Below are 288,358 nucleotides of genomic sequence, written 5' to 3' on the forward strand. Positions count from 1 at the left end.
GGGGTGACCTCCTGCGTGACCTCGTGCCCTGGGTTTCTTTGCAACAACCTAGCCACAGCCACTGACAGCGGAAGCAGGGGCACTGCTGTAGTCTCCTGCTGAGGGGCCAGAGGCTCTCTCTGGAATTCTGTTCAATGAAGTTCAAGCTCTAGTGCATACTCCCAACCCCAGAAACAACATCCCAGCCCCTTTCTCAACAATCTCCATTTCTAAAACGGCAAAGAAAAGCCTGTGTGCAGAGAATTATGTTTATGGAGTTATAATCTCTCTACGGTAAAATCCATTCTTTTTAGTGTAGAGTCCTAGAGTTTTAACTAATGCTTACAGTTGTGTAACCACTACCATCATCAAGATATAATCAAGGTGTAAAACATTTCCATGACCCTAAAAGTTCCCCTCCTGTCCTCCTTCTACCTTCAGCCTCTGGCAATCACTGATATGTTTTCCGTCCCTGTAGTTTTGCCTTTCCCCCCATGTCTTGTAAATAGAATATACAAGGCCTTCTTTCACATCCTTATTTAAACCTACATATGCCCTGCCCGACTCTCTTTTCGCACATCATTTGTTTTGGAACTCTTAACATTATCTGAAAATAAGCTATTGTCATTATCTGACTCCTGTCTGTCACTGGAATATACACTCCCGCTAGCCTGTGAATGCAGGAACTTTACTTCCTTTGCTACTTCATCTCTGGGGTTCAGAACGCTGCCTGTCATTGTGCAGGTATGCCGCAAATATTTGTTGAACAAGCCACAAAATGAAATGAGGACATTGGAACTTTCCAAACCCTCTCCATACTCAGGCAGACCTCATTAATACGAGATTATCCCCCCCCCAAATGTGTTAATCCAAGCATCTCTGTGTTGCCAAAGCAGACAGTTTATCAGCAAGCAACACAATTAAAAGTAATTAGGCTGATTCCGGTTATGAATTGTCTTTTAAAGTCACTTTCTGGATGATTAGATTACTTAGAATAGAACCGGTGTAAAATGGAAACAATGATAGTAACTATTTCCTAGGGTTGTAAGGATAAAATGACTTAATGTAAATGAGGCATTTAGTGCAGTGATTCTCAACTGGGAGCTATTTTGCCCCCACAGGGATATCTGGGAATCTCCAGAGACATTTTGTCGTTGTTGTCAAAAGTGGGGGAGGGTTGCTACTGGCATCTGCTGCTAAACATACTACAATCATTGGCTAGCCTCCGACAAGCAAAGAATTATCTAGAGCAAAATGTCAGTAGAACCACCTATGAGATACCCTGAGTTAGAGCAGTGTCTGGCATACGGTAAGGGCTATATTTGTGTTTGCTATTATTATTTTATAAGTGACTCTTCTTGACAGATGTTATCACATAGTTTGAGGATGGAGTCTCAGTCAGATTCTTTGAAGCCTAGCTTTACCCTTTATTAACTGTGTGATTTTGAGCACATTACATACTTGACTTCTTTATGCCTCACATTCTTTGCCTCTAAAATTGGAATAACAATAGTAACTCCATCAGAGAGTCAATGGGAGATTGAAAAAAATAATCCATATATGACAGTCCATATTGTGCAATAGCACACAGTAAATACTCAATAAATGTCATCCACCACTGCTTTGTTGACCCCTAAAAAATCTTTATACAGAATATAGTGAGGGATTGGCGATAGTTTCAACCAGGAAAAAAGAAGGAAATACATTGCTCATATAAAGTACATACCAGTATATATTTCATATAATAAGAGATAACTTCATAAAAATTAGATGCAACCATCATTTTAAGGCTGTTATTTTATATATATTATATAACTATATTAAATATATACATTTAATATAATTTTATATTTAATATATATTTAACATAAATTTATATTTAAATTTAATATAAATTTATATTATATATAAAAATATATATATTTTATATATATATTAAAGTATATTGCTCTTGCTTTCCTGGTAGAGCAGCTCTTTGAAATAAAGGATTCTCTAATTTTAAGAATTTGTATCTAGCACACAATATAGAATTATTTAAACAAGACTTACAGTCTTCATTAGAAGTACAGATACATTAAAATATTTTGAGAACCTGAGTCTCTAATATGAAATACATGACTTAGGCAAGTTAAACACTAATGCAGTAGCAACAATCACTTGTGTTTTAGAATTAGTAATCTCTTATTCCTTTATTGAGGGAAGAAGGAGAAGCCCATCGTGGGTGAGTAATTGTAGATTTGGAGGCATTCTCCTTTTATAACCTAATATTTGTGAAGGTGCTATGCAAGTTGTAGAACAGAACTATGCATATGTGGGCCATTACCATTATTATCAACTCTCTCTAACAAGTTATTTGAGGGTCAGATGTTTCCATTGTTAGGGAAATGGCCAGGCTTTCTAGTTTGTTATTATGCATTCCAGATAGACAAAATCAGGCTGCAAGTAAATTTTGCATTAAAGAATAAACTACTTGGTAAATTATGAATTATTTGGCATATTGTTATAAATACAATGAGGAAGAACTGTGTCTCTCGGCATAAACTTTTAAGTACATAATCTACTTAAAGTACATATTTTATATTCTGTCATAAAATAGTTGGAGAGGAAAAAACCCTCCATATACAAAACAAAAAGGAATATGACAACCTGGGAATAATATTTGCAACATACATAGAAAAGGACGTATATTCCCTATCGAGAAAAAGGTCTATAAAGCAACAGTAAGGATATGAATGCTCCAATAAAAGACAGACAATTCATAAGAGAAGAACTTCAAATGACAGACAATTCATAAGAGAAGAACTTCAAATTGCCAGCAGATATGAAAAATGTTCAGACTTACAAGCAGTAAAATAAACGCAAATTTAAAAAAACGTTACTTTATTTTCCCTTTCAAATTGAGAAAGCTTAAAAGAATAAAATGACCAGTGTTTACGTTTGGTGATCTACGGGTACTCTCATACACTGTAGGTAGAGTGTACATTGACACAACTTTTCTGGGAGACAGTTATCTATATGGATTAATGACTTCAAAAATATTTATACTGTTTGTCTCAGTAATTCTACTAAATAATCAGACTTAACACAAAGGTTTATGTACGTGAATATTCACATTGTGTTACTATATAAAAAATTGTTAAATGCCATAATTGGAGTATGGTTAAATGAATTACGATGTATGTAGGGACTATTTAAAATCAAATGAAATCTTTTGAAAGAACTTATTCTGTAGAGTTTCCATGTTTCATTGATGGAGAGATGATGGTACAGGAGTATGAAAGACAGGAGAGCCCAGATGCAAGGAGGGACCTCAAAGCAAGAGCAGCAGGCAGCAAGGAGCACCCTCACCCACTTCTCAAGCTTTGGGAGTTGCCTTGGCTTCTTTAGTTCCTCAGGGGAAATATTCACCTTAAGTTCTAACAGAGTCACATACTTATCGGTTTAGAGCTTCCTACATCTCCATGCTTCTTAATATATAAATCAAAGCCACAAGTAACATTGTTAAAGAAAATTTCTTACATACCACTAGATGCTTGTCTACTCCAGGTTTGTTTCCAATTGTTCAGTTGCTTCGGTTCTATCTTCGAAATAAAGCTAGAAGTTAAATAAAATCAAGAGTTAGCACAACCTACGTTTATTTGCTTCTAAGGCACTATCATTTTAAGTTGACTTACCTATAGAAACAGCAGCTTAATTCTTAAATCTTAGTGATTGCCAGTGGTTAAAAGGCAAATATTTAATGATGTTCCTTCTGTGGCAATTTCAGTTAAAAAACATTTTAGTGGATGCATTAGAACAGTCAGAAAAAGTGAGATATTTTGACCCTTTAATTTTAATCCTCACCATTGAATTTTAGAGGATTTGACCCGGGGATGTTTGGAACTTGTCATTAGCTAGTTCTGCTAACACTTTAAGCAGTTGGTAACTGTAGTCAGAACGATCAAAAGTATTTATAAAGATTAGATTTAAATATAATAGGTATATCATAATTTTCTCATGATTTGCTAAATCAAAGATGACACAATTGTGTCCAGCAAGTGGATTTCAGGCCAGCTGTGAGACACTGGTCCCCAAAATCCTCTGGGCAGGCAGGCAGTAGCTTGGGACTTAGGGACCCTGACTGGTCTCTTGACACCCATCATCTATCTGTACAGCACCAGCAAAGCCAGGAACAGAGTGCTTGGGTCAGCATATGACTGACAAAGGACCCATGGAGCTGCTGGGAAAGTTTGTCTTCCAGGTGTTCCAGAATACAACAAGCAGCCTGAGGTCATATTGGGTAGTAGGGGATGGGAAGCAGAGAAGGCCTGCAAGAAATACTATCACAAAAAAATTCACAAATCAATAAAACTTGGTATGGACAAAATAATTAGTAAATGAACCAAAGCATTGATGTTCATAGAAAAGAAAAGATACTAACAAATTTCATGTCAATAAAATCAAAATTATAGTGGAAAAAAGTAGAAGTGGTTTAACTGCTTTTTAAAGAGTTGATCGAGGAATTAAACTGACTTAAAAGTGTTAGATGAAGTAAAAACTTCCTTGATCAATTTCATCTTTATTGATAAAATTATGGTTAGAATGTTTGCATTCATAAATAAGAGTTAGACTGTTCAAGGGAATCAAAATCAGGTCAAAATGGGGAGTAGAGGATCCACTGATCACTCAGTGACACCTGTAAGATGGGCAAGAGTTAAGGGACAAGGTCCCCCACCCTTCCCCCCCAGCATCTCTACTGAAGACGCATCTGGACCTTATTCTAATATCTCAGTCCAGTAAGCAGTGCAAGCAATGAATCTCATCAATTCTTCTCTTCCTTTGAATGATTCTTGATGTTGTTCATAAAATAAGTCTAATGTTTGAATCCCTACTCCCATTTTAACTGTTCTTAGCCTCAGGTCCTAGAGCCTCTTAACCCATGATTCCCATCTGTCTGTCAAATCACCACACCCAAGCAGAAGAAAAGACAATTAATTTATACTCACAATACATGCACACAATATATTCAATATATCCCTGTCTCCTACTCTCCATTCACCCATTGTTCCATAAAGCCCAGGGTGGGGTGGGTAAGAACAAGACATAAGATAAATGAAAGGGAATATAAGAGAGAATGAGCGTGAGAATACCCAGTACCATTATTTTTTTAAAACCCAATAACAGGAACAAAGGAATAAAAATATTTGCACATATTTTTTATTCACCATGACTTTTCCCTACTCTTCATTTATATTCTAAAACAAAGTACTTTATTTCACTGGGATTTTCATAATGAAGGATCTTTTTTTGAAATGGGAACTGAAAATGTGTATTCTATAACAATAACCACAATGTTTATAGACATAATGATAATGAGTCCCATCCTACTACTTTTATACAGGGTAATAAAGTAGAACTAAAATTTTGTATGTGTCTTTATCCTTACATTTTGTACTGTTTACTGTCTTTTAGACATATTGTTTTATGAACATTGGACTCTAGTACAGTGCCTGCTTGGCACTTAGAAGTGGTCAACAATCATTTAATAAGTATATGAATGAATGCTGTCCATACAACCTGGACACTACTGACATCCATCATTTTATTTTTGGTGAGTATATTGTGGGTTTATATTTACTCACACAGATTGGTAAATGGGAAAATAGCTTCAAATTTAGATGAAGACCCCTTTGCTTCTTGATATCATTTCTTTATCTTGTTTAGAAGATAGTTTGAAAGTGCTTATTCGCAGTTTTTTTTAATGTCAAGTGACTCAAAATGAAGAAGTCTCAGTTCAAGGCTTCTTTTTTTTTTTTTTTTTTTTTTTTTTTTTAAGTATTACCCAAAAGGAAGTATGAGGTAAATTGCGTAAACTTACAGTACCACAGAAATGAAACTTAAAGCAGGAAGAAATATGCCATCGATGTACTGGATGGGAACACATGTGTCATGTGAATAGACATGACAAAAACAGCTCTCCTTAAATTACTTTTAGCAATAGTGATCGCATTCATTTTAGTATTGCCAGAATATTTCAAGACACCAAAAGGTGAGTATGTAATTATAATTTATCTTTTCTTTTTCTAATTTTTAAAAATTATGACAGCTAATCGTTACAGGAAATGTCTTCATTTGGATACATGCTGCATGGGCTGAAGCTCTCTGTCTGAAAAACTAATAAAATGAGTTTGCTATTTCAGTTGACTGTTACATAGCATAACCTTATTCACAGCACTTAATTATTGTGGTCTACAATAATGAACTGAAAAAAATATTTAAAATCTGTAGTCTAAATTTCACACAAGTTTACAATAATCTCATCACATGATTTTGCTCTTTGAAACAGTTCCCTTCAAAAACAGTTTTAAGTATGCTTTTATATTCTGGAATTGTTTTATTAAGAAAATAACACTTCTTATGTTAAAAATGCTTGAATTCCCTCCATCACAACTATTTCACATAATAACTTACGATTGCTTTTTGCAAAACAAGAATATTTAGATATTTTCAAACTATAATTAGAGTAAGATGGATCCAAATTTAAGCAGGTGTATGTGTGTGAATATTTGTAACTAGAGAAAAATGGAACAAAATGAACTCTGGATATTTCAGAGTGTTGTGATATGATTGCTGGAACCTAGAGTAGGAAAATAAATAGATGTAAATTTAAACTATTTTTATATTTCAGTAAAAGATTTGAAAATATATTAATGTGATTGTTTGGATTACAGTTGTGCTCCCTGGCATTTATAAGAAGAAAAAATAAAAAGAAAATGCTGTATTCTATCATGAAAAAGTTATAGGAACTTGATTAAAATCAGAGAAAACCTTATATTTGACGACTTGCTGAAATAATCATTGTTGCATATACATAATGCTAAGTGGCTAGGTAACACTGTCTTTGCTAATTACATTTGATGCCATATTGCAATGAATATTTAATGTTGCATATACATAATGCTAAGTAGCCAGAGAAAAATATTTTTGGTAAATAAACACCATGATTGCACAATTTCATATACGATTGAGTTTTTCAAATTTCTCTTGGTTTTTCTGGCATTATGTCACTTAGATTAAACAATTATTGCACATGTTTTCAATTCTTTATTTCACTGAGTGAAAATATAAAGTGAACAATTAGAATTGGACTAGAGATAACCTACTTCAATTTTTAAACTATTGTGGGCTGAGAGTAAGCTCATTTAATAGTTAATTAGGCAGGTCATACAGATATACCTAGCACCTCGAAAAATCAGATTGGAGCTACTGAAAATCAGGTAATCAAACTAAAAAAGATTTAAGAAGCTATTTGCTAACTACTGTTTAGTGTTTATGAAAACTGGTGACTACCACGATTGGTAATAATTTTTGTTTTCTTAGTATCATAACTGATTACCTCAGCTCTCCGTACTACCTTTTCTGCCTTAAAATAGCCATTTCTCAGATGTAAAATAGCCATTTCTCTTTTCCTGTTTCAAAAACGGTATACATGTCCTTGGACTCTTTGGGGTGATAAACTTATTTGGGAATTTCGTTTCAAAGGAAACCTCCTTCGGGCCTACAAACAAAAATGTTTGAAAACCACCATCTTATCTTGATGTCACTTTATGGTAGAAGGAATTTTGCACAGAGCCACCATAAACAAAAAGTTGATTATTAGGCAAAATGTTTTACACATGTAATAACAATGCTTTTATTTATTTATTCTTATAATGATTTACCTCATTTTATTCAGTTCTGTGTCGATTAAACTAAGAGCACATCATTGTTTTGCTTTTTTTAAAGTATTTTTAAATCACAATAATAGTTGCCTTATGACATGAGTTGATTTGTTAACCAGTATATTTTATAAAATAAAGTATTTGGTAAAATTACTTAGATGGTAAGCTTAGAGTATTCTAGAAGTTTTAAAATTAACCTTGAGATTCTCCTGTATAGTCTCACCCTCCCTATCACTTACTCGTGTATTTTTCCTTTTTTTTTAAGTTCTAGTCACTTTAATTTCTAAGATAAATATTATACATGATTTTTACATATAAATTATTCACTGATACCCTGTCTTTGACACGTCAAATGAATTCAAAAGGAATCTTAATGAGGAATAATGTATTCAAGAAGTCTAATAGATTTGATTTCAAAATAATAAACCCTCTGAAGGCCCGTGTTAAAAATAGAGCACCGTATTTGATCATTTTTCATCAAGCATGTATCCGAGTCTCTGAATAATCATTACTTGGAATATTCAATTATCATAATTACACAGTAGTAGCTATTTAGTCTAAATTTACTAAAGAAGAGAAACGTCTTCAATGGTGGTTGAAAGTTTTAATGAGTTTGCATTGGGTGCGCACTGGCAAGAGAGATTATTCTAATACTTCCAGTTTATTTGAAAGGTAGTCCATCATCCTAAGATACAGTAGTTTGTATCTTAGGATAGTAATGTAGTAATGATTTGATATACTTATACTGCATGCAGATAATGGCGATATAAAAGGGAATGGATATATTTTGATTCAATTAAGGGATCTGACTTGCACCGAACAAGAGATTTGTCAACCTGCTTTTGTTGGACTTACAATGTTTAAGAGAGGAGACCTCGTTAACTCATATAAATCTCAGTGATCTTTTACTTATTTATTTTTTTCACTTGAAAGTGTCTGCCTGTCCTAGGCACCCGGGCAATTCTACCTTCCTGAAGTTTTCAGTCAGGGGAAACACTGACTGGTAAATAATTAAATATGATACTGTAATGACTAAAACAGCAATGTAAAAAGGTGCGGTGGACTGTTCCTAGGCCTGACTGGGGAAGATAGTCCTTCCGTTTTTATTGCAAAGAGAAATAACTGTCAGAGTTCTACTGATCACCTAATATTTCTTCTTACCTGCTTGCAGAAGCACTTTCTAAGAAAAGCAATTACTATTGATTTTCAAATAAAATGTACTCATATAAATATCTCAGAAATTCTTGAAAGCAGGAACTATAGTGAGTTATGCAAGTGTATTCCTGATGATTTGTGGCAACGTGGGACAGGAGTAGTACAGGTGAAAACACCACCAACCTAATTTTATCAAGCTGTTTTGACTTCCTTGCTTACTTTGAAGAGTCTAACTGACATAAACTATGTGTACCAGCTTTCATTTCCCCGTCCATTTTACAATTTCTGATGGAAACAGTAGTATAATGAGCAGTGAAATTGAAGAACACAAAGGATAAAGGAACTTTAATTACTTATGAATTAAATCCTAAAGTATATGAGCATTTGTACACATTACTTATGTCTATAGTATGAAAAACAGTGTTATTAAGGGTGACTACAATTAATTTGCCTGAAAGTGATATCCTAGTTCTCAAAACTGGGTACTTTATTTTCCTCATGTTGACTGGCTCATTAAAAATTTACTGAGTAATAAGGTTTAAGACGTAGTTTTATGACTATTTTAATTTTTTTAATTTGACAAATACTTATACATGTACTAGGCACTATAACAAGTACTTTTACGTATAATTCATTGAAACTCATTAAATATTTCAACTTATTCTTGGTTAGGCATCATTCTCAACAGACTATTCTGAAAATGTTCAGAAAGAAGGAATGTAACTAGATGTATTGTCTGAAATAATCCATGTTTCTACCCAAGTTCCCTGACAACTTTGTTTTAGGATTTTCTTTCTTACTGAATATTCTGAATCTTTAGTTTTAGAATGGCTACAAATGGACACAATATTTTTACATACATATTTTAGACAATGTGTTGGCAAAATATATATATATTATATATATATATATATTTAAAATATATATATATATATATCTAAGATAGCATAATGTTTATCACTGCTTTGGCAGAACTGGCCCTTTCTCCCATCTTTTAGGTTCCGATACCAGCAAGCCTTGCTTAAGCTGCTTTCTATTTGTCTCATTGCAGTGGCAGATAAATGCTCTCTCTCCATATCTTCTTTATTTTTACAGAAAAAATGACTTTCTCTAAAACATTAATGTGTAAGCTATCTCCCCTTTACACTGCTTTGTTTCTTTTCCACATAGCACTTATCACCTATAGAATTTACTTATTGTGTATAGTTTTTTGTTGCCTGATTTCTCCAAATAGAATGTAAGCTCGATAAAAGTGAGGTTTTGTCTGCTTTGCTCATATTTCACGCACTTAGAACAGTACCTGTCACATTAGGCAGCACTCAATGAGTATTTGTTGAGTGAATTTTCTGAGTCATATTGCAAAGTAAAACATTCTTGAAGGAAGCATTTCTCATCTGATCCTTGCAAGCATCTTTTGATTTCGGCAGGCCAGGCATTATTATCCTCCTCTGACATTTTTGAAATGCAAAATGTCATCACAAACCTACAACTTTTAGGTTGTGCAGCCTGTGAAATCTATTTCGCAGAATCTTTTACTTAAAAGATCTGTGTCTCTTTACCTTGAGTCATTTTCCTACCACTTTTCTTTTTCCCCGTGGAGAATTTCATAGTGTGCAGTGTCTTCCCTTGCTTGGCAAGTAAAACCAGCAGTCTCTTTCTTCTGTTCCAAACCTGCCATTTGTGTACTGCTACTAAGTAATCCAAAACTTTGCCCCTTGCCCCCAGAAAATATTTTAAATTGTCTTCCCCAAATGTTCTATGAGCAAATCCATATCCTTTGTAGACTCTCCTGTTCCCAATGTGGTTAACATCATGGATGTATCATTCAGATGCAATGCATTTGTTTACCCTGTCCCACTCAGTATCACTAGAGAAGCATCAACTATTGGACCCAAAATAGAAATATAATTGTTTGAGGTTTTGCTACTGAAATTGATACTCTTTTGAGTCTATGCCAGTTGTCAACAGAGGTGGACCTGTGACTAAATGAAAACAACATCTGTTAACCAATGTCTCTGCAAATCAGACAGCGAAACCATAAACTCTTTCCTATTCTAGTAGCTAATATTTTTAAATTTCTGAATTATGCTACAGAATATCCAAGAATGGTGAAAGAAGATCTTTGGAAACAATGGCAATGTTTTATTTTTTGGCTATTTTTTTAAAGGAATAATTTGCAATAAAATGGAAAGATCTTAAATGTTCAGTTTCATGAATTTTGACAATTGTATGCACCGCTGTAACTACCACCCCATACAAGATACAGATTTTCATCACTCCCAGGAAGATTCCTCCTGCCCTTTCCTGTCAAATCTCCTCCCACCCCCAAGGCAGCTTTCTGACCAGTGCCACCATAGTTAAGTTTTGTGCCTTCTTATGTTTCATATCAGTGGAATCATCACACGGTATCTATTTTTGTCTGGCTTGTTTAACTTAGCGTAATGTTTTTGAGATTCATCCATTGAGTGCATCAATAGTTCCTTTATTTTTATTGCTAAGTAGGCCACTGTAGCAATACACCACATTTGTCCATTTAGCCACTGGGCTGTTTCTAGTTCTTGGCTATTATACATATGCTGCTATGAATATTCTTGTACAAGTCTTTGTATGAACATAGGTTTCCATTTCTATCAGGTAACTACCTAGGAGTGAAATACCTGAGTATATTTACTTTTGTAAGACACTACCAAATACTTCTCCAAAATGACTGCACTAGCTGTATTTCTAGTGGCAAAAATTTCTTATATTCCCTAGTTTACATTTAATATCCTGAAGCAACAATTTTGAAAGTGTATTGTCTGAAATAACACATGCTTTTTCCAAAGTTCCCTGACAACTACTTAACAAAGGAATACCTAGGTATTGGGGAAATATGACTTGACATATAGTAGTTTCTGGAGCTTTTCTTGTCTGTCACATATTGAAGGTTTATTATAAATTCTCTTATTTTTGGAGGTCAACAAAAGGTTGAGACTTCTGTTCTTGTAGTCATACCTTGAAAAACACTGGTAGCACAAAAATATAAAATGTGAGATAAAATATTAAAAACTTAAAAAAACATAAAATTGAACTGATCAGAAAACTTCTCAAAGGGGGAAAATGACTAGAAATTACAAATCCAGATGGATAAGCAACAGTGAACAAATTGGTCACTTCAGGAACATCGGCCTGTTCCTGGTAACCTTGACTCTCAGTATCTTTGGGCTGTATGAGAGAGACAGAAGCCAAAGCATAAGATGTGGACACAAAAAGGTGACTAAACATGGCTATGAAACCTGCCATGAAAATTCATGGACAGGTATTTGTGTGAACATGTTTTAATTTCTCTTGTGTAAATTCCTAGGAGTAGAATTGTCAGGTCATGTGGCAAGTATTATATATGTTTAATTTTTTTTTAAAAATTTGTGTTCCAAAGTGGTTGTACTATTTTACATTCGCACAAGCAATGTATTAGAATTATAGTTCATAGCAGCATTATTCAAAACAGCAAAAAATAAAAACAACCCAAATGCTTTCTGTCAGAAGAATAAACAAATTGTGGTATATTTTTTCAAATGAATACCACAAATAATTAGCTACAGCTATACACAGCAATATGACTAAAACATATTAAGCAAAAAAAGCAAGGCATAGATGAATACAGTATATTCTGTACATTTGTATATATTTCTGAAATATGCTAGATGAAACAATGCTATTTAGGAATACATACATTTTGGAAACACTCTAAGATAAAGCAAAGGGGTGATAAACACAAAATTCATGATAGTGGTTAACCTCAGGAAAAGAAGGAGTATGTAGGAATGGGAAGGAATCAAGTGTTTCAAAGACGTTGCTAATATCCTGTTTCTTAATCTGTGTGCTAGATACATGGTGTTTATTTTGATTATTCTTTAACCAGCACAATACATTTTATATATGCTTATATATGATATATGTTTATAATAAAAGTTAAAAAGAAAATAAAGATAGTTCATGTTTCTTTAGTCTTACTCATTGCTTTTCTTAAAAACAAAAATAATTGACTCGGACATTTGTCCTACACTGTGATGTATTTTCTTAATTCCATTTAGTATTCCATATATATAGAATACTGTATCCTGAGAGATTGCCACCTTAGTGCTGGAGTAATTCTGAAATGTGTTTCCGTCTCTGGGAGCGAGACTTTAGATATCTGACTCTCAGCAATATTAATAGCAGTAATTAAATTCATAAATACTTGTTTATAGAGATAAGAATATAGCCAACCTGATACCAAAAATGATTGAGTAAAATTCAATTATTTCTTGAAATTATACCAGGAAAGGATATGGCCTCTATTTCTTTTCCAATTGAATTGTTTAAAACTAAGGTTTAAAAACCATCATAAAATGACCGTATAGCTAAATATAAAGGATACATTATCAATTCTAGGGAGCCCAGTTGGTTACTTATAGGATAAGACTGCAATATTGACAGTAAAAATGTCTCTATCTCCCTTCTAGGTCATATCATAGGAACATAAATTCAAAAAGTTGAAAATTTCATAAGATGAAAAATTCCAGTGAGGAAAATGGAAAGATGGCAAGAAAAAAGTTTTTCATGTGCTTTAATAATATGAAAAAGCTCATAGAGTTCAATCAGATGGTGCATTTCTGTCTCCCTCTTGGGACATCATTATTGAAGACAATTTTTTTTAGTTATTATTTTATTACAACTGTGTTTATAGATGTAGTAATACATTATAAAACTGTGTATTTGAGAAAAATACCATCTCCACACCAAAAACCTTTATAGTAACTCAAGTATGAAATGTGTTTTATAGCTGGAAATCACATATGAATTATTATAGAAGCAATTTCAAATATAGAGGGTAGTGAACCTTTAATTTATTAACTAAAAATAAAATCAGTAATTAAACATGTATGGAATTACTATTAAGTAGAAATTCCACAAGTAAAAAAAATGCTTTAATATAATTTAATAGCTTGATTTTCTTTGAAGTTTGAACCAAGATGTACGACTAGAAGTGGTCATTCTGAAAAATGGAGTAATTCTATTATTGTGCTTCACATTATTTAGAAAATTTATGTTTGCCCTATATGATTAAATGAGAAATGGCACAGAAAGACACATAAAGGTGGATTCGAGCATGTTGGTTATTTTCTTATACTAGCAAATAACTGTCCTACTGGAAATATCTGAAAGAGAGGTTACCTATTCCTTAATTGATTATTACTGCTAAATAGAGATTCCCGATTTTTATATCGTGAGCTTTAATTACTTGTGTAAATTAAATCACAGATAATTCTAACCTAAATGAAGGATAAATTTTTAATTTTTACTTTGGAATATGGGTTTGCATTTTAAATAATACACATTTGTACAAATTTCAAAAGTGTTTTCATGTGCACAATACCACCTGACGCTACTATAGACCCATGAAGTTAGTAGGATCTAGAGTTATTGTCTCTATTTTGCTGATGAGAAGATGAGAGTCACGGAGATTAAGTAAATTGTCCATGTTTCTTGGCAGATATAGTACTTGTCTTTGTCTTTTGAACTCCTGTATTCTTTCTATTATACCGTCATTTCCATATTTGATGTTTGTCTTCGGACAAAAATAAAAATTATGTTACCCTATTAAATTTCATCTTTGGAGGTTCAAGTAGGTTGAATGATGTCCACTCTAGGATATTAAGTGCTACTCCCTAGATTCTATAAATATGACCTTGTAAGGAAAAAGGGTCTCTACAGATGTGATTAAGTTAAGGATCTTCAGACGAGGAGACTATCTTGCATTATTTAGTGGGCCCTACATCCAATCACAGGTGTCCTTATAAAAGGGAGGCAGAGGGCGATTTGACAGAGACAGCAGAGTACAAGACAGAGGCACAGAGGAGAAGGCAATGTGACCCCAGAAGCTGAGTTGGGAGTGATATAGCCACAAGCTAAGGAATGCCAGCAGACACAGAAAATTGAAAGAGGAGAAAGGAATGGATTCTGCCTTAGGGCCTTCAGAGGGAGCTTGGTCCTGCGGACGCCTCCATTTCAGACCAGTAAAACTGGTATTGCATTTCTGGCCTCCAGAACTTAAAAAAAATGAATTTCTTGTTTTAAGCCACCAAGGTTGTAGTAACTTGTTACAGCAGCCTTTAGAAACTCATACAGATACCGTTCAAGTTTTCCATTCCTTATTCATCTCCGGGAAATTGACTTGAATCTCTATTTTAGAACAGATGAATTCAGAGCAACCTAAGGTTTGTCCATTAAAACTTTCCCAGAAGAGAGAATGGTTAAAATGCTAGAGTTTGCAAGCACTTCTCTATAAGGACTTCTGTTCCCTGAAAATTAAGAGAGAATATTGTCAAATTTTTAAAAGAAATATTTAAATGGAGTAGATAGTGTTAATTCATGGAAAACAAAGTCTTGTCACTGATAAGCTGGAATGACAAAGAATCTGCCTAAGAAAAACTGGAAGCTTATTGTATATTTATTTGAGTGCCCAAACCTCAAAATTTCATAGTAATGAGAGTTTTGTTTTGTTTTGTTGTTTTTCCTTCATAGGAAACATGTTGGAGCTATCATGTCTGGAAGTGTGTTTACAACCTAATCTCACCTATTCACTCTCCTCAAATTTTTCTTTCATGACGTTTCTGCAACCAGTAAGGGAAACTCAGACTATGATGGGAATCTTTTTAAATCACTCCAACTTTCAAAACTTCACCAGGATTTGCCAAGACTTCATAAGTGAATTTAAAATGTGTTCCTTATGTTTGGTTTGTGAGTCCAAAGGAAATGTGGATTTGAATTCTCAGGAACAAACCTCGAAAGGTAAATACAAAGGGAAAGTGAGAATAAAATGTATTAAGGATAAATGACCTTATTCTGTTAAGTTATTAAAAATATATTCCAAAGTTCAGTTTAGTGGCGTTGGAGCACTCAGTGGGGTAGCTGTTGATGAGTGACTTGCAAGGCTTTGGGATATTACTCTTCACTTGTTTACTTTGAGTTATCAAAAGCAAAATATCTATTCTTAAAATCCATCAAAATGGCACTGTAATTCACATACATGTGAGTTAAAGGATTATTTAACACACAAAAGTAAAAGCAGCGCATTGACAAGTTATCCCAGTTGTTATGGCTGTGTAACAAATCACTCCAAAACTCAGTGGCTTAAAAAAAACAGCAATCATTTTATTAATTCTGGTTTTTTTGTTTGTTTGTTTGTTTTTTTGGTGGGTCAGGGATTTAGAATGGGCCTAACTGGGCATTTTTAGCTTGGAGTGTTCCAGATTGTTGGAATTAGACAGTGACTGGGGCTCAGGCAGAGGGGGGCCGGAACAGCTAAAGGCAGGTGGGCATTTCTCTCTCTTCAGGTTTTCTCAGAACTTTTCTATGTGGTCTTTCCACTGGGGCTGGTTTGGGCTTCCACAGCACAATGGCCTTAAGTTGTTGAACTCTTGCATAATGGAGCAAGGCTCCAATATTATATTCCAAAGAACAAGGTGGAAATTGCTTCACCTTTTCTGGCCTCACCATGCAATGTCACTTCCTCTGCATTTATTGGTTACAAGCAAGTCACAAACACTCCCACCCAGATTTAAAGGGAAAGGCATTAGACTCCACCTATTTATGGTGTAGTGGCAACATTTTAGGTTAATGTGTGTGTTATGGGTTAAATTATATTGAAGTCCTAACATCCAGTATCTCAGATGTGACATTATTTGGAAATAGGGTTATTGCAGATGTAATTAGTTAAGATGAGGTCATTAGGGTGGGCTGTATTCCCATATGACTGGTGTCCTCATGAAAAGGGGAAACTTGAACACAGACATGCACACTGGGAGAACACATGTGAAGATGGAGGCAGAGGTCAGAGTAATGTTTCTACAAACCAAGGAAGGTCAGAGATTGCCAGCAAACCTCCAAACCCCAGGGGAGAGGTCTGGAACAGAGCTTACCCTCAGAAAGAAGCAATCACGCCAATACCTTAATCTCAAAAGTCTAGCCTCTTGAACTATAAGACAATACATTTCTATTGCTTAATTCACCCAGTTTATGGTACTTTGTGATGGCAGCCTTAGCAAACTAGTGTAATGTGGGATGAGAAATATTATTGTGACAATTTTGGAAAATAAAATCTGTTCCACAAGTCATCAGGGAAATGTCTATATTTTCTTTGAGATGCTCTGAGTCTATTACGATCCTGCTGTCACCTGGTTTTCACAATCTTACAAATGTAAGCCCTTCAATCATTATTTTTAGTGCAGGTAACTTCTTGTTTCTACTTTTTTGTATAGGAAGGAGGTAATTTGGTTTTGAATTGTACATGTTTACTTACTATGTACTACTCTTTTGCAAATAACATCTTCATAATCTCTTTCTAGTTCTTATCATGAGCGGATCAATGGAAGCCAAGGCAAATGATTTTCATTCTCCTTGTCAACATTTTAACTTCACTGTAGTTCCTACAGTTGACCACTTGGAAGAATATAATGTGACCTGCCATCTAAAAACCCACACTAGAAGGTCAGCAAACGTGGAGGAAGATCCAATCAAAGAAAAGTCTATAAACCATACTTGTAGAATTATGAACCACACGGATAATTGCATACACATTTCTTTGCACCTAGAAATGGATGTAAAAAGTAAGTTTTTAAGGAAACTAGAGAAAAAAGAGAAATTAAATAAGGGCGACCACATTAACTTCACTGAAAGTCAAAGAGCTGAAGAATTTTACTGATGGAATAATATGGCTGCAAATGTTAGCCCTTTTATGTTAATTTTTCTTTCAAAATGTGCATTTCCTGGGGCCCAGCTGTACCTAGAGGCAGAAGAGGCATCTATGGGTTGTGGTTTGAGGGGCACTAGAAGACCTTCTACCCCAGAATAACTTTTGGACATGTCTATTAGCTGTGCTTGAAGTAATACTCTTACACTTAGGTATGAAAGGATGAGATTTATTTTAACATGGTAAATATTCATGCACAGAGTGGTGTGTTATTAAAATCTTACTTTGAATCTTAGAGATGAGAACCAGGCCTGGATTAAATGCGATTTTTGTTGTAAAGCCACGAAGATAGACAAGGTATAGATTAGGTACTTTGGGTCATTGGATGATTCTGGGGAAACGTAGGAGCCAGAAAGACAAAACTTACATATATCTTACTTCTGTTTAAGGCCGATTAACTTCCCAGTCACCCTCTTCTGAATTACCACAGTTGATCCTTTCTACTAAGCAATGTACCTTCACTTTACCCATAAAACCTACTCTTGAAGACCACTGTATGAGATAACCATTTAATGAGTGCCTGCTGTATGCCTAGCAGTGTGCCAGGCATTGGGGACACAGAGATAGACAAATGTAAAACAATCAAGTAAGCGCTTTCAGTGAGACAGGTGCTATAGTAATTTGCTGTGCTCTTTGATATTCCAGACATATGGGAGCCTTTCAGATGGCTTTTGAATGTTTTTCTAAAACTTTAATTATTTTTGAGGGAACTATTTAAAAATATTATGTTTATTTTAAAGCAAACACAAATACATAATATGTATGTATTTTAAAGTTATATGACTTCAAAGAAATTTCTTCTGTGAGTTAGTTTGCCCAGGGCCCTATAGCCTCTGCAATGAGGGGGTGTTTCAAGTTGTGTGTATGTATATGGGTCATGGGAGAGGATATGAGAAAGTCTGAATAGAGGGATCAAGTCCCTCTGGTTCAGGAGTGAGGTTGGAAGGTAGGTTTTGGAAAGGCTGCATAGGGAAGGCAACTATGATGAAATCTGAAAGATAGAAAGGTGTGGATTATAAATACTAAAACATATTTATTTCAATGTATATTTATGTACCCATTTAATTACTTTTTACATTTTCTAACACATAAAGGAAAAATAAGCATTTCCATTATTATGATTATAAAAGGATTAATTTTTGTGTTAATGGAAAAATAAATTCCAGTGAGAGTGAAATGACAGTTAATTTTTGGGGGTCCATAATTCAGAAAGATGACGGTGGTCCATCAATATGTAGCCTTGTATTCTGGAAAAACTATATCCATTTTGCCATGCATAAATTAAAAAATTAATCATATGTTAGTCTGCTGTGCAAAGACTAATTTGATCTCCTTTGATAGCCCTACCTGCCAGGGGGTGAAACTAAATATAGTCCAATCTGGTAAATTTACTCTGAAACAATAAACTGTCTCTTTTTTCAGATTCGTGTCTGTTTCCTCTTGTCCCTCTCCAAGATGGCTGCAGGGATGTAGGTGGGCAGCATGGGATGTGAGGAAACACACTTCTGTATTTGCCCTGGTGCTTTGGTGGTTGTACTGGCTGGCCTGGCCCCAGCTGTGCACATTCGGATATTACAATATAAATTTGCTGAATGCATGGTTCTTGTTTTATAGCTTGATCAATCAGTGCCCAGTGACACTTTGGTCATTGGGCTTGCCTTGGCTCTCGCGGGCTCTGCAAATATTTTATTCCAGTTAACTACATGCTTTTATTTTGCTGAGGGAGAAATGCAAATCTGGCAGTTGTATAGCATGGAATGATATTGGGGAGGCTGAATGCTTACATCCCAGTCAACTTTTACCTTTTCTCCACTTAGCCTCTTCTCTAAATAAATGTTGACTGCCTATTTAATGTACAACTGCCCGTGGCGGAGAGTCCTGTGAAAGAAATACCCAGATCATGAGTCCACAGGGGCAGTCATCCAGGGGTATAAACAAGTTATGTGTCTTGCTAAGTTACATAAGTCCTAGCTGTGGTTTTTGTGCAAGGAAAGGGTATAGAAGGTGGCTTAAAAAGTCAGTAGACAGTTGTGTCTTGGACATGATGAGGTAGCCCTTATTTAAGTCATTGATTCGTGGGTCAGCTGTCCAGTGTGTCTTTATGGGACCAAAGGAGACCATGCTAAGTTCTTGCTGGATGGTGACAACCTTTCCCATGTTGACTCACTATTGCTTGAATGAACAAGTTTTTACCCATATCCTTATAAATTTAGGCTAGGGTGACTCTGTGTTTAATTAATGTACACACTTGATCTGATCATTGCCATGAGAGCTCCTGAGGAAAGGGGGTGTGGTTGTTCCTCTGGACTCTTATGTGCCTCAGTCCAGCCCTTTCTCTTTGTCTTTCCCTTTCTTTCCCAGCCTCCTCATACTCACTGCGTCATCGTGGATTTGAGGTTTTCATTTTGGCTGCTTGGTCCAGGGCCAAAATTATTCATTACAAATGATTCTGGCTCTGATTCTGGTACTCTGCTATTGTGTGGTTTTAACCTAGTGATAGGAATGATCGTGAAACTAATATCAACATAACCTAAGTGAAATTAACCTTAGAATTTGGGAACTAAATGGATCTCTGGAAACCACTTGGTCAAGGTTCCTTCTTTAATACCCTCATTTAATACATCAGGAGAGCAAGTGACCCTGTAACAGTGATGTTAAAATATATTTAGCTTCTGTTACTTCAGTACCCCACAGGAAATGCCTTGTGCCATTCCTTTCCCCTAGATTATGGACATTCCTCTCTCTACCAAGATTTTGGAGGCTTACACTCCCATTTGTCACCATTCTCTCTGGAATCACCCCCCACCTTTCTGCCCCCTCTGCTGGCTGAGGTGCTCTTCCTGCTGAGTTTTGTTCTGCAATTGGCCCTGCCCTGCTTTCTTCAACTTTCCCCAAGTGCCGACAAAACAAAGCTACCAAATGGAATTACAGCAAAGCACAAGAGAGCAAACAACTTAAAATTAAAATGAGACATTTCCTGAAATTAGATTGCTTAGTTTCTTGGATAACCACAGCATACGGAAGTTGTTATGACCCCATCTTCCTCGGAGTTCTGTGTGCCCCTCCCAGTCTACCGAACCCTTTTCTTCCATCTTGCTATTTTTCCTTCAACCCATTCCCCACCACAACTTTAATTTTCCTTAATGTAGGGCATTTTTCCTTGGTTTTGTAGAAACTTCTCTCATGTAGGTTGTGTGGTAGTGGGGCCTGGAGAGGAGTCTCAACTTCTCCCACCAAGGAGGTTTCGGACCCTTTTATGTGTTCTTTCCTAGAGGGTGTCATCCTCCTCAGCTCAAATTGTTCCTAGCCATTTAAAATAACATTTTTTCAATGTTACATTAGAGTTCAGTAAAAAGATTAAGTTAAAAAAATCTAATAAAATATGTAAGAAATTATTTTTCCTTTGAAATGTTGTTGAATTTGCATATATATATATATATATTCAGCTTTTCAGTTAAGGGCAGGATATGTACTAGAATCCAGCTACACCACCACATAGCCTCTTATCTATTGAATCGTTTTATTGTATTTTTATTCTTTGCAGATTTCTCTTGTTCCATGAGGATCACTTGGTATATTTTAGTAATGCTAGTTTTCATATTTTTGCTCATCCTTATTATCCACAAAATATTTGAAGACCATAGGCGAGTGCAGAGGTGGCAGAGTAAGTATTGAGAAATAAATACATCATTTGGGATAATCCATTTAGTTTCAAGGGACTCTTAATCTTATCTACAGATTCAATTTTTTTTCAGTTCAATTTACCATTTACTAAGCACCTACTGTATGCAACTGGCAATTCTAGGAGTATAAGCATAAGTAAGGCACAGTGCCAGTGTTCTAGGACTTTCACATGTTTTTCTCCCATCCAGAGAAGTAAATAGGAGGGAAAGAAAGGGTGGGTGAATCAAAAGGAGTTGATGGACTGGAGGCTGAGCAGAGACTTTCGTGGAAGTGAGGGCAGAAGAGAGGAGAAGAATAGGGAGCAGTGATAGGAAATTTCAGAGTTGGAGATTTGGAGCAGACTGGCTCTAGGTAATGAGTGGGAGTGGGAGCCAATCTTGAATAAGTGTGAGTGTGTCAGTAGATTTTTGGCTAGGCTGAGCTAAAATGCATCATTGGAAATCAGGACAATAGGGATGATATTAAAAATATTTAATAACTAAGACAAAACCCACTTGTCAGGATGGTCACTGACTGCCAATTATTGGTGTGGCCCTACTGGTGTGTTACCATGCACATACTAGCTGAATATCAGGCCTGATAGAAAGCACCTGGTCTCTTAAAGACAAGAGAATGTATCATGAGAATCGGCTTTGGAGACAGGTGGAAGGAATTATGTTAGAATCCCAGTACTACCACTTACTAGTTATATGATTTTTGAAAATGCTGCTTACTGTACCTGAGTGCCTCTTTTTTCCCTCTGATAAAACAAGGCTAATCACCATTACTACAGAAGGTTGAGGAAGGATTGAACTAGAGAGATTACATAAGAAATTTAACACAGTGTCTAGTGCATAGTAATTCTCAATAGAGGAGAGTAGTGTTGTGCTGTTTGCATTATTTCCCAAGGCTCTTATGTTCTTTACCAGGCAAGGCCTATTAGTCATTTCAGTAGGCAAAACAAACGGTTGCCTCTAGGTTTGAGTGAAAGTGCCATTAATTTTTTTGACCAAGTATTTGTTACAGATACTTCTGAGAGCAGTTTCATATCAAGTATTGTTATTGATACCTTAGTTTATAAGACCCTAATTCACTGGTTAATAATCATAATATTGTATATTTTTAGAATAACCATTTTCACAAGATTTTTACTAGATTCTCAAAGTATACAAACAGGGTATGTGCTATTTACTTTATAGATGAAAAAAACTCCTGAGATTCAGAGAGCTTAAGTATTTTGTCCAAACTTATACAGCTAATAAAACATCAGCATTAAGACCCAGGTTCTTTCTAGTTTTGAAAATCATATTATTTTAAATAAATTAGTGTTAGTTGCAAACAGTGCATAGTTCTGAGTTTCTTGATCAATTTTCCCATGTAATTACATATTAGGAAAGAGAGATAGAAACCAGATAGAAAAATAGTCTAGAAAGAGATGAATAGTGGGAAGTGATATTAAGTTCTTATGAACATCTACCCAAACGAGAGGCCTAGAGGCTGTCAAAGACTTGCCTCACACATCCAAGCATATGATGAAAAGTGTAACATCATTTAGGACATTAAATAATATTAAATATTAAATATACATTAAATATTCTGTATATCATATCTATGTATATAACATAATATGAATAATATAATATTCTGTACATAAGAGCTGGGCTTTTCATTAGAGGAGATGGCATAAAGGCATTTATAGCAGTGGAGAAGCCACTGGTTTTAGAAAGAATCTGCATTTATTAATGGATAATATGGAAAAACTAATGTCCGGCCCTGTTCTGAATGACCTATTTTCCTTGGTAATCCTTTAAACCAAAATGGGGAATACATATTAAGAACATGCTTGTTTATCATCTAAATATTTAATTTCTTTTTTTGGAATAGGTTATAAATATAAATCTTCATCTGTTCTCTTAAGAGGAAGTGATTCTGAAAAACTTCAAACATTGAATACGCGAATTATTTCAGGTGAGCTCTGCGACATGCCAACAGAACACAGCTTAGGAAATTCCAAAGTTTCACCATTTCAATATAAACTCAAGATTGCAATCTCTGTGCTCATTTACATTAGGCTTGTATCTGGAAGACAGGAGCTATGAGCAAATGATGTCTAGTTTAATGTCTTATTATCTGAGGGCAGGAACGATCAAAACTACCTCCTTAAATAATGGAAAGATTGCTTAATTGGCCAGAAGAAATTCATGTGAGTAGGCAGAGAGAAAAAAAGCAATAAGGAATAAGCCTCAGATTTATTTTTAAATGAGACAAGATACCATTCTTCTCAGAATTGCAAGAAGTAATTGTAGAGTGGGTATGGCTTTTGCTGGAAACTTCACTTAGCAAAGGGTGTCATTGTGTAAAGAGAACTTCTAATAGCCCCAATTAAAAAGTCCCCTGTCCTCTCCCAAGAAATAGAAATGGAATAAGGGAATTCTAATTAGAGCAGCAAGGGGGCTGTTAGCACAGATGCTATGGTTCTATCTCCTTCTTCTAATTGTGAAGACGCCTTCTGAATTCAAGCTGCCAAATCATATGAAAAAGAAACAGAGGGAGACTATGACATGGGCAGAGGCCTCTTCTTCATCAGGGAGAAAAAATATCTTTGAGTCTTTGAAAAGCACAAAATTATGAGTGATATTATTACGGTTCCTCATGCATAGCCAGTGAGCAGGCTCCTTTGTCCTTTGTGAGAAGTCAGATAAGGAAGCTTCATGTCTGGTGTGTAAACCATTTTCAAAAATGAAAGGAAACCAAACAAAACCTGAGCCCCCCACTGCAGCTGCATGTGTACCTACGTGGGGATTTGCACGGAATTTCACTGGGGACTGTGCTCCCCAGGCTTTCCTTAGCTATTTAAATTAGCAGGTACTCAACTCTGTAGCTGGAGGAAAAATTGGATTGGGTGCACCTAAAGAGCTCACTTTTTTTTTTTTAAAGAGAAAGAGTTTCTATTCTCAGCATTAGCAGTAACATTATTAACCCACGCTAATAATAAGCATTAGCTAAATAGTCATTGGACACCAGCAAAATGTGGGGAAAGTTGATGGAAATTTTAGGCAGTAAATGGAAATTTTGTTTAATGACATAAAATTCACAGGGTTGTTTCAAATGGGAAAATTAATTTTTAAAGAGAGAGAATGGCGTTTCCACTGGCCTCCTCTCTTACCCAGTACACATGCCTGACATTCACACATACACCAGGAGGAAGTTTTAACCTGGTTCTGCTGGGCTTTTTGGTTGCCTTGGGAATCCCAGTGCTTTGTCTTTCCAAGTCATAATTTTGAGCACTGCAGCCTTGTCTGAGAAAATCTCAATAGTTCCCTATTAACCCATATAATTGTTGGAATCACAAATTTAAAGTTCTAGCTAACCGCAAGACTAACCTCACACGTTGTATTTATGAGCCTGTGATTTTCATTCACCAGAGAAACCTGCCATAGTCATCCTTTCCCTTTAACAGCACTCACTAAAAACCCCTTGGCTTTGTTACCAGGAATATAATATTGTTTAAAGCAGGCCAAGGGGTGGTGGCTTTTTTTAAAAAAACCAAGAGTCCTTTTGAGGCTTAGCATCTTAAATGAGGAAAGAAGCAGATTCTTTCTTGTTATTTATATTCCTTTAACCTAAATTCAATTGTCCCCCCTCCCATTGTAAGTTGCTATTTCTAAGAGAGAAATGGAAAGGAAATAATGCCTCCCTCAAGTGCCATTTTTAAGGCCTCTCTTTGTGATGATGGATTATAGGCAGCAGTGAGATTGTAAGGAAAAAATGTGCCAGCACAGGTCTCTGGAGAAGGAGTAACACAAGTCAGGAAAAAAAATGTAGTTCAAAGAGAGCAGTGACTCTAGTCACATTCAGCAGAGCAGCTTGCTGTCGACTTTGACTGTACATTCTAGAGTGTCTCTCCAGTTGTTCATGTATTACAAAGTGTTGTTACACATGTACACACAGAGATATAGATAAGCTCACCCTCTCAGAAAGACAAGAGAGAAGTCAGGAGAGATTGCTATGACCCTGGCACTCCACAGTGCCTGACACATTCTGGAGGCGCAGCAAAGACTGATGGAATCAATGATTCTCATTGCTGTAGAAAAAGATGCCAGACAGCATCAAATCTCAAGCTTTTACATGTCTCTAATTTTTTTCTTTTTCTTTTTTTTTTTTGCTTTGAGAAGTGTAGTGCCTTAGGTTGCCTGTCTTGGCATTAATCTACTTTATATTTTATTCATTCAGCTATTATCTTCACAAGGTGATGATTCTGTCTTATTCACCTGTGCCTGGATGCTTGTCCCTGGCATAATATCTGAGAGGTTGTTCATGTACAGTGAAAGCTGATTAAATCACACAAAACCTAAGGAGAAATGAGTATAGAGTAAAAAGAAAAGATGAGCAAGAAATGAATCTCGGAGGTTGGGAACGGGGAAACAAACGAAGAGACAAAGAGTATTCAGAAGGAACGTAATTCCACTTCATCAAAGAACGTATAGCACACTTTATAGAATTGCTAAGGATATAAAGAATAATGAAATACACGGACCATCTCGAAGAAGAGATTTTGAGAATTCTGCAAAAGTAACTTTGAAACGCGTCCCTAGAAACAGAACTTAATAAGTTGACCAGATCAGGAGACCAAGACCAGGGTCAGAAGCAATGGACTAGGATGAGAATCATTGAATGCAAACAATAGAAACCAATGTGGCTGACTTGGCAGAAGGGAAAATTATTGGAAAACAAATAGGGAACCCATAAAAGCAGCAGGAAGGTTAGGAAACTTGAACTTGGAAAATAAAGAGGAGTTAATGGAGGCCAGGCAGCCAAAAATACAGCCAAAATCCCACCATAGGATTGGTTTGGTGAGAACGCCTTTGCTGGTGTGACCACCACTGGAAGCTCCCTCTGAGCTGCCAAAGCTCCCCTTAGACCACCTTGCAGTTTGGCATCACTGCCCAAGATTGTAAATCCTAAGGAGTAGTGTCTGACTAAGTGTAGGCCACAGATTACTACTCCAGGTGCCGGGAAGCAGGGAGCAGGAATATCTGCCCTTCTGTCTTCCTGAGTACTTGAGAGTTCCCCTGCGATGTCTACATGCTGACCAGCCAACAAATAAACATCGACAACACCAGGTTCCTGGGAATAGAGCTTCCACTTATTTCCGCTGCATGGATCAATTAAAGAGGTCATTTTTATCTCTCCCCTCTCTGTTCAGCAAAAATGCTTACATTTTTAAAACTCGAAATTCTTCACCTTCAAATATTCAGCCAAAAATCTACTGAACACCGACTAGGCACAGGCATTTGTGTTAAGTGTTGCTGGTCCAGTGGCACACACTTGAGCATAGGCCCTGCCTTCACAGAGCTGACATCACAATTAAGGAGATTCCACCCCAGGTTGCCTTCGGAGGGGGAAAACTAATTAAACTATAAAAACTCATCAAGTACCTTCCATATGCACAGTACTTTCACATATCTCATTTGATTTCATTTCATAAGAACCTCATTTTTTTCCTGATGAGAAAACTGAAGATATGCGAGTTTAAGTAACTGACCCCCAGCCAGGTCCTAGCAGAGTCAGGACTGAAACTTAGTTCTGTCCAACGAATGCACTTTCTAATAATACATCAAGGGCAATGGTGAATTGGGGAGCTTACCTCTGCTGGTTCAAGCTACAGGTCTAAACTCTTCGTGCTCTTTAACATTTAACACTAGAAACTGAGATGAGACATTTCCTTTATAAGGTTGTAGAAGCTGGTGTGAGACAATGTGAGTCATCCACAAACATTGGCTGAAATGATTTTTGCAGTTAATGTGGGTGAGTTCGTAGGGATCATGAAACAAAGAAAACGGAATTTGATTGTGAAAGGAAATTACTACATGCCAAAAGTGGATGACCCAAATTTGTATTACCCCAAAATAAAACTTATGGCAATATACAATTGTAATTTGCAACATGTTTATGGCCAGTATAATAAAGACTAAGCAGGTTTCAATTTCCTGCAGAAGATAAATTACTAGTGCCAGATGTCTAGCAACCAAGTAAGATAACATGAAAATTTAATTTTTACTCGCTTAACTATAATGTATATGACACTTAAAATACGGATTTGGTTCATGAAACAGTAAAGGTTGTAGCCATCTGCTTGGTTACCAAACAGATCAAAAGGCAGAGGGTGACTCTATATGCAGGAAGAAATCGTTAAGTATGAAGATTCTGTAGACAGAACAGGGTGATTTATTCCCTTCGTTCATTGAATGCCTTTACGTGACAGCTATTTATGCCAGGTCTGGAAGAACTGATGATAAAACAGATGCAGATAAGTATTTTTTCCATCTTTGCACAGACTCTTCCTGCCTGAACCACCTTGCCTCCCATGCCACCTCCTCCTGCAAACCTCCTGTCCTCCCACCGTGCCTTGTCTAGTACACCCCAACCCTAGCAACAGCCTGCCTTCTGATCTTGGCTTAACTAACACCTCCTCGGGGAAGTCATATTAGACCTCCCAGATTAGGTCAATTCCCCTTATTACATGCCATCGTAACACCACAAATCTCCTGTGACAATGATTACTGTTGCTATTTGATTTTTTTGTGTGGGTTATTTGATTGGTGTCTCTCCAATGAGCTAGGTAGTTCATTGAGATCAGGGACACTATCTGATAATACTCATCATTACATTTTGAGCTCATAGCGTAGTGCATATATGGGCATTTAATGGGTGCTCAATAAATATTTATCAACTAAATACAACTCTGCATTGACTAGGCTGAACGAATGGATGCTGCACTTTACAAAGACCTTTTACATACCTTTTCCCCTAAATCATAACTCTTGATAATGCCTATCCAAAATAATGAAAAGAAAATGGTTAAACCCTGCATCAGTTTCATTCCTAGGAATAGTAAAGATATCTGCAGTGTGAATGAACTGGAAACTGAGTCAATAGCTCAAAATATTGGCAACTGTCTGTTGAAGGAGCTTTTTTTCTCTTTAACTGTTAATTCTAGATAATTTTGCAGTAATTTATTTTCCTGTTCTCATTTGATTTTCACATTGGTCAGATTTGGAGCCGAAGAATAGTTTTAGAATCACTGTTAATAATAACAGATGGAGCTTTGATCATAGTAGGAAGTTGGCACCTTGAATAATGGAAATCTATTTTAAGTTGCCATAATCGGCTCTATTAGTTTTAAAAGCTACCATAGCTAATTGGTTACTTAGCTATCTTGGGGTTCTACAAAAGTGCCAGTGTTTTTTTTTGTTAGAATGATGGATAGCAATATTGAAGTTCTGCACTGCTATGGCAATAAGAAGAAATTGTTAAGACTGGAAGTATTTTTGAAACCAGATTAGAGAACTGAATAAGAATCACCAAACCATCTGAAAATTTCCACATCTGTTTTGACCACAGTAATCTGTGAAGATTAACTTGAATTTCTTCATTTTTGGAGAAGCTCTTATGAGGAAACCAAGTACTTTGCGGATAACAGTTTAGACATTTATTGCCACTGTCTCCACAAAGAGTCATGGCTCAATCTCCCAAAGTATGAAGGAGAGGAAGGATGCACTGAGAAAACAAAGTTAGCTATCCATAGCCCTTTCCCACAGAGCACATATGCGGGTCCTACTAAATTCTTAGCAGACTGCTGGAGTGGGCTTAAAGATATGCTGGTAAAAATATTCTGGTTTGCACTTGGTAGTGCAATCTTCAAAGTACATGAAAACACACCTTTATTACCTCATTTTACCCTTACCTTTATTTTCCTCCTCTTAGCCTGAAGGCAGCAACTAGCTTGGCAGAAGTCACAAGGAAATAATCTCGGTAGTTCAGGTGTTGTTGCCCACTGCCGAACTTTTATACAGAACGTGTGGGGATAGACCAGGACCCTGCCAGCACAGGCTGCCTGGCTGCTGCCACTCACCAAGCCACACAGGTGCCTCACGTAAGTGAATTTAGCCACTCAGTGGCTTCCTTCAGGCTTGTGGGCTCCGCTTCCGACAGTGGCAGCATACAAACAATGATCCATTGTTTAATCCAACTCACACCAACAGGTTTATAAAACTAGAAGGCCAATCTATTGATTCACAAAGAGTAATAAAATGGAGAGAAATACAGACCAAAACACTTCTAACAGCAAACACATGTGTTCTCTCTCCTTGGAGAGGACCACGTAGGAAGGCAAAACACAGTTAAGGCTTGTTTGGTAGGTCTTAAAGTGGATTTCGTTGACAACACAGCTTGAAAGGCTTTCTTTCAGCGTTGGCCTGATAGGCTCATTGAACACAGCACTTTTAACATTTAACAAGCTTTGGCGGGGGGATCTTTTCTGAAGATGACTTTGCATGTTTCTGCTCTGATTATGGGTTTTTACAAATTAACTCTCAGAGGTCAATCTTATTTTTCTTAGCCACAAATTCCAAGGCAAGTCCCCAGTTGACTTCGTGTAGTGCTTCTATCCATACCCTTTTATTAAGAAAAATGAGACACAAAGAAATTAAATGACGTTCTTTCAGTCACTCAACACGTATTTACTGAGTACCTATTATGTGTTATACTCCAGGGTGAGTTTTGCGGAATATAACTGTGCCTAAATGGCAATCTTTGCACACTAGGAGGCAGATAAGCAGATACAACAAAATTGGAGACATTCACTATTGGGGAAGTAGAGGTCACAGAGGGTGTGGGGACAGAGCCAGGAGTACAGTTTCCAGCTTCTCGGCCTCATGTGGAAAGATGCTCACTCGGGTAGTAAATGGCCATCAACTGTGATTGGATGGCCATCAGCTATGGCTAGTTGGCCGTCAGCTGTAACCAGTGAGCCATTGGCCACTAATATAACCGCCGTGGCTACACTAGCAGTAAATGGGGGCTAGCAAGAGCGGATTGCAGTTAGGATGGTGGGTTGCAGACAGTGTGGCTCCTGCTTCCTGTGTCTCCAACCCAGCCGCCAGCAAGAATGTAGTGATATTACTCCCCTATCTATGGCTCCGTGGGTGTTCCTTTTTGGCCTCACCGTGTCCTGTGTTCTTATGTGGGGAGCGGGACCAGACACCCCGCGGAAGCCTTGCATGACAGAGGGTCATATATTCGTAGTATGGACACCTAACCCTGTTTACTACTCTGTTTTGTTTGTAGCTGTTTTGGCTTTCCAATGTAATAACAAAGTAAAATTTAGCTGAACAAGTAGTTTTGGAGATGAGAATATAAAAAATTGATGGTGCAAATTCCCTGAGCAGCCAAGAGAGCCTGGAAGGATGAGGAAGTTTTAGATGTACCTTCACTGTGGGAGATGTGCCTTGTCTTTGACATGAAAACCATCAGTAACAAAACTGCAGACAACACCTTGTGAGTTTCTGTTACTTGTGGGAATCAAAACTTGCAGTGGAAGGATGAATTGAGGTTAGATACCACATGTCATAGATATAAAGCACTTTGGAAAAGTGATAGAAATCTTAAGTAAAAGAAAGAAAGAAATTATCAGAGGACAACCTGGACATTGTCATGGGCAGTGTGACAGAGGCTTTATTTGAGAACACATGGCATGGAGTTTTATTTTTAATCAAAGTTTCTACTGCTGGAAATCCATTTTGTTCATGAGATTCAGCCAGGTCAAATCTCCAACTGGGGTTCTTTTTAATTTTTCAGTCTCTTTTGAGGTTCCTGAAAAATGTCAAAGACATGTTGAGTTCAGAGATTTGACAAATTCATGAAAAGAGTTCTGTGAAGTTTTAAACTATTTCTGACTACTTCTGCTACCTTAACTAGTGCTGGTGAATTAATATAATTTGAAAGAAACTCTATTTCCTGGTGTAGTACAACAACAAAATTCCACTTGTTTTAACTTTTCTGAAGAAGGTGTTAAAATGACACCTTGTTAAAATGACATCTGATTGCCTTTTTATCAATTTTGCAAAAGTTTTGCTATTAGCATATGAGTTACATAACTTTTGATACTAAGAGAAGCAGAAAATAATGTCTCACTAGAGAGTTACTTTGGAATTGCCATCATTTTCACAGATAATAGCTTTCTACAATAAATTATGGTGAATTTATCTATCCTTCCATCATCTATCAATATATAAAAAAGTAATAACGTTGGTTGCCAGAGGAAGGGGAAAAGGAAGGAAGTATGTGATGAGGTGGGAAGTGATTGAGATATGGGGTAAGAGGGAGATATTTCACTGAATATATATATATATATATATATATATATATATATATATATATAAACTTCATAGTTTAAAAACTTTGCAGCCTATGAATGTATTCTTTATTCAGAACATTAAATCCAAAAACTAAGCTTTTACTAAAAAATGTTTTCTAATTAAAGAATAAAATTCCGAGAGAAGGTTTGACAGTATTTCTAGTTTAGTAACCTATACCAGTGTTTAATCATCTTCATGGACAAGAAACGTTATATTCTTGATTACATTTAAATCCTCCTTTGGATTTCTCTTCTTAAGAAGCAACTGCCCAAACTCTTTAAATTATAAGTCACCTCATTCCCATCCATGTTCAGGGCTTTGTATAAAAAGTAGAGACATCTGTGAAGCAAAACCGACAAGTTTCAATATAAAAATTAGAAAAGCAAGACCCCAGTGGAATAAAAGAGATACCATTATGCCATCGACATGAAGTTTCATCTCCTACCTTGAAGTCAGCTGAAGATAATATTAAAAGAATTTGATAAAGTTGCATAGTCTTAGTAAAGAAAGACACATTAGACAGAATGCATCTAATCTGTAACTTTGCTTTTTGGTAAAATTGTCTCTTAAATTAAGGATGTCATTAATATTCTTTTTAGGGACATATTTCAACAATATGCAATAGAAAGAAATATTTGCAGTTAGTTTCCAAACGAAAATTATTTTCTTGCTACTTCACATTGTACTTAAACATTTTTTTCTCTACTTTGCTCCTTCTTGACTATGCTTCAGCTCATGTGCCCAGGAAGTAGGGGGAGAGGAGGAATGAAATGAAAGGAATAGACTTGAGAGAAATGGCTTAAACGTATCAGAGTTCTAGGCAGGAAATTTAGTGAGTGGTGGAAATGCCAAAATCCTTTCTAGATGCAGAGCATCTCTCACTGCATTACAAAATATCGTGCCTGGTTTTGCACTGCTGTTCACTAAATATAAACTAAAACAGCTCTCCTTCTTAAATACTAGAGACCACGCACAGGCTGCCGTTGACTCAGACCAAGGAGGTGCTTTCTCCAATACCGGAACTAGAAGTTCCTTCCACGGTGCATCAGTACGAGCAGTACACGTGGTAAGTGATGATTTGGCTTTATTGATGATTTGACTTTATTCATTATAGGAAGAGAGCCGAGGAGGTAAAGTGTACCTCAAATTGCATTTCTATCTGTGTGTCGGTGATAGAAAGCGATGAACTTGCAAAATCAGCTCCTATGAATTAGAGGACAGGAAATAAATTGACTTTTTCCTCCAAGGTGTAGGAAGGACCGGTAAACTATTCATTTAGTCTGTTAAACAACATGTGCCCCTGTGATGTCAGCTCATCCCTGGGCACCGTTTCCTGGGGCTGTCATAATTCCAGCCGGCCAACCATTGTTTCAGTAGGCCCATGAGAAAAAAGAGAATGTAAATTTATAAAGTAGAACTACGCACTGATCCTCAATAACTGAAATTTAAAATTTCTCTAAATTTGACATCTGATAACCTAGATTAATTAACGCACACTGATTTCCATGTATTTGAATCCAAAACTGTGGTCAGAAGTGTCTGAGAAAATTTTTTCACACATTCAACAAATATGTATTAAACAGCTATTATGTTTAAGGCTCTATTGACAACCATTGTAGGGAGTATAAAACCTGTAACAGGGAAAAGGAAGAACACTAGCATTTATTAGTGTCCTTTTGTGCTTGGTGATAATAGGCTAATTTACTCGTCATAATACTTGGGTAATTATCAGTCAATGTCCTAGTAGGAAACTGATAGTATACTCAAATTGAATTTAATAAAAGGTCTATTATGCCAGGTGTGGGAAAACCAAAAAAGGGAGTGTAGCACCCCGGGACTAGTAACAGTGGGGCACTGCTACTGTTCCTAAGACTAAAGGGGCAGGGAACCCAGAGAGACAGACTCAGACACTTGCATACACAACACACACAGACAGAATATGCATGGAGGGCTGCCTGACAGGAGCTGTGTCCTTTGGTCAAGGGACAGACCAGCCAGTGGTTGTCCTGAAGAGAGAATGAACATCCCAGCTTGGCTGTTCTCCCTTTACCCAATGTGCAAGTACTTCCCATTGGCCAAACACAACCAGAGCAGGAGGACACTGAAACTGGATGGAGGCAGTTCACATAGATTGGTTTCCCAGGGCACCAAGCAGGGTGGAAAAAAGCGGAGAGCAGATCTAGAGGGGCAAGAGCATAGGGGGCTCAATATGTCAAACTGAAAACTAAGTGCCAATGATATGTTTGTGTTTATGACTAGAGAGAGGCTCGTTTCAGTATTTGGCTCTTAGTGCAATCAGAGTCCGCTGTTGGCTCAAATTCCTAAGTAGACTATAATGTAATCATGAAATTGTTTTAATGAGATATTACTGGATACTTGCTTGATACTTCTCATTCTGGTCCTCATTCTGGGATGCTCAGCCTTGCATATGAAGAGCTCCCTTTGTTCATTCACCAAATGCTTTTTGAGTACCTTCTGTTTGCCAAGAATTATACTACACATTGGCAAAAATAACATGCAGTCAGTGGAGGAATCAGATTAGGGAACCTCTAATTCCAATACAGTATCAAGTAACATGCTAGAAATATTCACAGGGAACTTGGGGAGCATAATGGAAAGACCCCTCATATAGAGGATATGTTGCCTAGTACTTAATAGGTAGATGTTCAGTAAGTATTTTTCAAGTAAAGGATTAAGTCCCAACTCCTATGTCTCTCTACTAGAATCACAGAATGTTATACCGTAAAGAAACTTAGCGGAATACTTACTTTCATTTTAGAGAAGTGGAGGGTAACCCAGACATACTGCAGGAGACCCTAGGCTTCCTGAGTCCAAGGCCGAGCAGTTTATTGTCACTAACCACACTGCCTTCTCGGATATAATGGAGGCTCCATCACATAACGTAGGACTGGAAAAAGCCATTATTCAGTGACTTTAGGAAGTTTTTTGGTGTTTTTATAAGACCCAGTTTTGATAAATGGTTTTGAAATTGTTTTCCACTAACTCTTTTCAGGTAATACTTAACAAAACTTGTGTGATTGATATTTGCCTTTTTTTTTTTTTAAATCTTTAGAATATCCTTCTGAATTCTTTGGACAATTTGGACCGAACCCTGTTTGAGAATATTCATCATATTATTTGGGGAATGGCTTAACTGGTAAATATATGAGTCCAGTTGAGAATGCACAAAAGGAAATAGCAGGAATGCTGACTGATGAAAACTAGCTTGAGATCAAAGAACTGAGAATTTTTTCAGGAAGCTATTATGAGTCATGGAAATAAGCTGATGAAACCCATGGAAATAACAAGAGAATGTTTACTCTCCTTGTTTATCCATCATTATAAAGCTTGCAATAGTTCCAAGATCTTGAAGAATCAAAAACAGGATCAAGTATGAACATTTTTTCTCATTGGCCCACGTTGCAGATTTTGATTTGGTAGATTTTCCTGTACCGATGGATTGTTTCTTTTTGGCAAGTTACTTCAGAGGACCTGGGTTGTTTGTTTATACATTTGTTTGGATTTATAAATTTTGCCTCATTTTGGTACTGAGGACATTTTTAAAAATTCAAAGATACTAAAATGAAATGAATTTAAGTGAAATAGTAAATGAAATTTGAATACTTAAATCTAATAGCAAAATGTTTCCTCTGATTCTTGTAGCTTTCATATTTTTGTAGCTATGTTGATGTCAATAATAACTATAGTTATTAATTACAATAAAAGCACATATAGACAAGAGGGCAGCTCTTAACGTTGAAAAATATAAAAATACTTTCCCAGAGTTAAGGTGGAATCTAATCTCCTGGTATCATTATTTGTATAAAATTGCTTATCTGAGCAGACTTCCAGAGTTTAACTGTAGGGTCCGATTTAATTTAAGCAATTTAATAGAAATGAATGTTTCAGCACACAGAAGTTTTTCTGTTACTTGTTTTTGTTTTTTTGTTTTTTTGGCTAGATTACAAACTGAGATTCTAATTGTAAAATTTAGGTTTGACAAGTGGAATTCTACTAGTCTCATTTTTTCTTATCCCTGCCCCTGATGAATGGGAGAGCCTTATCCCAGGCTCGGGTCTGGAATATTCAGGAGTTTAAGGGTATCACACCCCATGAGGTATGGTTATTGTACAATTTCTGAGAAGCCAAATTATTGTTTCCTTGCTCATCCCTATTGTGTTCAGACAAATGACATGGAAATCAATGGGAACTTGGCTTACAAGACGCATAAATTAAACTTCAAGTTCTGTTAAATTGTGTCAGATTTCTGGAAGCTAACTTATTTGTTAAAATAAAAGAGTTTAACAGATACTGCAAAGCATTCAAAGATGTAAATGGCCTGCTGTCTGCCCACAAAGGTTTACAATCTGGTAGAAGAGACAAGCCATGCATATCACTGGTTGTAATACTAGACACAATAGGGTAAGATGAGTGTGTCATTTGCAGACTCCGTGCTTCCTACTGAGAATTCACAGGCCAATAGAGTCATTTCCAGTTGGGGGGAATCAAGGGAGGCTTCTCAAGAAAGTGGCTTTTGAGCAGCATCGAAGCTGGCTTTTCCTGATTTCTCAGAATAGGTCAAATCTCCCAAGTATATACTTTGTGAGGTCTCCTAGCCCTTTTCATGTCTGTGATTTACAATTATTTTTGTGGTTATTCATTAATTTCTGTCTCCCTCTCTAGACTGGTTCTGCTCACCACAGTATCTCTGGCAACTGGCATGATGCTTGGCTCACAGTAAGTTCTTAATAAGTATCAGTTGGATAAGAACTATTTACTGAGCCCCTTATACATCAGGCACATGCCATGTATACTTTCATTTCTTCCTCACAACGACTCCTTGAAACGTGTCATTATCCCTGGGGAAGCTGAAGCCAGAGAAGCTCACCAATTTGCTTTTGGTCTCAGGGCTAACATGTGAATTCAGTAGTACGTCTATTGGGCTGCAAACCTGTGCTATTACTCCCTGTATAAGCACGCCCTGGGGGATAGAGCCTGGCAAAGGGAATAGGACATTTGGAGGGGGTGCCTGAGAAAAGGGGCTCCAGCTGAGAGCACCGGCAATGCACTCTTCTGGGAGTGCAAGGAGGCTGGGTTAACCATGCCCTTGAAAACGTCTGACTGCAACTGCTGCTTGGTTGCTGGCCCTGCGTGTCTCCATTAGCCTGGCAGTTCTGCTCTCCTCCCCACCCAACTGGATCCGATAAAAAGGAACCTGTGGTCCTTGGTGCCCTGTGTGATTCATGGCTTCCAATCTATACCACTGACTTTGGCTTTTAGCATATCCTGCTTTTTAACTGGTTCCAAATCTGACTTCGAAGGACCCTGTGCCCCCTCCCTTATGACTTGTAGCCTAGTCATGCATTCGTGGCTTTCCCTGCAGACTTCCCTCCCCAGCTATAACCTATGTTCACCTCCTTGACCTCTGTCCTGCTGGGTAGCAGGATCCTAGCTCTCTATGCAAATGAATTCAGGTGTAGATTGGAGAGGCCAGAGAAGAAACATGGCACGAAGCCAGAAGGCTGCCAGAATTGTTCAGTCAAGTGGACACAGTGGAATTAGTGCGACAGATACAGGAGAGGATCTAAGGGAGAACTGGTGGCACACGGCAAAAGATTTGATGCAAGGGTAGGAGTGAGGATGGAACAGGAATAAGGGAAGGGAAGAGACACAGATGACAACCTTCTGGACTTCTGTGTGGGGGAAACAATATTGCCCAAACTTGTACCTGCTAGTTTGGGTTTCTAGAAGAATTTCCATTTTCCACAAGATTCCCTTCAAACTCGACTTTCACCCAAGTTTTAAGTTCTACTCTCTCCCTTCTAATACGTAGTCATCCTCGGTGGAGCAGTCGTTCTTCAGACCGTCTCGCTCCTCTCTGCCTCTTCTCTGACTGTTACACTTGCCCCTTCCTTCCATCTGTAGAAATCCTCTCCACCCTGCAAAGACAGAGTGGCTACCTTGTCCATGGAAACTCCCCTGCTCACCATAGTCAGAATAATGTCTCTTTTCTGTGTTTCTCTAAGATGCAGACCTCTTACCACAGTACTTTTCACATCCGGCCTCATACAACAATTTGTATTCATGTCTGTTTCCCCACCAGTCTGTGAGTGAGCCTGGGAACCACATCTTCTCTAGCTTCTGAGTCCCCAGTGACCAGTACTTACTTCACCCTACCTGGCCCTCCCTTGCAATACTCATCCTGGTTAATACTCATCACAGATGTTGGTTGTAAATTCAGCATAGTGGTTACCTCTCAGGGGATGGGATTAAGTATCTACATAGCAGTGACTTCTAACACAATGGGAATGTTCTTTTATAAACATGGTGGTGGGTATATGACAGTTTGTTTTCTTATGATTGCATGTAGCTTACATATATTTTAACTTTTGTACCTACTTGATATCTAATAAAATCAAGTTTTACAAAAGACAAATATTGTTTAAATTGCATCAGCCTTTTTCTCTTTGTCAGTAGATAATTTCTGTCTGTCTGTCTCCCCTCCTTCCGCCCCCCCACCCAACTGTATTTCTTTCCTTTCATGTAAAACATGGTAGAATAAAGACTTGGACTCATTTTCTGACAGCTTCTTCTCATAATTTGACTTTGTTTACTTCCCTCTTTCTTCTTTTAATCTTACTTCTCTTTTCTGCCTACATCTTTCTTAACCATCTCCAACTATTGGTGCTATTCTGCTGGGTGGTGATCGTAGGATGAGGAGAAGAAAGTTCTTACATTTTAAAATTCTAAACAAGGTATGTTAGCAGATTACCCTAGAGGTATGACAACCAAAAATACACTTAAAAAACATTTCTGTTAACTGGGACAGTAAAGACAAAGTGGTGTAGAAGCTTCTGTGATGATAACATGATGAACTGTGTACTCACAGGCAGGGAGAAAACAGAATATTTTAGCAAAACATAATACTTCATAAAATCTTCTGGAAGTTATTTTTTCTTTCTTTTTTCCCCCTGAGAGTTTAAGGCTGTTACCAGAAGAAAATATGGAGATACTATTGGTGCTTAGTAGCAGTATATCGCTTTATGGGTTATTAGTGAAGACACTTTCATCTGGAAATAACAGCAGGCCCCAGTCAAAATACCCTAAATGATAAGAAGGTTTTATTATTTTACCTCACAGAAATTCTGAGCGGTGCTTCCAGGGTTGGTTAATTCAAGAACTCACATCATCAATCATCCAGCTTCTTGCCTGTCTTTCTTCTCTGCCATCTTCAGCTTATTGCCTTGTGTCTTCTGGCTTCCCCTGTCATGGTTTCAAGACACAACTGTATGAAATGATGGTGCCACAGCACCAACAGTCGTCACGTCTTTATACCACAATGTCCTTTTTAAGAGTAAAGAAACCTTTACAAGAAGTCCCCCCCTTACCCTTCACCCAGCAGATCTCTCCTCTCGGGTGCAGTGACATGAGGGAGGAAAATATTACAGAGGCTTATTCATTGCAGCAGCTGAATTGAGTGATTCCTGCATTTAGACGCCCTAAATACACCCCCATCCCCACCCCCACCAATCTGCCTTGGTTCTAAACCTGGTTCTCCAGCCCTCCCTTTGATTCTGTGAGCTACCAGTAATATTTTTGCAAAAAAGATCCTTTTCCTGCTTAAGTTTCCAGAGTTGGTTTCCGTTGCCTGCTGGATACATCTAACATCTAATTTATTTCATAATGTCATAGGATGTCTGAGCTGTAAGAAACCTTATAAATCATCCGGTTCAGCTCTTTCGTTATATAGCAGAGGAAACTGAGGCCCCAGAGGTTGAGGGTTTTACCTGAGGTTGCATCACAGAGCTTGTCAGTGATAGAACTTGGAATAATACGAGGTCTGGTCTTCTTTGCCCACGGTGGTGCAGTCTGCTTTTAATTTTAATCTCTTTTAAGTATAAACCACAGCCTCTGAATCCCCCACCCCACAACTCTCTCTCTCTCTCTCTCTCTCTCTCTCTCTCTCTCTCTCTCTCTCTCGCTTAATAGAGAATAATGACTTTAAAATCTTCATTTTTATTCCAAACTGACAATTTGCTTTGTGTAGTTTAAAATCAATATTTGTCTCAGAGATAGTCCTTTCAGAGATTCGGCATTCAGTAAAGACAGGTATCTGTTTGTATCCTCATGTGGAGCTCTGATTCTTTCCGGCTATCTTGAAGTGTTTACATTCTCCTTACATGAAATTCACGTTTGCAAAGGAAGTGGTATGCGCTAGGGAAACATACAGGTTAGGGTTCTGACAGGGATTATTTACTATTCCTAAGTCTGGCTTCTAGCTGTGTGCATTTGGGGAGACCCTTCCTGGATTCACACTGAAAGATACATATCTGCTCTATTTTTTCAGTAGCTTTAGGGTAGTCATAGCTCATACAACCACTGCCCAAATAGCCTAGTGTGGGAGGAGAGAGGATTAACAATAACATTAATTATGTGCCAGACACTATGTTAATCACTTACCATGTTAACTACTTGATTAATTTTATCTTACAACACTGATAGGTAAGTACTATTATCAGCACCGCAGTTTATAGGAGGAAAAATTAAGGCAGAGAGACATTAAGTAACTTGCTAAAAGTCCCACAGCTTTTAAGTGCTAGAGTTGAAATTTGAACCCAGGTGGTCTGGTTTCAAAACCCACACTCTTAACGCTCTGCTCTGTTGCATCTTAATCACAGACTCTGCCTCTATGGAAATAAAAGTAGATTTTAATTTTTTTTTTTAAGGAAGAAAAAGGATTGTCCAATGCCAACAAATAGCTTCTCATAAACACTTCTAACGGGGTTCTGCATCGTGAACCTTGTGTCCAAACAATGCTTGGAGGGTGTACTTACAAGTTATGCTCTACCACAGGTATTCTTACACAACAAACGCTTCTCCTGTTTCTACCCATGTATCAAAGTACCTTTAAAGAACTCACTTATTTGAGATTTGTAAGAATTGCACAGAATGAAGCTTTTTGCCCTGGAAGCTCATAAAACAGGATCAATAAGTCATTATTCCATTGATTATTTAAAAGAGTTAAATTCTTTATACTCATCTCAAGATCCTAATGCTAAAACACCCAGATGTTGATGAGGAAAGGCTGTGAACCACGTACCTGAACAGTCCCTTTGCCCTTACTGGGTTCAGAACACATTTTCTACTTGAAATTTGCTAGAGAGAGACAAGAAATCATCTCTATTCCCTTTCTATTTGGGCAAAAGAACAACATAGGTTCTATTTTTAAGCAATTTATCATAACAAAGTTCCATTATGTTTAAACAAACTAACCATACTTAATGATTATACGATCGTGAAATTTTTTCTTATAATATTCTTTATTCAGAGTGAAATTTAGCAGGAAAATAAGGTATCTAAAAAATTGTCTACTTTAGTCCAGCTATCCAAATAACCAACTAATAACTAGAAGAAAAATTCTTCATTATTCAGTAATCATTGTTTTTCTTGCAGACTAATTAGATCAATGTGAGCAAAAAGGATCTCTTTCAATGGAGTGTTTTAGTGCCAGAAATGTATTAAGAGACAGAAATCCCACAGACTGTATTCTAAATAACCTGCTGGTTTGGATGGGATGGACAGTGCTGCAGGAACAGAGAGAGGTAAGAGAAGGAGGACAAAAGAGGTTATTCTGTCTCTCTTGGGAACCAGTTGTATGGGCCCACCTGTGCCCCAAACAAGCCAGTGTCTGAGACTCCATTTTTCCTTCCTGTTTAATTAATACCACCACAATAGTTGAGCATCAACTACACAGAACCTCCCCCACCAGCACCTACACTTAATTTATTAGCAGGTTTTTTTCTGTGAAATTTAATTGGAGTTTATTACATAGTAAAGCCTTGAATGGGCTTCCTTTTGATTAACATAGTGCCGAAGTGGAGGTCTTTTATTTATTCATCCATTTGTTAATGTAACACCTACCTTACGCCAGGTATGGTCCTATAGCTGGGACAGGTTACCCAAAGAATTATAATGTAGTCTGGAAAGGATTGGCTTGGGTCTTAACTCCTGAGAAAGTGGTTTCATCCATCTTTGAATTCCTAGTATCAAGCCAGGTACTTTATATAGAAATTACCCAAAAAGTGTTTGTGGACTTAATGAATGTAGTGCTCTGGGAGCATAGACAAGGGGCACCTGAATGAGGGAGGAAGACAGAAGTGAAGGAAGACTTCCTGGCGGAGGGGACACAGCCTTAATCTTAAAGGATAAATAGTCCAGCATGGAAGGAACACATATACAGAAAAGGGGGCCCTAATTCAAGATCTATGTGTCCTCCAACACACACACACACACACACACACACACACACACACACACACACACACACACACGGGTGAGCTCCTGACATGCAGGAGACAAAAGTATGGTCTCTTTGCCAATAGGAATAACTCTGCTATTCTCTATTTTAAGGACATTGCAGTAATTAATGTGTGAGAGATGAGCTTTGTTAAGCTTGAGAATGTCAGAGTTCTACAGGGGAAAGGTGACAATACTGTGATCTATTGTGATATTTTTCACAGTATATAATTTGAGCTTGTAACCAATTAGCCAATTAAAGATTAAGCAGGCAGGCCTCAAAGGGTACTGCACAACTGAAAGAATGATTTATTACACAAAAGGTTATTGGAATAGAGGAAAGCCAGATTGCTTTCAGAGGAATACCACTTATAAGTAACTGTTAATTGGTGCTCCAGAACCAGGCTTCCTGGTTCAATGTGGAGAAAAGCAACACCTTAAATCCCCCTTTTAGAGAGTTCCAATGCACAGATACAAACTAAAAGGTTTGGGAAGTTCCTTCAGTTAAAACACACACACACACACACACACACACACACACAACAAAAAAAACAACTTTATTAATGGTTTAAAAGCCTTGCCAGGAAAATCCTTTCCCCCTCTTCACAGTTATCCTCTAAATACCAGTCTTTAAATCAGAAAATTGAGACACTGGAGGATTTATGGAATGTTATCCCTCTTTTGGAATTACACTAGAGCCATATTTTTTAAAAGATTTTATTGGGGAGGGGGAACAGGATTTTATTGGGGGAACAGTGTCTATACTTCCAGGATTTTTTCCAAGTCAAGTTGTCCTTTCAATCTTGGTTGTGGAGAGTGCTGTTCAGCTTCAAGTTGTTGTCCTTTCAGTCTTAGTTGTGGAGGGTGCAGCTCAGCTCCAGGTCCAGTTGCTGTTGCTAATTGCAGGGGGTGCAGCCCACCATCCCTTGCGGGAGTCGAACCAGCAACCTTGTGGTTCCAACCAACTGAGCCATCTGGGAGCTCAGCAGCAGCTCAGCTCAAGGTGCCATGTTCAATCCTAGTTGCAGGGGGCGGAGCCCACCATCCCTTGCGGGACTTGAGGAATTGAACTGGCAACCTTGTGGTTGAGAGCCCACTGGCCCATGTGGGAATCGAACAGGCAGCCTTTGGAGTTAGGAGCACAGAGCTCCAACCGCCTGAGCCACCAGGCCGGCCCACTAGAGCCATATTTTTAAAACAAAAACAGTCAAAGATAAATTCCATTAAAGCATAATTTCATTTGTGCTAATGATGCTATACAGTAGGTCCTCACTTAACATGGTCGATAGGTTCTGTGACTTTAAACAAAAATGAGGTATAATGAAACCAATTTTACCATAAGTTAATTGATACTAACAAGAGTTAAACTTTATAGCATCTCAGCAATGTTATAATGAAATGACATTGAACGAAACGACGTATTTCAAGGACCTGCTCTACTAGTTTAGGAATGCATTGGTCTATGACATCATCAGTACTCTTGTATCCTTCGATTCATGCTGGTCCTGCATGGGCTCCAATCAATGCATGGTGGAGCTACATAAGTTAAATTGCCACTCTATAGAGGTGAGAGGGAGCACAGTGCAAGGGGCAACCCACAAGGATTTCTGTGGGTTTTACCCTTGAGTTGATGAGGAATTGATGAAGGTGCCTGAATTGATGGGAGAAATGGAGGAAAGTGCCTGAAAAGGTCGGCTGGGATCAGACTATAAAAGACCTGGTTGGAGTATTTTCCTGAGTGCTGGGACCAGCCAATAAAGGTTTTAATCAGAGAAATAACTAGGTAGATTTGAACTCTTAAAGAGTTTATGCTAACTACCATCATGGGTCATTAGAAGGGGCCTAAGAGCTGTGCTGATACCAGATTGGTATTGTAGGGGAGGAAAATCATTAATAATGTTCCTTTCTGAGGTCTTAGCTAAGACTCCTGCAATAAAAGATTAACAAGAGAAAAAAAATAGAAGTTTATTAACATGTAACCTCACGGAGACACCCAGGGGAAAACAAGTAACTCAAAGAGGTGGCTTAGAATTCAGGTTTAAATACCATCTTAATAAGGAAGGCGAGTGGGGATGTAGGCCTTTTAGGGAAGAGTAAATGATTGTAGGAGAGATAAATGGGCCCTTAGGAGACCAGATGGAAGGTATGGCAGTTTGTGACAAAGTCTGTCTGGGTGTGGTGTCAACCAGGGGAGAGTCAGTCTCCCCTGGTTGATGAAACTCCTGGGGAGGGGACTTAGAACAATTGAGTTCCTATTAGGGGATCTGTCTTTAGGCAGATAAGGGGAGTTCAGAGAAAGCCTCTCTCTGTATTTGCTGTTTTTCAAGTGTCTGCAGCTCAAAATAATCAACATACCAAAGCAGCATATTTTGGGGTGGCACGTCCTGAACTCCTACAGTCATATAGTATTGGGGTAGTGTGGGGACAAAGCCCCAAAAAGCAATTTCCAGGCTCTCGGCCTCACATAGAAAGGTGCTGGCTCGGGTAGTAAATGGCCATCAACTGTAATCAGATGGCCATCCGCTGTGGCTAGTTGGCCGTCAGCTGTAACCTGTAAGCCATTGGCCACTAATATAACTGCTGTGGCTGTGCTAGCAGATGAAATGGGGGCTAGCAAGAGCGGATTGCAGAGAGGCAGATGCCGCCAGTGAGAATATAGTGATAAGACTCCCCTACTTATGGCTCCGTGGGTGTTCCTTTTTGGCCTCACCATGTCCTGCATTCTTATGTGGGGAGCGGGACCAGAGACCCCGCCGGGTCCCCCGCGTGACAGGTAGCATATTCTGCTACCCTTCAGTATCTATTGCACTAGTTCTTAGGAAGGAGGAGATGAAACAAGAATGAGGCAATGGGATGGAGGAAGATATAGAAAGAAGAAGTAATTGATAGCACTTGGAAACTGATTGGGTGTTGAGGGTAAAGAAAAGCAACAGCCTCGGATTACAGCAAGGCTTTTGGCAGATGTAACACTGTGTAACCCTCTAAGACAGAGAATGTAGGAGAAGAGGGAAAGATGAATTTGAGTATTTCAGATTAAGTTTAGGGGGGTTCCCAAATACTGATGTATAGGTGTCTGGTAGTAAGTTGATTCTATGACTGGAATTCAGGAGTGATGCAGGACTCCAGGTAGAAATTTGGGTGTCATCACCATATAGGTGGGTGGTTGAGAAATCATGGATACATCTAGTGTATTTCTTTGCTCTAACTGGCTTATACAGTTTTGAATGAGAGACATGCAAAGTGAAGTTCAAATTGAACCCTATTTTCTTTGGTAGAGTGCGTAAGAGTTGCAAAAAAAGTTTGTGGACCTACTTGATGGATATATGGATGAATGGATGATTGAATGAATGAAGAGTATAGGTTTGAGAAAGTCAATAGATGTTCTCTTTACTTTATCTCATGAGTTGTTTCAGTTTTAGCTCTGGAAAGAAAAAATATAGGACAACATTTGGAGGCAATACATGGAGGACTTTATCCCTGGCTTTAAAAATCAATGAGCCTTTCATTTTTTAAGCCAACTAATTTCAGACCATTTGATGTATATTATTCTCATTGGCTAATGATGCCCTAGCAGTGACTGAACAACTTCCGCCTTTGTAGCAAATCCAGATGGAGATGACCAGCCAAGTGACAGACTGGGTACTGTTCAGCAAGCAAACGTTATTTTGCACATGATTTTTCTTGAGTAAGTGTGACTCTTTACTCTACATTCCATGGTTTTAAAAGAAAGAGAGGTGTGGGATACTTATCAGGCATTGGATTGTAAAATCCCTATCTTATATAGATGGTAATACTATGGTCCCAGGGGCTGCAGAATATACCAAACCTCTTTAATAATCAATCACACCACCATCAAAGCAATATACAAGGCAGATTGGAAACACGTTTTCCATTACCATTGATGGATGATATTTACCTTTCCAGGGAAAATAGTTCTGACCCTTCACGAATCATTGAGGAAATGCTTAAAATGCACAGTTGTGGCCCGAGATAGCCAAAATGTTTTTCACACTTCACTACAAGCACCAAATGATTTAGACAATGCCAAGTAAATTACAAATCCATTTTGTAGTTCAGGAAGGTCATTAGGACTCAGATTCATTATTTGCCGAGACTTTTATTTTTTCTACTTTCCATTTATTACTCGACTTTGAGTGAAATGGAGCTGTAGGAGCAGAGTAGAGACCTCAGTTCATTCAACTGACACTTATTCGTGTCTACAATTTCACCATAAATTTGGAGAGGGAGAGACAGAAATTGGAAATGCCGGGATTAAAATCCCCTTGTGCTACATTTGTCAACATGAGCAGATTGTAAACTGCCTCTTGCAAATATGATATGCATCAAGCTAATAACTCTGAACCACAGACTTAGTCATTTGCATGATGTTTCCCTCCAGAAGTTTCTGAAATTGCTTCTGTAGTCATTATGTACCCCAGAGCTGTTCAGGTTTAGTAGAAAGCTTAGAGACTATCTGGCTAAGGAAGTTGGAGTCCTCCTCCAATGAGAAGGAAATGACAAATTTTACTGTGTATATCATTGTATCGGTCTTCACAAACTATGCATTTGAAATACTTGTTTTGGGCCTTTCTGAGGAGAACAAGGAGAGATTTGTAGTCATCAAAATTGTCTGAGAACCTTATAGGAACATTGATGACAAGGAACTCCAAATCATTTAAATGTTCTCCTTCAAACTCTGGCTCTTTTATTGAAAAATAATCTGTGTATTTTACACTTGAAGTATTTGGCAGTACCCTATTCTCTTATCTCCCTGGTTAGAAGCATTTTTCTTTTGCTTCTTGTTTTGATTTTTGAAAATGTCATCACATAAATCATCCATTAATACATTTTCATTATAAAAACATCTAGATGTTACAAATTACACTGGATCTCCTTAGATTACTCTGACAACTCCTCATGTTCTCCGCTACCCTATCACAACCCTTTCTACCCATTCACAAGCATTGTTAATAGTTTTGTATGTATTTTTCCAGATCTTCTTCAATGGGGGCGTGTGTCTGTGTGTGTGTACTTGTGTGTGTGCATGTGTTATTTTAGATAAATATATTAATACTACCTGTACCATCCTGTAGCTTTTTATTTACAATCAGTGATACACTTTGGGCTCTGATAGTACAAAGATCTATTCCATCTTGCTATGGACTGAAAGTTTGTGTCCCCCACAAATTCAAACGTTGAAGCCTAACCTGCAATGTGATGGTATTTGGAGGCAGTGCCTTTGGGTGGTGCTTAGGTCATGAGGGTGGAGCCCTCACAAATAGGATTAGTGCCCTTATAAGAAGAGAGCTTGCTCCCTCCCTCTCTGATCACTGCCATGTGAGGATGCAGTGAGAAGACAGCCATCTGCAAACCAGGAAATGAGCTCTCACCTGACAGTGGATCTGCTGGCACCTTGATCTTGGATTTCCCTGCTTTCGGAACTGACGAAATAAATGTTTCCTGTTTAAACCACCTAGTTTATGGTATATTTGTTACAGTAACCCAAACTGATCAGACATATTCTTTTTATTCTTTTTTAACTGTTGCGTACTATTCCATAGTATTAGCATACCACAATTACTTACTGAGGTGGTTCTAATTTTTCACCATAGTCTACCCCAGCCGGATGAAAAGTCTTGAAAAATCCCTCATAGATTGAATTTTTCTCAATAAAAAAATGTAAATTCCACTTACTTTAATGGAAAAAAGTTTATGCATTTCGAAGCTCCCAAATCATACCTATTTATATGAAAACACCAAAAACTATTAAAAAGGATGCAATTATTTCTATAGTTACGGTTTCATAATATAATTCAACTGGATAGTTTCCACAATTAATTACCCTATAAAACAGTTATTTCCATTCTCTCATTCAGTATTTACAGATTGTTCAGTGGCATTTGTTAATTCAACGAATAATTACGGAGCACCTACTATGCGCCAAGCACTGTTGTGAGTGCTGGGAATATGGTAACAGACAAAAACAAATTCCCTGTCTTATGTCCTATCCCTGCACTTACAAGTCAGATAATAAACAAATTATTAAGATACAAAGGATATTGGATAGCAATACATCCTAGGGAGAAAAAAAACAAAGCAGGCAAAAGGAATTTTAAATATTGGGAGGATTGCAATTTGAGACCTCATTGAAAAAGTGGCTTTTGAATAAGATGTAAAAGAAATGGGGGGTGAGGGGGCTGTGAGTCTGTCTGGAAGAAAAGTATCCCGCATATCCCTGACTAAGATGCCCTCTAGGACCAAATAACTCTTTCTGACAAATGGCCACAGTCTTTCTGCCCTGAAGTTCATCATTTGGTTTCTTATCCTTTATCACATTTCCTAGCCGTGGAATTTTTTCCAAAGATAGAGCTTTGTTGCAGAAGTGTCAAAAGGCAATCATAGTTTTTACTGAGAAATGGATTGCTCGACAGGAGGTTTATAACGTAAGGGAGAATGGGACATACAGACTATCCACTTTCTCTTGGGAGCAGGAAAAATGTGGTTAATGCTCTGACAGGGAGTTTTGTGGAGCAATTTGTCTCTGCCTGACACCACAGGATAGAGAGAGAAGAGCCCATGTATTTCTCTGGCAGAGAACTCCACCCAAGGGAAAATGAGCAACTTTTCCTTTTTATGATCAGGTAGCCGCTTGTTGGTGGGCTCTGTCTAGCATTTTTCATACTCCCTGGTTGTAAATCCTACCTCTTCCAATTATTACTTAGATAACCTTAGGCAGATTATTTAATCTCTCTGAGCTTCATTTTTCATCTGTAAAATGGGTATGATAACAGTAGTTCTCTCATAAGGTTGACACTGGGGATTAAATGAGATCATGGAGGTTAAGTATCTGGAACATAATAATGACAAGGAGAAAATTCTGAGATGTCCTAAATTAAATTACAGCAGACCAGAGGGTCAGAGGAAGTGCCAAGAAAAGGTTAATCAGTTAACTGCAAGGCAGTCTGACAAAAGACTGCTCATATTCCTAAGTGTATGTTCGAACTTTGAATTAACTTCCAGGTAGCCATTTCTGTGATTTTCTAAGAGAATAGCGAGGCACCACCATACCCCAGGAGCCTCTGCTTCTTGGTTAGGTATGAACTCTGCAGACTTGCCCACAGCCAATCCAAAGGAGCAACCACTTCTTCCTTACAGACTCTGCACTTATCCCAGAACTGCTCTTGCTTTATCCTTTATCCTGCCACCCTTTATCTATAGTCAATGTAAATTCTGTCAAAACAACTTATGTTCTTGCTTCCCCCTACTTGACGTATAAAAAAGCCTGTCAACTCCAGGGCAGTGGACATGTTGCCTTTCCCATGCCCCAGGACCTGGTCCTTTATGGCTCAATTAAACCTTCCTTTTCAAAAGGCTTTCAGCCAAGGAAGTTGAGTTTTTCGTTTGATAGTAAGTACCCAATTAAGTGAGTACACCACCACCACCAATCACCATTAACGCCACCATCACCACCATCACCACCATCATCACCATCACCACCCCTATCACCACCACCACCACCACCACTGCCGTCATTTCTTGGGCTTAATAATGAACAGAGCCAAGTTCAGGGACAAGAAGGCATTGTTTAATACATCTTTAAAACATTTATCACTAACTCACAGCATCTAGTACTGAAGATCCTGCTGAAAGGCTGCCTAGACAAGCCGATAATCTTCAAGGCAAGGAAAGTATAAAAAGCTTCCTGTTCCAGGCAGGTAGTAGAAGGTTAAGGATTTTTAGGGAGGGTAGTAATTTACAAAGGGTCTTCCCTGGTACCAGTGGGAGTGGGAGGAAGAAATGAAGCCATTTTAGGAATAGCAAAGGCACCTGTGAGACAGGATGCTGTGTTGATGAGGACTAGAAAGCTGCTTAATGTAAACGTCTACGAAACAGTGAAAACGCCTGCAGTGAGAACAACACAGGGGCCCAATAACCTAGTATGGCTCCATTCTGGATCTCTTTAGTCCCAGCTTGTTCTCAGTTGCATGGAAACAACAAGAGCTGATAACCAAGTCTTTCAACTATAAACCTACCTCACAGCATAAAGAGAGCTAAACATATAAGTGTTCAGATGCCTCTAAAAAGAACATGTTACATTTCTCTTTAGTTAGGAGGCTCTATGTAATAGTTTAAAATGCTAGCTAGTCAAGTCACATGACCTGTGTTTGAATCCTGGCTCTATTTTACTAGTTGTATAACATTAGGTGAGTTATATAATTTCTCTGGGTCTCAATGTTCTCATTTGTGCAGTGGCAATTATAATAATATCTACCCAATTGGGTAATTATGGAAATTAAATGGGATAATGCATATAAAACACTCAGTACAATTCCCAGCACATAGTAACTACATATCAATTATTATTATTGAAGTCTTTTAGATGGATTGTTTTCTGGTGAGATAAATGGAGAAAGGATAATATAAATGTAGAGAAAGAGAAAGGGAAGAAAAGATATGGAAACGAGAGGCAGGACTTGAAAAGCTGATCCTGGAACAGAGGCACTTAATGACTGTCAAAAAAAAAAAATCATGAGAGAGAAAAAGGATAAAGATGGCAAAGACTCAAAGGCAGAGGCTTAGCTTTGTTTCCTGCCAAGATTTCATCCATCTGGCCTTGGCTTCTACGCTGGTTTTTTTCTTCCAAATGGCAGCTCTAGAAGCCTAGTGGTGAAACTCAGGGCAGGGAGACAGAGCACCTCTCAGTCACCATAAACTTCTGTACTCAGTGAATGCATATAAGAAATGCACATATTATTCTTTTGCAATATAGAATCCCTTTGAGTCTAATAGAAGAAGCAGGCCTGTCAAGTGAGTCAGCAGTGACCACAGGCAGATATAATCCTATTACTTTTTGGCTGGCAGCTGATGCAGAGAAAAATACTCTTTGATCCAGACAAAGGTAAAGGTAGCTTCAATCCTAACACAAAATGCTGACACTCCAAATCAGCCTCTATTCCTAGTCTACAATGACTCTACACACCAGAGAGATCAGAAACATCATCAATACCTTTCTTATTGTTGGGTTGTAATAATTTAATCATCGCTAAAGGTAAAATGCTCAAAGGAAAAAAAAGAGAGCAGCATGGTTTCTTTGTTTAATAGCAGATATTGAATTGCTATTTCTATTATAGATGAACATACAGAAAATGAACATAAACGTGAATAAATTACAAGATATCTTGAAAAACGACAGAATGGTTAACCACAGGATTTTTTTTCTTTAGTAAAAGGCAGAAAGAGATATGCGATCTGAAGAGAAACCAGGGTGGATTTTTTTTCTTTTATGTGATGAACGGCTGGTCTGAATCTACTCCTATGGCTTTTTGAATTCTAATTGACTATAAAACCAGGGCAAAACTGCACTTCTAAGATGGATTTTCAGTATATCTCTTGTGATGTGTGCCTTTACAAACACAAGAATTTAAGAAATCAACTTAAACCTCGGATCTGAATATAAAAATGTAGGACATGTTTAAGAGGAAGATCAAAGGGCAAATTTTACATTATAAAAATTAGCTTGAGCCTGAAGAATAAATGCTTTTATAAAATTAAACAGATTCAAGTTATGTATCACGACGCACCCCTCTGTTCAGCACATGCGTGCACACACACGCGTGCACACACACACACATACACATTTAGGAAAGAAGAGAAACATGTTTATTTTATATTTTTGCTAAATTGCTTCCCTAAGATGTTGTCTTGGATCTCTGGGGTGGCTGTGATTGGAATCTCCCTGCTTTTCCAATCTTAGCTTAAGCCGAGCATGGCTGGGCTGTGCAGAAGGTGACTTCCCAGATATGGGAGTACCTGGGCTGTCTGACTTCTACAAAGCACAGAAACGCTCTCATTTCTGGATTCAGACATCTACCCTATACTTAGCACTTTCCTTTAGCCTGCTGAAGGCTGATGCTTCTTTCATGGTTCCTTAGTTGGTGTAAGGGACTCAGTAGCTCAGTCCTGCCACTGCCTCAGCTAGTCACACACCCTTATTTAACCATGAACTTGACGTGCGGCCTAGTGTGAAACACAGGGAAAAGAGAGACTTCTGTTCTCAGTGGGAGAGAATATTTAAGCTTAGGCCTCTGTTTTAAGATTTGGGACTCAATCTTGCCCTCTAATGGTATGTGTATCAACACCCCAAAGGAATTTCTCTTAGACACATTTTGCTTTGAATTTGAAATGCTTTTGATGCTTTTTATTTAATAAGGCACAGGCACAGGACTTCGTTCATTATTTAGACTAGAACTTATTTTGCACTTGATGTAAGAAAAATCTGGCATGCTTGTTCAGGGTAATTGCACAGAGTGAAATGAACCCAATTTATGTAGAGGATTATTGAAGGAATAAAAACCTTCCAAAGTAAGCCTACTAAATCATTCATTGACATTTTGCCTAAATCTGGATCCTGTGCTTTGCCAGCTTTTAAAGCAAAGCAAAGGAACAATTATTTAAAAGTGATGGTGAAAAACAGTATTGAAAGAGAGCAATCCTGGAGGGCAGATATATTTTAAGTGAGTATTCTCTCTTAAACAATGTAATTCACAGACCATGGAGCTAGGCCCCGGGAATCATCTCAGTTTATGTTGTCACCTGGCAATCTTCAATATTCTATTGTAAAAAGGCCTGAAAATGCAATGTAAATAATGTCCCCCATTTTAAAAGAATAATTATGTCTCTTATTCTTTTACAGATTGCTATTCTATTTTATGGTTTAAATTTTGCTATGCACTAAATGCATTCAATTAAGCTTCAAGTCTAATTCTGGGTATCCAGCTTCTTTGAAACTATTGGTTTCTTTTATATTTGCAGTTAAGGTCTATAAATTTATCTGATGTGCAAAAATCTGATGTGAAGAAATTATAAATCTAAGTCCTTTCCTCTGCTCTATACATAAAAAGTCCAAAATTTCTAAAGAGGTAGATGTAACATTTTCATTAGTTAATAGTTCTCTAGACTTAATAACAGAAACATTTCAGGTAATCAAAAAGCAAGTAGAAAAAAAAAAAGCCTCTTTAACTGATTCCTCAGATAATTTTTTCCCCAGATTGTAAATAAATTGTTTGTATGTTTTCCATGTGGCCGTTTCAGGATACACACAAATGAAATACAGGACACAGACAAATGAAATGCTACAAGATATTAAAATATCCCTACTTTTAGGTGCCTCGTTAGCGCAGTAGGTAGCGCGTCAGTCTCATAAAATATCCCTACTTTGCCTGTATGGAACAAAGACAGTCTACTCTATTAGAGGAATAAAAGCAAATACGAAGGAGTAATTTTTCACACTTGCAAAAGTATAGGCTGCATTTGTCCTGGAGAGAGCCACTGGGCAAGGCGTCTTGTGACAGTGCTTATAGGGGTGTCGATGGGCTCTGAAATAGCAGTATTACATATTATCCCCACCCAGAATGAGCATCTGGAGCTCAGGAGACGAAGTGCCCGTTGAAAATGCCTCTCCTTGCTACAGGGTTTCCTGTGCATGAATCCGCTCAAGGATCAATAGGCCCGTTAGCCAACCTACACATCAGTATTTTCTGCCCTTTAGAAGCAATGATGACACTTACTCCGAATGAGTATGATCTGCATAATTCATAAAATAGTGTGACTCAACTGTACTAGATTTTAAAATGCAGTCCTGGGGGTCTACTGTGTTGAAATCCCTTTTTCTATATAAATACTTCCAAGCTTTGTAATTAGGCTATCATGTATTTATGGTCATAAGAAGTCAATTTTAAACTAAATACTCTTTAGTACCCATTTCCATATATATTTTCAGCCCATATATTAAAATTAAGTTTAAGAGCTTTCCATTGTGTAAGCGCACAGTGGAAAGTTTGCCAACTTAATTGTCTGACCTCGTATAAAGTTTGGAATAAAACAGTTTAAGGAGTGTGGAAAAATATAATAAATTGAAGGGTAGAACATATTAAACACGACTAATTCACCTTGTTCTGCAAATTTTTAAGGTATAGAAAATTTATTAGTATTTTAAAGCAGTTTAAGAATTATTATAAACCCTCTATCAGAATATCTATCTTGATTGGGGTGAGGTCATGCTACTCTATTGTGAGCATCGAGTAGGAGCTCAATAAATGCTTTTCAAGAATGAATGGCTATAAATAGATCATTATGTTCCTCTTTAACCATAACAAGTAAATCTATAAGTAGTATTATCTTTGCCCATGGCATTTATGCAACAAAACTAAGTTCAGTATGAGAATTGATTTAAAGTAATACTGTAAGAATGGAAATTTTAAAGGTAGAAATTCAGAGTTAAAAAAAAAAGTCTAGGTAGGGTCTTCCCATGAATTTCTAAATATAGCATGCTTGTACCAGGAAAATGGCAGTGAGCATTTGTGAATGAATTTCAGATTAAAGGAAATTATCAATACAAAGCTGGGTAAATTTAAATTAACACAAAGAAAATACAACTATTGTAAACCAACCATATACATTAAGAGAAATGATATTCTCTTTGAACTTGCATTCTCAATACTGTCTGTGCAAAATTGCTTGTAGTGTTGTCAAAGGGGTGTTTGCAGCCAGACGCGTAGAAAACATCACCTTCAGTGAAAAATATATCAAAGCAATGTAGCCGGTTGTTTCCTTTAATGAGATGGAGTCTGGCCAGCTCATGGCTGTGCTTCTGAACAACTGGCCTGGATATGTGAAACCTGCAGAACTGGCAACAGCAGCTGGAAGGCGTCCTGTATGTATGTCGTGCTATTGCAGCCCTAAGAGAGGAGAACAATGTGGTTGAAGGGTTATTTCCATAGTTCAGTCTTGACAGTTCTTCCAATTTGATAACGTTCCCTCTCATCAAGCCCCAAAATACATAATGTAATTTTTACATTATTAATGTAAATAATGTAATGTAATATATAATAATGTAAATTTCTTGTAATATTGGTGCTTAGAGAAGATGTAAACACATTCCTTTGGATGGAGTGTGTCCAGCTCTTAATTTTCTACGGTAACAGAGAGAAGAATTCACTCAGAATGAGGCAAGCCATTTCTATAGGTTTTCAGGGCACATCAGTGTGTGTGTACTCATGACCCAGTAGGTCCGGTCTGAACTATCCTCTTCCTAGATCAACCCCACTGCCCCGAAATAACACAAAAGCATAGTATGCAGCAGGCTCTAGTTTGTCCTCACCTATAGCTGAATAAACAAGAACGGTCTACATAAAGCTAAGTGGAGGTATTATTATTGTGGCGTTATTCATGGCAAACCTTGAACAACCTTGAATCCTGCCATGTGCGTTAGTACCTTCTCCTTGGTTTGTATATATCACGTTGCCGCTCATATTCTATGGTGCTCTAACATACAGTATTAGAGGGAGGGGTCATTTAAAATTTCAGGTAACCACAGCATGAGAAAACTTCCAGTGGGAGAATGGATAAACATCTGACCTCATATTCTTCATGACTGAGGTGATAAATTAATCTGCTAATGCCTTCTGGGTGGCCAGGGGAGAGAGTCTTTTGTTCTTCTGTCTCTGGGTTTCCTCTTAACTGTGTCTGTCCCTCCAGAACCTGCGACTACATGCCTGGTCGACTCCATCCCACGGTGTGACTGTGACCTGTACAATAACACTTGGTGCCACCACTTTGTTACTTTTATACCTTGGTAGTCTTCCTTAACAGTAAGGCATGACTCTTAAACACACTGCTATAAATATACAGGTAGCCCTCCAAGAAGTTCGGTAATTTTCAAATTTTGCAAATGACAGCTACTTCAGACTGTAAAAAGCTGGTGTATATTCAGTGGCCATGTGCAAACTTAGCTTGTTAGCATCTTGTGGCTTTAGCTGGGTGCCCTGTGGCTATAGATATGCCAGTTTCTTACAGTGTGGCCCCTAATGGAAGGTCTTCCTCCACCAACCACAGGTAGAATACAGTGCCTGATGACTCAAGAATGTTTGTGGGACTCTTTTCTTCTCTCATGTCATGCTCCGGTAAAGACACAGTAGTGTCAGGGCAGCTTCCATTCTATGCTATAAAGTCCTGCTGAGTGGACAGGCCATAGAGCAAGTGGTTGCAGAGTATGGCGCCTCTGGTCACTGAACAGGCAGAGGCTCAACAGTCTACTTGTTATTTTGCCAGATGGAGCTCAGACCCAGCTAAACCAAAGGGTATTGTAAATGGAGGGAAGTGCCCATTTTTAAGAAAAATCACCATTGAGCAAGAATCCCTTATGGCAGCCAATAATCACAATGCTAAATCTGGTGTCAAACTTGGCAGCAAAAATCTGCTTCTGCCAGAGAAAACAGCGACGGAAATTAATGTGCAAGCTTAGCATTTCTCTTTATAATCAGGAATTCTTGAAAATGAGGTATTGTTGCTTCACGAGAGGGTTTACAGCTGGTTGTGCTCCACAAATGTACTCAAAAAAAGACTGTTGATGATAAGATGTAGAATTGCACTAACATTAACTGCCTGAGAGAAAAACCAAAAAAAAGAAAAAAAAATTAAATAAAAAATCGTAGCCCTAACATTTGCTTTGATTGAGAAGCATTTTCTCTCCAGGGCCACTTACCTCTAACAGTACACTACTGATCATGGGGTTAAGGACTTCGGCCTTCTTGTTGCTCTGTGGAATGGAAGGATGAAAGTGACAGATTAGGTTCTTATTCTACAAGGCTTGCTACATAAAATGTCATACACTGGCTTTGTTGAGGGATTACTGAGCGAGGAAGGGGAGGAGAAGTGGAATGCTTACTCTAGACCAAGCTTCATATATGCTGCTTCCCCTATAGTAGCTCATTTAATTTTGACAGAAATCCTAGGAGGGAGGGAGGTACCACGAAAGGCCTAATTTAAAGATGAGAAAATAGGAATCAGGAAGGTTGAGTAACTTGTTCAAGGTCACATAGCTAGAAATTTAAACTCAAACCTGTCTAACTATTTAAAGCTTGTAGCAGGTCTGGGATTAGAGTGAGGTGAGTGAGGCTGAGTTGTACACATGCAGAGTCAGATCCTATTTTTACATAAAATTTTGATATTTTGTTCATCATCATGATACTTTTGCATTCATCTTGATTTTTAGAAATATTGCATTAAAATTACTATCTAGATGATTGAAGTTGTTTCTTTGTCTTTCTTGGTAGGGATGCTTAAATTTTACAGGTGAGTTAGGTACCTTACTCCCTACCCCCGTCCCAGCTGTTTGTTAGTCTTTTTTTTTTTTCCCCCTTCTCATTCTAAATGCAAACTTGGGTACTTGGGTATATGGTGTGCCTTCCAGATTGGTAGCAAAATTACAACATTCTTAAATATAACTTGCAAAAAAAAAAAAAGGTCTGCAGATCCCAGTTTGCAAAACATGAGTATATATAAAGCACAGATTACAAAGCCTGATATAAAGTAGGTATGAAAAAAACGAGAGCTAGTGTTAGTATCATCGTTATTATTCCCACTAGGGGTCTATCCATCAGAAGTCTTCTCTATCTAAAATGTTCAATCTATTCTTAGACAATAAATAATTAAAGGGCCTGGAAAGAGAGAGGGCAATCTTAATCAGCTGGTTTCCCTCATGTACCCAGAAGACTTTATGGTAAACAAAAGTACATAAATGAAATACATCTTTCCCAAGCAGCCCCTTTTCATTGACATTACACTACTGAGGGTGAAGTATTGTCTTACCAGGGAAACCATAATGGAGTCTTGGGGAAAACAAAATCTTTAAAAACCCAGTCATTTCAGTACGTAACCAGAAAATCCATTATGGTATTTGCGCTCATGTTTATTTGATTATCAATAAACCTCTAAAATATAATCGAAATGAGGTTTTCAGACTCAATGAGATGTGCAAGCAATTTTAATAGAGCCTGGAGAGCGATACACACTCATTAACTTCCAGTTATGAAAAATGGCTATTTTAGAGAACAGAAACAATGACTTGATGTAAATGATTCATCACAGTACAAAATGAGGAGGATTGTTGGGGCAAGATGGCATTTCAATAAACGCGACTTAGATTTAGCATTTTCTTTCTTCAGAATAAGAACTGTGTCTTCCTGATTTGGTGCACACAAACATTTCTACACATGTGAATATACAATTAATTCTTGAACTACGTGGGGGTTAGGGGCACTGACCCCTCCTCCCCTGTAGTCAAAAATCTGCATAACACTTTTGACTTCCCAAAAACTTAACTCCTAATAGCCTCCTGTTGGCCAGAAGCCTTGCCAATAACATAGACCCTTGATTAACACATATTTTATATGTTATATGTAGTATATACTGTGCTCTTACAATACAATAAGCTAGAGAAAAGAAAATGTTATTAAGAAAATCATAAGGAAAACACACAGTATTTATTAAAAAAAAATTTGCGTGTAATTGGACTTGCGCAGTTCAATCCCAGGTTGTTCAAGGGTCAACTGTATACATGCACGAATTCAAGTACAATACCCGTCTACTAAAGCTTTGCTACTCAAAATGCAGCCTGTGGGTTAGGAACATTGTTATCACCCTGGGAGCTTGTTAGAAATGTGGAAGGTCAGTCCTCATCGCAGACCTACTGAATCAGAATCTGCATTTTTACAAGATGTGCAGGTGATTTCCTTGTACATTAAGCTTTGAGAAGCCCTGTGCTGGAATACAACATGTTGAAAGGAAAGGAGAGCAGTACCACGAATATTGCCCACTAGTGTAAATAAATTAATGCTTAATATGAATCACATAAAATATACAACACACATACATGCACACATATACACCCTTGTCACTAGATAACCACAGAGAACCGAACATTTGGCTGCCTGCTGTGTCTGAAGGGCAGCTCGCTGGGAGTTGAGCGATCAATTGCAAGTCCTGGGTGAATCAGTTCTCACCTCTGGGGCTCGGTTTCTCACCTAGTGAACTTTGGAAAGAGTGAGAAGAGGGTCCAGTAGAGGCATGGGAAGCTGAGTCACCGAGGCCTGATTAGACCTCACACCTCTCTGTATGGCTAGCACTTACACCAAAGTCCATGGGTGTCAGCTAACTTAGACAACACTGAGCACATAAATTAATTTTATTGAGCCTGTCCTATCAATGAGCTTCCACCTCCCCCTTACGTACACTGAAGCTCTATTGCTGAAGGCCTCAAATTAGGCAAATATAAAAGCTGATGTTTTACCAAATAAGAGAAGTAAACCAGATTCCTTGGCAGCTGGACGAATAGATAGTATGTAGCTCACCCCTTATTAACTGAATCACAGAAGTATGGGAGACACATATTTCCTGACAGGCCCACAATCATTTTCAATGTTTTTCAGAACAGCCCTTTGCTGGGGTTTGGGGGTCGGGGAGGTGCACCCTAGCAGCCAGGTAGGTCTATATAATATGATTCTGTCTCTAGTCTCTACTGGTGATACCAGGATGGCTATATGATACCCCCCCCACACACACACACACACACTGCCTTTCAAACCTTCTCACCCAAGAACCCAAAACCTGAATGGAAAGAATTGAGAATTGCGTTAGTTGAGTCCCATTAATGGCAACACAGGAGCTCTGGTGCTGGGGCGCTACAGCGGTTCACATTCCTCCACTGCATTTAAATAAAGTCCTTTTTCTGTCTAAATTATTTAGAGCTTGTTTCTGTGACTTCCTGTTATGAGTTGAATTGTGTCCCTCAGACAGATATGTTGAAGTCCCTAACCTCTGGGACATCAGAGGTGACCTTTTTTGGAGACAGGGTCATTGCAGATGTCACTCCTTAAGATGAGGTCATACTGGTCATACCCGAAACCAATGTGACTGTCCTTATAAGAAGAGGGAAATCCAGACATAGATATGCACAGAGATAGGATAATGTAAAGAGGGAGAAAAAGGTTACAGTTATGCTGCCAAAAGCCAAAGAATGCCTGAGGCTACCAGAAGCTGGAAGAGGCCTGGAAGGATCCTCTCCTAAAGGCTTCAGAGCAAGCATGGCTCTGCCAACACCTGGCTCTCAGACACCTAGCCTCTACAACTATGAGACAATAGATTTCTGTGTTTAAGTCACCAGTTTGTGGTACTCGTTACAGCAGCACTAGGAAACTAATACATGTTTACCCTAAAACACTAAATAAAATAGGAAGAAAAATCTGCTGTTTCTCATGAAAAGAATCATCCACCCTTGCATCTTGAGCTTCAAAAGAAAAATCGGAAAGGTTAAAAATGAGTATTTTCTACTTGCCTTCTCCGATACCACTAAGGTAGGGTTATATAATATGACAAATTTTTAAAGAAAAGAAGCAGAAGCCACACCTCCAAATGAATGATGAGCCTTTCCAAGTCATTACCTTGACAACAGAAACACTGATGACAATCGGTGAAATTTTTTCTTTTGGTTAAAGTTGAAGTGTAACAATAAAGCAAAGAAACTTTTCATCTTGGGTGGCTTATCAAATAGGTTCCCAGGGCAACAGTGAATGTGAATATTCAAAATTCATTGTTTTAAGAGAGACTCTTGGATTACATATCCCAGATATTAAGTAATGGAAGGGACCTTCATTTGATACTTAAAAAGCAAATACAGAAAACAAGGCCCAGAGCAGTGTGAAAACCCATCCAACATCTCAGGTAACTGAGATGGCAGCACCAGGGCTGGAACGCAGTTAGCTGCGAGCTCTACGCTGCCTGTCAGAGAACGTGCTCTTGGGCTGGTTTTAGTAAATGTCACAGCGGAGCTTCTATTTTGTGGAGCTACCAAAAAAGGCACTGCATCCTCCACTTTTCCTCAGAGCCCCTCATAGAACCCTCTCCCTTAGAAAGGTGAAAAAAGGATAGTATTATAATCTTACCCCAACAGTGGTTAAGGAATTCGTAAACTTCTTTGATAAGGAGGCCACTTCATTGCACATTGCAGTAGTTAATCTGAAATTAAAAAAAAAAAAAAGTGGTTTGGGATTTTCAATGAAGTAAAATAATTTAACCATCAAGACAATTATTGATATAAATACAGTTCTCCACTTAAAAGAATGGCACACAGCTTGAAGATGCTCTGTAGAAATGTTTTTCTCAATAATCTCCCATGATTCACAAACAGTTTAAGTTCTTCATTAAAGAACAATCGTCTGACTCAGCCTACCACCCTTTGGAGTCAAAACCACACGCAGGAACTGTGGTACATTTATACAACGGAGTATTACGCAGACATAAAGAAGAATGAAATCTTACCAATTGCAACAATATGGATCGACCTAGAGAACATTATGCTAAGTGAAATAAGTCAGACAGAAAAAGACAAATACCATATGATCTCACTTATATGTGGAACCTAAAGAAAAGAATAAATGAATGAACTAATCAGAAACAGTCTCAGAGACATAGAGGAAAAACTGAGGGTTGCTAGATGGGAGTGAGGGTGGGGATAAGGGGGAAGGTGAGGGGATTAGAAAGCACAATCAGTAACCACAAGATTGCCATGGGGATACGAAGTCAATTTGGGGAATGTAATCAATAATGTTGTAAAGATTTTGTAGGGTACCGATGGACACTTGTTGCATTAGGGAGACCACCTCAGGGAAGAGGTAGATGCTTGATCACTGCCCTGTACACCTGAAGCTGAAGCTGAACAATAATGAATGTCAACTACAAGTTTATATATATATAAATAGTTACAAGAAGTGGAGTACATCATTAGGAATTGAGACAGTGGACATGTAATGGCTGAATGTGATATCAGAGGGGTAGTAGATGGGGGTGGGGGGTTATCACTGTGTGAGGGATATAAATGATAAATGTTTAAATATTACATTGTTTTGTACACCTGAAACTAATTTAAAAAAACAAACAAAAAACAAACAAACAAACAAACAAAAAAATCACATGCAGGAAAATATCAGTCTTGAGCTCCACATGTGAAGGGGTGTAAGACTCTTGCCAAGTGGATTTTCTCCAGCTTTTTGGTCATTTTTAAATAATAATGAACATCCATCGAGGTGATATGTGAAACACTTACGGGTGCATAATTGCATTTAATCCTCATAGTGACCTTATGGGTTACGTTATTATTCCCGTTTTATAGATGAAGAAACTGACATTTAAGAAGATTAAGTAACTTGGTTAGGACATGCAGTAGTGACAGAGCTGGGATTCAAATTCAAGTGTCTCAATATCTTGACTATGTTTTTATTGGATGCCTCAAAATAAAGATCCTGTAGAATATATGTTTTTAAGACTTATATCAAAACTCCAAGTTTATTCCAGCCATTCCACTTTTAGGACTTTACCCTAAGAAAATGATTCAAGACAAACACAAATATTTCGCCAAAGTGATGTTTGTCATAACATTACAGATGATGACAAAAACAAAACAATCTAATTAACTAACAGCGTGGATATTGTCCAATTTTTTAAAAATAATTCACATATATGACTTTTATGAATAGTGATTAAAATGTCATTGGAAAAACACAAATTCTAAGTTAAGAATCTAACATGTTAAAAGATCTAGTGAAGTCACTATGGGTAACTGTTGTTTTGAGAAATAGGGGACCTTATTTAAGCTATACATCCATCCATCCATCCATCCATCCATCCATCCACCCATCCATCCATCCATCCATCCCTCCACCCAAAACTTATCAGCAGAAAGGCTCAGGAGTAAGGCTAGGAAATAGCACAGAGCCATTCTATGTTCTTGGGCCGGTGGTTGGAGAGGCACTAATTATAGAGACAAATGTGAGGCCTTATTACAAAGCTTGGTAAGGGTAGGACAATCAGGGCTGGGAATCAGAAAGGAGCTAAGAGTAAGGTCCTGCTATCTATGCTCAAGGACTTCTGAACTTCAGCCCTCTTCTTTCACATCAGTAAGCAAATACAAAATAGTACTTAGATGTTTTCCTTAATATTTTAAACTTTTCTATTTTGCCTTTTCCTTTTCCTTCTATACTTTGAGGTAAGTACCTATTTATTTATTTATTTATTTATTTATTTATTTATTTATTATTTCTAAAGGCATATTATGGGCAGGATTGTACAGTTCTTATAGTATCTTTGATTTTCACATTTAGATATGAAAATCTAAACTAGATGACAAATCCTTACAAGTGAGGAAAAATGCCACCAGCAGCACAAAGACACTAATATTTGACCTTTTGGAAGGTCTTTCCTCTAAAAATGTCCACCCCAACCTGCAATGCCAAATTCAGTAATAAGCAAAGACGAGATAAGCGAGGTGAATGAGTGTGTTGAGGTGTGTGTGCGTGTGTGTGTATGTACACCCATCTATTTCTAGGAGGCTCTTATTTTGGCCCCTGTGTATGTACAATAATAAGATGATATTTGGACCTGTGCTAATTTTCTACACCACAACATAACAGTCATGTGTATAAAAGTTAATGGTGTATTTTTCAGCTCCATACCAACTATTTTGCTCTATTCTACACCAACTATTTCCATGTATATAAAGTTACATATACATGCATTTTTATTTCTAGATAAACAATAGCTTCTATTTATTGAAGAACATAACGTATGACAGCACATATGCGCATGCATGCAGCCCACAGTGAACTGACTTACACTAGCGACCATCGCTGCCAGAATTCAGAATATTTAGAGCTGGTGTAAGTCCCTAGGAACATTGTGGGGTGTGTTTGCATATTTTTGTGAAGCTCGCTAAGAAGTCACATTAAGGTATCCTTTCTCTATTCGTGTGATATGTTGAAAATGTCATTACCCTCAAAGGTCTGTACTTCCAAGACTTTGATCGATTATAAAAACACTTACCTCTGAATGATTTAGGGTGTCTTCCCTTAAATCTCTTCATAAGTAATTTCCGTAGTGTATAATTTATTATTATTATTATTATTATTATTATTATTATTGCTAACATGGCTCATTTCTTAAAAGAGTCCTTGTTCCTTAAGATGACTACAGAACACTGGAATCAGTTGACTTGAAATCTGAATCTTTAGTAGCCGACAGTGTGTGTATGTGTGCATGGATTTGAATGGCAAATGTTTATAAAATTGGAAAAGTAAGAATTAAAAATAACATTTACTTTATCAGAACTTTTGCTTGGTCCCGAGCTGGTTTTTCCTCTTCTTGTCCATGAAGAATTAATTCTGCAACTTTATGAAGCTGTTCAATACAGCGTGCTGTTACTTCCGCCAGACTTGTGATGGACAGCATGTACACTTCCTGAAATAAGTGAATACAAATAAGAAAATTATTCACTAAGGAGATGCTTTTTTTAAAGCCCTGTGATATTATATGTATACATACATATATAATTCTTGGAAAGAAAACTCAAATATGACCTGAAAAAGTTTACCCAAAGATTAATGGGTGTGTCTAAGACTTTTCTAAGTAGAAATGCTGCCAGAAAGTAGAACTGCTGCCAGATTCCCAAGGACAAGGCAAGCCTTATTCATTTATGTCCCCAGTTCTCAGAGCAATGCTGGGCACACAACAGGCCGGTGCTCAAGAATGAGTTTAGAAGAGCGGCTGAATGAATAGGCCTCAATGGACATTCTTCTTCGAGTGACCTAATTTTAAAAATTACTTTCTCTACAATTAAAATCCAATGTAAGATGAAGTTATTGCAAACTCATTTTGAACATACGGAGGGTATATGTTATGCACATATATATTTATTAAACTGCAGAATAAAAACTATGGCAATGCTTTTTTGGAAAAAGTTTCAATTACCTCATTAGTTATGGGACATAAAGGCATTTCAGGGTTACAAATTTGCATACAAGATGGAATTTTACCCTCAAGGTAAATCAGCTATGCTCTTGTAGACCTTCTTTCCTCTAAATTATCATTGTAGAGCTATGGAGAAAAGCTACAGCACATATCTATGCTAAGTCATGGATTGTCTTGGCATAGAGAAATTTTAGTGTGTATTATATGAGTACTCACATTTCTATAGTGTGGAAAGGGTGCATATGAAAATTAAATGGTTTCTCCACCCTTAAAATTAGGCTGCTAACAAAATTAATACAATATGACTGCTTCTTAGGTGGACAACCTAACACAAATTTACCTCAACTGTTTTAGTTGTCTTTTCTTCCTTTTCATCTTCTTCAGGGTTTTCAGGTTTGTCTTCCCTTTCTTCCTTTTCAGTTTTCTCCTCTGACTCTTCTGTCACACTTACTGGCAGCATAGTTTGATCTTCTTCTACCCAGTCATGAGCTTTTTTCATGGCCTGCAAAGGCCCCCAACCAAAGAAATAAATTTATGATGCAAAAATGGAGAGTAAGAAATTCTAATCTTAAGACTAGGACCAAGTTGCCCTAAACCTTCAAGAGTGGTCCATTTAAAGAGTGATGGGGCAATTTCTTAACCTCCTTCAAAATACCTTGTTATTGCTTTCGGGTGAATATAAAGTAAGAAAAGGGGACAGAACAGAAAGTGTGGAGAGAACATTACAGGGCTGGAGGACTTTTTAAAAAGCACTCTGAAATGATACTCAGACAAGAATAAAAATGGCAGTCACCTTGAAAGAGCGATAGTATATTTGTCACTTTTCATGACCAACTATAAAAGAATAACAGTACTTTTTAAAAATATATATAGGTTAGAGATTTAGACAGGGTCATTGCTAAAGCAAATTTCCTCATGCGATAAGTCTCATGAAGCACTTAATGTTTCATGAACCTAATAATATATCACGCTGGGAAGATGAAAGATGGTTCAGCTCTTCTCTAGCCATGCCAGGTCTTCTGACTTCCAGGGGAGAGGAGACAAGAGCTGTTGGAAAGATGAGCGTCGCTCTGTGACAAGTTTAATTTCTCAGGAGTGCAGATTGAGCAACCTGTGGCCTCAAAACTGATGGCTAAATAAGCAGAATAAGCAGAAACCACCTTCCCTATCTGCAATTCCATTTAGAAAAGGAGACTCACCCAGCTTTTATCAATATGGTTTAAGCTGTTTACTTAAGTGAAAGTTGTGTCTGAGCTTATACTAAACTTATTTCTTTCTCATCTTAAAACTTACAAGGCAAAATTTATTACATCAGTGTTGAATGACAAGTTAAAGCCAAGAAGATTTGGGGAGACAGAACCCAACAACACCATCCTTGGTATCCTTTGTCCTCGTTTAAGGACAAAGGTTTACCTGACTATGTAAATAAACCAGTGAGGCCTTGGAGACCCCACACACACTCTCCGAGCTGTGGCAGGTGCTGCACGGAGATGAATGAGGCAATTTCCCACTGTGTTCAAGTCACTGACCTGCCAGAATCAGTGACCTCTATCAGAGATAAAGAAATTACTCATCTCTCCTCCTCACTGTCTCATTCTGCCCTTTCCTCACCCATCTTGATAAATGAGGGCCTGTGTCAGCTATTGCTCGCTAGAGAGAAGAAAGGGAAAAACCAAGGGAGAATAGGAAAAATGACACAGTCTTAAGTAATTAATGATCAATGTCCTCATTAAGAAACTCCACAGCAAGACCTTGTACTAACTTGCAAAACATCCTGTGGTACTGGTAGAGGAACCCAAACCGTGAAAGCTGGAACATTCTTAGACATGATGTACCATCAGCCTCCCAGGTAGGAGAGGACGTGGGCTGACCCGGCTGATGTGCTTCTCGCTGCCTAATTGTAGCATGTCACTTTAGTAGGGGAGGCGGGGTGGGGGGAGATGGAATTTTAAAAAGCCTCTTGGTGATTCTGTACCCCTCCTCTCTCCCTATGCTGAAGATAACTATTGCTCTGATACAGTATTCTATTTTGGGATGAAATGACTTGTTCAAGGTCACAAGGTAATTATTAGTGCAGTTGCAACTAAAAATACAGGTCTCGTGACACAGTCTAGCATGTTCTCTGCCATCGCATTTCATTATGTTGCCTCCTCTGATCTTAATTACTGACCTCTGACTTCCCTCCACTCATGTGCCCTTTAAGGTTTGGGGTGTTTTCCATTTCAGGTGCATTTCTGGAATTTTATAACTGAGACCTTTCTTTTAAAAAACAAAAACTCAGACTCAGACGGTGCTGACCTTATTGAGTTTGTCAGGTGTGGCCGCAACATGTAATTCAAAGAGAAGCTCTGTAAGCATGCTAGCAAATTCTTCTCCCTTTTCTTCTGAGCCTAGAAATAGAAAACGACAGAAGTAAGAGGCACGATTTAGTTTTCATCTTTCAGAATGTGGCAGTTCCTCCAACCTTACAGCCTGCCCTCCAGCTGCAGGGCAAAGATGAGTTTCCCCCTCTTATGAGCACAGCAGTGAGGCAGCAGGCGGCTGCTGGGTGGGGGCTGCTGGAGCCTTACTGCTCCCAGTGCCACCTGGGGCGCCCCCAGGCTGGCCTGAAGGCAACGGGAGGCCGGGAGGGATGGGGGGGAACACTGGTCCATCTTGTTCACGGATAGAGGTGATCAGTAACTATTTGTTGAAGGAATGACTGAATGAACAAAGGAGGGACTTTTCTAAGGGCTGAGCGGCCTGGGACAATACTGTATTTATAACTTAGAGTATTATGCTTAGCACTGTAACCCTAATGATGCCCAGGGTACCCTTCTATGTCCACAGAGCCACACTGCTCAACAAGCAGAAGTAGTCTTGATGGATGGTCTACTATCTGATATAACAACACTGTATCTCTGGAGAAAATTCCCAAGGTTTCCTAGGACACCTGTCCGGTCCTACAAGATATGTCTTCCCTCCAGATTGGAAGCTACCTAAGGACAGAGAAGGTATTTGTTTTGCTCATTCCTGAATCCAGAGCATCTAACACAGTGCCTGGAACATAACAGGTGCTAAAATGAACATTCAATGAATAAGTAATTTGTTAATAAATTATATCATATATAACATGATTATATGTAATATGTAACATGTTACATATAATATGTATTAAAAATAAATTAACATCATTGGTGGGCAATAAACAGGAGAGCCCTTTAAAAAGTTACAATCTTACTTCTCTCCTTTATATCTATGAGTTGAGGCCATTTTGGGGGAGTCCATTTTTAAAGTGTCTGATAGGTGCTAAAAAATTGATTCCACAATGGATTTACCACCCGTTTTGGGGGGAATAAAAGCATCATTAATCTGGCCTGATTACATGATCTCAAAACCCTCTGAGAAGAAATACTCTGGCTTCTGTCAGTGGGTGAAGGCAGTAGCTTCAGGGAGAACTACTACGCCATGTGAGAAATGCCGTATCTAACACTTGCCTGCACATATTTGTTTCTGTTTTATAGACAAAATGGTTAGTTAGCGACTCGTGAAGATAGCTAGGGTAACTTGTAGATCTTTGTTCAACACATTTAGCTTAATCAGTTTATCGTCACCTATAATTCATATATTCTCATGGGGGAGACACACTACTAAAATAGGTAAGTAAAAATCTATGTCAGGTGCTAAGCTTTATGGAGAAGTATATACCAAGGAAAAGGAACAGGGGCAGCTGGGGGTTAGGAATTTTAAATGGGAGGGCAGCTGAGAAGATGCATTTAAATGATGACCTAGGGGAGAACCGGTATGAGCCACACCAGATGAGGGGAAGCCTTCCAGGCAGAGGTACCCCAGGGCAAAGTCCAGGAGGAAGTGTGCCCAGCTTCTTGGGGACAGCAAGGAGGCCAAGATGGCCGAACGAGGGGCGGGGGTGTGCCTTGGGAGTAGAGAGAGAGATGGCTGTCTTTGTTCACGATGAAGCTGACATAGCATCATTATAAGCCAAAGAGGGAAGTGCTCTGACTGAGGAGGTTTTTGGAGCACCTAATCCTGTCCTCAGAGAGGTGTTCAGAAGGCTTCCAGGAGGAGGTGATGTTTGAACCAAGTCTTCAAGAATGAGAAGTCACATGCAGAAAGGGAGGGCTTGGGGAGTGAGAGGTGGGTGGGAGGGAAAGGGAGGAGTGATTTGATTTCCTCAAAAGCTGAGATTCTCTCTCTGCTGGGTGACGGTCTTAGTGTCATCCTCTCTCGGTAGGCAAAGTAAGAGGGGCAGGGGCACATCTGGGCAGCATCCACAAGGTCTCATTCCCAAACAGCCTGGTTCTTCTCATTCTGTAGGAGGCCTTGGAAGACATTGGTTCTATCCCAGATCCTGCATTTAGTGACTCTGTGACTTGGGGCCAGTCACAGGGCTTCTTAGCTTCCAAACCCTCCTCTGTCAATTGACCCACCCATTTCCTCTTCAGCACTGTTGCAAGGATGAAATAATACAACAAATTTGAAAATATTCTGTAAACATTAAAGTTTTATGTAACTACATTGTTACGCGCTACAAACATATAACATAGGGAGATTAAAAATATTGGGGAGTAATCAACACTAAATTGGGACACAAGTACTTTGTGCAGCCCCAGCTTTTAAATGCGCATTCATTCTATAAAACAAGAAAATGTACCGATAGCTCTGGCAAATGTTTTAGGGGGGAAAATCACAGAGGAAAATGGAAGTAGATAAAAACAGATGATTAAAAATGTTGCAACAAAGAATGCCAATTACTACAACTCTCGGTCTGTATATATGGTTCAGAATATCTTCACCAAGGCATTAAAAATAGAAAATAGCCTTTTAAAATCTCTTCACAGCAGTGGTAAACCAAATTAAAGATCATGGCAGTGTGATAAAATTATACTCTGCTGGAAAGACAAACATGCAAATCATTAGCTAACATTAATGCAAGTGAGTGTGATACTAAATTTATCTAAAAATGATAGTTTATTACATTTTTGGAGACTCTCAAATAAATTATTTAGGTGTTAGGAAGCTTTGAGGAATGTAAGTGCTTATAAGAAAAAAATTTGGTGAAAATGTTCAGGTTTTGCCCAGAGTTTTGCTCCTGGGTTGCCTGTTCACCCCCACTCATAAGATTCTTCTCTATAGCTTTTAGATAATCCTTCCACCTTTCTGGACTCATCACACTCCATCATAATTGGACTGATTTAATGACAACCCTGCTATTCTTTTCTCCTGGTTCTTCTTTAAGTGTTTGAATGACATTTATTTATTAAATTAATTAGAATTAATAGTGGTTTGATAAATGTGGCGATGCCCTTTGGAAAAATGGATATATCATGGGAGATACCAGGGTTCTGTTACTGAAGGAAAGATAAATTTAAGCATGCTATTTAGGACTTTAATATTTTTTTGTCATACTGAAAAAAAAAATCTCAACTTATTGAAGCTCTACACTGAGACTGGAACATATCACATGAAGTGACATTTTCACAGTATTGAATCAAGTTTTCTTTCCAAGAAATAGTGTTAGTCTAGGGCCATACCACGCTGAACACACCTGATCTTGGAAGCTGAGCAGGGTCGGGCCTGGTTGGTACTTGGATGGGAGAAATAGCATGAGCTGGGAATGTAATACTGCCATAACTTGCACTGGCAACAATATCTCCTTGATGTTTGGGGGAATTGGGATCCTCTTTTTATTCTTTCCGAATGAACCCCAAATAGGACCAAGGTCGACCTCAGTTATCAGGAAACTGAAGGAAATAGCCTGGCTCTTTTTTGGTGGCCATTACTCTGAAAAAGAGGCATCTATGTTAGCTTTTCTTGAATCCAGAACACTGACTTCATGACCTTTGACAGCTAGTCTCTTAGCTTCATTATTAAAACAAAAACAAGTTTGTCACACTTTATGACTTTGTAAGAACATACAAATGCTCAAAAACATTATTCTCCAACAGTCTCTTTCATACTGACCTCTTTCTACACTTCAGTGTAATTGATTCGTCTATTTTGATGCAATGAGCATAAAGCTCCTTAAACGGAAGACACATGAGGTCGGTATGTGGGAGATGGCCTTTAAATGACAGTTTGCAAATGCTTAGAATTATTTTGTCCTGAGCATCGAGGCTGAAGCATTGGAGCTCTGATGTTCGAGCTCTGATTAAAGGTATGTAACACACCTGGGCACAAAACACTTCCAGCAACGTACTCGACGGTATGGCTGCACATTATCACTACTCAGCGCGTGAGTCATAACAAGTGTGATCATAAATAAAAGTGACAGTTTATTGCACGTTTATGAGTTTCCTGGCATTATGTTAACAGTTTAAATAATAATCACAACTAACATTTTTGAATGGTTCTGTGTGCCTGGCACTGTAATATATGTTTTTACATATATTATCTAATTTGATCCTCACAAAAGTCCTTGGAAATATGTATCATTGTCTCCATTTTACAGGTGAGATTCTGAGTTGCAGAAAGGTTATATGACTTGTTCTAGGCTATGTAACCGGTAAGTGGTGAAAATGTTTCAAATGGGACCCTTCAGATGGTCCTAAAAGTCAGCCCTGTGTGTCCATGGTTGCTTGACCTTTCAGCATAACCTACACAGAATAACTGTGGCTAAACTGCTTGGTGATGATATCAGTAAGAAATCATTCTCCATGTACGTAGCAAATGTCTTACTGTATTCTGCCCCCAAATGGACAACCTAATCATTAAGCATGTCCAACTTTGAAAACATTGTTTCCCCTCTCAAGGAAGCCTTGCTTTTCACAAAATAGATCCTAGCATCCTTGGGCTCATCTCATTGGCTGGCTCAGGTCAGTGATTGACAACCTGACACATCATGCCCTGGTGTACTGAGTGTCTTTGTCAGAACTGTACTTTATAGGTGAAGTGTGGGCCACTTACCAGTACACCCTAACTCCTACACATATAAATTAAAAGAAAGAAGAAAAATACGAAAAGAAATCCACTGGAAGACCTGCCCACCATCAACATGAATCACATTCAACAATTTCCACACGCAGATAAAAAACCAGACACCAGAGCATAAACGCTAGTCATCAGGACCCTGTTTAGCACATTGTACTCCTTAGTCACTTGACCATAAGCATTTATTGCACGTCAGTCATGCGCCAGGGATTGTGCTGGACAACAGAGAAATAAAGATGCCTCGGTCAGGAGTCCCTGCCCAGTGAAAAAGAGGATTGCACAAAGGGTGCCAAAAAAAAAAAAAGTATACACAGTTTAAGAAAGGAAAAAAAAAACTACACTAAAATTGTAATACAAAGGATGACGCTAGCATTCATTTGATTAACGCCATCTTTTGAGCAAACATCATACTACACATTGCTACCATAATTCAATTTAACTTCAAAAAATAATACATAGATAACATGTCTTAAAATGTATACATTATTTTGGTGCCCCCAGTAGATCAGTGTGACCAGCTCCTGCAACAAGAGCAGATGCATGGAGCGTTCTGGAAGTGGGAAGGAGGAGCACTGAATTAAATAATTCCACCTTGTTCAAATGGTTGTGCTTATTAATGGCAGTTTCATTAGGATTATATCAACAGTTTGTCTTGCTATTAACTGATTATTTTCCTTTACCTTGTTCTTCTTGATTCTCTTCATTCTCTAATTCTTTGGCTGCAAAGATGTCTTTAATGGAAATTAGGTCATTTTTTAAGAGTTCCAGCTTCTCCCCATCAAATGATGCTAAAAATGACTGAACCTGAAAAAAGAAATAGGTCAGCATAACTACCATCCTTTCTTCTCATAGAACATTTACGTACAGCTGTCCCCAGTTCTCCCAGGACTGAGGTGATTCGTAGTCTGAGGTAATGCTGGTTTGAACGTTGGATTTACTGCCTATTAACTGCGTAACTTTGGGTAAGTCTCGGCCTCAGCTGTTACATTTTTAAAGTGAAAGCCACACTTCGCTGTGATCCTTTGGGCGGTAAATGAAATAATGAATGTGAAGTACATTGCACACGTGCACACAGCAGATGCTACATAAATGGTAGAGGTAGCTCTTCTATCACACTGGCTACAAACACACACCAGTGCCAACCCTAGGTGCAAATATCAGCTTATCGATTATGTGACCTTGGGTAACTGACTCAACCTTTCTACATCTCAGCTTCCTTATCTGTAAAGTGGGGACTAATAGCATCTACTTTATAAGGCTGTTTTAAAGGTTAAATGAAATAATGCGTTTAAAAGTACTTATGGTGATGATCAAGAAATAACATACACACACAACACACACCTACATTCACATGTAAATAAACATAAATGTTACTATATATATATATATATATATACACACACACACATATACACTTGCAGATGGGGGTTATTGTACTGGGGTTACAAAAATGCACAGGACTCAGAGATCTTGCAGTCTACAGGAGCATGTTAAATTCGTCTATTTTGATGCAATGAGCATAAAGCTCATTAAACTGAAGAACACCTGAGGTCAGTATGTGGGGCTAAAGTGGGAGATGGTCTTTAAATGACAGTTTGCAAATGCTTAGAATAATTTTGTCCTGAGCATCGAGGCTGAAGCATTGGAGCTCTGATGTTCGAGCTCTGATTAAAGGTATGTAACACACCTGGGCACAAAACACTTCCAGCAACGTACTCGACGGTATGGCTGCACATTATCACTACTCAGTGCGAGAGTCATAACAAGTGTGATCATAAATAAAAGTGACAGTTTATTGCACGTTTACGAGTTTCCTGGCATTATGTTAGCAGTTTAAATAATAATCACAACTAACATTTTTGAGCGGTTCTGTGTGCCTGGCACTGTAATATATGTTTTTACATATATTATCTAATTTGATCCTCACAAAAGTCCTTGGAAATATGTATCATTGCCTTCATTTCATTAAGCCCTGACAGCTGTGAGTGAATTACAGTCAGGGCATGAGGGAGGGAGCTGTCATCACCCCTTGGGTGGTGAGAGGGTGTGCAGGGACACTTCACAGAGGTCTGATGCCTCCCCCAACTGCTGTCCTGCCTGCTCGTTGTCTTCAAAACGCCTCCTTTGAAATTATCCTTTGTAAACATTTAAAAATTATTTGTGCAAGTGGCCAGGCATCCTCTGCAAAGCTGAAGATTGATTTGAATGTCCAAACTGGTCAAAGTGCATGGAGAACCATATAAAAAGTGCAGCGTGACTATACAGTAGTAAGGCTTTTCTTTTTTCATTCTGCAGGTCTAACAATTGCTCGGGAGAGAGCGCCAGCAGAGGAGCCACCATGCCCTTTAGAATACGTTTTAATATGCATTATGGTCATAGATTCACACATCAGGATAAGTGAGAGAGGTAGAGAGGGCACCCAGGATGCCAGAGCACCATTTTCCTAAACGTTGCTAATGCAACCTGCACCAAGGTTCTGGGAGGAAGCTCGGCGGGTCGTCATCAACACAAAATCCATTAACCATCCAGTTCAGCAGGTGGAAGCAAATGGGCTCTGCATGATGGTTGCCTCCCCTCCTTTTTGCCCCGACCTTTTCAGACTCTTGATTTCAGCTCAAACACTCATGTTTAGATGTCAGGTTGCTAGATGTGCCCATATCATATTCCTACACTTCAGATATATTTTCTAAACAGCCATTTTCTATAAGTAAAAAAAAAAGTAATTGAGTAAACGTGTTAGAGTACAACACTTAGTGAAAATGTATACGCACACAGAACATTTCTGTTTCCCTGTGTCTTCTGGAGGGTAGCCATCCTCTGGGAGTGAGTGCAGTGGGGTGTTTCTGCTTTAGCCCCCCAGGGAAGGGTTCTGGTTAGCAAAGGACTTTTCTCAGCATCTTTCCACTACAGCATCTCTTTTGCGCCCTCCTAGTCCATTCCATTATGCCAAGGTGATGTGCACTGAATCGTTACTTCAATCCAATAATAAATCATAAATAATTATGCACTCCTCAATAAATATCCGTGGAATGCTGACTATATGCTTGGCACTGTGCTTAACTGTTGTCGGGGACACAAGCATAGACAGTCTGCCTTGTAGCTCTTTGCCCTGAAAGGGCATGAGGGCTGCCATTTTGAAGAGTCTCGTTTGCTGTTTTTATTAACTATTTTGTCTAATGGCAAAAAAATCATTCATTTTTCCTTAAGATTCACAGCACACCCCATTGCCATGCTATTTCCATCCTAGAATCAATCCTATAGAAAGTAATGCTAATAATTCCTTATACTTCTGTACACCCTAAGTTTTAGCCAATGGAGTGTCAGCAGAGAAGATGTGTGTCCTTTCTGAGTTAAGGCTTTTAAAAAATGGGAGTGTCCCCTCAACACTCTCTCTTCTTATGCTGATGGAATTAAGAAGCCACAAGGCCCCAGGGGATGGTAAAAGCCAATACTTTAGACATCGATACAGGGGAGTCCACAGGGTCGAAGGGATGTGCCCACCCAGAGCCTACGCCCCTCCCTCCCCTTCTAGAACATTTTCCAGGTGACCCTCCAAGTTCCCTTCCATGGCCTGTACGAACCTCTTCCCCAGGCTGTGCTCCTTACGGTGGGACCAGCCACAGGCCCAAGGCCTGGGCCTAAGGGATGGCCAAGAGGTGGTTGTTTGCAGGGGGTGTGGATGGAGTTTGCACCAGGGCACCCTTACATAGTCACATAGGCTCCTTGAGGTGAGAGATAGCTGGAGATAAAGGGTGAAGAGCAGGCAGTAGTGTGGCGTGGAAATTTGAAAAGGTCGAGAATTCTAAATGGGAACCTGACCTTCTGTCATTGTGAAAGTCTATTTGTCAAGGTAGGAGAACAGAATATCTTTTCTTCAAAGTTTGTTTCCAAAAGTTATTTTACTTTTAAATATTTGGTATGTGTAAGGTTGCCATTTAAGATATAGGAAGTTTACTTAAATTTGAATTCCAGAGAAACAATGAATATTTTCTTCAAGTAAGTGTTTGTCTCACATTTTGCACAGGACATATTTAGACTAAAAAAAATATTCATTGTTTATCTAAAGTTAAATTTAACTAGCCATCCTGTATTTTTATGTGCTAAATAAATATGACAACCCCAGTACAGGTCTCCGTTTGTATTCTTGCCAGAGGCCCGTGAACATTAATTTGGGTCTAGTGGAGCCACAAGATGGACAGAGAGTGGCTCCTGGATCCCTAAATGCAGGAAAGCTGCCTGCTGACCAGGCCTCCCCATCTTGTCTAGGAGTGAGGATAACTCCTAATGGTTTTGACCCATACATTTTTAGAACGGCACCCAGTAACTATCATTACTAAGCCAAGAAAAAGACTCTGCATTACTTACTATAAAAACTATAAAAATCTCCAGGCTGGGGAAAGAAAGCTGAGCTTGTGGGAGCAGTGTGCAAACAGAGGGAAATGTACCCCTCTAGGGACCTAACCTCCCTCCTAGCAACGTCAGTCCTTTGGGGTTCATTTCTAGGAGCCTGAGGCTGTTTCTCAGCTGAGACCTGTGATGCAATCCACCAGAGTGGAATCTCTCACAACCGCCAGGATAGCTTCAAGGGGCCATGCTCTCCCGTAATATTTTTAGTAATAATAACAAATATATATAACATAAGGATGCATATAAAAATAAAATGTCATCAACATTGTATTACATATACATATATATGTATAAAATGGCAGTTAACATTTATTGAGTACTTATGTTTTAGCCATGCTGTGACTAACTTCACGTAGTTTATCTCATTTAATTATTTCAATAATCCTATGAAGTAGGGTTTTATTATTATTTCCTTTTCATAGATAAGGAGATTGAGGTAAGACAGGTCCAAAATCATACAGCTCCTGAGTTGTATTTTATCACGTAATGTCTGACTCCAAACCCAGCTTTTACAGGGAAACCTTTATGCTTCAGTGGAAAACTGCATTTTCTAGACCATACCTTACCAGATTATCCGATTCTGACTCCATGGCAGTAAATTTATAACTCTGTAAATAGTAGATGGCTGATATTAGTGCAAAATAATTTTGTCCACAGACATGGAATAACTTTTTTCCAGTGAAGGGACAGCCCCTCCGCCTGTGGAAAAACCAGGTTTGTGTCCATTTGCACATTCATTTCAAAATTGCTCTACTCCATATGAATTTGTGCTTCTTTGGCTTTTCCGATGAACTGGTTATAACATCTGTCTGGTTCCTTCATTTAATTAATGAGCTAAATAAATTCTTTGATATGTGTTCACCTTACATCTGTATCAGAGTCACTTTGCTTTTAAAAAATTATCTGTTAACAGTTTAACCACAAGACTATCACAGATGACTCACGATAACAAAAAAGGAAATCAACCCAGTAACATATAACTCAATAGTCTGGGGGTGGGGTAGGGGAGGGTCTCCATCCTGTTTGGTTCTTGGTTGCCTGTTATGTGACAGAGGTCACCTTCCCCTGAATAGGTGGGCATCAGAATGTTTCAACTTCCTCATAGGCCAAACATAAGAGGACAGGCCTAGAGAGAGTCAAAAGTCACTTCTCCATTCTCAGGCTCACTTCCAAGTTCACCTTCCTGTCTGAGGACCTGCCTCTCCCCAGTGAAATGTCCCCAGGATGGCCCATAGCCCCTCACAAGAGGCCCAGAGGGTACTGCCCCTGTAGCCTCCACTGGAAAAATACCCCAGAGTACAGGCAGCTTGACATTCACACAAAAGAGCCGTATATATAATTAAATGAGTTAATAGTTTTAACGTGCTTAGAATAGTGACTACATAAGTGCTGTGTGTTTGCTAAACACACACACACACACACACACACACGTAGATCCTCTAAAAAAGAAATCACCAAACCCTGATTTCTGCCACTCATGTTTTATTTCTTGGGGTCACTGTGGGAGAATGTGAATACGCACGGCTGTTTGGTAATTTCCCAGGTTTCTGTTCAGTGGCATTACCAAAAAGAACTGTAACCACCAGTAAGATAATCTTGCCCTTTGTAGCCTCAGCATTCTAACAAATGGGTGAATAAATATATAATCCATAAAACTAAATATACTAAAACCCCCACAGTCTCAAAGAAACATCAGCTGCATTGTGTTCACTGGGTGGAAATGAAGACGTGGCCCGGGAGGGCAGCTCTGAGCTAGGTACAATGCCACCAAGGGAGGCACAGGGCCAGGAGCCTGACAGCCAAGTTGTTGCGCAGCCTTCTGCACCATTAGGTAGGGGGGTATTAAGGACTCGTACTGTGCTGGCTCTCTTGGGGACATGGAGGGGTGAGAGCCTGGCACAGGACAGAGCGGGAATAAGATGGAGCATGAGGGGGTCATGAAGCTGTACAGTATTTGTGGCCTTAGCACAGTCACAGGGATGCTCTAACAAGGAGATACTTGAATAGAAGAATTTCTAGTTTCTTGTTTAAGAAAACATATTAATAAATGCATCATTTCGAATGACCAGTGCAGACATACCTTGCTTTCACTTTCATTGGACAGAATTTCCAGGGCCTCCAGGTGCGACAAACCTTGGTACTCATCAAACAGCATCCCGTAGTGCGCAGTCCTCTCGGCTGTGCGCTGCTGCGCCAGCCTCTGCTTCTCCTTCTCCTTGGCCTCCCTTAACATCTGCAGAAGCACACAATGGTTGTACACTCAGGGTATGCTAGAGAGCCCCGTTTTCTGCATACGACATGGGGGACACGGGGACTGACTTTGTATTTGTGAGGAGTAGGTTTTAGTCACTTTGGAATTTCTAAAAAAAATTATTTTTGATTGATTCTACTGACAATTTTTACGCAATATGCCACTTTGAATTTTATATGTTCATTATGGACACAACGAAACAAAGCAAAAATTCTATGCCTGGAAATAGGATTGGAAAGAAGCTTAACAGTGGTTTCCACTGAGGTGTTTTCCATATATGTGATGAATTTTCTTATTCTCTAAAATGTCGCAATTTTTTATAATGAGTAAATTTATGCACACTAGAAAAGTTTAATCTATCCTGACAGGATTAATTGCAACTTTTGTACCTCGGGAGACTTCAAAGGAGAAACAAGCTGATCTGATTTTATATGAGTTACATTATTTAAAAAATATTTTTGTATTATTAAACCTCTTCAATGAAAAAAATCAATGAAATATAAACTGATAATGTATTCCACATTAGATACTGAATATAAATGTTAGCTTATCAGTTCTTAGATTGGTCTCGAGAAGTATGACTGCGAACTGAGTTCCTCTCCATGTTGATAATTATTCTCGTTATTTTTTATTGATGATTAAATAAAAACATAAGTCCACCAGTCACTCCCATGTTTACTTTGATTCTAAGCATCATTTATTTGGTTCCTCATTAAGTTTACTGAGGCCTTAAGTTTACAGGTTTCTTTAATATCTGTGAAAAGCACCATAAGTAAAATTCCCACAAGGTCACAAAGGGAAGATCATGGAAAAATAGATTTTGTGTTTATTGTGTGTCAATAAAAAAAATCAGCCCCATTCTCCTTTTGGGCTCCTGAAGTGGTTAGCCAAAAACGCACTGGGCTGCAAACAGAATTCTGCTTCCTGTTTATCTTTAAGACAAAATAAGTTAAGCACTGAATTTTAAACTTTTCAAAACAACTCCATAAATCACTAGGAATTTTTAACACAATAAAACTTAATGAAGAAGGCTGATTGATCTGAAATATGGTGTTGGAAGAGAGCTCTACAGATACCCTGAACCACAAGAAAGATGAAAATGTAGGCTGTAGAGAAAATTAAGCCTGAAACATCGCTAGAGCCCCAAAAAACAAAACAAGCTTTTCTTTGGGCACATCTTATTTCCCAGACAACAATGCTGTGAAAAATAGAAGGCAGCAGGAAAAGAGGAAGACCAAATATGAGGTGGACTGACTCCATAAAAGAAGCCATAGGCATGAGTCTCCAGGAGCTGAGCAGGTCTGCAGAGGACAGGACATTGTGGATGTCACTCATTCATAGGGTCACCAGGAGTTGGAGCCAATACAACAGCACGTAGCAGACACCTCCACCCCCACTGATTTCACTGGTAAAATAAAATAACAAAGTGACACTGAAATGTTTACTTTCTCTACATCAACTTCCATCTCCAAATTTGTACTTTGGAATCGAGGGGGAAATAGATAAAATGAACGGTAAAGGAAAAATGTCACTCTGGAATTATCTGAACTCACTCACAAAAAAATGGAGAGTGATATTCAAGTTTCCTAAAGAAGAACGAGCCTTACACAGGATGTTGGTGTAATTTCCCTCTGGAAAAGAAAGGGAGCTGGGCCTAAACAGTACTGAGTGATTCTGGCATGCAAGACTTCCTGAGAACGGCAGCTCTGGGGACATAACATCAGTGGGACCACAGAAATGTGCTTCAGAGTGTTCCATGTGCCACTGGGATAGAATACGTGACCAATTTAGGTCATGTATGTATGAACGCTTCTGATTTCTATAGTTATTTAGTGTGGTTTAGGAAAAACCTTAACAGACCTACCTCCCTCTTGGTTATGGCAGCTTCATCCTTCCAGCTGCTCAGGACAGGCACCTTGAAGCCATCCTTGCCTCCTCTTCTTATCCCACCTCCCACATTCAACCCATCAGAAAATCTAGATTGACTTTCACACTGTATTCAGAACCAGCCAATTATCATTACCTTCATGGCTCCGCACTGTTCTGAGCCACCATTACTTCTTGTTTAGAGAACTCCTGAGGAGGCTGTGAGAGTGGAGTATACATGACCAGGGGCCCCAGATGCTGCACTTTGAAATCCATCCCTCATTTGCACCAAGGTCATGCCTCCCGTGACCTCTTCCTGCAATCATGGTGCAGGAAGGGGCACTAAGGCAGAACTGTTCCTGGGAGATGGGAACTCCTTTGTCAGTGAATGTTGGATGAAGGTTTCCCCCATGGCTTTGCCAAACCTTCCTTACCTGGCACAGGAGTCTAGGATGCTTCTACCAATTCTTCTTTCCCTTTCCCCTTCATTGGGGTCACATGTGCCTCTTGGTCTGATGGCTCTCCCAGCCTTCCTGAGTACCCCTTCACCCTAATTTCCTCTCACACAGGCATTTCCTATAATAGATTCCTTGCATGTTTAAGCCCATTTTGGCATCTGTTTCTGGGAAGACCTATACTGATTTGCACTCTAACTGGTCTCACTGCCCTTGGCCCTCCACCTTACCCAGTCTATTTTCAACACAGTAACTGGAATGGTCCTTTTAAAATCAGATTTTGTCAATCCTCTTTTCAAAATCTTGGTTTCACCATTTCACTAACAGTAAAACCCAAGGTCCTTTCAAATGTCCTCCATGATCTGCCATTGTCTGTCCTCCATTACCACTCTGGCCTTATCTTCAACAATTCTCATTCTGGCTTACTCTTCTCCCATCACGGAGCATTCTTGCTGTCTCCTGTTTATACCAAACACTCCTGCCTCAGGGCCTTTGCACAAGCTGCTCTTTCTCCTTGAAATGTGCTTCATTCAGATTTCTGCGTAGTCAAGCCTTTTATCTCCTTTAAGTATTTGCTCAAATGTCTTCATCTCCATGAGATCCCCACCTCACAATCCAATTTAATACTTAAACTGCCCCTCACTCCCATATTCCTGATTACCCTCTTCCTTCTCTTTTCGTTTTTCTTTTTTAATTTTTATTTTTACAGCGCTCATCACTGTCTAAAATACTAGGTAATGTTTATTGTTTGTCTCTCTTCACTGGAAGGAAAGCTTCTTAAGGACAGGGATTTGTGTCCATTTTGGTTACTAAATATATCTCAAGTGCTTGAAACAGTGCCTGGCACACAGTGGACATTCAAAATGCATTTGTGGAATGAATGAATGAAAAGTTACTGTTTGGAAGGAGGTTAAAGTTGGAGGCTTAAGCAGACCATGTGAATTACATGTGCTCAAGTGTGCCCAGAATGTTGTACGCCACACTCTCTGCACGTTTCGGATGTGTAATTAGAACACTGCAGATGGTTCGTGTGGATTCTTGGTGACACATTTCTGTGAGCATTGCTACTTACTCTTTAGCAGTAGATTAAATACAGATGTGACTAAAATTGTGAAGGTGACACAAAAACTATGGTAATCTGGGAAACTGACCAGGTCTAATTCTTCGTTTCACAGGTGTTTACACTTCCAGAACTATGAGAAACAAATGTTTGCTGTTTATAAGCCACTCAGTCAATGTATTTTGTTATAGCAACCTGAATGAACGAAGACAAATGGCATAAACGGAATAATCTTCAAGAAATTGTTAAGTGAATAAAGCAAGGTGCAAAAGACTGTGGTTAGTATGGTACTATTTAGTTGAAAAACTATATACATGTATGTGTACATATGTATAATATATACGAGTATGTATATGTATAGCTACATATATCTACATCTATGGCTACTTATTTCTATAACTATATGATAATTCTGATAGGCCCCATCAGAAGCTGTTAACCATGGTTGTCTCCCATAAGGAACTAAGTGGCTGGGAAAAGCGGTGTATTAGAAACTCAATTTTCACTCTCTACTATTTTGTGTCATTTGCATTTGAATCATGTGCTTTAAAATATCTATTAAAAAGAGAAACAAGGATGGATTTATTTTATTGCCTGAAAGGAAAAATTGCAAAAGTATATAGTCTCACCTGAGACAAGGAAACGGTTCTCTCCATGAGAGTCTTGGTCCGCTTAAAGCCTGGGTCACTTTCCGCAAGGACATTCATGGTTTTCTTGCCGATGAATTCCAAAGCATCAAGACCACCTGTTAAGACGCTCTTACCCTGCAGATGAGATAATTGCATGAGACTAGGTTTTTATGTTTTTCTGATTTGCAGGACTCAGCACCTCCTCGATGGCTCTATCTTCAAATATTAAAATCATTATAAAGTAACAATTTTTTCCCATCGGGAGATTTATCATTCATTTAATCCTATTTTCTTTTTCTTAGAAGAGAGTATGTCATATAATTTGTAGGACATATAATATTATTTTTAAAATGGATGCTTAGGAAAGCCAAAGCATATTTGGGATTAATTTTACCAACTCTGTGTGTATGAATAGTATGCACCTAAGACATAAAATTAATAGGTGACCCAATTGCTTTGTTTGAAATAAATTTAATCCGAGTAAGCGAATTATTTGGAGCAATCTATTAAGATGTCAAATACTCTTGCCAATTTAGAGAACTTTTTAATCTTGGGCCCTGGAGCACAGGGCTCTCGGGCTGTTTGAGATGGCTCTTCCGCACTTTCAGACATTAGCAATAACCGCCTATAATTAGTATATTCATGAAATAAGACAGATTGATTTCCATACTCTACTGTCTTCAGCAATTGTTCTATTATACAGTCCTTCTCTTGCAAATCTCTTTGTCAGCCATTGATTGCCTTTTTAAAAAAAATCAAGATTTACTCACATAAACTGTTCATATAAACAGAACTGTTTAAATTCTTTGCAACTTCTGTATGTAAGCTCCAACTACACAACTTCAATTACAATATGCACACATCTGTGTTTTTTCCCATTTACATGAATTTATATATTTATATTGTATTATTATTTTATTACCTATATGCATTTTCCAGTTTTCATAATTATCTCTTCAATAGCAATATTCGATTTCACTGAATTAATATACTTTATCAGTCATTTCTATCTTGAACATTTAGACTTTGTTTTTAGAGCTGGGAGCCAATCAACAACCACATTATAAAACAGATTTTCAAATGCACATATTATGGGAGGACTATGCGATATCAGCAATTCACACTTTTGCATAATTTTATTCATTTTCTCCCAACATTCTATGGGGATTACTTCAGTGGAAAATAAAATGGAAAAAGGAAGGTGTAGGGACTTTGAGTAAGGACAGACCTCGTGGTAGGGTCTGGAGCTTGAGAAAAGAGAATACAGTAGTCCCCTCTTATTCGTGGTTTTATTTTCCATGGTTTCAGTTACTTGCGCCCAACTGTGGTTCAAAAATATTAAATGGAAAATTCCAGAAAGAAACAATTCATAAGTTTTAAATTGCATACCATTCTGAGTAGCATGATAAAATCTCACATCATCCTGCTCTGTCCTATCCTGGACATGAATCATCCCTTTATCCAGCAGATCCACACTGTATATGTTACCCACCCCTTAGTACCTAACTCAGTTATCAGATTGACTGTTGCAGTCTCATAGTTCTTGTGTTCAAGTAACCCTGATTTTACTTAATAATGGCCTCAAAGCACAAGAGTAGTGATGCTGGCAATTCCAATATGCCAAAGAGAAGCCATAAAGTGTTTCCTTGAAGTGAAAAAGAATGTATGTATAGGAAAAAACATTATATTAATATATGGGGTTCAGTACTATCTGTGGTATCAGACATCCACTGGGGGTCCTAGAATGTATCTCCTACAGATGAGGGGAGACTACTGTAACGTAAAATTGGAGAGAACACAGACACGAACGCAAGGATGCTAAAAACAAACAGAATGCCCTGCACGTTAGCTCAGGGAGACCATGAATTCATTTCTTATACCAAAGATACTGAAGGAGCGCCTTCCCTTCCCCAGCCCTACAAACTCCTTGGGGCTTACTGGAGTAGTATTGCTACTTGACTCCCGAAATATGTTTGCTACTACTCCTTCATCCTACCTAGTTAGTCTAGAGGTCCGCAAGTATCAAGGACAGGAGCAGTCGTTTTCTATTTCTGGCGTGCCCTGACCCCAAAATCTGGGTAGGATGCCCCCACATGTGTGTCCACAGCCCTTCTTCTTCCCAGATTGCATTGTATTTGCCTGTTGAGTTGCCTCTATCTTCTGAAATATTGTGCTGTCTTGTTTGTCAGCATAGGCCCAACACCTAGCATAGCCCCTGGTATATAATAAGGGATAATTGCTGTTTTTTAAAATGAATGAATGAATGAATGAATGAATGAAACATAAGACTAGTTTTATAAAACCAGTTTGTTGGTTTTCCATAGCAGAAAATAAACCTTTTCTTCTTGACCCTGAAGACAAGAGAGCTGCATCTCAGTTAAGATGCCTCCCCACCTTTTTCTTTTTTTTTTTTTGCCTCCCCACCTTTTTCATTCTTCATCAATGTTTTGTCAACAACAACAAGCTTCTTTAAAAGATAAGCAGGGGCTCAGAGGTGGGGGTGGGGTATGGAGGGGGTTACTTTGGATTATTTGAGGAAGGGAGAGTGGGAATTGGGAGGTAGAACTGGGGACAGGATGTTGCTCTTAATTATCTGGAAACACTAGAAATATCTTGGAATGTTGTTGCTGACCCATTATCAGCACTTTAAAAAAAAATTTAATGGCTTTATCATTTTTCAAATTGAAGGTTAAGAGCCAGACCATTGAAGAAAAACAGCTGTACCAGCTCTAAGAAAGAGCCCTCTCTCTCTCTCCAACCAGAGGCTGTCCTTGCAGCAGTTGGAAAGGACACTGTAACTTCTGAAAAATGTTCCTTTTAAGCAGCTCCTTTCTTTTAAACATAAAATGCATTTCATTTCGCCCTTGTTATTTTGGTTCCAAGGTTACACCTACTCTGTAGGAGAAAGCATAACAAAACCATAATCCAAAGTTATAAACAAGGCCATCTTTTTTCCGATATATCTAGGTCACGGGTAAATAGAGATATCAAAAGAAGGCACTAGGAGACACTGGGGGGGAGGGGGGAAGACAGCAGCTAACGACTTACTGTGTTTTGAACCACATTGGTGATGGCTGACAGCACGCCCCGAGACCCCGATGAAGGAGAAGTGGGGGGGCTTTCTGTGGGGCTCTGATCTGTGGCCACTTCTGCTGCTAAAGAGAAAAACATCCTTTCAGAGTTTATTTTGCTGATCTGAACTTAGAAATCTTCTACTTGTGCACATAGTGTAATACAGCCCAAGTCCAAGAAGTCCCCAAAATAAATACATCACTCACTCTGAGGGACGCCATTTTCCGTGTCAGGTTGGGCCCCTTCCGAAGAGCCGGAATTTACACTATGAATCCGTAGGGTGGCCCCTGCTTTTTCCTTGACGGCTGTCAATCCATGACCTATCAGGAAATAAAAATACGGTTCATGGATACAATAGAAATCCAGGCTCTGCAAATTCTGTAGCTCATCTTCCAGCACTGTTGTTAAGCGATACGTATGTATCTTGATTGTAAGAGAACATGTGGTGAACAGCATAGACTTGGCAATCCCTCAGATGTGGGTTCCAGTTTGAGCTCAGCTTCACCATTGCCTAATTGGATGATCTTGGAGAAGTTACCTAACCCCCCAGTGACTCAGTTTCTTCATTGGATTGTTGTGAGCAGCAAATGAGGGAACCATTTGTAAAGTGTTCCCAGATGCTTTATTATTCCCTTTTACTTCTCATACCATTTAACTAGTAACCTGGGATTCCAAACTCAAGATAGTATCTATGAAGAGGGTAATTGTCTTATCCTCTTTACTGTTTTCCAAGCTCCTCGAGGCAGAGATGCAACATTCATTTTTGGATTCCTTGTGGGCTCAGCCCATTGCAGGTGCTCGCCCCACTGGTGTTTGGTGAATTTAAATCAGATGAGCTTCAACACGCTCTTTCAATGTGTTAGTCATTCCCTTGGTTTAGAGAGAGGAAGGTCTGGAGCCAAAACATCAAAAAAAAAAAAAAAAAAAAGGCAAGTCAATGGGAAAAGCAGGATGGGCACCCAACAGCTCTGACAGTTATCTTAAAGAGTAGAAGTTCAAACACAAGCTCTAAGAGTGGTCAGCCAGGATGAAGGGCACAGGTTTTACTCCATCTGAGATGGGACAAAGCTTCTCTCACCCAATCCAGCACAGTGGGTATTCAGGAACTATTTGGTAAAATACAGAGCTGACCTTCTCATCCCCCACCCCTCCAACACACACACACACACACACACACACACACACACACACACACACACACGCTCTCACACTCCTCCCCCACCCCCCCGCGGCTAGATAAATCATCTACATATTATTCTGGAGCTCTTTTTTTCTCCTTAGAGGCCCTCATGAAGAGCTATAGCTTTTCTCAAAGTTTCCAACCTAAACGGAAAAAGTGAATAGTCCACTGATGCTCCTAAGTGGCTGTTTGAGTTCTTGACAGAGAAACAGCACAGGCTGCCACCATCACAGCACTCATCTCCCCCTTAGCACTCTGGGAGCGAGAAAAAGATTCCACTCGGGACCTGGGCAATTTCAGGTTGTTAAAACCCAAGGCAGTAGCAATGTTAACACGTGGGAGAAAACCCAAGTCAGGGCAGGATTTCAGAACCACCAGTCTCCTAGGCACTGTAGAAGCTGTTAACTAATTGTCTGTCTCCCGAATAAGAGAAAGACACGGATGGATCCCAAACCCAAATAGTCGTATTTAATCAGTTGTAACTTTATCAAAGCAATCTTAACATAACCAGGTCTCTGATATTTACCAAACAAATACAGGCCTAATTAGGTCCAGGGGGGATCACCTGTCATGACACACAATCTAAGAAAACACTGAAACATTATTTATAATATTTACAACATTAACTGAATACAGAAATATATGTCTGTATTCATGGGCAGATCATTAAATACAGTTCAAATTCATTACTGAGTTATTTGGGGGGAAAAAGATGCACTGTAACTGCTAAAACTAAGACTTGAATTAATTCTCCCTAGCTTCCAACGAATTCCAAGCATTTTAATGGAAACTTATTGGCGTTTCAGTAACACATTTAAGTTACAGGACGGAATCATTGAACTTATTTACATACTGAGTCCATATTCCTGGCCATCTTTTAAAAACATGTGTTTTTCAGAAGGAAATAATGTACATCGAGATCTGACTGTATGATTCTCACCTAGATTTCTGAGAGCCAAAATCAAAAAATAAATGAGCCTGAGGAGGCTGGGAGGTACATGCCACATCTTCTTTGCATAAGCCGTACAAGAAAGGTGATTTCCCACCCTTCCCTAAGACCACTTAGGGTTTATTAAACCTCGCTGTCATTATCTCCTCTTTCACCTTCTCTACCTCTTGCAGGTCACGGCCATGTCCGATTCTCTTCCTAGGGAAGAACAGCTTCTCACCATGTTAGAACACAGATGATCACAGATCCCGTGTTTTCCCGAAAATAAGACCTAGCTGGACCATCAGCTCTAATGCATCTTTTGGAGCAAAAATTAATATGAGACCCGGTCTGATATTATGTTATATATATATAAGACCCAGTCTTATATTATAGTAAAATAAGACCAGGTATTATATTAATTTTTGCTCCAAAAGATGCATTAGAGCTGATGGTCCGGTCTTATTTTCAGAAAAACATGGTATCTATACATAAGCCACCTCCAGAAAAATTACTTTGTTTCTGGAAGGAAATACTATTTTTATGTGCATATAAACGGGATGTGTCTATTTAACAGACATGACAATAGGCTGCTACTCTAACTACAAACACACATACACACACACACACACACACACACACATACAAACAGCTTTATTGAGGTACAACTGACATACAAAGAATTGCTCATATTTAAGGTTCCTCCAATTATATTTTCTGATTAACAATTCCTTTTTTCTGAATTCTTTTGTTAGTGAAAGTACATCTTTATTGTATTCTACTAGAAATATTAAGCTACTGTTTTTCATAACTGAGGTTTAGCTGTACACCACACCCTACTTTGAAGAATAACTTCTAAAACTTTACTGAGTGTGACATCTAGTGCTCAGAACAAGGAAGTAATAATAATATGGAGTCATTGTTGCCTTTTGACTGGGAGTGATTCATTCTCAGAGATATTGGTTGGATTCTACCAATAGCAAAGAAAAACAACACATGTGAATAATACTATAGGGTATAGTTCATATATTTTCTTCACATGTCATCACAAACACTAAGTATCCTCAAAGAAACTAAACTCCTTCAAATTCCATGGATATGAAGATAAAATATTCTCCACGCCTTGATACACTGCAGCAAAAAGAAGGCGAGTATTGCAAAGAAAATAAAAATGTTGTATAAATACTGTGATACAGTATCATTTAAAAACAAATGTTCAATGATTGGTTGGTGTTTGCTTTATCACCTATATTCTAGTGGAAAACACCCTAAACTTAAGAGTCAGGAGTTTTGTGGAGGAATTTTGGTTCCATCTTTTATTAACGGTGTGATCTTGTGAGTTATTTAACCTCTCAGAGTCTCTGCTGTTGTGTCTTCTCTAAAAGGAGGAGTATAACATCTACCTCCCAGAGTTTTGTAAGGTCTGTGAGAAGAAATGTATGAAACTTTTGCTATGGGCAACACTTACTGAGCACTTACTATGTCCCAGGCATATTCTTAGCACAGTAAATTATCTCATTCAATCTTCTCAACAATCTTATGAGATAACAGATATTATTATACTCCTTTTATAATTGAGAAAACTGAGACCTGATGACATGAAATTACTTGCCCAATGTCTCAAAGCCATTAAGTAGCAAAGGCAGGATTTGAACCTAGTCCTTCTGACTCTAAAACTCACATTCTCAATCACTGTTATATTTTAAAAGTTTTATATGACATTTATAGTTGATTAAATGTCATGTTAGTCCCATCTATATAACTCCTTGGAAATCAGATCTTTGATTAGGAGCTTCCTCACTTTTGAAATATTGATTTATGCTAAAATTAGCTTGACTCAGCTTATCTTGACCAAAGAGCACGGTAAAAGTCATCTCTGCAGTGAAACTTTGGGGATGTAACCCTGCCCCTTTCAGCCATGCCTTGGGTTGGCGTAGCTTAACGTTTGTAGGATTATCCTTGTTCTGTGCAGACACAAATCCCAAGACAACGTATGGTGCTTTCTTATACCTCCAATTTAGTTTTTCTTCTCAAAAAGTACTATGATCTCACCAAGCTCTCTTCTTGTGAGTGCCACCAAGATCAAAACCCTATTGAAGAGATGTCTCCCCTCTTTCTGGAAGATAAAAAGTAATTTGCTGGTGGTGGAAGGGTCTCTCCCACTTAGGGGAGCCACAGCAGTTCTACCCAGTACCCCGAATGACTGGGTAACTCTATACTTTCTAGTGGTACTTTCTAGTGGTCCCATATGCTAAAGGAACCCCTAGTAGGGCACCAGTTCACTCTTTTAGGGGGTTCCCCCATTTAAGATTAATTTTTAATATAACATTTCCTTCTTTTTCATTTCATTTATTTCTTTTTCTTTTAAGAAATGAATATATAAAAACTAGAAACTAAAAAAAATTATCTTCTTCTGATATAACTTCTCTGACATAATTGGTTCATTTTAAAAACAAAAACACTTAAATTGTTATCAAATTCAAAGACTACAGAAGCAGAGGAAACAGAAGGTGGACTAGCCTTTCTCTCCCCAGACAGCTTCCACTGACATAATAGGTAACAGAGTCTGTGAGCTTATGAAGGCTTCTGGAAATATTTAAGACCAGAAAAAATTATTGGTTATAAAAGACAAAAAAGAAAATTAGCAAATTAGAAATGAATATTTTCTTAAATGTATTCAAAATGTAATATTAGGTCAACTGGTCAACTATTATTCAAATAACTCTTACATAGTTATATAAAATTATATATTTAATAAGGGATGTAGGTGCATTTTATATTTGCTGTGATATAAGAGAGATTTCTAAAAACAGGAGTTGGAGCTCTTCGAAGACTTAAAGTGTCCATGTCTTTCTACCTCCCTCCCCTGCCCCATTTCCTTCTAAAGATAATAACTCTAATATTGTTTCTTGTGATTCCTGTAAGGAAGAAACAAACAAAAAAAAGAATATACCTACACGTAAGTGTCCTGGATCTGGCTTTTTCCCATTCACAATATACAGTGGAGGTTGCAGCCCACAGGTAGTGGCGGAGACTGTGCGCTGCCTGGGATCACAGTGCACATTCTCCCGCCACTGGGAAGGTCTGCTGAATGCCTCTCGGAGGCCTCCCTTTGAAGTGACCTTAGCCAAAGGGAACTGGTTCCCCCAAAGCTGTACTACAATGACTGGTCAATGGGGGGAGTCGGCGATACAAAGCCCTGGCCCTGTGCATTCTTGGGGGACATCTCTGAAGAGTCATCCCAATCCTCAAGCTCTCTGTGAGATAGGGTGGGGTTTCTGCTGCAGCTGCATTGCAGTTCAACTTCTTGCTCGGCCCAGCTCGGCTGCCTAATCCTTCACTCTCTTGCAAGGCTTGCTCCTGAGAGCACATCTCAGTAAAACTCCAGCACACTAATCTCTGCCTTAGACTCTCTACTGGGCATCAGCTCTAGAACACTCATCTACCTCCTTCTTTATAATGGTTACATAGTATTAGTCCACCAAATGGCTATATCACATTTTCACATTCTCTATGGGTGTATACTTTGGTTTTTGCAAGTTTTTCCTATATGCGTGGTGAATTCCCTCACCATCTTCAGGTCTTTGCTCAAATATCACCTTACTAAGATCGACACCCCACCATCCATTTTACAACCGTAACCTGTACTCTTGATCCCTCTTATCCTGCTCCCCTTTATATTTTTTATAGACTTACCACTTTCTAGCCTTCTATGTAATTTTCCTATTCAATATTTGTATTGTTTATTGTCTATCTCCCACTAGCAGGTAAGCTCCACTAGGGCATGGGTCTTTGTCTTGTTTGTTCACTGCTTTATCTCAAGTACCTAAAATAGTGTCTGGCACGAAAAACTATTTGCTGAGTGAATTCTGTACTGAACATCTTTGTACATATATATTTATGGGTTTTTTTTTTAAAGGATCAAGAGTGGCACTCCTGTGCTAGAAGGTATGTGCAGTAAAAATGTTATAGATAGTCCTATTTGCTCTTCTGAAAGTTGTACAAATTTACACTTTCCTTTGGTGACTTTTCAAGCAATAGAACAACTTAAAAATATTGACTGTATTTCCGAGTCTTCCATGAATTAATTCAAGATAAAAGTTGTGAGGAGCCATTGTTTAGAAAAACCACAGACGATGGTTGCTGTACTCGACTAAAGCAAACTTCAGAGCAGCAAAAAGAGGAGCCAATTCACTTTCCTTTTGGAAAAGTCTTCCCGCTCCACGATGACGGCTCATGTCCACTCTGTAATCGGATGTCTCTTTAGGTTCAAAATTGATGAGAAGTGTTCCTGAACTGATAGTGTTTGCCTGGCCGTCAAACAAATTCACTAACTTCTGGGCCTTATTCATAGATTATAAAGGATTGTGAATAAACTCCATGTATTAATCCCATTATCTTTTGTATCATGATTCTCGAGAATCCCTACGTCATCATCAATGTCACATGAATCCATGAGATACTGATAGTGATTTACACAGTTAACAGTTATCATTTTAGTATCATTTTGACAAGTTTGCCATTCTCCATAATAAACACTGTCACTATTTTTGACAGTGCAGGTAGAGGGATTTCATTAAAATGTGCAGAAGGGGAAAAAAATGTATAACTTGGGAGAGGATGGGGAAAGGGAAAATGGTAATTTTGGGGAAAAGGTAAATATACAAATCAGATGTACCTCCCTCTCCTCAGGTTCTCTAAACACCCCAGAAAGTGTTTAGACTCATAAAACTGTCAAAACTAAAAATTTAAATGAACATTTAGGCCTTTGGTAGTATTCCTAGATACTACAATCCTATATTCTACCACGGAGCTTTTACTTTGGTATACATATTTGTATATGTTTCAGCATTGTTGACTTTCAGAGTATTGATCTATCATTCTTGGCAGTATATTCCAGGCATAAGTCAGGTCTCTAAGATGTTCATGGGAAATCACATCTGGTTCTCATAACATCACTTTGAAATTATCATCAAAATCTTTTTCCCCCCACATTTTCCTTTCCCTCTCTGGTTTCTGCCTCAATCTTAAACAATAGCCATTTTTATTACATTTTATAAACTTGTCCAAAGGCCTGGGTGGCAGGTGATCAAGTCTTCTTAGAATGTGATGATAATGCAGCTGTGGATGAAACTAGTGCAAGAGTTATGGCCTTTCCAAAAATAATTGTTGGCTGAGAAATGTTTGATTTTATATAAGCACTGGGAAGATTGCTTTTTCTCATTTTTTCTTAACCTTGGGGTCAAAGTAGTGAGACAAAAGACAAAATATAAAAATACACAGTAGCAAAAAGTCAATTTTCTGTATTTTTCCACTTGGCACAGTGCTTACAAATAAATTTCTTTCTCCTATATATGGCTACAGACTATGGAATAGTCATATTTCAGAAGTTGGAAGGAATATTAGAACTTTTCAAGTTCTCCTACCCACACTTTTTGAAATAAGGAAGTTGAGTGTCATAGAGGTGAAGTACATAATGCAGCTAGTGAGTGACAGCCCATTGTGATCACAAGTTAGTAGCAGTCAGAACCAAGTCTCAGGTCTTATGACTCCTGGTACAGTGCTCTTTCCAAGAGACAACCACCCTCAACTGTTTCCATTCTCCAATTACTCTCCTGCCAACTCTAAACAATTCTAACTACTGTGAAAGCAATTTTTCAACAACTGTAAGAATTACTGGTGTCTGTTTCCAGTGCTCAATTGACAGCTCTGTGTTTTGTTACAGACTGTGTTTTGCACTCCTGTCTGCAATTGGAATTACCCTGGGGGTAACATGAGGTTTCTGAGTAGAAATCAATTGCAATGGAATACATGGTTATTTTCTTTCTTTATTTTCTACAGTCAATTTCTAAACCTTCAAGAGCTTCAAGAGCTTGTCTACTGCTCTGAATGCTCTGTTTTCCAATAAGGTTATTAGCCTTGTGATAATAAACTATTAATGCTGCAAAGCCCTGGGGGGATATTATGCCTCTATAACGGAAAGAGTGCCCAGCTTGCATCTCTCAATCCCAAGGTAGCAGCTCAATATGGACCACAATCCAAGGCGCTGCCCATAACTTTTTAAAGCCTCTGTTCACAGATGGGTGAACACTACTCCAACCCTGTTTCAGGCTGCGAGTTCAGCGATGGCACCTCTCCATCTGTGGGACACTTGGCAATCCTTATTGTCGTCTGGGGAATCAAACTACCAACCACCACCAATTCCTGTTCCCAGCCGTGGAAGCCATGACTTCAGCCTTCCCTTACACTACATGTGTTAGTTCTCTATCAGGTCCACTAAGACACTTACCTAGTTTTAAAGTATGTATTACTATTATTTTAGCTACAATTACTATGTAAAAACACAGCATGTCCAGACCAGAAATCTCCAAAATATACCTTAGCAACTTAGGGGTAGTATTCAATTATATTGCTATTGCATTCATTGGGGTTGTGATGACTAGTGGCGAGCAACAAGTTTAGTCTCTACTTTTCTACAGATGGCTCCAACTTGTCTAAAGGGATTCTTAGATGAGCATTAACACTTCAAAATTTCTTTGATTTCCTTCATGTGCCCTTTGACCACTTTTGGTGTAAACAAGAGAAAAAAATGCTAAGATTTAAACGCTTTTCAAAATTTCAGCATGCAGCCAGAGCCACGAAAAGATACTAAGTTTCTCGAATTGGTAGTGTAACTAATAAGGATTTCAAACAGAAAAGGGAAGTGGGGTGGGCAGTATTGAGAAATGGTCCCCCCAATTCTCACCTCACGGTACACACACCCTGTGCAAGCACACACCCCTGGGAGTGTGGGTAGAACTGTGAATATGATGGGGTTTCACTCCCACAACTAGGTTACGTTATATGGCAAAGATGAAGGGATTTTCCGAAATCCCAATGGGATTTGAGTTCATCAAAAGAGAGATCATCTTCCATGGGCCTGAACTAATCAGGCGAGCCTTTAAAAGGGACTGGGCTCTTTCTGAAAGGAGAGATTTGAAGCATGGGGGAGATTATCTTGCTGGCTTTGCAGAAAAGAAGGACCTGAAGGCAGCCTCAAGGAGCTGAGAGTGATCACTGGTCAACAGTCAGCAAGAAAACGGGGACATTAGCCCTATAATTATAAGGAACTAAATTCAGCCAAGACCCTGACTGACCCTGAAAGATGACCTTGAACAGCAGATGAGAATGCAGCTCTGGCCGACACCTTGTTTTCAGCCTGGTAAGACACGGAGCAGAGGACCCAGCTATCCTGTACCTGAACTCCTGACCCACAGAAACTGTGAGGTAATCAATATGTGTTGTTTTCAGTCTCTAAATTTGTGGTAATTTGTTATACCGCAATAGAAAAGAATACAAGAGGGTATACTGAACATCATTCTGATATTTTATGGGCCAATGTGCAAATGTCACACAATCTCAGAGCAACCAGATCTCCACCAACCATAAGAAGAAAAGTGGCAACAGTGACTGGCTCAATGATCATGCTGGTCCTCGGGCAGCTATCTCTCTAGGCTCTTCTGCGTCAATTACTACATGGAGCCAGGTGAGAACCACCAGAAGTTTTAAGTATTTGCAACATTAACAAGATACAATATTTGTCATCTCCGTGGTATCTTAGACACAGGGAGGCTTCACGACCAACACCAAACACAAGCACAGGCTATAGATTAAGACACTGACTTCCGATCAAGTTAAAAGATGAGTGTCTACCAGCACAGGGTGAAATAACACCCTGCTCTTTAAGCAGCAAAGCCAGCATCATCTACTGGTTATACTTGAAGTAGGTAACAGAACCCAGACACTTTACAGCACATTCCCCTTGGACCAAGGCTGCACTAGGCTTTACAAGTGCAAAGGACACTTAAGATGCCAGATAGTAAATTCAATGGGCAAGCTGTGAGGTGGCAGATGGAAAACCTTGTAAGGGTCCAGCGAAGCCCAAAGTCAAATGATGAGCTGTAGCCACTGACCGACGGGAAGCAACGGCAAACGATCAGACCAATCAGGGACAGAGCAGTTACTGGCAGGTGCACCTGTAAGTGTGCACAAGAAACACTTGGGTAGCAACGGCTACCCACTGGCCAGTTGGTTTCTGTATTTTCTGTGGAAGGAATTTGTATTTAAATTTTTAACATGAAAGTAAATCCTTGTCTATAACAGAACCTTCTGAAGCACTGAATTTGTTACAAACCAGCACAGGTCCGGATACCATTATAGCTGGAAGCACGCACAACACTTTACTGTTTCATGACATAAACCACGAGGGCAGCTATATATATTTCGATGATCATATTATTTATTTTCTATGACTTTTCCCAATTTCAAAAATGTTTAGACGCCACTCTTTTAGTTTTGGGTTCAGAAAGCATGTCACTCCTAAGGGTTACCAGTGGCAAGATCCAGTTGATGGCCACCAACGGCTCAACGGTTTTTCCTAGGAAGGGGGCTGCCTGCAGGTGCTTGTTCTCACTCACATGAAGAGATTGTATCCTGTTCAGGCAACAACACAGGTGCCTCTTTTTCACTTTGGTTAATTGTGCCATCTCCATATGTATATCCACAGCATACCTGGCCCCTTCACTTAGCAATAGAGCAAATCTGCTTTCCAGGCTCTCACCCAAGAGAGGTCAACATTTATTTGACTGATATCCACTCCCTGCCTGAGCTCTCATGATATCTGACAGACATGGAATTAGGGGAATAAAAATCTCTCCATTCTTCCAGGCAGATAAAATAAATGTTATCAAATTAGATGTCTGCTCCTTTCACTGTTTGTGACCATGGTCCGTGGAGTATGGAAAAAACCTGCAAGCCTTCCTATCCCTCCTGGTTTCAGAAGTAACAATAGAGTGGACCAATCACGGCCCATCACAAGATGCTCATAGCCATGAACTATACCTTGAGAGAATACCTGAGCTAGGTGATGTAAAAGCTATGCTATTTGTGGCTTCTCCTGTCCTGCTTCTCACTCTATACCTTCAGGATGAAATGCATTTGCTAAATTAATCTTAAGCATGTTGATATTTTGCCTTCAGTTTTCACAAAAAGTAGATATAAGAAATAGTCATATAAAGAATATTGTGACAAAACTGCACTGATGAAGAAATTATTCATTACACTTTCTCTTTGTATAAGAGCCAATAGAAGAAATTGCTTCAAAAATTTAATACCAGGAAAATCATAAATTTACCTAGGTAAACTAAGTTTTATTTTACCATTCAATGAGAAATACTGGCAGCCAAGAAGCTCAGAGTTAAGGTCAATGCTCAATTATGGTAACTCTATTAGCCTTGGTATATATATATATATATATATATATATATATATATATATATATATATATATCCTCCTTCCTACCTGCTCGTATATTTTTTCTATTTGTATTTCAATGCCCTGCTGATGAAGTGCTTTTCATAGATACCTCAAATCCCTGTAGGGAGTAAGTTGTACATTTGAAAACATTCAAGTGGGATGATGAGCACAAAGCTTTAAGAATATATTTAAAGAGCCCAAATCTTATATTTTAAGAGGCAATATAATACAGTGGCTTTTATATAAAAAGCCATAGTACTTGATTCAAATCTCAACCCAGCCACTCCTGACTTTGGGCAAGGTCTTAGCTTCTCTGTGATTTGGCTTCCTTATCTTAAAATAGAGAAAATAAGAATACCTCCTTACGGGGCTGTTTTGAGGAATAAATGTATTAATATATATGAGGCACTCAGAACAGTAAGAACAGAAAATAATTATCTTGTGGGCAAATGGTAAACTCTATCAGCACATGGTATGGTCAAACTACTATATCCCATTAGGTGTCTGAACTTTTATCTATTCCAATGCAAGGTAAGGTGCTTACCTACAGTGGCAGATGCAGATGAGAGCAGAGATTTGCCCCAGGAGCCCCAGCCTGCCCATCCCCCTCCACGTGGAGGAGAATCCACAGCCTGTGGAAAAAGAGATTAGCCACAAGGTCAGCAATTCTGTTCATCCCTGAATAAAAAAACAAGCACTGGTTTGAAACAAAAAGAAGGATTTTGTTTTTTTAAATCACCAACAATCATGTCTCACTGGCTTATACTTTATAAACACCCTAAAAACATATACCAACCCACATTGCAAGATGTACTTTGGAACCAAATTGATTAGTGGTGATGGTGGCTTCTGAGGGCTTGCCCTGAAGTGAGAAGAAGGGAGTTGGATGTTAACCAAGACCCAAATCTCCCATTATCTGGAAGACAGGGACCGGGCTGTGGGAGGAAAATATTGAATATATTAGGGCACAAAAATGATTTGGAAAGTTCAATGTTGATTCATGCAATTTTTACAGAACTTAACAAATGTGCTCTTCTAGGTAGAGTTATCTTTAACATCTCCAGGGTGGTAGGAGAGAGTTTTGCTATGGCGGATAGGCAAAGTGTCTAGAGAAAGCATCAGTGAGCCTGGAGATGGGTAGCAGCAACAAGTCGCCTTTTGAGGTGCACACCTTTCAAGGTGTCCACTCCACTCCAAATCAGCCCTGTAACCATACCTCTCCCTCTCTATGGGCTTAGTGCATTCAAATTCTTTTGCTTAGGTATTTGAATTGAGACTGAGAAACTCTGGTTCAGCACAAGCTGGCTGCTTGAATAGCCTATGAAAACTCAGGCAATGTAGAGTAACCATATACCATGCAGGGTAGGAATTAAGAGAAAGAGTGAGCAGAATGAAGGAGATATATTCAGATAAGTTGTTTGAATTCCTGAAAGCTCGCCCCTGGTTCCTGCTCCTCTTCAAGGCTCTGCTGCATTCCTATCTTTGGGTTCCATGAGATTCCTCTATGTGTGTCTGCCTGTCCATCTCTAGCTGTCTATAGGTCAGTCTCCCTCCCCACTAATGTATCCCCAGAGCCTAGAAGAGTATATGGCATATAATGAGTGCTTAATAAATTTATTTGTTGAATAAATAATTGAAATTCATCTATTTTCTTAAGTGTGTAATACTTTCTGTTACTAGTAATTAATGCATCCTGATTCAATTAACGGAAGCACAACTTTCTCTTATTATTTAGAAATACATTCTAGAAAATGAGGCAATAATACATTAAAAGTTGTAGAATCACAGAGCCTTCACTGAAGGAGGGGGGGTGGAGAGAGAGAGAGAGAGAGAGAGAGAGAGAGAGAGAGAGAGAGAGAGAGAGAGAGAGGAGAAAGAAATTTAGGAGAAAATGAAAAATTCCTACAAAGTGTGTAGATTCTATAACTTTTGACCCAAGACTGGTCCATCAGTCATTCCCAACTCCCTTCTCCCACTCTCTGCCACTCTTGCAGATAAGAGTGGACATGTGAAACAGTTTTGAACTAATGAGATATAACCGGGAAAGTTTTGCTTTCATGATAAATTATACAATTACAGCTGGTGCCAGCTCTTTCCCGCTCCTTTTTTCCTGCCCTGAATGTGGACACAAGGCTTGACACTGAAGCAGCCATTTCTGCTGCCATAAGAGAAAGACCAGGGAATCTCAGCATCGTTAGCCTTGGCACTGTTGGCTACTAAACCAAAGTGAGTAGCTGCCTATCTCCATTCTTTCTGTAAGTGATAAAAAATAAATTACAATTTTATAAGCTACTGCATGTTGGATTTTAGTTACTACTTGCACCCAAATGCATTCCTAACTGATTCACCTAGTAAATATCAAACACCGCTCGTCAATGTAGACTACTGGTCAAGAGAAAAGGTTATGGAATTAAATTGTTTGGGTTTAACTCCAGGCTCTGCCATTTGGGGCAACAAGTTACTCAAGTTTTTTAAGCCATCATTTACTCTTTACAGAATGCAAGGAATGGTAGTATAAGAACCAATCCCTTCAGAGGGATACGGTAAAGATTAAAAGAAATAATGCATATAAAGCTGTGAGCACAGTGCCTGACACTTAATAAATACTTCATCAATGTTAACTAGTAATAATAAGAAACTATATTTTTAACACTAAGAAGCAAAAAGCTTTGAAAGTTGGCTGACATTTTTTTTCTGTTGGAAACAATGAGAAACCTGTTAACATGAATGGAAATACTCGTGATTCATTACTGTCAGCTTCCATTTTTGGTGTCTACATTGATTTACTTCACTTCAGCAATGGAAGCCAATGGCAATTTTATACCGTCATGAAGACAGATGTAAGTTGGTGATTAATACTCTTTTATGGAACAAATCACTACCTCTGTGATTAGGGAGCATTAATACACTTAAGGGTGACAGCTTCTGACTCAAATTTACAATACTTAATATGCTCTGACAGTTGGTAATTGATTAGCAAATGGAAATAAGTGTGAAATGAATCTAGAATCTTTGCAGTATAATAAATGACAACTTCAATTACTTTATTAATAAAGCTCCTTTGACATTGAGCTGTGACCTCCTGATCAGCTACAAAGAGTATTTATCAGTGGCAAATACTCAAATGACTAAGTATGCACATTTAATATAAAAACCATACAAACTAAATGTTCAACATGAATTATAAATGTCTCATTATGAGTGTTGTCTCCACTTTAATGTCTCCACTTTTAATGTCACATACTCACGAGACTATAAAGTAGGGAGAATGGATCTACTCAGCTCCCTCATTATCAAATATGGTTATTTTAAAGCTTTTTTCTCACCCTCATGTCATTTAACCCCCACTTCCTTTATCAGACGGCTTCATACCCTATTTCATAGGGAAAACAGAAATCGTCAGATGAGAACTCTCTTAACTTCCTGTCTCCTCCCCACAAACTTTCAGAAGATGACTGCATCTTGTAACAGCAAATCCGACTTGGCTTGATCAAGAGGGATATCCAAAACCCAAATGGAGGTCATTTATACATCTATAACCATTGGGTGGTCCTAAGAATATGAAATGCAAGATTCCATCAAGTTCAAAGTTCTTTAAATAGAAAAGCTATTTATACAGTATCTATCTGGTATCTCATTTAAAGGTCTTTAAGTAGAAAGTACAGTACATTTATTTCTTTTAGACTATCAAATTCAAAGGTATCGTTAGATAGGAAAAAATGTACAAATTTTATAATTCCATAGAAGTCAAAGTTCTCTATCATTTAGATGGAAAATATATGTGCCAGTCTTAAAGATCAAAGATCAATCTAGTTATCCTATTTCCCTGAGTAGATCAAGAATCAGATTCTGTGTATAACATATGCCTAAGGATGTAAACAATGAGAACTGGGACACCAAACCCTTTTTAAATTTCGTAAACGACATAGGAGCTCCAAAAAGAGGCTCAGTGTGACATTTGAGAAGATGTGAATTGCTCAGGCTGCCTGCCTCTGTCAAAATATTTGCTTGAAAATAGCCTCAGTTATTTCCAGGTAATTGTTTTCCTTGGTGACTATGGATCATTCAAATCTGGGGAGATTTAAAATTTAATATAGAATGGTTTTTACAGCATCAAAATCATACTATTCATACTTTTGTGCATATTTGGTCTTTTCTATATTACTAAAGTTCAAGGAATTTGACTGATTAGAGCATCAATTTTTGAAAATCAACTTTAAAATGAGTAACTGAATTATCAGACTTCTGACTTAAAGTTGAAATCTTTCTAAGATTATTCATAGTATTATAACATCTAAGAGGTCCCTAGGTCCACTCTATGAATTTAATAGATTTGTAACAATCCTTAACTTTTCAGCAAGGCTTTGTTTAAGTAGATAAATGAGGTAATGAAAAAGTAAATAGAACATATTAAATTTATAGATGCAGTTTAAAGATATTTGAATGTGTTTAAGTTGGTATAAAGGACCAAGCATTAATCAAAAACTACTTGAAGGGTGAGTGTTCAATTTTGCTAGCCTTCTAAATAAAGATTTGTGAGATGAATGTAATGCCTAGGAAGAATTGAAATTTTCAATTTGTGACCAAAATAAATGAACATTAATTGTTTAACCCAAATTAAAAGTCTGAATAGCCCTTTCTATGCACAAACACACTGGCCTACACCAAAAACCCATCTAAATACAAGTTAAACTTTACAGCACCCGCACTCAACAATTCCTTTCTTCCCTTCTATCATTACGTAAGTGATGTCTTCCTCTTAGTTACAATTACCAATTCCACCTGAACTCCTCTGGGCCTGGGTAGGTTGGTTTTCCCTTCTCTCCTGACTTTCAATCTTCTCTGCTTCCCACATTTAATCATGCACATCATTCCTCCGTCTTAAAACCAACAAATGAAAATCACAATGACAAAAAGGTTTGTTTCAAATTGAATCTGTTTTCTGCTCCACATCATTCTTCTTCACCTCTCAGAAAATGTGCCTACCTTCTGTATCCCCCCGCCCTTCACTCCTCCACCCACCATAGTAATTCTCCCATGGCCACTACTTCATGAAACCATTCTCATCAAGGTGACAACAACTTCCTCATTGGCAAAGCCACCAACTCATTTTATTTCTAGACCTCTCAGTAGCATCTGAAGCTTAACCATTTTTTCATTCTTAAAATAGTCTATTCTCATGGCTTTCAGACCCTATCTTCTGAAAAACATCTTTAAGCTGATCTGAAGATGTTTTTGTCCATCTTTTAGTATTATGATTTCAGTTCCTTTTAGAAAGTTTCTACATACATATTGATATTAAGAGGGCTCCTTAAATTAAGTTACAATCCAAGTGCTGCCAGCATTCCAATGAAATATGCACAGCTCAGGGTAGCAGCTAGCATCCTAATCAGGGAAGCCATACTCCAGAGGCAGCTATAATGAGCTCTTCTATTATCTGAATCTCTATTAACACCTGATGCTTTGCTAATTAGCGTACTGAATTGCAGACATGGGTTTTAACTGGTAAACATAGTGGACTGTTAACTAGCATTCTGAATATCTGAAAGGGGTTGTAGGTGATGAAATTAACGGTATGTGAGATTTGTAGATGGTTAAACATATTTTATAGCCTCTTCCTACCTTCTCTTGAGTAAGTTATAAGAAAGAATGTTGCTCTATGCTAAATGGTCATCTGAACTCTGAACTCTGGTGAATTCTGGTTTCTTGATGCCAACTACAAGGAAAGAAAACCCTGAATCTAGAATTCTACACATCTGCCCCGAGTGGACCTTTCACTCAGGCTGGTAGTCAAAGCATCTAAGAGGACAAAACAATGGGACGTTCTCAAGCCTACAAGAGAAACAGTTCTCATGAACTGTTTTTAACTTTCTTGTTAATTAATGTTTAATTTTAAAATGTCATTATGGTATAATGTGATTTGAGATTTGATTTCACTTAGAGAATGTGCTGGTGAGATTGGGGAGAGAAGAGGTAATTCTCACCATCTCAACTTCTTTGTTGGCTCCCACAACCTACCAAAAAGGACCCATGAGCTGTGCATGACCAAACTTGTTTAGAGACAGGAGCCTTCAAGGGCCAAGCCCTAGACCTCTGTTCTTTATTTTTATATAGCACCTGGACAATTTTATATAGCACCTGGACAAGAGTGGGACCTGACCCACTCCCATTACTTAAATAATATCCAAGTACTGATGGCCTCCAAATCTTTCCCTCTCTCCTGGCCTCCAGACCATTATAACCAACTGCCTACAAAATAGCTTCACTTTGATGTGCCATGGTATGTTCAATACTGAACTTGCCATCTTCTCAATCTCACTCAATACTCCAGCTCTTTCTGTGTCCTAGTATTAGTAATTCCCAAACACTGGTCCACAGACTGACTACACGAGTATTATTTGGGGGAACTTATTAAAAATAGGGTTTCGGCTTCCACTGTGATCTGTTGAATAACAATCTCTCAGTGTAGAGCCCAGGAATCTAAATTTTTAACAAACTTCCCAGATGATCCTAATACACCACTGGATTTAGGAAGCACTGTCCTGTATGGACAAATGGCACCAGCATCCACCTGGTTGTCCAACCCCAAAATTGAGTGCCATCATGTGGGAAATACTCAAACAGCATTGGAGCAAACTCTACTCATTCGCTGAAAAGGCAAAAATTTGCTATCAGCGTGTGTCTTGGCCTATGTTCTCTCTTCTTTGTCTTCCTCAGTAACAATTTTACGACTTAAACATTCTGCTTTTCCTTTTCCAGGGAGAGAACTACCCGGTAGTCTTTGTTTTCCTTGCAGAGTATTTTTAGTGGTAGCATTGGAATTCTTTACCTTCATAATTGACCTTATGCACTAGTGTTGGGCAGTAGGAATAACATTTTCTTCCTCTGGGTAACATTTCGTGGTGTTAAGAATTTAGGGAAATTGATCTAGATTGGATCTTTTAGGAGTCGGTGGACTAGCATATAATAAGGTCCCACAAGATCTCTGGGAATAAATGTCACTCCTGACTAGCACCCAAGACAACCATCTTCAAATTGAGTGTGAAGACTTCTCTGACTCCTTAAGATCAATTTGAGTGTTCCATCGAAGGTTTCCTTTGTGCGTTGTTGTGCCTGTCCTATCTAGTATTCCAGTACATACTATAATTGCTTTCATACAACATTGCCTTCCCCAGCAAGACTGTAGGCATCCTGAAGACAATTGTGCCATGCAGATTGCTAGGCACAAACATGGTGTCATGGGGCTGGTAGAGATATTAGAGAGTCTAGCCCAAATTCTCATGTTCAAGTGAGGCTGGGGACTATCTCCCATGGATGTTGCAGAGCAGATTCCTGCAGGAAGTCTCAACTCAATGGCTTCTAGTTTGTACATCAGAATTGACAAAAAAGAGAAGGCAAACCAAAGATGAGAAAGCTTCTCTGAGTGCATAACCTATGAATAGTGTGATCATGCAAAGCAGTTGTGACCCCTGAGCAGCTGGTCAAACCACTGGTCTCTTCCTCATCTCCAGGCCCTCTCCTGGTCGCACCACCCTCACTGGCCACCATGCTGCCTCAAGCAAAGGGGAAGCTAATAATGTGTATTTTAAGGGAACTCAAACCCAAAGTAGCTATACACATACAACCACTTAGCGAAAAATATACACATTTAAGCACATTATCACACAATCTAATGTGTCCTACAAGATACTGGTTTATATTACCTCAAAGACTATCCTACCAGGTTTTTTTAAAGCAGGCATTTTTCCCATAGAAGCTTATAAAAGGGGTGATGAGATACTTTTAGGCTCAGATATACCTGGGATCAAATAGGCTTTTGAGCTTGGCTCTTTTCCTATAGGACCTGTCATTCCTTAGTGAACCTGTGTTCGAGATCCAAACAGCCAACTGGTAAATGAACTTTTGATTCAACATTTTTTTGTAGAATTCATTCTTTTCTGGATCAACAGAAAAAGAATTGTTTTTATCACTGCAAAAATACTTCTTATAAGTGTCCAACAAAGAGAAAATAAAATAGAGCAAATTAACAATGCTTAAAGACGAGGCACAAAATTGATATCTAGTATTAACTTAAGATAAAAGTATGGGTTACCAGAGACATAATAGATCACTTAAAAAGAGACAAAATTTGCACCTACTTGGAAGGGTTTAAATATGATCTGGGTGAAAGAGATATCCTTTCCCTTCCAAACCCTTCAAGCCAGGTATATCGGCTTTCTGCCTTCTTAGAACAAACACACTCAGAGGTGCTCCTCCCACATCTTGGTTCCATCTGAGCTCCCATGGCAATGCCACATACTCGTACGTCCATCCAGAGTCATGGTCCCAACTCTCTGGCCAATATTTGCGCTTCCATCCAGGTATTTTTGTGACACTTCATTATGAAGAAATGTTTACCTTTTCAAAGTCTTTGAAAGCTAACAGCATTGTTGTGCACGGAGAGGGAAGGGAGTACCTGTCTGCCTACCAGCTTCATTCCTGTAGCAGTAAGGAGGTGTATAAAGTGCTTCCAAAACCAGGATCCATTGAATTTGCTCAAAAATGTAAGAAGGCAGATGTGGAGGAGCATACTAACTTTGTATTGTGCTGTCCTTATGAACCATCTTGTTATAATTACTAGAAGACTGAAACTGGAAAGCATCATCTAGTCATCAGGAGCATACATATTTTGAATCAGAGGAGTTTGCGTAGTTTCTTTCAGTCACCTCAAGTCAGAATGGTGTAGCTAAGATATAGTTTTCTTAATGGACAAAGATATTTATTAACAGTAGCATTTATAGTAAAAATTGGGAACCAATGCTCTCCGTAATAGAAACATAGTGTGGAAGTAAAACAGGTTCCAGGTATTTGATATTATAGGTATTTGTAGGTATAGGAAATACAAATATAAATCCTATTGGTTCTGTTTCTCTGGAAACCCCAGACGAATACAGACTCTGGCATCAATATTTTTTAAAGATCTTCCGGTGGTTGAAATGTTCAACTAGGGTTGAGAACTTCTGGTCTCAGAGTTCTTAATCCCTTAGGGGGTCCATGGGTGGCTTCGAAGGGTCTGTGAACTCTCAGAACTCAGAAATAAAATTTTGTATATTGACCATAGATGATCCAAATCCCCAGCTGGTCCTCAAATCCCCTCCATGACATCCTTGCAAAATGATTGTTGGCTTTTGTTTATACATCTCCAATCATGGAAACAGCCTCCTCCCCAAGAAAGCCCATCTCAGAGCACTTCTAAGAGTCAAACACCTTACAGAAACTGAAGCACAAGAAGCCCGATTTTGAATAAAAGTATCACAAAACATTAATCAGAAGGACATCTAGTGGTCTTCATGTGCAAAGTCTTCATTTTATAGAGGAAAAAAATGAAGGCACAGAGAATTTAGGTGTCTTGCCCAAATTAAAAGAGCTAATGATAGGTTGGAGGATGAAAGCCCAGGCCTTCTGGTTTCCAGTTTAGTTCCCTTACCTCACAGCATACAGTAGAGTCCCTTCAAGGAGGTGACAGGTGGTATCATACTTCAGAATGAGCAGAGCTGGGGCCTAGCTCAGGGGAAGACCCCGATTCCCCCATCCTGTACCATTACTCTAGGAGGCAGGATTGGAAGAGAGTACCCCACCTCCTCCTTTCATGCTGAGTGCCTCCCCATTCCCACCAGTTCCCACATGGATAGAGGTGAAGATACCAAGAAAACCCAGTTCGATGGTCATATTGATATGGCACAAGGTACCAACTGGGAGATACTGGACTATACTCTCCCTCAGAGAGATAGGTGCAGGCATAGAAGGGAAGGGGTGTGGAACATGGTCTGCCTCTGGTCTGCCCCCAGGAAGTGGTGTTTGAGGATAAAACTGATCAAATGTCTAAGTTCTCCATAATGGACTTGTAAATATGCATTAAAATTTAAGTGATACTAAAGCAATATTGACTGGTTTAGGGTCAAATCAGGCTCATTAATAATTGGGACTCTTATGTTCAATATTATAGTATCTTGTGTTTACTATTAAGAAACTTAATATCTTATGGGTTGTTTAATATCTCTAAGCCAGGTTGCCTCATCTAAAAATGGAAGTTAGTAATATCCAGCTTAGAAACCTCAAGAACTGTTGTACGCATGAATTACATAACATATACAGTAGCTAGCAGAGTGCCTGGCACACAGAAGGTGTCCAGTGATTGGTGGATATTATTATTAATAATACAATTGCCAACATGCAAATATTATAATGACCAATTATTCTTATATGCCTTTTCTCACCACACAACACAGTTTTTGATGACAGAAGTGATGTCATAGTATATTCTGAAACCCCAATCCCCACCCACAGAGCTTGGCACAAATCTGTGCCCATGGTAGGTCAGTAAGAACTTATGTTGAACTGAACGAAACGAACCACTCCTACCGGATTATCCTCTTCTCTCAGGGGTATTTCAGATCCAGGTTCTGCGTCGAGGCTGACGGCATCAATGCATTCAGCAAGCGCATCCTCACTCACTTCTCCGTTGACGGGGGGCTCCGTGACACTGGTGTCTTCAGGCTGCTCAGCGTGCCCCGTGTCAGCACTCTCTGCACCTTGAATGTCTGCATTTTCATGCACATCTCCTATGGCATCAGCCCGTGTTGGCTCACTTGAAGTCAAAGCTGAATCGCAGTGCACCTTTGCCTCGTTGGGTAAAGAATCACTATTGGGCATCTCGGTAATTTCTGCATTGTCTCCAGTGGCTACAGTGTCACCGGCATCCTCAGACATTTTAATATCTGTCAACATGATTACAAACAAACATTTTATGTTGTACTCTGAATTGTTAAACTTTAATTCAAAGTCCTGGGTAGTAAATTAAATCTGGTAGCGGTTAACTTTCTTCTACCAATAAGAAACCTTACATAACCTTGGGGGGGGTTGGATCATGGCCCCCAAAGATATTCATGTCCTAATCCCTGGAATTTGTGAATATTATCTTATATGGCAAAAGGGGCTTTGCAGATATGATCAAATAAAGGATCTTGAGATGGAGGGATTATTTTGGATTATCTGGGTGGGTCCAAAATGACATCACAAGTGTCCTTATCAGAAAGAAATAGATTTCACTACAAACAAGAAAAGGTGGTGTGATAACAGAAGCCGAGATTGGAGTGATATATTTTGAAGATGAAGGAGGGGGCCACAAGCCAAGGAACACAGGTGGCCACTAGAAGCTGAAAAAATCAGGGACACCATTCTCCCCTCTGAGACTCCAGAAGGAACAGCCCTACTGACACGTTTCTCACCACATGACACATTTTTGATGACAGAAGTGATATCATAGTATGTAGTCCAATGAAACCGATTTTGAACTTCTGACCTCCAGCACTATAAAATAATAAATTTGTATTGTTATAAGCCATGCACGTTGTTTAAGTTGTTTAAGCAGCAACAGGAAACTAATACAAACCTACAGTGCTATCTTTGAATTTTCATAGATCTTTTGCTTGGTATACAGGAATACGCATATATTAACTAGGAATATTACCTGTATCTGTGAAATTATTTATTTAGTATGACTTTATGAATTATATTTGTAGTAATAATGAGAATAAGCAAAGAAAATACCTGAGAGCTTATCAAAAAAATACTTGGTATTAGCTTTGCAATGTCATCAGAGATTCACATTGAGAAAGAGACATACATGTACACATGTATGCTTTGTTGGGAACTAGCTAGTGAAGACCTGGGCTCTGTTTGGATAATAATTTAGACAGGGATACTAAAGGATGAAAAAGAAAGAAGTGAGGTAGAAGCCAAACGAGGAATGAGGCCATTATAAAATAACCTACAAAGCAGAAAACTGTTTATCATGTAGATATCATGTAGACCAGTGCTGTTGAATAGAACTTTCTGTGATGAGAAAAATGGTCTATACCTGCTGTCTCCAATGTGGTAGTTAACAGCCACATGTGGCTACTAAGCACATGAAATGTGGTTAGTGCAACTGAGGAACTAAATTTAAAATTGTATTTCATTTTACATAATTTAAAATGTAATTTTACATATGTAAAATGTAAAAAGTAGCTAGAGGCTACTTACTGGATAGCACAGATCTAGAAGGCTAGTTCGAGATGAAACCTTTCTTAGGCTAAAATGAAGACACAGTATTTTCACTACACAAGAAGCCAAGTCTCAGGCAAATCAATTGGTATTTTTGTTGACCTCAGTGTTTACCAATTGGTCAAATCTCAGGTTGCTGCTAAAACTATGGCATGTGAAAAGCCATTTAACTTATTGGGCACCTGGTGGTATATGCTTAGAACTCACGTGCACATGCCAACACTGTGATCCCCTCAAATAGCCATTCCCCAAGTTTGTCTGGCTTTCTTTTCTCTTACTACATTCTCCCCCTCGGTGAATCACAAATTCATGTCTCACAGTTTTGCACACCACTTTCATGGTGTGCGTCTCAAATATCTACCTCTAGTCCATAGACACAAGAAGTAAATGAGTGGCTTCCAGGGGCTGAATGGAGGTTGATGAGGAGTGACTGCTAATGGGTATGAATTTCTTTTGTGGGTGATGTAAATGTTCTAAAATTACATGGTGGTAATGGCTGTACAACTTTGAATATACTAAAAATATAATAATATATTACATATATATTATATATAAATATAATAATAAAATAAAAATATACTAAAAAGTACTGAACTGTACTCTTTAAAAGAGTGAATTCTGTAGTATGAAAATTTCGTGGTATATGAATTATATCTTAATATACTAAGAATATTTATAAAATATAGCATTAAATCTTATTAATGTTATTATAAAAAATTCTACCTCTGGATTAGTAGTTCTAATGACCAGCTGGACATCTCTTCCTGTCCAAAAGGAAATCTTTTGTCTTACCATTAATACTAGACCTTACTCTTAACTTTTATTTTATGGCACCTATAATTCCCCAGTAACCCAGGCTAAAAACCTCAGAGCTGTCATTGACTAAACCTTCACTCTCTCAAGAATATGTAATACAAATAGCTATAATTTGAGTGACAATTAAATCCAGGCTCTTTACATGTATTATCTCCTGTGAGTTAGATATTATAAGCTCCATTTTATGAGTTCGTCTGAGGCAACTGAGGCTCAGTGGTCACACTTTTATTAGGTGGCAGATTTGATACTTGAACCCACGTCTGACTGATAATTGAACCACATCAGAGTTCTATCTGCCATACCACCTGCCTCTTCTTTTACATTCAACCAGTGCCCAAATCCTAGAGATTCTTTATTCAGAATCTATATCCTTTCTTTACTTTTATTCTTCCTGCCACCACCTTTGAGCAGGTCCTCATTATGATTCATGTTGATGATTTCAATTTTGGGTTCACCCCTCCACTGTTGCTCTCCCTTTCATTTCCCTATCCTTTACCTTACAGTTCTCATTATATCCCTCTCCTGCTCAGACATCTCAGGAGCTTCCTATTGAAATGAAGCCACATGCTTCAGTTGGCATCTAAGGACCTCTATGCTCCTTTTCCATTAGGCTTATCTGCCACTATCACCTTCCAAATTCTTAAATGAAACAATGTAAGAATGTGTACATCAATGTAAGAATGTGTAAGAAAGTGTGACATCCACCAAAGACCCTCAGGTGGCACTTGGTTCAATATGTTGTTTTCTACACATTTAAGGTTCTGTTAAACCAACCACCTCCTCCATTTTTTGTTCCCCCCAATTGCATATAACGTTTCTTCCTCTGAACTTCCAGAGTGCTTTGCACCTATCTCACCTTGGACAGTTACAACAGTCTTTCATTGGAGTCACTTGAGTGTTTACTTATAGTGTAAATCCTATGAAGACAAGGATCTGCCTTGTTTTGTTTTCATATTTTATACAGCACTTAACATGGTTTCTTGAACAGAGTGGGAAGTTCAGCAAATATCTGTGTTGATTTTTATTACTATTTATGTGGAGTTTTCAAATGAAAATGTAATATGAAATGAAAGCAAGCAGAACATGCCTTTACTCCATTCACTACTCAGGAGCTATCTTACAGCAAGTGGTTCCAAATGACCCCCATTGTCTTTCTTTTGATCCTTCACTTCTCAATTAACTGAATTAGAATATCTCTCTTTAAACACAAATACGTGAATTCTGTGATAACACTCCAGTAAACAAGTCTACAAGTAAGCCAAAAATGCTTACTTCCTTTTAACTGGTATGTTAAGTTTAGGATATTCAAGGTTGGAGGTGGTTTGTAAGTGAGTATGGTTAATGCCTCATTGAAATAGTAAAGAATGATACAAGACCACGGTACAGAAAAGGGTAGTTACTGTGGTTCATGGGAGGGGGTGGAATTGAGGAAAAGTACTTAAAAAGTCATTATTTGGAAGCTAATCAAATCTTTGTGAAAACCTTGAGTCAGGACTGGCTTAGGATAGAGGTTAACAAACTACAGCCTGCTGGTTAAATCTTGCCCTCCATATGTTTTGGTAAATAAAATTTTATTGGACCGCAAACATGCTCATTTGTTTATGTACTGTCCATGGCTTCTCTAGCATTATAACAACAAAGCTGAGTCACTGTGACGGAAACCATATGGTCTACAGAGTCACAAAGCCTAAAATCTTTACTGTCTGGACTTTCACAGAAAATGTCTGACCCGTGGCCTAGGACACTGCTTGATTGCCATGGCTTCAAGAGCTGTCTGGTCTAATTTACCCTATCCTCAACTGGGTTCTAGGGGCAGGGCCATAAGGAGAATGGGTCTATTAATAAACAATGCGTGGACAGCAAGTTTATTCTTATTTTTGGTTCATCAACAGCTGGTCAGATAGTCTGATATTTTAATTTCTTTGTAAAATAATTTGGAAATCCTTATTATTAATCTGGATTAAGAAGCTCCAAATTATTTCACTTTTCTATAAGCAGGAACATGGGAATAAACCAAGATGTGATAAACATTGATGGACAAATAAAAAGCATTATGGATGCTCTGCTGTGTGTGTTTTGCCCTATATGTGTTGAGATACTGTTCATAATGCTAAAACACTTCACTACATACCATGTGACATATGTGAGGGTTAGCTGTTATTTACGTCCTGGGGGTGGTTGGTTAACATCTGAAGTGCCCTATTCAGAAACATACTCCCCAGAGGTGCTTGTTTAGCATTTCAAAATCTGTAATTGACAGCTCACCTCTGGAGCAGGTTCAACTATCTTCCTCTCCAATGAGCACTCTATGGTGTGCTAATTAGCATAAGGAATATTACAAATCACTTTGCACTGATGAAATGGCAATGGGGCTTAAGATAATGTGGGTGGCAAGAACTAATGCACAGGGGCTTTCTGCTTTTCCATGACCAGGGCATAAGATTGTATTGAATCCAGCGGTTTATTGCCCTGTGGAGCAGAATTTTTCAAGTTCTTCCGATTGAGGGGGAACACCAAAACTGACAGCTGATGAGAAGGCTAGTTGAGGCCTGCCTCTAGAGCACTCCTCCCCAGAGACCTAAAAGGACAGAGAGCTAGGACTTCATCAAGCTTACAGGGACAAACTATATAACTGAGCCCAGGTGCTAACATACATGTGAGTGTACGGCAGAATTCCTTCATGGTAATGCCACTCTTGGTTGGGAGGCTGCATGGGAGGAAACATACAGCGCTCACCGACTCTGAGGACCAAACTGCCTTAGGTCAGCTCACCTCAACTGTAGAAAAAATACTGCAACAAAACTTCTTTTCTCTGTGGCTGCTCAGCATTCAGCCAGAACGTGAAGTCATCCTTTCAGAAACACCCAAAAAGTTAGCTATACAATGCTGAACTGTTAAATGTTGATACTGTTAAAATACATATTTATGGACAACTTATAAACTTCAGAAAGACTATTTTTGCATCAGTTTAGTGAAAATGGTCACTGTAATATTCAGTCTTACTTTAACTTCTAATTGTAATGTATTTCTAATCTGTTTATTTCTACCTGTTACAGGTCTACATTTTTCCCTAAACTAAAACCCCCCAAAAAGAGAGAAATCTTTGTTTGTTTGTTTGTTTTGGTAGACCTTTATCTACTCTGGATGTTATTATGACAGGAGAGATGTAATCATTTTAAGTTGTGTCCTTTTGTCTGAAATCATCAGAAACTGTATGTTCTAAATACACAGCTGTTTCTGAGCAGTGACTGTTAGAGCCTACCAGGAGTGCAGCCGGGATACATGCTGTTTCCTGGGAAAGCCCCCATCTCTGCCTGGGTGTCCCAAAAACAGTCAGACTTCGAAATCTCTTCTGATTTATGGTTTGGAATATCTATGGCTTTGATGCTAGAGAGACTCAACCCACAGAAACAAGGAGCCTTCTTCAGTAAACTCCAAAGAGAGAAAGGGTGGCATATAAAGGAGCTTTTGTAGGCTGGGAATAAGTTAGTTTTTCATGAGTAAATTCATTCATTACCTAAAATGTTCCCAGAAGTATGCTAGGTATTGGAGTAACATCATAGCTCCAAAAATAACTTTAAAACAGAAGACATGGTTACTGGCCTTTAGAAAATGAGTAATCTGTTTTCATTTTATTCCTGGTCAGTGAAGGTCCAGGAAACGATTTTAGCTGACATGAACTAGTTAAAGGATGATGCAAAACAGCATATCAAATAAGGAAAAAGTGTGCCTGACCTAGACCAACCTCATGCAAGGGAGAACCTTGAAAATGGCTTTGCTATGGTTACTCGGGCATGATGGAATAAGAGAATGCCCAAATGCCCAGAATCAGACACTAATTCTAGATATTTAAGATGTATACGTGTGTGCCCGGGCCAAAAGGCCACATGGAGGAATAGTGCGGGTGGGAGGGATGATATTCTGAAGTGGAAAGAGTTATGCTATGGGCCCACCATCTCTTTGTGGGAGTACAACTCACTCATTCCTGTTGGGCTTCCTCACTTCCTCCTCTATAAAGTAAGGATGGACAAAATGATCCGGATATTTTTTCCTCAAACACCAAACTGCAGGACTGGGATTAGTCCATGATGATAGAGAAAAATGAGGACAAGATATCGAGTTTTTCATCAATCTAAATTTATTCAATGTAAAGGACTGCCTTCAACTTGAAAGTTTATCTTTCTTATTTTTCTTGGTATTAAAATCTTTCATTTTATGAACTAGTGGTGTAGTGAATGGATTATTTTTTTTAATGGCTTCATTTGGCAAAATACTAATTTGGTATCACAATGCCCTGTATGAAATCACTTCCCCCAATTTAAAAAGTGCTGGTCAGTAGAGGATCAAGAACAAAAACTCCGGATGAGATGTTCTTAATCAAGTTGTAAGAGCTCCTATGGAACCTGACAAGGGCACATGCCAAAGCTCTTTTTCCCCAGTCTAGCCTCCATGTGTCTACCAGGTATCTTTCTGAAACATAGATGGGAACTATTTGCTTTCCTATTTTAAAACCATTAGGTTTAAACACCTTTGCACAGCATCTGTGGCCCCTCCTAATCCAGCTCCAATCTCTCTGTCTTCTGAAACTCTCAACACACCCTACATTCTTGCCTCACTGTACTTTCCATCAGCCCAGCCCACACAGCTGGTAAACCTTCCCACATCCCTGTCTTTGCTTATGCTGGGTCCTCTTCCCAGGTTGCCCTGCCTCCAATTGCCTGGCAGGCTCCTATTTGTTTCTCAATGTCTAATGTCACTTTTTACTCTGAAATTTTCCTTAATTTGCTCCCACTCCATCCAAAGAATTAATTGCTCCCTCTTTTATGTTTTTGCAATACTTTTCTTTGTGATATTTCTATTGCATTTATAAGGAGTACGTATTTGTTTCTATTTCATTCTTTCCACCAGCACTGTGACCAACAAGCACCTGGTTTGGTTTATTATCCTCAAATATTTACTGAACTGAATTATATTGTTTGGTGTTGATTAAAGAGAAACAATGTTTAACATAAGCTGGTCTTACAAATAAATGACTACTTATAGGATTGAATCCCTGAGATTCAGGAAGGTACCTTCCCATCCTCAAATACCTACTGCACTGGCTCACTTGTGTCTCAAATTCCACCCTGAAAAGTTCATACCTTTGCTTAAAGCGTACAAAGGAAGTTGTTGATCAGATTCTTTCATGAGCTCCGATTTTGATGGAGGAAAGGAAGGAGAGAGCACAGATGAATATAAGTGAGGCAGGAAAGGAACCACCAGGAAGAAAAGTCGGCAGAAAGAGGCCTCTGAGGAGAAAGCCTGTCTCATCCTCAGTTTCCTCTGGTTGGCTGAGATCTTCTGGAGTTCAAGAAACATTGATTTTAAAAGCCACTTGCTTGTATCCCTCAAGATGTGTAGGATGGTAACTGATGGGATCAGTAGGGCATAGTTAGCTTCCCCACAGCCCATACAGAGATGTCTTCCTACTCTAGGAAAAGACAATTAAGTTCAGGTGCCTGATCTGAGAGGGCTGGAAATACTAAACTCCAGAGGAAGACAAGAGAAGATAGGGTGGGTAGGTGGGGCTGAGGTAGGAAATAGGACTCAGGGGAGGACGGGAGGATGCTTACTTAAACTGACATGATGCCAGCTTAAGGTGTTGGCTGGGGTGGAAGAGTCGGCAGGACGTGGGTTTGCAGGGCGAGGGATGATGAGCTTGGGTGAGAGGTCAAGGCCTGTGCTCGGTTTTCTGAGGCCAAGGACAGGAGAACCCCAGGACGGTGGCCCCTGCTCCCTCTTTGCCCCTGGCTTCCCAGACCCTGCAGCCTGCCTCTGACTTGGACCTGGGACACTGGGGAAACTTTTCCAGAGTTTCTTGGTACCGGGACTAAATACTTGGAGAGTTCAAGGCAGGCTCCGCGGAGGTTTCCCCCGGCCGAGGGTGCAGACCCGGCGTGCAGGCGTGTGGGTGTGTGCATGAGCGTGGACCCGGAGCGACACACACTCACACACACACACTCACACGCCCGCACCCACGCAGGGCCCTCGGCCGCACCGCCCGCGCCTCCCCGGACCTTCACCCCAAGCGCGGTCCTGCCGGGTCCCGCGCCAAGTCCCTGCCAAAGGCTTCTCACTAACGCAGCGAGCAGGAATGAGGGTCCAGGACCAGGAGAGACGGCGGGGTCTCCCCACCACCCCGCTGTCCCCGCCCGCCCGGGGAAGGGGACGGGAAAAGGGTGCCCGGGGTCCTTACCGCTGGGGCGGCCGAGTGCGCGCGGGAGAGCCTGGCGGGTCCCGCCCCGCCACGTCGGCAGGGCCGGCGGGGACGCGGCCGGAGGGCGGGCCTGGAGGGGGACACTAGGCCCAGCTGCCCCGCCCCGCGGCCCGCCCACGATCGGGCCCGCCCCGCGTGCGCTGGGCCCCAACCCCCGGGCGCGGCCGGGGCGCCCTCGCGCTCCCTCGCCTGGCCGGGAGGGTCTCAGCTGCGCCTCTGGGCTTCCCCGGGGTGCTTTTCTAGCTCTGCGCCTGCGAGGAGAACCTGAGGGGCTCCAACCGACCTGGGGCGGGTCTCGGGGATCGCCAGATCGCTTTCCTTCCTTTGACGCATCCAGAAAAGTCCGCCGTTTTCCTGAGAAAGGGGTCGCTCAAGTTCAGCAAGAGTTTGGGTTAAATAGCTTTCTCTTACCCTGTTTGTGGAAGTGTAATCTGACTTAAAGCCTACCAGCCAAACAAAAGCACTTTCTCTGAGGTCAGTTTGGAAATGGGGATCAAAATTCAAATGCACTAGCTTTGGCCCAGAAATTCCGTATCTGCGAATTTGTCCTAAGTAAACAGTCAAATGTGCAAATATGTACGTGTAAGCATGTTTATTATAGTTCTTTATGACAGGGATACTGGGAAACAACTTGTCCTACAAGTAAACGATTTGGTGAAGTAAACTATAGTATTAATAATTTCAAACACTCGGATATGCTGTAGCCATTAAAAACATGTCTGTACATTCGATTCGTTGACACAGAAGCGAGGCCATAGCCGAATATTATTAAGTCGAGTACGCAGGGGGTTAGAAAGGTGTATGTATAGTATAAACCTATTCTTGTAATATATATGTATGTGTATGTATTTTATATAAAAGTCAGGGAATATAATTTTTAAAACAGTGATTCTTTCTGAGGTCTGCAACTGTGAGTGTTAGCAAATTGTGTTTCAGGTGTGACAGGTGTCTATTGGTGTACCATAGACCCAAACATCCATGCCTGTGAGTTCTGTGCTTGCCTAGGGACAGCAGCACCTTTGCACCACCTGCCCCTCCCTGCTGTGGCAACAGCCCCGTCAGACATTCCCCTTTTTAAGGCTGGTTTCCTTTTCTCCTTTGATCCAAACCACACCTTTCCAACAAAAGAATATTAACCAAGCAATCCTAGGAATATGTTTTGTTGCCAACTGCAAATTATGCCCTTTTACTCAAATGTTGTTGCTTCCAAGCCCACCAGGCTTTATTTCAAAACTTTTCTTTTTCTGCAAATCAAAAATATTTTATTCATTAAATAAATGGTGTATTTAAAACAGAGAGAAAAGTAGAGAATAATATGACAGTTTATTGTGTTAAGTGATAGCAAATACTGTGACAGTACTTAGATTTAACAAAAAAAAATGTTGCTTTAAAAAGGAAAAAACTAAACTAAAATAAAATAAATAAAATAAAAAGGAAAAAAAAATGTTACAGATATGTTTAAAACCCTGTCCCTTTCATTCTCCACCTTCCTTGGAGATAACTACTGTTCTGAGGTTGTTGTGTATCCTTCCAACCCATTTTTCTATGTTTTACTGCCTATATCCTCCCCCATAAATACTATATAGAATTGTTTTTCAATGTTTTAAAATGTCATAAATTACAACCTATACACTTGTTTGTTGAACATTATATGTTTGATAACCATTCATGTTCATACATGTAGCTCTAGTTCAAAGTCTTTATAGAATTCCATTGTATGACTATGCCACAATATATCCATTCCCCAATCAATGAACATTTGGTGTGTCTCAGGTTTCACTATCACATATAGTGCTGCAATGGCCATCTTTGTATACTCATATGTTTTCTTGTACCTCAGGCTAGAAATGGGATAGCCAGGTCCCCTTCACTACATATTGTGAAATTGTCCTCCAACCATTCATTCAGCAAAACTTTTTTGAGCATGTATTATGTACCTACACCTGATACAGGTGCAGGAACACCATAACGAGAAAAGCAAGGTCCTGCCCTCAGAGAACTACATTCTATTGAAAGGGAGACAGACCTTCACAAGATACTATATCAGGTGGTGAAATAAAGCAGATTAGAGAGTCGACAGGGTCTAGAGAAAGATGAGTAGGAGCAACTGTGGTCAGTGAAGGCCTTGGGTGTTCCATGTTAGAGAGATAAGGAAGACCTAGACTGGGAAGAAATGCCAGTGATTTAGGAAAATTGGGAGGGAGGTGTGTGGGAGTGGAGGATGGGAGTATGGGGTCCCAGAGCTAAGTAAGAAACTTGTCATGATCTTTTAACTATGTTAAATGCTGCAGATAAGATGCAAATGGAGAATTGACCCTTGGATGTGGCAATGTGGAGATCATTGGTGACTTTGAGAAGAGCTATTTCTCTGGAGTGATGGAGAAGAAAACTTTACTGGAGTGAGTTTGAGAGAATGGGAGGAGACTAATTTAAAACAGTGAGTAAAACAATTCTTTCAAGGAATCCTGGCATAAAGAGGAGCAAAGAGTTAGAAGTTGTGGGTTCAAAGGAAGGGATATTTTTTAATATGGGAGAAATTGTATGCTAATTGGAATCATACATTAGAGGGGGGAAATGATGATCAGTAGAGAGGCTAACTGGAAGAGTGATTTCCTTGAGTAGACAAGCAGGAATGAGATTCATTGCTCCATGAGAGGGATTGGCTCTAGACACAGTGCATTCAGGAGAACTGAGAAAAGTACAGGTAGAACAGGAAGGCTATTTGAGTTTGGGTGGGGAGGTGTGGCTAATATCCTCATATTCCCAATTACTATGTGCAAATGCAAAAGTTGGACAGTGAAGAAGGCTAATAGGACAATACAAGGAATTTGTTTGAAATATGGTGTCGGAGAGACCACCAGAAAAACAAACAAGTGGGTCCCAGAGTAAATTAAGCCTGAAACATCATTGGAGGCAAAAATGACAAAACTAAAGCTGTCCTATTCCAGGCACATCTTATTTCCCAGACAATAATGCTGGGGGAAATAGAAGGCAGCAGGAAAACAAGAAGACCAAATATGAGATGAACTGACTCCACAAAAGAAGCCACAGGCATGAGTCTCCATGAGCTGAGCAGGGCTGCTGAGGACAGGACATTGTGGACAGTACTTCTTCATAGTGTCTCTAGGAGTTGGAGCCCACTCAGTGGCATGTAACACACATATAGAAATGCTCTTCTGGTTGCAGCTATTTTCTTTGCAGCTGAGAGAGAGAAAGGGAAGTAGGTGTTGGAAGCGTAAGAGAGAGGAAGAGGTTTAAGATAGAAGAGTGGGAAAGTGAACGGGCTAGGGAAGGGAAGCAAAAAAGGTAGGAGTATTGCTGCTCCCTCTTCAGGTTGGGACCCAATCATGCATATTAAGTGAAAATCATCATGGGTATATATTTTTTCCAACTACATTCAGCTGCTCTGGTTTAGTGTAGTACAGTGGCAAGTTGCATTGAACCTGGGTTGAGGAGAGAGGGGTAAGGTAGCTGTGGATGTACACAGCAGCATGATTAAAATGTGCATCATAATCTTTCAGTCCAGTGCAGGTCCAGGGAATTGTTGGCATCAAAGGGAAAGAGTTGGAGGTAATAGCTGGAAAGTGGGATGCTGGCAATTGAGATTATGGAGAGGGTGCCGCCATTAGAAATAATAATATCTAGGGTATAATAAGGGTGAGGTAGGTTGCAAGACAAGATCATTAGAAGAGAGACTATCAAAGAACTAAGACGTCAAAGGAATGAAAGAATCTCTACATACGATGTCTGACAACTAAGTTCGCGAACTTGCCATCATGCATTTATACAGCGTTGGCAGCTCTGTACAAACAGCTCTGTGAGGTTTCATACTCTCGGTATATCAGTGTCTCACATCTGTGTTCATGTCGACACGTGGCGGTGTCTTGCTGAGTGGCGTTCATTATTGTTGTGTGTTTTTGTGTGCCATTGCAAGAATGTCTGAGCTTGAATTAGAGCAATGAACAAACATTAAATTTATTGTTAAACTTTGCAAGAGTGGAAGTGAAATCAGGGACATGTTAGTCCCAGTTTATGGGGATAATGCCATGAAGAAAACAGCAGTGTACAAATGGATTAAATGTTTTTCTGAGGGGAGAGAACGCGTCACTGATGAAGAGAGGTCAGGGTGGCCAGTAAGGAGCAGAACTGACGAAAACATTGCAAAAAATTGTCAGATTGTGCGTCAAAACCATCAGCTGACTGTGAGAAGCATAGCAGACCAAGTAAACATCGATAAAAATCTATTAGGAAAATCTTCACCAAAAATCTCGGCACGTGCAAAAATGGTCCCGAAGGAGCTCACTAATGAACAAAAGCAAAGGAGAATCGAAGTTTACCAAGACCCTTTGGAGAGGCAAGACGATGTTTTGGACTGTGCTATCATTGGTGATGAAACATAGGATTGTACCAATACAATCCTCAAACCAAATGTCAAAGTGCACAGTGGAAGTCAACCAATTCTCCATGACCAAAAAGTTCCATCAGTCTAAATCAAGAGTCAAAATGATGTTACTAACCTTTTTTGATATCAGAAAGATTATTCATTATGAATTTGTACAAACTGGACAAACAATTAACCAAGTTTACTATTTGGAAGTGCCCAAAAGGCTGCGTGAAAAAGTTAGACGAAAATGACCTGAACTTTTCGCCAACAATTCATGGCTCGAAAATGCACCAGCTCACACTGCATAGTCTGTGAGGGAGTTTTTAGCCAGTAAACAAATAACTGTATTGGAACACCCTCCCTACTCACCTGATCTGACCTCCAGTGACTTCTTTCTTCACTGGAAGATAAAGGAAATATTGAAAGGATGACATTTGGATGACATTCAGGACATCAAGGGTAATATGATGACAGTTCTGATGGCCATTCCAGAAAAAGAGTTCCAAAATTGCTTTGAAGGGTGGACGAGGCACTGGCGTCGGTGCATAGCTTCCCAATGGGAGTCCTTCGAAGGTGACCATAGTGATATTCAGCAAGGAGGTATGTAGCACTTTTTCTAGGATGAGTTTGCAAACTTGAGTGTCCAACCTCGTAGCTATTGAAACCACCAGAATTATGAGAGGGGTGGTGTTGGACTTATACAGTGAGTGGTGCTAGAATACTCAATGAAGGAGGGAGTGAAGGGTCTCTGTGGATAATTGCAACCAGTAGGGGTAGGTTTCACGTGTTGCAAGGAGGAACAGTGATATAGAAGGAGCAGCTGAGAGTCAAGGACACCTCTATCACCTCCAGGTTCTGAGATGGGAAGGAAGCCATTGAGAAAATAGGGACCACTAGAGGGCGATGTGTTCAGGGTAGAGTTTAGGTCTCAAAGTGCCCTGATCTGCATTATGTTGGAATGGACTCATCCCAAGAGCTTTTAAAATAATACTGATGCCTGGTTCCATCTCAGGCCATTTAAGTTGGAATCTCTGGACATGTTTGACAGATGTTTCCTCACATTCTGATCAACATTTGATATTATTAGACACTTTAATTTTTGTCCATCTCAGGGGTGTACAATGGTGTCTCCTGGTTGCCTTAATTTGTATTTCCCATGTTCTAATGAAGATGTTTTCCTTATTATGTTTGACTTATTTCCATTTCCTTTCCTGTTATCCATATGTTTATATTCTTTGCTAATCCTCCCATTGGGTTTGTTAGTCATATTCTTATTGATTTGTAGAAATTCTTTATATTTTTTGGATATTAATTCTTTGTGGTTACATATGTTAAAGTATCTTTTCCCAAACTGTAGCTTGTCTTTTTTTAAAACAGCAGAAGATTTTGGTTTTAATATCAATATTTAATATCTAAATTATTAATTTTATTTCTTGTGGTTTATATATGTTATGATATTGATAGCGTTCACATAATTTATTTCAAAGCAATTAGTGGACACTAATATTTATCTATGGATTTTCCAGAGAAAGAGAAAGGCAGTTTTACCTGTGTTGAGACAGTATGTTTACGGGACTTAGACTTTGTTATTTTTACTTATTCCACTATGATACTACTTTAGTTTTATAAAGTAAAAATGCATAAAATAGTAATGAAGGTGTATATTTTAAAAATTCATGGCAAAAGAACCTAAAATGGTAATAAAAATATGTATCTCCCTTGGTTCTTCTGCTCAAAGGTAACAGTTTAAGTACCCTCTAAGAAAGAAAATGTATATACCTATCAGCATATGTATGTAGACCCTTGTGTTAGTTTCCTGTGGCTGTCACAACAAATTCCCACAAACTGAAAACAACAGAAATTTATTCTCTCATAGTTCTGGAGGCCAGACGTCCAAAACGAAAATGTTGGCAGGGCCACCCCCTTCTCGTGGTTCCAGGTATTTCTTAGTTTGTGGCTGCAAAACTCCAATCTCTGCCTCTCTTTTGACAAGACCTGCTCCTCTCTCTCTTGTGTCTTTCCTTTGTGTGTGTATAAGATACCATGGTGTAGCGCTGAAGCACACGGATACAGGAGAGAGACTGCATCTGGGTTCAAACCCCAGCCCTACCACTGACCAACAGTGCAACCTTGGACAGTGTACTAACTGCTTCCGTCTTCCCTTCCCCCTTAAGTGGGAACAAGATAGTACTTATCTCATAGCACCTGTATGACAGTTAAATGAGTTAATACTTGTAAAGTACTCGGAACTAGGGTTACTGAGCGGGAATTTCCTCCTGTTCTAGGAATTTTTTTTCACTTTCACATTCCCAAATCCCGAGATACAAACTGTTTTCTGTTCTCTACAATGAATCGTTTCCACAAAGTGACAGTCGATACTACCAACCACCTGGGTTCAAGGAGCCCATTTTCCCGATTTCCCAACCAACTTTTCTCAGGATTTGGGAATGGGAAAGCGAAAAAATTTCCCGAGAACGGGCAGGAATTCCCTCCCAGAAGCCCTACTCAGAACAATGCCTGGTAAGATCACTTATGTCTGATCTTAAATGTCTGGCAGACCAGATTTTGTACAAATGATGTCACACTCTCCAAACTGTCCTGCACCTTACATTTCTTCACTTAATAGTATATCCTAAAGTCTTTCCTCCTCAGCATATGAAAAGGTAAGGCTTGCATGGAATTCTAAAGCCCCATGACTACTCCAATGACTTCTCTTCTGTGTCAGTCACTATGGCAGCCACTTTATATTCATTATCTTCCCTAAAAATCACAAGTACTCCTAGTTTATGAATGAATAAATGAAGTCTTTGTAAGAGTAAGCAACTTGCTCGGGACCACACAGCTTGTACATGGCAGTGTGAAGTGGTCAGCCCAGTGCTGTCTGTTCCACGACCATGATGCTCTTTTCCACATTACCGGATTTGTGTGGGTTTCGTCATCTTAAAGACATTTCTCAGAATTATAACATCCTCAAGAAGAACATTCTCCTTGTTTCTGAAAACCAACATTGTTATGCAATGCCTTAATGTGCATTTGTTAAAGTCACTGTGCGAGGTGACCAAATCTGCTGTGATGTGTGCATGCATTTGTGCACATGTGTGTATTTCTGTAAAGACTTTAGTCCAGCGTTGCTTGAAATTCCCACAAAGCCACAGCTAGCCCCTCTCTCCTCTGCCTGTTTCACAAATCCCATTTCCTAGTGTCACAGATATCTGCTGCTCTCTAGCTCTCTGCTTTTGCTGGTCTGACAGAGACCCATCCACTCCTTGCTAATCCTCCATAGGCCTGAGGAAACTTCCTGTTATGTCTGGTGAGAAAGAATGAGTGGTAAGAAGCTGACCTTTCCCTTCCTCCTGAAAGCAGAAGTGATTCTTACCAGATGTCCAACTTTGTCATGGGTCAAACTGCAGGGTCTTGACTTGTTTTTCTGTAATGATAAGGTAATACTAGACAGTGGGATTAATTATAGAATGATTATTTAACTCATATATTCAGCTCTTTACAGACCTCTATTAAGTGGGAAGTCTTGGGAATAGGGTATCCTGGCTGCGTGAAGTATCTGGTTAACCAGACACCTTCTTTTTGAATCAACCTTTGTTTCTATGAAGAAATAGAGTGAAGAAATAAAATGCAGTCACTATAGTCATGCTGCTAAATTACTGAAATCAAGTAGGTTGAGGTAGGAGGAAAACGATTCTATTCTTGTTTTAACTAGCCTGGGAACTTTGAACTTTTCTTTCTTCTTTGGAACACTTCTGGGTTTTTCACCTAGCTATCTATTTCCAGTTTCCAAACTCTAAGACCCTTGACAAAAATCTTTATCATTTATTTCTAGCCAAAGTCTCCAGACTCCTTTTTTTAAAATTAAAGTTTATTGGGGTGACAATTGTTAGTAAAGTTACATAGACTTCAGGTGTACAATTCTGTAATACATCATCTATAAATCCCATTGTGTGTTCACCACCCAGAGTCAGTTCTCCTTCCATCACCATATATCTGACCCCCTTTACCCTCATCTACCAACCTCCTGCCCCCTTACCGTCTGGTAACCACTAAACTATTGTCTGTGTCTGAGTTTTTGTTTCTTCATTTGTTTGTCTTGTTCTCTTTTGTTGTTTTCAGTTTTATATACCACATATCAGTGAAATCATACGGTTCTCTACTTTTTCTGTCTGACTTACTTCGCTTAGCATTATAATCTCAAGATCCATCCATGTTGTTGCAAATGGTACTATTTCATCTTTTCTTATGGCAGAATAGTATTCCATTGAGTACATATATCACAACTTCTTTATCCATTCATCTATCGAAGGACATTTTGGTTGTTTCCATGTCTTGGCCACCGCAAATAAAGTTGCAATGAACATTGGAGCACATACCGCGTTTCCCCAAAAATAAGACCTAGCCAGACAATCAGCTCTAATGCATCTTTTGGAGCAAAAATTAATATAAAACCCAGCCTTACATCATATCATATCATATCATATCATATCATATCATATCTCATATTATATTACATACCGGGTCTTATATTATAGTAAAATAAGACCGGGTCTTATATTAATTTTTGCTCCAAAAGACGCATTAGAGCTGATTGTCCGGCTAGGTCTCATTTTCAGGGAAACACGGTATGTCTTTATGGATAAATGTTTTCAGATTTTTTGGGTAGATAATCAGGAGAAGGATTGCTGGGTCATATGGTAATTCTATTCTTAATTTCTTGAGGAACCTCCACACTGCCTTCCATAGCGGCTGCACCAGTCTGCATTCCCACCAACAGTATATGAAGGTTCCTTTTTCTCCACAATCTCTCCAACACTTGTTATTATTTGTCTTGTTGATGATGACCATTCTAACAGGCCTGAATGACATGTCATTGTGGTTTTCATTTGCATTTCTCTGATGATGAGTGACGTTGAGCATTTTTTCATATGTCTATTTGCCATTTGTATGTCCTCTTTGGAGAAATGTCTCTTCAAGTCCTCTGCCCATTTCTTAATTGCATTGTTTGTTTTTTTGTTATTGAGTTGTATGAGTTCCTTATATATTTTGGATATTAGCCTCTTATGTGAGGCGTTGTTTGCAAAAATCTCCAATTCTGTTGATTGCCTCTTTATTTTGTTGATGGTTTCTTTTGCTGTGCAGAAGCTTTTTAGTTTGATATAGTCCCATTCATTTTTTTATTTTAGCTTTTACTTCCCTTGACTTTGGAGTCAAATTCATAAAATGTGCTTTGAACTCAAGATCCATAAGTTTAGTACCTATGTTTTCTTCTATGCAGTTTATTGTTTCAGGTCTTATGTTTAGGTCTTTGATCCATTTTGAATTAATTTTGGTACATGGTGACAGATAGCAGTGTAGTTTCATTCTTTTGCACGTGGCTATCCAATTCTCCCAGCACCATTTATTGAAGAGGCTGACTTTTCTCCATTGTATGTTTTTGGCTTCTTTGTCCAAAATTATCTGTCCATGTTTATGTGTTCAGACTCCTTTTTTAGTTCATTTGACAATATAACTCTAAAATTATTCTAAATCCCCTTTAGAAAATTGATTTTTAATTAGCTCTGTAGAATCTCAGTGTTATTATTTTAGAATCTAGAATTATAACCTCTAATAATACTAAATGTTGGTTGAAATGTGAAGAAACAGGGTGCAATTTTCCCCAGGTGTGTCTATATATGTATCAGCTTCTAAACTTTCCTTGAAAGTTGATTTTTTTGAAAAACACAAGAACAAATCTTGGACCTAAGCTCATTTTATTTAAATTGCATCCAGCTATGCTAATAATCCAGAATTGCTTGATAATGGTAGTTGCAATTATTTTGGAAATGGTAAGTATGGTGATAAGAGAAAACAAGCAAGTTCAATAACTTTCCACTCTGGTGACAATTGCACATTCAGGCTGCAAACTCTTACAGATAAATGTTACCTTAGAAACAGTTTTCTTCACACCAAAATTATCATAAGCTGTTTGCTCCTATGAATTTAAAATTTTGATTGCTGTTTTAGTCTGTAGCCCGCAGAAACCTGCTGACTCACATGCTTTGCAGTAACTTCTGAAAGGGGAATTCACACATAGGACTAATTCCAGAGAAATCCAACAGATGGCACAAAACCGTTTCTGTGGTATTGCTTCACCTAAGCTAAGGACTTGCATTTTGTCAAGCGCTTATTTTTCTGCGTTTGGAGGTTATTTTCTCTTCTGAGGAAGAAATCTTGGTAAGTAAGCAGGCTTTTGTGGCTTTTTCAAATTATGGTATAATTACTTCAAACAAGCAAGATCGTGTAGGAAATAGTAATGTTTCTTTGATACTTTTACAAGGTGATTTTAAGTTTTGTGTGTTTTTTTTTAAGATATTGCAAGTGTCCTTTCAAATATACAAAAAAAGATAAAGATGTGGCCATCTTGAAAAGATGTAAAAGTAACTAGCATTTGTAGTCATAGTTAAGGGAAAAAACTAACCGATGATATTTATTTCTTTGGCTTTTGTCTACATTTTCTCTTCACCTTTTCTAGTTCCTTGTTTTCAGTAATACCGTAGTTTATGCCACTGATAAGGCACCTATCACATATATCTTTATAGTAGACATAAGTGTTTGATCTTCCCTTTCACATGGTTCTATAATTGGTTATTTGTATCTGTCACTAATTTATAAGCATTTTGAAAGCAAGGATTCTCCAGTACTATTCGTATTCATATCCCCAACACGTAACACCCAGCAAAGTCCTGGCACATAGTACACTCTGAATAAACATTCATTAAATGGAGGAGGTGGCAGAGAATGACCTAGAACTTGCTTTTCTCTGGGTCTCAACCTAAACTTTAACAATAAAACAATGTTTCTCTTGCATACTTGTTGACTTAGTAATGGACTCACAGTTAACCTCACTTAATGTTTTTCTCATTTTTCCTTTCTGGTAGTTTTAATTTTCGTACATCCTATTTACCATGGCTTTATTCTTAAAATACAGCTTCTTCCATCTTCTTTTTTTTCCTCCTCTTTTCATTAGATACATTAAAGAAAAAACAAAACTTTTATCTTTTATCATTTTTTTACTTCCTCTAAAAAGAAGTTGTGAACTCTCTGATCTTCCACTCTCATCTCTCTTTGTTCCTCTCCTTTATTTTTTCTTAAATATAAAATCTCCTGGCTGGTTGGTTGAGTGTGTACACTAGGAACTGCTTGAGGGTATAAATGCTCTCAGAGGAATATTTGTGTTATGGGGCAGGGTACTAGTATAAGGGCAGCTGATCAACTTTCCCACATGGTGGCTGTTTCAGTCGCCCAAACACAGACACCATGCAGGGGGACCTTTAGATGGTGGGTTCTCATTCATTAATGTCAATTATCTAGCATCATATAGAATAAGTTTCTCTCCCCCCCACACACATACACAATACAAGTGTGTGTTTTTTTAAATATAAAATATTTTTACATTAGCTGTATTTTAAGACAAGCTTTTTTGACTTCTAAAATTAGAAATTTTGGAAATATACAAAAGCATAAGAAAGAAAATTAAATTTATGTGTGATTTAGAGATCCAGAAATAACCACTATTAGCATTTGATATATTTCTTCCCATTCTTTTTCCCCTAGGCTTTGTGTATATGTCAAGTTTTAATTATATTTTACAAAATTAGAATCCTATCACATGTACAATTTTGTATTCTTTTATTCACTTGACATTATATTGTAGACATTATTTTTTTTCAAAAGTGCAGTATTTGAGGCTGTGTACTATTCTTTGTTATGAGTGTGCCATAATTGATAAAACCATTTTCTACACTAGACATTATCTTTTTTGTTTTCCGTTTTTCATCATGTCATGAGCAACCTCATAGTAATATTTTTATGTGTATCTCTGATCATTCCTTTGGAAGCAAATTCTGAGAACTGGAATTGCTAAGATAAGGGTAAGCATATTTTTAAGGAATTTATGTATGTGACTAAAATTCAGAAAGGTTGTGCTAATTTTTCATTTTTGCCAGGAGTAAATGAGAGTTCTTATTTCTGCCTCCCTCTCCCACTTGAAAGGACCCGTTATAAATGATGCGATTTCATTGGGCCAATCCAAATAATCCAGGACACTCTTCCTATTTTAAGGTCAGCTGATTAGCAACCTGCATTCCAACAGCAATGGTAATTCCCTTTTTCCATGTAAGAGCAGATTCACAAATTGGAATTAGGACGTGGATGTCTTTGTGAAACTAGTATGCCATCATAGTCCAATCTGCTTGGGGATTTCAGTCTTCTCTCAGTTTCAGCTCCCTAAAGCCTTCCCTTCTTGTGTGTGTGTGCGTGTGTGTGTGTGTGTGTGTGTGTGTGTGTGTGTGTGTTTGTGTGTTGAGACTATTCAGGATCTACTGTCATAGGAACTTTCACATATATAATACAGTACTGTTAATTACAGTCACCAGGCTTCACTTTAGATCCCCAGAACTTAGTCTTATATCTGGAAGTTTGTACCCTTTGACCAACATTTCCCCATTTCTCCTCTCTCTAGCCCCTGGAAACCACCTTTCTACTTTCTGTTTCTATGAGTTTGGCTTTTTTAGATTCCACATATAAGTGAGATCATAGAGTATTTGTCTTTCTCTGACTTAATTTCACTTAGCATAATGCCCTCAAAGTCCATCCTTGTTGTCACAAATGGCAGAATTTCCTTCTTTTTAATGGCTGAATAATATTCCATTATATATATTTCACATTTTCTTTACCCATTCATCAGTGGACCTAGGTTTTGTGTTTTGGCTATTGTGAATAATGTGGCAATAAACACGGCACTATCTTTTAGGTAGTGATTTTATTTCCTTCAGATATATACCCAGAAGTGGTACTGCTGGATCATATGATATTTCTGTTTTTAATTATTTGAGGAGCCTCCTTACTGTTTTCCATAGTGGCTGCACCAATTTACATCCTCACCAACAATGCTCAAGGGTTCCCTTCTCTTCACGTCCCTGCCAACACTTATCTCTTGTCTTGATACGTAACAGCCATTCTCGCAAATAGAAGGTGATATCTCAATGGGGTTTTGATTTACATTTCTCTGATGATTAGTGATATTGATCACCTTTTCATGTCCCTGTCAGAGATTTGTATGTTTTCTTTGGAAAAATGGCTAATTAGGTCACCTGCTCATTTTTAAATTGAATGTTTTGTTTTGTTTTTTTGCCATTGGGTTGTATGAGTTCCTTATATATTATGAGTTCCTTATCAGATGACATGGCTTATAAATATTTTCTCCCATTCTGTAGGTTGACTTTCCATTTTGTTGATTGTCTCCTTTGCTGTATAGAATCCTTTTAGTTTGATATAGCCCGACTTGTTTATTTTTGCTTTTGTTGCTTATGTTTTTGGTGTCAGATCCAAAAAAAAATCATTGCCAAGACCAATGTCAGGGAGATTTTCTTTGTGTATCCTTCTCAGAGTTTTAGGGTTTCAGGTCTTATAGTTAAGAGTTTAATCCATTTTGAGTAAATTTATGCGAGTGGAGTAAGTAAGATAGGGTCCAACTTCATTTCTTTACATGTGCATATCGTTTTCCCAACACCATTTATTGAAGAGACTATTCTTTCCCCATTGAGTATTTTTGACTCCCTTGTCAAATATTAGTTGACAATTTATGCATGGGTTATTTCTGGACTCTCAATTATGTTTCATTGGTCTTTGTGTCTGTTTTTATGTAAATACCATACTGTTTTGATTACTATAACTTTGTTTTTTCTATTTCTGTGAAAAATGCCTTTGGAATTTTTTATAACAATTCAATTGCATTGAATTTATAGATGGCTTTAGGTAGTATGGTAGTATGGACATTTTAACAATATTGATTCTTCTGATTCATGAACACAGGATATCTTTCCATTTATTTTCATCTTCTTCAGTTTGTTTTATCAGTGCCTTTCTGTTTCAGTGTACAGGTCTTTCATCTCCTTGGTTAAATTTATCCCTAAGTATTTTATTCTTTTTGATGCAATTGTAAATGGGATTGTTTTGTTTATTCCTTTTTCAGAGAGTTTGTTGTTAGTGTACAGAAACACAACTGATTTTGTAGGTTGGTTTTGTATCCTGAAACTTTACCGAATTTGTTTATTCGTTTTCTAAGAGGTTTTTGGTGGAGTTTTTAGAATCTCTCTATATAAGGTCATATCATCTGCAAACAGAAATAATTTTACTTCTTCCTTTCCAAGTTGCTTTTTGTTTCTTTTTCTTACCTAATTGCTCTGGCTAGGATTTCCAGTATATGATGTTGAATAGAGGTGGTGAGAGTACTTCAGTTTTTATCTGGGTTAATCATTGTGTGATGGAGAGTTGGAAAGTGGTGGTCTATAGAAGGAAAACTCAGTGATGTGACCCACTCACATCAGTACCATTGGGGTAAAAGAAATGCTACTAAATTACCTGGTTGTTACTCAAACTTTGTGTTTGAATCAGAGACAAACAGAGAGAAGGACAAAATTTCGTCATACCTTTCATCAGGGAGTCTATTTTCCTGAGACAAAGCTTAAATATGCTGGTTTCCTTAACACAGCTCAATTACTTTTTCGTGAGTGTAGATGCTTTTGGATCCTGCCATTAATTTTTCATCTTTCTTTGCTTTCAGTAGCAAAGTGGGTTTTCAAGCATTTCTGTGTTTTCTTGGGTGTTTTGGAGGACAATTGGGAGATGCTGTATGGGAGGAGAAGTTAAAAGGATCTTTTAACTATATGCCATTTTTTAAAAATTAAAGTATAATTGGCTTTTTAATAAACCATATGCCATTTTGTAATGATACTCCCCCAACCCAGAAGAGTGATTACTCTTGCAAATAATGGTTCATTGAAACCCTATGTATCTCTTAACTATTTTGGTGTTTCCCTCAGATAATGAACAGTGGATCTTTTTGTTAATAAAACTGAACAACTAGTCAAAATCTGCTCTCAGTTAGTCCTTCTACATAAGACCCTACTTAAGAAATGTTGTTGTCTGCTCTTGTTCCCTGGGGGCTCCTAGATGCTTTTTTTGGTGCAGATCAGATCCTAAATGGGATCCAGTGAGCCTCAAAGTTCCAACCCTTTGCCCTGGTGGTAAAAATGGGGTCTGTGGGCTCATGCACTTGCCTTCACCTCCTCAGCCACGCAATCTTTTCTTGTTCACTGCTTGTCACAAACATCAACATCTATGCTATGTTGTAGTGCAGTGAGACTTTCTGGGCTCTGGGGACACTATTATCTCCTACATACAGCAGCTTTAGCCTTCTAAATTCTTCATGTACTTTTTAATATTTATCTATCTTTTCCTGTTTTATCAGTGTGTCAGCTGTGGTTTGATGTTTACAAATTATCAAGTGCTGAATCCTGTCTCTCTGAATTTGTTGCTTCTAGTCTAATGTGAACTGGAAAAACACACATCCATTTTTATGGGAATTATGTCAAAACTGGGATCCTGTGACCAGAAAGAGTGGAGTATATATGTTATCTCACTTGCCCCTCGCAAGCCTGTAACAGTACTTCTAACTTCTACCTGTAGGTGATTCCAGGAAGGTGTGATTGTGGACACTCTGGTGTAAGCACAGGATGCTATCCTGTGGCCACCACAGCTGCTGCCATTGCTGCTCTCAGGACTCCACCGTAGGAGTTAGGTGGCATTATGACTGATAGAGAATAAAGACATCATTGAGATTTTGTACTTAGTAAGTGGCGGTTTGATAGCAATTATCCAATCTTTATACATGTCACTGTATATTATATTTCTAGAATTTGGATGCACATCTAGATGCTCTGAAGAACAGCAACAACTCTTTGGGAGGTAGCCACTTCAACATCATGACCAAGGACAAAGACTCTATTGTCAGAAGATTTCATTTTGTTTACATCGTAATCTTTATAGTTGGAACCATAATCCAGTCCTCTGATGAAAGTGAATTTGCAGTGGACATGTCAAACAGCGGCCTTACTCAAGTTCCGAAAGGCCTACCAACAAAAACCCAAGTCTTAGATATGTCTCAGAACTACATATCTGAGCTTCACCTCTCTGACGTAAGCTTTCTCTCAGGGCTGAAAGTTTTGAGACTTTCCCATAACAGAATCCAGTGCCTTGATATTAGTATTTTCAAGTTCAACCGGGATTTGGAATATTTGGATTTATCTCACAATCGATTACAGAAGCTATCTTGCCATCCTATCACCAATCTCAAGCATTTAGACCTCTCGTTCAATGATTTTGATGCCCTGCCTCTCTGTAAGGAATTTGGCAACTTGACACAACTGAATTTCTTGGGATTAAGTGCTACAAAGCTACAACAATTAGATCTGCTACCAATTGCTCACTTGCATCTAAATTACATTCTTTTGGATTTGGAAGGTTATTATGTGAAAGAAAATGAGGCAGAAAGTCTTCAGATCCTAAATACAAAAACACTTCACCTCGTTTTTCACCCAAATAATTTTTTCTTTGTCCAAGTGAATATATCAGTTAATACTTTAGGGTGCTTACAACTGACTAATATTAAACTGAATAATTACAACTGTCAAGTTTTTATTAAATTTTTATCAGAACTCACTAGAGGTCCAACCTTACTGAATTTTTCCCTTAATCATGTGGAAACAACTTGGAAATGTTTGGTTAGAGTTTTTCAATTCCTTTGGCCCAGACCTGTAGAATATCTCAATATTTACAATTTAACAGTAGTTGAAAGCATTGATGAAGAAGATTTTGCTTATTCTGAAACAGCACTGAAAGCATTAAAAATTGAACATGTTACAAACAGAGTTTTTCTTTTCTCACAGACAGCATTATACAGAGTGTTTTCTGAGATGAACATTATGATGTTAACCATATCAGATACTCCTTTTATACACATGCTTTGTCCTGAAACAACAAGCACATTTAAATTTTTGAATTTTACCCAGAATGTTCTCACAGACAGTATTTTTCAAAAATGCTCCACTTTAGTTAGATTGGAGACACTTATCTTACGAAAGAATGAATTAAAAGACCTTTACAAAGTAGGTCTCATGACTAAAGATATGACATCTTTGGAAACACTGGATGTGAGCTGGAATTCTTTGGCTTATGATAGACATAACAGAAATTGCACTTGGGTTGGGAGTATAGTGGTGTTAAATTTGTCTTCAAATATACTTACCAACTCTGTTTTCAGATGCTTACCTCCCAGGGTCAAGGTTCTTGATCTTCAACATAACAGAATAAGGAACATTCCTACAGATGTCACTAGTCTGGAAGCTTTGCAAGAACTCAATGTTGCTTTCAATCTTTTAGCCCACTTCTCCGGATGCGGTAGCTTTAGCAGCCTTTCTGTACTGACCATTGACTACAATGCAATTTCCAACCCATCAGCTCATTTCTTCCAGAGCTGCCAGAAGATTAGGTCTATAAAAGCAGGGAACAATCCATTCCAGTGTACATGTGAGCTAAGAGAATTTATCCAAAGTATAGGCCAAGTATCAAGTGAGGTGGTAGAGGGTTGGCCTGACTCTTATAAGTGTGACAATCCAGAAAGCTATAAGGGCACCCTACTAAAGGACTTTCACGTGTCTCCATTATCCTGCAACACAGCTCTGCTGATTGTCACCATTGGGGTCACTGGGCTTGTGTTCGCTGTCACTGTGACTGTCCTCTGTATCTACTTTGATCTGCCCTGGTATCTCAGGATGGTGTGTCAGTGGACCCAGACCCGGCGAAGGGCTAGGAACATAAATTTAGATGACCTCCAAAGAACTTTCCAGTTCCACGCTTTTATTTCATACAGTGAACATGACTCTGCCTGGGTGAAAAATGAACTGGTTCCATGCCTAGAAAAAGAAGATATACAGATCTGTCTCCATGAGAGAAACTTTGTTCCTGGCAAGAGCATCGTGGAAAATATCATCAACTGCATTGAGAAAAGTTATAAGTACATCTTTGTTTTGTCTCCCAACTTTGTTCAGAGTGAGTGGTGCCATTATGAACTCTATTTTGCGCACCACCATCTCTTTCATGAAGGAACTAATAACTTAATCCTGATCTTGCTGGAACCCATTCCGCAAAACAGCATTCCTTGCAAGTATCACAAGCTGAGGGCTCTTATGACAAAGCGAACTTACTTGGAATGGCCCAAGGAGAAGAGCAAACGTGGACTTTTTTGGGCTAACATTCGAGCTGCTTTTAATGTGAATTTAACACTAATCACTGAAAATGACGTGAAAACTTAAAAAAAAAAAGTCAGGAAATCCAACTTAGAAACCATCATAAAATTGGAATCTGATGAACACTATGGTATTAAGTTATTGTCTAGATGGTGGCTGCGTTATCTCTATGTGTTCTGGAAAAGACTTAATGATAGTTGTATTTCAACCCATCTAGGGAAGCAGGTTGGATATTGAGGTGGTGCTCAAACTTACCAATTACAGATAATTCTTATGGTTTAACCATTCTTTTTCAAATTGAAACAGTCTCTTAAGTAAATGCTCATTCAAAGACTTTTCCTCTCCCTCTTCTTTCCCAAATGGATTCTGTGTGAGCAGGAGTTTATGGAACTTCATGGCGGCAAGGAAAGAATAAACCTCAGAACTGTATGCAGTGGTCCTTGGAGTGTCCTATGCATTCTCACTGGCCTTGTTACCAGAGATTGAAAGGGTCCTCGATAAATGTCACAGGAAGGAATTCCAGGACATACCAAAATATTAATATATGCAAACAAAGCCAAACAAGCCAAGGATTTATTAAAAGGAAGAAAATATTACAGTATACTCTCAAGATGGCATGAAAGTGGACAGGTCCAGGAAAAAAGGCAACCGCACTGAAGAACAAAGAAATTTAGGCAGGTGTTCCCAGGGCGTTCCCAGGACAGGTCTTTACTGTTGATGACCACTCCTTCCTGTCAGGAGGTAGAATTCCCTTGTAGGAACTGTCCAGACGACACTGGAGGTGAAGATTTTTCCCTGCCTGCAAGGCTAATAGCGTTAAAATCCATTACAATTAGCTGTAGCAGCACCTTTTCTTAGGACAAATCTCATCTCCTCTTTTCTTTGTTTCCCCTCACTTACTCCTTCTCCTCCTTCTCTTTCTCTCCCCTCTCTCCCCATGGTGGCTGTATGAAAGTAACCAGTTGTGGAAAATAAAGGTAGCTTTTTTCTTCACATCTGAGTAACACTTTATTAAATGTTTCACCTACCTACATAAAAATGCAGTAGTTTGTATGTATAAAGGAAAATATAGCCTTAGTCATAGGCTGTTGAGGCCGAAGACTTGGATTTACCTACTTGCAAGGAAACTCAGAGCTAAATTTATTTGTAGCTGGTTATTGAACAGTACTTTTCTGGTTAGAATTTTGGTGAATGCCTCAAAGCTGACAAAAGACACATTTTAAACAGAGGTATTAGACACAGCCAGGCTGAACTTACTAAAAAATAGCAAAAAGAGATCAGTAACTATCAGCCCATATTACCTATCTCCAGAAGATAAAATTCAAAAGGGTGACAGGGAGTCATTAAGTAGAGGTTGTAGACCTATGGGGAGATTGCTTTGGATTTCTCCTAAAGGCAAATGAGAGGGGCTCAAAGCATAGTAAAAGAGTAGTTTGGCAGCCCACGCCCAGCTTGAAAGCTTGCAGAGTATCAGAAATGCACATTCAAGTACAGAAGACAGGGTACAGTATATGAGATATCTTGGAAGAGCTTGATGAGTGTCTCCTGGAGTTTTGGGAGTGGGTGGGCATTGTGAACATAGAGATTGGTAAGTAATGCTTTACAAATATAAGTGCTTGATAAATATTGACTGAATAAACAAGCACTTCCCTTCTGGAGATTTCCAAAGGCAAGAGGTTGCCTTGGGCAGTCCAAAATGGCAGAATGAGAAGAGAAAGGAAGAAGTCATTGCAATCTGCTCTTTCATTATTTGGCATGGCAAATTTCCAGTGCATTGCTGGGATTGAGTTGTCATGATGAGACCTCAGCTATCCTGAAAGCCTTTTATGCAAAGGGACTATAGTGATAAAAGGCCACAGGGTTATGAGGAAGAGGTGTATGGTGCTGGTGTTGTGTGTGTTGGTTGCTGCAAGAGGCCAGAGAAAGTGCCACTTGCATCAAGGAACTGTGCAATACGGGATCTGCCTGAGACTTCTGAATAACACACACCTGCATCCTGTGAAAGAGCCAACATTTGGACTCTGCCATAGTAGCAGGCAGAGAAACGATGGCCTGTCTGCCTTATACAATGGCTCACTGCAGGAAAATTTGCTCCTCTCTAACACACTCTTCCCTTGGGGTGGCCTGGGGACATCCAGAATATAAAGAAGGCAGAGAAGATGGAGGAAGAGTAAAGACACTTGTTACCGAACTCAGGTTCAGTGCCGCTTGCCGCCCCTAGAGTTCAAAACACTAGAGTGACAAGGGTTGGTGAGGAGAAAAAGTGTCCTTTAGTCTAGATGCCAGCAGCTAGGGAAGATGGAAGACTCATGTCTAAAAAACCACCTTCCCCGAGCCAAAATGATTAAGAGGTTTCATAGGCAGGTAGATGGGAAAGAACAAAGGAAAGCAGGCCTCAGGGCTGATAACTGAGAAGTCGTCCCCTGGACTGTTCTGAGGCCTCAGGTCTGTCTCAATGTTTCGTTACATCTTACTGTCTACAGCCGGAAAGTTATCAGGACAAACTGCCAGGGAGTTGAGATCAAGTCCCGATACCTGGGCACCTGAAGATTAAAGAAGCCTTTTTTTTTTTTAGGTTAGGATGTTAATTAGTAAGGTACGGGTAGCCTTGAGAAAGGGAACCAATGGAGTTAGTTAATCAATGAGGGGGAAACAAAGAGAAAACAGCTGACTATCATGACAAATCAAACTGTAAACTGGTTAAGTTTGATTACGTTGATCTACCGAATTTCACCCTTAGACACAGACTCTGCTCCTTCCCCACTTCCCTGCAAGAAAGGCCTGAATTCGGGCAAAGCAAAATTTTGAATTAGGTGTGAGACTGATGTTAATTTGGACTGATCTGGACCTTTTAATGAATGAAATAGAGGTACAGTTACTAAAATGAGACTTACCACTAAAATCTATGAGATCTGCCCAAAATTCAGGATAGATCTTGAATAGGTCCTGGTAGAGGGAGATTCAGCAAAATGTGGTTATAAGGCAGTGGTTAGAAAAGTAAAGCCCTTTCCTTCTGGGCTTAATTCATTCAATAAACCAGTTTCTTTATAAATAACTGTAAAGAAATAAACCTTAATGAAATTTGTTTTACCTTTGTTTTAAATGTAGGTTTTTTCATTTTTTAATTTTTTTAATAATTTATTAGTTAAAGGTGTACAAGACAAGGTAATACTTAGACGTTCATCATTTATATCCCTCACACTGTGAACCCCCCCTCTTAATTAGAGACATCCTTAGTCTGCATTAGCCTTTCCTTGCTCTTCAGAGAGCACTGACTTTCCTTCACAGGCCCTCTCCCAAATGATAAAATTTCCTCAGCCTCTGTCGGACTGTTTCCTAAACTAAAATAATAATAATTAATAATAGTAATAATAGTAATAAAATTAAAAACCCACCAAAAAGACATCCCTAAAACAAAAACAAAATAGCAAACAACATTCACGCCTTCTAAATGATTATGTATTTTAAAATGGTTTCAGTATTTCCCACAAAATATTCTTGACTTTGAAATTACCGAATTTTGACATTATAAACTAGAATTAAACAAAACCTACAGTTCTTTCACATATGAAAACACCCACACATTTCAGACATATGAAAGCTCTATCATAAGAGATCACTTTGTTTCTTTAGGTAAAGATTTTCTATCTCCAGGAATCCTGGTTCCTCTGTTGAATTCTTCCAGTTGCAGGTAGCAGATACCAACTTCAGAAAGGAGGTGCTTATTTCAAGGATACAGAGAGGTCTCACAGAACCCAAAGACTGAGACACAGCTGAGCTTAAAGGAAGTTTGGAAGCAGAAACAGTAAACTGCCCAAACTTTCTCTCTGTCTCTAATCTCTCCAACCCAGACCAATTAGCTGGGAGTAGGGATGAGGATTGAGTAGGGCAAGTGGGATTGCCTGCCTTCATGACCAGTATTGAGAAGGATGGTTTATTGGCTAGTCACTACAGCTGCCATAACAAAATACCACAGGTTGGGTGGATTAAACAACAGAAATTTATTTCTCACAATTCTGAAGCCCCGAAGTCCAAGATCAAGGTGTCAGAAAGTTTGGTTTCTCTGAGGTCTCTCTCATTAGCTTGTGGATAACTGCCTTCTCACTTTGTCATCAGATGACCTTTTTTATGTGTGTACAAATCCCTGGTATCTCTCTTCTTATGAGAACACTAGTTGTATTAGATCAGGGACCCACTCTGGTAACCTCATTTAACCTTAATTATCTCTTTAAAATCCCTATGTCCAAATACAGTCACATTCTACGGTACTGGGGATTAGGGCTTCAATATAAGAATTTTGGAGGGGACACAGTTTAGTCCATAACAGATGACTTATGCAGATAAATTGAAAAATGTTTTGACAGAGATATTTAGTTGTCACTTATAACCATTATTACTTTATTTCATACTGGAATGTGCAAGCTTTATCAGGGAACCTGACACCTCAGCTATAGACTACATTTCCCAGCCTCCCCTGCAGCTTGATGTGGACATGTGACTAAATTCTGGGCAATGGAATGTAGCTAGAACCTAAGTGCCACTTTGGTTCATGTCTCTAAGAAAGATAAGCATGGATTCCTTTGTACCATCCACCTTTCCACTGGATAAGAGACAAGAACTGGAGGAGCCATCTAGAACTTGGAGATGAAAGCCACATGTTGAGGACATGCTCCTCATCCTACCATTTTGTGTTGTCCAAGTCAGCCTCTCATCATGCCCTGAACTGCTCGTCTCTTATGCGAGAGAAAATAAACTTCCATCTCGTTTAAGCCACTATACTTTTGGATCCCTTCGATACAGCATCTTTCTTTATCTGCATCCTCATGATACATTTACAACAGTTATAAATAACACCAGAAATTGATTCTTTTACAGTTCTAGAAGCCAGAAGCCCCAAAACAACACGTAAGGATAGTTGGTTTCTTTTGGAGGCTATGAGGGACATGTCCCATGCCTCTCTCCCAGTTTCTGGTGGTTGCCATCAATCCTTGGCATTACTTGTCTTTTAGCTGCGTTACTCTAATCTCTGCCTGTCTTCACATGGCGTTCTCCTATAAGTCGCTGTCTTCTTTTCTGTCTTTTATAAGGTTAATATCATTGAATTTAGGGCCCTCCTTAATCAAGTATGATCTCATCTTGATCCTTACCTTCATAATATATTCAAAGAGCCTATTTTCAAATAAGGTCACATTCTGAGGTTTCAGGTGGACATGAAAAATGTTTTCGTGGTGGTGGGGAATATTACTCATTATCCTGGGATTGCATGGCTGTCTCTGATGACATGGAGACAGCCAGTTGTGGCAATAGTGGGAGAGGGGAAATGCTATTTGGGGAGAGAAGAATAATAGGAGCTGCTTGGGAAGCCAGAGGTGCAAAAAAGGGAGAGATCGGCAAAGAGAATAAATGAATGGGTGAGAGAGAAGGGGAGATAGTGACTGGATGACTGCGATGTAAGTGGGAGACAGTATACATTTTAATGAGGAGAACACATAAAACAATGCTGGGAAAGGAGGAAGTCAATTTCTGTGGAGATTTCTGGAGATTGATTTAATTAGAAAGGAGTGAGAATAAACTGCAGGCAGTGAAAGAGACCTAAAGGGATTCCTAAAGCCACTAAGACTTTCTGAGGGTTTTTAATTATAGGTAGTTTATGAGGAATGTCAACAAAGTCTAAATATGAAGTTTTTACTTTCTTCCAGTATCAACTGGATTCTGAAATTCTCCCCCTCTTTAATTAAATTTATTGGGGTAACATTGGTTAATTAAATTATATAGGTGTCAAATGTACATTTCTATAATACATTATCTGTATATTGCATTGTGTTCACCATCCAAAGTCAAATCTCCTTCCATCACCATATGTTTGACCCCCTTGAACACTTTTCTATCTCCCCCTTATCCCCCTTTCTCTCTGGTAACTACTATACTCTTGTCTGTGTCGATGAGTTTTTGTTCATTTTGCTAATTGTTGCTTTCAGTTTTATATCCCACATATGAGTGAAATCATATGGTTCTAGACTTTTTCCATCTGATTTATTTCACTTGGCATGATATTCTTAAGATCTATCATGTTGTTGCAAAAGACAGTATTTCATCTTTTCTTATGGCTGAGTAATATTCCATTGTATATCTGTACCATATCTTCTTTATCATCTATCAAAGCACATTTCAGTTGTTTCCATGTCTTGGCCACCATGAGTAGTGCTGCAATCAAGTGTTGAAGAGGTTGTGGGGGGAAAGGAACCCTAATACACTGCTGGTGGGAATGTAAATTGGTACAGCCACTATGGAAAAAAGTATGGAAGTTCCTCAAAAAATTAAGAACAGAATTACCACATGATCCAGCAATCCCTCTTCTTGGTATCTACCTGAAAAATTTGAAAACATTTATTTGTAAAGATATACATACCCCTATGTTCATTGAAATTCTCCCCTTCTTGTTCTTTAATATCTCAAGCAGATTTCATACTTCTCCAGTCCTTTTGAGGTCTTAATAGTGCAATCTACTTTAAAATGTTTAATCTCCAACTACACCTTGAACTCATTGCCTTTCCCCATCTCATAGGCTAGGCTTATGGCTCAGTCTTGGTACATATATGGGTGGGGGTGGGGGTCGTTAACCTGAGACACATCATGCTCCGTCCTCTCCCAGATCTAACTTCCTGATGTTGAGACCAGGGATGAAATGTATGAAGGCAGTTATTCTTTACTGTGATTATGTTAAGGTACAGCCTATGCTGCCAAACCCCACACATGGGCTTCATTAAGAAACTTCTTTCTTTCTTAAATAATAGTTCAAATATAATTAAGAGGTCTAGGGTAGGTAGCTATCTCTACTCCACAAAGTCATTCAAGGGCTCAGGCTGATCAATTGGCCCTGTTTTCCATAGCTCTTGTCTTTAATTCCAGCCTCCATTCTCCTTTACATGGAGTCACAAGAACGAATGAAGTCCTCTGCTTTCTCTGAGTATAAGGACCAAAGAAAGCTGAGGTGGAGATATATCACATTTTCCAGGTACTTGACACCACAGTCTCTAATTGCCTGTTAGCAAGGTTGCTAGTCCCTCTGCTCACTTACATTTCTGAACTCCCAAGGGTACATGTAATGTTCTCAAAGACCATTTGTTCACAGAGGGACCACTCTTGGTGGGAGCAGGGGATCCTGCACATTTCTGCCTCAAAGCAAGTCTCCATCTGAGGAAAGAGATATCTAGTTTCCTTGTCCAGTCTCTGTGAGTGATTCTATTGGTACTCCCCCTTCACTTGGTTTGGGAAGGAAGGGATGTCACCTCTCCCATGGGGGGAAGAGGCTGCAGACTTACATCATAAACACTGCTGATGATTTTCTCACTGCCCTCCCCAGCATTCTTAAGTGGCTGGTAGTCATAGGATAACTTCCAGTCAATACCCTATTACATAATCAGTAGAACCAGCAGATGAGAAGGGGAACAAATTACATGACCAATGAGCAACTTAAAAATCTATCCTAAATTTGAATTAAATAATCATTTAAAATATATGATTTATAGTAACAGAAGAAAAGGCAGAGAATAATGGTATGGATTTATGTCCACTGGTTTAGAAAGTCCACTTCATGGAATATAACATGTTTCCCCAAAAATAAGACCTAGCTGGACCATCAACTCTAATGTGTCTTTTGGAGCAAAAATTAATATAATGCCCGGTTTTATATTACATATTATATTATGTTTATAGTAAAATAAGACTGGGTCTTATATTAATTTTTGCTCCAAAAGACGCATTAGACCTGAATGTCTGGCTAGGTCTTATTTTGGCGGAAACACGGTATCCTAAGGAAATAATTGTTTGTACACATTCTTAGGAAATACATGAACATACAGCTTTTTGCAGTGTTTGTAATAACAAATATTGCAAACAACTTAAATACCCAACAATAGAAGACTGCTTAACTACATTGTTAATTAAAATATTTTAAAAATACATTATAAAGAAAATGCAATTATTACTCAGCCAATAATAATAATGCAGTAAATAGATATTTGCTGACATGAAAACATATTTATGATGTGTTATGGATTAAGAACAGCACATTACAAAACAGTATACATGGTATAATGCTCTCTGAGTGTGCATGTAAAGTGTGTGTATGTTTGTGCGTGTGTGTGTAAATTGGTACAAACTCTGAACAGCAATTTGGCAGGAGGCATCGAGAGCCTAGAGCATGTTTGCATGATTGCTACAAAAATGATATTGATATATCTCTATATGGTGAGATTATTGTTGATTTGACTTTTTACTTATTTATGTTTTCTGATTTTTCTTCAGTAAACACTTATTACTCAGATAATAAAAAAATTAAAATAACCAAAAATTATGTTTGAGAAGAACACATGCACATGTATTTATTTGACCTTATAATGGAGAGGAACTTTCTAAACCTAAAAGCAATATAGCAGTGGTCTGCTGGAGCTCGTTTGTACAGACTTGTGAGGGCCAGTTGTTACTATTCAGGAATTTTGTAAGTAGGTCAGTTGGTAGCTAGAAGTCAGCTATCCCAACAGAAATATATACACTGCAGATATCAGCAAGTGCTACAAATCAGGCTTTCTTTTTTTTATAACCTGGTTTACCAGCACACAACTAAATGGCAGTAATAGCAAAGAAAAAAGTCAACTTACTTGTTTATATAAAAATGTATGTATTTATTGCTTCAGAAGATCATGAAAAGATAAATGATGGGGGAAGATGTTTGCAAAAAGTTTGACAGAGGGTTAGTGTCAGTAACGTGAAAGAGAACATATAATTAAATAGTAAAAACATAACCCTGATAGGGAAATAGCTAAATGATGTGAACAGGTAATTCACTAAAGGATACAAATTGTCAATAAAAATGAAAAACCACCCAAAACATTTATAATGAAAGAAAATTAAAATGAAACAATAATGAGATATCACTTTTCATCTATGAAATTTGTGGATCTAAAAACTGTAGAGAATGTGTAAAATGTGAACTATGACACACCCTTGGAGACAGGTAGGTCGGAACAAACTTTATGGAGAGCACTTTGATGGCCTGCATCAAGAACACAAGATACAGTGGTTGCCTAGGGCTGAGGCATATAAGGGAGTTCAGGGTGATGGCTAAAGGGTGTGGTGTTTCTCTTTAGAGTGTTGAAATGTTCTGAATTGATTGTGGTGATGGCTGCACAATGTAATTTCGGTGGGATTCAGTAGATGGCATTAAAGAGCTCCCCCACCCATACACACCCCAATGTTAAATGTGGTTACCTATGAAATAAATATTTGAGGAAGTACTTGAATTTCCTACAGACTGCCAACGGGACAGATAGGCAATCTGTCTCGGTAATTTGTTTCGGTAAGTGACATCTTTTTTATTCTATAAAAGAAAGTATTGGCATAACTAGTTATTGGACATAAAAATCCCAGTCTCTGTGATTCAGTCCTGGGTGTGTTTCTAAGAGGGTTATTTCTGACATGTACTTACTCTGGTTTGAACTAGCATTTGTTTATCAGCTCCTTGTCCTAAGACAGAGAAAGGGGTTTTGCGTGTTTATTTTTTCTTAAATGACAACTGATCTCATGCATGATTGCTTTCAAGAGACACTTTTGAGCTGGAAGATAAATATTTGGGTGACACACATCTCATTGTTTTCTTCTGGAGCGTCTGGTTGATTTCAGGTGGTGTTGCTCTTTATGGCGTTCCTCTCCGTCCATCTCTTTGCAATCAGAATGCTGAGGAAGATGGGATGCAAGTGAATTACTCCTGGAGGAAGTGCTGCCATACAACTCCTCTGTTTTTATGGGCAGGCTTATATAGTATCTTCTCCAGGCTGTTTTAATGAGCTATTTTCTCTTTACTCAGACCACTAAAGTTGTTCTGCGGTGCTCCTTGTCAGGTGGAATTGGAGGTTTCGAAAATGTTTCCTAGGCTTTACCCAATTTCATCAAAAGAGTTGAAAGTGAGTGCGTCTTTACAAAAAGCAAAAGTTCACAAAACCACATAGGAAACAAAGCAGACCAGCTCTTGAACTGGTTCCGATCCTTTGAACCTGTGGTTAATAGCTAGTTGGCTTTGTGTAAAGATTCACTTGATACTTGCTGACTGAATACAATGGACTGGATTGATTGTGTGGGTCATCCAGTAAGACATGTCAAAGTCCTAATTTGATGCCCCCAACGTCTCCCGACAATGGGAATTCAAATGCATTGATGCATCGTATCATATACTGGGAGGCAAAACACCATAATCATGAAAATTGACATAGACACACCTAGAGATACTTTATACTTTTAAATTAAAGCATCTTTTTACTAATCAACTTAGAAATAATCACTCTATTTGGCAGTAAAATAGTTTTGCGGTTCTAATATAGGAGATTCAGTGCTGGTTATTGAACTGATTAAAAAAATACTGATTTTCATTGATTTAGCAAATTTGGTATATAAAATTTAAAGATCCCCTAAAACTCAGTTCCTCGTGTGTACAATAGTTTGACTTCTTAATTACATAAATAAAGATGTTTACTCAATTGAGTACATTGAACTAGTGACTATAAGTGAAAGGGCAAAAAGGTTGTGCAAATAGAAGGTAGTTGAGTCAATTAATTTTTCTAGATATAAAGCTGAAGCCATGCTTTCATTAAATGCTGGGGACAGGCAGTTTTATAAATGTAAATCTTTGTGGTGATTGCTGTTGTTAAGGAAATGAGGACAATGCTTACCTTGCTTGTGGTTTCACTGTGCACTAAGCCCTCAGGTCTTTGCAGAGGGTCCTGTCTCTGCCACTTGTCTCTTGTCACTCTGTGTCCCATGCCTGACTGTACTGATCAGTCTTTCTTGAACTCTGGAGTTGGCCAGAAGGTAAAAAGATTCCCCAGATTTGGATTCAGGCTTAGGATTCAGTAAGAAACCCTAGTTGAATCTTAAGCCCAAATCACTTTCACATTGACCTACTTTTACCAGGTAGTGCTGTTTTGAGATATCAGGCACTGGCTTAGGCGATAATTGAGTATTATTTTGATTCTCATTTAAGTACTTCCCTTTTTTTAGGAAGCTAGAGAGGAAGAATTGAGAAATTTCTGGGACTTTCAGCCAAATACAAAAAATGCCTCTGTTACTTTTAACATTTAATGCGTGTCCCCTTCCTTGCACAGAGTCTTCGTGACTGATGATGGAGGGGTGTACCAGGACTTCTCCTATGTCAAAAGAAATCAGAATAAGAAGGGATCATTGGGCAGCTCTACAAAAGGGTAAGTCCAAACAATGTTTCAAAAACCAGATATATTTGCATACATAATTTGGGGAACTTTTGCAACCCAGGGTTGTTTCCGGGACATCAATTAAAGTCGTCCTTCGGAATCTGTGGGGGATCATTTCCAGGACCTCCCTCAGATACCAAAATCCTCAAATGCTCGAGTATTATATAAATTGGTGTGGCATTTGCATATAACCTATGCACATCCTCCTGTATACTTTAAATCATCTCTAGGTTAGTTATACCATTACAATGTAAATGCTGTGTAAATAGTTTTTGTACTATATTGCTTAGGGAATAATGACAAGAAAAAAAATTGTCCAGACCTGTTCAGTACAGATGCAACCATCTTAGGCCTAACTATATAGTACATGTCAGCAACAGTGTAACATTTTTTGAATATTTTTTTTTGATCCGTGTTTGGTTGAATCCATGAATGAGGAATCTGGGGATACGGGAGGGCCAACTGTATTTAGGTCCTTCTGTGCCCACTGAGAGATGCGAGAGGATATGTGACGAGGAATTTGACTTTGCTGACACTGATGGCTTGTTTGTCTAATGCATCTCTGGGGATTTTGAATAAGATCCTGAAAATCTGTGTAGTACTAGCTCCAAGTACTGAGGATGAGGGGTGTAGTGCTCTTCAGGGTTCATCCCAATGTAACTCCCTCTGGTCTCATGTGCCACTGGAATAGTGATAACAAAATCGTATTTGAGCTGTAGAGTGGGTTGATAAGTAGTGCAATAAGCATAACCTGGAACAAAATATTTCATAGGGAATAAATCCATATTTGATGAATGAATGGGAAAAAAAGTTTTCTGAATGAGAGAGAGAAGGAAACCTTTCCATGCTCACCCTTGTCACTCTCAGAATAGAATCCGTGTAGGATCTTGGCCCTGACTTCTCTCATCTTTGCTCAGTCCTGCTAACACTGACCTCCTCACTGTGCCTCAGACAAGCCCACCTCGCTCCCATCTCAGGAGCTTTGCACTTGCTTTTTCCTTCGCCAGAAATGCTTTGCCCCAGATCTTCCCATAGATCACTCATTCACTTCATTCTGGTGTCTAGCCCACTGCCATCTTTTCAGAAAGGCCCTCTCTGAGTAATCAATCTTTCAAAAGCCATCACCCACCACTGTTACATACCTGCCATTATTCTTGATTAAGTTACCCAGCCTTATTTTTTTATATAGCACTTATCACTACATGAAATTATGTTTAGTCATTTATTTTCTGTCGCCCCGCTAGATAATAAGCTCTTTGATAATTAAGACTTTACCTTGTTTACTGCTTTATCTACAGTTCCTAAAAGATGGCCAGTAGGTTATCAATAACTACTGAATAAATAAATGCATGAACGAATGGATTTTCTGAGAGACTGTTTATCATGATCTAATTACCATTTGAATAAGATCAAACTTAAGAACCAAACCATGTGTGGGTAATAAAAGGTTATGTGAAAAAGAGTCTGAATTCAATGACATGGGAAAGGAACTCTCAAGAAAGTCATGGGAAAGTACTTGTCAAAAGTAGAAAGTATACCAGGATGGCTGGTTACCTCAGTTGGTTAGAGGGTGGTGCTGGTAGCACCAAGGTGGCAACCCCGCATAAAAAAAAAATCCCCACATTAAAAAAATCCCCGGGCCGGCCCGGTGGCTCAGGCGGTTAGAGCTCCATGCTCCTAACTCCGAAGGCTGCTGGTTCGATTCCCACATGGGCCAGTGGGCTCTCAACAAACACACACACACAAAAAGGCAAAAACAAATGTAAAAAAATATATATATAAAAAAATAAATAAATAAATAAAAATAAAACCCTTTCTTAAAAAAAAAAAAAAATCCCCGCATAAAAAAAAAACCCGCATTAAAAAAAAAAAAAGTAGAAAGTATACCAGCTGTGGATCCCAGCTTGAGTTCTAAATGGATTGGGGTCAGAGGACTTTGTGAAACTGTAAACCCATCTGTATTCCTTTCGTGGGGCTGCTGTAACAAATTACCATAAACTCGGTGACTTAAACCAAGAATTTATTTTCTCATGGTTCTGGAGACCAGAAGTCCAAAACCAAGGTGTCTGCAGGGTTTCTCTCTCTTTCTCTCTCTCCTCTGCCAGCCTCTGATGGCTATCGGCATTCCTTGTCTTGTGACTACATCACTTCAACTTCTGTCCTGTCTTCATATGGCCTTTTCCTTGGTGTCTCCTCTTCTGTCCCTGTCAAATAGCCCTCTGCCTTTTTCTTATAAAGACACTTGTCATTACATTTAGGGACCACCTGGATAATCCAGAATGATCTCCTCATCCCAAAATCCTTAATTGTCTCTGCAAAGACTGTTTTTCCAAATAAGGTAACATTCACAGTTTCTGAAGATAAAAACATGATTAGGAGGTGGACATATCTAGTGCGGAGGGGCACCATTTAAGTCATTATACAATTAGAGGTCATATAATTCTTTATCAATATGTGTATTTCCCTGGCTTCAGGGTCTATGATTCCAAAGACTGTAGCCTTCATTTTATGAGACTCTAGTAAACAATGTTTAATGTCAGCTATGCCTAATGTAATGGCATTATTTCATGTGGATTTCTTTTTCCCTAGAATCTGCATCTGTAACAAGATTCTCTGAAGAATAGCAACTGCCTTTAGGAATATCTAGTGTTACGAAATGACTAAAACTAATTCTACCATCTTCCATTTTGCCATCATCTTCATGTTACTACTTGAGATCAAAATCCAGTTATCTGATGCAAGTGACTTTTTAGTTGACAGATCAAAAACAGGTCTCACCCATGTTCCAAAAGACCTATCTGTGAAAACAACAACCCTAGATATATCACAAAACTGTATATCTGAGCTTTCCGCTTCTGACATCCTATCATTATCAAAGCTGAGGATTTTGATAATTTCTCATAATAGAATCCAGTATCTTAACATCAGTGTTTTTGAATTTAACCAGGAATTAGAATACCTGGATTTGTCCCACAATATGTTGGAGAAGATTTCTTGCCATCCAACTGTGAACCTCAAGCACTTAGACCTCTCATTTAATGCATTTGATTTCCTGCCCATATGCAAAGAGTTTGGCAACCTGTCTCAACTACAATTTCTGGGTTTGAGTGCCACACAGTTACAAAAATCTAGTGTGCTGCCAATCGCTCATTTGCCTATCAGTAAGGTTTTATTGGTCTTAGGAGACTCTTATGGGGGAAAAGAAGACCCTGAGAGCCTTCAAGAGCTGAACACGGAGAGTCTGCACATTGTTTTTCCCACAAGTAAGGAGTTCCACTTTATTTTGGATGTGTCAATCAGCACTGCAGTAAGTCTGGAACTATCAAATATTCAATGTGTGCTTCATAATAATGGATGTTCTTATTTCCTAAATGTTCTGTCAAAACTTCAAAAGAATTCAAGGCTATCAAATCTTACTTTAAATAACATTGTAACCACTTGGTATTCTCTCATTACGATCCTCCAGTTGGTTTGGCATACAAGTATAGAGTTTTTCTCAATTTCAAATGTGAAACTACAAGGTTACCTTGACTTCAGAGATTTTGATTATTCTGACACTTCACTGAAGACTTTGTCTATACACCAAGTTGTCAGTGATACGTTCAATCTCCCACAAAGTTATATCTATAAAATCTTTTCAAATATGAACATCCAGAATTTCACAGTGACTGGTACACAGATGATGCACATGGTTTGCCCATCACAAATGAGCCCATTTCTGCATTTGGATTTTTCTAATAATCTCTTAACAGATACGGTTTTTAACAATTGCAGAAACTTGGCTAGGTTGGAGACACTTAATTTACAAATGAATCAATTGAAAAAACTTGCAAACATAGTTGATATGACCAAGGAGATGAAATCTCTACAACAACTGGATATAAGCCAGAATTCTCTAAGTTATGATGAAAATGAAGGATATTGCTTTTGGACTATAAGTTTATTGAGCTTAAATATGTCTTCAAATATACTTACCAACTCAGTTTTCAAATGCTTACCTCCCAGAGTCAAGGTTCTTGATCTTCAACATAACAGAATAAGGAATATCCCTACAGACGTCACTAGTCTGGAAGCTTTGCAAGAACTCAATGTTGCTTCCAATTCTTTAGCCCACCTTCCCGGATGCGGTAGCTTTAGCAGCCTTTCTGTACTGACCATTGACTACAATGCAATTTCCAACCCATCAGCTCATTTCTTCCAGAGCTGCCAGAAGATTAGGTCTATAAAAGCAGGGAACAATCCATTCCAGTGTACATGTGAGCTAAGAGAATTTATCCAAAGTATAGGCCAAGTATCAAGTGAGGTGGTAGAGGGTTGGCCTGACTCTTATAAGTGTGACCATCCAGAAAGCTATAAGGGCACCCTACTAAAGGACTTTCACGTGTCTCCATTATCCTGCAACACAGCTCTGCTGATTGTTACCATTGGGGTCACTGGGCTTGTGTTCGCTGTCACTGTGACTGTCCTCTGTATCTACTTTGATCTGCCCTGGTATCTCAGGATGGTGTGTCAGTGGACCCAGACCCGGCGCAGGGCTAGGAACATAAATTTAGATGACCTCCAAAGAACTTTCCAGTTCCACGCTTTTATTTCATATAGTGGGCACGATTCTGCCTGGGTGAAAAATGAATTACTGCCAAACCTAGAAAAAGAAGATATACGGATCTGTCTCCATGAGAGAAACTTTGTTCCTGGCAAGAGCATTGTGGAAAACATCATCAACTGTATTGAGAAAAGTTATAAGTCCATCTTTGTTTTGTCTCCCAATTTTGTTCAGAGTGAGTGGTGCCATTATGAACTCTATTTTGCGCACCACAATCTCTTTCACGAAGGATCTAATAACTTAATCCTGATCTTGCTGGAACCCATTCCAAAGTATTCCATTCCTAGCAGCTATCACAAGCTCAAAACTCTCATGGCACAGAGAACTTATTTGGAATGGCCCAAAGAGAAGAACAAACATGGACTTTTTTGGGCAAACCTAAGAGCATCCATTCATATCAAGTTGATGAAGTAAGCAAAAGAAATAGCTCACACATACATCTAACAATATTCCTCTTTTCACCCTTGTTTTTGGAAGGTCCAACAATGATTATTTTGCATCAACACGAATCTAAACACGATTTTGAATTTATGAAATAGATAAAAATGTGTACTCTCAGGCCCCAGTTCATTATTTATACGTGGTAATAAAAATTAATGAAATAATATAAATTTGATTTAAACAGTTAATTTCTAACATATGAGGGATTCACCTGTTTCATTGCTAGGAGAGAGTTGATTGAATTTATCCTGTAATTAAGAGAACCACCTTTTAAACAACTTCAGTGATGTATGTTCCTGTGTGCCGGGGTTAATACTAGAAAACTCCACGTCTTTAACACCTGTAGCTGGGTGTGTATAGCAGATTTCTATAGCTGATGGTGCATTCCTCTTTTCCACTCAGCATTTGCCTCTATGTTAAAGGCTGCTGATTGCTAATGTTGGAGACTCTTTGTCTTAAGGGTTTTCTCCCTGACAATGAAAACCCACTTGGCCCACATAATGTGCGATTCAGAAGCACTGCAGGTTGTCCTTGGAAGCAGCCCTCAAGCAACGGTCAGAAAGAGAATTGGTGGATAAATGCCCCAACTTTCTTGCCTGTTTGGGGGAATAAATCTGGGGGTGTACTTTACATTCTTCCTGAGTTCCCCAGTAGGGTAGAATTCTGATTCTCCACAGTAGAAACAACTTGTTAAGCATTCTTAACTGGCTTCTTTTCTATTCTTATCTCATCCTCATTCCTCCAAGGGTGTTTCCTGAGATCACCTCTGAAATAAATGATTTGTAGTTGAATGCTTGTCTCAGAGTCTGCATCTGGGGAACCCAAACCAAGAGTCTGTTACATCTCAGGCCAAATGGAAATTCTGAGTCTGATTTTCTATGGTTGGAAATCTGGCTGAGATTCTAGTTGTCTGAACAGGCATGCATGAGAGCCTTTGTTCTTTTGATTAGAAGGAGCAATAGAGTCCACATGTACTGTTACTGTATATAGCATCCCTCCCTATCTTTGAGGAACTATTTAATAGGGCATGAGCATATTGGAGCAATGCAAGAAAATGGGCTATATTAGATTTTTTGCAGCTATGTTTTATCAGATATTTTTCATACTCATCAAATACTCTGTCTACCCTTTTACTCTGGCAGCCAGTTCTGGGCAGTTGTAGCCTGACAGCACCTTATCATAGCTGCCCCATGTATCTCTCACTTTATACCTTGTGCCTTCACTAACACCACTGCACAGGATGTTTGTAGAAGCTTGTTCAACCATTCTGGTATATGCACAAAACTGGAAGTGCCAGGGATATCTACTGGGGAGGTCCTTGACCAGTTAGGGGATGGAAGCCATCAGATAAATAGTCCTATCTTTTATTTTGGGGTAAAAAAAAAATGAGGCATAGTCCACTGATGGATTTTACCTAGACTTATTGTGGTGATCATTTTGATATACAGAAGGTGCCAAAAAAAAAATGCATACACATTTTAAGAAAGGAAAAAACCTGTTTTCAAATTATGCTGATGGTAACCACTTTGAACATCTCTTGTAAGTGCAGAAATCAAATGTGTCTTATATGCATCATATATGCATTTTGCTATCGGTATATATTATTACGATTTTAATATAGTTTTTTCCTTTCTTAAAATGTGTAGACATCTTTTTGGCACCTTCTGTATATCAAATCATTATGGTTTACATCTGAAACTAATATAAAATGTCAATTATATCTCAAGTTAAACAAAAAAGAAGAGTCATAGTCTACACCATTCCTCAAAGAGACCTGACAGGATTAGCCTTACTTACCCACAGGAGTAAACAGCTCAATAATTCACTCTTGGATTGGCTTTCCTTCTTCTGTGTTTCATTCTCAGTTCCCTCACTCTACAGCCCTGAGACTGCATGTCCAAACAAATGATCTGCACACAAAGCTCTTATCTCATTCTCTGCTTCTGGGAGGAGAAACCCAAGTAACACATACATCTACTAGTTAGTTGTTTCTTGCCCTAAGGAACTTACAGTCGATCAGAGGACATTATATGAATCCAGATAACTAAAATAAGAACCAATGAAACAAAAATATACTATGGACGTTGGGAAACCATTTAGATCAAAGAAAATCTTCTTAGATATCATGGTTTTTCCACTGGGCCTTGAAAGAAGGCTTTAAGTGGATTATTCAGTGTGTGATGATGAAGAATGGAAAGCCCATTGTAAAAAGAGAAAAAAGACAGTAATGTCTAGGCATATTCTGGGACTTGTGTCCCAATTTGACTGAACCATGAAGTTTATGAAAAATGAAAGCAAGGTATGAACCTGGAAAGTTACACTAAGATCACATGTCAAGGGTCTTGCAAGTCAATCTTTCAAGTCAGAACTTGGGGATATAGGCAAGTGATCATTTAAATTTCTCTGAGGCATAATAGGGTAAAGCAAATGAAAACCACGGAATATATGCTAAAAGTTTATGAAAGCTCTTCTGTAGTGAAAGTTGCAAACAGAACTGGATTTTCCTGTTTTTTTTTTCTAGGATGCTTGCACTTCCTGTTTTGAACTTCAAGATTTCATAATCAAGTTTCACTTGCTCAGTACTACTTGTGTATTAGTTTGCTAGGGCTGATGTAACAAAGTATTGGAAACTAGGTGACAGAAACAACAGAAATGTATTGGTTCACAGTTCTGGAAGCTAGAAGTCCAATACCAAGGTGTTGGCAAGGTTGGTTCTTTTTGAGAAGTGGGAAGGAGGACCTGTTCCAGTCCTCTCCTCCTTGACTTATACACGGCCATCTTCCCTGTATCTCTTCACATTGACTTCTCTCTATGCCTGTCTGTGTCTAAATTTCCCTTTTATATAAGGACACCAGTCATTGGATTTGGTCCGACCCTAATGACCTCATTTTCACTAATAACATCTATAATGACCCTGTTTCCAAATAAGGTCACATTCTGAGGTATTGGGGTTTAGGACTTTAATACACAAATTTTGGGGGACACAATTCAACTCATTACATCTTGCAAGTCTTAAAAAACATGTAAAGGAAAGCATAAAGTCAATTAAAGATTATCTAACAAACTCAAGATTTTGAGAAGTTAGAGTAATCCTATATATCTGATCTCATAAGTGATTTTAAGGTGGCTGCCAGGAGGTCAAAGTTGTGTTGGTCAATTCTCCTTGTTCCAAATTGGGAGGTGATGAGTTCAGGTCAAAGTATGGACACATATATACAGTAATGAACATAAAGCTTTTACTGGTAAATTAGAGGAAATATTGCAGAATAGATAAAAATGTCAGCTCTGATTCAGAATGTCTGGGTTTCAATTCTATTTCCATCACTTAATTATGAATGACCTTGGACAATTTGCTTAAACTTAAGACTAAATTTCATTATTTGTAAAACGTACCTTTAGCCAAGACCTTTTGATTTCTAAGTATCAATTAATAACTGGTTACAATATATATCCCCAAACTGCAGAGTTCACATGGCAAGCTTTCCAAGTGGTTCTCAGAAGCCTCTCTTCCTAGGATTGAGCTAAGAGGGAGGACACACTCCCCGATCCTTCTTAAGGGTAAATAGAACTCATAATACACTAAAACCTCTCTCCAAAATCCTCTTCTAATCTTGAACTCCTCTCAGATCCTTTGACCCCTTTTATTGGCTAGAGGTCAGCAAAGGGTTGTAAAACCAGTTACCTAAACTCACACTTCACTCTAGGGGCTTCTACCAAATTGAGAATAAAATATTTCCATTTTTATCAGCCTGTTATACTAATAAGATTGCAGTTGCATGGGCATTTTATATAGTGATAATAGGAGAGCAAAGTAATTTGGCAATATATATATATAAAGAGCTTTAAAATAATCATGTTCTTTGACTTGGTAAGTCCACTTCTGGAAATCTATTCCAAGGAAATGTTGAAATATGGACAAATATTTATTCACATATATGCTAATTGTGGGGTTATTAACAGTGAAAATTGGAAACATTACAAATTTCCAACAATGAAGGAATGTCCTCATTTAATGACATGTTTTAGAACCATTAAAAATAGTGTATAGGGTTAAAATGGTAAGTTTTGTGTTGTGTGTTTTTCATACAATCTAAAATGATAATGTGTAGGAAGTATTTTTTATTAATATAAGAGAATGCTCATATTACAATATAAATGAAAAACATAGGATGAAAAATTGTATGTACAGGATGGTTTCAATATGTTAAAAAATATGCAGAGTAAAACATTTAGATAAAAATGTAGAAAAAAAATATTATCACTGCTTGCCTGTGGTTGGTATTTGCTTTCACTTTTATACTTTCTTGTACTTAAAAAATTTACAACCAACAACGACAACAAAAAACTAATAAATAAATAAATAAATAAATAAATAAATAAATAAATAAAATAAAAAAAAGAAATGGGGTTTAGGGAATCAAAGAGGTCTCTGTCAGAGCTGTAATTAGTAGAGAAAAGGTGATAAAGCTGGGTTCTTCACACAAACATTCTGAAATTAAATCCTGGCTCAGTTTCTCTATAGCTCCCTGCCCTTGGATGAATTCCTTAACCTCTTCCAGCCTCCCTTTCCTCATCTGTAAGCTGGGCACACTAATGGTACCTCTCTCATGTGGTTGTTACAAGAAATCAGGGGTATGATGTGTGGAAACCAGGGTCTGGCTAGTCACTGTAGAGATGGCAGAGCACAGCATGTGGGAGGAATACTCTGTACACAGACCACCCAGCCTGAATGCTGCTGTTTCCACCGCCATCGAGTGATCTGGAGTGGGTATGCAATTCCTCTCTGCTTTATTACCCTGATGTAAAATGAGAATAATAATCATACCTGTCTCATACAACCGTTAGGAGAATTAAATGAGCTGATATATGTAATGTGCATAGAACAGTGCCTGGCACACAGAAAAAGCTCAGAAATGTTAGCTATGATAACAACTATGTCATTATTGTCTTCATTTCTTTATGCCACCAAATGTGGAGCTTAAGCTGAACTTCTAATCATGTTCAGTCTAGATTGTCTCGTGCTTTCTAAGATTAACTAAAATCAGAAAAGAGACAAAATTTGACTACTTAAAAACTAGAAACAGCCCTATGTTAAAACAAACAAGCAAATGAACAGGCAGATAAACATTTGCCATTGCAAAAATGGCAAATGGGGAAATGACAGACTAGAAGTAAACTGGTAGGAAATATTACAAATAAAATTATTTTCCTTTTTTATGTAAAGAGCTAATAAACTAAAATAGAAAAAGTACTAAGATCCCAATTGGTATCTTGGCAATGAGAATGGACAGCTCAAAACAGGATCCAGTTAGGTAACAAACCCATGAAAAACTTCAACCTAACTAAAGCAAGTTGAGTGTCGCCAAAGAGTCCAGTTTGGGTGTTAGCACATTATTTTACTTTCAAGTAAAACCACCTGAGTCCCCAACCCACATGATTATGGGAATCCAGTCCCTCCTGAGGATTACAGAGGCTTGCTGAGTTCCCTAGCTACCCTTCACGTTCCCTCTGGACTATTTCTTCCCAGGGCTCCCCAATATTTTGGACATGCTCATCACTGCCTCCCTTGGCTGTTTCAGACCTCTCTAATGGACTGCACCCTTATACCAAGACGTAGTCACATCATGAATTCCCCAAGTTAACACCCACACAACAGAATGACAACCCTTAATAAAAATCCATTGTCAAAGTTAATCAACAAGGTCCCAGCACCATGCCTCTGAGAGTCACGAGACAGGAGTACTACCTGGTGACGATGTAGTCACTGGCAGGCTGATAAAGATATTTACCTCTCTTCTATGATAACTTGAAGATACAGTTACTTCTTAGAACTTAAATATGATAGCTCCCCTCCAACCTTCTCTTCCCCCACCCCAAAAAAAACTGAATCATTGGAAAATATGCTAAGACAATTTGTAAGAAATTAGAAAAAAAAGGTTAATTTGCCAATGCAAGAGAAAAAAATAAGAATAAGGAGTCTAAATCTGGGAGGTCCACATCTATCTATTCGGTTGGTGCAAAATTAATTACGGTTTAAAATGTTAAAAATAATTCAAAAACCACAATTCCTTTTGCATCCACCTAATAATAGGTTTTCCAGAAAGAGAAAATGGAAGGGGAGACATTATCAAAGAAATAAAACAAAGAAATTCCACTGAATTCCACAGTTAAGACATGAATCTCCTAACTGTGCCCAGCAAAATGAGTGGTACATATACCTCCTCTTGAAATTTTAGAACACCAAGGACAATCACCCTAAAAGCTGTCAAAGAGAGAAAAGCACATGCAAAAAATCAGAAATCAAATATCATTGCCCTTCTCAATACAATACTAGAAGTTAGAAAATAATAGAGCAATCTCTCCAGAGTTGTGTGGAAAAATTATTTGCAATTGAGAAACTTAGATCTTTCCAAACAGTCAATCACATTTGAGTCAGAACATTTAAGTTCCTTCTCCAAATTCAAATCAAAGCACTCTTTCTTAGGAAACTATGGGAGGATGTGTTTCACTACAACAGGCGAAAATCAGGAAAGAAGATGCTATGCATTCCAGGAAACAGGCGAGGAGAGAGGACCAAGGACTTTCCAAGGTGGCAGAAACTCAAAGGCAGAGGATGTCAGGATGGCAGGCATCCTACAGAGCATCCGGTCCAGACTGCAACAGGATGACAGAAGGTCATTAGAAGGCGGTGCTAGTTTATTGATAGTTTGGATCATTTGAAAAATTTGACTTAAGAGATATTTGAGAATACAGGGGGAATCATCACAGATACATAGAAAACTAACAAAATAAGATACAAGGCAATTATTAACCAGAGGAAAACAGAAAAATGTCATCATGTATTGTAATCATAATACCTAATGTCGCTTTTAGTGGTGCCCCAACGTTTACCTAGCCAATAATAATGTAAATGCTAAATACTGATTGAACCAAAAGCACAAGATAACTCTTTAAAAAGGTAAGTGATTGAGTTAGAGAAATGATTTTTTTAAAAAAGATATAAATGACACCAGATACAGAGGTGTTCTGGTAAATGTTTAACAACAGATTCTCAAAAAAAAAAAAAAAAAAGCTCTATGACAATTAACATTTTCTCCATTACTGTCATAAGTCTAGAAAATTAACAAAACAAGAAAGTTCTGATTTATAGTGTTTGCCAATGGTATAAATACTCCCATCATGGTCAATTTCAAGGTACCAATGTGACATCACTAAAGGTGGAGTTGGAAAAAGATGCACCAGTAAATATATCATTGTATAGTGTCTCCACCGTAAAGTACAATAGATATAAATACCTCAAGAACGTAACAATAGTAAAATAATCAGAAGTGATGAGTTTTGAGTACCTATTATTTTTGTTAAGATAGTTTAATTACAAGTATATATAATTTTATTTTTAATAATGGTTGTTTTCAACAACTGACTCACAAAATTCTTGAAAATTAAAAACTAGTTTGCACAAGCTCCCATAAGCTGGCTCTAGCAGACCACTGGATATGTTGGAAGGTATCTCAGTAAGCATGATTCACTGTGTAATAATTTCATGTTCAGTCAAAACAATGGCACATTGTTTGAAGGCAAACAAGGAAATCCAGGGAGATTCCTCCTGCTTAAGTGTCTTACAGGATTGAGTTTATAATTCGGTCTAAGAAAAACACAAAGCAACTCATTAATAAAGTTATGATAGTAATAACTGGTACCTGGATGAGAAATCCAGGCTTTTCCCCTTTCCTCCTCTACTCGGTTCTCTTTACCACTTCCTTGTTTAGCCTATAAATTTTACTTCCTCTCTTCTTTTTTGCCCCATTCCTTTCTTGTCCCTTGCCTTTTGTTCTAATTTTCTCTGTGTTTCCCTATTCTTCCCCTATCTTTTTGCTTTCTCTTTTTGATCTGCAATCCTTTCTTCTTTTCAAAACCTTCCATTTCCTCTCTTCTTTTTAATCTTTCTTTAGTATTTGCTTATCCCCTCTTTTTTTCTCCCCCATTCCACCTCTAATATATGTATTTTTTTCTTTCTTATCCCTAAAGCCTTTGGGATAATCTCTGAGGACACAAGACATGATAGATGTCTCTACAACAGGATTGTTTGCAGAGTGAGCAGGGTCAGTTGAGACAAGGAGCAGGATCTGGAGTAAGGAGAGGTGAGGAAATGAGAAATATCAATATTTGGCATCACTGGGGAAAATTCTGTGGGTGAATTAGAGTTCCAGTTTGCTGGCCAATTGTAGAATGGTCATTTATTAACTTAAGGCTCTAGCTCTATTGTCAAAAATGGTAGCTCCTAGCCATGTGTGGCTATCGAGTGCTTGAAATACAGCAAATCTTAATGACATGTCTTGGAAGTGTATAACACATACAAGATTTCTAAGACACTATATGAAAGAATATAAAATATCTTAGATTTTTTAATATTGAATACATGTAAATATTTTATATAGTGATTAAATAAAAACAATATATTATTAAAATTAATTTCACCTGTTTCTTTTTGTACTTTTAAATGTGATTATTAGATAATTTAAAGTTACTGATGTGGCTTGCAATACTTCTATATTCTGTTGGACAGAGCTGCTCTAGTCCTTGATAATGAAGTATTTACTGAATCTCTGCAAAGTCTTTCATTAGGTTCCTGCCTCATATTTAGGATCATTTAATTTATTTGTTGAAACTAAAAATTTCTCCCCTCCTTATACTCATCAAATGTAGTAAATTTATAATAAACTACTTGAACTTCCTAACCATGTGAGAATTTTTGTTACATTTTATTTATCTTTCAGAAATATAATTCAGAAAAAATAAACTATGTCACTATTTTCTCTTACTGATATTTATAATTAAACTAGATGAGTTTTGCTCAATTAACACATGCTTCATACTAGACTGTGAGCTAGCCTGCAGCAGCTTTAGGAGAAATCAACCTCAGTCCCTTCCTTCCAGAATGAGCAGTGTCATGTGACAGCGGGCAGTCTTGAGTCATGTGACTTTCCTACTTGCGTGGATCAGGGACCTAGGCCTTATCAAAGGGAAGACATAAAATAATCCAGCAGATTTTCAGTCAATGGGTACCCAGTAGAGATACTCCATTTCAGATGGTGAGACAAAGATTCAATCAGATTTCTTACCTTGGAGGAAAAAATCCTCAGGATGAACCTCTGCCCTGCTCATAAGCCATGACAGTAAGAAAAGGCTGTAGGAAGAAATACAAGCAAAGGCAGCAATAAAGAGAAGCTGAGAGTAGAAAGAGAAGCATATTGAGGAAGAGTCAAAGAGAAGTTGAGTCATAATTAAAATAGAGAATAGACTTTGCCCACTTTGGAGGGTACAACAAGATGGCCTGACCACCAGGGCCATTGTGGTAGCCATTGTTCCAGGCTACCATTTTTTTCAGGGCTCTGTGAGGACTGGAAGTGGCTGCTGTACATCCTTACTTCCTGTAGTATCTTTAAAATAAGGAAGGCTTCATCCACTTGAAGTAATCCAAGGCTGTCTGTTCATTACAATTTATAAGTGAAGAAAGAAATATGATAGGCAGAATTCTGAAATCAGGAGAAGCCTTAAGGGGAGAAATGTATGTCAGAGAGTGTGTGTGAGAGAGAAAGAGAGAGAGAGAGAGAGAAAGAGAGAAAGAAAGAGAGAGAGAGAGAGAGAGAGAGAGAGAGAGAGAGAATGAATTATTATGGCAGATATTTCTAAAGCTATGTAAGAAGAGAGGGCAAGAAAAAGGAACAGAAAAAGGGGAAAGATTTTTGAAGGGAATAAAAAAATTATATCTCAAAGTTATCAACCCATATGGTTCTGAGATTACTATTCTTACTGCTAACTGCAAATAAGGATTAAAATTTTTAGAAATTCCAAGTGAAGGCAGAGGGAACAGTATATAAACTCTTGGGCACCCAGAGTACTGAAAACATGGGCTTTGGAGCCAGACAGACTAGGTTTTTAATCCTGATTCCATCTCTTACTGAATGATGATGACCTTGGGCAAGTTTCTTGTTTTCTCTGAACTAGTTTTATGATCTGTCAAATGGGAATTATATGTGAATACTACGTAGTTTGTAGTGAGGATTAGCCAATATCTTGTACGCAATACTTCCTATTCTTTCTCAGCACCACTTAGCCATGCCACCCAATCTGATGGGTAGGATAACTGATCTGAACCTTAAAGTAAGGGTACCGTCAAAGTGTTCTAAGATGCTGTGGGAAAACAGCATAGCAGTTCTGCAAAAAACATGGAATTGCCATATGACCCAACAATTCCACTTCTAGGTAGATACCCAAAAGAATTGAAAGCAGGGACTTCAACAGACATTTGTATACCCACATTAATAGCAGCATTATACACTATAGTCAAAAGGTGAAAACAACCCAAATGTCAACTGATGGATGAATGGCTAAACAGCATGTGGTATATACAATCACTATTATTCAGCTGTAAAAAGAAGGGAAATTCTGATACATCCTACAACATGGAAGACCTTCAAAACATTATGCCTAATGGAATAAGCCAGTCACAAAAGGACACATATATGATTCCACTTATATGAGGTAGCTAGAGTAGTCAAATTCATAGACAGAAAGTAGAATGGTGCTTATCAAGAGCTCAGAGGAGGGGGAAATGGGGCATTACCATTTTAGTATGTATAGAGTCTCAGTTTGGGATGATGAAAAAGATCTGGAGATGGACAGTGGTGATAGTTGCACAAAATTGTGAATGTACTTAATGTCCTTACACTTAAAAATGGTTAAAATGGTAAATTTTATGTATTCTACTGCAATTTTTTTAAAAGTGTTCTAAGATTATAATGAATTTAGGCAATACGTAATGCCACTAGCATGCAGTAGAGGGCAAAGGAGCTTAGGCTTCACAGAAAAGGTTGATTCAACGGCCCCTGCAGCCAATTCTGGCACCATCAATGATTCTTCCACACCTGCCACTCTGCAAGTCTGGGGGTAAGAGCTGTTAGCTTTGTTTATTGTAACAATAGCATTAATCTAAAGATTAATGATTAGTGAGACCTTGGGGCTATTGATCGGATGAATTATCTTGAAGATACTTGAGGGCTTGAGTTTCTTTTCACTGGTTGCTGATTAAACCTGGTCAGTCCTTCTACTCAGAGTGGATGGTCCCAGGCATTGAGTTTCCTCCAGCTTTAGTTTTCCTGTAATGTGTGTTGCTAACATCTGCTGTTTGGCTATTGAAAATATATTTATTGCTCTTTTTCTAGTTTAAAAGTTCTGCATTTGTTTTGTATGTCTACAAGTATGGGCACATCTCATGGATTTTGTAAAGTGTAAATCTTGTTCAGTTTTCTTGAGTCCAAAGTGACCAATGATGGCTATGTGGCTGCTGTTGAGAATCATTTGTAGCATCTAGGTGTTTGATTCTGGGAAGAGCTTTCTCACAGGCCACTGATCTGTGAATTTGAGATCTGTGCACTATCTGAGTTTTATTTCAATTCTTGTGAATTTATAACTTTTAATGCATGAAGGCAGTCTCTTGAACTTTGTGACACCTAACAGTGTCTCATAGCAGCTGGATACCACTTCAGAGAGAGAGGGCCATGGGGTGGGAAGGGAGGAAGAGGCCACCATGGCAGCTAGCCCTGACAGTGGAAATCAACCTTGGTAATCACATTCTAAACTCCTTCATTCCAGGGTTCAAAATGCTTAGAGTGTTGGTTCTGGAAGAGACTAGATAGGACTGTGGTCTAATCTGTGCTCTATCACTAATTCTCTGAGTCACCTTAGGCAAGTAACTTAACCACTGGGCTTAAACTCCTCCATTTGTAAAATAAGAATAAAATATCCACCATTTTGTTGGGTTGTTCAGAGAATTGAACAAGATAATGTCCGGAAAGCATTTAGCTCCATGCAAGGCAGGTAAGAAACACTCAAAAAAAAAGTCAGTGATTCTTACTTTTATGTTGCAAAGATCATTTAACATTCAATGAATTTTTAACCCCTTTGTCATTTTCTTTGCATCATTGGGAAAAGAGAAATTACATGATTAAGTATTGTTTGACAAACAAATAGTCATTTCTTTTGACTTGGACTTTTAAATCATAAGCTATTAAAGAAAGTGATTCTGTTTTTCACCTGCTGTCAGCATAGTAATAACAGTAATAGGGATACTATAAATATATATTATTTATTGATTGCATATTTCATCAAAAGTTCATGTTCTACTTTTTTAAATGTTTTAATGAAATGCCATAATGCATATGCATTGCCTGAGATAAGACCTTTTTATTATATTAACAGAACTTAAAAAAGAGTTAGTTCCTCTCCCTTCTTTAGAATAAGTTCAAAATAAAGTTGTGGTATTGGGCAGGGAGAAGAGGTGGGTAAAAAACAGAAGCGATGGCATCTTAGAGATTGTAGAGAAAGAAACTGGGTTAGATTTTTGTTGCATTTTTCAAGAGCCATAGCTCACAGACCTACAAGCTTAAAGTAAGTTGCTACAAGTTGAAGTATTCTGTGAGATGATAATATTAAAAACACCTTAATTAGCTCAATGACTATGACTGCTAGTGTCCTGCCGAGCCATATTCGACTCTGCGACAGAAGGAAAAATCAGTAATACCGATCCTGTCTCTGTGAAAAATTTTGATGTTTCTTCCATATGAATTTTCGCATTGTTTTTAATTTTTAAAAATATTTCCTTAAAACATTACTTATCTTGATTGCTGAGTTTCCTGATGTCCCTTAAAATTTGTGTCTGAAATCACCCTTGTCTTGGCCATGATAACTGCTAGCATTTGTGGTACAAGTGATACAGGTGATTTATATACATGATCTCTTTTATACCTCTTCACAAAACCCATTTTATGGATGAGAAAATAGAACCCTTCAGCAGTTAAATAAATGGTCTAAGTTAACACAGCCAATGCGCAGCTAAGATTGGACTAAACTCATTCTCTAACTATCATACACTGCACCATGTCAGGAATTCACAACACCTTCATTCAATACATATTTTTTGAGAGCGTATTCTAGACCATCTTGTGCTAAAAGATACAAAACTGAAATCATTCATTTCATATATATGTTAGAAAGAGTATTTTCTGAGCATGTGCTATTTGTCAGATACTATTCCTTGTGTTGGGGACATAGAAGTGAACAAGGTTGTCGACTCCCTTCCCTCATAGGCATGAGAAGTGGGGGAGATAGTCAATAAACAAATAAGTGAACAAAAGTTTCAGATAGTGGTAAGTCCTCTGTTTAGTAGAGAAGTAAAATAAAGGGATGTGAACTAAGAGCAAGTTGACCACGTTAGGTGGTCAAGTCAGTTCTCTTAGTGGAGACAAATTTTAAGCCAAGATCGAAATGACAGGAAAGGTCCAGCCAAGGAAGGATTGGGGGCAGAGCATGCCGGTCAGGGGGAAAAGCTAGTGCAAAGGCCCTAAGGTTGGAGCAAGGAACCTTAGTTCCTTGTCCTGTGGCCAAGGAACAAAAGAGGGCCAGTACCGCTGGTAGAGGACCAGCAAGTAATATGAAGTGGGATCCCAGAAGGAAGCAAGAACACTTCATGGAGGGTGTTGTAATCCAGTATTAGGCGTTCGGGTTTTATTCTGTGATAGGACATTAGTTAGCACCAAGTCTGCCTGCTGTAACAAAATACAGAGGCTTAAACAAGATAGTGCTAAACATAATGGCTGAACTCGTGTCTGTCCTTGTAAGTTATTGACAGAAAAACCTATATTGGGTAACATTTGCAGGCTTACTCATTAGGTTCTTTGGACTGTGTATTAGGAAACTTTAAAGAATCAATATGACTTAGTGAGATATAATTTCATTATGATTTAAGTATTATAACATATTTTGAAAACAAATTTACCTTGACTTACCCTAGAGAGAGAAAATAGTAGAGCGGCTAAGAGCCCAGGCTCTGGACTCACTGTGTATTAAGTTTGTGAGTGTGAGGCAGGTTATATGACCTCTCTAAGTACTACTATCCATATCTGTAAAGTGTGAATAGTGATAGCAGTTACCTAATAAGGTGGTTGTTGTAAGGATTAATCTATAGAAGGTAGTATTACTTAGCTCAATGAATGCTAGCTGTTCTTACCGCAAAAGACATAAAGTGGCTACTGTCTCATTTGCATGATAGAGTCAATGTGGAATGGAGATACTATCAGACTTGCTGAATAGATATGAATGTATAGCTGCATCAAACAGAACAAGTTATTCAAATCATCTTAAATGTGGGTAATGGATTAAAATTATGGTACTGGTAACAATTTTATTTTGCTGGATTTCTGAAACCTAGGAAATTACTGTGGACATAAAGTTGCATCATAGAGTCTCTCTTTTCATGTTCATAATGATTCTTATATTGATCATTGGATGCTATTTTAAGTGTTATACGAAAAGGAGGTGACCAAGGACTACCTAGGGTGGGCTGGAAGAAAGAAAAATGGAGGCAGTATCTCAGTGGAAAGGTGAAAATCCCAGGCCAGTTCCAGGCTACCATCTTCTCATCCCATTCTCACCTACTGCCTTTCATGCCCCTCTTCCACTGAGCACACAGTGGACAAAGAATATCAAAATCAAAATTTTCTCTTCGCAGTCATTTCCTGTTGTTCTTATTATATTTTTATATCAACTGTTTTGTCTGAAACAGTTTTATAAAGTATTTTCATTTTTAAATTATTTTGGGAAATAGCAACATGTTTTCTAGAATTTCTTCACTTCAACACACACACACACACACACACACACACACACACCAACACAAAAACTTGGGCAGGTTCTAGAGAAAGAGAAATCCAGATGACAGTGAGAGTGGGGTACTAGTCTAGGTGTCCTTTTATCTTAGATCTGCCAATTTTGCCCCCTTCACCACACTTGCATGGGTGCATGCGCACACACACAGCTTCTCAGAACAATGGGACAACATGACCAGCACCAAGAAGTCTTACTACACCCTGCTCTTCCTGCGGAGTATGTTGTCCCTCCTGCTTGTCTATGGCAGTTGACCACTCTGAAGGAGACTGAGGGTCAGTGTAGGCTGGATGCATGCCAGTTGAAGCAGGAAAACTCTCACCTCTGCTAATTACCTGCCCTGCGTGGTTTCAGAGTGCCTGGTGGAGGACATAAGGTTGAAGAGTTTACTAATTTAATATCAGAATCTAACCACTTCTCACCACCTCCCCCACGACCTTCTTTTTTGCATGAATTACTCAATCAGTCATGTCCCAGGGGATCTTTCCTACCAGCCTTGCACCTCTCCAGTCATTTCCACCCAGCAAGCAGAGGACTCTTTAAAATGTACATCAGAACCTGCCACTCGTCTACTCTAAATCCCCCACTGGTTTCTTATTTCAATCAGAGGAAAATTCTGAGTCCTTACAAGATCTGATGCCTTCGATTCATTCCCCAACTCCAGGCTAATCATTCCTCACATTTTCCAAGCATGCTCCCACATCAGGTCTTTGAACTTGCACGTGCTGTTCTCTCTCTCCAGAACATTCTTTTCCCAGACAAGTGGCTTGCTCCCTCACTCCCTTTAGGTCCCTGTATGAAAGGCACCGTATCGGAGAGATTTATTTTTGACAACCCTATAAAAGTATCACTTTCCAGTCGCTCTCTATCCCCCTTATCTTAAAGTCAGTTTTGTTTCTAGTCCTTATCACCACCTCAGATATAAATTTATTGTCTTGTTTACAGTCTCTCTTTTCTTATCCCTTACTAGAATGTAAGCTGTGCAGGGACAGAAATTCTGTCTGTTCTAGTCACTGCTATATCCCCAGTGCCTAGAAAAGTTTCTAGCAGAGTAGGCACTTAATAAATATCCGGAATAATGAATATGGTGAGAATCTTAGTTCTCCGACCACCTCTGTTCTGAGTCTAATCAAACAACTTGAAGCCTGACTCTTAAAATCCCCAGAATTCTGCATCCACAAATTTCCTTATCTGCAAAATGCAGGAAATCGTACTTGCCTCACAGAGTTTTGTGATAGATAAGTGAGATAATATCTATCAAGAGTTTAGTATGCATCTTGGCACATACAAAACCTCCAAGAAATGAATCTAAAGAAAAGACTATGTGAATGAACTAATCAGAAACAGTTTTGGGGACACAAAGAAAAAACCGAGAGTTGTTAGATGGGTGTGGGGGTGGGGGGTTGGGAATAAGGGGAAAGGTGAAGGGATTTGGAAGCAGCTGGTAACCACAAGATGGCCTCAGGGTTTTTGAAAATTAATTTGGGGAAGGTATTCAATAATGTTGTAAAGATTTTGTTGGGTATCCGATGGACATGTGTCCTATTTGGGAGACCACCTCAGGGATACTGTGGATGCCTGATCATGGCATTGTACACCAGAAGCTAAACATTAATGAATGCCAACTATAATTTTATATATATAATGTGATGGTTCAGTGTGAGGTCGGAGGGATAGTGGATGGGGGGAGGGGGGTTCACAGTGTGAGGGATATGGATGATGAACGTCTAAGTATTACCTTGTCTTGTACACCTGAAACTAATAAATAAATAAATTAATTAATTTAAAAAAAACCCTCCAAGAAATGGAAAATGTTTTTATCACTATTACCATTATTTGGCAGTGATCCAGACAGCTTTTGCCACCAACCTGGAAACCTGGAGGCGTGAGGACGGGAACCATTCTGTTTATTTCTATGTTTTGGACCTTCTATGTACATGGGTAAGTGTCGTTGAAAGTCAGATATTAACTCCAGGGACTCTCTATGTACACAAATACAATAGCTGAGCAATACCCCATGACGTTAATTAAGGAGCCCACAGTATTAGGAGGTAAAAAATGATTATCACTGAGAACTTATGTCCACACAAAAACCTGCACCTGGATGTTTATAGCAGCTTTATTCATAATTACCAGAACTTGGAAGCAACCAGGATGTCCTTTAGAAGGTGAATAAATAAACTGTGGCACATCCAGATAATGAAATACTATCCAGCTCTTAAAAGAAATGAGCTGTCAAGCCATGAGAAGACATGGAGGAAACTTAAATGCACATTACTAAATGAAAGAAGCCCGTGTGGAGAGGCTACATACTGTATGATTCCAATTATATGACATCCTGGAAAAGACAAAAAGACAAAATAGTGAAACCATCAACGCTTGCCAAGGGTTTTGTGGGGGTGGGGAGGAGATGGGGGGAGACAAATAGGCAGAGCACAGAAGATTTTTAGGGCAGTGAAAATACTCTGTATGACACTATAATGATGGATATATGTCGTTATACATTTGTCCCAACTCATAGAATGTACAAAACTAAGAGTGAACCATAATGAAAACTATGGACTTTGAGTGATTATGATGATCAGTGTAGGTCTATCAATGGTAACAAATATACCCCTCTGGTGGGGGATACTAATATTGGGGGACGCTGTGCACGTGTGAGGGCAGGGGGACCTGGAAAAATTTCTGTACTTTCCCCTCAATTTTGCTTTGCACCTCAAACTGCTCTAAAAAAAAAATGAAACCTTTTAAAAATTACTTTTAATTTTTGTAAAGCCTTCAGGCTATCAAAAGGGAATGAGAGAGGAAATTGAATATGACCTGGCAATGAAGTTCCTAAGCTGAACTGAGAGAGAGGTACTTCTGCCAACTATTATATTAGGTTGGTGCAAAAGTAATTGCAGTTTAAAAGGTTAAAAATAGTTGCAAAAAACGCAATTATTTTTGTACCAACCTAATATTTCTCCCTTTGGGGAATCCTGACTTGTCTCAGTGATAGGACTAAGGCACAATAACTGGCTTGGAAATTTATAAGCCAAGCTCTGAGATCAAGTCAAAGACTCAATATATAGGTTGGGAACCTATTACAAACCCTTGGTGAATATAGTCAGATGTTGGCATTAAAAAAAAAAAGGAAGCCCTACAGAATTTAACAAATCACATACCTACTTAATACAATTTGCTGTCTTTCTAGGATCTGATCTCATCTTCATCACTCATATACCAGAATCAGTGATAAAATCCTTGGAATTACAATGAGATATATCAGAAGCATTTCCATATTTTGTAGTATTATTATGTCAGTGCATGGCTGGGCTTCAAAGCTGCCAGAAGAAAGGGAATTGACTACCAACTGCTCCAACATGTCTCTAAGAAAAGTTCCCTCAGACTTGTCCCCAACGACAACCACACTGGATTTATCCTACAACCTACTTTTTCAACTCCAGAGTTCAGATTTTCGTTCTGTCTCTAAACTGAAATTCTTGAGTCTATGTCATAATAGAATCCAAGAGCTGGATATCAAGACCTTTGAATTCAACAAGGAGTTAACATATTTAGATTTGTCTTACAACAGACTGAAGACCGTTACATGGTATTCACTGAAAGGTCTCAGACATTTAGATCTTTCTTTCAATGACTTTGATACCATGCCTATCTGTGAGGAGATAGGCAACATGTCACACCTGGAAATCCTAGGTTTGAGTGGGGCAAAAATACAAAAGTCAGATTTCCAGAAAATCTCTTACTTGCATCTAAATACTGTCTTCTTAGGATTGAAAACTCTTTCTTATTATGAAGAAGGTAGCCTGCCCATCTTAAATACAACAAAACTTCACATTGTTTTGCCAATGAACACAAATTTCTGGGTTCTTTTGCATGATGGAATCAAGACTTCAAAAATATTAGAAGTGACAAATATAGATGGCAAAAGCCAATTTGCAAGTTCTGAAACTCAACAAAATCTTATTGTAGAGAATTCCAAGACATCTATTCTATTGCTTAATAAAGTTGATTTACCCTGGGATGATCTTCTCCTCATCTTTCAACTTGTTTGCCATACTTCAGTAGAATACTTTCAAATTCAGCATGTGACTTTTGGAGGTAAGGTTTCTCTTGACCACAATTCATTTGACTACTCAAATACTGTGATGAGAACTATAAAATTGGAGCATGTACATTTTAGAATTTTCAGTATTCCTCAAGAGCGTGTCTACTTGCTTTTTACCAAAATGGATATAGAAAACCTGACAATATCAGATGCACAAATGCCACACGTGCTATTCCCTAGTTATCCTACAAGATTCCAATATTTAAATTTTGCGAATAATGTCTTAACAGATGACCTGTTTAAAAAACCTGTCCAATTGCCTCATTTGAGAACTCTCATTTTAAAGAACAATAAATTAGAGACATTTTCCTTAGTGAGTTGCTTTGCTAACAACACATCCTTGAAGCACTTAGATCTGAGCCAAAATCTGTTACAACATGAAAATGATGAAAATTGCTTTTGGCCAGAAACCCTAATTGCCATGAACCTGTCATGCAATAAATTTGCTGATTCTGTGTTCAGGTGCTTGCCCAGAAGTATTCAAATACTTGACCTGAATAATAACAAAATTCAAACTGTCCCTAAAGAGATTATTCATCTGAATTCTTTGCAAGAGCTAAATCTTGCGTTTAATTTTCTAACTGATCTTCCTGGGTGCAGTCATTTTAGAAGGCTTTCAATTCTAAACATTGAGATGAACTTAATTCTCAGCCCATCTCTGGATTTTTTTCAGAGCTGCCGGGAAGTTAAGACACTAAATGCAGGAAGAAATCCATTCCGGTGTACTTGTGAATTAAGAGATTTCATTCAGCTTGAAAAACGTTCAGAGGGCATGATGGTCAGATGGTCAGATTCATACATTTGTAAATACCCTTTGAATCTAAAGGGGACTCGGTTAAAGGATGTTTACTTTCCTGAATTATCCTGCAACACACCTCTATTGATTGTTACTATTGTGATTATCATGCTCGTTCTGGGGATGGCCGCAGCCTTCTGCTACGTGCACCTGGATCTTCCCTGGTATCTCAGGATGCTGGGTCAGTGGACACAGACACGGCACAGGGTTAGGGAGACAACCCAAGAACAACTCCAGAGAAATGTCCAATTCCATGTGTTCATTTCATACAGTGAACATGACTCTGCCTGGGTGAAGCACGAATTGATCCCTAATATAGAGAAAAAAGATGGTTCTGTCTTAATTTGCCTTCGTGAGGGAAACTTTGACCCTGACAAGTCAGTTGCTGAAAATATCCTAAACTGCATTGAGAAAAGCTATAAGTCCATCTTTGTTTTGTCTCCCAAGTTTGTCCAGAGTGGGGCCAGTATGAACTCTACTTTGCCCACCACAATCTCTTCCATGAAATTTCTGACTACATAATTCTTATCTTACTGGAACCCATTCCACTCTACTTCATTCCTACCAGGTATCCAAAGCTGAAAACTCTCATGGAAAAGAAAGCATACTTGGAATGGCCCAAGGATAGGCGTAAATGTGGACTTTTTTGGACAAATCTTCGAGCTGCTATTAATGTCAATTTATTAGAAACCAGAGAGATGTGTGAACTACAGACATTCCCAGAGCTGAATGAAGAATCTCGAGGTTCTGCAATCTCTCTGATAAAAACAGACTGCCTATAAAACCCCACCCTCTCCTAGGGAAATTGGGGCCTGTATACTCTGTTGGGATATAAATTGATAAAACCTTTATGATGACAATTTGGCAATATTTATTAAAATGAAAAATGATCATTCCTTCATGTCAGTTTCTTAAAGGATTTCTAAGAATGTATCCTACAGAAACACAAGCTTGCAAAGGTTTATGTAAAAAGATCTTTGTCCCAGCATTGCTTATAATCATGAAAAACTGAAAACTGAAAACAAGCTCAGATATCTACAAAATAAGGATGGATTCAATTGCTTATAATCATGAAAAACTGAAAACTGAAAACAAGCTCAGATATCTACAAAATAAGGATGGATTCAATTGCTTATAATCATGAAAAACTGAAAACTGAAAACAAGCTCAGATATCTACAAAATAAGGATAGATTCAATAAACTATAGTATATTGATGCAATAGAATATTTGGCAACCATTACAAAGAATGAGGTAGCTCTATATTTGCTGGTATAGAGAAAATTGTGTTAATTTATTCATTGAAATAAAAGTCTAAAAGACTCTATACCAGTACAGTGGTGTAGTAACAGTGGTTTGGGTCTGAGAGGTTGGATTACAGGAAGCATTTCATTTCTATGTTGTATATTTCTATAATGTTGGAGTTGCTTAAAATAAATGTCTATTTCTTTCATACATAGGAAAACAACAATAAAGATAACTTTTTAAACCCTACACATCCTACGCATTTTGCTTCATTCTTCCCTCTTCAGTCTCACAGGTCATACAAGGAAAACAAGCTTTCCTGAATTTTGCAAAATTATATTTCAAAACATGTTACGTCCCTGATTAGAAAAATTTCTATGGCTTACCCACATGACAAAAGATGAAATGCCATGCTCCTTTAAGATCTGACACCAATCTCCTCTCATCTCCCTGCATCCCATCATTGAACTCTATCACATTATTGGTCCTTCCCCAGAACATTCAGTCTTTTTTCAGGTCCCCAGACCTTACTTAGCATTTGGTATCATGATCTCCTATAATACCTTTCCACCTTGGTTCATTCAGGAAATCTTACCTATCCTTCAAGGCACCATTGAAATGTCAAACTCTTCTTTGAGACTTTCCTTACTTCTTCCCCTGAGCATGATGCCTTGTTTCTCTATAACACTTCAAACATATCTGATCACCAAACTGATTATGTATGTTTTTAAAGTTTCCCTTTCTCCCTAGACTCTGAGTTCATCCTCAAAGGCTAGGACAAACTTCCCTCTGCCCTTGTATCAGAAGCAATGTGCTCCGTCCCGGGTTCAGAGAAAGTGTTCAATGAATGTTTATGTTGGGTTAGCTAGAGGAACTTTGACGGGACTCAACTGGCCTTAGGACAGATAGTGAAATTTGAAGGTAAATTCTGAGAAGCTGGACAGGAAGGTCAGGAATAGGTTAAAGCCAGGTGATAAGACAGAGAATCCAGAATTGAAGGATTCCTGAGTTCAGCTGGAATCATGAGAAATTGCCAATATTTGGTTGCTCTGGACCTGCAAAAACATCTATTTTCTGTCATTCAACCTAGTAAAACTTTTCAGATTTTTTGGTAAAATTGGGCTCTGCATCTACATTACTTCCATATGGTTGTGATCTTATGAATTCCAAGCACTAGTAGTCAATTGAAAAATTATACTCAGGATGGTCAATCTGAGAGTATAGGGAGAGGGTTGGATGTCAACCGAGAAGCCAGGTTGCTACGATTTGTCCAGTGGCCAGTCGTCTCTGAGAAGCTAGAGCTCAGCAACCTTGAGGTTGAGTGTCTCTCTTTCTTCCTGGTGAGCCCGTGGTCTGTTTGGTAGAAGGGGAAACCCAAGGAAACCACAGTGGGGTGAGGGCAGAAAATGGTGCGAATGCCTTTCCTCCCAGGCTCTCAGTAGATGGGCTGCTGATACTAGTGTGATTCATGACTTCTGATGAAGTCAGACAAATACTGTATGAGGATCTTGTAAATCCTGAGTAAATTACTTAGTGTGAGACTCTTACCTTTAAAGATTAATTAATTGGGAACATGCAAAGTAGGCCATGTTAGGCCCAAAGTCACCAGGATTCAGTTATTTAATCCATGGTAGAATCCTCAGTTTAGTAACATGTTTTTTTAAATAGAAATATTTTGTTACAATTTAAAAAATAACATGTTAGGCTTAGCTCTCAGCAACTTCTTGTTTCAGCAGCTGGACTACCTTCAAATCTTACCTGTCAGACAATTGTACTGTTCCTTTCTCAGAAATGTTAATAGCATCCAAAATTTCCTAATATGCTTGGCTTTGGCTCTTACGGTTCATAATAGGAGAAAGTGAATTTTATGAGTTTAATGGCGGGGCTTGAGATACAAGCAGCTCCCAGCCTCATGTTAACCGAATGATATACTTTTACCTGAGAAATATGAGAGTTCAAGTGACCCATGAGAGGGAAGTGAGCATGCACAAGCTGCATGCTATTAACGGAAGCCCGCGTGACAACTTTGATCATGTTTTCAAAATGACTTCAGATCTTGTAAACTTTCAAGTTCCTTATTACATCCTTGCCATTTGTCAACCTGAAGTTTCTTCCATTTTTTTCCAAGGATATTGAGCTCTATGTCAATGCGATTGAAGTCTGTCTGTGGATTCCTTAGGGGGCCTTCACAATTATTGTGCATCTCTGCAGATAAATGGCAGGATTTTCTGGATGTCAATACACCATGTGGCAAAGAGGGCTGTACTAAAATGTGATCGTCATCCTCGAATTCTAAGTGGTTTGGCGGGACGAGGAAAGAATTGTAAATCTAACTTACCACAATGTTCCCTAAAGTTTGACTCCTTTATCTATTAAAACAAACCAGTCAAAAAAATCGTAGACTTGGAATATTTAAACTAAATGAGAATTTAGAACTTATCAAGTATAACTCTCAGTTTCAAATGGGGAAAGTGAGTCTTCAGCATTTTAAGTAACTCACCCAAACCTACCTCCTAGATAATGCTTTTCCTTCCAATCTACAATGAGTTGGCTTTTATTTTTTACATTTGATTTTATTATCTTGATCCTTTCATTCCCATTCCCACGATCAGATCCCCGGACTGGGCCCTTCCCATATGCTGACTATATTCCTCTTAATCATTTGAGATCTGAACTCTCCCTGCAGCCTCTCTGCACTGCCAGAGCAGCCTGTATTTGCCACCTGACTTACATCCCTAAAACAGTGTCATTCTGTCAGTAACCTACTATGAAGCTGCTCCTCAGATTGGCCACCCTTTGTCGCCAAGGCAGACATGTTCTCTACATAAAGAATGAAGAATAATTGGGGGCGTGGTTTCCCCTGGAGGCTTGGAGAACAACTTTGCTGGTGATGCTTCCCATGGTCCCTTAGCTCAGTTTTTCACAGGTGTGCTCTGACACCTGGTATGCTGCCGGCATTGATCCAAGCCATCTACCAAGCCACTTGAGGATCTGAGAGTGTGTTCTGAAGTCCCCATAGGCAGCAAGCACAGTGAACAACTCACAGTCATGAATAAGGAGGTGGTCTACACCCAGACATCTATTCCAATAGCCAGTTGATGACACATTGCTTCCCTTCACAGACGAAGGATCATGGAACTGCTGGAGTACTTTGTGTTTGGTTGCCCAAGGACAAAGGTGCAGCGAAAGGTTCAGGGTCTGCGTTAGGAGATTGGCTGGGGTCTTCTCGCCAGCACAACTCAGACAGCAGCCACAAGTCTCCTTCTTCACAATGAGAAGTATTTGTCTTCACAATGTGTCTTGTTAGTGGTGTCCAAGCTGCCTCAGGGGTAAATACTAACAATGCATGTGCATAGTAAAAATTATTTTTAAATGTCTGAATTAAAATTCAATGGGAGTAGATGATAAATCCATTCACATTTCCCCAAAACATGTCAATATGACCTTTGCCCTTCACTTCTTTGCTCCAGTCCTATTACTAGTGAAGACTTTCTGGATGGCCTAGTTGAAAATGGTAGCACTCATTATCCATCTTTCCTGCTTTTTATTTCTCCACAGCATTTGCCACCTTCTAGATTACTGTATTATTTTTCTATTATCTTGCATATTCTCTGTCTTCCCCCACTAGAATGCAAACTTCTTTAGAGAGATTTTTGTCTGTTTTGCTCACAGAAGTTGTCTCCACCTCTGCCTGGAATAATGCCTGGCACATCGCCACTTTCCAAGTATTTTCTGAAGGAAACAGAGTTTGTCTGCGGACCCTTTGCTGATTGGCCCCCTCTGCTCTTCTGAAGTCCAGCAGAACAGCCAAGACTGCCCACGTCAGTGTCAGCCCTCGTTGTCATAAACGAGAGACATAGATGGTACTCGTCAGGAGCATTCCTCACCTTCAATAATTGTATATTTTCTTACACTTTCTGGGAGCTGCCATCACTGCATTGTCTCTGCCCCTCCCCACCCCCATCTTGGGCTCTTCTCTTCACTTCTTCCTGTTGGCACCTGCTTGATCTCAGGGTTTGCTGTGGGTAGCCCTTGCACTATTTCAGATTTTGGGGATTATATGGATCACCACAAATGGGGTTTATAGGTTTCCCCCATCTCTGTCCCTGTTCTTGTTGTATCAGATTTTCAAGAAGAAAAGGGAAGTGCTGGGCCAATTAAGGCCTCTGCCTTAGAGCCCTGCCTCCTCCCCTACACGCAGCTCCTTGGAGGGCTTTCCTGGAATTTTCTAAGTCCTTCTTAGGGCCTGGTACTGTGAGGACTGGCAGTGTTCTCAGAGCAGGATATCCCTGGCCCAGACCCACACCCAAGTGGACCCTGGTCTCTATTTTATAGTCATAAAATACCTTTGGGGTATTTTATGACTTTCTACCTTGCACATGAGGTCAACAAGGTATCCTGAGGCACTTTGAAATTCATGCCTACGGGGCCCTCTCAGAGACTGGTGGTTGGGCCATTAGAGGTGAACAGTCCAGTAAGCAGATCACTCCTGCTGGCCAAAACAGTGTGGGATCACCCAAAACTGAGCCACCAGAATGGTGCTGACATGATGATTTGGGGTGACTCTCATGTTGAACACAAGATGACTTTAGGGGTCTGGACTACCAACAGTTTACCACTAATCCTTAGGCTTGACCTACCTGCGTGGGTCTGTGTCCATTTGTGTTTTGACTGTGGTGTCACCTCTTGTCTATAGCACCTGAGGAGGGCATACATGGTGGCAGATGTCCGCTACCCTGCACTCCCGCTAGTCCCCCAGCCTCTGGCATCCAGATGATAACTGCCATTGCTGCAGGCTGTGCCATGTATTAGGTTTTCCTTCAAGGATGACTTTCAAGACTGAACACTAATGGGCCTCTTAGCCAATGTCCTGTCTTGCCTCCCATTGACGTGCTAACATTGTGCTCTGCCTGTCTGAAGCCATGCTGATGAGGGAAGGACATACCTGTGGGAGTGGGACTGTGCCTCTCTCTTCACGCATGGGCCCCTCACTTACTCTCCCTGCTGGTGGTCCCGTGTGGAAGGCAAGGATTCACTCAGCATCAAAAGTTCCCATTCTAGGAATGCAGTGATTACCACCTTAAGTCCAAGAGAAGACACAGCTGGAATATGTCTTGTTCTATGCTTACTCCATAAAATTCTGAATGGTAAACTTAATAGGACCAGGACACAAGAGTCAGTTCTCATTTTCCTGTATACTTTGGGGAAGACTTGCATCAGCAAAGCCCAGGACCAACCTTTGAGGGACAGTGATTGCAAGGCAGTGTGGAGGGATGATGCAATGCCATGATGAACAATGTAACCAGCATTACAGACATGATATTAGGGAACAACAGAAGCAAGGAGATTAATACTGTTTCATGTAAACAGGTTCTGAAGAGCCATGTCCTTGTGGTTAATTACAGCATTGCTACCATTTTCTCCTGTGGGAGATATAAAATTAACCAGGAAGAGTGCATTGGACAATGTCTGAAGAGATGGTTCCCAGATTTGAACATGGAGAGATGGTGCTTGGACCCTACCAAGAATCTTTCAATGCACCGACTGGACAATAAACAATGCATAAGTCACTCTTCTCTACCCATCTCCATTAATAAGTTAGGAAACCTCACATAGTTCCTATACATTTGGAAACACTTTAAAATCAACTTATTTATACAGACAGAAACCCTGTCTTGCAAAACAAAATTTTTTTCTGGGGTCCTGCACACCCTAGAGACAGCTCTGAGGAGAATATCCTGGCTTGTCCACCTAGAACATATATAGCTTATTTCTTGGTGGCACAAGGACTTGCTTCAGTTTCAGAGTAAGTCATTGGCAGTAAGACGGTTTTGGTCTCGAGTGCTAATTCACAAGTGATGCAGGGAAATTCAGTGATACGATTGATGGGATAGATTGAAACAGGCAAAATCTAGTACCATAATATTAAGGTTATTGGAAATGCCTCCTATGGTTTTTATTTTTAAAAAATTGAAAGGAGAAGAGGCATTTCTTATTTTATGTCACGGTGGGTAAAGTACCACATTATTAAGTTCAGTTCTCCCCACTGAGGAAGTTAGATCCTTAGTTGTGCCCGGAAAGTTTCTAAACCTAAAGACCTGAAGTGTTTGACTTCCTGGCAGCAGTACCTTTGGCCCTGAGAAAAAACAGACCAGAGAAAGATGCTGGCAGAAGCTGTAGCAGGTTAGCTTTAATAGTCCATTCAGAACAAGGCCTTCTTTTCATTCCAAGACTCACTAGCCCTGAGTCCCTCAATCTCCTCTTGGTTCTTTTATTTCTGGAAAAAAGTTGAATCAACCTCCATGGTGTTTGTAGTATACTGGCGTTGCGTGTCACAATACAAATTGCTAACCCTTCTTGAGGTTTAAGTGTGTCAGTCAACATTCTAAGGCTGACATGAGTTATTCTTGTTAATTCTCATAGACTGTGAATTTTATTATTATTCTCATGTAACAGATAAAGTACCTAAGGTACCAAAAAGTTAAGGTTCCAGGGCTAATAAATGACAGAAATCCAAAGCAGTCTGATGAGAGCATGGTTTTCTATCTACTTTGTTATGCTGCCTCCCAAGAGCTTCATAATGAATTATTGTTGTTTTTTTTCATATTTCAAGTCACCCTGGAAACACTTGTTTCTGCTAAACCCTATTCTTGGAAGGAGGTTACCTTGTTGCTTAAGAACCATTCTCATCATTTAGAGTGTAACCAAATACTGCCAGTCCTTACCAGCCTGTGGCTACAAAAAAAGCATATCAACATCAATGACCCCAAATTCTTGCTCTTGTCCCCACCTGCTTAAGTAGAATGTGCCCTTCCTGCAAAGGTCCTCATGAATGTTTCCATGAGATCTGAAGGAGACTTTCTGGTACCTCACCAGCAAGTGTCAACTACACACTCACCTTCTGGCACCACCACAGTCTATTCCACTTTAATTACCTCCAGTGGCAAGACCTGAAGCCTTTCAAGGTCCTTGAAAGAGCCTTGCACATTGCTGAATGAAGGAGCCTTCTACAAGATGCTAAGGTCCATACTAACAGTGTTTGCTCTCAATAATCCCAAATCCATTTATCCTTGAGGTGAGGAGCCATGCTAAATTCCAAGCAGTGGTAGGTTTGATATCTCTCTTTTCAAAACTGGGTGTCAATGTTTCAGTGTTCCACCACAATGCTAGGATCCAGACTCCCAGGGAGTCTACATGCCCAATGTCCCTAATCACCAGAGAAATGCAGACCCAAACCACAACGACATACCACCTCACACCTGTGAGAGTGGCTAGTATCAAAAAGACAGACAATAACAAGTGGTGAGGATGTGGAGAAAAGGGAACCCTCATACACTGCTGGTGGGAATGGAAATTGGTGCAGCCACTAAAGAAAACAGTGGGGAAATTCCTCAACAAAATTAAAAGTAGTTCACTACCATATGATTCATCAATGCCACTTCTGAATATTTATCCAAAGAAAACAAAAAGCACTAATTCAAAATGATATGTGCACCCACATGTCATCACAGCATTATTTACAACAGCCAAGGTATGGAAATAACTTAAGTGTCCAGTGATGCATGATTGGATTCAGAAGTGGTGGTACATATATACAATTGAATATTACTCAGCCATACAAAAGGAAATCTTGCCATTTGCACCAATATGGACCTTGAGGGCATTATACTAAGTGAAACAAGTCAGACAGAGAAAGACAAATTCCATATGATTTTACTTATATGTGGAATCTAAAACAAAAAATAACCTCCCTCCAAACCAAGTTCATAGATATAGTACAGAGAACTTATTGGTGGTTGACAGAGGCAGGAAATGATGGAATGTGGGGGTGGGGAGGTGAACTGGGTGAAGGGGGTCAAAAGGTACAAATTTCTAGTTATAAAATAAATAAGTCATGGGAATGTGATGTACAGCATGGTAACTATAGTTAATATTGTATAGTATATTTGAAAGTTGAAAAAAGACCAAATCTTAAAAATCCTCATCACAAGAAAGAAATTCTCATCACCAAATCTTAAAAATTCTCATCACATTGTAACTATGTATGGCGACAGGTGTTAAGTAAACTTATTATGGTGATCATTTCACAACATATATAATATATATATTGAATCATTATGTTGTACACCTGAAACTAATATAATGTTATATGTCAATTATATGTCAATTATATGTCAATTAGGCCTCAATTTTTAAAAATTGGAGGCAAAAATCAGACAATCCTACCAGTGCTTAGAGATTGTTTTTAAATGACATAATTTGAAATCTAATTTTATATTAAATGACTGTTAGAAAATAGATAAATAAACCTTCAAAAACAAAACTGCAAGTTATTATTCAATTGGATGCACATAAATATACATTATAAACCACCAAATCTATAAAATAATGATCAATTAACTTTTTTAATAAAAAGTGACTGTGGTTATATATGCAATCTTAGAAATTTTCATAATTAGAGGCACCAAAAATGAAAACACTGCATAGTCATTCTAATAAAAATAGTACCATTAATATGCATAATCAACTTAATAAGCTTGTGAAATTTTACTATCACTATTATAACATGAAAATTAAAAATTCTGTTCATTTTTAAGACATCAAATACCCATTTAGGCTCTTTTCTGTAATATTTTTTATGTGTGTGAAAAGTAAAATTGAAGAAAATCACTAAATCTTTTGATGCTTGATAATAAATTTATGAGGGTGAAATTGTGAATAATCAGCCAATTGGGCAAAAATAAATTTTGGTCCTTTGCTGTTTCCCATTCCAGTTTTTGTATAGTCTCATTCCAGGATTCAAAATTATATAAAACTATTAATTATAGTCACCATAAAGTTGTGTCATATTTTGTAGCCTTTACAATTTATATAGCAAATTTGAATTAAAATGTCAAAACACTGTATTTCTTTAAAAGTTCAAAAAAATCAGCTCCCCCAAGACAAGTATGTGGTTGATATTATCAAAACAAATAGTTGAACTACATGTGCTACACAAGATTTAAAACAAACTTTACCAAAAAATAAAAAAATTTCTGTCCTCAAAACTGAGTGTCAACATCTCAGCATTACAAAGCTGCAGTGCTGAAACCCAGTCTCACCAAGCATTTCACGAAATCACCCCTGCCCTCCATGGGAGCTCTAAACCAGTCCAGGGGGCAAGAATAGGAAACAGCACCTAATGCCTTACCTTGTCCCTCTTTCTTCCCACTTCTCCTTTGCAACCCAGAAAATACTTCCCCCCTCCTACCCTATGCGTATAAATGGGGAAGTTCACCCAAACACCCAAACTTTTATTCTCAGTTTGGGTTCAGCTAGAATACCCTGCTACATATTTTATGCAAATTGGATGGGGAGTTTTCCCCCTAAGAAGGCCCCGGAGAGGATAGAAGTGGGAAATTCACTTCACTGTCAGAACTTGGAGAAAACTTCCAGCCAGTGTCTTCCTTAGCCTTTACAAGCAGGAAGTTGGATAAGCTTTACATTAAACTGACATAATAGATAAAAATAGGTCTATTTTGTTTTTAATCATAAAATCTCTCTGTCTTAAAATTCAGCTTCAGGCGCAAGAATAAAAAGAGCAAAAATAATATATGGTAAAACCAAATGTCGTGCCGGGCGGCATGCGGGGTCTCTGGTCCCGCTCCCCACATAAGAACGCAGGACATGGTGAGGCCAAAAAGGAACACCCATGGAGCCATAGGTAGGGGAATCATATCACTATATTCTTTAATTAGGCCTTCTCACTGGCGGCATCCGCCTCTCTACAATCCTCTCCTGCTAACCCCCATCCTCTTTTTTTGCTAGCATAGCCACAACAGTTATATTAGTGGCCAATGGCTTACGGGTTACAGCTGACGGCCATCTGATCACAGTTGATGGCCATTTACTACCCGAGCCAGCACCTTTCCATGTGAGGCCGAGAGCCTGGAAACTGCTTTCTGGGGCTCTGTCCCCACACCAAACAACAACAAAGCACAGTGTGTGTGGGGCGGGGGGGGGGGGGGGGGGGGGGGGGGGGGCAGCTATACTGCAACTTCTCACTTTGCAGTATGCATCCAGCCTTAAGCAAAGGCCCCATAGACGTCAAACGCCCAGCACTGGGGTTAGAAGCAGTTTCACTTGGTTGGTTGCTCCCCACCCGCCCTTCTGCTGTGGAAAGCAGAAGTTCATGGTTCTAAAATAGAGCCCATTGTGCATGCAAGAGTACACCATCAGCAAAACCTCTCTTCCTGTGAATCCACTTCAATTCTCAGGGTGGTGGCCCTTTCCAACCCATTTATTACATACAAATGTAACCAGAAACCCTGACTTGGCCTCTAGAAGGACGAAGCCATGGAATGTTTGCTAAAGCACTTGGTCACTGAGTGTTTTGTCAATTCTGCAATAAATTCCTGAATGAACCCTCGTGTCAGAGAAAGAATGCGCAGGGAAGAACCGTTCTGACCTTCTCCGCAGCTCACCTCCACTGGGGGGGGGGGGGGCACCGCTCCATCACAGTCATTCTTCCGAGGGCGGTAATGCAAGAGACTCGTGGGATTGTTAAAAGAAAGCTGCCCTGGTTTTCACTTTGTTGTTGTTTCTCATTTTTCTTTCTTTCTTTCACTAGCTCCGAAAGGCGTAGAATGAGGCTGCTTTGCGGGTCTACTTAATTCCTACTCCTGTCCCAAATCAGAAACAACTGGAAAACCAATTGGAAACAATGGAAAATTGCTGAAAGCTAGAACTTTGCTGCAGCCTGGGCATCACCTGAGAGCTTGTTAGAAATACAGAATTAGGCTCCCTCCCAGACCTACCGAATTAGCATCCGCATTTTAACCAGCTGATTCGTGTGCACAGTTAGCTTTAAGAGGCACCGGGAAAGAACGCGTTAAAAAAGAGCTGCGGTCTCGCCTCCAAGGGCGGGCCCTTCTGTGAAATTTTGGGTCGCAACGCCCCCTTGTGGTTACTTTAGTAGTTGCTGTTGAGATTTCCGGGGACAAGCTGCATCTGGTTAGTTCATTCTTCGCTGGAGGAAAACTCATGACTACTATCCAGACATCTGGAGTTGGGTTTCTCTGCACTACGCTGTCAGTTGAAGAGATATGAGCCCTCTTCCAAGGATGCCTTCTTCCCGAGCTTAAGATGGCAGAAAGCTGAGCTATTTTCTGCATTAGAAACAACAGGATCGTCAGATCCCAAAGAGTTTATTTCCTCTTCGCAAGATTTTTCATAAAATTCATAAGGCAACTAACACTCAGTGGCATAAGGATGGTTTTAGAGATCATATAGATCAGTGGTCCCGATCTTTCAAGGATGAGGATCGCTTTATAATAATGGTTGATATTTACTGAACAGTTAAAGCACTGTTCTAAGCCCCTGTATGCATTTGGTCACTTAAACCTCACAACCACTCAGTGAGGCAGGTGCTATATTATCTCTATTCTTTAGCTCCCCATCTGACAGTAATTTTGCTTGTAATATTTCTTGGTTGAGAAACATCTATACTAACAAGAAACTATTATGAATCTAGTAACTCCTGAAAATGAATTTGTATTGAATTAAACCCAATCACTTCTATATATGTTTAGGGAAGAGTAGTGCAGGCATATAAAATATGTTATCTACCCAGCTTCAGAGTGTGGTTGGAGCATATATAGACTAAGGGCCCCTTGCAATCGCTCCAAGTCTCTCCAAAATATTCATAGCCCACAGTCTGGAACCCCTCCATATTGAAGCACACCCCAAATGCTTTATTGATGACATTCTGTACAATCCTGAATACACTTGATTTCATCTGGTCTCTGATGACAAGGCAGGATCAGGTCTGCCTTGTCCTTGGATGGAGACTGTTGGGGAGTAGGAAACTGACTTCAAAGAAATTGCCCATGGTTATACTTCTAGCTTGAAAAGCTTCACTGTAAAGACCAACAGACTCCATGGCCAGTCTCTTTCTTCTGTTCTACAACCTATACACTCTGGGAAGAATAATTCTCCCAAAACACAGTTCTGTTTGGGTTACTCCCCAACTCAAAATGACCTCTAAGTATGCCCAACTAGTTATGTGAGATAAAGCCTATTCTGATTACCTGGATTTTCCAAGCAAATCTGAATACCCACCAACCTCCCTGTTGCTACTCCCTTCATGTCCTTTAAGCTCTGTCTAGACTATTCCTTTTGTCCACTGTGTTGCCGGTGAACAATGATGGCCTCAAAGGAGACCTCTAGGAGGCTAGTAAGTGACTAAGGTGCCCTTCCCTGGGAAGCATTGCCTTGGTTGTCTTCTGCGTCACTTAGAATGTAGAGTTAGGTCCTACACAGACAAAGGAAAACAATTCTGACAAGTAACAGACGGCCCTCTCTCAAGACCAAACACAAGGTTACTGTGAAAAATACAGTTCCTGAGTTGATCAGGTAAGTGCACATGCTGGTGGGCAGTTACTTCTAAAGGCTCTTGTTGGAAGAAATATCATAATCAGAAGCTTGCTTGGTCACTATAAGTCTTGGCCATTTCCTGTTTCTGGCTACACAGTAACCATGTCCTCTTCCTAAAAGTACATCATTTCCTTTTGAGGCATTGTTTCTTCCCACTGGACATAGTCTGGGAGACAAGATTCTGGCACTCTTGTTTGTGGAGAGGTGGCCCAAGCTCTTACAACAGTAGGCGGTTGCATGTTGTCTTCCTCGTATTGTAATCTTGACTAGAGGATGAAAGAAATAGAACATTCTATTTCATGCCAGCAGGAGTGCCCTGGCCTTCAGCAGCCTGCTTGTAGACTTCTTGGTGGTCTTTGAATCCTGTCTCCAGAAATATCCTAATTCCTGCCTGTTTCCAAGCCTCCAACTTTTACTGATTCTGTGAGACCTCAACATCCTTAAAAAAAGAATTCTTTTCATTAAGTTATTATGCTAGTCAACTATTACTAGAATATGTTGTATTAAAAAAAAGAAACCCTCAAAATAGCAGGGGCTTATACCAATAAAAATTTATTTTCCTAACTCACAGATCTGTTGGTCAGCCAGAATGGTTCTGTTCAGACTTTAGGTGTGGGTAGGTCTGCTTTAGGAAGTTCTCATTTGAAGACAGCAGTGGCTACTCACGGCATGCTCTTCTCGTGGTAGATAGTAAGGGCAAGGTAAACCACAAAAGCACATTTAAAATCTCTGAGCATCATAAATGTTATTCCACATTCCATTGGCCAAAGCAAGCCACATGGTCAAACTCCATTGTGTGGAGATATGGATTCTGCCTACTCTACTAGCAGGCACTGCAAAGTTACCAAAGAAAGGGCATTGTATTAATAATTTGTATTATTCTATTGTGAAGAGTGGAAAGTTGGGACCATTAACCTACCTTGGTTAACCAGAAAATAATAACATGTAACAGAAATTAATTTTAACAGAATCAACTTTATCAGTCTTTGCCTTTGTGGTCTGTACTTTCCAATTCTTAAGGAATTCTTCTCTGACCCAGGAACGTCATAAAGGTATTTTTCTTTATTTTGCTTTTCACACTTAAGTCTTTAGTACAAGGTCTGAGTGAGGCAAGAATCCAATTTCGAGGTTTTGCTAATGGCAGACCAAGTGCCCCAACATTGTTTTTTGCATAATTCATTCCATTCCCACTGATCTGTAATGCGACCTTTGTCACAGATCAAATTTCCATAAGTGCAGAAGTGTCTTCCTGGACTCCATTCTGTTTCATTATTCTATTCATTAACCTCTGTGCTGATATTGCGCTTCTCAAGTATTTGCTCTTTAATCTTCATTTAGAACCAATTTGTCATGTTCCACTTATACACACTAAACATATCGATTAATATTTTGTTTGGAATTTCTTTGGACTAAAGATTAATATGGGAAGAAAAAATCTTCAAAATATAAATCTTCCTCTCTGTGAAGTTGGACTCTCTCTCCATTTATTTGGGTCATCTTTAATTACATTCAATAAAATGCTATAATTCTCTTCTTAAAAGTTATACAAATCATTTGTTAGATTTATTCCTAGATATCTTATTTTTATGCTATTATAAGAGATACAAATGTGATCTTTAAACTAATTATATCTTTTAACTATCTCTGGCATACAGTTAGAATATAATCAATTTTGTATATTGATCTCAAAGCCAGCAACCTATATTCTATTAGCTAACGTTTATAGAATCTTCAGTATGTGCCAGACACTGTTCTAAGCATTTTATATGTATGGAATGCATTCATTTTCACAATGAATCTATGAAGGAAGTATTGTTATTATAACTGTTTATAGATGAGGGAACTGAACACAGAAGTTCAGAGAGGTGAAGTAAATTGTCCAAGATCATAAGAGGTGGAGCCAAGATTCAAACTCGTTGTCTAATATTCAGAGTACAAGTGCAATATATTTGCCTTTTTAACTCTTGTTAACATCTTGCATTAATTCTAATAATTTGCCTGTCTATGCTCTTAGGTTTCCCATGCAATCAACAAAAAGAATAAATACTTTTAAAATCAACTAGTGAACACGTGGGTACGGTCCTATTACAGCAGGGCCGTGTGTGTGTGTGTGTGTGTGTGTGTGTGTGTGTGTGTGTATGTGAGTGAGGAAGCCTAAAGGAGGACTTTATGAGGAGCAGAATTCTCAAAGTGAATGGAGTTCACCATACCCTTGGGATTATTCTAATACTTCCCCAGCAGCAAGGAATTTCAGGCATTACAGCATTAGCCAAGTCCAGGCATCCTTGGAGAGGCCTAAAGGCTCCAGGGAGGCCTGAATGGGGAAAGAGGCCCTGTGCCAAGCCCAATAGACAGTGTCAAATGACAGGCCTGCCCCTTCCCCACCCTCCACCCTCAGATTTGGGTGGAATCAAAGGGCCATTGAGGCCCCTCCCTTTCACAGACTGAGGCCACTGGGGCCATCCCCTGAGGCTGAAATGCTAGGATCCCACGGGCTTCTGCTCCAAACAGGCCTTGTGTTTGAAACTACAATATACTTGGCTCCCATTTTACACACATTACTTTCCTGGTGCTGTAAAAAAAAAAAAGAAGAAGAAGAATTAGAAGAATGAAAGTGTGAGGTCTTGAGGGATGGGAATTCTTTTTCCAGCCTAGTGAATGAGGTTAATAAGTGGAAAAAGAAAACTACTCTCTGTGAAGGATCTTTGGAAGGGTTACCAGGCCACAATAATTAAAACCAAATCAAAAGGCTGTATCATTCATTTAGCCTCAATCACCTCTCTCAGCCCTGACAGAACTGAATATACTTCGGGGAGGGGGGGGGGTTGCCTCTCCCTGAGTGGGGTGTTAACCATTAAGAAGTAGGGATACCCATCTATGTTTCTCTCTGTGGCATCCCAAATGCTAATTCACGAAATGGGGAATGGGCTGAGTGATAATCTTCCAAAACCCCACTAAAATTAAACATTTGTTCATACATTTCAAAGGAATGCTCTCTAGTGCTTTGCGTAGCTTAAAAAAAAATAGCAATAACAAACCAACCTTGGGTTTGGGTCATCTTGACCAAGTCACTTAAATCTCTCTGGCTCTGTTCCTTCTTTGTAAAATGAAGGTGCAAACAAGATCAGTTTTTCCCGATAGTGTTCTCCTGAGTCCTCTCTGAAGTCTAGAACCGACAGAAGGAAGGGAAATGGAAATATTCATTGAGCAATTTAGCCCATGTTTGCTTCTGTCATCTTTGACTTTAGACCATTTTAAACAACGTGGTTGAGCAGTTAATTCTAACAAGCCTATTTCTGTGACATGCTAACTCTATAAACAATTCCAGCTGACTCCAGAGGTCAGAGCCACTGCGCCTGCACTGGTCTGGCCCAAACTGCCACCTTGTAGGAGGTGAAAGGTTTTTGCCATCATCATGTCTTTCTCAAGGAGACTAAAGAAGACCCATGACAACCACAGTGGGAGATGAATACCCACAGGTTCTGTGCTGATGACTTCAGGAGGTAGCTTTGTGGCTTGTGTTGCGATGGAATCCCACAGATCTGCGTCTCTATTTTCACAAATGTAGATGAGATTTTGCATTAAGATTCTGCAACAACTTTCCTGTGAAACCTTTCTTGAGCTCCAGAGTTTGGTGATGGCGCCTCTTCTACGTTTTTCAAAGCACCCTGGTTATTCACTACCCTAGAACTTAAAATGGTTAGTATTATTGCATGTTCACCCAATCTTCATGTATCCTTTCTCTGGTCTTGAGGTCAGAAACAAGGGCTTTTCACTAGGAATCCCCAGGACCTAGAAAAGTCTGTACCATACAAAGGTGATTGCATTTTCCAAAAATAGCAACAGCAATATTTCCAGTTTCACATGTTCTCCCACTAACTTTCCACTCCCCATCAGGAGGCAGAATCTATTTCCCCACCCCTGAGACCCAGGATGGGGAGAGGGCAGACTTCGTGACTGCTTCAATAAATAGAATGCTGCAAAATGCTTGACTTCCAAAGCTAGATTATAAAAAGCAACAAGGCTTCTGCCCGGTTGTTCTCTCCCTTGAGACTGTTAACCTTAAACAAATAGACAGCTAGATATTTTTCCAGCAACAATATTTTTCCAGGATTTATTCGGAAGAAACAAAGAACTATAATTTGGGATATGTGGTCTAATGGTGAACCATGTGCAAGTCCAAAGTAATAAAGAAGGTGAAAGCTCTTTTGTGGACTTGGGAGGGGCTGTAGTAATATAGAGTCCATTGGAGAAAACAGAAAGTTCCAAGTACAGTGACTTTTCATTGGCCAAATTATGGCAGTCTCCCAGTGGCTAAGCTGTTACTGGGCAAGAAGGAATCTTTTCTTCCTCTAACAAGTAGTATCACTTCCTGTTGGGATCAGTAGTGTACATGGAGTGACTTGTGTGGGGGAGTTCTCTCCTCTAGCCTCCTGACTCCATTTTAAATGAGGTTTCTATTTATTGATTTTCACAGGGCATTCACCCTTAAAACCAGCCACCAGGTTGTGAGGAAGCCTAAATTAAACCATGTGGAGAGCTGTTAGATGTCCCCAACTAACAGCCAGCACAAACACCTGACAAATGAGTGAAGGAGAGCCTTCAGATAATTCTATCCTCCAGCCTTCAAGTCCTCCAGCTGAGGACACAGACAATGTAGGGCAGAGACAAGGTATCCCAAATTCTTGAGCCACAGAATCTGTGAGCATAATCAATAAATGTTTGTACTGTACCACTAGGTACTGGGGTTCTTTGTTATGCAGCCATAGCAATTTCGAACAGCGGTCAATGATAGACACTAAATACATCACTGAATTGTTGGCCATGGCTTCTATTAGATCTCTGGACCCTCCTAGAAGGTGGAAAATAGAAGAGCTATTCTAGGAAGTGGGCAGAAGTGTATTGTGTTTCTCTAAAGTTTTAAGGCACAAATATCAATAAATACCTACTATGCTACAACAGAAAAGATTCTTTTAAAAATCACTTTTCTATCAAGCCATGAAAAGACATGGAGGAAACTTAAATGCATATTACTAAATGAACGAAGCCAATCTGAAAAGCTTACAGATGATGTGATTACAACCAATATCACATTCTGGAAAAAGTAAAACTATGGAAACAGTAAAATATATCAGTGGTTGCCAAGGGTTAGGGAAAGGAACGACTAGGCAGAACACGGGGGATTTTTAGGGCACTGAAGACTACTCTATATAACACTATAATGATAGATACAAGGTATTAATATGTTTGTCCAAACCCATAGAATGTACAACACTAAGAGTGAACCCTAATGTAAGCTATGTGCTTTGAGTGATAATGACGTGCAATGTTGGTTCACTGTGGTAATGATCCTGGGGAAACTGTACTTGTGTGGGGACAGAGGGTATATGGGAAATCACTAATCTTTCTATTCAATCATGTTTTCTTTTCACTCAATTTTGCTGTGAAACTAAAATTGCTCTGAAAAATAAAGGCTATTTTAAATAAATAAATAAGTAAGTAAATAAATAAAGGCTTATTTTTAAAAAGGGTCATTTAAGTATGGTCATATTTGTTTAAGAGCCTAGGTATTTCTCCTTCCCTCTCACCAACCTTCTCACAAATAAGCTATGTAATCATTGGTGGAATTTTTAATGTTTGCATCACTACGTTGGAGCTTGAGAGTAAAGTTTGACAATGTACATCAGGGGTTAATTTACCTCAGGACTTGCTGTCTTGCCTTTCTTTCTTTGGTGGAGTGCCTGTTATCTGAGAGCTGATCTGTTTCTAACATAATTTAAGGAGTCTTCTGTTTTTGCCTTGAGTGACAGGGAAAAAACTTTAGCCTTAAAAGGTGCAGAATTAAATGAATGGCTTAGGATGAGATTAAAACAAGGACTCCAGGGCAGTTTGAATAATGAATTAAGTATTCATTATTCTTCGTTTCTCTCTCTAGTATTTATTAATTAGCAACTGTTTTCCATGAAAATATCAGTAGGATCATCATTCTTAAAACTGACCAAAATAAATGTGATGTTTAATTTTGTGTTTTAATTAAAACTAGATGTTATAATTGGGTTTTATTGTTATGTCTACTTGTTTAATAGATTTCTTCTCAGAAAATACAACAAGTGACCACATAGTTCCCAGAGTGATTATTTGGATAGAAAGTGATTGCACAGGACTTATATATATATAATATATAATATATAATATTTATTATTTATTATTTATTTATTTATTTATAATGATGATTATTTAGTTTAAGCTGTCTTTAATCTGATTTATATGCATGTGGGTATGTGCACACACTTGCTAAATATCTTGGAAGAAGAGTGGCTGTCAATCTATGCCACAGAACTTTACAACCTCCATGAAAGGGGGATTTTATGGCAGTTTTGTTAGGCTGGAAAACTGCAGGACAGGGAAATCCATCACCAAAAGCTTAGGCTGGCTAGAGGAAAGTCTGAGAGCTGCTTTCTATGAATTTTATTCACATTGAAATGATTATAACACAGATTCTTTTTATGTGTTAAAAATCCTATGAATACGCATTTATTAATTGGTTTTTCAGTTTTATCAACATTCAGCATGTCCAAAGGTTAACACATCAAATGGTTTTATAAGGCTTTTATTGAAAACCAGCAGTCCCCTACACACTTTTCCCGTCCCTGATTTACTCTCCACACAGGCGAAAATTTCTCTTTTTTAAAGCTGTTTCTTCTGGAGTTTGTCTCCATGTTTCTAAGTTATATGCTTATACTGCTATTTTTCATATCCTCGCCTGTATAGTAGGTTTGAAACCTCATAAGGTTGGTGTGAACAAAAGGAATTAATTCAGAAAGAGCACTTTTAACAGTGGCTGGCACTGTTGTTATTATATTAACTTTTCAGTTTTTGTTTATCTATTGTCTTCCTACAATTAAAATACTATGAGTATGTTACAATACCCCCATTACACACACGCTCGCGCACACACACACTTGCCTTCCTGCCACCTGGCCAAATTTTTTAATCACAAATTTTTAAGATCAATATTTAGTGTTTATATTGTAACTTGGAATATCTATGGCTGAGCCACATGAAATACAACATTTTCTTTCTGAGTTAATCTTTATCTCTTTCGTTTGTTTGCTTAGTACAATTCTGACACCAATTCCAGTGGGTGTTTTTTCCACCAAGCAACTCTTTGGCTCCAGCTGGGTGTCCTACAATTTAACTCAATTCTGACACTATCTATTATACCTGGAGATAGTGTCAGATTCCACAGGGCTCAGCCCCACAGGACTGCCTCCCTTCCCACCCTACTTCAGACTCCAGTTGCAAGACCACATGATCACCTGTGCTTCTGACTAATTAGCTATAAACTAGAGGTTCCCATGACCCCTTCCTTGGGTTCAATTAACTTGCTAGAGCAGCTCACAGAACTCAGAAATATTTTACTTACTAGATTACTGGCCTGTCATTAAAGGATATAACTCAGGAACAGCCAGATGGAAGACATGCACAGGGCAAGGTATGGGGAAGGGTGCAGAGCTTCCATCCTCTCTTGATTGGGGCCACCTCTCCCCAAATCTCCATGTGTCTGCCAACCTAGAAGTTCGCTGGACCCCACCCTTTTGGGTGTTTATGGAGGTTTCATTAGTCATGATTGATTAAATCACTGGCTGTTGATTCAACCTCTAGCCCTTCTCCCCTCCGCAGAGGTTGGGCTGGTACTGAAAGTTCCAACCCTCTACTCACCTGGTTGTTCCCCCTGGCAACTAGCTCCCACCCATCCTTAGGTGACCTAGAGGTGACCAAAAGTTACCTCATTAACATAAAGAAGCCACTTTTGTCACTTTCATCATTAGGAAGTTCCAAGGAAGGGGATGAAGACCAAATATATATTTCTTATTACAAATCACAATGTTCACTTAACTTTCTGTGTACCACTACTCAAATCAATCCAAACACCTCCACTTGAAAATGTAAATTTCCATTGATATGGTCTAGCAGCCTAAATGTTTAGGGAGAAGATAGACTTGCCGGAGCTCTTTCTCCTCCTTCTGCAATCTGGACTGGCTGCTCTGCTGCAAAGATGTCACCCACGGATTTCCTTTTACTATCAACGTCAACATTCTGTAATGTTCTCTTTTATATTGAATCTTCTTTTATCTCCCACAAAATCTTTCTTGCTTTACATTTTCATTTTGAGTTAGCACATCCTTCAGTAGCTTCCAGATTATGAATGTCTGAAAAATTCTTCCGTTCATACATGATTGATGGTTGGGCCAGGTATAGCATTGTAAGTTGAAAATATTTTCCTCCTAGAAATTTGAAGGCATTGCTCTTCTAGTTTCCAGTGCAGCTGGAGTCTGATATTTTATCTTTTGAGATGAGCTTTATTATTTCCTCTCTGGATGTGTTTAGAATTGTCTATTTGTCCTTGGTAATCCAAAATTTTACAACATTTGTCTTCATGTGGGACTTTTGAACCCATTTTGTAGAGGACTCAGTAAGACCTTTCAACATAAAAACTTATATCCTTCAGTTTTGAGGAATTTTCTTAAATTGTTTTTCTTTTTTACTTTTTTAAAATTAGTTTCAGGTGCACAAACGATGTAATAATTAGACATTTACATCCCTCACAAAGTGATAACCACCCCCCAATCTACTACCCCTCTGACATTGTACATAGCTATGACAATACCTTTGACTATATTCCCTATGCTGTACTTTACATCCCATGACTATATATTATATATATATATTTAATTATAGTTGAATATAATAATAATAATAATTCAATACTATTCTACTTCAGTTTTAGGTGTATAGCACAGTGGTCAGGCAGTCTATGAAGTTATCCCTCTAATAAATCCAGTACTCATCTGGAACCCTGCATGATCTTTACAACATCATTGATTATATTCCCCAAACTGTATTTCATATCCCTGAGACTATTTTGTGATCTTAAATTATTTTTTGAATAATTTCAATTCCTTCATATTCTCTGTTCTCTTTCTGGAACTCCTATTTTATTTCTATGTTCTAATTCTTGGTCTGGTCTCCAAATTTTCTTATTTATGTATTTTTCACCTTTGTTATTTCTTTTTCTTTCTGTGATATTTCCCAAACTTTATCCTCCAACCTTTCTATTGTATTTTACATGTCTTCTGTCATAGTTTTAATTTCCAAGAGCTCAAGTTTTGGTCTTTGAGTGAGTTTTTACATAACCTTATAATTTTCTTCTTTTTTCCATGCATGAACATATTAATTATAGCTTTTTGAAGTTTTGTCTGCTCCTTGAATTATTTGTTTCTACCAAGCTCTTTAAAAAAAAAAGCATTATTTGTTTTGATTTTAGTTTTTTCATTAGAATGTTTTCTTGGATGTTTGGTTGTCCTTAGCAACCATCTCATATTAAGAGTGAGGAACTAAAAAACTGATTGGAAGCTGTGCATACATACACACACAAGACTGTGGATTCTTCATTAAAACAGACCACCAGAATTGTTTCTGAACCAAAGTAACATATTTGAGATCACACTGTATATATGGAAGTACTTAATAGTAAATTATAGACATTGAAATAACCGTTTCTGCTACATTCTAATTAACGACCTGAACAAATTATTCAACATTTCCATGCCTTAGTTTCCTTATTTGTCTACACACATGGATTGTTAAGTCAATAAAATGAAATAATGTATGTGAAGTACTTAGGATTGTACCTGACATAAAAAAACAATAAATAGAAGCTACTATCATAAATCGTAAACTATATGCCACTGCACATCTTCCATTTACTTCTCAGAAAGCGCTGGCTCTCTATCCACGTTGAGGTAAAAATGGAGATGGAACTGAGATCCACCTAGATATACTAAATGCTATCATACACCAGAGACTGGATTGTCACAGTAAAATGGCAGACCCTCAGCTTACAAACAAGGGAATTGATTTCCTCAGTATTTTCAGAGGTGACTCATGTTAATCAAGCTCCATAAATATTGATGTATGAAACAAAATTCCAATTTATAAATCATAATGAAAAATACAGCTACTGAGTACATTAGATATTTGAGTTCCTGTGAGTAAGTGATGATTTCTTTAGTGTGGGTTCATTGGAATGCAATGGATGCATTCCTGAAGACTTTACATTATTCAAGAATCATGTGATTCAAAGCAAATTTTCCCACATTAATAAATTTAAAGTACGGTGGAGTATGTTCCCAGAGTACATAAACCTACACCTATTGGAGTGTAACTTCCTTTAATGCTTTTCATTTCTTCAGCACGATCTTTGATATTTTACAAAACTGAATCTGCTAAATTGCAAGCATGTCATATCATAATAGCTGTTAGGTCTTCTTCAGAGCCTTTTTAATGATACTTAAAGTCAGGAGTAAATGCATTGCTTTTGGTGCTTTTCTGTACCACCACGCTATCCGTGCTCAAATGACATGGTCATAGGATATCAAAAAAGTATTTTAAATTATAATAGCTGCACAGTTGTCACCAAAATCACTTGATGAAATTCTGAGCCATGTAAATAGCAGTATAGTTCACGAGACACTGACAAAAAAAAGAGGATTTCTGTTTTAGAACCAAAGTGGCATAGTTTGCAATTCACTTGTCTGAGCAGTTTTGGAATTGAGCAATTCTTGATTTTTTTTAATTTTTGAGGACTTACATGATGTCTCATTTTGAGCACAAAATGAGACCTTGTGAACGTTTTGTATCGCACACTTGAACTAGAATAGGCAAAAAGAGAATGTATTGGCTTATATAATCAAACTACTGAAATGGGGAGGAATAGCCTTAAAAATCCAGGGACTTATAAACTGTCAAATCTCTTTCTCTTCCTCTGCTCTTTTCTGTATGCCGCCCGCATTATTCCAGCTGTCTCCATGAGGTTGTAGGCTTAATGCTAGAACACTCCACACTTCCATCCTTACAGCCTTGTAACTGGAGCTTTCTTAGTTGGTTAGAGAAGGATGTCAGTAGGCTCCGTTTGAATCACATGACCTTCCCATATCCAATCCCTGATTCTAAGGGGAAAAGAAAATATGATTGGGCCCAACTGGGGCATGTGCCCAACTCTAGCCAATGGGTCTGCAGGTATTGACACTGGCAAGGTTGAATCTGGAGAGGAATATTTCCCCAAAGAGGAGGATAAAAACAAGGCTAATCACAGAAGGGCTTTGGACACTTTTGCAGCTTGAGTTACAGCTGGAAGTTTGGCTTTCTACAAGCTTTCCTGGGGGCTAATGTCTTCAGTGGAGGTCTGACATGAACTTTTGCTCTCTCCTGGAATCTCATGTTCCTAGTTGTTGAAAATGGGTTGTGGCAGGGACTGCCCAGCTCTACCTAACTCATTCCCATTTTTTCCTGGGCACAGAGCTAAACTACATTTTGCAGCGTCCCTTGCAGTATTGATGAAGTCACTGAGTTCTAGCCAAAGGAACATGATTGGAAGGGATGTGTCCCACTTCCAAGTCTGACCCATAAGACCTCCCATTCTCCATGCTCTTTTCCTTACTGCCAGCTTGATACTGCAGGAGGTTGCATATCAAAGTGGTGGTGGAACCACAAGGTGGAAGGAGCATAGGCTCCTGAATCCCTGGAAAAAAGCCACCTGTTCATCAGAAAATCTATTTTAGACTTTATGTGAGGGATAAATGAACTGCTATTGTCAGAGCGATTATAAATTTCAGGGTTTGTTATAGCAGCGAGTGTTACAGTAACCAACAGATAGACTTTCCTCTCTTTCTTCGTGGTTGGCTCCATCACTCTCATTTTCCCAAATAGCAGCAGACAAATACTGGAACCAACAGAGCTGGGATTGAATCCTGGCTCTGCTACTTAGCAGCAGTGTGACTTCAGGCGGGTCACCCAATCTCTTTGAGGTGCAGTTTTCTTATCTGTAGAATAATCATGCCTACTTTGCAAAGCTCACATGAAAATGGAACTATACGGGGTCTTAAAATGCTCTAACTACAGATTCTAGGTGTTGATAACATTGTTTTTCTTAACTGTCACAGGGTAGCATCATCCAAAATGACTTCCCACCTGGCTCTGGCTGCCTTAGAAAATATCTTGTTATCTACGAGATTCTTCAGTCTCAGAAAAAAGCCTTCCTGACTCAGAACACTTAGTTATGTCCTTGGACTGTGGTAAACTGCTGTTGAAACTGATCCTTCTTTCTAAAAAGAGGCAAACTCCAGCAGATATTAGACCCGGCTCTTGCTCAGCCTCTCCAGAACTCCTCAGGTAGGAATAATTCTCAGTTCTAGGCTCACAGCCCTCTACTTCTCTTATTCATTTGCTCATTCATTCATTCATTCATCTATCAATACATGTGTCCATCTGCTGATCCATTCATCCACACAACAGATACATATTGCATGCCAACTCTGTGCTGGAGATACAGAGTGAAAAGGAAAGTCATATCCCCATTCCCATGAAGCTCCTGTTCTAAGGCTCTCCTCAGAGAAGAGAGTGATAAGTGGCCAGGCAGGGGCCGGTACAGGATACTGTGGAGTCTTGGGAAAGGTGTTCCACAAGTAGTGATACCAAGTACAAACTTTTCCAGGCAAAAGGACTGCAAAGCTCTTTCTAACACAACTCCCGGCTACTCCTAAAATCAAGCTATTGGGGTCTCTCCACTTATTGGCTGCATCATTTAGATACGTCAGCAACACCACCAGCAGCAACTCTCTAAGACCTGCCCGGCCCGATTTCCAAACTTTTAAAGAAGATAGTGCCCAGTATGGCCCCATAACAACCAAAATCTCTTTCATGGTTAGCCCCCGCTCCACGACCACCAAAGTTGCACTCAAAGGGACATAAGCATCTTTAAGGCCTTATGTATGTATGTATGTATGTATGTATGGTCTTAAAAATGTTCACTATGTATATATGCAAACTGCTTATCACGTAATATATTGTTACACATGTTTGCATATATACACATACACACAAAGCATATATAGTTATACATATGTGTAATTTCCAAATTTCTAAGAAAACAAATTGTTCAGTTGGGGTTACTTATTGCTATCTCAGATACCAAACTTTATTAAATTTCCCCAAATTTGGAAATAAAAGGCACCTACAGTTTACTTTGCTATATAGAAAGTCAACAAGGGCGGCCGGATGGCTCAGTTGGTTAGAGCGCGAGCTCTGAACAACAGGGTTGCCAGTTTGATTCCCACATAGGCCAGTGAGCTGCGTCCTCTACAACTAGATTGAAGGACAACGACTTGGAGCTGATGGGCCCTGGAGAAACACACTGTTCCCCAATATCCGCCCCCCACCAAAAAAAAGTCAACAAGTCCAACAAACTTTCAAGGTAACTGGCTGATACAAAATGATTCTACCTTTTTCCTTTGAGAAAACTTTACTATTGGAATGGTGTTAATAATTTTTTCCTTTCCTTTGGTGCCTAGAATAATGTATCCTATCATACATGCCAAGGTGTGAATAACTAACAACTGACAGTAATTGAATATTTACTAAGGGGTGGGATGGGGAACATATTTTATATACGTAGTTATCTCCACCCTATCCTCTTCTGGTGATACCTGCCTGCTAATAACTTCCAAATTGTTTTTTTGATTTTTGATGGCCATGAAAATGACCCTTAAGATTGAAAGACAGGAAGAAAGCTCTCTCTTAGATTTTATTAATAATGAGAATAATGATGATAGCATTAATAATAGTAGTAATCAACACATATAATTATGTAATATATAATTAACAATTATACTCATTTACACACATTACCTCATTTATATCTCATTGCTTGACATATTGCTTCATTTTTCTCATAACTGCTCTGTGAGATAGGTTCTAATATCATCCTAATATTACAGGTGAGGCAGCTGAGGCACAGAGAGGTTTAATGACCTATCCAAAGCCACACAGCAGTGGCAGAGACAGGATGTGAACTCAGGCAGTCTGGCTCAGAGTCCATTCTCGTTACCACTAATCCTTTTTGCTTTCCCCTACAATGCATGTTTGCTTTTCCTTTGCAGTCCATTCCTGGAAGAGCCATCTGAGAGGAGTAGGAGGTGTTCCAAGAACCCCCAGAGACCCCCTGGCTCGGAATTCAAGGCTCCAAGTTTGTGTCCCCCTCTCCAGCAGGGGGCACCCATAGTCCACATTTCCTGGGTTCCCTCTTACCCACAGATGCCCCTGCTACTGACAACCAGAACTCCTGACTTTTATTGGCAAAAGCTCTGATCTTAAAACTATCATTCTTGAAGTATTTATAATGTACTAATCAAAGGAATGAGCCAGCACATGGAAATAATCTAGGCAACCATCTAGTACATTTCTTGGAGGACCGGCAATGACATTGATAACCCAATAAACCTGCATAGGCCCGAAGCTTATAGCAGTACTTCCTGACTCCAGGTAAATCACAAAGACAGCAGAGAACGGGATCTTTTCTTACCACACTCAGAAAGCATGCTATTCAGACTAGCTCCAGCTCTCAGGGTGGTCTCGAACACATCAGTCCTCCCACCTGGTTTACAAGGTTAGGGGACCCAAGTTGTACCCACTGCATTGCCCCTTTGGAACTTATGTTGAGGTCTTCTCGCTAGTGACCTTTGTCACATTCTTCGCAGGAAATTAGCTCAGAGGAGCAACCCCAGAAGGCCAAACTTCAACCCGCACAAAAATGTAGGAGACCATGTTTGGCAGAATTTATACCTCTCACGGTAGTGGGAAGAAAAGAATGGCTCTGTGAGGGGTCTCTAAGGCCCTGCCCTCCCTTGTAATATTCAGCAATAAAGATTGGGTGAGGGGCCTCTCACACGAGGAGCAGCAACCCCATTGATTGCCCTAGTAATGCAAGTTTCTCCAACATCCCATCCATTCTCCAGATGCCCTAAGCAGCCTTAACAGGTTTTGTGGGACACTCATCAGCCTTTCCAAATGGTCCCTTTTCTGTGTATTCTTTGGTGTAAGAAATCTGGTTCAAAATTAAATGAGGGGTGGAAACAGAGAGGAAATACCCCAAAGCCAGCCTCCAGGGAGGGGTTATAGAAGATTGCCTGGGTTCAGATTCTAGTTCTTCCCCAAACGGGCTGAGCAGCCCCTGGGGTGCACATGGTTTTCTCGTGTGTAAAAGGAAGATAGTAAAAATACACCTCATCGGGTCATGGAGCATATCCAATGAATTAAAACATGTAGAGCCTTAAGCACAGTGTTTGGCCTTCAGGAAGCATTCAGTAAAACTTGGCTGTTGTGATTAAACCTATTCACACAGGCCAGGACTCTGGAAAAGGAATCCTGCCCTCTCTCACTGCGGTGATCCTTATTGGTACCAGGACAGTTTTTTCTGCTCTGGACAACACTGGCCAACTTCTGTCTTCCCCCAGAGAACAGGATGCCCCCCTCAACTCACCCCCTCAAAATGAAAACTCCCTCCTTCAAGGTCGTTAACTAGATGCCACGTGGAAGTTTTCTCTCCTGTGATCAGGTCCCCGGACATTTATCCTGTGACTAACTGGCTTGGAGTTGAGGTCAGTTGAAGTTCAAGAGGACCTCAGTTCTGACTTTTACTGTTTATTGATTTGTGGCATTCATCAGCCAAAGCCCTCGTCCTCTAGGGCCAAGACCGCAGGGCAACAATGCGGCCCTTCTCCAGTGGCCCTGTTTACCTTCCGGGAGCAGGCAGGGTGTGGCCAGAACTTCTGGGGTGGTAAGAGCACCAGGGTGTGGTGAGAACACTGGGTGTGGCTGCCCAGGACAGGCCTGGAGAACGCAGCCCAGAAACAAGCCACATGGCCGAGGTCTGAATGAGGAGGCCACCTGCGTTTCCTGCTCCGTTGGGGAACAGCTGTGGGAACTCAAGTTCCCTGCTCCTCGAACAGGATAACACCAACAGCAGTAATAACAGCATACCTTTACTGAGTACTTATGAGCCCCACGGGGCACTCTCATGCTCTCCTTTAATTGTCAAGACCATGCGCTTCTTGTGCACCGCTAACTGTGGGGCACTTTGCCTTTCTATTTCTCAACATCTTCACCTGTAAGTGGTGTGGTTAAAAGCACCTTTCTGAGGGCAGGGCTGGAGGTGCCCACTTAACCCCACAGCCAAGATGGTAGAGCCTGGTGAGACTCAGAACCGGAAGGTAAACCATGTGATGTCAGAGTACATTTATCTTGGTGACTTCAGGATGCTGGTTCCATGTAGGTATAAGTATACAGAACTAAGAATCCAGGAAAGAATAACCAGAGAAGAAATTTAAAATTAGATTTTATATGAAAGTACTCACCTTGATCCTGAAAGAAAGGGAACCAACTGGCAACAGCCGTAACCCAGCAGCCTTGAGCACAGAAAGCCAAAACGTGACTCACTGAAGTCAACGTAAAAAGCCAAGATCAACTACATAAAACATTGTATGCACCATAAGAAGGCTTTCGATCAAGTACATAAAATATTGTGTGTGTAAAAATTGTAAAACAAACAAAAAAGAAAACCCTCCTTTTTCCTAGTTGTAGGAAGAGTCATTGAGAAAGCCCTAGAATAGTTTCTGGCCCAAGGTAATGTTGAGTATATATTAGTGTTGTGCGGGGCTGCCTGCAGGGTCTCAGCTCCTGCTCTCCACATAAGAACACAGGATATGGCTACGCCAAGAAGGAACACCCATGGAGCCATAGGTAGGGGAGTCATACCACTATAGTCTCACTGAAGGCTGGAGTCACCCGACGTGCGACCTGCTGTCCGCTTTTCTGCCAACCAACCAACTCCCACTTGCTAGCTGCAATCCGCCGTGCTAACTGCAATCCACGCTTGCTAGCTCAGCCACCATCTTCTTGCTAGCCCCCATTCTTTCCTGCTACCGTAGCCACGGCAGTTATATTAGTGGCCAATGGCTCACTGGTTACAGTTGACGGCCAACTAGCCACAGCTGATGGCCATGCAATCACAGTTGATGGCCATTTACTACCTGAGCCAGCACTTTTCCACGTGAGGCCGAGAGCCTAGAAACTGCACTCCTGGCTCTGTCCCCACAATTAGCAATTTCTAATATAAATGTCACATGCATGCTTTCTTGCCATTCTCATAATAATCCTGTGAAATAGGTTCTCTACAAAGGAGAGGCTTCAGGCACATTGAAAGAAGTAAGCAAAACTGGGATTTGATCCCAGGATTATCTGACTCTGAATCTCAAACACAGGGCCCTAAATCACTGTGCTTTACTGCTTTTCATTTACCTGGAAGAAACATTGATTGAGCACCTTACTATGAGCCAAGCTGTTGTTACTTTATTGAATTCGTTGGAAATTCCAGTTCAACTCAGTTCATAAGCACTTATAGAGCTCTTCTAAGGGGGCACTGGGCTGGGGCCTGGATCCATTGAGTAGGAAGTTGGTCTTGCCCACAAGGAGCTCACAGGCTTACAGGCCAGCCGGCCAACAGAGAAAAGCCCCTGTGCTGGGATCAAGCACCTTGACAAGTCTAACGATTCTCTCCGCTTGCAGCTCCACTGGGACCATTTCTTAAATGTCCTTACCTCTTTTGAGGGTTTTAAAAACATCTACCCTGTGTTGCTTGGAAATTCCCAGGTCTAGGTTGAGGTTTAAAGTTAAATAGAAAGAGAAAGGGTGGGGAAGAGAGACGGAGAAGGAAGAGGAGGAGGCGGAAGAAGGGCGGAAGAAAGGGACATTTATCACTTACCAGTTTATCTTTGAAAGGCTTGAAAGATTTGATAAAGGTTTGAGGAAAGGAAAGACCCCCATAGGGTATACAACCCTGTGGGCAAAGGCCTTCTCTAAGTAGTAGACTTTGGAAATTGCTTCTAGGTCTGGAAAAGAGGTCAGGAAAAGGTCACTCACTGAGAAATTAGGAAGTAGCTGATGAGATGGGCTATCTGCAGGTGTAACCTACCCCAATCATGTGCTGTAGATTGCTGTCCCGGGAAACTTGGAACACCAAAATGAAATCCATGCATTTAAGAAACAGGTATTTACGGAATACCCTACAGGCACTATGAGAAACCATAGATTTAAAGATAAATCAAACCCCAGCCCCTGCCCTCAGTTGCCTCAGAGTATAATCTGGGACTAAATGTAAACAAAGAAAGGTGTCACCTCATTAATTGGATTAATTTAAATCCTTGGTATGACAATGAAAATGTGTGGCCAGCATGAACTCCTAGAAAGGGAACACTGGGGCCCACTTCCTTAGTGTTTATCCAGGCCCCAGGAGGGCCCAGTGCAGATCAGGAGAAGTGTGAGCTGCCTGGGCCAGAGAAAGCTTTCTCAGACTCTCTACAGCTGGGTAATTCTGTCTCATTAGTGCTTACAGAGGCTTCCTCTCCCAAGCTGGTCTAAGCACTTGACACCTGATAGCCCATTTAATCCTCACAGTAAACCTATGCAGTAGATGTACTGTCCCCTCAGCCACTCCCAAATTTGAGGCCTTGAGAGGTTAAGTGATTTATTCAAGGTAAGTACCTCATATAGCTAGTTAAGTGGCAGAGAAGGGCAATGGCTGGGCTGGAACCCCTGCTCTTACCCACAGCACTAGCAGTTCTACAGGTACCAAAATAGCCTTCTCATGGGTGCTCCTTGGTCATTTGATCCTGGGTGGGTAGGACCCAATTCAGGCAAGCCTCTCATTGCAATGTAATTATGTGGCATGGACTTTATACCCTAGTCTCATGTAAGTGTGGGCCTCGTGTATCAGTTTCCCTGAGCCTGATGCCTCAGGTGTTCAAGGAATATTCCTTACTAGGAACACTAAAGGACCAAACCCCAAAGTGCATGAGTGAGGGTCCCATCAGAAAACAGATGGCCCAAGGTCACACGGCAGGAATAGGTCTAGGACTGTTTCCTTGGCTTCAGTCATGGTTCTTTGTACTTGGAAAGGAAAAGACAGGATAACTTGAAATAAACAGGAATAAAATTTTGAGAACACCAAGCCACACTCACAAATATACTTTTAAAGAACCCCAGAATTGAGAACTCAAAAGATACCATGTAGTGCTTTTTTCCTTCACTCATGGACATAGGCTCCCTCAGGGTGGGGACTTTGTGGAACCCCTACATGATGAGAAAGTCCAGGCAAGGCCCAGTGAGAACGGGGGAGGTGAGGGTCCAGAGGCCAGGCAATGGCACTAAAGGGGGATGAACCTGGTTTTAGAATCTTCAGGTGGGTGTTTGAGAGCAGGTGGACTTGAGGAGCCTACAGGGCTTTGGAGAGATTGTGCAATGGGTTGAGTTAAACAGAAACTGGAGGTCTGATAGGGTCTCAGAGTAGAAGTTCTTAGACTTTTTCTGTTAGAGCCTCAGGACTTTCTGTGGTTAGGGACAGAAGGGCTTAAGGCTCTAGGAGTGTTGGCTTGGGTGTGGCCTGGGAGTTTAGAGGGTGGAAGGTAAGGCTCCCAACACTACCCACTGTCAAACCCTAGAGGTATGAGAGTGGGATGCAGAGAATGCAGTTTTAGTCAGAAAGGAGCTTGGGTTTCACACTATTGTCAAAGTCTTACCAGAATAGAGCCTAAGGGAGAGGGGGGAGGGCAGGGGAGGTGCCTCTGGAATCCAGGAAGTCTGAAAGAACCAGAAAGCAGTTACTATTTCAATTCAGTTCAGTTCAGTTCAGTTCAATTCAATTCAACTCCACAGTAGTGTGTACCAGGCATTGTGATAGAAGTTGGGAATACAACAATGAACAAGATAAAAAAAAACTTTTCCTGCCTGCAAGATATTTATAGTCTAAAGGTAGAAGCAGATAAAGGCACAATTAAATCAACACTTAATTACAAACTGCAATGTATGCTATGAGACAGTTGCAGCAGAGAATAAAGGGAGAGAGCTGCTTTAGGTAGGGTTCGCTGAGGAAATGACTGTTCCTCTGCAGCAAGGATGAGGAGCCCCAGGGCAAAAGTGGCTGCTAATTAGGAGCTCAGCTCTCTGCAGTTCTCTGTTCTCCAGATTCATGTCCCTTCTAACCCTCAGTGCTTCATCCAGCCCTCTGATACTTTTAAAATACATTTAAAAAAAATATCGCATCTAGATTTTCCAGTTTTTTGTGGCAGAAGCTGTGGCCTGCTGTAGGCTCTTTCATTGCACATAGAATTGGAAGTCCCATGACTATTATTTTCATGCATTTTTTCCTTCCTTTTTTAACTATACAAGTAATGCACAAATACAGTACCTTTATAAAAATCAATTTAAAACAATAACTGTTAGAGTAAAGGAAGAAAGTTCTCTTTACCCCGTTTCATGACATTCTGCCAGCAGTTTACCTTCTGGATGTCACACATTCATGCGAAGGTGTGACACTCCTGGGTCTCTCTTCCTCTCACTTTCTGCAGTAGCTGGGAGAAGAAGGAGGTGGCTTAACATGTGAATTGGGGAATAACAAGGGGCATGCTCAGTTCAGGTTCTCTTTTTCTTCCTCCTGGAAGTGCTGATTGCAAGAAACAGAAATTCTCCTCTGCCCTAAGTGTTACCAGGACGTCCCCATTTCCTCCCCCTTCCCCAGGGTGGGAAGGCCACCACTGGTCCTGTTGCCCTGATGGGGTGCTGAGCCTGTCCGATCCTGTGCTTCAATTAGCAGCCTATCTGGACCTCACACTAAGCATGCCCTCCAGCTTAGCCTCTATCAGTAAAAGGTGGAATATGAAAATTTTGAACCACATCCGACATGCCTTTGGTGGAACCTAAGTCTCATCCCAAATCTCAGTGGCAAGAGAGTATAGGAAGGGTGATTTTCAGTTTTCCAGGCTCGGTGGTGCATAACGGCATGTTAGCTAGCAAAAGGTAGCATGGAATGCTGAGGGCCAATTCACTGTATCTATCATGAGTATTAGTAGTATATTTCATAGCTTATCCTTCATCTATGTACATGTACCTATGTAGGGGTAGTTAGCCTTTGAAATACCCTAATCAGAAACCCAGAGTTGAGGTATGTGGCTCTTAGTATTAAAGTTGTATATATTCCCTTCATCACTGGAGTCATCAGAATTTTACCAGGACAGTCCAACAATTGTTGCCTCATCAAATTAGTTTAGATACGTTTGCAACACATTCCTAGAAATTAGACGTGTACATATAAATTTTCATGAACACCATCAAAATACTTTCTCAAACGTCTTTATCAATCCCCCTATTAACAGTGGTAGAGAATGTCCTTTTCTTATAACCTCAGCAACTCTGGGGCCTCTTTCTTCTTTTCATTTGCATGTCCGCCTTATTCATTCTGAAAGCACAAATAGTAATATAGTGAAAACAATAACTATGATTTATTGAACAAAGTACTCCATTGCGCTAAACACTTTACAAACACTATTTCCTTTCATTTTGACAGCCCCATGAGATAGATATGAATGGCCCATGTTTTACAGGCCAGGAAATCCAAGTGCAGAGATTTAAAAAGTTTGCCAGAGGTTCAGAATGGTAAGGGACAAAGCAGGAACGTGTACAAAGGCAATTTGTTCCAAAACCTACACACTTAGGAGCAGAAAAGTTAAGGAGAAAGAGAGAGAGAGAGAGAGAGAGAGAGAGAGAGAGAGAGAGAGAGAGATTTCATGACAGAGGTTGTTATTGTTTTAAAAATAGTATTTAGTTGGGATTTGATCATTCAAATGGTATCTCCGGGTTATAGTAATGACGATCAAGTCTGTTACCCCCCAGCAGTGCAGAAATAAAACTTCCTTTTTAAGAAGCAAAATTATCCTTACAATTTCAGGAGCTTCCTACGTGGATCACATTGATTTGGTCACTCACCTGAACTGTCTATATGGGAGATGAGCGGAAGTATAATTGCCTCCATTTTAGAACACAGAGAGAAAACCAAAGATTTCCAGTTTCCAAAGGGCCAGTCTAGGATCCCAGTGGATAGAGTCAGCTCTGACTTCATGACTTAATTAATGTTTGCCCTCGTGGTGGTAACTTAGAGGAAAATGCAAGAGGTGTGTGTGTGTGTGTGTGTGTGTGTGTGTGTGTGTGTTTGTGTACATGTCTTATTTAAAAAGGGTCAGAAGTCGAGTAGAAAGGGAGTGTAGGATGTGTGTTTGTGGCAGAAGGGCAGTAGTAGTAGCAATCTGGAGAAGCTGGCCCAGTCATCCTCTCTTGCAACACCAGAAGACATTAAAAGGTGACCAGCAGTTCATGGGTTGCCAGGACAAGCCCTGGAGATAATGATTTCTTCCTTTATTTAAGATAAGGAGGGCTCACTAGGTACCCTCTGTTCTCTCCTCCCTCCCATCTCCACCTCCACCTCTCCCCATCCCACTTAGCTTCTCTTTCCACTATTGAGTCACCAGGTTCAGAGGTGAGAACTTGGAGTCTGCTAATAGGGTCTGCAGATGAGTCGGATCATCAGCTAGGTTTGCAGCCCAAGAGGCTCAGAGGCGGACTGAATGGGAAGTTAATGAAGATCCAAGGACCTCATTTGCACGGGTCCTTTCAAGTTCTGGGAGGGCACCAGTGTCATGCTCCCTCGCCTTTTGTCCTCATGAAATTTGCAGAAGTACGATATTTTAAGTGCAATTGTCAAGACTGCTGTCGCCACATTCCTTTCTGACTTCCATTTGTGGTACTGTGACTAGTGCAATTTTGGACACTTTTGAGATTCAGTTAAAGGAATATTAACTGGGAAATTTCATTTTGTTTGGGCTTAGTAGGATATATTCATGTTTTCACCTAACTTCTGTGCTGAGTTATTGTCAGTTCACTCCAGTGTGGGAACAATACCCAGGAAAACTTTTATCACCCACGAGGCTGGCTCAACCGGCCTAGAAACATGAAGCTGCAGGGTCAGAGGTTGTATTGCAATAAGAATCCTGTGGCATTTGGCCCAGATGTGCCAGTGGAAGAGAAGCAAGGTTTTAAATGTACAGGGTCAGAAGCTAATCCATAGAAAATTCTTCCAGTCTTTAGCCATGTAAAATCATAAGCAGGGGACTCAGTTCTCACCAACAGCTGTTCCAAACAGAAGTTCTTTCCTGTCAAGAATCTATGTAGTAATACAACAAATATAAAATTCTAAGTGAAGCATATAGGTCTTTCCTATTTGATGGAATCACATGAAATAGATTTTTTTCAGAATTTCTGTATTTATAGGGCACAAACCTATAGTAGTTCTACAAAAGCGAGTACGTGTCTAAGATCACATGTTTTATACATCCAACAATTATTTGTAACGAAAAAAAATTAATCAACCATATTAGAGGAAAGACTGACCTCTCTTTCTATTCTCCTTCTATTAAAAAATTATGAAATTGTTGTCATAGAAAGAGGCTATCAAAGACTACACAGCCAAAAAATGCAGAAAGCAAGAATCATGGAGATGGTCAGGCAATTTGTTAAGAGATATAATATTTTTATAAATTTGGTAATGTTTAACATATCTATCAGCTTTTAAATTTTATAGTTTATTTGGATTTTTTTCTCATTTGAGATAGATATTGATCTGTATTAATGTTTTTATATTCTTTTTATTAAGAACCCCTCCCTACTCCCCAAATAGGTAAGCTTCAGTTCCCTGTAAACCTGTATTTACTTTCTGAGATTCATTTCTCATATGGCTGCCTGCCCATCCCTCTTTCCCTCCCACACTTTCCAATACGGTTGTATTTATCCTTGATTTTTCTGTCATTCTTACCAAGATAATCTCCTAGTTAATCCCAGCCAACTTGTCTTCCCATGTATTAAATTCTTGTAAAATCAGCAGCAGAGATTTTTGCAATGCTTGGCAAGCAAAATACTTGTAGGTGTATTAAATTTGATGTAATTAAAAGTTCAAATGAAACCAATTGTTTCACTCCATTCTTAATTAGGGAAGAGAGGCCTTGAAATAAAACTAGCCAGATGACTCTTTTCTCATCGCAAATACTGAGTTCAGTTGCTTGCTTACCATTTTATTTTTAATAACAAGAAAGTTCTGATTAATAAGGTTGAAAGTTTCTGCTTATGGAAAAAAAATATGTGCAACAAACCTAGGCTGAGTTTTTATGAGGTTTTAAGGTAGTGGTGGGGGAAGGTGGCAAACAACTGTACGGTTAGTATACGTGTGACTAGACTAGAGGTTTTGTAAATATTTTCTAGTCTAATTTTTTCTGCATACAATTGAGTTGCTGATAAGGATCTTATACTCTGAGCTGAGGTATGTCTTCTCTTTCTCCTACCTCTATTAATATACATTTTAGGTTGTGTCTAGATGCGTATTCTTTTAAAACATGTAGCTTTGTTTTGTATGTATATGTGCATCTAGTTTATGTAAATGTTGTACCAAATTAGCATTGTCTCCTGCTACTCTCAGTGCTGTTTTGGAGATCTATCCATGTTGATTGACATGTGTTCTCTGTACAGTCCTCATATGGATATTGGAGATATCTTCTCCCATTCTGTTAACGACTGCTAAGTTTGTCTGCTGAAAGAAATTCATTTTGGTGCAATGTAATGCAGTGTCTCAGCTCCCTCTCCCCGCACAAGAACGCAGGATATGGTGAGGCCAAAAAGGAACAACAAGGGAGCCACAGACAGGCGAGTCATACCACTATATTCTTGATGGCAGCTGGCCGAGACACAAAAGCAAACATCCGCCAGTACCCCAACAAGGGGTTTTCCTGCATCCCGGTCTCGCTGGCGGCTGGGTGAGACACAGGAAGTAGGATCAACACTATCCGCTATGGGCCGACCAATTCTCTGCCAACCAACCAACCCTTTGCTAACTACAATCTGCCATCCACGCTTGCTAACCCTACTTGCTAGCCGTAATCCACTCCACTTCTCTGCCAACCAACCAACCCCCTTGCCAGAGCAGCCATGGCAGTTATATTAGTGGCTAATGCCTAGCCGGTAACAGCCCAGCCACAGTGGATGGCCATCTGATTACAGCTGGTGGCCATCTAATAACCGAGTCACCACCTTTCCACGTGAGGCGAGAGCCTGGAAACTTGTAGGGACAGAGCCCCAGAGAGCTGTTTCCAGGCTCTCGGCCTCACGTGGAAAGGTGCTGGCTCAGGTAGTAAATGGCCATCAACTGTGATTGGACGGTCATCAGCTGTGGCTAGTTGGCTGTCAGCTGTAACCAGTGAGCCATTGGCCACTAATATAACTGCTGTGGCTATGCTAGCAGAAAATGGGGGCTAGCAAGAAGATGGTGGCTGAGCCTTCAAGCGGCTCAGTGAGTGTTGCGAACAATGTGGCTCCTGCTCCTTGTTTCTCCAACCCAGCTGCCAGCGAGAATATAGTAGTATGACTCCCCTACCTATGGCTTCGTGGGTGTTCCTTTTTGGCCTCACCATATCCCACGTTCTTATGTGGGGAGTGGGAGCTGAGACCCTGCAGGCTGCCCCGCGCGACAAAACTGCTCTCTGGGACTCTGTCCCCACATGCAGTCAAATCCATCAAAATTTTGCCATATTGTTTATACATTTTCAGCTGAAGGAGTCTTTCCTTACGCAGAACTCACAATGACGGTCTCCTACATTTTCTTCAGTTAGCATTTCGTTTCTTTCTTTTACATCATACATCCATCTATAAGGTAGAAAATTCAGCTTGTTTCCCCTCCAAATAGTGAATAAAACTGAATAAAATACTACTAAGTAAGTCACATTAAAAAATAAAAATCACATGAACTTCCAGCAAGTGCATGCAGGTGTATGGATGCAATGATGAGCTCTAATGGGTACCAAACAGCCTTAGTTACAAGATGGAACCCTTCAGCAACATAAGGTTTGTCCCTCTCTTTAAAGGAGACTTTCCACCATAGAAAATAGAAGACAGCACCAAGAATTGTAAGCAAAGTCGCCCAATTCTCTGGGTTTATACCTACTAATAATACACAAGTGTGCTTCCATATTTTCTAAAAGAAAGATATAGTCAGCTGTCAGTCTTTTTCCATTTACAAAAAATTAAAGTCCCTAAGTGGCAGAATATAGAAAAATAAGTGGGACTTTGGAACAAGTGTGGGAAGAAAGGGAGAGAAAAGGATTTAAGGTCTTAGGAACTACATTTATATGCCTCTGTGTTTAGTTTTGCCTTCATTCACTCATGCAACAGTTACTCATTGAGCCACTCCCCAAAAGATCACTAGTGAACTCAAATGAATTCTCTCTGAAGCATTTTTGAGACCATGCATTTTTTCCATAAGCAATTTTAAATCCTTGTTTTTTCCAATTTTTCCCATAAATAATTAATGAATAAAAAAGTGATATTCGGGGGGAAAAATCAGAAGACAAGTAACAAAATATTTAGGGCAGAGAAACAACACCACTTCGGGAATCCCACTAAACCATACGTCATCTCTATTTGAGTCAGAAAGAGGCTCCGAGTGATGCCAATACTGAAGGCTATGAGGAATGAGCTAAAGGTCCCTTTGTGCAAAGAAACAGCATTCCCTCATTCCCTCATTCCCTCATTCCCTCATGACGGGTGAGAGCCTCCACTCATCCTTCATCCCCGTCTGATGGTGCACTGAGCAGAATGTATTACTCTATGTGGCTAATCTGCCTATTTGACAAAATTTAGGGGTCCCAATTAAAGTAGAACTTAGAAAAAAAAAAAGTAACTTTAAATACACTTGAAAACAAACAAACAAAAGAGATTGAAAACAAATGCATTGGGCAATTATCTCAAGAAGTTAAAAAACAGCCAGTGCAAACCCAACAAGAAGTAAGGAAATAATAAAGCTAAAGAAATGAATGGGATCAGACACTAACAAAACTAACACAAAGCACTCCAGAAGATTAATTAACAAAACATATTTGACTGATTGAAAAAATGGGGAGGATAGACTTCTGGCAAAACTAATTAAGAAAAGAAAAAACAAGACAGAAGCACACAAAATATACAGTTGACTCTTGAACAACGTGGGGGTAATGGGTGCCAACTTCCGCACACTCAAAAATCGGAGTATAACTTTTGACTCCCCCAAAACTTAACTACTAATAGTCTACTGTTGACCAGAAACCTTACTGATAACACAGTCGATTAATACATAGTTCGTGTGTTATAAGTATTATATACTGTATTCGTACAATAAAGTTAGCTAGAGAAAAGCAAATGTTATTAATAAAAGCATAAGGAAGAGAAAACACATTTAGTGAAAAAAATCCATGTATAAGTGGACCTGTGGCATTCAAACTCATGTTGTTGAAGGTCAACCGTATAATAAAAAAAGAAAATTGCTATAAACATGGAGATTAAAAGAACAGTGAAATGCTATTATGACTGTTTTCTAATAAATATGATAACTTAGATGAACCAGATACATTTCTGGGGAAATATGAAAGGCAAAAATTGGTGGAAAAAGAAGTAGTAAATTTAAATAGAGATGATAGAAACTTGGTTATTTAAAGACCTTCACTGTCCAGGATTTGGCCCAAGTAATTTATCAGAGGAATTTTGCCAAACTTTCAAGAATCTCTATCTTTCATAAGTTGTTCCAGAAAACTGAAAAAGAGGGAAAGTTGCCCAACTCAGTTGAGAGACTAAATATACAGATATACAAACAGATCATATGTAAAAATTGAACTCTGACCCGCAATATGCAGTAATCATCCCAGGAAACTAATACATTATCTATAGTAACCAGCCCAGGAAGCTAACCCACAATTTATAAGTCAAACTTGTAGGAAGTCAGACCACTGTCTCTAGCAAGTAGTCCATGAAGCCAAACAATAACTTCCATAACAATTGGGCCCAAGTAGCCAGGACTTGGTTAATAACTCACAACTTCCCTAATTTTTGTCCCCACTTCCAATTTGGACCAATCAGTCCTCAGGTCCAACCTAGGACCAATGTAGGTTCAACTTAGGACCAAGCCAAACCAACCACACAGAAGCTCTGTTTCTAGTGAGTCCACCGACAGCTTGCCGATGCCAATGGTCTCCAGTCAGAGCATACTTGAAGCTTTTCTTTTTTTCCCCACTTATAAAGCTTTCCCACTTCTCTGCCTGTCTTTGGGTCTCTGCTAAAACATAAGTGATAGTGCCTGACTCTCTTGCTCTAGCAAGCTCTAACTAAATAGTCCTTGCCTGCTCTCATTTGTTTGGTGTTTATTTATTTTCATACCGTGGGGGAAGCTAGTGAAAACTTGATCAGGCCATTATAAGCTCATAGATACAAAAGCCTAAGTAAAACATCAGCTAAACAAATTTTACATTTCATTGAAATATACATACGTATATATCCTGTGCACGTGCAGGCTTTAATAAGAAATGCAAGGATGGTTCTACATTAAAAACAATCTATCTCTGTAATTTATCATATTAATGGTTTAAAGGAGAAAAACTATAAAAGTGTCTAGATAGATAGAAAGAGAACATTTGTTATAGTTTAACACCTACATACAATAATAACACTCAAACCTAGAAAAAGAAACTCTTTTACCCAGAAAAAGGCTAGTATATCAAAAATCCCATAATAGAAATCATGCTTACTGGAAAAATTTTGGATACATTTCCATGAAGATTAAAAGGCAAAGATGCCACTAATACTTAACACGCTACTGCAGAATTTAGCCAACACCATAAGATGGGAGAAAAGCATAAGAGACATGGGGATTGAAGGGAAAAATGAAATAGTTGTTGTTACAGGAATTAAATTATTCTCATTAGGAGAAAAACAACTCAACAGCATCATCAGGCAAAATAATAGGATTAATAAGGTAGTTCTGCCTGTTTGCCAGATATACGATCGTAAAATCATCTTACAAAACCAACAGTGTTTCTCTATCACAGACACTAGAGACTATAATGAAAATAAAGAGGGTAAGAGCAGGCCCTCTCCTAATATTTGTGGCATCTGGGGCAAGAATAAGAATGAAGACTACATATATTTAAATATCTGCAATTAAAAATCAAAGCTATTTAAAGTAAGCTTGGAGTACCTTTAATAATATCTACCAGGAAGCTCACCATTTGCGTGCCTCACCACACCACCATCTGAATGAGGAGACATGGGCCAACGTTTCTTTTTTGCCACTTTGTCAGTTGGCACATGTCTAGGTCAGACTCACTGGAAATGGACTCCAAGACAGAGATTTGCATGCAGATGGTTTAATGGGGAGCAATACCTATAATGTATACTGAGTCTTGCATGGGTGAGAGAAATAGGATTGGGCAGAGGGAGAAGCTGAGGTTTTATTTAATTTGGGGGAAAAAATCATGAAATATTATTAAATGTTTTTATAAAAAATAAAGCCATTTACAATTCTAGTATTCAATATTCACTGAGTTGCCAATGTAAAAATTCAATTATCACGCTTCCTGCATGTTATATCTAGCCCTATTTTTTTTTTTGTCTTTGTCTTTCACTTTTAGCAGTTTGATTATAATGTGTCTGGGTGTGGATTTCTTTCAGGTTACCATTTTGGGAATTCAGTCAGCTACTTGAATCTGTACGTTTTTTGTTCCTTTGTTTTTTGTCTTTCAACAAATTAGGAGAGTTTTCAAATATTATTTCTTCAAATATTTATTAAGCTCTGTACTTTCTGCTCTCTTTTGGGACTTTGGTGACATGAGTGTTAAATCGTTTGTTATTTTCTCACAAGTTCCCAAGGCTGTGTCCATTTTTTTTCAATCTATTTTCTCTCTGCCACTCAGAGTGGATAATTTGCATTGACTATCTTCAAGTTCTGACTCTTTCTTCTGTCATCTCCAGTCTGTGACTGAGCCCATTCAAGTGAATATTTTCATTTTGGATATTGTATTTTTCAATACAAATATTTTTCTAAATCTCCATTTGATTCCTTTTTTTATATCTTCTATTTCTTTGCTGAGATATTCTAGTTTCCCATTTGTTTCAAGGGTATTCATAATTGCTTTTAGAATTTTTATGATAGTTCTTTCAAAATCTTTATCAGATAATTTGAACACTTCTGACTTTAGGCATTAATACCTGTTGATTTATTTTCTTGTGCAAGATGAGATTTTTTTCCCTGATTCTTGCTATGCTGAGTAATTTTAGATTATATATTAGAAAGTCTGTCATGTTACAAGACTTTGGTTCCTCTTTAAATCTTCTATTTTAGCAGGCAGTCAACCCATTTAGATTTAGAACACACATCCTGGCCCACTTTTGCTGTGGTTTGAATGTTAATTTACCTTTTGAATGTTTGCAGTACTGTTCTGGTCTGCCCCACTGTTAACAACTGAGAGGCCAGTCTGAAACCTGGGTGCTATTCCACACTGTAGTTCAATTCTCAAAGCTTCTGCTGTGTTGATTCTGGTCAGTTTAATGCTTGGGCCACTGAGAGATGAGCCTGGGACTTCAGACTTCCGTTTAAAAGTTCTCTTTCTTCTGCTCCCTCTTATTCATCGTCTCCCAACTCTCTAGTTGGAGGAGGAAGAGGAGGCTGCCTCTTTGTGCTTAGTGCTGGATGGGCAACGTCAGAGGGCTCCACCAGACAGTCTCTCACCTCTGTGCTTGGTGGTGAGGAGGAGAAGCACTGCCTCTGCTTACATTTATTTAACATGGAACAAAGATAGCCACCAGGTCTAAATGTAAAACCTAGAACTATAAAATCTCTAGAAGAAGAAAACGGGAGAAAATCTGTAACCTTGGATTAGATAAAGATTTTTTAGATAGAACACAAAAAGTATGAGCCATAAAAAAAATTGATAAATTAAAATTCATCAAAATTAAAAACATCTGGTATTCAAAATATACTATTAAGAGAATGAAAAGACAAGCTGCAGGCTGGAAGAAAATATTAGCAAAACAGGACTTACATCCAGAATATATACAAACTTCTCAAAACTCAATTGATTGGAAAACAAACAGCCTAATAAAAAATGGGCAAAACCCTTGACCAGACTCTCCATCAAAGAAGATATATGGATAGTAAATAAGCTCATGAAAAGATGCTTAAGTTATGAGGGAAATACAAATTAAAACCACAATGAGATACTGTCCACTTGTTAGGATGGATAAAATGAAACACTAGACAATACTAAGTGTTGATGAGATTGTGGAGTACCTTGGAACTCATATATTGCTGCTGGTAGAAATGCAAAATGGTACAGTGACTCTGAAAAACAGCTTGGTGGTTTGTTATAGAATTAAACATCCATTTATCACACAGTCTGCAATTAGACTCTTGAGCGTTTGCCCGAGAGAAATACAAACTTACGTTAACACAAAAAGCTGTCTGTGAATATTTGTAGCAGCTTATTTACAATTACTTCAAACTGGAAGCAATCCAAAAATCCTTCAACTGATGAACATGTGAGGATATATGGTACATCCATATTAAATAATCAAAAGGAACAACTACTGATTGATATGCAACATGGATGAATCTCAAATATGTAACGCCAAGCAATAGAAGCCAGACTCAAAAGGCTACATCCATTCTGAAAAAGATAAAAGTACAGGCAAATAAAATAAGCCTGGAGGTAGGGATTGACTACAAGGAGGCATGAGGACCATTTTAGGGAGGATGGAATTGTTCTAGGTCTTGATTGTTGTGACTACACGACTGAATGTGTTTGTCAAAACTCATTGCAAAGTATACCAAGAAGAATGATTTTACTTTATGGAAATCACACCTCAATATACCTGACATTTAAAAAAACATATCAAGCTTCATTTATGGAAATCAGCAAATGCCTTCCCACAACCCCGCCCCAGGAGAGTTCTGGCCATGTAATTATTGAAGAATTAGTAGTATTTTTCTAGGTAAGGGGTAACTAAGTGGGGGAGGGCATCCCAGAAGACGGCCCGATAGAAGCAAAGGCAAGCACATGTGGGTTGAATTCTGAGAAGAGGCACCAAAATAACCTGGAGGTCACTCAGACTGGAAACCGGTGTAAGAGATCAGAGAGCAGGCTGGGAAGTTAGCCTGAATTTGAACCCAAATCTTCTACTTCCTAGCTTTGTGATCTCGGTAAGTTACCTAACGTGTCTGTGCCTCACTTTCCATCGGTACAAAGAGAATGATAATATTTACAAGCCTCACAATTGAGAATTAAACTAATTAATACCCTCAAAGTGCTTAGAGTAGTGCTGAGCATACAGTAAATAATAATACGAGGTGATGCTTTAAAGGCGGTAGGGGCAAATTAAGAAGAACCATTTCAGATGCCAGCCAGTGCCATGGAAGGACTTTAAAAGGTGGGGCAGCAACATGAGCAGATTTTTGTTTTGGAAGGTTGGCCCTGGCAGCTGGTGTGCAGGAGGATGATTGTCCCCTCACTATCTAAGCCCCAGAGGCCCGAGCTGGGGTAGGGGAATATTGGTTCTGTTTCTCTGGAGAATGCTAATACACTGAGTCTTGAGAAAAGGAAGAAACATCAAATGTGTTCCATGTGAAAGACATATGGTCTAAGAGCCTGAAGATCCAGGTTCTGTCTTCTGTCTGTAACCCAGACCACTCAGGATGCCCATAGGCAACCCCAGGGACGTAATGGGCAAAAGCACTGAAAACAATACACATGTCTATCTTAACTTGGTGACAACCTCAACCCCCGCCCCCTCCAAGTAATACATTTAAAAAGAATTCTAATTTACAACATGTATCATTCTAATGTAGGGGTCACTTTTTATATATACAGCACCACTACCATCATGACCTTGGCTACCTCAGATCATAGGAAATGGTTAACGGGTTCAGTTTACACTTTAAAATCAATGTACCCTTGAGGGGCAATTCACCAAGTTTTCTGCACACACACAGGTCACTCTAGTCTTTAATAGTTTAACTTATACATCTACATGATTTTACTGCCATCTCAACTTGTCCTCCCCTGAACAGAGCCACTTCTTTAACGAGCACTAGAATTGATAACTTGGCCCCAGCAAGGCTCCTAACCCCCTTTTCTTCAAGCTGACAGCATTAAAATATCGGGTGATGACGATGGATTTGTGTGTGTGCACACGCGGGACATCCTTACGTTGTTCAGCCGTTCTTCAAAGAATTTGTCATAAAATCTACATTTGTCACCATCTTGATCACTCACCTGGGTAGAATCCAGCTTTAACATACTATCTCCTAGAAGGCTGGGTGGGTCTCCTTCTGAACTAATCAAGTGTCATCTGACTCGTATACGAAGGATTATGGGAGGGTAACAGCCAATCATCTGGAATAATCCAAGCCAATATTCCATCAGGAATAAGTCACGTACAATACCCTTTGAGCTTGCTGTCAGCTATCTCAGTATAAAAGCAGAGAAGTTTCCCGAAGGCTGATGGAGTGCTTCATAAATTCAACCTTCTCCTGACCCCCTTCCAGTTTCCCACCTGTGAAGGTGAGTCATGAGGCAAGTGCCAGCCACACATTATTTCATGTTTTGCTAAGATGAACTCTGGGCTGGAGGAAGCTGCTTGGGATCTAGCAAGCCAGTGTTTTAGTCTTAATTACATTTAGGGGGTACAGAGGAGTTGTATTTTGCCTGAAACAAAAGAACTCTAAAGCCTCATCAGAAACGACCTGGTTCTGTGGTTCTGCAGTCTCAGCCATGTCCATGGCTTATGGGAAAATGTTTATTCAGAATTTAACGCAGTTAGTCTCATTCCTGATTCTCCAACTCCCCAAGTTATGAATCCTGATCTTTCATTTAAAAATGTAAAGTCTTTTATACTTGTCTTTCATTACAAAGCACTGAAAATTCTTTTTGGAAGCAGGTAAGGGTCATAAACAACAAACATTCCAAGCATGCATTAGGTGTGTTTGCAGATTTATGCTGGGCTGTCTGCACGTTTATGGTTTGTACTTAGATTTCCTGTTGCTGCTAGAAAATCAGGGATATAGCTTTAGGGCTGAGTTAACTCCTTAAGTGCATATTCCAGTTGAATGTTTTTCTTTCCCTCCCTCAACAATGATGCCTATCAGTGATTTGCTTTAACATATCTAAGTAGTCTCTCTTACAAGTTACATTGCTAAGTTTTGTTCCTAGTGATTGCTGCATATATAGTAATCACACAATCATACTTTATATTCTGATGGTTTTATTAACAAGTATATAATACATATATTGCATACTGTATATAGTATATGAGGACTGTACAGTACAAATTTATGTTCACAGTTTGACATGACAAAATGTCATTACTGAATTCCCATTGGACTAGAGTAGAAACAGAGAAGGTACATTAAACATTCACATCTTTAGTAAGAAAGATTACCAAAATGTTTCAGTATTTGCAAGTATACTAACGCATGCTAAAAACCTTTACCCATTCAGTCTTATTAGCTTATAAAATATATTACACTTTATTAAAAATTTCTGCATAGTTTATACAAGTATTAAAGTACTGTAAATGTAATAATCCTGCTATACTTGCAGGTATGGTTTAAGAGATGCTAAGCAGAAAGATTATTTTGACCCTCTAACACTAAGTACATAACAGCAAAACAAAAAAGTGCTAGTATTTGTAAAACATTGTTGTAGCCCTCGTTTAACGCATGGAAAATGGCTTTGTAAATGTATTATTTCTTAAGTCAATTTGCAATCATTGAGAAATTGTTAACTTTGACCAGGAAGAGAACAGACAACTCTGAGTAATTGCATGTGTGACAGCAATTCTTTCAAGATGACTGTATTTTCAAACCAATTGAATTATTTTAAAACTTGAGATCTTTGAGATTGTCTTTAAAACAATCTAACCAGAATGACGTGCAGATATACGGTATCAGCAATATAGTCTTTCGAATTCCACATTAGTGCAACACTGATAGTGCAGATGGGTGTTTAATAAAGTATACATATACGTATATAGCTCCCCTGTAAATCTGTTCCAAGGCTCTTGAAACTTCTGCATATTTAGCATTTCCTTTTTGGAACACACCTATGCTAACACATCCTCCAAACCAGGCGACTCAGAATGTTAATGCCCATTTACGATGTAGGTTCACATTGTAAAATTCGAAAATGTGATGGATTCAGATCTAACTTTTCTGACTTCTTCCCCAAGAGGACACTTGGATAATAACTGAAGAAATTTTATAACAATTTATACAACACCAACTCCATGTTTACAGATCATTCTCATCAACTTAAATATTGCAATTAAAATTACCATTGATAGTAACAGGGCACACCGTTAAAACCACATGCTCAAGGGCATTTTATCTTGTATTTGAGGCCTCCCACAATAATAGCTAAAAATGACTAAGACTAAATTTCTCAACTATCATAGTTAAGATACAAATATATAAAAAAGGAAAATTTGGAAAGAGCCAATTGATAAAGTATATGGGCCAGCATGGGAACCAAGAATGGCTTCTTTGGGTTGCTTTCCTTTCAGTGTTCAAATGGTCTTTGTTGATGAACTGTTAACATAATCTAGGCAGGCTAAATAGTAATGTAAGTCTCAGCAGGGTCTCATTTGCACTTTTGAACAAAATTTTAATATGCCATAGCAAACATTAAACTTCATGAGAACCCATGAAGTTTTCTATTTACTGGACACGGACTCAAACCTAATTATTCAAAGGTCAATTCTACCCTTTCTTGCCCTTTTCCCCACCTTTTATGGGTTGGATCACACATAAGCTAGTATCTTCATCTTCGGTGGGTTGTGGAAGAACCATTTCAAGAAATAAACACTTTGGCATGAACGTGACTAGGCATTTACAATACAGACCATACCTACTTTTCCAAGAGCTATTTTTATCCCTCAATTCATATCTTAGTTGCAAACAAAAAGAAAAGAACAAAGCCCAATTGGGATGTTTTAATATTTTAAACAAATTTTGCAGTGTTTAAAAAAATAAAAGAAAATAAAAACCAAGTGCCAAGATAACAAATTATTTTGCATTTCTCAACTATGTTTCCTTTCAGTCGGTTCCGAGGACTGATGGGTAGGATCTCTTTAGGTGCATAGTCCTTACAGCTTAACTTTTATTAACATAGCGCCAAAGTAAGCTCCCCACACAATTCTCAGGCCTCCAGAATCACTTATTCACTGATGTTCTAAAAACAATTCAACAGTGTATTCCTCCCAGTTAAGGTTGTGTAGGATCCTGAGTTGTGGCTGGGACGAATCTTCAGGATTCCATTCTTCTCTCTTCTCCGTCCTTTATGAAGGTGCATTTGATTATATGCACCCACATTTGACCACTTTTTTCAAATTTAGGAACAATGACATTTGTATGCATGAATTATTTTTATTGGCATTTAGACTATGATGCTCAAAAGCCTGCTTTTGAAAAACTTCCCCCAAATGATGCTATTTATCTTCAACATAAACACGAGTCATTTTCTGTTTGTTTTCTGACAGGACAGTTGATAGTGAAAAAAGAATGCCAGCTCCAACAGTAAACATTTGGGAATTTTTGAGCTACATACCCTATTTCCATGAAAATAAGACCTAGCTAGGCAATCAGCTCTAACGCGTCTTTTAGAGCAAAAATATAAGACCCGGTCTTATGTTATAGTATAATAAGATGGCGTCTTATATTAATTTTTGCTCCAAAAGATGCGTTAGATCTGATTGTCTGGCTAGGTCTTATTTTCGGGGAAACATGGTATCTGAATCCCTGCACTGTGGTTTTCTCTATTTTTCAGAACTCTGCTCCCCAAATAAAGGTACGTGTGCTTCACAACTATTTATATTTACAAATAGTGTCACTCAAGTCTTAATGAATAAATCTAAAGCATTAGCAGATGCTTACTTATGATACAGGTCTTGAACACAAATGACAGCCAATTTGGCACTTTATAGTTCACACAGAAGAGTTTCTGTATGAAAGCTATATGGTTAATTTGATACACAAATAGAATTACCACTCAATGTTTCCCTGTTTGCAAAAAAAGCTGTACGTTAGGTAAAAGAAGTCCATTCAGACCCTTCCCCAGAAGATTTTTTACCATTACTGGGCAAATGTCTTTTGTGGCGTCCCTCCTACCAATACTTATGACCCCCATTAAGGACACTGTAGGAATGGAGATAGGTGCATGGGAGGTAACCCCATCAGTATTTGGCTTTGCCGTACAGTTGTGCACAGCTAAGCATGCATAGTGACAAGCTCTGGGAACGCACTGCACAGATAACCAAGTGATAAAATCTCACTGAAGACCCCTAGCCTAGGAAGAATGGCCAGCTTCCTCCTTTGCCCCCTGCTCAAAGCCCCTTTGCTCCAACTCCATGCGATGCAAACACGGCATCCATCCCTTGAACTGACCGACGTCGGGGTCACTCTTCTTTTTGCTGTACAGCACGACATGCGATCACAGGGCACAGAGGTATGAACGTCTCTGGCAAGGACTAGCAGGCTTGATACTGTATGTCTAATACATTTACTTCGATATTCTTTTGAGGAATACATGGAAAAACCGACAATTGGTTAGGTTAGTTTATGTGTTCCCTTGTTCTCATTACATTAAACGTTTCTGTAAGAAGGGTTTGCTTAGCATCCCCGGAAAAAAAAAAAAGTGTTCACATTCTTTAGGTCTGACCCGTGGTAAGGAGAGGGAGGATTAGAGAATCTTTACTACTGACCATATGGAAGTTTGAATGATAGAAATTCCGAGATTCAGACCAGCTGAATCAAAATTAAAATGTACATGTAAAAAATGAGTTAGGTATCGGGAGGACAGAGAGAGAGCCAGGCGAGTGGGGAGCCGCGGGAGGTGGGAGGTGGACGCATTCAAACTAGCATGTGGCGTTTCCTATGCAGGGCAAGGTGGTCAGAACGGGAGAAGCTGCGGTCACAGTCCGGACACTGGAAAGGTTTGATTCCAGTATGTTTTCGGAAATGTCTTGTTAGTTCATCAGACCGAGCAAACTTCCATGTGCATCCTTCCCATGTACATTTGTAGGGTTTTTCTCCTGCAAAAGGGACAAATGAAAAGAGCTTATTTTTCGTGACAGCAAAAGGCTACTGATGAATCAAGACAGTAAAATTAAAATTTTTGAGCTAAAGTTGTTGAGAAATATTATTTCCAAGGTATGGTCATCCATTTGTCTCTCAGTAACACAGTGTCTTTTAAGACAAGCAAGAAAAAATGAATGAATTCTCGTAACTATTAACCGGCTCACTGCCCCACCCACAAAAGCCAACCTCATTTTAAGAGTTCTTAAAGCAGAAAGGCACTGAAATCCATTCTGAGGGGCTAGTTTTGCTTTTGTCCTCAATAGCAGGGATTAATAACGTAGGAAACACCTGGTGATCTGTACTTGTATGTCTCCAAGTCTTAAACCTACTTAGGAGTTTAGTTATATGCAGAGCATCCATTCATTGAGAAGTCCAAATTGAAAGTTTGTGGGATTTTCTTATTATTTCAATCATTTTCAAAAAATCTGAAGTCTCTACCAACTGAAATATCTGTCAGGGATTTCAACAGCTTGTCTTTTGTTTAGTCAATAACAACCATGTCTAAGTATAATGCTTTAATTCAGAAGTACTAAAAATAGTAATATCTCCCATCTTGTCAGAAGCCAGGTTTCTCCCAACGCCTCCCGTGAGATAATGATAATTGGCAGGTGAGAAACAGAAGACCCTTGTGGGAAAATCATAGGGAGAGCCAGTTTGAAGGCCTATACAAGGAAAAGGGTGTTAATGGCTATCTTACATGTTTAAATGAGTAACATTGGGTAATGGGCGTCACAAAGTAATTCCCATTTACTATCTCTTGTTCTCTAGAAACCTTACAGGACTTCCATTTCTTGGCATTTCAATGAGATTTTCAGAATTTGTATTACCTTCCTTGGGGCACAGAATACAAATGCTATGAGGTATTTTTCCTACATCTGAATTGTTATGCAAATATCCAATAACTTTTAATCTTAGGCTAGACTGGTAACACCCACTTCTCAGGTCCCATTAATGCCCTGGGGATGCTTTTATGATTCTATTTGGCATAGATTTGGGTGATTGGGTGTTTCTCTAACAAGGCTGTCACCCTCAGCACTTTCCCTGGTAACATAATGACAAAGAGAAAGAACAGCTAGCTGTACATGGGCTGATTTTGATTTTCTCTCGGCTTTCTCACTAGGAGTCACCAAAAAACTCCATTTTCACTCTGCCAGAAACTTTCCTGCCCTTTTCTCTTCCAAACCCCAGATTCTTCCCTTTTTAAACATGCCTAATAAAACTCAAAAAAAAAAAAGTCTACATTCTGAGTTAAGAACAATGTACATAGAGGCAAACTGCTGTTACATCAGAATTTCATATCGAAGTGTCTGAGGTTAGGTCAGATGAGGCCTACAGTGAACATTAATCACCAATACTGACTGCAAGTAATCAGGTTATTTAAAACATTTTTATATGAATTCCTTAAGATGTTTTGCTATGAAATGTTCAAGAGCCCATGGAACAATCTTCATAAGCTCTGGCTGCACACTCTATATTCAATACTGGACAAGATGGAAAAATGTTCTATTAGGTTTGGTGCAAAAGCAATTGCAGTTTAAAAGGTTAAAAAAAAAAATTGCAAAAACCGCAATTACTTTTGCACCAACCTAATGTAAACAGATATGGCATGCAATCACATAAAAGTTCCCTCAGTTTCAAAATAGGGTGATCACTCACATTCCATTTCTATAAATGGCTACATTCATTTGTCCTGCAAAAAAAAAAGAACTGTTTTTTTGCTATTGTGAATTTGATAACGTATACCATTTACTAAACGAAAGCCCATATGAAGACCACATCCCTGATGAAATAGCCCCATGGTTAAGAGCACTTTCCCCTCTGTTCCAGTGAAGGTTCCATTCTTTTCTCCCACCTTCACTACAGAGAGTACAAAACTGCAAGGGATTGGGAGGGATCTTGTCCTCGAGATAACCTGGAACCTATTTTAACTTATTACAAAAGTAAAACATTATCAAAATGTTCATTTTCCATGACAGAGACGTCCGTACATGACTATGGTAACTTTCAATATACCTGAAAAAATTTCAGTATAACCTCTCAAGTTAGAAGAACATATGCCTTAACATTCCAGTCTAATAGGTAAGAAGGTGCGGTCTTAGTCTACATGTCTGATACCTGTATGTGTTCTTCTGTGTGCTTTCAAGTGAGAGCTTTTAGTGTACACTTTGTTGCAGCCGTCATAATCACATCTGTGTATCCTCCGCTTCCTTTGGGTGTCTGGAGATTCCACAGGTAAAGGTCTCTTCCCAGGCTGTACTATGACTGAAGGGTGATTCCTGTGAAAGCCAAAGTTCAATGCACAATATTGAGTGAAAGGCGCTTCCTTTTCCTCAGTCTACCAAAAGCATTAACGACACCAGGCAAAAAAACAAAAAAGCCCAACAAAATAAACAAAAAAGAAATGAGCTGATCAACCCAAGCAGCACGGCTTATATTCATTCAACAAACATTGAGCGAGCACCTACCATGAGCCAGGCCCTGTGCTTGGCACCGGGACACAAAGATGAACAAAAACAGGGTTCCTGCCCTCGAGGAGCTCACACTCTAGGGGGAGACAGACACGTCGATAAGTAATGACAGCAAGAAGGGTTAGGAGCTACGCTAGAGGAAGGCACAAAGCACTCGCGGAGCCTCTTTCCCTCCGTAAAAACTGGCCTATTTACAGGATTCTGTGGTACTCAGTAATGCTGAACACTCTCATGTTTTCACAAGTTGCCCTGATTTTCATTTGTCATTCTTTAGGGGAAAATGGGAGAGGTCAAATTCCTACGTCTCAGGCAAACCACACTGTAGGACACATCTATCTATATTTTATCCTTTACATAACTGGCATTTAGTCGGAGTCTCTTAAAGACTGCCAATTCACATTTGAGTTTCAAATGCTAACTCTCCAAAAACAAAAGTTGGCACTGCAGTCTTCACAACTAAAACCTTTACTGTTACTCTCATTCCTGTGAGAGGGAGTTCAGGGCAGGGCCAGCCGTCGGGCCAGGAAGGCCCTTGCCCAGGACACTAGCTCCAAAGCAGCGCCTGTTCCCTCAAGGAGCGCCAGGTATTCTCCCTACCTTCCTGATGACTCACACCCAGATTCGCTTTACTGCATCTGCACAAATCAAATCATGTTACACATCATTACTGTGGACTTTCTCTTTTTCAGAAAGCCAGCTGGTGGACAGAAAAGGCAGATGGGGAAGAGTTGGGTAAAGTCTGTAGTTTTCTCAGACTTCTGCTAATTAATGTAATTAACATTTCTAATCCATTCATTAATCCTAATCCATTCATTCGCTTTCCTAATGACTAATTACTTGCTACAAGCTTAAGTAGTTGGATTCCAATTGTAAAGAAAGACTTCTTTTTCTTTTAAATTTGAATCTAAATTTCTTAAGATGTTCCAAATAACATGAATGTTTTACACAAGTGTATACGGGGAGAAAAAAGATTGGTGAAAAGGAAAAAAAGAATTTAATAAGGGTAAACACTCAAGCTTGTGAGATACAGGGTAATAAAAGTTAGCCATAAAAAATCAAAAGGGACTCCTTGAAATGAATCTTGGTTTTTTAATCTTGGTAAAAATTTAAATACAGGTCTTTTATCAGTAATTTTTTCAGGCATGCCAGGAAGTGACTAGAAAGAGCATAAAAAGGTATGTTTATTTTAAGTGATATTACTTATTTCTCACTTTTATTATTAGCAAAAAAAACCCTGTCAGTTTTGGGTATCACTTTACCTTCCTACCCTGATGCTTAGAGAGGCAATACAGAAAGATTACATAGCCAAGTTTAGGTACATGGGAAAATGAACATGACCTCGTGAGGGGGGAAAAAAAACAAAAAACAAACAAGCACTTCAATTTTATAAATGTACAAACATGGCAGAGAAAATAAAGAGAGGTTTATGGACAAATCAAGCTTTTTAAAACCTGAATTGTCAATTTAAAATTCTTCAATAAAAAGAAAAAAGTTCATTTTTAACTTTCAATTTTTATGCCATCCATTAAAGTGTTTCCTCTTTATTAAGAGAACTTCAGGAAATAAAATGCTGGGGGGGCGGGCAATGGTTAAATATATTTCACATGCCTCTGGAATACTGGAACAGTATCCCAGGTGACTTGAGAAGTTTCTCGCAATTATTAGATTTTATAGGTTGGGAATCTGCCCAGTAGTTTCTGTGTAGTAGTGACGATCGTTTTTTCCAGTTGCTCATTTTGTGTATCCAGTTTCGCTAAAGAGCTGTATGCTCTAGTTTTAAATCCCAGCTCTATCGCTGATAGTCCCTGTGACCCCTGGGCAAGGGGTTTACCTTCTCTGTGAAATGGGGATGATGATAAATAAAATGATCACAGAAGTCTGTCGTTCTGAGTAATGCACACGAAGCACTTCAGAACATCTATTTCAGGGGCGGCCGGATGGCTCCGTTGGTTAGAGCGCGAGCTCTGAACAACAGGGTTGCCGACTGGATTCCCACATGGGCCAGTGAGCGGCACCCTCCACAACTAGATTGAAGACAAGGACCTGCCGCTGAGCTTCTGGAGGGGCGGCCGGGTGGCTCCGTTGGTTAGAGCGCCAGCTCTCAACAAGGTTGCTGGTTCAATTCCCATATGGGACGGTGGGCTGCGGCCCTTGCGACTAAAGGTTGACAACGGCCAACTGGACTTGGAGCTGAGCTGTGCCCTCCACTAGATTGAAAGACAACAACTTGGAGCTGATGGGCCCTGGAGAAACACACTGTTCCCAAATAAAATTTATTGGGGGAAAAAAGTAGAATATCTGTTTCAGGTGTAAAAATCTACTCAGTGGTAGCTGTTACTATTTCGAGGTTCAGAAACCCAAACTCTGCCCCTACAGTTGTTTAATCTAATGGGCTTTGGGGATGCCCCCACATCAGATTACATAGTCTCTGCGCTGACTAACATCCAAGCACAAATGTGGCATCATTCTGAGGGTGGTTATCGGCTCCATGCTCAAGAACCAGATGTTTGTATCAGGATCTTGAGATTCCCCCGCCTCTTGATCTCCTCCCTACTCATTTTTAAAAAGGTTGTTTGGATCATTACAATGAAGAAGTTAGAACAGCTATTAAATATCAGAGACCTGGCCATTGTTTTGAGTTAAGCTGGCCCCTCTGTTAATGTTTGCTGCCTTTCACATAGACAACTAAACAGAGAAATCTGATCCTCAACCTTTGTGTTCTAAATGCATTTTCACACATGTAAATACGTAACCAAAGGAATTTGATCTACATCTGAGTGCCTTTACAAATAATTCTAAAGGTGTAGCTCTATGTAATCAAGCAAATGGATTTCAAAGCTGTATTTTAAAGTCTGCCTCTAAAGGAAAGTTTTCTAAGACAAATATTCTTGGGGCTGCCTCATCATAATGGTACTAGGTTCTTGGTTTCAAGTGATTCTTTCCTGGCTAGCTTGTTTCCTATGTGGGCTGCTACTGGGTACACTCCAAGGTATTACTTAATCGCATCTGAGAAAATTACTTACAGAGCACATGTCCTGGTTGTGGCTAATCTGTTGAATTTTTTGAGGGAAAATGAATTCTTAGGTCAGCATTACACTAATATTGCTGAAATCTATGTAACTTTACTAATAGCTGTCACCTCAGTAAATAATTAAAAAAAAACCTTTAGACTAATATTGCTCATTATTCATTAAAAGCCGTGGAGCTTGAGCTTATCAGGAGAACACTACTTAAAATAAGAAAAAGTACTTTCTCTCTCTTCAGCCGCATTCAGAGCTCAGAGTACTGTCTTCAAATATTCTTCTTCCATAATGTTTTACATTGTAATTCATAAGAACCTAGACTGTGGAATAACCTCTTTCAGTCAATGGCTCCCTCCCTATGTGGGCAGCTGGCTTTAGAGTCCTTTTCATCACCTGTGTAAGAACAATTACATGTGCAAGTTGTGTTGCCATTGACCTTGCCAGACACCTGTCATCATAAAAGGAGGTAATTCAGCCTACAAGACGTGTCCATTCTGGTTCATCTTCCTGTTTTTCCTTTTAGTTGAGTGCATGAGCAGATGCAATCGACGAGATATGGGTTAAAAATGGCAGCAAGAGCACTCAATGGGAAGCAGATCAAGCTCAGGCCCCCGCTACTGTTAACAGTGGGATTACAGGTGAGTTATCTAATGTCTCGGCTCCTCAGTTTCCTATTTGCTCTGATGCCCACATGCTTGTTGTAGGAGAATAAAGTAACTCCTTTGAAAACACTTAGCAAGTTTCTTTTTTTGGGGGGAAGGGGTGCTACGCAATTGTGAAGGGCAATAATGTACATGTCCATCAGATATTCTCCCAGCTGATGTGTCCAGGTAAGAAAATTCATTTTCTTCTTCATCTATCTTCATCTTTATGGTAGCTCATGTATTAATTGTCCATTGAACCAAAGCAAAGACAACAGAAAACTGACTATGCTTTGGTGCAATGGGCAATTAATACCTGAGCTACAATAAAGGCACCTACTTAGGATGAATGTGGATACAACTAGAATGTATTTGAAGTTCCAGGGAATAGCTAAAACCATAGAATTTACATTCTACTGCAGAATTAACTGTGAGGGAGAGGGGTGGAGAAGATAAAGTAGAAAGGTGGGCGGAACATTTGTTCAAGCTGGACAAAATGGGATATGGAAGATGATGGAAGGAACTCTGAGGAGACGTAATTGTTGTCTCTGTATTAGGAAGCTGGCCACTAAATCCAATGTCGCAAGCACCATAACACAAAACCATTACAACAAGAAAAATAATTACGACCAATAATGAAAATAAAGAGGAAACAGAGGCAGCAAGATAAGTGTTTAGTCCAAGGTCATACATATGGTGGAGGGCAGAGCTGGGATCCAAGACGTCAGATCCAAAGGTCACTTTCTTAACTACTTCAAAAAACAGCCTCCAGTGTAATTACAGGTAGAAGTCAAGGATATCTAGTGGCAAATCCCATTAACGATGTTATTTAACCTGTGTGTGGCAAGTTAGACTTAAACTAAACCACCATTCAGATGCTTGGATTCTGCGTAAACATCTACTGCACAGCGGTTCTAAAGCAGCCTGAACATTCCAGGGGTAAATGTGATTAAACAGACCAGATAATAAAGAGTTCTTTCAACGTAGAGCTTTTCTGAGCTACATGGTCAATTTCTGTTGCCATCACTTATTTACAGGACTTGTTTTGGAGTATCTTTCTTGGGCTTGTGGTTGGCCTGAAGATTTTGATTAAAGGCATTCCCCATCATGGAAACAGTATACTCTATTAGAGGTGACAACTGGAAGGACAGTGTGTGTCTGTGTGAAAAATTTTCATGATCCAACCTTACATGGAGTATTTAGAGCACCAAGTTCAATCCACATTGGGATTAAAACTAGGTGTGCATAGTCTGGAAGAAGGAAAAAAAGAAACAAGGTAAAAATGATATTATGTGGTAAGTTGAAAAATCATGGGTGAATAATTCACTGGTAACTTGAGGCCATTGTCAGAATGCTGTCCATGTAACAAAGCACACTGTTTTCGGAGATTCTCCCATCTTGCCCAGTGGCTGCCATATACTACAAAGTGTTCCTGGCAATCCACACATCACTCGTTGGAAGCTTGTGCTTCCATTCCAGGTCCCAAGATGTATGCTGCTACACAAATGCCGGGTAGACCTAAATATACTTACTCTTGCAACAATGCTTGAGGGGGGGACACTGAGTTCATTACAGGGGGTGACATTTCTTCAGGATAATAATCCGTCCTCTGTGGTTCGATCCCAGGTTCTATTTTAATTTTCTTCTGTAATATAGGCTTCTCATATGATTCAATTACAGGTACTAAGAAATAAAAATAGCAAAGTCACTCTCTGTACAATTTACCAATTTCTACTTTTAAAAGCAGATTGCACTGTTCATCTATAACACTGATGTGCAAGGATTTATTTGCCTCTGGCAAAATTCCAGTAACAATGAATCTGCAGGGGATACTTGTTTCTCCAGACCATTATTTTGTCAGTAAGCAGCATAAACAGGAAGCTGGACTTTTAAGACATCAGTTCCAAAATGATTCTTCCTTATGATTTTTTGGTTATCAACTTTTAACCCCAGTTTTCTGCCCATGACCAGCCAGTAAACAAGGCAGCTTTAAACAGACACTAATTATCACCATGACCTAAAGGTATTAAATGCCTTTTGCACCTAGAACCATGTCAGCATTCCGTAAAGCAAAATTTAAAAAAGTAATCAAAATTCTTTATACCCCAAAGTTGACAATTACATAGTGAAAGTAATCATTTCATGGCATTAAATAGACAACCTCGTTCTTGGGAGCTCTTCCAGTATCAACACACATACACACACACACAAAATGCAGTTATCAACACACACATACACACACACACACGAAATGCCTTAGGCAGACGCCAAGTGGAAAATTTTCCCTTAAGAGTTCAACAGCTTTGCTAATTCGCTCTCTCACCCAGGCTGCCTGGTAAAGACGTGGGATACGTAATACTAAGTGGGAGCAGCAGAGTGGATCACTGGTGGAATTTACCTTGCATGCTACTATTTGAATTCTCCATCTCCTCAGACAAGGACACCATGAGCGGCTGCTGGAGGTGGCTGGTGTACATGAAGGGGACTGGCTGCACCACGACTGGCTGTATGACCGGCAGTATGCCTGGACTCCGAATTCCGTGCCGGGAGAGGGCAGCGGCCATCACCGGTGGCATGGACAGAGGCATGCTGAAGGGCTGTACTCCCGGGGGTGGGGGCGAGTACTTTTTCATCGGCGGGCTGGAAGATGGCATGCTCAACCCAGGCGAGGCTCTCCGGTGGGAGGACTGGAACTTCAGTGAGGAAGGAGAATTCCCAGCAGAGGGCGGTGAACTCCTCTTGTTCACAGTGAGGTCCACTGGCTCCATTTGCATCCCGGGTGACAGGCCTTCTGGGGTCTGAAAGAACTTATCGGGTAATGGTGTGGAGTAGATGACTCCATACTTGTTGGGCTTTATCGACTCCATGTAATTAGATGGATAAGACTATTGGAAAGGCAAAACAGAAACATGAAACAGCCAAATAAGTACATTTGCTTGAAACACAAAATAAGATGAAAATATACAAGGCACTGTCAATTACATGGACTTTAATAAGTGGTTTGGATTCAGATATATGCTTAACCCTAAAAAAATGCTATAAGAGAACTGGTCTAATAAACATAAAAACTAAGGTTAACGTGGTAACCCTGTATCACACGAAAGTCTCAGACTTAATTAATTCTCAGATGACACCCATGCGAAGTTTGAGGTTGATGACTGCCAAACAAGTTATAAAACAGAATCTTGTGGGCCTTTATCATTTGGAGTCAGAGTTGGGGTTCACCGAGAATCAGCCAAGCCAATGAATCTCATTGCTTTTCTGATGGGATTTCTTAATTAGCAGGAAATGCTGTCCAGCTTTAGTACTTCACCTCAGCAGCAGGGCACGGGACATCTCTCATGATACGCTTGTACGTAATATGGAGAATTGGAGCTGCAGGGAAGTACGTGGGGAGTGGGCTTGAGTCACTGACAAATCGCACAGTCCTTATGTGCCTGGGACTGTCTTGGTTTTAGCACTGAAGTCCTACAACCTAAGAAACACCTCAGTCTCAGGCAAACCGGATGGCCCGTCAGCCTACACTCCTGTTCCTTGAAGGCCACTACACTATGGTAATTATGTCCTTGGCCCCAACTTCTTCAATGGTCTTATGCACAGTTTGAATGAAGCTGTGGAAGATGACTTGATTTCCAAATTTGTGGATGACACAGAACTGTAAGAAACTAATAGAATATAACTCAAATCAGGACAAGCGATGCTTGAAGAGACTGGCACACAGGCTGAGGCCCAGTGTTCTCTCCTTTACACCCTGCTACCCCCTCCATCAAGAGGCTGGAGGAGAGACAAAATGGTTTGTTTCTTCCCAAATCTCGGATCGGTTCTACTGCTGACCTCATTTACCTTCAAATACCCTTCTCTCTTCTAATATCAGGATAACCTAACTCATATCTACCAGCTTTAAATATAAATCAATCATAATAATTGCACTCTGGTTAATGTCCTTGGCCATGGAATTCACTAAAATTACTCTATTCTTTAACTAAAATTAAATATATATATATTTGTTGTACAATGGTTTTTTTAAAAAAAATGAAACAGCCATTTTCTTTACATGTAGGGATTTTAGGGAAACTGAAATATTCAGTGATAACATGTCAATTCCTCCTGCAGAAAATTACTTATCTTTGAATGTATTATAGTGAAAGTGATAAGCAACACACTGTGCCTCTCTTCCACCTCTTAAATTCTATGTGTTTATGATTCTGAGGCCATACTAACTCATGATGTAACCAGGAAAACCCACCAGTGGGGCCTTATGATTAAATGGCTTAAATGCGCCGTAAATTTCTCAGTTTCCCCACCCCCTCCAGTGGCCACTACCGCAAGTTACAAACAACTGTGGGGTAGCAGTGGTTTTGACTGGCATGATGACTGAGCTCACACCCTTTCCTCTGGGCAACTCTCTACCTGGCTGTGCTTCAGATTCACTGATGCTGATGCCTGACCTCTACTCCAAGCCTACTGAGCATAAGAGTATCGGGGAGCAACGGTCCAGGCAGCATTTATCTGCATCTGGTTTTGATGTTGGTTTCTCATCATTCTGTATTTTGTTCTTCTGTCCTTTCCTTCTTTATCTACATCATCAGAATCTGTATGGTCTCTTAGAAAAGTGACACCTGTGGTCTGGAGCACCTCTCTCTGCGGGTACTGAAGATATTTACAGATGGTACACGAACATGCAGTGCTTTAAAATAATTAGGTTATTATTTAAATGTGTAAGAAAAAACTTTTTTTACATAGTGATATAATATTCCATTAAAATAAATGTATTATGTTAAAAAACAGTTGCATAAAAGAGCAAGAAAAATTACTAACTAAATATTAGAAGTGCAAGTGCCATCAGGATATGACAAAACTTGTCAAGGCGGTACTGCAAACCTACTTCTAGGAGGCTGTGAGGTTTAAATTAAACTGGATTCAGTGAGATAACCTATGTAATGAGCTTCATACACACTATTGCCCTCGGAGTCCCTTCTCTTCTTATACAAGAGGTGTGCACAGTAACGGGCTCTGATCCTCCTACTTGGGGCTTCTCAAACTTGACTGTGTGCACGAATTCACCAGGGGGTTTTGTCAAACTGTAGATTCTGAATTACTGGGGAGTGGCCCAAGCTGCATAGACGGCCTCTTGCAGCCTTTTGAATAGCACTGCTCTCAATGATAGAAATATAGAATAAAAATACTACCTTTTATCATTACAATCTGGTAAATCATTTGAAAACAATTTGAAGAGAGGAGGGAAGAATTTTCATTAGTAACACTGCTTAAAAACAAGGACATGAAGGATATAAGCTCAAATATATAAACTGTTGTTTTTAAAAACTACTTTATGTATCAAGAATCAAATGAAAAAAAGACAATTTTTATCTTTTTTTAGAACCAGGCACACATAGATACACCACAACGTGAGAGCACCCCAAACATACAGCAATATTAATATTAAATATATTTAAATATTAAAAGGCTCACTAACTAAAATATATTTATGTTTATAAATAAGTGATGCACAATGAGGGTTTAAAGAAGTAATAAATACAGGTGAAAAAAAAATGTTTCCGAGTCCTAAAGTTTAACCTGCTTTATGTGATTCTCTAAAGGGCAAAAGTTCTGGTACTAGAAACAAAAACTCCAGGAAATAGAAGGCATTAATTGTTTCTACTCACCAAAATGTAGCTTTGCCCTTATTTTCAGCCCTATTCTTCAAAGACCTCCCTATGACCTAGATTTGAATGCCAAATTATTGGCAGCTCAGTAGGAAGCAAAATGAGGACACACTTTTACGGCTGTCATTGCTGGATTTTTCTATCCGTGGGTGAGTCTAAAGAAAGTAGGAATTTAGAACCTGGGAGACTGGCAAATTTAATAATATTTTCAAGTTTCTCAAGTTATAAAGAAAGAGAAAACCACACAGAAAGACAAGTTTTCTAAACATGAAGCACAGTTTTGCTGAGAGTTTGCTCTCCAGTGAATGCTCCCTGCCCCCTGTATTGATGTATGGTGTTTGTTAGACCACGGGCTAAAAGTAAGGAGACACATTTGGGCACACAGCTGAGTACCCACTTAACTATTTCTAGTCCGACTGTGCCACAAAAGGGTAAAGAAATGTGGTGGTTCCTCAAATTGTCTCACTAAGAAATTTCACAGCAATGTTTATCAGAACCTTCTACAAGACCTGTTTAATTATTTGGGTGGAGCACAAGAGCTACTGCAATCAGCCTGCAACAATCTGGTTATCCACAGTGTAACGACTGATACAGGGTTTGCTCCGGGTGTGTGCCTTGGGTGGGTGACACCCTGGTAATAGCTGCTTTTTCTCTGTTCCAGACCATTCCTATCTTCTAACAAAGCCATGCAAATAAGCCTAACAGCAATGGCCCCAAATCCAAATCAGAGGCAAGTGTTGACGAAGCAGAAAAGGCTCCTCTGGCCACTAATGGACATCCAGTGACCCCCCCCCCCCCACACACACTGCGTACTTGAGGAGGCCCAATGTGCTGGAAGAGAGACTGAAGACAAGACTCCAGCAAGGTTCCCCTCAACCGACCCCTACTAGGAGTAGTAATGGGTGTACTTTTCAAAAAGATTTGTTATTAAGAAAGGTTCTTTCCCTCTGTTGTAACACGTATTTGTGTGTTCACACCTGCACACTGCGTAATTTATTTGCTGACTGCTTCCTTTCATCAGAATGGGAAATGAGGCCCCCCGCATAGGTGCTCAATTAATATTGGATAAATGAATGAAGTGAATCAGCACACTCTCTGAGCAAGTTTTTACAACTGACAAGGCTAAGAATAATTCCAATTCTTTTGATTCTCAAAAAAAAAAAATGTTTTAATTGTGATGGGTAAAGGGGCTAAGGTTTTTGGGTAATTTTCCTAAGTTATCACTTTATACTCAAGTGCAAATTTCAGTAGTTTCTTATTTTACTGGGAATAGGTTTAGTGAGTCTTCCATTACAGGTGAAGTGGATGGAGTGAAGGCCTGAAATATGGATGAAGTCTATTTCACTATTCATTAATATTTTTTTAAAAAGTGAACATCCATGACAGGGTGGTGGCAAGTCAAAGGAATCTTCATACCAAGGGTGGGGTTCCCAGGGCAGAAAGGTGTGGTACATTCATAAACAAACACTCTGGAAACAGCTAATGTCATGCCCCTCTGTGTAAACAGAAGTAGAAAGCGCTCTTTCTCCAGGCTCAGCAGAACCATGAAAAGTTTGTTAGAACAGAAGAGAGGAACTGCTAATTTTAAGCACTTTTCAATCTGTAAGGAGTCTGTTAGACAACAATTTTCATTAAAAGAAAAAAAAAGGAATGTGCTTTCTTCAAAAGTAATCTTCCTATAGGAACAGAGTAAGAAAGAATACTTTTTAAAATTTTGCTTTCTTTCTTACGTCCTGAGTTCAGTTGTTAAATTTTCAATCTTCTTTGGAAATGTATTGGTAAAAATAACTTCTTTACATGTGCACTTTATATTCATATGTTGTCTATACTTTACAAATGATAATCTCAAATTTTACAAATTGAAAGAAAAATAAACATAATAAAATAGACTCAAGGAGCTGCTCGTGGTTTTGCCAACACTGCACTGAGGATAAGTAGCAGAGAGCCACGCACACACCTGGGCAGGCAGTATCTACTTTGCTCCCTATTCTTGTAAATTTTAACAAGATAATCCAAAGCCTCACCATTTGCCTCAAAGCACAGGATGGTGATATGAAGGCGCGTCTATTTAAGCAAGAGAGAAATGATATTTCCTCACTTTCTCTCTAAATTACAGCAAAATACCAAATACCAAATTGCTTCTGCTGTGCTCTCATTTTAAGAAAAAGGAGGGATGGGGTGGGGAGGGAAGATAAGCCACCGTGAAATATTTTTATTCATATGTGGAATTAAAACAAACCAAAAAAATCTTACAAATTGTCCTGTACTGCCTTAATGTTTAGAACATTGACTCAAATAACCCAAGACTTGAACCTTCAGGTCAAAGATGGAATTAAAAATAAAAAAAGGAACAATAAATGAGGTTTCGTACACTCTACCTATGAAAGCAGGGGAGATGAAATTTGAAGATTTAAGAGTGAAAACAAAAGCTTATTTAATTCTGTTAAGAAAATAATCACAACACCCTACTCCCCAAGTGTTTCATTTAACTGAGGTTTCACTGAAATAAGAAAAAGAAACTTCATTGTAAGGACTGACACTAACTTTTGATAAAACGATCTATTTCTGTAAGTGTTAGCTGAAGTTGAAAACTACAGCATGAAGGAGAAAAAAGAAACAATTGCAAAAACACTTCTACATATTCTAACTTCGTGTATATAACGGTTACTTCAAATGCATTTTATTTCCATTTTTTTCAGTTAAGTGCATTTTCTTGCATTTAATTATGTCATACTAACGTAGCAAAACAGATCTTCAGTTTAGCTTTAAATTAGGCCCAGTTGAGCCCTATTTTCATGCTTGATTAAAAGCACTGGAGCTATACTGAATAGTAAAATGTATCATTGATGGTTCTGCGTCATTTACAAAATTAATCATATTCTCTGGTACTAAAAACCTATTCGTATTTCAAGGGTATAATTAATGGAGAAATATTATAGCTTAATTTTCCTCCAATGTGATCATGCACTAGTTAGGGGAAAAGGGTTGATGACTATGAGAGAACCAAATAACATTAGAAGTCAATTTAGTTTTTTGATCAATAAAATTGTTATTGCTCAGTTATCATATTCAGACACTCGGTTATCCAGTTACGCTGGCGTGTAAACATCATTTCCTTAAAGCCACTGACTTAACTTTTCACTGCACACAGTGGTAAACACTTCACTGGCTTAGTAATATCCATGGCAACTCGGTTCCAAGGGCCTCAGGGTGACCCCCGTGTCCTGTATAAACATTTTTGGCAGGAACCTCCACAGCCAATGCATAAGTATGATCTAATTTTGCAAGTGTGTCATTTACCAACCTTCACATATACAACTCAGGCCAAGTTTTTCCCCTTGTGAATATTTTCCAAGCCCGTGGAAGAAAAGAGCAAGACAGAGTCAGAGTGTTGCCGTGTTATTTCAGATTTACTAAACCAGATTCCCCCAAGTCTGATCCCTCCTTGCTTTGAAGTGGGATGCACCTTTCTGTTGTCACCCATGTCCCATCGCCATGGCACTAGTGTTGTACCTATATAGACACTTGGACTAATTACCAGTCTGTCTCCTGCTGGCCGAAAAGCATCTAGAGGAGCCTGACTCACAAATGGGCCAGCTTAGCACTAAGGTGTTGAAAAAGACAATGAACATAAATACTCTCCCAACCACAGACTCTCCCAAGTGAAACGAAATTCCTCCTTACCACCAAGTTCTCTCGCTAGCTTCTCCTCAGTCACAGCCCCATAGGGCTGCTGTCATCAGTTTTTAAGCAAGCCACTTTATCCTTAACGTATCTGCACATGCAAAAGGACTAAGAAGTTGTTATATTTTCTTTCTGGGTTTCATCTTTTTAATCATTGTGAAACACACCCCAAACACTGTATTGAGACCCAATGGAATATCTTCTTCCAGTATGAAAACAAACAAACAAAAAAATGGACACGCTCAAACATTTTGGAGAAACTCTCCTATATAATCAGGGAGGTGATCTTGAGTAAACAACACCTCTAAGTCATCACGTTCTTAACACAGATTTCTTGTAGGTACATTCAGAAATTGCTTCCCAACCATGATGTACACTGCGTACAGGTTTTTTAAAAATGTCCCCAGAAGTATATTCGTTTTGTGTTTTTTTAAAAAAAATCAGTTCAGTCTGGCCAAACTTTATTTTGCCAAAACCAATAATCCTGAGAGCCTAAACTAAAAAACTAGTGGCTGAGGAGTTTTTCTAAATAAACCTGCTTCTGTCACGATGAGATTCGCCTGTTGGCCCAAGTTCTGTGCTGATCGTATCTCGGGGGTGGGGATACAGGACTTAAGGAAACACGGATCCCATTTCTTCACGGATGTACCATTGCTAGTAGGGTATTAACCCCACTTACTACCGGGCGCTTTGAAAAGGCCTATCAAACGCCTGTTAAGTAATGAGCAACTTTAAGGAATAATACATTATGTTATTACCACTTGGAATAAGTAAGAAAATGTTCAGTTTTGGAAAACTTACCACCGAGACAGGGTCCATGGCCTCTTGCTTGACAGGGACTGGGTCAAACATGAGCATTCTTTTAGTTAAGCTTTCTAGGGTGCTCGGGTGTTCGGCCTAGAAAACAAAACAAGGTGTCTGTCTAAATTCCAAAGATACTTTAAATATAAACTAATAAAAATAGTTTAATATTCCTCACTCCCCTTTCCCTGCTCTTTCCTCTTCCCCACCCCCAGAATGGCTGGAATTTGTTCCGCTTACCTATGAAAGATGCCATTTTGTATAATTAAAACCAGACTCCATGGTTATAACCAGATGAGAGCCAACTTGCATTCCTAACTCAAATACATAAACCCTGACATTTCTGAAACAATACATCCAGCCCCTTCTGAGCAGCAAAGCTTGCTTAAGATTGCCCTGCAACTCCACAAAAGTTCCCATTATATACAAATGTCAAACACCTTTTCTTTTCCTTATATTTGTTACAGAAAAATCGGGGGAAAAAGACAAACGAAAAGGAAACCTACAACCCACCATCATTAATATCTTTGTTTTTATCCTTGCAAACTCTCTTTAAAATCGAATTATTGTATGCATACAACTTAGTACCCATAATTTCACTTGACAATATATTGTGAAAATGTTTCTTTTTCAGTAAGTATGCTTCCATACCATCAAATTCAGTGTGCTGCTGTGTGAACAGATCAGTTTACGTAAATTATCCCTTTTTATAGGGCACTTAGTTGCTTCTAAATTTTCACCATTAGACAGCAGTGAGCATCTTGATACTTATACCTTCCTATACATCCTTAATTAATTTTTAGGATAAGTTTTATGGAGGGGAATTCTTGGGTGACAAGCATGTATATTTTTCAAAGCATCTGATGTATCACCCAGCAAAGATGCTCTGTTATTTCTATCAATAAAATAGAAGCAATGTCCCAACTTTTCCACCAGCAACCTGTATCATCACTTAAAAGAAACTTTGCCAATTTGTTTGTATCAAATTGGCAACTTATTTTTATTCTAAACTGATTTACTGACGTTAAATTTTTCATTTCTATTTACCATTTACATTTCTTCCTTGAAGAAATGCCTATAGGTCTTGAGCTCCCTTCCACACCTCTTATTGTTTTCAAGCAGTTTTTTTGTACATGGAGAATATTAGTTTGTATTCACGCCCCTTCTTGCGAATTTCTCATTAGGAAATCAGCCAATCTTTAGCCTAACGCAAAGGAAATTTGCATACTGATCCTGTTCAGTCTTTCTCTTCTTTGCTTCCATTGTTCTGCTTGTGTGGTATCCATGCATTTTCTTCTGTGTTCTATACTAGTCCACGTCTAGCACTAGTCTACATAAAGCCAACTGCTTCCTCACAGGACAAAACATCAGTCTGCTGGATATTCACCTGCATTTCAGGTTATAGCATCACTGCCCAGCGACTACCCAGACCTTCAACAACCTACTCCAGGCACTTACTATTCAAATTTGGTTTCAGTGTTCTGTATTTAGGTTAGAGTTGAGGTCTTTATAGATCACTTTAGTTTGCGTGGAAAAGTGAAGAAATTTTAGATTGAGTTCTACCTGAAAAAGCTGTACAAGTCCCTGGTTCTAGATCACTTCCTGTATTTCAGTATTAAAACTCCCCACCTCCTTTAGAGTCATCCTCTATTTTTTGTGTCCATGTATAGTAAGATATCTTCACATACAATTATAAAATAATACTGTGTAGTTCTTGTGCTTCATTGCTTTGTTGGAGAAAGCCTGTTCGTGGTCTCATGACAACACGTGAATGTCATTAACTCAACAGAAAGCCCTGACTTCAGAATTCTATTTTCCTACATCATAGGATGTATTATAATCTGCGAACACAGTCTGATACCAGGCTGTTCAAATCAATGGTCTTACTACCCTCTTCTGTATGCCAGCAAAGACAACCCAAAAGCCAGTAAAAAATGGATGGTTTCATAATGAAGGATGAAAACCCCTTTTATGCCTTGAGATCTATTATTAATCAGTTCCCAGCCTAGCAACTGTACAGATGGATTCAGTTCTAAGAATTGCTGTCCAGTGCCCCAAAGAGGACCTTAAATAAAAGATGTGAATTCTCCTGCTTGTATCAGTGAGGTCAGACAATTCAGCAGCCCTGACCCACGGCTGGCCACCCCTCCCCCAAGCCTTGAAATTGACTTTACTCATGGATTTATCCTCGCTACTCCACAGTATCTTGATGCAAATCGATCGAAATAAAAGCACTCATACTTTCAGTTGTATAAGGAAAGCCCTGGTCTTAGGACTCATGAGTTGCATCCTAGCCGTGCCATGGAGCAACTCTTGTCACATGTAAAATGAGATGCCTCTTTTATCTACTTCCTAAAATATTTACTGGCACTGTTTTAAGAAGATCGAATTAGACTTTAAAAAAAACAAAACAAAAAACACAACCTCAAAAATCAAAATGCAAAAGAAAGCCTATTTGTCCTCTAAATCGTTTATATACACAAATATGCACACAATTTTTGGATATACACACGGCACACACAGCACTAAATTTGTTGGTAGTGATTGTGGAGGGGTTTGCCTCTAGGCTAACACACCTAGCCTTAGAGGACAACCCCTCTACCCCAGTCAGTTTAAACGTGAATAGCTGCCCATATCCCATCTGAGATCTCATACAGGGCCTTGGCCCTTCACAAGTGCACCCTTGCAATAGCCTCCTAGCATCCCCACCCCACATCTCACCTCAAGCTCTCTACTGCTAGTAAGAGCAGCACAGTGGAATTAAGACGATGGGCTCTGGAGTTCATTTTGGGTCAAATCCTAACTCCACCATTTTGCTCATAAAGCCTTTAATGACTTCCTAAGGCCTGTAGCAATGACTACTGACTCCATTTAGAAAGGAATTACACATTAACCTGCTATACCTTGTACCACTTTAAGACATTACTGAAATCACTTTCATTCTTTAATTTTTATGTGTTATCAAAATTTAAGGAAATTAGTGTTTCGCAAGACTTGTAATCATAAGGGGAATAAACAGTCTAAAGCACTTGTTCTAACAAAACCTGATTCATTTTTATTAAAAAAAAAGAATTGTAAAGGTATGTTTATTTGTTCAGAACTGTATCTTAGAGTAACTCAGTCATGATGAAGGGATATTTCTCATTATAGAAGTATTTCAGCTAATAAATGAAGAAGGAATGGTAGGATAAGAATACCTCATTTTGAAACTCCAAATAAAATAATGCATCACTAGACAATAAAATAAAAAAGTATGTGCGAAATTCAACTGTCACTACGAACAGAATCAAATTCACTGTCCATTCACATGTCTAACAGCACTTTGTTCCCAATTTAGAAGCTATCAGTTCTAAAATAGCTGATTATACTTTCAGTGATAGTCACAGGACATGGAACAAGATACAGGACATATGAAGAAAATGGTGTGCCCTAATCTGATAACAAGAGCTTTTTGGGAGTGGGGTGGAGATGGGACAGCTTTATATACATCTGAGTGCCAATTCAAATTTTTTTAAATTCTATAACTAAAACTTTTAACAAAAACAGGTGAGGGAAGCTCAGCTAGAAAAGAACCAAATTTAGGAAGAGAATCAAACGCATTAACACAAATCAAGCTTTTATTTATTTGCAAAAAACTCATATACTCTGTATCTACCCACTGTGCCTATCTTCGAATAGACCACTTTTGCCACTGGTATTAACTTTATGGGACTGCAATGTCTGCAAAGTGCTTCCATGTAACTGAGAAGCAACTGAAGCACTGGAAGAATTAGGGTCCCTAAATTTAGTGGTTTTAGTTCCACATGGGCAGCTCAGCGCTCTGGGATATTACCATGATTTTAAAAGAATGTTAAAAAAAACTACAAATGCGGTAGAAAACCTATTATACAAACACTGACAGCAATCTTACGCAGAACCAGTAGGTGGCGTGCTAAAACAGGTATTAGAGATTAGGACCCTGGCAGCTAAATGAGTCTGCCAATTTAGTGGATTTAATTCAGTTAAATTTAGTGGGTTTAAAGCAGGCTTAGGAATTCTGTTAACCATTTTATGTGGGTATCACAGACATGATGAGGCCCCAAATGTGGTTCTGTTGTTTCTTACAACTATTTTTCGATCACAAGCACATTTACATCTTAGTTGTTATATTCTAAACTAAGCAATCCCAGAATAACAAAACTTGCATTCAAAAAACAAAAAGGGCAAAACCGGTTCTAAAAACGTCTAAGTTATCGGGTGCTTAAAAACAAAAATACAGAAACATCATCGCCAAAGTAATTTTCTGTAACTGGAGCAAATGTCATCTTCCCAAACTATGTTATTTTGCCGGGAGGGGCCAATACAGCTGAATTTTCCTCCAAAAGAAAGAAACAGATTTCCCTTCACACTCTCTGCACTTATACTTCTGACTTTTCAGGGTCAGGTTTTTGCCCAAATGGAAAACTGCATGATTATGTATTAAATAGCTGCGGTGAATCATTTACATGAAGTTTCATAAGTAATATAGTTGCATCTCACAATCCTATTCAGTCCCATATGCCTTACGAGGGTACAAATGCACTACAGAGCTTAGAAATACACACAGCCCCTAACGAAGGAGGTTATGAAGCTAGAGCATGTTTATCTCAAAAACAACTTTATAAATGACTGCCCTCCTCCACCCCCCTCCTTAGAAGACAGAGAGAGAGAATATAAATGTGGAGAGAGAATGCTTGGTTTCTTGGTGACATAGCAGGATTTGCCTCTGACATTCTCCTTTCTCGTCATCTCCCTTTTTATGCCCTTTCCATATCTTGCGTTCCTCAGATCCTCAAAGGGTTCCTGCAGTATCCTTCCCCAACCCAGCCTGATCCCATGGTTCCAAATAACCTGCCTTCCTCAACCCCAATCTGTTTCCTAGCTGACCTAAGCCAGGTGTAAGGAGAAAAACAGTAGGATCAAACCAACACACCATCTGTAAGTGCCCACCCCACCCCCCAACTCTCCCAAGTGTTTGGATAGTAAAGGAGGAAGCATGTTACCTTCCCCCACCCTTTAATCCCCAAAGGAACTTCAGGGGAAAAAAGAAAAGAATAAAAACCCCCATCCCTGTGTATGTGTAATTCTTGGCCAGGAGGAGGACCAGAGGGGGCAGGCAACATCCCTGAAGCTAAACTTCCTTTCCAAAGAAACTTTTCTTTCTTTACTTCTGTACCCAAACTCTTCAAGCTCCTGAGGAGCTGAATTTTTAATGGCAGTTGCTCTGGCCAGAAATACAAAGGGCCAGGCAACAGATGTAAGGAGGCAGGCTCCTTTCAGAACAGCCAAAAATGCTGGCACCTACCTGGAAATGCGTCCTGTTTTCATATCACTTGACGATTTTCACCTACCTCAGTCTTCTCTAGTTGGTTTGAAAGGAAAAAAAAAATCCCATGGAGTATGGCTAAATCTTTGCCCCTCATAAATTAGATATTTTGCATCAAAATGTTTTGTAAATGGGAAAGAAGTTAATTATTTAGTTTCAAATTAAATATAATGATCCAGTGAGCAAACAATCCGCCCTCTCTTCTCTCTCAACTAACAAGCCACCCAATTTTACTTTCCTGCCTCCACCCATCTGCTCCACCCTATGGAGAGTTGCCAAGGCAAGTCCAACTTGTCCAAACAGGACATGGCTTCAGATAAGATTCTGCCCACACCCTGTACTTCGGAAAGACCGAGTGAAGCAATTGATTTTGCATGTAAATAAGGACAGGTGCAAAGGTAACAGCCAAGCAGTCCCTACACATTTGCAGACTGAGGCCCAGCAAAGCAGGGGTGGGGGTGGGGAAACCCAACCCATACCTTGTAAGTCAACTCTCAAGTCTCTCAAGTTTGCCGGCACCTGGCTAGTAGCATTCCACACCTTTCTTAAAGAAATTTTAGCAAATGCTAATCATTTTCCCAACTGAAGTTACACACTGGTTTTCCCTCTTTAGACTGACAATTTTGTATTTTAGTTTTAAGGGCAAGCAACCCAAGATCCTATGAAAAGTACCCACGATGTGTAATCCTGCTGTGTGCATTATCTTACAAGGCCTAAGCCCTGGCAATTCTCTTCTGTGAAGTATTATATAATCAAATCCAGAAGGCCTGCGTGAGGCCAGGCTCTGCTCGGTGCCCTATCACTGAAGACCCACCCCACTCCACCCTAGGAGCCTCCACCCATGGGGCCCCACCCTAGAGGGAGTGGGAGGTTGGGAGGGACCAGTTGGCTCCAGTGAGGAGCCAGTTCCTGGAAACTCTGGCCTCAGCAGTGATGGCTGGAACCTTAAAAATAACCAGAAAGAATCGTCAGGGTGGTGGCAATTTCCTGGGCTCCTGAGGATTGGCCAGTAAGAGTTTATCTCATAGAACCCCAGAAGCTTTGGATATGAACCATGAGCTAATACTGCCCTCTCCCTTCAAAAGCAAAGCATTCAGAATCATGGCTATGTAAGAGAATTAACTCAACATCTCCCAATTCCAAATTCTCCCCCTCCCCCGCACTTACTTTCTGGTCAATCACCATGGAAACCTAGGTCATCTTTTAAGCCTTCCTCATCAACTTGTCTTTCCATTTCTACTATTGTCATTGGGGGCCAGGTCCTCAATGCCTTAAGACTGTATTCCTCAGGCTTCTTCCTTCACTGTCTTCCCCCTTCACTGTCTTCCCACCTAGTCCCTTGGCCCCTCCAATCCATCCTGACCCCTTTCGCCACCTACATTTCTCAAAGCCCTCTTCTCATCTAGCCTTTCCCAAGTTCACAAACCTTCCTCCCTCCAACAGGATCCCCAAGGGCTTGTGGAGTGGGTTCCAGCAACCATGCTGGGCACCCCTTAACTAGCCAGCTGCCCCCTGCTCCAACAAGCGCCCTTCGTGCTGGTTGCTGGCTGCCCTGCCCCCACCCCATGCCTTTGTTCATTTTTGGCCCTGATGCTGGGCAACCAGCGAGGAATGCCCCATCCCCTTCCTTTCCGGCTTATCTAAATCCTCCTAATTCTTCAAAGACCAGCTCAAGGCGCTCCCCATTCTGTGCGGCCAGCTTATCACACTCCAGTAGATTTGAGGCCACCTTCTTACCTAGATAGGCTGAGCCTTTTAACTTGCCAAATGGTAGGTCTCAGACCACCACCAGAACACCTAAAGGACAGGAGTGGCTTATTCTTCCTGAGAGGGCACCCTGCCCGCTCCCCCAAAGGCCATCAGGCTTGTTCACTAAATGACAAATCACTCATAAGGAGTGAATATAAGAGCACTTAGCCCAGAGGAGGAGTCACACAGTCATTTTCCTTTCCCACTGAATGCACTTGAAATCTCCCTTAAATAAGTAATGGGGGTAAGGGGGTCCTAACACTAATGGAAACCAAACTTATTTTTGAAAAGTTATTGCTTGCCTGTTATGAGACCTTGTCAGTATCATCCTCAAAGAATTTTTTATTACCCACCCAGAAAGATCTTCTAAACAAGCCTAGTATCAAGGTCTCTACTGTTTTAGAGCCTAAAATAGGAAAGAAAGAGAGAGAGAGAGAGAGAGAGAGAGAGAGAGAGAGAGAGAGAGAGAGAGAGAGAGAGGAGGCGATTACATGAAGAGGGAGCGGAAGGGAGCCAAAAAAAAAAAAAAAGAAAAAACAAACTAGTTTGTTTTTTTTTTAAAAAAAGAATACTTCCCTCAACCAAGGAAAGCCAGATGCTAAGTAATGCCACACGTTTCCTGCTGATTCTCACCATCTTCATGACTGGCAATCTCCAGGTGTTGTTCTTTACATGGACCATGTGATTTAATGCCCATGAAATGTGTATTACCTTCCCATTTTACTGACGAGAACACTGGAACAGAGAGGTAAAGTAATCTGCCTCCAATCACACAGCTGCTAAATTGCTGAGACAGGATTTGAACCCACAGTAGTCTGACTTCAAGGTACATTTGGCACCCAGCTCTTCTGCCTCCCCAGGCAGAGAACAACATCACAACCCAAATAGTAATAGTTTCCCCCAAACAGGGATAGCGATTTGTGCAAACAGATCTGTCCAAGAGGGATACGGAAAGTGGGGACAGTATATTTACAGTAGTGGCGATTTCAACCCCTCCCACCTGGCCCCTGATGCCTACCCTCTCTCTGCAAGTGCAGGCTTGGACGCAAGATCAAAAGACACATTCTGAAGGCCCCAAATTAAGCTATTATCCTTCCTGGCCAATGCACCTGCACTGGTCCATAAAACTGCTAAGAAAAATTGGCAGCTTTGCCCAAGTAAATACGGAAATCCTCATAATAACTGTACAAAGGTGGAAGGGTCAGGTCCTCATCCCCATTTTAGAAATGAGGAAATGGAGGAACAGAGGTGAAATGACTCGCCCAAATTCAGAGCTGGTTGGAGCTGCAGCCAAGAACAGAAGTGTGTCTGCCTGCAGACCCAGGGCTTTCTGTTTTGCTTCAGTCTGTGCTGTGGGACTGACTTTTAAGTAAAATCATCTCACACTGGGGTCACTCCCCTGGGCGGAGGGTGTGGGGTGTGTGCAGTGCCACATTGGCCAGTGCCAGGCAAGGCCATGGGGAGGTTCCAGAGGGCAATTATGATTTCAAAACACCTTTTTGGGGCAGAGCTCTCTAGACCGACTCCATCCTGTGGCATAACTAAGAAGAATGACTGCACATAATCTGAGATTAGCTCTAATAAATAAGTGCTCAAAAAATACTGGTGAGATGCATAAAGGAATGGATGTCAAAGTACACTTCTCACATGCTAGGATAAAATGACGGGCAAGGACCTCAGCATGACCATCTACCTCGGGTCACACAGAGAAAATGTGCCTGGGGGACCAGTGAACCTGGCCTGCAAAATCATCTTCTAAAACCTGAAACACAAAAACAAGGTGAAAACTTTGGGAGGCTCCCCAGAGAGGAGAGAAACACTCCCTTGTTTGGAGAACTAAGTGGAACAGGAACTTGAACTAATGAAAGTAATTTTGGGGTGCAACACTTTGGAAGGTATCAGGGTGTAAAGTGCAAGTACAGATAAAGGAGTGGATTTCAGTGATTACACTCAAAGGACAGTAATTAGAAGAAAGAACATATAGGCCAAAGGAGAGAAAACCCACACCTAAGTCACAGGTCGCTCTCCAGGGTAGATGCACTGACCTCAACGTCCACTTGATCTTGTAGGTCTCGATTTGGCCAAACTCCACTGATCTGAGTGGAGACTAGCTCCAGGCCATCCCTGGAGATTCCCGGGCCTGCCAGAGATTGACAACTATCTTGAGTGTGTCCCAGGCTAAACTGGGCTCCTGGAAGGGGGCTGCCTCAGGAAGCACTCCCTTCATGGAAATCAGGGTAAGAGCTAGACCCAGGGTTTCGTGGAAGGCATGGGCTGAAGGGCCTCTTAACCTGCTACATTTGGTCTCCAGCTCCCCTAATAATTAGACGGGGGACATGATCATGTATTCGGCCTGTCAACACAATGGAGTGAGTTTCAAAAAGCTCCAGGAACCTGTTTTGCTAGAGAAAGAAGTTTACTATTAAACACTCTGACCAAGGGATATGAAATAATACTGATAAATTCAGGGAAAAAAAATTCCAATAAACTACAGTGACATTCCAGAAAAAGCACAGAGCCCGTTAGGAGGATACGTTTTGCTTTGGGAGAAAACAGTCCTAGTTCTTGCTCAGAAACAGTGTCTCTAGCATTGTGTTTCTTTCATTACTGCTAAATTTCAAGGAAGGAGAGTTGGGGGCGGGAGGCAGGGAAGCAGAGCTACCTCTTTTGGACAATGCACTCCCCTATCAGAGCAGACTGCTGTTTGGTTTCCTGTCTCTGGGCTCTCTGACATTACTGCTTCAGATGACAAACTGGGTCTAAGAAAGGGACACATCAGGCTTGAAAACGAGATGCTAAAAAAAATCGTAATACTTCCACCTCACTCCAAGAGGAATTTTGACCAGACTATTAGCAAAGCAGGTATCAATTGTTTTATGACTCCAGGGTTTGTTTGCTTGCTTGTTTGTTTTTAAGCTAAAACCAATGATAAACGAAGCACTTCAAAAAGAAACCCAATTTCCAGAATAATGTCGTAATTCCTAGTATTTAAAGGATGAGGTTGTATTTATTTATTTTCCCGTAAACACAACTGGGTGTGAAAACAGAAAAAGAAATACCATTTAAGAAAACTGTTCATTTTACAGCAAAAATGTTGACTTGTAAGTATTAAGATGGCAAGTATCTAAGAGGGGATAAAAATAAAATGGAATGGAATTGATTTTTTTTTTCCTGATAGAATGTATTAGATCTTACTCATCTCTACTAACACCTCCCTCTCCCCACAAATGAGGGAGGGAAGAATGATTTGGGATAAGGCAAATGAAAAAACTCAGTCTACCAAAACTACTTGGGTTGTTAACAACTTTGGAACTAAAAAAAAAAAAAACCCAAAACTTGCTTCAGTTTGGGTTATTTATAAATTTTAAAAGCCTCTTGTCCTAAAAGTCAGCTAAATATTTCAAGTTTGCTTCCTCCAAAGAAGAAAAAAAAAATCTTATTGCAACTTCCCAAAACTCCCATTTTTTTTTCAAGGAAGGTTATCAGTAGCCTACTGTTTGATCCTAGTAGTTTTCTTATTATTATATTGTATATTTATCCATAAAGAAAGAATGTGGTACAACAAGGCATTAAAAGATACTATTATCATCAGTTTTTGGAAGTATAGGGCCTGACTTGCTGCCTCAGCAACTTTCAATTAATTCCTTTAGAGAACATTATAAAATCATTCCCTTAGATTTTAAAGAAAATCCAAAAATAAAGAGATTAAGAAAAAAACTTGCCAACAGTTTTCTTTTCCAACTGTTTCTTTAAAACTTGGTTTCTGGAGAACCAAGAGAAAAATAAATTGTTAAAGTAGGTTTTAAATAGTTAACCCAGAAATTTGTTAACCCACACTGACAGAATATAACAACAACAAAATTGGGATTATGAAAAAAGTTGTTATTGTAAAACAATAAATGAGTATTCTTCTGTTTTCAATATATAAGATTAAAATTTTCCAAAGTATCATTAAAATTTATTTCCAGTTCTCCTTTTCTTTGAGCTTTTCATTCTTAAAACAGTTTGGAAATCAGATGTAGAATACAGTAAAATGTCCTTAAAAAAAAAGATTATCCAAAGACAAGTCTTTGTCTTTAAAAAGAAATAAATCTGGGATTTTTTCTCAATATATTTTATGTTTTGCTTCAATACTTTTTCTAAAGATTTCTTCCTGAAAACATAAGACTTTCAAGTCAGCCCAAGCTGCCAAAACTGCTTAAGTTCTCCATCCAATGAAGCCTCCTGTGCTTAGAGCAGTCCATGTTAAATGAGAAAAAGGATGGGTGACATCTTTCAGATAATGAACGCTAGTCTTCTGAACTGTAAGGTGGTAATCCTGATCCCAAACTGACAGCTTCAGGGCAAAATGCCTATCTCAAAATAAACACCCTACCACCCACCACAAAACAAAAAATAAATAAAACACAGACACACACACACACACACCCTCCTTTAGACTTCTAACCAATATGCACACAAATTCTCAAAATCACAATATGGCAATGGCAAATTTAAAAAGGTAAAAGTATTTATTTACCCATATAAACACACTGGAGCAAAGGGTGTATGTAAAAAGGTTAACTGACTTTTCATTATGACATAACCCAGGCATCTTAAGCAATAGCAAGTGTGTAGAGACATGATAACTCCCTGGGTGGGGATAGGGAGTTTAGGGGCAGGGACCAAGGCCTGGTCTGGGCTACTGATCTACCAGAAAACAGCCTGAAACAGGAAAGAGCACACATATGCCACTTGGAATGTATGACGCAAACCCCAGCCTTGAAACAAAGAACAGGAAACAGCTCTGCTGGCTGTGCTGGAGAGAAAGCACAGAGAAACATTTAGCCGGCCCTCCCTGACCCTATATTCATGAGCAGCTGGAGTTTTTTAAGACAACAACAGGGGGGTGGAGGTGTTTGTTCTATGGGTGTGAATAATAACACCAGCTTTATACAAGGGACCTGCCCTATTTACAAATAGGTGCTTCCACATACAGTAAACATCATAAGTGAACATGGGATTTTATCATATTAAAGCAGCGGAGACCTTCCTAATTAACACCAGCTTCCCTACCGATTTCTTTTGTCTCTTTATCCCCCATCCCAAAGGCTGGTCTCTAGCCATGATCAAATTCTGGGTTAGGGTAATAATTATCGTTCAGCCTCAGAGCATCAGGAGGAAAATGAAGATAGAGCACTGCTGTTAAGAATTCAGATGACAATTGGATTATCCCACACAACTGAAAATTGGACCAATTTTAAGTGTCCCTTAGCCGCAGAACTAAATTCCAAGACACTGAGTGTGGGACAGCTAGTTACCCCAAATTTTCAGTCCTTTTCAATTGCATGATTATAAACATATTTGCACACAGCTGCACATCTGTTCTACATGTACGTACACACATCTATAGAAATTTACCTTTTGAGAATATGATTCTGTTCCTGACATTTAATCCAAGTGTTATACAATCTGTAGAATACCAATTTTCATAAGATATCCCAAAAGGTTTATTTTCCTTTAGGTATTTTTAAGGTAGTAAAATCTAATCCTAGTCCTTTCCCCCATTATTTCTCTTTATATTGTCAGCCAGGACTGTTTAACTCAGGTTTCTATTATCAGATATTTATAAGAATCTGTGTGGACATAACTATAGATATAACATTTTTTTTTAAAAAGGGGGGAAAAAGCATCACTGTGCTCATTGTAACCAGAAGACTGGGTTTTAATTTAGAAACTATGCAATGAAAAAAAAAATACCTTACTCTAAAGCTATGTTACTATGTTTTATATCTGACAAGGTTGTGGTCTAAGTAGCTACTTTTCCTTGTTACTCTCATATTATAATTGTTATAGTTGCATTCTCCTTTATGCAAGCCCAATGTTCCTTACAGTGTATCTTCCTGGAACTTACTAATAATAGTACACTAGGCTTTTTTCTTCTAATAGGTCTGCAGCAAACCCCACTGACTAGAAATTGCGATGTTTCTCTAGAGAGTCAAATCAAACATCTCATTTCAGGTTTCTGTTAACAGCCTAAGGTAAACTAACATACTACTCCATGTTTCAAGCCAAAAGAAACTCATTCCTCTACTCTTTCTTTAAAAAATACTAACTCCCAAAATTTTAATGAGATATTAATGCTATCAGATTGTTTTTCCCCTGAAAGCAAGTCTTGCCTGGGGTTAGGCAGATTATCATCCTAATGGATTTCTCTTATAAAAATGTGCCTCAAATTCACACATAGAGCATCAGAAAAGGACATCACAAAATTGCTCTGTGGAAAAACCTATAATGATCAAGTGCCCTATTCTTCACTTGAGTTTGCTTATAATTACAGATACTAAATCCAAATGAAGTCAGAATACCACTTCATACTTTTCCCATGTATCAGACTCTTGTGGGGATATAATCAATATATCTAAAGTGTCTTGGGTGATATTAATGGAAAAATACCATTCCGAGTTTAAAAATCCAGTGTAAAGTATTTATTTTAGTGAAATACAAAACGGTGAGCAATTTCCAATTTCCGTTTATCTCGACTTATTAAAAATACGTCTCATTCACTGTTTTTCAGCTATTATTTTTGTATGTCGCCGTAAAATTTAAAACACGAATCTCCCTGTTATCTGCCAAAGAAGTGGCAATGACAATTCCAGGTATTATTTGCCATCTCCAAGACAGCCATTCTGAAATCTTAGGTAGGTCCTAAGGGTCCAGGGATCAATCTCTGGGTCCCGGCCCGGATCAGGTCCCTAACTGCAGGCAGTTGCCTAAGGCGTTCTCCGCCACCAGCCACGCTGCAATCTTTCCTCCAGGCACTGCGGCAGGTTCTCTCCGTGCCCCCGAGGAGGACGCTCCCAATCGGGCCAGCTCTTTATTCCTGCCCCCGGGGATCCAGACGCCCTGAACGCTCCTGGGCTCCAGGACCGAGAATGGGATGCTGCTTCCAGTCTCAATTGCCCCAAGTTTCTTCCCAGAGGGACCGGGAGACTGTTCCAAGTTTGCTCCGGCGGGCGAGCGGCCGCGCGCCCCGTCCGAGAAGGGGGGAGGCGGGGGGCGCAGGCAGAGGGCGGGGAGGAGGAGGGCGCGGGAGAGGGGGGTGGGGGACCCGGAGGGGGAGGAGCAGGAGCGCGCGGCCTGGGCGCTACCTTTCTCCACACAACGTTGCCACATGCGGAGAGTACTGAGATTTCTGGGGCTTTGGAGGGAATCGCGAGCGGGCGGGCGGGCGGCGGCTGGGGGACCACACAGGTGAGCCCCCACCCGCGCCCGCGCCGGGACAGCGGTGGGAGCTGCCGGGCCTTGTTCCCTCGCACCCCCAGATCAATACGGTGGCTCCCCCCAATCCCATACTTTCAACTGCTGAACCTGGGGGCCTCCTCTCCTTAAGTCTCCCTCTCCGCCCCCACCCCTGGCTGCGAGAAGCTGTTGCACTTTCCCAAAGCCCACAGGCGCCCCCACCCCCGCGCTGCACCCCAACCTACTCACTGAGCACCCCCACCCATTCACTGAGCACCCCCCAAGAAGAAAAAATGAAACCAGATGAGCTAAAAGGGGGGGCAGCAGGAGACGGGCGAGAAGGAAAGGTGAGGGAGAGGGGACTTACTTTTCGAGGCGCGGTGCTGAGCGCTGCAGAAGAGAAATAAAGGCCCGGATCCGAGCTGCCTCGAACCCCGCGAGTGCAGTAATGTCAGCGCTCTCGTCCGGCGGCGGTAGCGGCCGCGGCCGCAGGGGACGGGGACGGGCGCGCGTGCGGCGCTCGCGCTGCGCTCCGGCTCGGGCCCCGGCTCCGCGCGGCTCCGCTCCTGGCTCCCCTCTGGCTCCTGGCACCAACTCCGGGCAGTCACATGACGCCGGCGCCGCTCGCTCTGCGAGCCTCCCGGGGCTGGCGGGGTAAGTAGAGGCTGGGACCCGGGGTGGGAGGGTCAGGGAGGGAAGAGGGAGCCGCCGCGGCCGCCCGGGCTGGGCGGGTCCCCACCCACTTGGGTGGAGGCAGCCGCCGGAGGGGTCGACCGAGTCACTCGCGCAAACACGCACCCCGCCCTGCGCCCTTCCCCCGCCACCCCCGCCTCCCGCGCCGCCTCCGCCCCGCCCCGCCCAGTCACCCGGGGACGGCCTGACAGACACTCATTATTCCCCGGAGCCGGGCGCCGCCCCGCCGGCTGAACCTGTCCCGCGAGGCGCGGTGCGGCCGTGGGGCTGGGCGTGCGCGGCGCGGCCCCCGCCCGGGAGCCCCCGCCCTCCGGCCCCCGCCCGGCCGGGCGTGCTGGGCCCCGCGCCCCCGCCCCGGAGTCCCCGCCCGCGGCCCCTCCCTGCGCCCTCCGCCCTCCGCCCTCCGCCCGGGACCCGGCGCTGCGCCGCCGCCCGAGCCTGGGGGGAAGGAAGGGCGGCGCTGCCCGCTCCGGGCGTCACAGGGCTGGAGCCCGCTGCGCCGCTTCCAAAACTCACAGCTGGGCTCGCGGGCGAGCCGAGGCGGGGGACCCGGGCCGGCCGGGGCCATCCATCAGCCGACACCGGCGGGAAGGGCTGGGCCCCGCAGCCCGCGCGGCCCCTCCTGGGCCGAGTGCATTCAACTCTCTTAAAGAAAAAGCAGAAAAAGGCACGGGTGGTGAAGGAGCGGGTGGCCGGGGGCGGATTCGGGAGGGCAGTCGGGGTGACCGAAACCCTAACGTGGTCCGGAGTTTCCAAGGTCATTCCACATCCTGGGAGCGCACTCTTTCTTTGTGCCTCGGGGCGACGGGTCCCCCTCTTCTCCTGCCCGGCGCAGGGGCGGCCCGAGTGGCGCCCCTTGCCTCCTAGGACTTTTCTTTAAAGGCCTGGAGACCCCCCCCCCAAAGCAAACTCCCCACGGCCCGGCCTGCCGCCCGAGCGCAAAGGCGAGCCACAGCGGCGGCGTTCGCTTAGCCGGGCCTGCCAGAAAACTTGGCAAACTTCGGTCCGGATGCTCCCGCCGGGAGGGAGAACTCAGGGCGCGCCGAGAGCTCGGCCCAGCGACCTCTCCTTTCACGTCGCTTCTCTGGGACGGAGCGTGGTCAGTGGCCTGCACAGCGCTGCGAGCCGGGGGTCCAAGCCAGGCTCGGGGCAGGACTCTGTATAGCATGATACCCGAGTTCAATGCTTTTTGAGTTTCTTTTGAAACAGTATTAATATAATAAAGAATGCAATAAAAAAAAAGAACAAAGGACAAATTGGTTCGATTGTTTTAGTCCTGTGTAATGTTTAAGAACGACACTGCTTCAGTCTATGGTTTGTTAATTGCTCCAAGATGTTTGAAAGGCCTTTTAAGTTCACCATTCTCACTTTGATACTTCACCCAGGCATGGTACTCCTTAAAACGTAGAGATATAATATGTTCCCGGCCTCATCGTGTAGCTAGCTATACGGTACTGTAGAATTAGTACCCGAAACCTCAAGCAGTGAAATTGCATATTGTAAAAAATGCACAGACACAAAAGACCACATGGAAAACACCCAGAACTGACATAGGTTTAGGTGCCATCATGTTGTCCCATAAGATTATCTGTAAAATGTAAAGGGATGAGGGTTTTTTAAAAATCAGAGAATAAAAGTCAAATGCAAGAAAAAAAGTTGGATTTGTGTCAATTACTAATTGCAGTTTATTGATCGCTGATATCATTAAATGCCTGATTGGATGCCTTCGATTTGTATTAGCTGAAAAACTTGGTTAGTGATGACTGATGGAATTGTTTTGCATTTCTGTACCTGGCTGGTAGTAGGGCTCAAAAAAATACTGGCTTCACTCAAGGGACACAGAGCGATGAAAACCTGAAGCACGTAAACCATGTTTTTTACATGCTCATGTGGGTGTGGACCCAAACGAGAAGAGTGAAATAGGTCTTATCTGAGAAAAATGGGGGTGGCTTTGGTATGGAAGGTGAGGGATGGAGGAGAAAAGTCATCAAAAAAGTTAATTATTGAATACACTGTGTTCAGTACCCTGTGGGACGCAGCTCAAACACAACTTGTACGAAAATGAATCCATCCAGTGAAGGACACCACCATCCCCCAGGTGACCAAACCAGAACTGCCTGAAGTCATCCTTCATTCCTCCTCCTCCCTAGCCAGTCACAGCCCTGTAATTCACTGCGTCTTGGACCAACTCAGTCACTACCCACTCCTTGGCCACTATCCTGGTCCAGCCTGTTGCCACCGTGTCTTGTTGGTCATCCTGTTTGTAGTGTAGCTGAGGGTGTGTGGGAAAGGGAGCAAAGGAATAAAAATGCTTTTTCTAAGATGCAAACTTAAACTTGTCAATCTCTTCAATGACTTCCCTCCAGATAAAGTCCAAGAGTTTGCTACCTTGCTAACCTGGCTTCCACCTATCATTATACATTCATCTCTCCCTGTGTTCCCCTCCGGCTCTTCTCCAGCAACACTGAAATCTTTTCCTTCCCCTTCCCTTCCATTCCCTTCCCTTCCCTCCCCTCCCCTCCCCTTCCCTTCCCTCCCCTCCCCTCCCCTTCCCTTCCCTCCCTTCCCCTCCCCTCCCCTCCCCTCCCCTCCCCTCCCCTCCCCTCCCCTCCCCTCTCATTCTCCCCGCCTTTGGCCCTTTGCACATGCTCATTTTTCTAGGTGGACTAGGCTCCTTGCCTTCTCCTCCAATTTCTGACTTCCATTCTCATTTATCTAAATTCTAATCATCCTTTAAATATTTTAAATGACATTTTCAACAAAATATATCTTCTCTTACTACTATCCCTCATCCCACCTTTGGACAAGTGGAGACATTCCTTCTTAGTACTCTGATAGATCCCATGCTTCACCTCTTTCAACATTTTTTTATTCTTGTAATTGGCTATAAATCTCTCTATGGCACTCTCTGAGGGCACAGACCCTGTCTTTTTAGCAAAATTGTATTCTCGTGTCCCAGATGTTCAATGAATACTTGTAAAATGAATAAATGTGCGCTTCGACTTGAGAAGAAGTCATTCATAGCTAAAGAGATGAGAGGAGGCTTAATGGTGGCAAGTGGCCATGAACCGTACCTTTGAAATAGTGAAGAGGAAGGAAGAGGGAGTTCTCACTAAATGTTTTTAAGCAGTAGAATGAGTTGGTGAAAGCAGAGCCTAGGTCTTTTTTTCATCCCTGACACTAGTACAGTGCCTGGCACATGCTAGGTGTTCAGAAAATCCTGGATAAATGAAATACCTCTAGCTTGGTCCTTGTATCTGTTTTACTCTTGTTCTTTGAGGAGAGGAAGGTAGTCTGGTTTAGGTTTGGGGCAGCTTATGCTCAAGGAAGGATGTTACCCGTTCCCAGCCCCAGCATCACTGCTCCCAACCAATCATTGCAATCCCAGTCTCTTTTGCCATGACTGGTTGGAGAGTAGATATGTGACCTAGTTCTGGCCAGTGGGATATGAAGGGAAGTGCGATGGGACTTATGGGAAATACTTTTTTTCCTGACAAAAGGAAACTTGCAAAGATAAACCCCCAGACCTGCTCTGGAAGTTACATGAGGATGTCATGCTTGATACTGCTGTAGCCATTTTGTAATCAGGAGAGGAAAGCAAGGTTTCAGGTTTCCATACGGATAACTCTTTTTTTCATCATTAGTTTTCAACTCAACTATTTCTCTGCAGGGATGACTTCCTTGACCACACAAGCTAAAATATCCCTCCCTTCCCCATTCACTGTCTAATCGTCCGTGTTCATTTTTTTTGTGACCTTTTGTCTCTATTAGAACCTGGGCTCCATGATAATGGGAGCACTGTCTTCTTCACTCCTGTTTCCCAAGCTCCTAGAACAGTGTCCGGTAAATACAAGGTGTTCTAAAAGGATTGTTGATTAACAGATGACAACGAAACAGTAACACTTATGTTGAGAGTGATTCAGGGCCTAGTGGACACAAGCTACTACAAACCTCCATTTCCCCTTTTTATGTCACAGTTCTGTTTCAGGCAATCTCTTTCTGATACACAAACATATATTCTTGAGATTCCTTCTTCCTTCTTCATCCTGTCGGAGCTTTTCCATTCCTTCCCCAGGAAAGTTTCTCTTCCTTGCTTGATGATGGACAAAGTTATGAAGGCAGAAAAGTGTCATGTGCTTGTGAAATTATAAGCAACATAGATACATCTACGTTAAGAAAGAAAGAAAGCTATATGGTTTTTTTCTTCCAGTTTTGAGATATCAATATATTATTGACCTATAACATATGCAAGGGTAAGGTGTACAGCATGATGATTATGTACACATCTATATTGCGATAAGGTTACATTAATACCTCCATCTCCTTATGTAATTACCATTTTTTGTGGTTGTCACGTTTATGATCTACTCTCTTAACAACTTTCAAGTATATATAATACAGTATTATTAATTATACCCACCACACGTACACTAGATACCCAGACTTTATTCGTCTTACACCTAGAAGTTTGTACTCTGACTAACATGTTCCTCTTTCCCTCACTTCCCAACCCCTGGCAACCACCATTCTAATCTCTGTTTCTGAGTTTGGATTTTTTAGATTCCACATGTAAATGACATCACATAGTATTTGTCTTTCTCTGTATGCCTTGTCTCACTTAACACAATGCCCCCCAAATCCATACATGTTACAAAAGGCAGGATTTCCTTTTGTAATGGCTGAATGATATTCATATATATCACATTTTCTTTACCCCTTCATCCTTTGATGGGCACTTAGGTTGTTTCCATATCTTGGCTGTTGTAAATAATGCTGCGATGAACATTGGAGTGCAGATATCTCTTTGAGATAGTGATTTCATTTCCCTTGAATATAAATATCCAGAGTGGGATTGTTGTATCATACGGTAGTTCTATTAATTTTTTGAGGAATTTCCATACTGTTTTCTATAGTGGCTGCACCGATTTACATTTCCACCAATAGTGCACAAGGGTTCCCTTTTCTCAACATCCTCACCAACACTTGTCTTTTGCTTTTTTAAATAATAGCCATTCTAACAGGTATGAAGTGATATCTCATGTGGTTATGATTTGCATTTCCCTGATGGTTAGTGATGTTGAGCATTTTCTCATGTACCTGTTGGCTGTTTGGATGTCTTCTTTGGAAAAATGTTTATTCAAGTCCTTTGTCCACTTTCAAATTGGATTTTTGTTTGTTTGTTTGTTTTGTTTTGTTTTTGCTATTGAGTTATATATTTCCTTGTGTATTTTGGATATTAACCCCTTATTGGATAGATGGTTTGCAAATATTTTCTCCCATTCCATAGGTTGCCTTTTCATTTTGCTGATTGTTTCTTTTACTGTGCAGAAGCTTTTTAGTTTGATGTAATTCCACTGGTTTATTTTTGCTTCTGTTGCTTATGCTTTGGGTATCATATCCAAAAATTTTTGCCAAGCTCAATGTCAAGGAGTTTTACCTCTATGTTTTCTTCTGGAACTTTTACAGTTTCAGGTCTTACATTTAAGTCTTTAATCCATTTCAAGTTAATTTTTGTGAGTTGTGTAAGATAGGGGTCCAATTTCATTCTTTTGCATGTGAATCTCCAGTTTTCCTCACACCATTTTTATCAAAGAGAATATCCTTTCCCCACTGAGTATTCTTTTTCCCCCCTTCTTCTGCCTCCCCTCCTCCCACTTCGGTTCAAGCCGTTGTCTATCAGTCTAGTTGTGTAGGACACAGCTCCCTGGCCCATGCTGGTGTTATGAGCCTTGTGCTCCCCCCAGGCTGAGGCAGTCAGTTGCCTGTCATCATTTGGCCGCTCACAGCAGCTCACGGCAGCTCTCTCCGGCTGCCGGCTGCTCACGCTGGCTGCCGGCCATTCCTGGCAGCACAAAGCAGCCCACGGCAGCCCATGGCAGCCCACAGCAGGCCACGGCAGCCCATGGCACCTCACGGCAGCTCACGCAGACCTCCGGCTGCTCACAGCAGCCCAGCTCCAGGGAGAGCCATTGTTCACAATCTTAGCTGTAGAGGGTGTTAGGAGCTCCAACCTGAGCCACCAGGATGGCCCTCTTTCTTTCTTCCTTCCTTCCTTCCTTCCTTCCTTCCTTCCTTCCTTCCTTCCTTCCTTCCTTCCCTCCCTCCCTCCCTCCCTCCCTCCCTCCCTCCCTCCCTCCCTCCCTCCTTCCTTCCTTCCTTCCTTCCTTCTCTCTCTTTACTTTTTATTTGGGAACAGTGTGTTTCTCCAGGGCCCATCAGCTCCAAGTCGTGCTTCAATCTAGTTGTGGAGGGCGCAGCTCAGCTCCAAGTCCAGTTGCCGTTTTCAATCGTTAGTTGCAGGGGGCACAGCCCACCATCCCATGCGGTAATTGAACTGGCAACCTTGCTATTGAGAGCTCACACTCTAACCAACTAAGCCATCCGGCCACCCCCCATTGAGTATTCTTGGCTATCTTATCAAATATTAGTTGACCATATATGTGTGGATTTATTTCTGAGCTTTCAATTCTGTTCCATTCATCTATTTGTCAGTTTTTATGCCAGTACCATATAGTTTTGATTGATATAGCTTTGTAATATAGTTTGAAATCAGGAATTGTGATGCCTCTAACTTTGTTCTTTCTCAGAATTGCAAAGCCATATGTTTTGAAGTAGAGTTAGAAATGGTAGACTAAATGCCATCCATCTCAAAAGCATTACAAAGGGTCCAGAGATTCTCATTAGCATTTCTACATGTTTCCACCTATATTATCCATCATCTGTCCATCCATCCAATTTAGGATTGCCAGGAAATATTGAGGTTGAGTTAGGTGACCAAGAGTTCTAATAAAGGTTAAACTGGATTATGATCCCTCCTACCCCCACAAGGAGCTCTCAGCATTACTTGTGCAGGTGAATGATTGGAATTGTCCTGGATTATGTCTGGCAGAACAAGGCAATTAAAGGACAGTGGTACAAAAATCATTGTAATGTTGGATCTTGGAATGTAAGTTGGAAAGCTGAAAGAGGAGGAGACTCTAGAGATCTAGCCAAACCATCGGGGAACTGGATGTTTCAAATAGGTTGAAGAGCAGGCATGTTGGGAATAATGTAAGTGACCTGGAACATTAGGAGGTGAATAGTCAGAAAGTGGGGATACAACATTTACAGGAGACACAGTCCTGGGGTGTAGCAGGGTGTAGGGTGTGCCTGTGGGAATGCAAGACTAGAGCGGGGTGGAGAAGATCCTGGAAGATAAAGAGATGAAGGAAAAGAATGACAAGAGTATTGAACATGATTCCATGTAGATTCTGAGATGACTCAGAATTGTGGCCAGATTTGGCCCTTAGGCCACATCTTTCCCGAAAGAATCTCCAAGAAACTGGTGAATGATAGCAACCGGGAAAGAATGGTTAGATATATCCTGCTTTTTCTATAGTTAAATCTGCTTTCCTTGAATGATGATTATTCAAGTGAAAAATAATCACTCATATTTAGTTGTTTCTTGATTGTTTCACTAATAACATATGTCAGTTGTTTTCTACTTTTATTGCAAATGTGCTATTTCTGCTTAATTGAGAGTTCAAGTCAGCTTTTGGAGACTTATCAGGTATCTTAAACGTTATTTATAATATTATTTCAAAGGGAAATGGATTGTAATTCCTAAATCAATGACCTATACATATAAAGACGGGGAATGCAACTTATTTCTAAGTCGAGGACTTACCTAGATTTTTCCTGTGCTGGGAGACAGAATAGAGAATAGGAGACTCACAAAGTAAGATAAACTACTTCCCATTTTTCAGTTTGTTTCAGAATAAGGCTAACTCTTTCTGTTTCCAACCCTCTCTTCTGTGTTATGGAAAAAGCATTGGCATTTCAATCCTGGATTTAAGTTAGTTCAGTAAGTATTGGTTAAACATTTACCATAGGTCTGGGGTGGGTGTAGGAGTGCAAGAACTATATATAACATGGTCCCTGCATTCAAGGAATTTGAGAGAATATATATATATATATATATATATATATATATATATATATATATATATATGAGAGAGAGAGAGAGAGAGAATATATATATATATATATATATATATTTGCTTAATTAATTATTAATGCAGAATATAATCAGTAAAATTTAGAAAAGGACCATAATATGGGAGTTGAAAGGATTAAAAGGTAAATTGATTCATTCGAAAACTATGACTATTCTTGTGTGGTTTGGTGCTTGTCTTCAAGGAGCTTACAGTCTTGCAAAAGAAATTACATCAAGTCAGGAAACACCCAAAAATCTTCTTGGAGGAGGTGATATCAGTGCTAGAATTTCACTGTTAGAGAGAGACGGGGCTCTACCCCACAGTTTTGCATCCAGAAAAGGCACAGAGCAAAGGTTCGTTGGGGCCATGAACCTCTCAGCAGTGGTGTGAGTAAGGTAAAAAAGGTCAGCTGAGTCCGTGCTGTGAAGGAAACAGAATGCTGATGAGTTGCAACTTTTTTTCTGCAGACATTGGGAAACCATGGAAGGTTCCTGAATATGTGAATTGCGTGACAGTGTATAAAATGACATTAAATATAACTCCAATGAAAAATTTCAATAGTGCAGTGCAGGAGGCAGCAACTATGGTACATGTACCAAGGGAAGAAATACATATTTAGATGTATATATACATACACCGTCTCTCTCTCTCTCTCTCTCTCTCTCTCTCTCTCTCTCTCTCTCTCTCTCTCTGTCTCCACACTCACACACATGCTTCATGTACACATTTCACCCTCCTCAGAAAGTCAGCAAAGAGAGTTGTGTGACTTATGCTCTAGGGAAGTGGCCTTGGCACCTTCCTTTTTCTGCTCATTCCAAGTGTGTTGCATGGCTGCACCCCAAACCCTGAAGTCTGAAATGCTTCCGTCTGTGTCAAAGTGCATTTGCACAGGTTTGCCTGGGAAGAGAACTTCTACCTTTAATTCCTTAGCTTCCCAGCCCAGCAAGCCAGTTCACACTCACAAATGCTTTAGAAGTTTTGCTAATATGTTGTAGGAAAAAAAAGGCATATCGTTGGATAAAACGATCAGTAAAGAGAGTTCTTCATCGCCCTTGTTATTCAAAAAGATTTGCTAACAGCAGATAATTTTAACATCATGATAATGGTTGTATCAAGTGAGGATGATTTTTTTTTCTTGGCCTTTCAGTACTCTTGTTTTTTCCTTTGATGAGCATGTATTACTTTTGTAAGAAGAAAGAAGTGTGCTTTTAAAAATAACTAAGAAAGGAATGTAAACATTGTGTATAATTAAATGTGGGACCTCAAGCACAGTTTTGCAAAGTGGCTCTGTTTGAAAGCACCCTGGACTTAGAGGTGTGATTCTCTGTTTGTGAGTTTTTCAGGAGAGGTGGGTGAGAAGGGTGGGGGGGGGGGAAGGAGGGGCTCTAGGAGGTGGGAGAGGGGGAACATCTCCCTTTATTGACTCTTTGGCTTTTTAACTGCTGCTTGAGTAGCTGGACCTGTGCAGGTCTTTGGAACTGGAATTCTTCCTCAAAATAATATGTATTTACTCTAAAAACCACTCCAAGGAAGAAAAGGTTAAAAACAAAACAGAAAAAACCAACAGAAAAACCAGCAAACTGGACTGAATTGAACCGAAGTTCCTATTTCTCAAGAGATAGAAATATACTTCCTGGAGCACAAGGTCCACTCATCCTCTCCCCATGGTCTTTCGCCAGGATCTGTTGATTCAACGGGAAACAGAAGTGTCAGCAGTTGTGCTGGATATGAATACAATGGGAGACTACCTTCAGCCTCCAAAAAGCACCAATAATACAAGGGTGACCGGGATGTCCCACTAGTGGTGTTCCAGCTTCTCTCAGGTTTCTTTCTATGCTACATTTGTTTGTCTGTTATTGTTCTTAAGGTTTTCTGGGTAACTATAAGCAACAGACCTTGTTAGTTCCTCTTGAGATTGCCCACTACTCCCCACCCTTATTTCTCACCTCCCAGCATCCTGTTTGTCTCCCTGACTCTGTCCCCCGCCCCATCCCCACCCCCACTGAGCTACCAGTACTTTTGGCCATGTTTTTCTTTCCTCAGTTAGGTAATTTTAACTTTCTGTTTTTATAAGAGTTCTCACACCAAAGGAGGCATGTCATATATTCAATTTTTTGTGTATTGATTTGTGCTTTCTTCTATTGTGTGTTCTTCTCAATTATATCTCGGCGTATATTCCAGTGTTTGTCCTACCCATCCCTCTTCCCTTTCCTTGAAGACACTGTATTTCCAGAAAGGGATAAAAGGAAATATGGGTAAGTTTGGACTATATACAGGACTTTTGGGGTGATTTTTTGCCTATTTAACGTTACTCTGTTTTGATAGGAACAAAATCTACAATGTGTACTGTGTTTATGCTTACATCAGTATAATCTTTATTCAATTTTAAAGACTATTTTAGCCCATTTTATATGAACTGTTTCGACTTGTGTTTCAATTTTGTTCATTATTGTTGCAAATGGCTATGGTAGTTATTAAACATTATGGACTCTAACACCTCTTAAGTTTTACAGGTTTTATGAGAAATATTTTTAAAAATGTTATAACACCCTAATAAAATAAGTCATCAGTACCACTGAATACATAATTCTGCCTAGTATTCACAGTATTCATTTTCTTAAAAAAAAGAGGGAAACACTTTCAGGACTCATTGAACACACAACTTTTGCTACACAGTAATTTATCTGATCAGTTTTCTTTCCTGTGCTGAAGATAAGAAAAACGAAGATTCAAAAAGAAACAGACATTGATGATGGTGGAATCCTAAATTCGTTTCTTTTCATACTTCGTGGATGTCTGAAACATGAAGATTTTCCCCAGGTTCATGCAAGTGTCTCTCCTTTTGCCTATGTTTGTTTATTTGGCAAAATTTTCAAATACAATTCACTTTCACTTGGTGCTGAGAAGGTAGGTGCTGGCATCTTAAAGACATTCCCAAGGTTCAGGAAGAGACAGGAAAGGTCTTGATGAGGATTTATTACCATACTCTGGGAGAGATACTAGAATCTTAGTTTGCTTTCCCTCACAAAATATCAAATACCTCAAGGTGTTCCCTGTTATGTTGTGTTTGGAAGTACCTTTCCAAAGTCCAGCCCTTGGAACTTTGCCGTTTTGATTACATGGTTTTGATTACAATGCTATCCAATGAGTAGTACTATTTGGATGACATAATTTGATACATTCCTTAATACATTTTCCTTTACTTTCTTCTGTACTTGATGCAAAAGTATGTTTAGAGCCTTTAAAAAAAATCTCAGTTAATTTAATCTAGATCATTTTGTACAGATGATCTGACAAAGATGCATTGTCTAATTTCAGACACAGTGATTGCTGCTATGTCAGATGCCCTCCCCAAAACACCGTTGATTGTGCTATTTCAAATCCAGACAACAATCTTTCTATTTCAGTCTTTGAAAACTAGGGAAGGAGGACAAAGTTTGTTTAGTTTATTTTAAAGAAAGTCTTTTCCTATATCATTGTGTGTTTTTTTTTAAAGTGTATAATTCAAATTTTTTTAATCTAAAAAAGAAATCTTACAAAAATTTTTAAACTGTTTTTTATACATCAGAATTACCTCCCCCATCAGCCCCCCATGTCGTTTATATTTCCAGTTAGCTTGAACTCCACTAGTTGTAAGCTAATGAGGATAAAGTCTTTATCTTTTTATAATTCCTGATACAACTCTTTATACTTAATAGACAGCTCTATATTATTCCAAGGACTAATTTCCTAGACCATTTAATGACTTTTTTCATTTGATTTTATCTATAAAAGGATGCCTATATTCTGATTCATATAGTATTCATTTGTATTTTTATATTTTATGTCTTATTGCATATCACTTACTTGCTGTAGTATCTCTGAGTTATATTTCTGAAAATATAAGCTTTACTCAAAATAGTGTTAGTAGAGCCGAATTTCCTAAGGAAAGGATTAGAATTAAATATTATATTTAAAATATTATAATTTAAATGTCTATTCAAAAGGTCTTCTTACACCACATAAAAATGGAGAGAATGCTAGACTGGGGATTAAATGAGAAATACTTACTAAAATAGTCAAAGACAGTGAAATCCATGCTTACACATCAGGTTAGGACCCTCCTCCAATTATCTTTATCATATCACTTGGATCCAATTAAATGAAAAGAAACATTACAATAGGATTTTTTTTAAAGGTCATATGAAGCAGCTTGAGGAATATATTCATTTCCCCTAAATGTTTTGCATTAAATCAAGAGAAAAGACTTTTCCTTATAATGGCTCATGTTTCATATCAAGGGAATTAGAAAAATCACTGACAGTAAAAAAAAAAAAGGTAATTAATTCTATACAGTTTTTTTTTTTAAACCTATGAATGCATAAACACACTAGCTTTTTGCCAAAGCCCAAGGAGGCAGAGATCAAATGTACTTCTGAATCTTGCTGCTGATTTGGTTATCTGAGGTAAGTGGCTATTCGATCAAAAAAACAGCTCGAGGAAAGATTAGTAACAATCCTTAGAAAGGAAACTTCCAGCATTGATCAAATAGGTATTATTTAAAAATAAGGCATGATGTATGTTTATTAGACTGATGTTATTGGTGATGCTTTTGGATGTCCCAGCACCACTGCTAACTATGTTAATCGCAACTCTCCATTACCCACTTTTAGTAGGACTTGTGCCCAAGTTGTTAAAGAGACTTGGATTTGCCAGTACCTTCTCAGACTGTTGGTACTGTCAGGCCTGGGGTTGAGTGTGAATGCTGACTATGCTGTTTTCCAATAACTTAATTAAAAATCTACAATATTTGCTGGACCCCCTACTTAGATGGGGGTAGAATTAAGTAATTTTAGAAGTCCCTGTCCTCAGAGACCTTTCAAATCTAAAATGGAAATCAGAGAGATATCTTCGCAGAAAAATAAGTAATGATATGAGAAAGTAAGCGGTATATATATTTATTTATTTTAAGTAGTCCAAATAAAGAGTGGTATCACTTTGGCTTTAGAGAGTTAGGAAAGGCTTCATGTGGGAGGAGGGATTTGAGCTGAGCCTAGAAGGTTGGTGTGTCTGGAAGTGATGCAGAGACCACTGTGATTCTAGTAAAGGGGTCCTGTGTGGAGGATTTGGGCAAAGAGTTTGCAAAAGCAAATGAGAGCTATGTGCTACAGTGCTTAAATTTAGGCCAAGGCGTGGGGAAGTTCATGACATTTTTGCTTGAATTTCATGACATCTTTGCCCTTTTCAATCAAGGTGATTTGTTAAGTGTGATTTAATATTTAAAGTTTTACAATGCTGATATGAATACATTTACATAACTATTTTTTTTTCAGACTACATTCTAATTGGTTTTTAGGAAATAGAATCATTTACTAAATCTTCAAATATTTCCTAAATATCTTGTGCCAAGTACAGGACTAGACAATTCTGTGATAGTTGAACAATTATTTATTAGGTGCTCGCTATGTGTCTGGCTCTATTCTAATATCTCACTGTTCATCACTGAACATAAAGAAAAATCTCTGTCCTCATGGACCTTTTATTCTAGTGATATATTGTTTCCTAAGACTGCTACGGACTAAGTGTCTTAAACAACAGAAATTTATTTTCTCATAGATCTGGAGGCTGGAAGTCTGAGATCAAGTGGTCAGCAGAGTTGGCTCCTTATGAGGGTTGTGAGCTAATGATTTGTTCCAGGCTTCTGTCCTTGGCTTAAAGATGGCCAACTCTCCTTATGTCTTTCCATTGTCTTCTCTGTACTTGTCTGTGTCCCAATTTCCTTTTCTTATGAGGACATCAGTCATATTGGATTTAGGCTCACTGTGATCCTCATTTTAACTTAATTACTTTGGTAAAGCCCCTATTTCCAAATATGGTCTTATTCTTAGGTATTGGAGGTTAGGACTCCAATAGATGAATTTTGTGGTGGGGTGGGTGTGCATGATTCAACCTACAACAAGTGGGCATTAATGGTAGAGCAGTGAATAAAGAACTTGGGTGGACCTGGTTGCAGTGTGCCAGGCACTGTACCAGACACGTTCATGTGCATCATTGCATTTAATGTTGTAACCAGTCTGAGTTAAGTATTGGTATTCCCTCTTCACAACAAGGAAACTGAGGACAGAGCCAATGTGGATTGGTTCATCGGGGAGTTTTCTTTAGTGATACTGTGTTTAATGTTTTCATTGGGTTGAAACCTTGGAAATGGAAATGTGTAGGGCATATATCTATGGATAATTCAGATTCAGAACCAATCAATTTCTGGATGTTAATATAGAGAGTGCAAGGTTTTTTTTTTTTGTTGTTTTTTAATAATAGGTTCTAAGAATAAAACCAAAGATAGGAGTAATCTTTGATGATTAACTATGTTTTTCTCTCTGTAGATAGTCTAATACATTGTATTACATAATAACATTATATATCATGCATTATTATAAATAACCATAATTATTTATAATAAACATATAATTATCTATTATGTAAATCCTACATTTTATAGAGCAATGATAATTTCCTTTTGATTAGCTACATTCAAACGAAGTTGCAGGTTGCTTCTGACCTATGTCCTTGCTCTCTCTCCAGACAAGCAAGCCCACCTCACGCTGCTCTATGGAGGGAATCCCCCTCATATTATTTGTTTTGTCTGTTGATTCAACCATGCTGCTCCTCTAGTGGACAGATTTAGCTTCAGCGAACATTATGGAGAATCTTCTATTACATGGCAGGCCATTTCACATAAATCTCTGCTTCTCATAAGTGTGGAAAACCAAAGGATAATATGGTGCATGTTTATGAGCATCAATTGCATTCAATTATTTTATGGAAAAAATCATTAAGTAAATTATCAGTGAATAATTTAAAACAATTTAAACATTGAAACATTATATGGTATAAAATACAAAATTTGCATGAACTTTCAAGATGAAACCTATTTCAAAGAACTTGCTTTTGTTTTTAGTGTGCCTCCAGTTCAAGAGATGTGAACCACACCCCCCTCCTTCCTGAGGGGTTCTTGGGAGAAAACCTTTAAGAAGTTCTGAACACTTTTTTTTTATTCAAGCTTCATAACCATGTGAGGTGTATTATCCTCATTTAAAAGATCAGAAGACAAAAGCTTGAATATATTATGTTGCCCTTGTGAACACAACAAGTAAATAGCAGAAGCTGGTGTTAAACTCAGACTTTCTGACTCCAATTCCAGGGCATTTTATATTTCAGTACAGCCACTCCTTGGATGAATATACTTTAATCATCAAAAGACTAGATAGGCTTCACAGCTTTGCATCTCCACAAGTCCCAACCTCATTCATTTATGTACTTATTTGTGCATTCAATCAACAAATATTATTGGGAGCTTAATATGTGCCAGGTTTTATGCCGGGTCCTGAGGACACAGTTGTTGGTAAAAAAAAAAGGGTGTAGTTCTTCCCCTCATGGAGCCTATAATCTAGTGGGAGAACAGATATTAAACAAATCATCGCCAAAAAATATTTGTTTACAAACTGTGATAAGTGTTATAAAGGAAGAATATAGAGAACCATGAGAAGAAAAAACAGGTGAATTAATTTACATTAATAGTCAGAAAAGACATCTTTAAGGAAGTGAGTTTCGATCTGAGATCTTAAATATGAGTTAGCTAGGAAAACTTATTTGCACTTAAAATAGTTACAAATTGCCATGCTACAAAACCCATCACTACAATTCCCTCTATCTCCATTATTTCTTCTTTGTCTATAATAAGATAGAATTTTCACCCTCTGTCATCACATTTATCCTTTTCTATTATATTCTGACTGTCCATCGATCCATCGATCCATCCATCCATCCATCCATCCATCCATCCATCCATCCATCCATCCAACCTTCATTGAGCATCTACTATGAACCTGGCACTATTGTGCCCTGACTCCTTTACTTTTCCATCTTCTCTCTCCTCTTCTTTTTTCTTCTTTGACTGCTTTAACTTTCTGTCCCTTTATCTGATACTTGAATCTCATGTCTTTCACTCACATCTTCAATGTTATGCCTTTCTAGCCTTTTCTGTCACTCCCCTCACCTTTGTCTAAACAATCATTTCTCATCCTATTTTCAACAAATGAATTATTTCCCCACATTTTTCTAATCAGGTACAAGAAGATTAATGAGCTTTTTTGCCAGCTAATTGGAGTTTCATCCCTTAATAAAGAAATGCCACTAATATAAACTATCTATCTATCTGTCTGTCTGTCTGCCTTTCGTCTGTCTGTCTTTCTGTCTGTCTATCTATCTATCTATCTATCTATCTATCTATCTATCTATCTATCTATCTATCTTATCTATCTGCTATGTATATTTTGGATCAGTTCTTTTAACTATAAACTCCTGGAGTTGGATGATTTTATCTGTTTAATTCAACATAACATCTGGAGCTGATGGTGATCACTTTGTACACTTTTCACATATTTTTAAAAGAGGCACATCCTCTCTAGGCCTACTAATAGGTTTGTTGCACCCCTGATATAAATGCACAAATGAGTTTAGAAATGCACAGCTCAAGATTAATCTGCTTTCAGATTCTCCTATAAAGTAATTTCTGTCCTTTCTGGCATAGCCTGTCCTTCCTGTCATAACCTGTACATGAGAAATCCAGGTCAGTAATACTATAGTATATCATCAACTACTTAGGCAAACCCACCAGGAAAAGATTTTCACTTAATTCTCTATCTCCACACAAACCAGTCAAATTCAACAAATCTCCTTTGGAAAGTCTGAAGAACCAGTGTGTACTATCTAGAAAATGCCACCTATCAAAAGATAAGTGGAGGGGATTTCCCCTTCAAGGCATGATGGAGTAACAAGGACCAGACTTAACCACCTACCACAAATAATTAGAAAGCTGGATAAAATAAAAAACAATAGCTTTTAGACATTGGACAACAGTCTGCATAGGACTGTGATCCTTGAGAGAAGAGAAACAAAATCAGTTCAATAATTATGCTGGTTATCTCCCTGGAAGCAATTTCTAGACTGTAGACCCAGAAAGAGGGGAACCAAACAGATCCTGGCAACCTTGCTGAGTTGATGAGATGGAGGTCGGAGCTTGGGGAGGCTAAGGTGGCTAGGAATAAGTCGTGGGGCAGAGTTCTGGGAAAGAGGTTATTATGTAGAAAAAGAGCCCCAGAAATATCTATAGGAATATCTTGTATTTTTGCTGAGTACCAGGACACAAGTCTAAAATGACACACCATGAGGCTGGGCAGAAAAGACTGGGGAGTTATAAGCTGAATAAATCCCACATGAAGTGGAAAAACATTTGGGGTCTGACTAGCTAAAGGGGTGAGTCCTCATTCATCCTTAGAACATTCAGTGGAGACCTTAAAGTACTCATACCTTAGTAATAGGTTTGCAATATCCTTGGAGTAAAAGATACTCAAGCAACGGTTGGAAACTTTTTCTTAAATTTACAGATAGCAAATGTTTTTGGCTTGTGGGTCATATGGTCTCCATCACTCTTCTCAGTTCTGCCTTTATAGTGTGTAGGCAGCTGTAGACAATACATAAGAGAATGGGTGTGACTGTATTCCATTAAAACAAAAAAGGCAGTCAGAGAAAAATAAACATTACCTATGGAGAAACAGATATAAGAATGACAACAGATTTTACCTCAGAAACTTTGCTAGTCAAAAGACAATAAAATAACATCTTTAGAATACTAAAAGAAAAAAGTCTACTTAGAATTTTATATCCAATGGAAAAGTCCTGCAAAAACAATGGTGAAATAAAAAGTTTATAAGACAAACCAAACTTGAGGAATGTGTTGCCAGCAGATATATACTGCAAGAAATGTTAAAGGAAATTACTCAACCAAAGCAAAATGATACAAAATGAAAGCTTGAAATACAATGTGCCAGAAATGGTAAATATATGGGCAGATAGAAAATATTTTGCTTCTTTAAAAAAATTTCTAAAGTTAATTTGACCATATAAAGAAAAAATGATGATGTATTTTTGAGATTTATCAAATATGTAGAAGTAAAATGTATGATAATAGCTTAAAGGACAGGATGGGGAAAATGGCAGTCTACAGTTGTAAGGGTTGTATGCTATACATGAAGTAGCATACTATTATTTGAACATATATTATGAGTTAAAAATGCATATTGTATAAAGCAATCACTAAAAAATAAAATAAAAAGAATACATATGTGTGTACATATAGATAGATATATCTCACCAACAGTGAAGATAAAATGAAATATTAAGAAGTAACAATTGATTCAAAAGAAGTAGGAAAGGAAGAAAAAGGTAACAAGAAAGGATGAGACAAATAGAACACCAATAGTAAGTGGTAAATTTAAACTCAATCATCTTGAAAATTATATGAAATGTAAATGGCCTAAAGACTTCACTTAAAACTCAAAAGATTGTCAAACTAGATAAAAATGTAAGATTCCATTACATGCTGTGTACAAGAAAACCACTTTAAATATATAGACCAGATAGATTAAAACAAAAAGAATGGAAAAAGATATACTGTGACTTATCCAATATTCTTGGGAACAGGAAGTGCTGAAGATTATCATACACAAATGTGGCGAATTTTCTGGAGAACTCAGGCTGCCAAGATAAGATGCGTTCTAATTGCCATAGCTCCATTCATTACAACTATCTCTGTTCTGTTCATTCATTATCCATTCCTATGTTCACTCATTTAGCAAATACTTTGAACACTTTCTATATTACCAACTGCTGGAAATGATCAGATTTTGGATGCTGGCACATGGTCCCTGTCTTTGAGGAGTTCCTGTGTTCTAGTGGAGCTGATGCATACAAAGATAAATTGTTACAGGACAAGGAGAAGAATGACATGGTACAGAGATGACCAAAAAGTTAAAGGAACGTGGAAGAAAGACCCACTAAATTTCCAGGGAGGAGGAGAGGGTTCAGAGGAAAAGAGGAACATTTAAATAGATGAAGTTTTTGAGGAAGATGTTGAAGCGCTGAGAGAGTGGGAGGAGCTCCTGCAAACCCGCCATCTCTCTGCCCCATGCAGCTCACTCACAGGGGTATACAGTACCAAGGTTAATATGTAGCAGTATCTATGTATTTCTCACATTTATTATTATAAATTTCATAAGAGTACTTACACCCCCTCTACTTCAGTCTACCCAACCTAATTAAAAAAAAAATGGGGGGGGGGAATATTGGGGAATAGTGTGTTTTTCCAGAGCCCATCAGCTCCAAGTCATTGTCCTTCAATCCAGTTGTGGAGAGCACAGCTCAGCTCCAAGTCCTGTTGCCATTTTCAATCTTGGTTGTAGGGGGTGCAGCCCATCATCCCATGTGGGAATTGAACCGACAACCTTGTTGTTAAGAGCTCCAGCTCTAACCAACTGGGCCATCGGCCGCCCCCAACCTAATTTTTTTAACATACCACTGTATGTTAATGGGGGCTAACTCCCTCTTCTTTGCTCTCCCCATTCAACTTACCCTGCTTTACTGTTCTCCACAGCACTTTTCACCTTCTAAATATACTATATAATGTACTTATCTATTGTGCTTACTATCTGTTTCCTCCTCCTTCTAGAATGTAAGCTCAAGGGGAAGAGGACTGGTCTGTTTTTGTTTTTTTCAGTGTAGTACCTCTCTTCCAGCTCTTGGAAAAGTGCTTAGTACTACACAATAGGTTCCTGATAAATAATTGGAATGACCTGAATAAGTTAGCAAATTTCTGTATCCAGGACATAATTGGTATCTGCTCATATTTGAAGGAAAGTGTAGAGAAAAATAAAGGCCTACAAGTGACCATTTATAGTAGCATCTTTTTCTCCCTCCCTTCAACAGTACTTATTGATTACCTGCTCTGTGTCAGCTCTGCTCTGAGCACTGGGATTTTGAAGAAAAGAACAGATCTTATTTCTGTCTTCATGGAGCTCATCTACCAGAGTGGATGCAGATGTTAATGAACTATGTAATTGCAAATTTGGGATAACTACTAAGAAAAAAAAATGGAGAGTGCTAGGAAAGCATGAGCCAGCAGCACATGACTTGGCCTGGGAGGTTAGGAAAGTTATTTTTAAGCTGAGTAGAAGTTAAGACAGTGAAAGAGATGGGTGGGAGGAAGAGCATTCAAGCAGAAGAAAAAGAATAACAAAGGTCAGGGAGGGGAGAGAGACGGCCTGAGTGTTCCAGCAGGTGTGGCTGGAGTCAGGAGGAGGGGGGAGGGACTTACTATCACGGAAGGTAAAGTGGAGAGGAGGTAGGCGGAGCAGACCAGATAGCTCCAGGGGGGCTCCCATGTTAAGAGGTTGGCTCTATAGCCCAAGAGCAAAGGAGAGAGCCATGAGAGGGTTGTAAACTGAGGGATGTTGAAATGAAAAGATAGCTCAGGTGGATTAGGGAGTATGGCAGAGAGGACATGGGAGGTAAGTTAGAAGAGTGCTGCAGTGGTCAAAGCAAGATGGAGTGAAGATGAAGAGATGTGGGTAAGTTAGAGAAATATTTAGGAGATAAAATTGAGGTTAATGGCTTTTCTGTGATTTTAAGTAAATAGGTTACAGCTTGTTTGTAAAAGGTTTTCGAATGTTTCTATGAACCAAACTATAAAGAAAGAAGCGTCTTGAGTTGTTTATCAGCATTCTCTGCGATATATATATACAAATATTAGTGAAGAAGTGAGCCCAGTCTATAATGGGCTTCACTATAATTAGTGAAGAAGTGAGCCCAGTCTATAATGATCTAGTAGCTCCTGTGTGGTTGAGGGGAGTGCTTTTGGGAAAACCCAGTATAGACAAGGGTAAGATAATTTAAAAGATTGTGTGTGTGTGTGTGTGTGTGTGTGTGTGTGTGTACATACACATAACCAGTTACAGAACTCTGCCCTCACTACTTTTACATCCTTCCTTCTAGCCCTGCTTCTTTCTTTCCATATGTTTCTCTCAGCTACAGAGCTTAAATTCAGTGTTTCTTAATGTTCCATGGGTCTTATCCTGAGAATAATGCACATCCAACACACACAGAAATTTTCATATCATATATCTGGAGCTCTGGAATTCCAGATTAAGAATCTCTGAGCTGTAGAGTTTGTAAAAAGGCAATTCGTAGACAAAAATAAATATATTTACCCAATAAGTATGTGAAAAATGGTCAAGTTCACTAACAACCAACTGAGGCAACCATGAGATAACATCTTTCATCTATCAGATTGGCAAAGATTCTAAAGCTTGATAATGCCCAGCTTGGCCATCATGAAAGAACATGAGCACTGTGGTATAATCTCGATGAGCATAAAATGGAACAACTTTTTAGAGAGAAACTAGGCAGTAGCTTTCAAAATTAAATGCCTAGATCTTTTAACCTAGTAATCCCAAACCTGAGAAACTATCCTTTAGGATAACAAACAGGTATGCAGAGAGTCAAGGATGTTCATTGCAGCAATGACTAGAAAATTTGGAACTGTCTAAAGGACCATCAACAGGGAAATGGTTAAATACATTTGAAACATACCCATACCATACAGTAGAATACTATGAAGTCCAAAAGGATGAGATCAATCTATACTAACAATACGAGTATATTAAGAGAAATAGGCAAGTTGAAGACCAACATAGGTAGCACAATACGTTGTAAGAGAACTCATACAAATATCTGTTATATACAAATACTTTTGTATATATTTAGAAAATATATTCATGGATGTACATGAAACTCATAACGATGAATTTATTTGGGGAGTAGGATTTAGTTGAGGGGATGGGGTGGGGGAGGTTTGAAATTTCCCTTTTTGATTTTATGCACTTCTATACTGTTACAATTCGTTTTTAACAAGTCTGTGTTCCATTATCTTCCTTCTTAAAAAATAAAGGCAACATAGGAATTTCTCACCTTGAGGTTCTTTTCAACTTACAGCTCTACTTTGAATTTGAGGTGGGGGAAGAGGCAAACAGTAAGACTGCCTCAGTCTCTTCCCCTAATTAAAATATTTCAGTGACATCCCAATGTGTTGGGGATCAAGTCCTAAGTCCTTAACTTAGCACTGTAGGTTCTCCTCGGTTTGGCCACTTGCCGGCCTCTACAGTGTTTTCAACAATCCTCCAACTCACAGACTCTCCCTTTGCTGGAACTTGCTGGGACGTGTGGAGTTCCTAGGATTCTCTATGATTTCTGATACACATTAGCTTTACATAGGTTGCTCATTTTCTCACATTCTTAGCTGCCTAAAACTCGTCCTGTCCTTCAAGACTCAGTTTAAGGATCACCTTCTCCAGAAGATCTGGCCCACTAGCATCTCCACCCCAGTCTGGGTAGGGTGCTGCTCCTAAGGGCCCTATGTCTCCAAGCACATCTCCTGTATTATGTCACTTTTATACCCTTATTTCAGTATCCTTTTTCTCTCTGGATGAGAACCCCCAAAGGCAGAAGCTGTGCCTTTTGTCTGTGTTCCCACTGCACAGTCCCATGCTGGCCATAGGAGGACTTTACCAGTGGCTGTTGGATGATAAAATGCCCACACCCCCTTTCTGGGACCCACTTGTTGGCAACCTGAAAGAAATAAGAGAGGCCGAATTTTAAAATTCCTTACAAATCACTTTTTCACATAGAATGTAAATTAATGTTTAGAATCACAAAATTATAGCACTTTTGATCTGGAAAGAATTTAGAAGTTATCAAGAGAAGTTGTTTTCAATCAAGAGGCTGTGAATTACTGCAAGTTTTTACACCCCCGTGCAAAATAAGAAAAATATGAGCAATGGAGCAGATTAAAAAAAAAAAAAAATCAGGTTAGATGCATTTGGTTTAAATGATGCTTTCTTATTCAGAGATTATTTCCTTCCCATTTTAAGATTATTTATGAATGATGTGCTAGTAGGTTTTTTGTTTAATTGGTCTATTAAATAAAAATTTAAAAAATCTGTAAACCCCAGCTCTTTTTTCCTTCCCCTCAGAACTAAGACCCAGAGAGATTATGGCTTTGCCCATGGCCAAAGCAAACATTTTTCAATCTAGTATCCTTCTGTTGGGTGTGTTGCAATTGTGTACATATAAAAATATTAGATATGTTTGGTGCTACTGGTTTTCTGTTCAGCATTTTTAATTCAGAAATGAACCAATCAGTTACCATATTTGTTGTATTACAATCAGAAACAGGCTTGCTCTCTGAGAAGTGTCTCTAACCATACTGTATTGCTGTCAGTATTGGGTGAGGTTTTAAGCCATGTTAGAAATTACCTATGTGTAATACTATTATTGACTTTCATATGGAAGTACTATTTTCTTTCAATTTTTGCATGCTTCCGAAGATCGAAAGTGTTGTAAGCCCCTTAAAAAAAGAATTTAAAGTGACTGAATTTGGCTATTGCTTTAATTCTGATTTTAAACATTTTAATACTGTCCAACTAAGAAATTCCAATTCTAAGAGTTTTTCATTAGAAAACAATGAGAGATGTTTGCAGAGATGTGTGTATAAAGATGTTGATTAAAATGTCTGTGCCAGTGCCGAGACCGCGTCCACCTGGCGACGCAGGCCTCTCGCCTTCGCGGCTCAGCCGCCGCTGCCAGTGTGCAAGCGTCCAGCTCGCCTTGGCTGATACCACTGCGCTGGTGGTTGACAATGGCTCCAGCATGCTCAAGGCCTGCTCCAGGGAGACAATGCCCCCGGGGCTGTCTTCTGCTCCATCGTGGGGCGCCCTTGGCACCAGGGTGTGATGGTGGGCATGGACCAGAAGGACTCCTAACGTGGGCGATGAGGCCCAGAGCAACAGGGCCATCTTGACCCTGAAGTACCCCATCGAGCACGGCATCGTCACTAACTGGCACGACATGGACAAGATCTGGCACCACACCTTCTACAATGAGCTGCGTGTGCACCCCGAGGGAGCACCCAGTTCTGCTGACCGAGGCCTCTCTGAACCCCAAGTCCAACCATGAGACAATGACCCAGATCATCCCAGATCATGTTTGAGACCTTCAACACCCCAACCATGTACGTGGCCTTCCAGGCCGTGCTGTCCCTGTATGCCTCTGGGCGCACCACTGGCATCGTGATGGACTCCGGTGATGGGGTCCCCCCCCACTGTGCCCCCACGCCATCCTGCATCTGGACCTGGCTGGCAGGGTCCTGACGGACTACCTCATGAAGATCCTCACGGAGCGTGGCTACAACTTCAACACCACGGCGGAGTGGGAAATTGTGCGTGACATCAAGGAGAAGCTGTGCTATGTCACCCTGGACTTCGAGCGGGAGATGGCCACTGCCGCCTCCAGCTCTTCCCTGGAGAAGAGCTACGAGCAGCCTGATGGTCAGGCCATCACCATGGGCAACGAGCAGTTCCTCTGACCCGAGGCGCTCTTCCAGCCTTCCTTCCTGAGCGTGGGATCCTGTGGCATCCACAAAACTACCTTCAGCTCCATCATGAAGTGTGATGTCAACATCCCCAAGGACCTCAACGCCCACACAGTGCTGTCTGGTGGGACCCTGTTCCCAGGCATCGCCGACAGGATGCAGAAAGAGATCACCGCCCTGGCTCCCAGCACCACGAAGATCAAGATCATTGCGCCCCATGACCACAAGTACTCCTCACTATCCACCTTCCAGCAGATGTGAATCGGCAAGCAGGAGTACGATGAGTCCGACCCCTCCATCGTCCACTGCAAATGCTCCTAGGCGGACTAGTACTTAGTTGGTTACACCATTTCTTGACAACTTGCGCAGAAAATGAGATGAGATTTGCATGGCTTTATTTGTTTACTTTTGTTTGTTTTTGGCGTTTGACTCAGAATTTAAAAACTGGAACGGTGAAGGTGACAGCAGTCGGTTGGAGCAAGCACACCCAAAGTTCTGCAATGTGGCTGAGGACTCGGATTGTGCATCGTTCTTTTTTAAAAATAGACATTCCAAATATCATGAGCTACACTGTTACAGGAAGTCCCTTGCCTGCCCCAAAGCCGCCCCACTTCTCCTTAAGAAGGGCCGGTCCTTGCCCAAGTCCTGGGTGATATAACATTGCTTTTGTGTAAATTATGTAATCCAGATTTTTAAAACCTTCGCCTTAATACGTATCCTTTTTGTTTTGTTTTATTTGAATGGTCAGGCATCATGGCTCCCCTTTTTGTCCCTCAACTTGAGATGTATGAAGGCTTTTGGTCTCCCTGGGGGTGGGTTGAGGTGTGGAGGCAGCCAGGGCTTATCTGTACACCAACTTGAGACCAGTTCAATAAAGTGCACACCATAAAGAAAAAAATAATAAAACAAACAAATAAATAAAATGTGCTAATAAAGATTAGAAAAAACATAAATGCCCAATAATAGAGAATTGGCTAAATAATTTTGTTGTAGTCAATCCATGGAAGGTGCTTTGCTTATTAAAAATGGCTGTATTTTCATCTTATTCTATCTACTTGTCTGTAATTTTTAATTTTTATCTACTATAATCATGCACTTATATAACTAAAAAGTTTTAAAATCTAGCTCAATGCTTTCTTCAAAATAATGTTCCTTGTTTTTTTATGCTTTTTTCCCAACTTGACATTATTGATTAATATAATTTGATAGCCAATCAAAGTTCACCACAGGCATACTCTAAGTTTTAATTTTTCAATTTTAGCTTTTACATCTTCTGTTGTTATATAGTTTAACTTAACTTCAATACCTAACACTGAGCTGTTACATAGATCAGCACACTCTCCGGTGGAAAGCTGTCATTTTCATTTTGGACACTGCTCTCTGGCAAGTTCACATTTGAGGCTTGTACATTCTAATTCAGTATCAATAGGGACAAGCACAACCATAAACTCAAAGATCTAGAAGATATTTGAAGATGTAATTGATCTAAGTATTCATCCTTCCTCTAGACCAGACTGCATCTGAGCTAAGAGTAGGGCTGTTGGCAATGGGACTTACCAGGGTTGCAGTCTGTTGGCCTAAAAACCAGAAGGAAGAGCATCCTTAGCATTTCAAGTTCCAAAGTCGTCTCTTTGAAAGAGGGAGACAAATGGTAGCCCCCACTCACCCAATTTCCCAAGTACCTAGCACAGTCTTTTTGCATAGGTAGTGAGGATTTAATAAATATTGCCTGTATGGATCTTAAAACTCTTATTTAATATCTATTTTTAAATTTGTCTAACTGCTTCTTTTATGGCTGTGATAGATTTTTTTCTTCTTCTTCCAGGTGCTTCTCAAAGCCATTCTAGCACAGAAGAGGACCATTTCATTAAGCTGAAGGAGGCATTTGTTGGCTACTTTTGCAACAGGAGGTAGATCCACTCACTCTCCATCCGTTGGCTGTGAACTTAGCCAGGTGAGACTCAGGCTTCAGCCCTGTGCTTTGGCCCTTAGGATTGGTGTTGGTTCCTCCCTTTCTTAGCTGCGCCTGTTCTCTAGATAGTTTTGTGACAAAAGCCAAGCGTCTGTTTCTGCAGTAAGCCAGGGCTGAAGCCTTTTTTTAGGACTTACTTGAAGTATCAGTGTAAGAACTCCAGCTCTCTCATAAAGAATGTGTACATCCATCTTTAATATGTGCAACATACTGTGCTTTGCCTCAAGAGAGCTTGGTGAAGTCAGAGATACTTGTCTGTTGTGTTCGCTGCTCTGTCTCCATCACTAACGACAGTGCACGAATGCCTGCCCTGTGAACGCTCAGTAACAATTTGTTGAACTGAATGAACGAATGAATGATGAAATATCCTCATAGCTATTGAATGTCATCTTGTTTTCGATGTGCCATTTCGTCTATAGTTCACCCAGTTAAGAACTTGAAATGTGTGCTATTTATGAAGAGGGCAACTCTTGGTTCACCCTTTCCTCAAAATTATAGTTCCAATACTCGGTTACACAATCCTTCTAAACTGGATGCTACTTCTCCTGTTTTCTTTTATATACCAAACCAGTCCTACTGTCAACCATGTGCCAGTTAGTATTGTTGACCTCTAATAAACAGCCAGGTATTGTTCCAGCAAAATGGGTTTATTTGGGGAAAACACAAGGAATTGCAATTCTGGACATACTGCGCATTCAACAAACCACACGCAAGTCCAGAGAAACAAAGATGGGGAATACTCTTTTATGGATCGGGAAGGGGCTGTTGTAAATGAAGAGTCCATTGGAAGAAATTGGAAATTCAAAGTAGTATAGTGACTTTTCATTGGCTCAGTTATGGCAGTCTCCCTTTGGCTGAGCTGTTACTGGGCAGGGCAGAATCTTTTTCCTGCTGGGGTAGTAAAATATTAATACATCACTTCCTGTGGGAGATGCAAGGTATGTCTCTTCCTGGTGGGGTCAGTAGTGTGTGTTGAGTGACTGTGTGTGAGAGTTCTTTTTTCTCCGTTTTAAGTGGGATTTCTGTTTATTATTTTCGTAGTGTGTTGTTATAAATTTCCAAGGCTTCTGATCAACCAGAGACTTTACAAATATAACAAATCAGCTTTCATTTTTATAAAATACTATACTTTCAAATCAATTTTTTCCATAAGGATATCGATTTATGCGATTCAGAAATTGGAGAACAAATGATGGTAATATATGCCAAACTTAAGATCTGTATGCCTCCTTTTATAAACAAGAACTTTGTCACTTCCTGGTTTGCCTTGTCTCTCAGCTAAGATTTGTGCCCATTCGTGCTACCTATTCTTACCCTCAATTTTCTGAAACAGGGTTTTCATCTCTGTTTCCCTTCATCGCCTTGCTCTTTTAACCTTTTTTAAAAATGGCATTATGCTTTGTTGAATGTGGTATCAAATTCTCTTTGGTAGATGGAAAATTATAAGAAAAATATTTCCCTAACCATTCACAGTGCTTTTCAAAGCCTGAATTCCACAATTCTGTCAATGCCTCATTCTAACTCACTGGATATCAATCGTTTTAATGAGCGTGACTCCAGTATCACAGGTACTGGAAAATATGCATGTTATGCTAGAACATTAGCATGCCACAGAAAGAGCCTGGGTTTGGAATTAGCAGAACTGAGTTCCTGTTTCAACTCCACTTACTAATGGAGTGATCTTGACAAGGCACTTAACTTGTCTTTGCCTCAATTTCTCTTCTGTACATTGGGTATAAATCATGTGATAATACATGTCCATGTGTGTCGTGCGGGGCGGCCTGTGGGGCCTCTGGTTCCGCTCCCCACATAAGAACGCAGGATATGGCTAGGCCAGAAAGGAACACCCACGGAGCCATAGATAGGGGAATCACACCACTATATTCTCCCTGGCGGCTCGGCAAGACACATGCAGCAGTAGACACACGATCTGCAGTCCGCCATTCACTTCTCTGCTTGCCAACCAACCAACCAATCAACGCAGCCCCGCAGTTACATCAGTAGCCAATTGGTTAACTGGTTACAGCTGATGGCCAACCAATCACAGCCGACAGTCATTCACATCCGAGCCAGCACCTACCCATGCGAGGCCAAGAGTCTGGAAACTGCTCTCTGGGACTCTGTCCCCACAGTGTGTTTCATAAACATTACTGCTTTTTATGTTTCTGTGTCCCCCACAAGTCTTTATATTCCTCAAGATCAGGAACTACATCTTGTTCATATTGGTGTCTCCAGGGCCTGGTTTGTTGATCTGGAGTGAAGACAGATGCAGAGGGCATGAAATGGGGGTGACACTAAGTTTCTCATTCTTGTCTTCAGAAAAGTTCCACTGGTGTCTGTTCATTAACAAACCTTCATCGGTCACTGGCCTTAAGTGAGTACTATATTCATGCTTTCTACTGCCCCGAGGATATTCAATTGAGGAAGAAGTAGAGAAAATAAACACAGAAAAATGGAAGCACACACACACCATTATAGATTCATAAATGTCAGAGATCATCAAATAGTGACTTAAGGGATAAAACTGCCTCTAGCATGCCTTCTTTGGCTCAAACATTAATTTTTTAAGTGTGTCATGCGGGGGACCCTGCTCGCTGCGCCATTTGTCGTGTGGGGCCACCTGTGGGGTCTCCTGTCCCGCTCCCCACATAAGAACGCAGGACACGATGAGGCCAAAAAGGAACACCCACGGAGCCATAGAGAGGGGAGTCAAACCAATATATTCTCGCTGGCGGCTGGTCTGGAGATACAAGAAGCGGGATCTACATAATCTGCCTAACAGCAGTCCGTGCTTGCCAGCCACCATCTTCTTGCTAGAGCCCATTCTTTTATTGCTAGCGTAGCCACAGCCGTTGTATTAGTGGCCAATGGCTTAAGGGTTACAGCTTACAGCCAACTAGCCACAGCTGATGGCCATCTGATTACAGTTGATGGCCATTTACTACCTGAGTCAGCACCTTTCTATGTGAGGCCGAGAGCCTAGAAACTGCTTTTTGGGGCTTTGTCCCCACAAAGTGTAAACCAATAATTAAAAATCCAGAGATGTGGATTTGCCTTCTCTGGAAATTTGTGCACAGCTGGTCACACCAGACCAGGTTCCTCCACTGGGATAATATGCAGCTGCAGCAATTTTAGGCATGCCCTCCACAGTTCACCATAGAGAAAGCCCCCATCACCCTCTGTTGTCACGTGGACAGCAAGGCAGATAGGAGCTGCCACATATTATCACATTCATTATGCATGCAATTAGGTAGCATTCATGGCACAACAGGCATTATCCAAGCTCTTTAATTATCTATCTATCTATCTATCTATCTATCTATCTATCTATCTATCTATCTATCTATCTATCATCTATCACGACACTGAAGCGTAGTTAGTGTGTGTTGGACCCAGGATTCAAACGTCTGACCATCTGGCTTCCAAATTCTTGCTCTTAATCATTTAGCTATGTCGCATCTTGGTGGGGAGAGGAGGATATCAAAACTCATACCTAACCACAATGCAAGGTTGTGCCATGGCCTCTTAACCAGGACACTGAATTCTGTCTAATTTGGAAGAGTTCACAAAAGAAGTGGCTTTGTAGGGTTTTAAAGATAAAGAGAGCCATTCGTCCAGGCATGTTATACGCCCTGTGTGAAGACCCTTTTGGAGCTGTGCAAATGGACAGCGGGTGAGGCCACCTTAGCTGCATGAGGGCGGGGCAGAAGACAGGCAGGAGGTAAGGCGTGGCAGCTAAGAACCGTGACTTGGAACTTAGATCTGATACCCGCAGAAAGTAGACTGACCTGGGTGGGTTAGGGAGGGAGGCGAGAAGGTTGGAGTCCTGTTTGACCAATGTGATGTGGGACGACTCGGCATTCTTACACGAGTCCCGCTGAACTTCATTCATTGCTTTCACAATGCAAGAAAGTGGATTTTGTAACACAGGTGTCCCTACAATGCTGGCCTGACTGTTTACTTCTGCTTTAGTCTCTGAGCATATGAGCAAATACTTCAGGCACTATAACGAGCAGAAACTTGAGACAGAGCTTATCTTGTAATGCTGGGTTTTGCATCATATCCAGGGTGTGGTGTTACTTTAGAAGGCAAGTTCAATAATTACGTGTTTACAGATTGAGCAAACAGTACATGTGTCCTGAGAGGGCTCAGGATTTATACTTTGAGAGCCCAGTGAACTAACTTATTTAGCTGGACAGCCGGTTCAGTACTGGCTGGATGTATCATCAAGTGGTCACAATATATTCAATAAATATGTATATGTACATATTCTGCATACATGTACTACATATATGTATGTACATATTCTCTCTCTATGTATGTATGCATACTTATATTGAACATTTATGTAGCACCTTGTATTTAATCATATTTATTTACAAAATAACCCAGGTAGGCTTAGACATGTTAAATGAATCAAGTAAAGCTAATTCAGGCCAGCCTAGGTCATTGACCCAACCAGTGTGTTCTCTTTTTTTTATACATGATCTACTAAATATAGTACTTTGTATTTTGGATGGTCCCTAACAACATAATGCAGTGACAAAAATTAATGTTAAGTGCATTAGGGTCACCTAAACTGCCTTCTTTAGAAAATAAAATGCCAATTAAACAGTTACATTCTTTATTCTCTTGGTCTATTATTATTTCTCTCTCCCGGAGAGAGACTGGAACCACATTTACTTCTCTGTTCTGAACAGGGCATGTCAACTATTGTCATACAGTAAGTGTTTATAAGCATCTGTACTAATTATCCACAGGCCACACCCCTGCCTAGTCTCTGTTTATCTGGTTTATTGTCCTTAGATAATTTTTTTCCTTTTCTATTTTTGCATTTTCAAGTACAATGCAAGGCATAATAGTTATCTGATTTAGGGCTTTTAAAACATATTAGAAATATGGCTATCACTTGTTATTCTAGCTCGATTAAAAAACCTAAAGGCAAGGTTTCAAGCACTGACTTGTCCTTTCCCTCCTCATTCCAGCTACTACAGTCTTTCAATGAAGGGCTTTGAAATTATCTGCTTTATTGGGCTGCATGTCACTGCTGTCTGTAGAAGTGGCTTTAGGATGCAGGTGATGGTTCTTGGGCCTCCTCTGCTGTGATTTTACATGACTTGTTTTCATTGTTACATTAGCTTTGCTGACTAGGGAACATCCTTGACTTCCTGTGGGGAAGTGGGAAGGGGCACTCCTTGGAAAGTTCTATTTCCTTTGAAGTAGATGCCATCTGAGTTTGGCTCTCCTTTGCTCTGGTCATTCAGATGTTCTGGACTTAAGTTTCTGCTCCTTTTGGAATGGTCATCAAATGTCCATGCAAAAACTTTTGGTGCACTTAGAACTATGCTAGGGGACGCATGAAATTATTTCCCAAAAGATGTGGTTCTTGCCCCCTCAGAACCAGGAAATGGTTGGACCAGTAACCCATCATCATTCAGTATCAGTTTCCTTATTTGTAAGGTGCGAGGATCAGACAAGTTTGCGTCTACCATCTTTTTCTGTTTGAATATGCTATAAGGCAAAGAAGACTAAGAACACATATAAACTGTAAACTCTGTAATCTTAAGAATCATCTGGAAAATCAGGACTCTGGCACCAGCCAACAGGACTTAGATAGGGCTTGCAGTCAATGGAATTAAGGTTGAACCCAGTTCTGCCAATTCCTTGCTCTGTTACCTTTAGTAAACTAGTTCTCTCTGAGCCTTAGTTTTCCCATCTTTAAAATGGAAATACTAGCTACATAGCAGGGTTGTCGTAAGAATTTAATACACATACATAGTATATTTTAAGTGCTACATGCATAGCTGACACAGTGGTCACTGTAAATAGTGAAAGTTACTATGATGACAGTAATCTTATGGGTTACAATTAAGTCCTCACTTAACATCTTCTATCGGTTCTTGTGACTTTAAGCGAAACGATGCATAACAAAAATTTTACTGAAACAAGGTATAACAAAACTAATTTTACCACAGGCTAATTCATATTAACAAGAAATAAGTTCCTACAGCATCTCATCAGCGTTATAACGAAATGATGTTGAACGAAATGACATTATTTGAGGACCTGCTGTATATGGTTTTTGGAATAGCTAAGGGCTGGACATAGATTACATCGAAGGAAGATAATATATGAAGAAGTCTTTGAACCCGAGGAAGGACTAAGAATGACTTTGAAGATAAGAGTGCCTACTGAAAGAAATGATGCAACAAATGTGAGAAGACATTGAGGTGAAGGGCTCTGAGGAGCAAGAGCATTTAATCACTTATTTCTAGCACTTGATACAGGGATAGGTATTTTCAATGATAAAATCTCATCAGCATAGTCTTGTGTCTTGTCCAGCATTTTATCTTCCAGACACAGTCATTCTTTGTATGATGTATGATGTTATATTGATGACATATGGTTACTCTTGTTATCCATAATAGATATGGGTGTGTCTGAAAAGACCAACTTAGTCTCAGCAGTTCTTTCTCTGATACCCAAATATGGAGATTGGCTTTATTTTGCAGTTACTCTCAATGCTTACAGTGCCTGTCACTTTTACTGTTTCTGCAAACATCTGGATTCTTGGCAATCCACCTTGGTTCAGATCTTCTTACCCTGGTCTCCTCTAGGTCTCAGAGGATTTTAAAGTGTGGAATTCTTTGCAGAATTGCATGTATACGAGCATATGTGCAATTCAAGGGGGACTCACAGCAAAGGAATGAGACTCAAAAAAGCCAAAAACTGCTGCTGAAGGTGTCTTGGACTAGGAAAGAATTAAAATGGCTTCACAAGATGAAAAAATGGCACAACACAGACACAGAGAGGTTGGCTGATACCTATTGGCTTTTGCAGCTTTAATACTTCCACAGCTTCTCCAATGTAATGGCTGAGTCTCTTTAGCAAAGTTTTCATAATTTCAGACTAGCTCTGTGACATAATCCAGGGTCTGGTAGAATGGTCTGGAGAATCTCTTGTGAGTGGATGGGAAAACTTTGCACTTTCTTTATTGTTTCCCTAAAATTGTTTTGTTGTTATTGTTGTTGTTGTTGTGTTTTAGGAAGGCTAAAGTGTAAAAAATAAGGTTTTTAGGGAAATAAATTAAAACTGATTTTGATACCAGCAACCTAAAAGTGTAAAGTAAAAGTGGCAGAATGAGATTTTTAAAAGAAAAGGAAAAGTGCTTGTTTTCCACATTTCACTTGCAAAGAGAATCAGTCCTTTGTTTTTGGCTTTGCCTCCAGGCCAGCAGGGGCCAGAGGGCCACACCCCAAGGTGGGTTTTGGCTCCATTCACTCTCTTCCTCCTCCTCCCCTTCCTTCTCCTCCTCTCCCCACCCCCTTCTCTTTCTCCCTTGCTTCCTCCCCCCCACCCCCACTCATCTTTAAGAGGTTCAACCTTTATTATATCACCGGTGTGGATTTAGAATATCTTGAGGAAATGTTGACCACCTTAAATCTAGGATGGGAAAGGAAGTGAATTTTAGTTGAACCTTTGAAAATAGAAAAGTTCTCTTTTAAGAAAGGGAAGGAAATAAATAAATAGAATTTGTTGAGCCTTTGTGAATCCAAAGCTGCTATTAAGTTTTCTGAGGGAGTCAAAAGCCCAAAGTTTATTCACTTACCAAATTATCATAGAACACATGTTAGTTAGATGCTGGACGTAGAGGTTGCTTTCCAGAAACTTTCGTTTTAGCTGGGAGGCAGACCTCACATACACCAAACAACTAAGGAAAATAAAGTGTAGTCAGACTTCAAAGATCAAGTGGGCTGGAAGAATGCACAAGATCATCAAGAGACAAACGTCGACTGTCCTTCAATAGGGGAATTGTTAAATGAAAGTGGTAGTTTCAAATGATGGAGTACTATTCAACAGCCAAAAGTAATGAAATAAATCTGTATGTTGCCGCATAGATAAGTCTCAAAATATTGTTGAATGAATAAAGAATGTTTAGGATTTGTATAAACATTACATCAAATATGTTAAAAACACATAAAATTACATAATTTATTGTGTTTGTGTCTCTGTGTGTGTGTGTTTCTTTTTAAAGATCTGGAAGGAAACAGACTGAACTCATAATCAGGGTTACCTTTGGGGTGGGAAAGGAGATCAGGATAAGGTTGCCAGTCAAAGATATCTTTAGTTTTCATCTATTTTGTGCTGGTTTTGCTTTTGGTGATTTGCTCTGGTGACTGGGAATCTCAAGGCCCAGCTTTCTGCTGCAGAAAACAGTTGAGGTTTTTTTGTTTTGTTTTGTTTTTGTAAATAGCTTGTCTTCTCCTAATATACCACATGACTTCCTGGTAGCCAGGGCCTCTCAGAGGTCCCGAGAGCTGGGTCTCTTCCATTTTTTGAGGCTTCCAGCACAGTAATGAATGAAGAAATGCCAAAAGAATGTTATAACCAGCACAATACATTTTAAATGTTTATATTTAGCCATTCAAGTTGTGTGATGAGTCCTTTCTCTTTAATTCTGTCTGTGCATCTCGGTGATGCCATCAAAGGTTTACATCTTAAGTCTTGAGACAGTGGTCCTTCTGTTGCACTTTTCTAAGTGGCGCAGGGAACCAGAAAAAGCCCTGCCACTGAACAGGCTGAGGGACTGATGATGGGGGAAGGGCCTGTGCAGGCAAGTTCTAGTGACTTGGGTCCTTCCCCAGGGTTTCTCTCCCAGGCGTGGCATTTGGGTCCTTAGTGTCTCTTCTGCAAAGTGGGTTTGGTTTCAGCACTATGCAGTTGCCCTAGAACATCAAATGGAGAAAATTTTACCTTTTCAACCATCTTCCCCCTCCTCCATTCAGGGCATTTAAGGTCAAACAGGCTCTCAGTACACACCCTGTGCCAGCCCAGCCCAACCCTGCCTCCTCCCTTGCCCAGGGAGAGAACTGGGGCCAAATGTACCACTACAGTTTCTTCGACCTGTAAAATGTCCAGCCATTTTCTTTTCCTGGTAGAAAATGTTCATCCTGAGAAAAAGTTGCATAAAATATGAAAATGTGTATCTATTTTCACTGTTATAGAAGCGAAATGGGTTTCATTTTAAAGCCTTCACTTTTGTGCTGGGTGAAATTCTTGCATACATTTCTGAAGTTAAAAGCTTTCACCCATTATGAACACTTTTGAAATGTTTTGGAGAGGTTTGTCCCTCTTTTTCATATGATGTTAAGAGTTCATGTATCATCTAAAGCATTCTCATTATGACGGCTCTACTAGTCATTTGAAAGAATACATTCATCTAAACAAACACACTCCAAAAGTGAACCAAATGCTAATGCACATTTTATTGGATGAAGAGACAAACAATATAATTATACTTCAATTTCAGGGACTCAAAGGTAGTAAAACAA

At 39.3% G+C, this 288,358-nt stretch overlaps 5 protein-coding genes and 1 pseudogene across 15 annotated transcripts; 4 read left to right on the forward strand and 2 right to left on the reverse strand.

The window, feature by feature from the left end:
* Positions 1–5,872: 5,872 nt before the first annotated feature.
* On the forward strand, positions 5,873–37,895 carry TMEM156 (transmembrane protein 156). 2 transcript variants are annotated; one of them, XM_081049630.1, is made up of 7 exons: positions 5,875–6,007; positions 15,381–15,647; positions 17,204–17,464; positions 21,152–21,271; positions 23,155–23,238; positions 32,433–32,535; positions 34,543–37,895. In XM_081049630.1, coding segments are annotated over exons 1-7 (924 nt in total). In that variant the 5' UTR covers positions 5,875–5,919; the 3' UTR covers positions 34,544–37,895. The 2 variants fall into 2 exon arrangements, with proteins under 2 accessions (XP_080905757.1, XP_080905756.1); XM_081049631.1 differs by lacking the exon at positions 21,152–21,271 and having other exon boundaries at positions 5,873–6,007.
* An 11,435-nt stretch (positions 37,896–49,330) lies between these two features.
* Positions 49,331–182,141, reverse strand: FAM114A1 (family with sequence similarity 114 member A1). Of its 5 annotated transcripts, none has more exons than XM_081053100.1 (14): positions 115,605–115,716; positions 106,871–107,226; positions 97,014–97,101; positions 85,274–85,387; positions 85,044–85,150; positions 81,996–82,130; positions 77,815–77,967; positions 72,008–72,131; positions 66,699–66,790; positions 64,741–64,902; positions 63,751–63,890; positions 60,545–60,617; positions 56,308–56,361; positions 49,331–54,502 (listed from the first exon to the last, which is right to left on the reverse strand). In XM_081053100.1, the coding sequence occupies exons 2-14, from the start codon at positions 107,216–107,218 to the stop codon at positions 54,401–54,403; spliced, it is 1,692 nt and encodes a 563-aa protein (XP_080909226.1). In that variant the 5' UTR covers positions 107,219–107,226; positions 115,605–115,716; the 3' UTR covers positions 49,331–54,400. The 5 variants fall into 5 exon arrangements, with proteins under 5 accessions (XP_080909226.1, XP_080909227.1, XP_080909228.1 ...); XM_081053101.1 differs by lacking the exon at positions 115,605–115,716 and adding an exon at positions 182,115–182,141 and having other exon boundaries at positions 49,333–54,502; XM_081053102.1 differs by lacking the exon at positions 115,605–115,716 and adding an exon at positions 115,909–116,000 and having other exon boundaries at positions 49,333–54,502.
* On the forward strand, positions 126,087–151,229 carry TLR6 (toll like receptor 6). 3 transcript variants are annotated; one of them, XM_081053991.1, is made up of 2 exons: positions 126,087–126,228; positions 131,751–135,128. In XM_081053991.1, the coding sequence occupies exon 2, from the start codon at positions 131,820–131,822 to the stop codon at positions 134,205–134,207; it is 2,388 nt and encodes a 795-aa protein (XP_080910117.1). In that variant the 5' UTR covers positions 126,087–126,228; positions 131,751–131,819; the 3' UTR covers positions 134,208–135,128. The 3 variants fall into 3 exon arrangements, with proteins under 3 accessions (XP_080910117.1, XP_080910118.1, XP_080910119.1); XM_081053992.1 differs by having other exon boundaries at positions 126,163–126,228; positions 131,524–135,128; XM_081053993.1 differs by lacking the exons at positions 126,087–126,228; positions 131,751–135,128 and adding exons at positions 145,322–145,393; positions 147,992–151,229.
* TLR10 (toll like receptor 10) lies at positions 126,118–171,560 on the forward strand. The gene is given in 5 exon segments (XM_081053848.1): positions 126,118–126,228; positions 145,298–145,393; positions 167,014–167,111; positions 168,364–170,525; positions 170,528–171,560. Coding segments are annotated over 2 exon segments (2,430 nt in total). The 5' UTR covers positions 126,118–126,228; positions 145,298–145,393; positions 167,014–167,111; positions 168,364–168,424; the 3' UTR covers positions 170,857–171,560.
* A 35,463-nt stretch (positions 182,142–217,604) lies between the features above and the next one.
* Positions 217,605–252,931, reverse strand: KLF3 (KLF transcription factor 3). Of its 3 annotated transcripts, none has more exons than XM_081057613.1 (6): positions 252,453–252,931; positions 237,772–237,867; positions 230,019–230,505; positions 229,153–229,303; positions 223,604–223,764; positions 217,605–221,442 (listed from the first exon to the last, which is right to left on the reverse strand). In XM_081057613.1, the coding sequence occupies exons 2-6, from the start codon at positions 237,826–237,828 to the stop codon at positions 221,261–221,263; spliced, it is 1,038 nt and encodes a 345-aa protein (XP_080913739.1). In that variant the 5' UTR covers positions 237,829–237,867; positions 252,453–252,931; the 3' UTR covers positions 217,605–221,260. The 3 variants fall into 3 exon arrangements, with proteins under 3 accessions (XP_080913739.1, XP_080913740.1, XP_080913738.1); XM_081057614.1 differs by lacking the exon at positions 252,453–252,931 and adding an exon at positions 243,095–243,369; XM_081057612.1 differs by lacking the exon at positions 252,453–252,931 and adding an exon at positions 243,141–243,340.
* Positions 252,932–276,303: 23,372 nt separating this feature from the next.
* LOC308495959 (actin, cytoplasmic 2-like) lies at positions 276,304–277,375 on the forward strand (annotated as a pseudogene). The gene has a single exon. The product of its transcript is annotated as an actin, cytoplasmic 2-like (transcript).
* Positions 277,376–288,358: the final 10,983 nt, after the last annotated feature.

This window comes from Rhinolophus hipposideros (genome assembly GCF_964194185.1).
Source record: "Rhinolophus hipposideros genome assembly, chromosome: 1".
Lineage (NCBI taxonomy): Eukaryota > Metazoa > Chordata > Mammalia > Chiroptera > Rhinolophidae > Rhinolophus > Rhinolophus hipposideros.

What these genes read in the sequence shown, in the direction of transcription:
- TMEM156 (XM_081049630.1), top strand. Translation starts at nt 5,920, where the DNA reads ATGACAAAAACAGCTCTCCTTAAATTACTTTTAGCAATAGTGATCGCA. An exon ending in ATATTTCAAGACACCAAAAG is followed by an intron (nt 6,008 to 15,380) that starts GTGAGTATGTAA and finishes TTTCCTTCATAG; the next exon opens with GAAACATGTTGGAGCTATCA. An exon ending in TCAGGAACAAACCTCGAAAG is followed by an intron (nt 15,648 to 17,203) that starts GTAAATACAAAG and finishes ATCTCTTTCTAG; the next exon opens with TTCTTATCATGAGCGGATCA.
- TLR6 (XM_081053991.1), top strand. Translation starts at nt 131,820, where the DNA reads ATGACCAAGGACAAAGACTCTATTGTCAGAAGATTTCATTTTGTTTAC.
- FAM114A1 (XM_081053100.1), bottom strand. Translation starts at nt 107,218, where the DNA reads ATGTCTGAGGATGCCGGTGACACTGTAGCCACTGGAGACAATGCAGAA. An exon ending in CACCTGACAAACTCAATAAG is followed by an intron (nt 64,903 to 66,698) that starts GTCAGCACCGTC and finishes GGGCCTTTGCAG; the next exon opens with GCCATGAAAAAAGCTCATGA. An exon ending in ATTCCTTAACCACTGTTGGG is followed by an intron (nt 56,362 to 60,544) that starts GTAAGATTATAA and finishes TCCATTCCACAG; the next exon opens with AGCAACAAGAAGGCCGAAGT.
- KLF3 (XM_081057612.1), bottom strand. Translation starts at nt 243,212, where the DNA reads ATGAGGGGCAAAGATTTAGCCATACTCCATGGGATTTTTTTTTTCCTT. An exon ending in ACCAACTAGAGAAGACTGAG is followed by an intron (nt 237,868 to 243,140) that starts GTAGGTGAAAAT and finishes TTTGTTTTCTAG; the next exon opens with GCCGAACACCCGAGCACCCT. An exon ending in ACACAGAAGAACACATACAG is followed by an intron (nt 221,443 to 223,603) that starts GTATCAGACATG and finishes TCCCTTTTGCAG; the next exon opens with GAGAAAAACCCTACAAATGT.